General features: G+C 35.6%; 6 protein-coding genes across 11 annotated transcripts; 3 read left to right on the top strand and 3 right to left on the bottom strand.

Moving 5' to 3' along the window:
* Window positions 1-87013: 87013 nt before the first annotated feature.
* gdap1 (ganglioside induced differentiation associated protein 1) lies at window positions 87014-103338 on the bottom strand. 2 transcript variants are annotated; one of them, XM_056451166.1, is made up of 6 exons: window positions 103122-103338; window positions 102168-102360; window positions 97778-97951; window positions 97601-97695; window positions 92491-92605; window positions 87014-87708 (listed from the first exon to the last, which is right to left on the bottom strand). In XM_056451166.1, the coding sequence occupies exons 1-6, from the start codon at window positions 103272-103274 to the stop codon at window positions 87356-87358; spliced, it is 1083 nt and encodes a 360-aa protein (XP_056307141.1). In that variant the 5' UTR covers window positions 103275-103338; the 3' UTR covers window positions 87014-87355. The 2 variants fall into 2 exon arrangements, with proteins under 2 accessions (XP_056307141.1, XP_056307142.1); XM_056451167.1 differs by having other exon boundaries at window positions 87014-87705.
* A 1649-nt stretch (window positions 103339-104987) lies between these two features.
* jph1a (junctophilin 1a) lies at window positions 104988-197408 on the top strand. Its single transcript, XM_056451098.1, has 6 exons — window positions 104988-105659; window positions 112069-112831; window positions 158442-158560; window positions 176916-177628; window positions 182217-182313; window positions 192131-197408. Exons 1-5 carry the CDS (start codon window positions 105281-105283, stop codon window positions 182295-182297), a joined length of 2055 nt encoding a protein of 684 aa, XP_056307073.1. The 5' UTR covers window positions 104988-105280; the 3' UTR covers window positions 182298-182313; window positions 192131-197408.
* A 15127-nt stretch (window positions 197409-212535) lies between these two features.
* thtpa (thiamine triphosphatase) lies at window positions 212536-217536 on the bottom strand. Of its 2 annotated transcripts, none has more exons than XM_056450699.1 (4): window positions 217478-217536; window positions 217029-217105; window positions 214462-214959; window positions 212536-212863 (listed from the first exon to the last, which is right to left on the bottom strand). In XM_056450699.1, exons 2-4 carry the CDS (start codon window positions 217096-217098, stop codon window positions 212763-212765), a joined length of 669 nt encoding a protein of 222 aa, XP_056306674.1. In that variant the 5' UTR covers window positions 217099-217105; window positions 217478-217536; the 3' UTR covers window positions 212536-212762. The 2 variants fall into 2 exon arrangements, with proteins under 2 accessions (XP_056306674.1, XP_056306673.1); XM_056450698.1 differs by having other exon boundaries at window positions 217473-217518.
* Window positions 217537-220084: 2548 nt separating this feature from the next.
* zfhx2 (zinc finger homeobox 2) lies at window positions 220085-233198 on the top strand. Of its 2 annotated transcripts, none has more exons than XM_056450236.1 (5): window positions 220085-220187; window positions 222773-222931; window positions 223096-223156; window positions 225919-229913; window positions 230691-233198. In XM_056450236.1, exons 1-5 carry the CDS (start codon window positions 220182-220184, stop codon window positions 231063-231065), a joined length of 4596 nt encoding a protein of 1531 aa, XP_056306211.1. In that variant the 5' UTR covers window positions 220085-220181; the 3' UTR covers window positions 231066-233198. The 2 variants fall into 2 exon arrangements, with proteins under 2 accessions (XP_056306211.1, XP_056306212.1); XM_056450237.1 differs by lacking the exon at window positions 220085-220187 and adding an exon at window positions 220506-220527.
* A 1030-nt stretch (window positions 233199-234228) lies between these two features.
* Window positions 234229-249086, top strand: pabpn1 (poly(A) binding protein, nuclear 1). 3 transcript variants are annotated; one of them, XM_056450224.1, is made up of 7 exons: window positions 234229-234709; window positions 236041-236149; window positions 237671-237738; window positions 237880-237986; window positions 239674-239761; window positions 240983-241134; window positions 248375-249086. In XM_056450224.1, exons 1-7 carry the CDS (start codon window positions 234575-234577, stop codon window positions 248556-248558), a joined length of 843 nt encoding a protein of 280 aa, XP_056306199.1. In that variant the 5' UTR covers window positions 234229-234574; the 3' UTR covers window positions 248559-249086. The 3 variants fall into 3 exon arrangements, with proteins under 3 accessions (XP_056306199.1, XP_056306201.1, XP_056306202.1); XM_056450226.1 differs by having other exon boundaries at window positions 234231-234709; window positions 247458-248468; XM_056450227.1 differs by lacking the exon at window positions 234229-234709 and adding an exon at window positions 235001-235096.
* A 2643-nt stretch (window positions 249087-251729) lies between these two features.
* On the bottom strand, window positions 251730-260841 carry ngdn (neuroguidin, EIF4E binding protein). The gene is made up of 11 exons (XM_056450594.1): window positions 260796-260841; window positions 260517-260576; window positions 259941-260012; window positions 259718-259855; window positions 257752-257836; window positions 257035-257087; window positions 255271-255385; window positions 254988-255162; window positions 253342-253489; window positions 251984-252041; window positions 251730-251903 (listed from the first exon to the last, which is right to left on the bottom strand). Exons 1-11 carry the CDS (start codon window positions 260817-260819, stop codon window positions 251884-251886), a joined length of 948 nt encoding a protein of 315 aa, XP_056306569.1. The 5' UTR covers window positions 260820-260841; the 3' UTR covers window positions 251730-251883.
* Between the last annotated feature and the right edge of the window lie 15957 nt (window positions 260842-276798).

Below are 276798 nucleotides of genomic sequence, written 5' to 3'. Positions count from 1 at the left end.
TAATCAAACTAAACAGAAATCAGATTAAGACATGTGGAGTATGCCGACCTGAGTCGCAATATTAAAGTGCAGTACAGACATGTAAACACCTTAATCAAACTATTACCATCGTGTAGGATTTTGGAACAGGACAGTCAATATACACACAGCTGTTTGACACTATTGTCTGCACCTGAGTTAGTGAAGGACCACAGACACCCGCATCACAAAAGGTGGAGGGTTTTTTCCCACACAGCGTGCAGTATCAAACACCATTAAAACCACACTCTTCCAGCAGTTCATACTCTCATCGAATATCTTGTTTGTCACAAGGGGCATGCATGAAATGTTCCTGAATAAAACTGAAAGTTCCAAACTGCAGTTAAAGTCGACAAATTAAAAAAGAAACACCCAAAATTACATGAAACTCAGGAGGAAATGTGAATAACGCGGTGACGCAGTGACATTAATCGAATTATGTGCTATAACATGTAATGTATAACATGCTAATTCATGCTAGAATTACGCTAATAACATGTTAATTCATGCTAGAATCATGGTAACAACATGCTAATTCATGCTAGAATCATGCTAGTAACATGCTAATTCATGCTACAATCATGCTAGAAACATGCTAGCAACATGCAAATTCATGCTAGAATCATGCTAGTAACATGCTAATTCATGCTAGAAACATGCTAGTAACAGGCTAATTCATGCTAGAATCATGCTAGTTACATGCTAATTCATTCTAGAAACATGCTAGTAACATGCTAATTCATGCTAGAATCATGCTAGTTACATACTAATTCATGCTAGAATCATGCTAGTAACATGCTAATTCATGATAGAATCATGAAAGGAACATTCAAAAAGCAACTCATGTAAACGCCTTAATCATTTTATTGTCTTCTTTAGATTAAAGCAAATAATTTGATTACTGATGTCCATGTAAACATAGTCACTGTTGCTTATTTTTCGACTTCTTTCAGCCCTTCCCCTTCGCCATTCTGTAATGAAAGACAGTATTTTTTGCTCAAGTAAATTACATACTAAGTCAATACGTCTGGACAAATAGAAATACATTTGCCCAGAGAAATGCAAATTATGTGAAGGTTACACGTTTGCTGCAAATGCACATAATTCAACTCAATTGCATCTTTAGTTATAAAAAAATCATTTGGAGAAGAAAATTCAGATGAGGTGAAAAACATCATGCAAGTAAACTAGACCAAAGATTGGCATCTTCCCCTCATTTTGACTGGGGAGTGGGGTGTGAGAGGCAGCTAGTTTGGCTCTGAATCAGGAGTGGTTCTGGGGATGTCCTCCTCAGTGAGGGTAATCTATTACACACCAGCCCCCATTCCACAAATGCGACAAAGCTTCGTCAGACAGCCTTCTTTGAGGTGTTAAGTCAAAAGTTGTAGCACGTGCACAGGCAGCTGTCTGGGAAATGAGTCAGGTAAGCCAGATCTGAAAAAAATGCCTTGTGTGTCCTCAAGGGAGCAATCGTCTCACTCCAGACACAGAACTCTAACAGCTGGCAAATCCATAGTCAATGAAAAAAAAAGAAATAAAAAAGATATTGTTTTAGAACTTTCAATTCAGTTGCCTATGGGAGAAATGACTAGGAATAATAAAAAGTAGAATATGGTCAAACTACTTGTTCTACAAACAAGTGTGTTCATGACTAAGCATAAAAAGTAGAATAATATAATGAGAAAATGTCAATTTCCAACATCAAGCAGCATAACGTCTTTAACGTCTAAAAATAAATGGGCGTAAATGAGACCGGAAGCTTCAGCTGTTTGTGTAGTCAAAAGGTGACCTGGAACTGGTGTGTGACTGCAGGGCATGGTGGGATATGTAGTTTGGTTCAGTGGCAAATGTGATTTTTAGAGTGCCCACTAGCGTGTCTGATGGGCACTCAACTTGGTGACCGTGACAATAACAATGGTGGCTCTGAGAAAATGTGAGATTCACAAACATTTGCTTTCTATTTGCCGTATACAGATATTGAATGAACTTATTGTTAGGAACTTAAAAAGACATGATGCAACCCCCTCCAAGTCTTTAAAATCTATATGCGAATGATCATACAGGTGTGAATACATTTGTAACAGCTCTGCTACTTTGTATTGAATATGAATGAGACTGGAAGTCTCGAGCCTGAAAGATTGTCTGCACTCATGTAGTGTAGTCAGTGGGCACTCATACATCAAGATTACATTTACATTTACATTTAGTCATTTAGCAGACGCTTTTATCCAAAGCGACTTACAAATGAGGACAAGGAAGCAATTTACACAACTATAAGAGCAGCAGTGAACAAGCGCTATAGACAAGTTTCAGGCGTGTAAAAGTCTAAGAAGCAAAACATTAGTAGAATTTTTTTTTTTTTTTTTTTTTTTTTTTTTAAGAGAGAGAGAGAGAGAGAAAGAGGGCTCAGTTAGTGGTATAGCCAGAGAGGCAATTGCAGATTAGGAGGAAAAGTGGAGACTAAACAGTTGCGTTTTTAGTCGTTTCTTGAAGACAGCAAGTGACTCGGCTGTTCTGATGTAGTTGGGGAGTTCATTCCACCAACTGGGCAGATTGAATGTGAGAGTTCGGGAAAGTGATTTCTTCCCTCTTTGGGATGGAACAACGAGGCGACGTTCATTCACAGAACGCAAGTTTCTGGAGGGCACATATATCTGCAGAAGTGAGAGCAGATACGAAGGAGCACAGCTAGAGGTCACTTTGTAAGCAAACATCAGAGCTTTGAATTTGATGCGGGCAGCAACTGGAAGCCAGTGCAAACGGGTGAGTAGCGGAGTGACATGTGCTCTTCTGGGTTCATCAAAGACCACTCGTGCAGCTGCGTTCTGAAGCAGCTGAAGAGGTTTGATAGAACTACCTGGTAGCCCGGCTAGCAGAGAGTTGCAATAGTCCAGTTTGGAGAGGACAAGAGCTTGAACAATGAGTTGAGCTGTATGTTCAGATAGGAAGGGTCGGACCTTTCTGATGTTGTAGAGTGCGAATCTGCAAGATCGGGCAGTTCTAGAAATGTGGTCAGAGAAGTTCAGTTGGTCATCAATCGTAACTCCAAGGCTTTTTACCATTTTGGATGCAGTGATGGTTGCTCCATCCATCTGGATTGAAAAGTTATGGTGAAGAGTCGGGTTGGCAGAAACTTCAAGCATTTCCGTTTTCATGAGGTTAAGCTGGAGATGAGATTAAGGTCAATAGTGAATATTTTTGGTGCAAATCATATATGACCACAAAAACTAACAAGGATATGATCAGAAACCCAGGTAGCTAACTAGAGATCTATAAAACACAAAGAAAATTACACCAAAATATAGCTCAATCCATAAAACCCATAAACACCCATAAAACATAGATTGTGTTATAAAACAGTATTATTATTAAATTATGATAAACTTAATATAAATAAACTTTAGAACTGACTAAAAAACTTACATAAAATGTCAAATTAAAAAGGTAATTTAAAGTATTAATATAAAGTATAACAGAGTAAAATAGACAAAAATGACACTAAACTACTGAATCAACAGTTAGTTATGAGAAATACATAAGGTGTTTTAATAGGAAGTACTGTGAATGTACATGTACATGTAATGTACATGAATAAAATAAATATAAAAAAACAGCTGAATTAAAATGAAAACATAAATACTCATTTAAAAAAACAAAAATATACAATATAAATTATATTAAAGAACACTAATATAATTAAATTAATTAATTTAATTAAATACATGTAATTTAATTCAATAAAATACTGTACAGTATGTGAGTTTTTGCTTCATACTGTATGTTGTGTTCATGTACAACTTCATTCTTAGATTAAAAAAAAAATAACTGGCTAAGTTTAGACCTGAGAAGCATTTCTTGTTTACTTGTCCCTGCAGCGTTTACATCAGAACCTCCTGTGAAATATGTGAGGACAGCCAAGAAGCCAACTGACCCCCATGCTTATATAGTCGGAGCATCAAAGCTGGTCATAAATGTCTTATATATATATGAGAGGGAATATTTTGCCTGTGCAGGAATGTAGTATGTTAAAAATAGATACAGTAGAGTAGCATGTAGATGCATGATCATGTTCCCAGACTTCAGCTTTATTTACTGTGAGCAATACAACGTCTACCCTCCTGACCTACAGGTGTGGTTTTTAAGTCTGTACAAGACGTGTATTATTTATTGTTATGATAGAGATTATCTAACTGCACCAAGATTGCAGTCCGATCTGGCAATGTGCAACAATGTTTACACTTAATCAGAAGAACTGATTTTCTTAATAAGATAACTAAAATTAGAGGTTAGAAGAGCTTACTCTTGAATGTGCACTTGTCAAACCTGACTATAATTAGTTCTTTGAAATGCCAGAAAGCATGTATCTAGAGAACATGGTCAGAAAACATGATCAGGTATACTTCAAGCTAAGTTCTTTTTCATTCTCCAATTGTCGGCTAAAAGAAGTTCAAAAGGCAGAGCGATACTGTTTTCAAATACTTCAGTGCCCCTGTGCTGCAGTAGATGGGGTCGTAAATTTGTCACTCTGCCTCCAAACAAAACAACCGTAATGATTGGAGGTGACAACAAGGGTTGAATACGAATCCAGCTTTTTATAGAATCGACAGGCTGGCAAGTTTCAAACAGGGACAGACAATAGCATGTAGATAATCCAGAGAGTGGTCGATATAACAGGCGAATTGTTGAGGCAGGCATCGAAACAAACATAAACAAAAAAAAAAAACAAACAAGGGTCAAAACATGGCTAGACTAGATAGGAAAACACTTTGTAATGATCAATTACAGATAACCTGTCGCCACTGGCTTGCTTGGTTTGGGACTTGTAGAGTTGCACATTGATGGATTTGCTCTTCAGTGTTTTGACTTTCAGCAGTGAAAATTAAACCACACTGAACTTAACTAAACTGAACTTCAACTCTGAAAACTGGACTGACACCGTTTCAATTTACCAGAACGTCTATGCTAAGCTGCTTTGACACAATTTACATTTACAAAAGTGCTATAGAAATAAAGATAATTTAATTAAAACGAATAACAAGACTCAGCGTAGATGTGTGCAGTCAAGAGGTGACCTGGAACTGGTGTGTAACTGCAGGGCATGGTGAGATATGTAGTTCGGTTCAGTGGCAAATATGATGTCTAACATGTCTCATGGGCACTCAATTTGGTGACCGTGACAATAATGAAAGTGGCTCTGAGAGAATGTGAGATTCTTACACATTTGCTTTCTATGGGGACATATATGCATATATTTTTTGAATGTCCAATTGTCAGTACATTTTGGGATCTCAGAATTGTGTGATATGTTTATTCCTAAATACCCCAATATCTGTTTATTGAATGATGATTATGATCTAAACTTCAACACTTTCCAACGTAGGATATTTAATACTGCACTAACTGCAGTAAAGAATGTTATATTTCAAATACGGCATGAACCCGCATTCCCAGCAGACAAAATGTGGCTTATTGAACTAAAAAATATTTCACTATTAGAACGTTCTACAGCAAGAATTAACAGAGCTAAACCCCAAACAATCAAAGCATGGTCTGATTTTATTGAGAAAATTTCTTATATAATAACTAGATAAAGCATACTGAAAGATAAATAATATTATATTAGAGGTGTATAAAGGTCACTTCTCACCCCAGAGTTTTTCTTTCTTGTTTATTGTTATTTATTTATTTATATATTTTTTTTTATGTATTTTCAATTAATGCAAACCCTGGCTTGTATATAGTTGGTGCTAGCTATGCATGCTGGCTTTGTTGTGCAATAACTAAATAATTACAAAAAAAAAAAAAATTTGCTTCTATTTGAATGGAATAATGTAAGGAACTTAAAAAGGCATGGTGCGACCTACTACGGGTCTTTAAAATCTCTCTGTGAATGATAATACAGGTGTGAATACATTTGTACCAGCTCTGCTACTTTGTATTCATGTTGCTAACTTGGTGTTATTGTCTTGGGTGTTGTTCTCCTGTCTGGCCTCCATAGATATGAGATATGATATGATCTGATGACACATTAAAGAAGGCAGAATTTTAGAACACACCCACTGACTGTGTTATCATCATGGACTTAAATGCTTCTTTGCTGTAGTTGTAAATTTGTCTCACTGGCTCAAAACATAACAATTGTAATCATTGGGGTGAAAACGAGTTGGAGGTGACAACAAGATTCAAATGCAGCTTTTATTGGAATCTTCAGGCAGACATGGTTCAAACAGGGAGAGACGGTAGCATGTAGATAATCCAGAGTGGTCAATATAACAGGTAAATGGTTGAGACAGGCGTCAAAACAATGTTCTGTGTATATAGTAAATGCAATCAGTCATGACAAGCTTCAGCTGTGTGTGTATAGTCGAGGTGATCCGGAACTGGTGTGTGACTGCAGGGCATGATGGAACACGTGGGCACTCACTTTGGTGACCACGATAGTAACGATGGTGGCTCTGAGAGAATGTGAGATTCTTCAACATTTGCTTTCTATTTGCTGTGGACAGACATCGAATGGAATAATGCTACGAAATTAAAAAGGCATGGTGCGCCCCACTCTGAGTCTTTAAAATCTATCTGCAAACAGTCATACAGTTGTGAATGCAATTGTACCTCCTCGGCTACTTTATATTCATGTTGCTAACTTGGGCCCAATCCCAATTTTATTTTTGTACCCCTACCACTACCCCTCCCCCTGGCCCTTGAAACAGAGTGTGAAGGGGAAGAGCTTCAAAATTCACCCCTAAGAAATGGAACAGCACTACAGCACCTGCACACGTCATCATATGTCATCGCAATCTCTTACTTCATATGAAATAAGGAAATCACTGAAGTCATATATTATGTTATCATAACGATACAATGTGGCATTAAGATCGTAACTGTACTAAGCATTTACACCATGGCCATATTCATCTATGTAAACACACAAAACAACAATAATTATTATACCACACTGTAAAAAGCTCATTCACGGCCACTAGACTTTTCTGACAGGGTATTCGAGTGTCATCGAATGTCAGATGTCAAAGTATGTTGCTGAAACACTATGCAGGAGTTATTATTATGGATTATAGATAGCAAAATTTAGCATTTTTTATAATTTTTTTTAGAAAGTATGACGGTAAAACATGAATGCCACTAAGAATGTATTAAAACATATATTTGTTTGTTGTAAAAATTCATAATAATGACAAAAAAGTACTAATTTATGCATCTCATTTGCTCATGCTGCTGTTGTAGAGGATGTATTCTGGGAAATTTTTGTCCCCCTTTGTGTCGAGTGTGGTCCTGAAAAAATCTCTGTTTTAAGGGCTATCTAGCTTTTCCCGTTAGCCCTACACCTTTAAGCTAAAGAGAACCGGGACACCACTACCATCATTTTGCGCGTACACATGAAGGGGTAGGGGTATAAGGGGAAATGCTAAGGGGGTAAAATTGGGATTGGGATCTTCTATCTGACCTCCATGGATATGAGATATGATATGATCTGATGACACATTAATGCAGGCGGAGTTTTAGAACACACCAACTGACTGCGTAATCGTCATGGACCAATGGTAGCTCAAAGGTGTTTATGAGCCAAAAGGTCTGCTATTGCTAATGTCTCACATATTAAATTAGGATTCAAGATAAGAAACTTTCTGTAATATGCCCATGAAAAGAACCTTTTGAAAAAAATGTCACAGTGCACGTTTTCGAAAATGTGTAAACTACCAAAAGTGTGAAGCCAGCGATGATAAAAAAAAAAAAACTATGCTAATATTTTATTTGTGTGTTTTTGTTTTTGTAATAAAACACATGAAAACACAGTACAACGGTCAAAATTATGTAAATCCCCCAAAAATTATCTTGGTTTTATCAATAGAGTTATTTTAATGATGCAATAAGGAGCACAAAAAATAGTTTAGATGCAAAAAACTCAAAATTTGAAAAGTTTGATATTATCTTCTAAATTCTGCATTTTTCTACAACTCTTGTGTGAAGGCACAGAAGTTTTACTTTTATAGTGATGAATAAGTTCTTTTCATTGCCTTTAAAGTAAAATACTTGAACTTAAACTTAGGAGGATGAGAAAAATGCTCATTTTGGGAGAAAATTTCAGATGGCGTTTAGTGGTTTTTGCATCTGAACTCTTCAGTTGTTCTTTCTCTTTAGTAGATCCCACAAAAGAAAGGAAGTTACTCAGAACAGATTTGCTTTTTTATTTTTAAGTGAACTATCCCTTTAAATGGAATAGTACTATGAATGGCACATGAAGATATATGTTGGCGAAAAGAAAGACCGTGCTGACATTCTTCCTGTTTATACTGGTTTTGGAGCAGATCTCTGGTCTGTCCTTGGTGGGAATAAGAGTGTACAGTGTGGGTCAGCGCGGTCTAGCAGATCACCCTTGGTTGTGAAAATGAGCAAGCGGATTGGCCACGGCTGAAGAGGGCCTGAGGCTGTCTAGACAGCAGATGAAAGATGACTTGTAGCTTTGGCAGCTGGCGGTTTCAGCCTTGTTCCCTCGCCAAGGTTTTCTACCTGTCACGGCTAATTCAAGAGCATGTATCCAAATCACACTGCCTATGTGCAATTCTAACTTAATGTTGTGTGTCAGATGAACACCCTAGTGACATGTGGCTTGCTTTCTTTGTTATTTGTATGTGTCTTTTCTCACTTGGCAATAAATATCAGATCTGACAGGAGAAATTGTCGTATGTGCAAAATGAATTAGAGGATAAAGAAAGGAATAGTGTGTATTATGCACACAAGTTTTTTCAAGGTTACAGAACATTAAAATTCAAGCTGTTTAGAATTGGATAAATCTGAATAGATTCAAAGCTATATTAAAAAAAGTTTCTATGACAGAATAAAACATTTAGGTTAAGAAATAGCAACTGTGACATCTGTATTAAAGCTCTTGACGTGTTGTTTTCCAAATTATGAAGCAATGTTCCATGATTTACACATTTACAATGACTATGTTTACATGGACATCAGTAATCGAATTATTTGCCTTAATCTAATTAAGGCAATAATAAGATTAAGGCATTTACATGAGTTGCATTTTGAATGCTTCTTCCATGATCTCGTTTTACATGTTTTACATGTTATAGCACATACTTAGATTAGTGTCATTGCATCAGCGCGCTATCTGTATTTCCCCCTGAGTTTCATGTAATTTTGGGTGTTTCAGTATTAATTTGTCGACTTTTTGCAGTTCGGCACTTTCACTTTCCTTCGGGCATGCCCCCTGTGACAAACGACATAGTGCATGCAACTATGAACTGTGGGAAGACTGTTGTTTTAATGGGAGTTCATACAACACAATCTCACGGCAGTTCGTAACTTTTTGATTTAGTGGCTAATTCGTATGAATTCGTATGATCTAATCCATACATTTTCGTACGATTTGCTCATCCCTCAATGACGGTTGGGTTTAGGGGTGGGGTTAGGTGCCACGCCTCCTTTTTAAAATCGTACAATTTCGTACGACTGAACTCGTACGACTTAGCCACTAAACTGACAAAACGTAAAATACTTACGTTTTCTCGCGAGATCAGGCTGGTTCATACCACATGCTGAACGGAAGAAATAAAACCTCAGCATTTCACAATGCATGTGTCTGCGGTCTGCACTGACTCAGTAGGTGCAAAGAGTGTCGTGTGTCTGTGTGTGTGTGGGTGGACTATCCTGTCATAAAACGCGGCGAAAAGCCCTACATGATGGTAATAATTTGATTAAGGTGTTTACATGTTTGCACTGCACTTCAATAATGCGACTAAAATCGGCATACTCCACATGTCTTAGTTCGATTTCTCTTTAGTTCGATTATGACCTTAATGAAATTAAATTAACCAAAAACCGTTGTTTACATGGTTAACTCTTAATCAGAGTATTGTCTTAATTGCATTAAAATCGAATTATTGGTGTCCATGTAAACGTAGTCACTGTCTAAAATTTGTCGCTGATTATGCTGTGCATAACCTCCCAAAGGAGCTGCTGAAACAGTTCTACACCTCCATTATTGAATCAGTCATCTGCACATCAATAACTGTCTGGTTTAGCTCAGCTACTAAATACGATCTCCAAAGACTACGTCGAATAGTTTGGACTGCTGAGCGAATCACTGGTACAACCCTTCCTACTCCCCAAGAACTGTACTTATCCAGAGCGAGCAGAAGGGCTGCCAAAATCACTCTGGACCCCTCACACCCAGCACACTGCCTCTTTGAACTTTTACCTTCTGGTCGACGCTACAGAGCACTGCGCACCAGAACAGCCCGACACAGGAACAGTTTCTTCCCTCAGGCTGTCACGGTTGCAGGTTTGTGCACTTTCCAGAGTATCTGTTTTGTCACATGGGTTTGTGTTGTTTGTTTTTCCACGTGTATTTGTTTGGTCACGTGTTATGACGGCACTCAGCTGTTTGATTGATCACCAGCTGAGGTTCATTACTGAGCCTATATCTGGGCTACGTTTCTATGTCTCTATGTCAGTTCGTTGTGTTTGCTTTTGTGTATCTGTGTTGTGCTCAGGACTAGAAGAGTGACTGCTGGTATTCGTTTCGTCCCTCTGTTCCTGCCCCAGAGTTCCAGTGTCCTCACCCTCTTTTTGTAGCCCTGTTGGCTTATTTTTCACTGTTACCATTAAATATCTCACTTGCATTTGGATCCATCTCTGTACTCTTATTTCACACGTGACACAGGCAATCCATCTCATGAACACTTGATGATAATAATTGTGGAACCAACATCACTACTTGCTATACACTTTTTTACACATATACACTTATTTAACAACACACTTTACATGCCAATTTGCACATAACAGCTGCACATATAACATTGTATATAGTAATAAACATGTACATATATATATTTATTATCTGTTTTTTGTCCTGTCTCTGTAATCCTGTTGCACTGTAGAGACTCTGTCACGAAAACAAATTCCTCGTATGTGTAAACATACCTGGCAATAAAGCTCTTTCTGATTCTGATTCAAATGTGACCCTGTATCACAAAATTAGTCATAAGGGTTACATCTGTTAAACTGAGATTTATCAATAAATAAGCTTTTCATTGATGTACAGTTTGTTTGGTTTTTTAAAATAACTAATATACAACTGTTTGAAAATCTAGAATCGAAGGGTTCAACAAAGGGAAATATAAAAAGATTAGCCTTTAAAGTTGTCTAAACTACAAGACAGGCTCATTGGGAATATGTGCCCAGGGCAACATTTTTGAGAACAGAGAAATATGTGTTTGCGGGTGCATATGGCTGCATTTTGTGTGTAGAATGAATGCTAAGGGGTGGTACTGAGGGAAGTATGATTGGTGTTCAGCGAAGTATGGTTCAAGAAACCAGGTAAAACTAAATCCCAAAAAAGCTATGAGAAATCGTGGTACAAGTTACGTAGCCAAAGTGGCTTGTCTCTGCTAGTTTGCTTTTGAAAACACTACCGATTGGGTTAGTAAAGGTCGTGGGTCAATAGATATTAAGCTGATGTAGTATGCATGACAAGCTGGCCAATTTCTCTGAAAAAAGGAAGTTGAGATTGGCAGAAATGTACACAGTGGCCTCTGGTGGATTTATAATTAATAGCCTGTATGAGAAAACTTGCCACAGGAACATATTTGAGATGGTCAAAAATGTACACAGAGTCCTCTAGTGAATTCGTGAAAACAGAAACTGCAAGCAGACGTAGACCAGGGCACATGTTTTTTTGATTCTCTAAAATGTATAGTGAGCTTGAGTTGCCAAATAAAGTAATTAATAATGCATATCAATATGTTTTGATTTATTTACAGGAGGAAATGTACAAAATGTGTTCATAGAAGATGACCTCTGCTTAATTTTCTCAAATCTTAAGATTAGTTTTGTGGTCAAGGGTCCCAGACGTCAAAAATGCATTAGCTTAAATATCTTGCACTGTTGTAGATGTGTCAAAACTTTGTAGTGTGCAAGAATTCATAATACACTGCTAAAAAAAATAAAGGGAACACTTAAACAACAAACAACACTGATTGACAATTAATTTCACATGGTGTTGTGCAAATTGAATAGACAACAGGAGGAAATTATAGGCAATTAGCAAGAAACCCGATTAAAGAAGTGGTTCTGCAGGTGGTGATCACAGACCCCTTCTAAGTTCCTATGCTTTCTGGCTGATGTTTTGGTCACTTTTGGTCACTTCACGTCCAAAGGTGGGGGTTGTGCTTACAGCACAACACCAAGCAGAACGTTTGGCATTTGCCAGAGAACACCAAGATTGGCAAATTCACCACTGGTGCCCCGTGCTCTTCACAGGTGAAAGAAGGTTCACACTGAGCATGTGAAAGACAAGACAAGTCTGGAGACGAAGTGGAGAATGTTCTGCTGCCATCCTCCTCACAGCAAGTTTGGCAGTGGGTCAGTAATGGTCTGGGGTGGCATTTCTTTGAAGGGCCGCACAGCCCATCATGAGCTTGTCAAAATGCACAACATGTCCAACCTTAAGGCAGATGGGCTACAACAGCAGAAGACCACACCGGGTGACACTCCTATCAGCTAAGATCGGGAAAGAGAGGCTACAATTCACACAGGCTCAGCAAAATTGTACAATAGAAGATAAACATTGCCTGGTCTGATGAGTCTCGATTTCTGCTGTGACATTCGGATGGTAGGGTCAGAACTTGGCATCAATAACATAAAAGCATGGATCCATCCTGCCTTGTATCAACGGTTCAGGCTGCTGGTGGTGGTGTAATGGTGTGGGGGATATTTTCTTGGCACACTTTGGGCACATTAGTACCAATTGAGCATCGTGTCAACACCACAACCTACCTGATTATTGTTGCTGACCATGTTCATCCCTGTATAACCACAGTGTACCCATCTTCTGATGGCTACTTCCAGCAGTATAACACATCATGTCATAAAGCGCGAATCATCTCAGACTGGTTACTTGAACATGACAATGAGTTCACTGTACTCAAATGGCCTCCACAGTCACCAGAGCTCAATCCAATAGAGCACCTTGGGTGTAATAGGAGATTTGCACCATGGATGTGCAGCCGATAAATCTGCAGCAACTGTGTGATGCTATCATGTCAATATAGACCAACATTTCTGAGGAATTTTCCAGTATCTTGTTGAATTTATGCCACAAAGTATTAAGGCAATTCTGAAGGCAAAAGAGGTCCAACCCGATACTAGTAAGGTGTACATAATAAAGAGCCCGATGAGTGTAGGTACCAAGATGAGATCCTCAGACCTCTTGTGAGACAGGTTTGCCGGTGCGCTTGGCCCTGGGTTCTTCCTAATGCTAGAAAATGCTAGACCTTATCTGGCTAGAGTGTGTCAGCAATTCCTGAAAGACAAAGGCATTGATGATATAAACTGGGCCGCCCGTTCCCCGGACCTGAATCCAGTTGAGCACATCTGGGACATCATGTCTCGCTCCATCCACTAATGCCATGTTGCACCCCAGACAGTCAGGACAATGCAGAGGCCACACACACTATTGAGCCTCATTTTTACTTGTTTTAAGGATGCTAAATCAAAGTTGGATCAGCCTGTGGTGTGTTTTTCTACTTCAATTTTGAGCGTGACTCCAAATCCAGACCTGTATGGGTTAAAGAGCCCATATTATGGGTTTTTGAAAATGCCATTCCATGTAGTGTGTCACACAGCTCTAAGTGAAGCGAAATGTCCAGCTAAGGCTTAAATCTGTAACTGTACAGTGTTTAAAACTATTGATTCATCTATAAAAGAGTCGACTCATAGTGCTTCAAACGAATCGTCTTGATAACGAGTCATTAGGTGTTTCGTGATGACGCGGCTACGAAACACAAGTAGTTGCGGGCGCAAACCCGGGAGATTTGAAACCTGCGGCCCCGCCCACTAACAGAAAAAAGTCTCACACACACACACAGAGACACACACATACACACAGACAGACACTGGTCGAATGAAGTCACGCTGTGCAGATGGATATTATTGACAGTCTAATTAAAGATGAAACCTCAGCAATATAGCCCAGCCTTGAGCAGAACGAGTGCTTCTGGAAATTACATGCTTACAAAGAAGACTTCATCGGTTTGTTAAAGGAAGGATCAGTAAAGACTGTCAGAACATGGATCAGTGCATCATGAATCAGTTTCTTCCCCCATTTCACAAGTGTAAGTACGTGCGATTAAAATTATTGCCTCGTTTACACTAGTTTGCAAATTATGTATTTAGTTGTGTTTTGTTACTTGTAACCGCATGTACTGTATCAGGTTATCTCTTTATTTTCTCATATCGCGTGTAAAGCCACGTTGAAAATGTGACGCGTGCCGCTTTGTTTACGGATCGTCAGCTGTTGCTACACGCATGCAAGGGTCAAGTTTCAAAATAGTTCAGCTCAGGTTCGAGGTGAGGTGTCTAAATTGCACCCAGCAAGCTGAACTGGCGCTCTAGGCATGTGTGTTGTGTCCTCGGGGATGAGTGTAATGTGTGTGTGTGTGTGTGTCTCCTCTGATGGTACTGTGTGTGTGTGTCTCCTCGTGTGTGTAACGCTCTAGGCTGGATGATCACGCCGCCCTCAACCCAATAGTGAAAACGAAAGGGACCCGTTAGTACAATGAGGACCGGGGGGTGTCGCGGTTGAATTTGAAGACCCGGGGGGTGGGGGGCGGGGTTATAACTAAGCGCCGCGGATATAACGGAGCGATTCGCGGATATAACTCAGCACCGCGCCATCTCTATTCTGCCGTCCTAGGTCTCCTCTATGGACGCGCCGGCCCTGTGTGTGTGTGTGTGTGTGTGTGTGTGAAAAGAGCAAGTAGACTGCGACGGGCTAGGAGATCTCCTCGCCAGTTCTTGGACTTTTTGCTCAATAAAATAGTTAGTCGTCAGTATTTTCTAGTCCATCGTCTGTTTTTACATTCACCCACTGGCAGCCAAAATCCACTATAAAGCGTGTGTGCACTGTGACTACTTATATATTGTTGATTAGCAGCTGGGCATTTCACTCTGTCTCGCGCTGAAGCCTGTCAGTGTTGACCAATCGCAGCAGGCTGTCATCGGTCTAATCAGCGCAGATTAGCTTCGCGCTGAGGAGGGGTTTGGGAACAAATGAATCGCTGAACGATTCATATGGGAGTCGCTGGGATAATTAGGTAAAAATAAATGCAGATTATAAGACCATGAAAGTGTTGTTTGACCTTGCATGCATATTAGACTGTTGTTGGAGACCCTTACAACCTAAATATGACCCTATTTCATGTATAATATGGGCTCTTTAATAAATTTGATTTCCATTGATAATTTTTGTGTGATTTTGTTCTCAGCACAATCAACTGTGTAAGAAACAATGTATTTAATAAAAATAGTTCATTCATTTAGATCTAGGATGTGTTATTTTAGTGTTTCCTTTATTTTTTGAGAAGTGTATATTAATCAGAGTAAAGAAAAATGTTACAGATCAATGTTCATTTTCAGCTGGAAACTTAAATTGTATGTACTGTATAGAAAAAACACACATTTTAGTCAATGAGACTATGGTGAACAAGGCATTCAATTCATGTCATGTTTTTGGTGTTGCTAGAAATATATGTTACCAGATGAGCTGCAGATACATAATAAGCATCAGAATAAACTTTTATTCTGCATTTATGTATACACATGTAATTTTCTGCCATATGTAGAAACCAGAAGATGAGTGCTAGAGCAGATACATGCTGATTCTTCTTTCAGTTCACCTTTGTCCATCATAAACCTGTTTCCTATAATCAAAATGTTTTTGGAGATTTATTCCCTGCTGTAATTTTCATCATGCAATGTCTGCAAACTCTGTTAAGTGAACCAACTGTACAAGAATATTAGTAGGATGTTTTGAAGTTCCTGGTTTGGCTTGTATTTAAATATCACTTTGGATCTAAAGACTAGTGTCTGTCTAAGAATGTTCCTTCATAAAACTTTAGGCTTTTACATTTGGTGCAGACGATTCAGTTTGAAATCTATTAAATTAGTCTAGTCAAATTATCAAAAGGCTTTCAGTTCTTCTGTGAAATCACATATTTTAATAGCCTCAACACTGATGATGACTATACCAATAATTGTTTTTGTTTGTTTGTTTGTTTTAATTCTCCATAAATTGATAGCATATATAATCTATATAATAGCACATATTAAACAAAATGTATCAAATAATAAGTTGTTTTCACATGATGTCATTGATGAAGTGAAAAATTCAGATGGAGGGCAGGACGTGATTCTTCTACATAGGAATCGCTATCAGAACATCAAAATGTTTTGTGTTGTTTATAATTGTTTAAATCACCAAAATAAGAAATGCGGAACAACTTTTATAGACGTCAAAAGTGTATGCTCATAAAAGGAGGGAAGATCAGGAAACTGACTGAAAAACGGAAGAAAAGGTGGCATGTAATAAACATTTCTTCATTACAAACTTTTTTAAATGCGATAATTTGTTAATAATTAGTGTTGGACAGCATCAGTAAAGATTATATACAGTTCTAGCTGTGTGTATAAATATGTTAATGTGTTATAAAAAATGAGATACAAACACCACTACAGTTATACAAAATTCAGGAGAATATAAATAATGTACCCTGCCATGTAATCGCTGCAATGAAATCTCCATCTTGTTTTGCAATAATCAAAGTCTTTTACGGCGTTTCGGCAGAATAAACAGCCATAAGTTTCCATCGAGATGTGCATCAGCAATGAATGTTTGTTAAGTTTATCGACAGAGCAAACAAGAAATGCAAACCTAGTGACAAAACTAAACGTTTATTATTGTGGAGCACTTTTCACCCCTTAGAAAAAATATATAAGTAAAAATGTAGACTACGCGTACAAATGTTTGTATGATTTCATCTATTATTTTGTCTGGAAGATATCCGCAAGGGGGGGAAAACTATAGTAAGTTCTAATAAACATGTTTGTTTCTGAATAATGTAGCATGGTAAACTGATAAACTGATAAATACTGTAACATTAGTGTAAGCTGTGATGCACTGTGATGGTGTTATAGCATAGAAAACTAAAGCCTATTGAATAATTTATTACTACAGCTGTGTTGTACCACAGTTACAATATAATTACTATGACAGTTTAATTCGAGTAACTATCTATACTATGCTTCAAAACACTATAGTGTTTACTTTGGTATCTTTTCATATAAAATAACAGCTTATACGGTATACCACCTCGATGACAGTCAAATATGTTTTAGTTCAGTAGAAAACTCGGCCCTGTTCATGATATAAGCATTATGTCCAATATACAGTATGTGCTTAATTTCTATTCCTATCGCCTTTAAAATATGGTGTAAATCACAAAAATACACACTTTCCTTTTATACTTCCTGCCATCCATCTGAATTTTGCGTGTCACCAGAAGCAACCTATAAAACCAACGCAGTTTCACATTGTAAGAGCCGAGATAGAGTGGACTGTGTACCTGTGTAAGCTTGCATTTATATTACTTTAAAAAAAAGGACAAATGGAGGAGTAAAGCTTTAAATGTACTTAAAGTATAATTCATTTTTTTAAATATTTGGACTAGAAACAAACAAAAAAATTTTTTTAAGTTTTTGCAGTGTTTATTTTGTATGCAATTAATTGTGATTACAGTCAGCATGAAATGAAAGTTAAGACAGTGCGATTTTTCCCATATGATGACATACTGAAATGAGAAAAATAAGAAAAAAAAAGTAAGGCAGTGCATGATTTTGTCTTTTCAGAACCGATTGGATTGTTGGAGGTGTTGCTACCAAAATCAAGGAAGATTAACGAATGAACAAAAGCAGGACACACTGCCTGAAAGTGCTTAATTGTTACCATAAGTGAAGAAAAGTTGTCTATATCTGTCACGGTCACCAGTGAACCAACCTCTGCAGATCGCTGATAAACACAGATCACGTAAAACTACAAATTCGCCATTTTATGGACTACAATTCCAGTCATGCATCACACACACTGGTTCCTGATCCTGACTGATTACAAACACACAGCTGAAGCTGCTCATGGACTGATTTCAGGACTATATACACAGCACACAAACACAGAATTTTCTGAGTCTTGTTATGCTGTTGTGAACATTACAACACAGTTTCCTTGCCTTGCCGTGTTTTTGACCCTCGCTTTGTTTTGTTTGTTTATGTGTATGTTGCCTGCCTTTTTGACCATCTGCCTGTTATTTTGACTATGACTCTGGATTGCCCTTATGCATCTGTTTGCTCCTGTGTTGACTGTTGCTTGCCTGACCATTCTCTGTTTAATAAAGACTGCATTTGGATCCGCACCACTGTTCACGTTACAATATCTATCTATATTTTTTAAAAATGGAAATTATATATATATATTTTTTTTTATATATACATTTCAATCTGCTTGCTCTGTCAAAAACTGCCCTGGTTCTGGAAGCTATAAATAATCATTTTAAAAATACACAAACTGCTTTCAGCCTTCCTAATTTCTAAAGCAATAAGACAGCCAAAGAAACTGTCAAGCACATGGTTTCATGATAAATTGTGCTCAATCCTTCAAAAAGAAGTCGATCTACACATTTAACCTGCTAATGAAAGATTTCCAGTATTACACGTGTCCCCCTAATTGACCATTTTGGCTTTCTCTCTTCACAGGCGTGTTGGCAGCGCTGACGGTGATTGAAAATCCATCATAATTTCTGTGCTTTTGTTTGGCTTACTCAACAAAGAATCCATTACAATTTAACGATTTCAGTGTCTTTAAATCTGTCACCCATCAATCTATGTGAAATGCGCCGCATGACCTCATTGTCTCCAAAAACAATCACACTCCCAGTTTCTTCTGATATTATAGCCACGCTCGGTCCATTGGCCTGCTGCAAGTACGTTCTCAGCAGGTCTTGATTTAGAAAAAGCTTTCGGCGAGGGTGTATCAGCTTTTATCAAATATCAAATAGGGCGGTTCGCTTTGAGGTCTTTCTCTAATTTCAAACAAATCACACAGTAAGCCGTGATACTGTCTTGTTTAAAGAGACAATGAAAACTTGGCCAGAAAACCTAGCTAGATGACCATGAGAATGTTGTTTTAGACTAGTGTGAGGTTTATTCCCATCGCTGTGTACCGAATGTTGACCTCACAAGATGATGAAAAGAAACATACTCTTACTCTAAGCTTACACTTTATGAGGAAGTGTCTTTTTTGTGCCATCTTTGCTTTTGGAAATCACTTTTTATATGACTAAAGGACTTATAACAATGTGTTTTATATGACAACGTGTAATACAAGTATGTAGTGTCCCAAAAATGTGTCTATGAAGTTTCAGATCATAGTACATCACAGATCATTAATAGAGCATGTGCAATTTACCTCTTCATTTTGGAACATGACTTTTTCTCACAAAAAAACATATAAACATGTAATAAAATGAAATGACACAGGAAAAAAGTATAGAACACATGAAGAAAGGGAGGTTTAAAAAGGCAGTGAAAGCCCAGATTGCAGCTGAAATCTCTCAGAAGTTATTCAGCATTTCGTCATTGTAAATTAATATTAGCTGTTTCAGTCCAACATCTACATTATCAGGATGATGAAGATGAAACCAGAGCCTATTTTAGGAAGTCAATGATCCAAAATACAGACAAGGACACTCTCAAAATGTTTTCAGAAAAAGAAAATCAAGCTGTAGAATGGCCCAGCCAATCACCTGACTTCGATCCACTAGAAAATACAAAATAAAGATCAGATTGGATAGACAAGACCCACAGAATCATCAAAATTTTCACAAAAAAATCACACCTGAGCAATGCATGTGACTTTATTCTCCAGATGAGAGTTGTCTTTAAGCTGCCATGCTATCTATCTCCGATGTAGAAAAGCTAGTTTATGCTTTTATGACCACTAGATTAGATTACTGTAATATTCTGTTCACTGGTTACCTGGCGTCTTCTATTAATAAACTTCAGTTAGTGCAAAATACAACTTCTAGAGTTCTTGTCAAGAAAATATTATCACATCACCCCAATTTTATCTTCATTATACTGGCTGCCATATTCCATATTGATTATAAAATACTGCTTCTTACCTGTAAGGCTTTAAATAGTCTTGCTCCAATTTATTTAACTAACTTTATGTCTCGCTACAAACTAATCCGCTCTTTAAGATTTAAAAAACTCAGGACTTCTGGTAGTACTCAGAATAGCAAAGTCCACTAAAGGAGGTTGAGCGTTTTCATATATGGCTTCTAAACTCTGGAATAGCCTTCCTGCTAATGCACCAGGCATTTAGAAATACTTTGTTTTATGTTTGTTTAAATGACACCGCTTTCTTGATCAGTCATATTTATACATACACAAAACAGCTATAAACAAATAATGCTACAAAAAGAAACTGAAAAATGCATCAAATTACCCCTTTAAAGCATCATTTAAATGGCCATGCATGTTCTAAAAACTGCGTTATCACAATTATCATGTTTAAGAACAACTTTTTTCTGAATTGGTTTGTTGTTTTATGTGCTACTCTATTATTATGGCAACACTGTGCTAAGCAGACCAAACAAATGAAGCCAATCCAGGTGCAAAACGTGTCACCGGACACTCTAATGTATAACTGGTTAGATGTTGTGCTCCTGGGATCCAACATTTTAGTATTTGGACTCATCCAAACACACAAATCTTCTTCACCTCATGCTTTATTTTGACTGCAGTTTCACTGTTGGTTAATTTCACCCACCATTTTTTTTTTGGCTTTCATTCCCACAGCAAGCCATATTTTGCACAACTTAAGATTGGGAATAAAGTGGCTGGAAAATGTAAATTACTTTTAGCTGTGTTTATGAATTTATGCGAGGTGTGTCTGTAGCGGATGCAGCCCCAGATAAGTTTTGACTTCCAACATCCCGAAAAATAAAACCATGACATCATGTTATACCACATCTGCATGGTGTTTGGGCCTCGCCAAAGCACTTAACCAGAAGATTCATTTTTCATTCCATTCGACTGAAAATCAATAGTGCGTCACTACACTGAAAATCATCCCAGCAAGCTTTCAGTGACTTGCTGGGTTCATCTTTTCACCTCTTCACTTCACGTGGTTTTCCACAAACAGTAGCCATGTGGTTGCTAGTGCAAATCTCACTTTAGATTTCTTCTACAGGTTCCATATATTGCGGTTTATAATTCAGTCAGACAATCATTTCAGATGTTGTTAGATTATGTTGATTATGATTATGTTAACTGCTGGTTATAAAAAAGGGGCATATTAACACAACAATGAGAAAATGAAAAGGATTTACATTTATATTTCAATTCACAAAACTGAGTAAAAGTCCTGTATTATGCATCTAATCTAACTCTCTAAAGTAACACATGTGGTCCTGTTTGAAATCAGACTGAACATGCAATAGACGTGCAGAACGATACTGTTTTCATAAAATAAGCATTTTTGTAATTTTAAGGTGCAGTAGGTGATTGTCTTCAGAAACACTTTTTGTTTTGCTGGTTTAAAGTCTCTTCACATTCCAATAGTATTGATTAAAGGAAATGATCTAAATGTATTTATATATATTTTTATATTCTGGGTGAGTCATAAGACATCCCAAAAGTAGCCCAAACGGTTGGTCAACAAAATGTAGATTTGTGCATTTGCACACCCGTTCAGGCAGATCTGCCGATGCGTGTCCACGTGCGTCGCGTTCACATGCTCACGAGATAGTGACGACAGTAAAAACAAATGCTGAATCAAAACTTTTTAAATTCCTGAATTCCTGGAGGAAGGATGACACCGTGGTTGAAGTATCTCTTTTAGACTGGTAATGTTATGTTTTAAAACTATTTTTGGCACGCAAAGCTTATGGAGATTTGTTTGTTACGAATTGGCTATATGCATGGAAGTGTTGTTCAGCCACTGAAATCTTCCAGCGAAAGATTGATGTGACTATTTCCAATTTCATAAGGTACCTTTTAACCAATAATATAGATTTGTACTTATTTTAACAAAAAAACATCAATAAATAGCGCTTTTCTGGCTAGCCTGCTTTACTGAGGTTCAGTTGGTTTTATATTCACATCGGTTCATTGTGAATGAAGTGGGTTGTCTAGTGCCATCTTTAAGGTGCGTATTAATGATTTTAGGAGGCATTGCATTGGACGGCAGGCGGGGGACTGTGTTTCAAAGATTTTATGGTTATGGATAGCATTTTGGCAGATCACTGCACCTTTAAACAAAATTGATTATGGTATGGTTTTCAAAACAATCCTTTTTTTTGTCATCACTTATGTTGTGTAAATGATTGGCCAAAACTTTTCCTTTGACATGGTGTTATGTAAATGTCACCTTATCTTTGCTTGATTGATTGATTCAACAGAGGCTCATTCTGAATACGTAGTCCCGCGGACGTTTCTGGAGGCCGCAAATTATGTAGCTGGGGGTACGTATGGCTGCATTTCATTATTTTAAACGATTGCTACGAGGCGTTGTGACAAACGGCATTTGCGAGAGAAATTTGAGATATGAAAAAGCGCACGCAGCGGTCTAGTAGATTCGCAAAAACAAAAACTACGAAACGTACCTCTCAGGACATATTTTGCGGTGTCCAGAAACGTCCACAGGACTACATTTTCATTGGATTGAAGACTTCAGACTTTGACCAGATCATTTGAATCAATAAATGGAAACTCACTCTGGACAGATGGTTTAAACAATTAAATTATTTGACACTCTGAATCTGAATTTTATGTTCTAAATAATGAAGACACTCTGACCAGATCATTTTAATCAGTAAGCTATACAGAGAACTAAAGAGTTGATGTGATTGGACGACTTGAATCTGTGAATCATTATCTTGGGAACTGCTATGACCAATGGTGCATTCCTAACAGGATATGTCACCCTCGGAAAGACACTTCTGAGTGAAAAAAATATTGTCACCAAATTGAAATGCCATTCGGGCTCATAATTAAGCCCTTCGAGGGGATTAAGGTGAAGGGATGTGCCTTTCTGAATGGAACACAGTGACAATCATTTGAATCAGTGGATCACTAACTGGACATCTGCTCAGATTGGATTATTTGAGTCGGTGAATCATTAACTGGAGACTTGCTCTCACTGGATTTTTAAGCCAGGGAATCATTAACTTGACATTTGCTCTGACCGGATCATTTGAATCAATTAATCGTTAACTGGTGTCTCCTTCTGACTGGATCCTTTGACTCAGTGAGAATGGATCCTAAGTCGTTTTAAATAACTTGAGAATAGATGCAATAAGATCTGCCCAATTAATGAATGAATAGTTTAGATTGATAAATATATATGTAAATCAATTCAACAGCTTAATTTAAAATAATCAGCTCGTTCATCAAAGAACCAGTACTTCACATAATCAGTATCACTGAAATGGTAGGTCTTCAGTGCTAAAACTCCAATATCTGTCCTTAAACGCTTCTGTACCTAAAAGGGACAATTACTAAACAAATGCTTTTAAATCTCTTAGAGAAGACTATTAAAATGTATTTTACAATATATTTTTTCTACAGCTATTAGGTTGTCTCTATTAAGTCACCTTTTACTTGTGTTTTTTTTCCTGCTTCCAGTAAGCTGGAAACCTGAAGTAACTCTTTGTGCTGTTAGAATGACAAACCTTTACCTGACCTTTGACCCTGAACATCTCAGAGTTATGTACATCTCAGCTACCAGAGTAAACCCAGATGGAACCAGAGTAAATGAAACCCACAGAAAACCAAATTGAATGACTTTAGTTGTAGACACGGGTGGTCACAATTTGAACCAATTCATAAAGAGCACTGTTATCACACAATTTTTTTTATTATTATTATTTTTTTATATGAAGGAACAAAATAATGTGCTTCTGGTCCCCTTTTTATTCTTTTTTTATTAATTTTACAGTTACTATTACTTTACTTTTTTATTTTTTACTTTAGTCAAACTGCTTTTTATTCCTTAGATACTACTAATTAATTATATCAGTACTTATTTCAATAGTGAGTATTAACTGCTTTAATAGTACTAGTTACAACATCAATATAATATATACAAAGTATACTATATTTATTGCTATTAAGCCATTGTTGACATCTGTGAGGATCTGTCATTGAGATCAATTGTCCTTTGTTGAGGGTATTATACTCCACTTGTGTGTGTGTGTGTGTGTGTGTATGTGTATATATATATATATATATATATATATATATATATATATACATACATATAGAGGTGTGTGTGTGTGTTTATATATATATATATATATATATATATATATATATATATATATATATATATATATATATATATATATATATATATATATATACACAAACATACATATACACACACACACACATATATATATATATATATATATATATATATATGTATATATATATAAATGACCCGAACCGTACCGTACCAGTCAGTGGAAACGAGCCTTTAATGACAAATCACCATCCACTAAAAATACTGGGTTCCACACTTTTTTGGGCAGATTTAAGTAGATTGAACATAAAACAATTTGCAAAAAATAAATAAATAAAAAAATCAGGAATTGTGAGTGACACTAAAATATTTTTTAGTGTAGATGTCGATTGTTAAAACTTGAAAATCGCATTTTTTTCAAAAAGAGTGTTCCTTTAAATGCTAATTTGGCTTACCATACCCATACAGATTTGTAACATGAAGATTAGTGATTGACAGAATTGTTTTTTTTTTTCTTCATGAGCAATCTCTTTAAGAACACGGATTATAGCAAGAAAACCTGCGAGAGAACCTAACGGCACTGTAAATGCACTGGAGAAATCATTTCAATCAATGACATTAACACAAACAGGCTGAGGAAAGTTCTCTGAACTTGTTCCCATCACCAAATAAACCTCAGTAACTGTAGTTACTTGGACTCAGAGCCAGGAAAAGCAGTCTCCAAAGCTCCAAACATGGTAAAAATAGTAAAGCAAAACATTTTATCCGTTAACACAGATAAGACATCCTCGTCATAGTTTGGGAAACCTCTGCTGTGACTGAACACTTTCTGGCTTCCGATTTGTTGTATGAGCTTCATGTTCACTAGTGACCTTCAACTATAATGACGAACAAATCGGTTTCTTAAAACCATTTAGCCATTAGGTAAACAGACAAAGATATAGACGTACGTAGCAGAGATTTCCCCATGAAAGAAAACAGAATGTCTGCAATTATTGCATCAGCAGCTGCAGAGGTTTAACATGTACATAGTGGCTGTGCTAAAAGGATTTAGTTCATTCGTAATTGTTAGGACAGAATATTTAAATATGATATTATGGTCACCATTTTAATATTGTATTGTTCAGTTTAGGTTTCAATTCTCTCTATTAAAAAAAAAACACACACACACACTTTTCACAAGGGACTGGAACCAAAGTATGACAATAGTTTATTAAGTAGGATGGAAGAGTTAATCAGTAATTAATGGAGATGCTATTCAGGATGTAGATGGATCAGTAGAACTGGAGGGGTGATGTAGAGAAGCCAGGCACACAGATTCAGGGATCAACAACAACCAGAGAAGGGATCAGGGGCCTGTTACAGAAAGAAGGTTAAGTGAAAACTCAGAGTATTTTAACCCTGTAATGAGAGAAACTCTGAGTTTTCCCTTTCAAAATGGCAGGTTTGTTAAACTTGAGAAAGCAGGGTAAGTCAAGCCTGTTTCTGAAAGAGAGGTCACTTTAACTCAGAGTCAGTTACTGTGGTAACTTACTCTGTGAACCTAACCTGGTCAAGAGCAGATTTTATTCTCTAAACTCTGAGTTTCTGTCGACCTTCTCCCCCTTTTTAAAGACGAAGCAGTATTTCTTTCCTTAGCCTTACGTTTCCACCCACCTATTTTTATGCGCATTTTGGAGATGCGCATAAAAACGATTGATGGAAACGTCATGATGCACATAACTTTTGAAAAATACGCATAAAAAACATGCGCATAACTGAGTAGGATAAACTTTTATTCGATAGAAAAGATGTGCATAAACTACAATCGAAACACTTTTACTGAACAAATTACAGTATGTGAATTTAAAAAAAGGCTTGTTATAAGAGTTTGCAACATTTATGTGCATGATTGTGTTTTGGCATGGTTAGTGAAAAACTCAAATTTTGAAGTCACTAAAATAACATCCTGAAACACATACAGGGTGTTTATTCGCAAGACTTTGCAAACAACAGGTTGGCCGTGGGGTCTTAAAAAGTCTTAAAATGACTTAAATTTCAAAAACTAAAATGTAGGCCTTAAAAAGTCTTAAATTCTCTGAAATATAATGTTGCATGTTGTAAATACTTTTAATCAGGTCTTAATTTTCCTTTGTCCATGTAAAGCTACCCAATCACTGCAACCAACAATCCATCTGTTAAAAAAAAAAACTTTAATAAAAGTAAAAAGTAAAACTGATTAACACTATTTACCAATATAGTTTGGTTATCTTGCTTACATCCTTACAATATAATTTGTTTAAAAGGTCTCCGTGTATTTATGCATATAAACTTGTTTTTTTTACAGAAAAGTTGTGGTATATATATTTATATATATATATATATATATATATATATATATATATATATATATATATATATATATATATATATATATTTATTCATTTTCTTTTTGGCTTAGTCCCTTTATTAATCTGGGGTCGCCACAGCGGAATGAACCGCCAACTTATCCAGCACATTTTTACGTAGCGGATGCCCTTCCAGCCATCTCTGGGGAAAATATAATTATATATATAAATTATATATATAATTATATACAAATTATATAGATATAAAAACGTGCGCGCGCATGTGTGTGTATGTATTTTGACACATTATTTAAAATATGTGGCTAATGGGTCAAGTAAAAAAATCCCACTGGCCATTACAAAAACTCTTTAGCATTTAGCCATGTAAAAGTCTGAAATTTCATTCATAATGGTCCTAAAAGGGTCTTAAAATGTCTTAAATTTGACTTGGTGAAACCCACAGAAACCCTGAGCAAAGTCTTTGCAAGAAATTTTTGGCTTCAAAAATATGTGAAAATCATCCTGTTTACTTGCGTACAGAAAATAATATATTGATTTAAATTTCTCTTTTTGAGTGGAATGAATCTATAGCCGGCATGAATAGCTGTGTTTTTTTGTTTTTTTTACCTTGCAATAAGCCAGTCTAAAATTGTTATGTTGGTTTACTTAAATCATATACCGCATATTATCATGTGGTTTTTTTATATCAGTTGACCATTCAATGCATTTTTAAATTTATTTTTTTTGCAATTTCCTTAAAAATTTTTTAAACTACTCAGGTGAGTGTGGAATTGATGTGTTTTCATCAGGCATATTTTTAATGGGTGCAATTTTATGGGTAATTGAAATATTCAGTCATAATGAAAATGTATTATATTAAATACTGAAAGCGTGTTTGAGTTAAATGATTTTAAAGAAATAGTTCACCCAAAAATAAAAATCATTTGTTCTCCCTTGTCTGATTTTAAATCTTTATCAGTTTTGTTCTTCTGTTAAACACAAAATATATATAATTTGATGAACGTTGGTTGCTGGCACCCATCAACTCATTAACTACTATGGAAGTCAATGGGTGCCAGCTACCAGATTTTATCAAAACATCTTTTGTGTTCAACAGAAGAAAGAAACTCAAATAGGTTTTGAACAAGTGAAGTGTGAATAAATTAATTACAATTTTTGGGTTAATTATCCCTTTAAAAAAACAAGCTTATTGCACCTGTAAGTTGCATAAAAAGACAGCAAATACTTGTCATATTACTAAATGTAGTAATGGCACCTTTGATATTTGTCTTTGCCATTGTTTGGCAGATGTATTTTTCCAGGTTGTGATCCATGCAAATAAATTAGACATAAAAAAGATCACTTTAGTAGGACGTTGAGTTGAATGCGCAATATATCAGATATACCCATGATTACTCTATAAAGCATGTCTTGTTGAAAATGGCACATGACACTGGCATATAGGGTGGAAAACTGTAATCCGGTGCATAGTTTTTGAAGAATTTCCTTTTAAAAATAACTGCTTAAATCATTTCAGTTCACCATGGTGCTCTGGTGATTTTTCTTGCTGCTTTTCTGATAACTTGCTGTTGAAAACACTACTATTATGGTTTTTTTACTTACTTACTTCACTACTATTATGGGTTTTTTCTACTCTACAGTGAGGAAAAACCACTCTTCTTCACTTATTAGTAAGAAGATAAAAGACAGTACTGTTAAATAATATAATTATAAATTTGTTAAATTTGAGTAAATTACATAAGGATTCCACAATAAATAGGTAATAGGTGGAAAATTACTGTAATGGATTACTGTAATGCTCTGTTCGCTGGTTGCCCAGCATCCTCTATTAATAAACTTCAGTTAGTACAAAATACAGCTGCCAGAGTTCTTATGAGGTCACATCAACCCAATCTTATCCTCCTTACACTGGCTGCCTGTAAAGTTCTATATTGGTTATAAAATATTGCTTCTTATCTTTAAAGCTTTAAATAATCTAGCTCCTGTTTAACTAACCAACCTTTTGTTTCGCTACAATCCAACCCGTTCTTTAAGATTTCAGAATTCAGGGCTTCTGGTAGTACCCAGAATAGCAAAGTCCACTAAAGGAAGTTGAGCCTTTTCATTTATAGCTCCAAAACTGTGGAATAGCCTTCCTGATAATATCCAAGGCTCAGACACTCTCTCTGTTAAAAACTACTGTAAATTAAAGACCTATCTTTTTAGCAAAGCATACACACAATGCGTCACATAACGGTGTGATGCATGAGTGTGCTCTATGCAGGTGAGTGGGCATTCCTCCTTTCTTAATGCACCAGACATTTTGTTAGAAATACTTGCATGCTTTACATGTTTGTTTCTATGTTTTGGTTATTTTCATTTATAGCACTTCAATTTTTGCACTGAAATTTGACATCGCTTGTTCAAATACATTATGAACAGCAGCTATGCTAATTATTTTCTTTGCTCTCTTTTTCTTCCCGGGGATACTCATCCCAAGGCCTCTAGAGATTGTGCAGCACCATTGATGTGATCCAAAACCTGTGAAGAAATGATGCCAACCATCTACTGTAGGACTTTCAGAACAACTCATCTTCCGGTGAAAGCTTTATGTGACGATTTTCAATTTCATATTTAAATTTTCATTCTTTTTACAGCATCGATGTTGTAATTTAATTCAAGGTCACACTTTATTTTGATGGTCCGTTTGTTGAGTTTAAGTTATATTGCATCTACATACCAACTAATTCTCTTTGATTGATTGATTGATTGATTGATTGATTATTGATTATTGATTAACTTATTTATAGAAATAAGTTAAAGTAGCATAAAAACATTTGTTGTCTTTTTGTCAAATCATTTTTACAGTGTATATAATAGTTATAGTGACAATAACAACACTGGTATTAATATAATATAATATAATATAATATAATATAATATAATATAATATAATATAATATAATATAATATAATATAATATAATATAATATAATATAATGGGTATAGTGGATAGCACGAGGTCGCTGGCTCGAGCCCCGGGTGTTCCGCTTTCTCCCACAGTCCAAAGACAATTGCTATAAGTGAATTGAATAAGCTAAATTGGCCGTAGTGTATGTGTGTGAATGCAAGAGTATATGGGTGTTTCCCAGTGTTGGGTTGTGGCTGGAAGGGTATCCGCTGCATTAAACATAAGCTGGATAAGTTGGCGGTTCATTCCGCTGTGGCGACCCCTGATTAATAAAGGGACTAAGCCGAAGAGAAAATGAACGAATGAATAAATAATACTAAACTAATACTGACAGATAAACACAATAATTACCATACCTTTTGGAATAGCAGTCAAATAAAGTCAAATAACAACTATTGTATGAAATACACCTCAGGGAAGTCTGGGAGTTATGGCCAAATGCATGTGAAACAAATCAATGAAAAACTATGTTATATTTGAGCTTTTTCAAAGCAATATTATCAACTCTACCCTAGTACCCATGATGGGTTTTATTGATTATTGTGCTTGAAAATAATTCAAATACATTATTTATAGGCCAATAATATTTTTTAAGAAACACATGTAAAGTAATTTTTTCGTTTTGTAAACTTTATTTATTTAACACAAGTGAATAGCATTCGTAGTATACAGATGTCCAATTACTGCTTTTTTTTTTCTTTTAAACACTTTTATAAACGTGTAACCCCAACCCCCCACCCACCCACCAGTACATACACATAGCCAATCTCCTTGTAAAACATATAACAGATGATGGAGTGGAAAAAAATTATAATAATAAAATTAAAAAATTAATTTAAAATATTTAAAAAAATATATATATACATACATATAGATAGGTAAAATTAACATATACATATGGTTAAATTAACAATAATGTGTACTTATTGGTTATTGTGAATTTAGTTGTGCTGAGGTTGGACCAATGAGTCTAGTTTAGGGCATGACAATACCAGAGTAAAAAATGCAAAAGTGAGAGCTAATTCTGACAATTAAATGATTTCTTAAATAATCACATCAAGAGGTGTTAAATCATCAAAATAATTTAGTAGTGGCCTCCAATGAGTATAAAACTTATGAGATGAGCCTCCAAATGAGAACTTTATCTTCTCTAATTTTAGAAGACTTAGCATGTCCTGCAACCAGACTTTGATTGATGGTGGTTGAAGTGATACATTTAAAGTATTTTTAAAGAGCTAGGTCACTCAAAAACAAAAAGACTTACTGCATACCTTGTCAGGAGCCGTCATTTTTTCATGTTCTGAAATAAAATCATCTACAACCTGAATGGTAATGTAATGTCAGTGATTTAACATTACCTACATTTTGGATGTTCTATCCCTTTAAGTGTAAGCTTTCATTAATTGATTTCTTTGTACCCGAAAAGCACGAATGGGTCACCTTTATTCAAACCTTTGATTGGCAGTGCACCATAAATCAGGAGTTTGGATAAATGCATAAGAACGTGTTTCTACAGCCCTAGTGGCATTTAACATAAGCTCTATTTCCTGACAGCTCTTTATTTTCACTGGCACCTGCTGATGGAGACTTGAGCTTGTTTGATGATCTGCTCAGCAGGACTACTTTACTTCTAACAGCAGAAGCTATCATATGTAAAACAGATTATCCAATAAAGCTTACCTTTCGTTTCCCACAATTAACAACTGAAATTTGAGTATATGGGAGGATTTATGTATGCCCTGATCATTTCGTATTTCTTATACAGACAGTTTCCAAAATTTGGCTTGTGATTTTATCACACCTAGAATGCACATCTATTAGTCTACTTCCACTGGGAAAGAATGTTAGGGCCCATCTGCAATATAGAAAGGTCAGTCTTTAGCCATGATAAAATACCAATGTGTTTTCTGATTCAAGCCAGTTTGAAAAGAAGTCAAGTATGTCTACTGTACAAATACTTATGTAACATATTGTGGTTCTTCCAAATCAACAAATTAATTTTCCCCTCAGCCAAATCAAACGCTCACCTCGCCAAATTGAGCTTAGTCTTAGACGTTAACGCAACAAGCATATATATTTTTGTCTGGTGTTGTTATTGTAGGGTTACGCCATCGTTGAGAGTCTGGTCATGTGATTTTTAAAAAGTGAGTGTCAATGAATTGACCCTTGTCATCAAGAGACAGACTCGCATTACCCGTCCATATGTTGAGGAAAACCGTGGGTGGCAGTGACGTAAAACGCTGAAAGAACGTTCTATTAACCTCCCGAAAAAACATTCCATTCATTCTAAGAGCACTTTCATCAGTCTGACATGAGGGACTTACAGCTGTGGGTCAAAAGATGACGATTATTTGATAAATGTTACTCATATTAGTGCATACACTTTTTGAGGTGATTTATTTTCATAGTTGTCTCCAACATGGGTGTCTTCCTGTAGTTGTGGTAAAGTCGTTGATTAAAAGTTGTTTTCTCTAAGATATAAGCCACGAGGCTTGTTCTCGCCCCACAGGGAGCCCTTTTGCTACAGATGATGAGAAAAACAGTTGTGGCTCCAAAAGGGCAGCAAATCTTGAATTAACATCATGTCGGTAGAGTGTTTTGCAGTTTTAATGTGTGTCATGTGATATTTTAATAGTCAACAAAAGTTGCTAGGATAAAAATGACATTATTACATGATATATGATGTAGATCAATTGTTTTGCAGTCTATTCCATAATTACATAACACATTATTATTAATTTTATATTAAATATATTATTTGATGTTTAAAATATATTTAAAACATAGTTTTGAATATAACATTTGTCAAAATGGTTGAAATGGATTATTATAAAATCAAAAACCTTATTATTTATTTGAATCTTTTCAATTGAATCTGAAATACTTGTCAAGTTTTTGGTGACACCTAATGTTTCTCCTTTCAGACATTCTGTTTACTTTAAATATCTTTTTTAACTAAATGTACAGTAAACAGTGGTCATCACACTGTAAAAAACGAATTTGCCAATTAGTTATCACAACTTAATATTTTGAGTTAAGTTAAATTATCTGGATTAAATGTGTAGACATAACTTAAATATAAATTGTTTTACTGGGCTGAACACATTAGACTTTTAAAAAGAGTCAGCTGAACAATACCACATAATACCAATGTGAAAAAAAGGGTTTTTGAAATTGTTGCAAATTTATTAAAAACAAAAAACCTGAAAAATCACATGTACATAAATATTCAAAGCCTTTGCTCAATACTTTGTTGATGCACCTTTGGCAGCAATTAAAGCCTCAAGTCTTTTTGAATAGGAAGCATTTTCAGATCTCTCCAGAGATGTTCAATAGGATTTAGGTCTGGGCTCTGGCTGGGCCATTCAAGGACATTCACCAAGTTGTTGTGAAGCCACTCCATTGATATTTTGGCGGTGTGCTTTGGGTCATTGTCCTGCTGGAAGATGAACCGTCGCCCCATTCTGAGGTCAAGAGCACTCTGAAGCAGGTTTTCATTCAGGATGTCTCTGTACATTGCTGCATTCTTCTTTCCTTCTATCCTGACTAGTCTTCCAGTTCCTGCTGCTGAAGAACATCTCCAGAGCATGATGCTGCCACCATGCTTCACTGTAGGGATGGTATTAGCCTGGTGATGAGGGGTGCCTGGTTTTCTCCAAATGTAACGCCTGGCATTCACTCCAAAGAGTTCAATTTTAGTCTCATCAGACCAGAGAATTTTGTTTCTTATGGTCTGAGAGTCCTTCAGATGCCTCTTGGCAAATTCCAGGCAGGGAGTGGCTTCAATCTGGCCACTCTACCATATAGGCCTGATTGGTGGATTGCTGCGCAGATGGTTGCCCTTCTGTAAGGTTCTCCTCTCTCCACAGAAGAACGCTGGAGCTCAGACAGAGTGACCATCAGGCTATTGATTACCTCCCTGACTAAGGCCCTCCTCCCCCGATCCCTCAGCTTAGATGGCCAGCCAGCTTTAGAAAGAGTCCTGGTGGTTCCAAACATCTTCCACTTATGGATGATGGAGGCCACTGTGCTCATTGGAACTTTCAGAGCAGCAGAAATTTTTGCAATGCTTGGTTTGTGCTTTGACATGCACTGTCAACCCTGGGACCTTATATAGACAGGTTTATGCCTTTTCATGTCCAATCAACTGAATTTACCACAGGTGAACTCCTGAATTAAGCTGCTGAAACATCTTAAGAACGATCAGTGGAAACAGAATGTACCTGAGCTCAATTTAGAGCTTCACGGCAAAAGCTGAGAATGTGCATGTGATTTTTCAAGTTTTTTATTTTTAATAAATTTGCAACAATTAAAAAAAAAAAAATTCCACATTGTCATTATGTGGTATTGTGTGTAGAATTTTGAGGAAATTAATGAATGTAATCCATTTTGGAATTAGGCTTACGCAGGGCTTAATTTGTGTCGGAACACTCTGGATTTGGATCCAGCACCTCTGAAATCTGAACTTATTTTTTTTTACTTTATAATTTTACCTACATTTATATTTGTTTACTTTTGGATGACAACAGATGATGAACTTTTTTGCAGATTTAGAATTTGATTGTGCTGGTAAAAAACATCTGTTAAATATTTAACAAAATCAAGTGTGTGTACCTACTTATTTAAAAAAATATTGTGCTTTTGGGAGGATTTTTCACAGTTTGGGATGGAAACATTCAAGTGTATGTGGCAACACTGATTGCCATTTTCTTATTGTTATGTTGTGGTGTGTGTTTGTCTGAGGTTCTTCTCAGATACCTGATTCTTTGGTGAAATATGTATTTGCAGAATTCAAAAACCTGTTTTTAGTATTAAATAAACCATGGTCCATTAGGGTTAGCACTGTCACCTTACAGCAAGAATGTCGCTGTTTCGAGTCCTAGCTGACCAAGTTGGCATTTCTGTATGGAGTTTGCAGGTTTGTGTGGGTTTCGGGTGCTCCAGTTTGCCCCAAAGGCCTGCAGTATAAGTCAATTGAATACACAAAAATGTCCGTATAAATGAGAGACAACTTCATATCTAAGTTTACTAAAGTTAAACCATGTCCATTACACTTGAATTAAAGACCATTTTAAGGCATGTAAACAATAACAGTGGTCCTAACATATTTCCTGATTTACATTTTTAATTTCCATAGCTTCTGAGAATTCAAAAAGGTACACATATTTATAAATAATGTTATGGCATCGGTTTTAATGTTAAAACTATTATTAAATTGTCTCTCATTACAGTTATGAAATACTTTGACAAAAACAGAAAATGTTTATGGGCCAATGACATCACCACACTGAAATGGTCTATAGTCCTATCAATAACCATTCTTAATTACAACAACTTATCTGTTTAAATTAACCAAACTTACAACACATCCATTTCACTTGTATTGTCAAGTCCTGTCAACTTTAACCTGAGTTAAGACAATTTCACTATTTAAGTGAAGTAAACTTCAAAATTTAAGACAGCAAGAAAACTTACATTTAAAGGTTGAAACTACTATGTTTTTACAGTGCAGTGGGTTAGTATACTGTCTGCTAACATGTAATCACAGCATGACTTGTGAAAACATTTAATTCCTAAAATTGTCATGTAAATAAAAACTAAATAAAATTAAAATGCAAGGAATTGCAAGTCTAATAATGCATATAGTATTCACAATAGAACATACAAACATACTGAATTAATATACTGAAAAGAAAATATACAATTGTAACGGGAAAAATTAAATATATATATACATTTTATGTTGGTGAACGTCTCATAAAACATATCAATATGAACAGATCCCCAAAAGCTTTAGTATTTTTTCTAAATCAGAATGGGATGACACCTGGTGAACTTTTAGTTATTTGGTCACATCAGCTATATGTATACACAGAAAAGTAAGTATGTGATTCAGATATGTTAGTAATAACACTTGGTATTGATCTTGGAACACTTGGTATTGGTGTTGATCAATAGGAAATTAATTACAAATACAAACAAACCACATAAAAAAGCAATGAAGTCAGGGTTGCTAGGCTTTTGCAACTAAACTAGACCCATGGCCAAAACAATATATTAATTAATTTGTAAACTGACAACCTCTTTAGATTATATATACTGATTATGTACCTATATACATTTCTGGAGAGTGTAAAATACATCCCAGGAGCTCAGTTTTTTGCAGATTATGTTTTTGTAAATCCACCAGAGGCCGCTGTGTAGGCTATTTTTAGATCTAAAATTTCTCTCGCAAATGCAATGCATGCCTGCTGTTCTCACGTAAATCACCAGAGGCCGCTGTTAACTGACTGACTTACTGACTGACCAACCGACCGAAAATCCCACCCCACCACTCCCCCTTCCCTAAACCTAAACAGTAGTGTTTTAAAAAGCATTGAATGACCCGCCCACCCCCTTCCCTAAACCCAACCACAGTGTTTTTAAAAAGCAATCTAGAAAAAGAAAAGCCCTGATTTTACAACGTTTTCAGATTTTGCCACATTCTCACTCTGTTATTGACTTGTTAATTTAGATTTTTAGCTTTTGTTTTTGTCTTGCCTGCTTTCTGGAACCACTCTTCACCAGACTACGTGTCAAGTCTGTCATCATCCATGGCGAGCTACTGGACAAACGTTTAAGTGGAAAAAACGTCCATATGGAGGTGAGCAATCAGCTGATCAGTGAGAGAAGGAACAGCGTCAGAGTTCGTTTCAAAGATACAATGCAGCCATACGTACTTCTGGCTATAAAAATTCGCTAACTCGAAAAACGTATATAGGGCTACGTTTTCTGAATGAGCCTATGTTATGAAGAGTCCTGCTACTCTGTTACCATGGAAACAAAACCAGCAGCTCATAAATTTGGTACACTAATATAGTTAAACGGAACCATATACACATAATTCATGTCATATACGCATAATTCATAAGTCAAAACTTTAACTTGTAGAATAAAAAAAACATAGCAAGTGGCTAATAGTAGCCCAATTCCATAAAAAACCACAGTTTATGTAGTTGAACCAAACTGTAAGTCTGTACCATGAACTGTTATTTCATATATGACACTAATGCGTCAAACACAAGTGAATCAGAAAGAACTATAGCTATTAAGATCATTTCACAAGGGAAACGTTTACTAGAACACCAGTGGTGCTGATTTACATTAATACCAAAATGAAACAGATCTGTTATTGTAGGTGAGCTGGTGGCACAGTGACGCAAACTGCCACAAAGACTTAAGCTCTGAAATGGCTGAAGCATAAAATTTTGGTTTCATTCATGCAGTTACACAAATACACACACACTCAGCACATGTAACATGGAGAAAATCATACTACCATTAATGTCAATAGCTCTCTGATGACATTTACACATTTCCAAAGCCTAGATGAAATGTTTGATTGTGATATATTAGGTCAAACTCCCACTGTTGATGTTTGGGGAGTTTTTCTTGCAAATGCAACGAGGTCTTAATGATAAATGGTCAAGCTATCGCAAGTAAAAGCCAGACTAAATTGTCATCCAGGAGTATTAGTCATGTCATCTGGTCCTTTCAGCCGTCTCTATGCTGTCTGGATCACTTCAATGCAACATTAACACACTCACATTTGTAATTAATGGTTTTTAGCAATGCTTCAAAGATATTGTGTGTGAAATGAAGATTTAAAGATAACAAAAGAACCAAAATAACACTGGACCTCACTTACTTTACATACAAAATGCTAATTATTATTCAGTCCTATATTTTCACAGTTGTGTCAGCAAACCAACATTGATTGCTCAGGAATAATCGTACATGTGCCTTAAATAAAAAGTTATAACTAACATAATACTCCAATCATAAAATAATAGGATTTTAGTCTGCATTGGTAAATTCAGAGGCTGATATTTTAGAAAATGCTAAATCACTGCAGAAGTGAAGAGAATGAAGAGGCTGTTCACAAACTCAAAACTCATTTTTGGCTTTTGGTAGAGAAATCTTGAGCCAGATGCATGGCAGTGTGGCTGTGGTCCGTCTTGTTTATTGGGGTAGAGAAGTGTAAACACTAAAACCTTAAAGTTGTAAATAAATAAAAGGGCACTGAGTTCATGGATTTTCCCCCTGCGAATTAAATCAACACAATAACATTTCCATTCAAGTGTCACAAGGCACTGCTTGAGTGAAAGAGACATTTATGAATCTTTTTTTTTTTTTTTTGCCATGGGAAAAAACCTGATATATTTGTTCATTCAAGACTAAATGTTCTTGAACTGATTTCATAGAAGATATGATATCTTTTTCTAATAGTCCAGTAACTAGATGACTTTTAAATTGGCACCGCTTGCCTTACTAGCAAGCCTGTTTCAGACACAGAGCCTTCGATCAGAAGTCAGTGTTGGCATCAGTGTTATGCACTGTTGCAGTGAACTTGTTAAATTGTATAAGCCATATTCTACTTTTGAAAACTGTTTGACAGAAAATTATTGTGCACCTGGGAAATTTGAGAATTGAGTGGAGTCTTAACCAGACATTGATGGGAAAAGTACTGTAATAATCGGATAAGACCAAACTGTCATTCTTCATATTTGCTAGTCTTGATGCTGTTCTGTTGCACTTTATTACTCACTGCTTTGTTTGCAGTTAGGATGTTAGGATGACAAAAAACAAAAATGATAGTTTGTTGGCTGGTCTTTCTTGGCACTCTAAAAGTGCTTGTCTGTGGTAAAATGCTTAACTCATGCAGCTAAACATTTTGTCAAATGTTAAACAGCCTCATGTTGTCCATTATGCCAGCCCAGTGTCCACTTTATTCTATTATATTTTATTTTTATAGAAGAGCATTATACTGTAAGCCATGAACCAAACTAACCAGGTACCAGGTGAATTACATTACAAACTTTGCTTTAAAGTATGGAATTAAATGAAAATAGGATAAAATTACCAAGGTTAGACACAATGCACTGTGCATGTGCTTTAATGAGGCAAAACTAAAAGAACTGAGATACTGTAGACCCAGTGGGCACCTTGATTAAACAAAAAACATTAAACTGACATCTTACAAAGGAGAGACTGGCCCGGTTTAGAGTGCCTGTTAGCTATCGTTTCCCAGTCTGCTAGCCCCAGGGGGAAGTGTCTTCGTAGAAGGCTAGACCGAAGACCTCATCAGCGCCCCATTCTTTTCGCCTCAGAGAGGGGGTGAGTCCCCCTCTCATATTACTAACCTGTTTTATGATGTCATCCAGCAGGTCATGCCAGGAAGCTTATTCGCCAAGGAACAATAGGGGAATCCGAATTATGGAGGGAAAAGGAATTCCGCCTGATCCCCACCCTCTCCCATATATTGTTGTCCAGAATGGCCTGCTCTACTGGGTCGGAGGGGGAAGAATCCCATGCTCCAAGACCAAGGCGGTACTAGTACTAGGACTGGAGGCAGATGGAAATCAGTTTTGCCAGATCTGCCCCACCTGCAAGCGACCTCACCAAGGACTACCCTTCCAAGTCCCTTGATTCCTTTAACAATCATTGCGGTGCCCTTTGAGCGCATCATGATGGACCCTGAAGGACCATTGCCTAAGTCTGCCCAGGGACATGAGCACATCCTGGTGGTTGACGACAATGCCACCCAATACCCTGAGACGATGCCCCTCCAGAAAGCCACTGCCAAAGCCATCACCCAGGAGCTCTTCCTGTTCTCCAGCCAAGTCAGCATCTCCACCCTGATCAGGGTACCCCCTTCTGCAGGCTGCTGAAGGTGAAGCAGTTGAGGACCACCGTTTATTATCCTCAGACAGATGGCCTGGTTGGATGCTTCAACCAAACACTAAAGCAAGTTCTAAGACAGGTTGCCTCGGAGGACAATTGTGACTGGGACCTTGTGCTACCCTACATTCTCTTTGGCATTCGGCAGGTCCCCAGGCCTCAACTGGCCTCACGATATTCAAGCTTCTCTTCGGCTGACATCTGTCCATGGTGGAACAAGTGAAGCAGATAAGGGAGATAATCAATTGTGTCATGCTATTAATTGGGGAGAATCTGATTACAGCTCAGGAGGCCCAACAGCACGAATAAATCAGAGCAGCACAACCACAAGAGTTTCAACCTGGAGATGGAGTTATGGTCCTAGTCCCAAATGCTAAAATCCAAGCAGGAAGAGGACTCATCCAGCCCCAAGAAAAAAAGGTTAAAGCTGTCCACACTGCTCCCGAGCACGAGTCCAAAATTGTCATATTATCGCTACTTCATTCGTAAATTCTTCTCCTTAGCTGCTCCTCTGACAAATCAGGAAGGGGCAGCCATAGAAGGTGAACTGGACGCCGACAGTCAAGGAAGCCTTCAGGAGTATCAAGCAGCGCTGACCTCTGAATCAGTGCTTTGAGCTCCACATTTTGGCTGTTCCTTCCTGCTGCACACTGATACCTCCGACTCAGGACTAGGAGCCGTTTTGTCACAGATTCAGAAAGGGGACCGATCCTAAACATGAGCAGAAATTTGACCCCAGCTGAAAAAAAATATGTCGCTGTTGAAAAGGAATCAAGTGAGCAGTCCTGGAGCTGTGGTACTACCTCCTCAGCTGCTAGTTCACCCTGCTTAACGACCATGCCCCTCTACAGCGGACAGCAAGGGCAAAGGACACAATCCCCAGGGTGACAGGATGGTGACAAGATTCCTCACACGCCAGGACTTCCACTTCGTTGTGCGTCATCTGGCCAGGACTACCAATGCCAACCCTGATGGGTATATATATATACTTCAAGCTTATTTCTAAAATTTGCATATAGATAAATTAGGCTTGTAACAGTTTAGACAGAAGTCATGGTTTTGTACGTAAAATGCACAGTTTAAGGGTCACGGTTCTTTAAGGGTTCAGTGCAACAGGGTGTCAAAATAATAAAATTTCAACCTTTACATGGAGAGCCAATCATTATTGTCAAAATAGTGGACCAGTCAGAAGAACTCTTATGCGGTACAAGCATTGCCAGCTACAGTAGCAAGATGGCAAGGCAACTGTTTTACTTAATGGCAACAACACACTCCTGAGCACTGCTGATAAACTGCTGTGGTCTTTTTTGCCTAACTCTGGTAACTGGCAGAACTGGACTGAATGTATTCATCGTCAGAGTACAAACCGTGATGCCTGTAAGCAAAATATGTACGCCTGCACCCTTTATGCCCTTATTTGTTTTTATGTTTACAATTGGCAATGTGATGGCGCAGTGGTTAGCGCTCTCGCCTAACAGCAAGAAGATCGCTGGTTCATAGGGTAAGCTAAATTGTCCATAGTGTATGTGTGTGAATGACAATGTGTGGGTGTTTCCCAGTGATGGGTTGCAGCTGGAAGGGCAGCCGATGTGTAAAACATATGCTGGATAAGTTGGCAGTTCATAAATAAAGGGACTAAGCCGAAAAGAAAATTAATTTTACAATTTAGCAAAGTTTTGTTTACAATGTACTGTATATAAACTATGTTTGGTGCAGCAAAATCATGGTTTATTTGTGGTTACCATGGTTTAAGGTTGAACTTAAACTAATATGGCTTTATGGCTAAAATAAACACAATTTTCTTTTGATTTTGTTTGTAATAAAACCATAGCTCATTTTTGTAAGGGATCAAAAACTGTCACACCTGTTTATCATTTCTGAGACGTATTCTTGAGTATATAAAGAAGTATATACTTGTAGTAGTACAGCACATTGCCATTGCTTGGAGTGAATGCCTGAAACCTTTTTGGCAGAGGAATATGAATATGAAAACTAAACATATCCCACTGTTAACACCAACCAAGGCATATCCCATGCTCCATATCCCTCTAGATTGACTGATGATGTGTATTAAGTTGCATAATGTATTGCTAATATGGCATACGATATGGCAAGAGTTTATATGAAGCTGTCAGAGCACATACACCACTACATACCTGGAAGAATGCACGACCAGAGACTGCAATTCATCTTTCCTGAATCCTTTGTGTCTTGTCAATTTATTTGCTCAGGAATCCCTCGGTTCCATACCACTCCATGCCAGAAGGGAGAGTGGAGACAGTATACTAAAGAAATATGGTCTTCAAGAGATTTCAGCTGGAAGAACGGAAGGCTAGGAGAAATGACGAGGGTGCTTCAGAGTGCAAAATAAATTAGGGAAAACACTCAACTTTTACCATACTGACATAACTTAGGAAATGACTGAATCATTTTCCAGGATGTTCTGGTTGAGAGGTCAATACTGTGGACATTTCATTCTTGAGAAACTAGTATGAATCATGTCGCTTATCTGACGTCTGAACTAAGGACAATAAACAGATTTCATTCAGCACCGGTAATATAACATAAAACTGGGCTTTTATGAGCACATTGACCATTTACACTGACTCTGCCCAGATGTTTATCCTCATTATACAAACATTAGAGCTCGGCAAGGTTGAGGCAGTCCTCCATACACCTCCTGTACTAACTAATGAACACCAGGATGACCCGCTGCAGACTACAGAAGATGATAAGGGCCGAGCAATAATAATATTTAAATAAAACATATAAACAATTGCCCAAAACATAATAAAAAATAAAACCATTGTGGACATATAAATTTATATAATCTAGTTTCAAATGAACAATAATCTACATATAACTGAAAAGTTATATTCTTTGGTTTTTGATTATATCATTTTATTAACAGCCCAGCCATGAGGGACATTTACCTTTGTCTTTCTGACTACAGGCTAAGCCAGAGTGATTCAAATACTACGTGCAGGCTTTTAACGACTCTGCCTTTGTCTTCTGGTGATACTTTCAGGCCAAAGAAACCACTTTTGTTGATTAACTTGTGTGGTCAGTTGCTGGGCCGGTTTCTAACACCTATATGCCAGTTATCATGCTGACTCCAATACTGAATTTGCATGCTTTGTTTAGTCATCTCCCCTCCTCCTAAAGCAGATTGCACACCGGAAGCGGCGCTCGGTGCTGCGACACGGCGTGCACATGACAGTTAAAAGTATCACACATCAGACGCTGACATTTGCATAATATTTAACATGAAACTAATCAGATGCCGCTCTGTGGCGCAGCAGAGAAATGAACAGTGTCCTGAGTCGTGGTTGGGCGCCGCGGACAGCTGCCGACTTGCGGCGCCGGTGTGTGTACCCTGATAGAAACCTATGTTTAGAATTCTGAAATGTATGGCGGTGCGCCGCCGAGCGACGCTTCTGGTGTGCGACCTGCTTAAGAAGCCATTATAGACAGGACAGCTTTGTCTTAATTCAGACTTGTGATAAAACTCGCAGACTGCAGACCTCCAATAGGCTCTTGCAGACACATAGACCTCGCGAAGACACTGTATGACTGCGGATTAACCAACACGTCTCAATAAAGAAATTCTTCTGCTTGTTCAAGTCTCCTGGACTGGGTTTTCCTATATTCACTCATTTATTTTTTTACAACACCATGTTGAGACAAAAGTCAAATGCGAGATTAACAATTTAAAGGGCACCTATGATGAAAATCAACTTTTGTTTGGACAGAATAGTGTGTAGGTATGTCCACAGTCATATTGGAGTGATACAAAATCAACAAGTCTCTTTTCTAAAAATTACTGACGTTAAAATAAGATCCAAATTAGTGATTTTGAGGCCCACTGCAACGTGACATAGGAGTGCGATTTTCCCCGCCCACCAAATTGATTGACAGGCGCCATGTCCACAGAGCATTTTTTGCAAAGAAACTGGGATTAAAACATATGTTACATGTCAGTAAACGCGCATATATATGTGTGTGTGTGTGTGTGTGTGTGTGTCTGTGTGTGTGTGTGTGTGTGTGTGTGTGTGTGTGTGTGTGTGTGTGTGTGTACTGCAAATGGCATTTGTGTGTGACTCATCATTTCAGAAAGGCTTGAATAGACTCCACCACGAATACATCAAATAAACTTACTTGGTATTTTTTGACTAGTGACCTTATTTCAGCCTCATCCATCTGTCTCTATCACTGACGGCTGTTTAGTAGCATGTAGCATAAGACAGACACGCACGTTGGATCGGTGGGCGGGGAGAAGCAGCTCATTTGGATTTAAAGCCACAGGCTACAAAAACAGCTAAACTGAACTCAGACACCGAAATGGGCAGATTTTGGAGGCTATAATACATTATCTGATGAATATTTTGAGCTGAAACTTTACAGACACATTCTGAAGACACTAAAGATTTATTTTACCTCTTGTAAAAAAGGTAAAATAAGTGCCCTTTAAATAAAGAAAAGAAAAGTTTAAAGAAAAAAGAAGACTTTTAACTTAATCTATTTATTGAAATAACTTTATTCTCTTCTCAAAATTGAAGAACGTTTTTCTAAAGAAAAAAAAATATCAGCTTTAACCATGGAATTTAATGAGTTTATTCTCAAATTTATTTTGAATTTTCTTTCAAATTTGATAAGTTTAATCTTGAAAACAAAGACTTTTTTTTCAAAATATAATGAGTTTTTTTGTGGAATCAACTTTTTTCATTTAAATATATCTTTTTAAATATAACAAATTTAATCTTGAAATGTAATGTAAAGTAATGATTAATCATAATATTCAAAATACTATGAAATTGTTCTCAACAGGTTATTTGTAAATTTTTCTCTAAGTAAAACAAAGTTTTTTTCTGTTAATAATTACTTTTTTTCAGAGTTTATACTCAACATTTCATTTAGTCTTTTATCTTAAAATTGAACAAGTTTAATTCCTTTATTCATTTTATTTTCGGCAGCGGAATGAACCGGCAACTTATCCAGCATATGTTTTACGCAGCGGATGCCCTTCCAGCTGCAACCCAGCACTGGGAAACATCCATACATTCTCATTCACACACACTACAGACAATTTAGTCAACCAAATTCACCTACACTTATGTCTTTGGACTTGTGGGGGAAACCGGATTACCAGGAGTAAACCAACATGAACACGGGGAGAACATGCAAACTCCACACAGAAACGGCAACTGACCCAGTCAAGGCTCGAACCAGTGACCTACTTGCTGTGAGGCGAACGTGCTACCCACTGCACAACCGTGCAGCATTTAATTAATTCATTAAATTTTTTTCGGCTTAGTCCCTTTATTGATCAGGGGTCACCACAGCGGAATGAACCGCCAACTTATCTAGCATATATGTTGGCAGTTCATTCCGCTCTGGCGACCCCTGAATAATAAAGGGACTAAGCCGAAAAGAAAATGAATAAATTAACAAGTTTAATCCAGCATGAAAATGACTTTAATCTCGAGATGGGTTACATTTGTTACATTGTGCTTAGGCCAAATCTTGGGATGGTTTTATTATTATTTTTTATTATTATTGCTTGGCCATAATTATTAATAATTTTTATTATTATTATTGCTTGGCCCTAATCCTCTTCTTAGCATACTGTACAGCCAAGTCAAACATTTATTACACTTTTGTTAAGTTTCCATTTTCTGCACAGTGACCCATAAAGCTGAAACGTCTGGGGTGATTTTAAGATTGCAAAACCTTTTTTATTTCTTCATCCTGTCAGTGTGATTTAAATACACATGCACAGCTGAAATGTCTGCATGGATTTATCGGTGTGACGCTTACAAAAGGTTTCTTCTGTTATTCTCTAAAACAGAAACTTTAGCTTTATGTAAAATCGCATCACTGTTTATGTCAGACACTTTCCCTGTAACTCTTTTTACGATTTTACCTTTTATGTACAGTAGTATGTAGCTGTTTGGTGAGCTGAAGGTGTAAAGTGTGCAAAAGGTCATTAAAATTGAAAGAAATATGGAGTTATTGTTATGCCAAAACAAAAATGGTACAAACCTAGGAATGTTTGCAACAAATCCAAGTAATGCCAGCAAATGAATTTTGCGTGTATTTTGAAATGATAAGGATCAGCCTATATATATATGATTGAAATGTTGCTGCCACTGATTTTATAAAGCAAAACATGATCCTTGGTGAATCACTTTATTAGTATATCAGGTATTAATTCTATTTATCATTTCAAATAGAATTAATACTTGACACTCCTGAGGTCTTATTAAGCAATTTGTTCAGTCAGTGAAAAAAAACATAATTTACAACATTATTATTTTTAATCACACAGGGTGTCCAAACTCAGTCATAGAGGACTGGTATCCTGTGGAGTTTAGCTCCAACCTTAATCAAACACACCTGAATCAGCTAGTCAAGCTCTTACTAGATATACTAGAAACTTTTTGGCAGGTCTGTTGAAGCAAGTTAGAGCTAAACTCAGCAGGACACCTGCTCTAATGCATTGATGACAGAGTGACACTGACTGTCACATAATGTAAATATGAATGCAAAAAAAGTCAAACAAAAATGATGGACAACATCCACTTCTCTCCACTGTAGAAGAGTGAAGGCAACATTTACCCGGTATGGCTGCTGCCACCTTGCATCATTGATGTTCATTTGTTCATAGGTTATCATAAAAGATCCCCTATTATGCATTATAAAAGGTCATATTTTGGTTTTGGAGATCTCCAACAACAGGCTGATATGCATGCATGGTCAAAAAACACTTTCATATTCTTATAATATGCATTATTTTTACCTAATTATCCCAATGACTCCCATTTGATTTGTTCAGTGATTCATTTGTTCCCAAACCCCTCCTTTGCGTTAGGCTAATCTGTGCTCTTTGGTCCAATGACCCAGTCTGTTGTGATTGGTCGACTGGATTCAACATGAGACAAAGAGAAATGCCCACCACGATTATGAAGTATTTGAAGCAGAAAGTATTTGAGAGTCCAATGTAGGAATGCAATATAGTAATGCAGTTAAACACCAGCATATTCATCTACTCCTAACCCTAACCCCAAGTAATAACAATGACACACCTTCAGTATTAATCCACATAGTAGCAAAAGTTGAACTATTTTGAACATTGATTGCCCATGTGAGGAACAGCTGATGGGTGCCATAGTAAAGGCAAACAGCAGAGGATCGTGAGTTCAGAAATGCATTTAAATTGCTAAAGGAAGAAGCACGCGTCACGTTTTTAACGTGGTTTTAGACGCAATGTGTGAACAGCCCCATAAAGATTTAACCTGAGAGATGCATTACAAGCGCTGATCTATAATAGATAAGGTGATTACCATCCACACAGAGTGATTACAAGTTACAATACACTATTAAATACGTTTTTTGCAAACTACACAAAACGAGGCAACAATTTGTTGTGATCACATGGTACATGCTTACATGTTGTGATCAGGAGGAAGAAGAAACTGGTCCATGTGAACTGTAACAGTTCCTGACAAAGTCCCTGTTAAAGTCTGACAAAGTCACTGACATTTTAGTCTCTGCTGTTCCTTTCTTTAAAAGCAAACAGCCGACGAGTCCCACATTGCAGCTATTGTATCAAAAATGTGAAAAATTATAGGAACAAACACAGCACATGGTTGGCTAGACTGTGGTATTGTTATGAAAATGAACTTTAACCTTTTATTCCCCACAGCCGAATCTTCATCTGTCAGTGATCATCATCTTCATGTCATGATCAATCCCGTGATCCCCTATGCTCCGATAGTTTCTGAACGGAAAGGCACGTTCACGTTTTACCAGATCCACCACTACATATTTGGTGATGTACCGTATTAACGTTGATGCATTCAGGCAAAAGATCTGAACCCAACTCGATTCATTTATTCAACTCTGAGTCCACTATTTTGTTAAAGAATTGGTCATTTTAAACTCGGTGCACTTTCAGATTTAACCCTCAGCTGGATGTTTTCACTGACTCAATGTTTTTCATTAGGTGCTTTGTTACACACTGCATAGAAGCTCATTTTCAAAAACCCATAATAGGGGCTCTTTAAAATAAAAAGCTTATTGGAGTCGTGTCAGCAGTACACTTTAACCAAAGTAATTGGTCAAACATTGTTTAGTTTTTGCTTTTGTTTTTTCTTAGAGTGAAAGTTAAAGGGCTAATAATACATAATGTATCACATCACTTAGATATTTTTTAATGCACTATAGTTGACAACATATGCACTATCTTTGGTATCTTATGCATTTATTTTTTATTGCAAACCATGTCTTTTTCAACAAAAGAATCCAGGCAAATTACAAAGGCAGAAGTGCTGAAAAGAACAGGTCCTGCTGGCCTGTTTCAGGGGTTTTTACAGTGTGGTTGCATATTGATAAAGCTGTTTCCCCTTCGGATGGGGAACTCCAATGCTATGTGGAAACTTCCACTATGGGGATTTCGTCAGAATCCAATCATCTGAAAGAGTATAAAAACGGGCCAATGAAATGCCAATGACTTGGCAGCGTCAGCGTGCACAGCTGGCGTCAATGACAATCAGTCATGCTATAAAGACGCAGCCAGTGCCATGCTCGACATCCTTTCGCTTTCAGAGCCTTTCACGAAGCTTCTGAGAGAGTCTTTGAGGGTATCTCCAACCTGTGTCTACAGAGAGAGATCGAGAAGCAGCTTCTCCCGGTCCAGAGCGCGTATACGCAGTGGCAGATGGTCGAGCTGGGTATTTCTCCCTTGCCTGGCGTCCTTTGGGTCCGGTCCTCCAAGAGCGGTTTGTATATAGGAAAAAAGCTTTCCTAAAAGAGCAACACGGTCGTGCAGCGCGTCTTTTTCAAGACGTCACTCCGACCGTGCGTTTCTGGATGCGGTGGTTTCCTATCCCCGGATGATGGGCACGAGCACAGCGTTTCATGTCTGGGGGTCCAGCATGTTAATGCGGTGCTCGCGGGCAGTGCATGCCATCACTGATGTCATGTCTGTTGCGCAGTTAAGATCGCGGCTCGCTCTTGCAAAAGAGCCACCCACCCCAGTTGTCCCCCGCACTGCGGTTGGCACTCGGGCAGATCTGAGGGTTTCAGTGAGAGTAAATCCGCCGCCCCCGGGCCGTGGACCTCTCGCTCCTCCACGCGCTCCATCCAAGCTTCAGGTGAAGAGAAGCGCTCCGTCCTTGGATGGTCGCTCTCTCACCTGATGACACCGGGGGTCAGATGTCCATCGCTGCATCGGAGGATGGGCTGTCATTGTCTGTTGAGGATGCGAGCCCGCTCGCTCCCTCCCTCCGGGGTGGAGAGCGCGGCGTTAGCATCTAAAAAGCAGACATGATGGCCGTGCTTTCTCGGGCTGCTTCGGCCGTGGGTCTGGTGATGGTTTATCCCCCAGCCCCGCGGCCGGACCGACTAGATGGGTGTATGTGGAGGATATAAGGAGGCAAGACCTTCAAAGCCTCCCGTCCCCTTCTTCCCGGAAGTGCACAGTAAACTCACGCTGTCCTGAGGGCACTTTTTTCTGCCCGAACTGCATGCGCTTCCATCCTCACCATCCTTGGAGGTTGGGCTGTCAAGGTCTGACGAGGATTCGAACCCGCTCGCTCCCTCCGGGACTTTGAGCGCGGCGTCGAATCCAGAAGCAGACTTTGCGGCTGTGCTTCCCCAGGCTGCTTCGGCCGTGGCTCTGGAGATGGTTTATCCCCCAGCTCCGCGGCCGGACCGATAAGAGGGGTGTGATGTGGAGGATGAAGGCGAGACCTTCTAAGCCTCCCCATCCCCTTCTTCCTGGTTGGGCACAGTAGGCTCACGCAGTGTGCTGCGTGCGCCTTCCCCCTCACCATGCACGCTATGGCCACCTACCAGCGCTACCAAGCGCAGGCGCTGGCCCGGCTGCGCGAGGATGGTTCTGACCCAGGACTGAGCATGCGCTCCGCACCGCAACCGACTATGCTCTTACAAAAAAAAAAAAAAAAAAAGTCGGCTGTGTGTGCCCTGGGAAGGACGATGATCACATCCGTGATCCAGGAATGCCACCTCAGGCTAAACCTGGTGATGTGCGTGACGTTGACAAAGTTCGCTTTCTTAACTCACCCATTTCCCAGGCTGGCCTGTTCGGCGACACTGGCAGTGAATTCGCCCAGGAATTCACGCCGGTGAAAGAGCAGTCGGAGGCGATGGGCGAGGTCTCTATCGGCGGGATTGTATGACCGCTCCCCCCCGCCGAGCCATCCACATCCGCTGCTTTTTCGCCGAGGACGCCCGCCCGCAGCTTTGCTTCGCCGCCCCGCCTGCGCCTCCGGCCACGCGGCTGCGCCGAGCATCACGCAGGCAACCGGCGTCCCCGGCCAGGGCGCCGCTAAGTTCGGTAAAACGGACCGCGAAGCGTCCCTGAGGCGGGCCATCTGGGGAGGAGGGAATTTGCTCTTTCCCCGCTGGAGGGCGGGGCACGTTATTTAAAGGCGTAAAAAAAAAAAAAAAAAAAAAAAACGCCATCAAAATCCTCAGTGAAAGAGCACTTTTCCCCTCCTCCGGATGTGACAGCCCGAACACTGCCAGTCTGGGACGCTATGCCTTCCAGCTCGCAGGATCGGTGCATTTCGCCAATGGCTCATGGAGCACGAGAGAACGGTCTCCTTTCTCTCCACTCCCAGCCCCTCTCCTGGAGTTTGAGTGCGAGACGAGAACATCTCCTCTCCTGCTCTCCTGTGGGACCCCAGCGCTCCCCGGATGAGCCCACTCACTCCACGCTGCCCCGCCGCTGGCACGTCAGCGATCGTGCGGGTGGGACCATTTGCGGGGGCTCTGCCTGCCTGGTTAGCGCGGGCCAGCCCATCGCAATGGCTCATCCATACGACCAGACTCGGCTATGCGATTCAGTTCGCTAAACGGCCTCCCAGGTTCACGGGCGACCAGGGTCAGTCCTGCATCCGCCCCTGTCTTGCGAGAGGAGATTGCTGTCCTCCTGGCGAAGGATGCAATCGAGCCGGCCCTCCAGCCGAGATGGAGCGCGGGTTTTACAGCCCGCACTTCATCGTGCCCCCCAAAAAAAAAAAAAAAAAAAAAAGCGGTGGGCTATGGCCAATCCTATATCTGCACATTTTGAACCGCTGCCTTCACTGGCTGCGCTCCAAAATGCTTACGCAGATGCGCATCACGCAATGCGTTCGTCCTCAGGATTGGTTTGCAGCAATAGATCTGAAGGACGCGTATTTTCATATCTCCACACTTCCACGCCACCGGCAGTTTCTGCGGTTTGCGTTTGAAGGTCGAGCGTGGCAATACAAGGTCCTCTCCTTCGGGCTCTCTCTGTCTCCGCGAGTTTTCACCAAGCTCGCGGAGGGTGCCCTCACGCCCCTTCGGCTCGCCGGCATCCGCACGCTCAATTATTTCGATGACTGGTTGATTTTTAGCCCACTCTCGGGAGCAATTGATTATGCACAGAGACAAGGTGCTCCGGCACCTCCGCCCGTTGGGGTTTCAGGTCAACCGAGAAAAGAGCAAGCTCGCCTTTGTGCAGAGCATCTCCTTTCTCTGGTTGGAGCTGGACTCGATCACTATGGAGGCGCGCCTCTCACGAGAGCGCGCCGAGGTAATGCTGAACTGTCTGAGAGAGTTTGACAGGAAAAAAAGTGGTCCCCCTGAAATTATTTCAGAGGCTCCTGGGGCATATGGCATCCGTAGCCACGCCGCTCGGATTGCTCCATATGAGACCACTACAGCATTGGCTTCACGATCGGGTCCCCAGACGCGCATGGCACGCGGGCACACACCGAGTGACTGTCACTGCGCTGTGTCACCGCACCCGCACCCCCTGGAAAGGACCCCTTCTTCCTACGGGCCAGTGTGCCCCTAGGTCAGGCGTCCAGGCAGGCTGTCGTTTCGGCAGATGCCTCCAGTATGGGGTGGGGGGCCGTGTGTAGCGGGCATGCTGCTGTGGACCTGTGGAGGGGAACCCAGCTGCATTGGCATATCAACTGCCTAGAGCTGTTGGCAGTGTTTCTCGCTCTGCGCCGCTTTTTACCGGTGCTGAGGGAGCAACACGTGCTGGTCAGGACGGACAGCACGGCCGCGGTAGCGTGTTCCATCCGGATGGGGGTATACGCTCCCGCTGCATGTCTCAGCTCGCTCGCCGTCTGCTCCTCTGGAGTCATACGCGGCTGAAGTCGCTGCTTGCTATTCACACCCCGGATGGGCTCAACCGTGCGGCCAACAGGCTCTCACGGCAGCTCCTTCCCCGGGAGAATGGCAACTCCACCCCGAGTCATGCGTAAGTATGCACTCCCCCCAGTGAGCCTACTCGCGCAGTTTCTGTGCAAGGTCAGGGAGGACGAGGGGCAGGTCTTGCTAGTTGCGCCCCTGGCCCAACCGGACCTGGATATCAGAACTCTCCCTCCTTGCGACGCCCCCCCTGGCGAGTCCCTTTGAGAGAGGACCTACTCTCTCAGGGACAGGGCACCATCTGGCACCCTCGCTTAGTTCTGTGGAACCTCCACGTGGGGTCCATAAGACGCGACGAGGAAGACTTAGGTAACCTACCGGTGGCGGTGGTTAATACCATCACTCAGGCTAGTACCCTCTACGAGGCATGCCTACGCCCTGGAGTGGAGTCTATTCACTGAGTGGTGCGCTTCTCGCCGAGAAGACCCCCGATCTTGCCAGATCAGTGTTGTGCTTTCTTTCCTTCAGGACAGGTGGAGCGAAGGCTGTCGCGCTCCACACTGAGGGTTTACGTGGCCGCCATCTCCGCTCATCATGATGCGTGGATGGCGGCACCGTGGGGAGGCATAACCTCATCATCCAGTTCCTCAGAGGTGCTAGGCGGATGTTTCCACCCCACCCCCCTCTCATACCCTCTTGAGATCTCGCGGTAGTGCTACGAGCCTACGTGGGGATCCCTTCGAACCACTCGACTCAGTATCCTTGAGATTTCTGTCCTTGAAGACAGCTCTGCTGGTCGTGTTGGCATCGGTTAAGAGGGTTAGGTACCTGGAGGCATTTTCGGTCAGTGACTCGTGCCTAGAATTCGGGCCGGCCTACTCTCACGTTGTCCTGAGACCCCGGCCCGGCTATGTGCCCAAGGTTCCTACCACGCCGTTTAACAATCAGGTAGTGAGCCTGCAAGCGCTGCCCGCGGAGGAGGCAGACCCAGCCCTTTCATTGTTGTGTCCTGATTCGCGCTTGCGAATATATGGGGACCACACTCAGAGCCTTAGATCCTCTGACCAGCTCTTTGTCCATTACAGTGGTCGGCAGATGGGAAGTGCCGTATCTAAACAGAGGTTGGCCCACTGGATAGTGGATGCCATCTCCCTCGCCTTTGGGCCAGGGTGAGCCGTGTCCCCCGGGGGTGAGAGCGCACTCCACTACGGAGCATCGCATCCTCCTGTGCGTTAGCACGTGGCGCCTCTCTGACAGACATTTGTAGAGCTACGGGTTGGGTGACACCCAATACATTTGCAATTTTACAATCTGCGAGTGGAGCCGGTTTCCTCAAGGGTATTAGGCAACCCTTGGTGATTGAGGAAACGATTCGGTTGAGGTGTCGAAACACGCTTGCTGCGCCACTCTCCCTAACCCGGAGATACGTGCGCTTTTTCAGCTTTGTCAGTTTAGTTCCCCATTTCTTTGGCGAACCCTGCAGAGTTCCTCCGAGGCCCCCAGCACCTGACTCAGCGGAGGAGTCAGGTGTTGGCCCGTTACGTTGTCGGCATGCCCGCTGGTCAGCCCGCGTTCTGGGTATAGGTGCCTGCTATGTGTGATCCCCGCTGGCGATCCCATACGTTCACTCAGCCACGGTATAGTCCCCCCTTCTAGGGCAGGCTCGTGTCTTCCCTCCCCGCTAACCATCCTTATGCAAGGACTCCCCATCTCTGGGCTAGTCCATAGGTTGTCACCAGGTCTCCCCTCTGGGTAACAGGTGAGCTCCGCAGCGTCCTCCCTATCGGGACTGAACGCTTTCCCAACGTACTGTCGTATCAAAACCTATTTTACTGGGTTATTGCGACTCCCCGAAAAACATAACTGTTCTGAACAGGTAAGTGAGGGCCAGGGGACACGTTGGAAGACTGTGTCTCGGGGCGTTGTAGGTGCGCTCGCTCTACTGCGTGGCACACCCTTCGCCAGGGACGCAGTAAGGTTCTTTCGTTGTGGCGTTTTCCATAGATTTCCCCATAGTGGAAGTTTCCACATAGCATTGGAGTTCCCCATCCGAAGGGGAACGCTACGGTTACTAAAGTAACCCTTCGGGGAACGGAAATGCTATGTTCCTTCGCCACAACGATTGTCCCTTAGCTGTTGAGCGTGAAAGTCTCTTCAGCTAGAAAAGGATGTCGAGCATGGCACTGGCTGCGTCTTTATAGCATGACTGATTGTCATTGACGCCAGCTGTGCACGCTGACGCTGCCAACTCATTGGCATTTCATTGGCCCGTTTTTATACTCTTTCAGATGATTGGATTCTGACGAAATCCCCATAGTGGAAGTTTCCACATAGCATTTCCGTTCCCCCCCTCGGGGAACGAAGGGTTACTTTAGTAACCGTAGCGATCTGCTTTGCAGTGAGAATGGCTCAGTATTTGGACTTTATTTACATGGTCAAGACAGAGACAAAACTAGATGTTAACTTTTGACACATTCTCTCTGGTTTCTTGGGGGTGTCACTTCTCTGGCTCTCTCTTTTGGGCCCTTTGGGGTCTCTTTGAACACTTAAATATCGTTTAAAAAATGTCAAGAATTGTGTTAATAAGTAGATAAATAAATAATTTTTGAGTGTTTTATATTTAGCTTTTTATGCAGTTATTTTGTAACTAATTCAGATGTAACCAGAGTAAACTAAAATGTATTAAATTATTTCATTTTCAAGTATTCTGTAAATTACTTTTTAACAATAATATTTAATTGCTCCATACTGAAATATAATCACATAATGGAAATAAATAGCTATTATAACTGCTTATTTCCACCATTGGTATACGATTGCAAGACTGTTTGTCCAGAAATGTTTTACACCATCATACTGATAACGTTTTTAGTCTTTCAGCACACTACAGCTTGAACGGCTGTATAGTTAAATAGCCAAGAAAGAACCAGCCAAGAAAATACAGTAAACGCAAAAGTAAATGACACCGTTGACGTGTGAAAGACAGTTAAAGCTGCTGAAACAGACCAGTTTATATTGAGACTTGGATCTGATCAGTGTGGCTTCTTGGAGTTTAGTTTGAGAGTTAAACACTGGAAATTAAACAGTGGAAAATAGCCTGGTTTTGAGCTTGCCAATGCAACAGCTTCGGCCCGTGCTGAGAAAACAGAGATCCTCAGTGAATGCTTAAAATAAACAAATATTACTGCATTCCCATTTATTGAATGTGTATTACAATGAATTATTGTTAATGCTTGTTCCCCAATGGGATAGAGTAAACTGATTAAAGGCACAATGAAGTGTGGACTTTTTAAAGTAGTAACACAAAATAAAATTAGAAAAGTAATGGTTGTTTTTAGTTTTCTCAAACAATCCTACACTGTAAAATACAAAAAGTTAAGGTAACTCAAACAATTTGTTAAAATTTAAGTTAAAACATTTAAGTTAAAAAAACTAATCTATATAAGTACTGTGAACTTAATTCATTTGAGTAAAAGAAGCAATCTGAGCACAGTAAAACCCAATAAATGAAGATAACTCAAACCAACTGAGTACTGTGAAACCCAATAAGTTTTCAACTCAACCCGTTAGAGGAAACCGATTTCAACAAACCATTTGAGTTAAAAAAAAAAACTAATCTACATGAGTACTGTGAACTTACTCCATTTAAGTTGAAGTAATGAGGTATTTCATTAACTCATTACCTTCAACACAACACTTTTCAAATGAGTAGAATTAACTTTCAGTCAGTTTTGAATGAACTACACTAATTTCATTTGATTAGGTTGACTGTTGGGTTTTACAGTATCTTCAATCATTGGTTAATCATCAAATCTCACACCATTGGTTAAGCCAATGTGACAATGTAATTAATTTTATTATTTTTATGTTTAATTTTAAAACACAAACATTCACAGACACACATACAACAGCAGAAGTACTGTGTGGATATTAGCAGTCTGTTATATATTTTATATAAAGTAGCAAATGCTAAATATGTAATACACTTCAAATTATGAAAGGCTGTGAATAATATTAACTTGCATTGTGTTGTTAATAACAACAACAAAATGAAAGATGTTTCTGTGTTGACATGACTCATTTAAACATGGTGTAAATTGTAAATATATAATTTTATATAGCTTTCTATCTACTATATTATTAAATACTATTAACTACTAAAATTATATATTATGATAGATAGATAGATAGATAGATAGATAGATAGATAGATAGATAGATAGATAGATAGATAGATAGATAGATAGATAGATAGATAGATAGATTAGTGTTATATGACTTATATGTAGCTCAGACATGATTAAACTGCACATCTCAGGCTGTATTTAATAAGCCACAATGTTTCCTAGTGAGAAAACAATGTAAATTCTTCTCCTTTAGTTATTTTTAAGTTTATATTTAACGTATTATGTATGTGGGACTTTTATTAAAAAAAGAGGAGTAGATGATTATTTACTATGCATCACTGAGCAATGGCTGCACAAGACATGTTCTAACTCATGTCAGCACGCAAAATGCACGATTTTGAGCTCCACTCCGAAAAGGCATAAGGTACAGTATGTTTAATTATATTGTTTGTTAAATCTTCATGTTTATTGTGAAATTTGATGCATATGTTTCAACAAACACATGTAGACCGCTAAATCGTGTCAAATTACTCAGGTCAACTGTCATCTCTTCATGCAGAGGATGATATTATTTCCTAACTGTGTTTTCTTTGACATTATAGTTTTACTATAATTTTGCCATTATCCACAACAGATCTTGTGAGCAAAATTACGCTGATGGGTTTACATTAGAGAGCCCCCTCTAGGTAAAATAAACCTCCACCCATTAAGCTCAAAAGATTTGTGTGTGCGTGTGTTTGTGTGTGAGAGAGAGAGAGAGAGAGAGAGCTGCATGTCAGATCAAGCACATTTATATTCACAACCGATCCAAATATGGTCAATTGTGGACCTTATGATTGTATGGGAATTTTTATTTTATTTTATTATTATTTTTTAGCAATAAATGGCTGTTTCTATATAAAACTGTTTCTGGAGATTTTTTTAACTTACCTAAGTCATATACATACTATATAGATATCAGAGAACAATTTAACTTATAAAACCAATGCAATATATGACACCTTTATATTTTTATTATTTTTTAATCTTTTTATTATTCCTCATCACTGTTTCACTGGTTCATCATGGTCACAGGGTTCTGGGTTTTATAAATGGCTGTGAGTGTTTGATCTGAAGGCCCTCATGATCATTAGCATTATTAGTGGCTGATAGAGATCATAGTAATAGACCCATGAAAACCAATGTCCGCCTGCCAAACACAAAAGTTCATGTTCGCCAAGAAACTGTGATGTTATCTTTGGCTGTGACCCGATCAAACTGTATTTGTCTTTTCAGACCAAGAGCTTCTCAAGCAAGACCAAAATCTGCAACCAAAAAAAATGTCAGCTGACCTTATTATTAGGTAGTGTTTAGTAATTACAATGTGTGCCTTGAAAGGCTCTGGCTTGAGGGTCTTTTTTGGGAACACACAATGACTTTTTCTAGGAAAACATCCAGTAGACTGCCTTCATTCAAAGATTCCAAACACTCACCTTTATGTGTAAATGTGTTATACAACAAGAACAAGAAAAGTTTCTCAAATATACTGTATATGTTACAAACTCTATATAATGTCCTCCTCACAGGTGATCCACCTGCTAACATACTGCCTGTAAAAAAATATAGGCACTGCACTCTCAGAAAAAAAAGGTACACGGTGGTACAAATAATGTTCCTTGAGGAACACTTTTGTACCTTTGTAAAAACGGTACCTTATATGGTACAGGAAAGACCTCTTATGATACTGTTCTGTACCTTTTATTGTACAACTGAAATGAAGGTACACAATTGTTTTCATATAAAAGGTACAAAAGTGTTGAACAACTCCTTCTTTATTATAATATCTTTGAAAATAAATATTACTGGAAAGGCAAAGTGATTTTATGAACAGTTTTCATATAAAAAAATGAATCATCATTTAAAAGTATATATTTAAAGAAACTCTAAAGAAAGTTCTATAATACCAAAAAACTGGTAATTTATAGGCATTGTAAACTAAACATTTAAAGCATTTTAAATGCTTGGTAAGCATTTTGACACTGTTAAGTACAAAGTGTCTTGTTACTGTGCTGGTACCTTTATGTATCAGATTTGTACCTTTGATGAATGTACAACATTGTATCTGCAGGTTTTAAAAACCAAAGGTACATTTTGGTTTCCCATGGTACAAATCATGTCCTTAAAGGTACAAACTGCAATGGTACAAATTTGTTTCTTTGTCTTAAAGTACAATTTTGTTCCATAAAAAGGTACTGCCCCAGTGACAAGGGGTTGTACCTTCTTTGGTATAACATTGTAACATTTTTTCTGAGAGTGTATAATATTTTATTGAACTGCCTTTACTTTGGTTGTGGGATGTATTCATTATGGCATCCTTTCGACATGCTTCTGCAATGTCAGTAACATTTATTCACATCCAGAGTTTTATTCACATCCAGAGTATTTTTTCACCAAGATGTATTGATTATGGGAGAGTCGAACCTCTACGCAAAGTCTTCTCCAGCATATCCCAAATATTCTTAATAAGGTTTAGGTCTGGAGTCTGTGGAGGCCCACACCAGCCTCCCACAACGAGCATCTCCAGAGTAGAAAAGACTCCAGCGCTTCTGAAGTTGTTGAGTTAGCCCAGACTATACATGGAGGTAAGCCCAACTTCTGTACTTTTCAACCTCCCACACAAGTTCAGGCTTCATGTGAAGTGACATTACATGTTCCTAGAGCCAGTTTACATGTTCAAAAATCGAATCATTGTAGCCATGGCCTTCAACCACTAACCCCTTGCAGTTCCTTCTGCAGGGTGATGGAAAGGGAGAATTATTCCATGTCTATCCTTCAGGCTATTTCTGGGTTTTGTGGTGAAGGCCTGGCCACTAGGTGCTCACATAAAAGCCTTGACTCAAGGTCTGTCCCCAGGCTGAGGCCCCAGTTGTCACGGCGTTGTCATAGTCGTCTTTTTTTTTTTCCTAATAAGGGGTTTTTGAACTGCACTTACTATGGCCTGTCACTTAGGACCTGCCTTGGGATACCCTACCAGGGGCATTTAGCCCCTGACAACATTGGTCCTATGATCAATCAAGCACCTCCACCATAAGATGGCAGTTTAAGGATAGGTGGTCCATTCATGCTGTAGATTTTTTTTTTAACAGACTATAGACAATTTACTGGCAGCTAGCTCTCTGCAACTCTCACATGGTCGCCCACTGAAGCTAAGCAGGGCTGCGCCCGGTCAGTACCTGGATGGGAGACCACATGGGAAAGCTAGGTTGCTGCTGGAAGTGGTGTTAGTGAGGCCAGCAGGGCCCAGCCTGCGCTCTGTGTAGGTCCTAATGCCCCAGTATAGTGACGGGGACTCTATACTGCTCAGTGAGCGCCGTCTTTCAGATGAGACGTTAAACCGAGGTCCTGACTCTCTGTGGTCATTAAAAAAAATCCCAGGATGTCCTTTGAAAAAGAGTAGGGGTTTAACCCCGGCATCCTGGCCAATTCTGCTCTCTGGCCTCTGTCCATTATGGCCTCCTAACTCTCCCCATATCATAAATGGCTTCATCACTCTGTCTCCTCTCCACCAATCAGCTGGTGGGCGGTCTGGTGGAAAATGGCTGCCGTCATGTAAAGCACTTCGAGTGCCCAGAAAAGCGCTATATAAATGTAAGGAAAAAGAAAAAATTTACCCTAAAAATCTAATTCAATATTTAAATGGAAAATTCCTTTACACTACCTGACAAAAGTCTTGTCGTCGATCCTAGTTGTAAGAGCAACAAATAATAACTTTACTTCTAGTTGATAATTTAAGTGTCAGAAGGTAGACTTTTCAGATGAATCATCTGTTGAACTGCATCCCAATCATCACAAATATTGCAAAAGACCTATTGGAACCAGCATGGACCCAAGATTCTCACAGAAATCAGTCAAGTTTGGTGAAGTAAAAATCAGGGCTTTGGGTTACATTCAGTTTTAGGGCGTGCAAGAGATCTGCAGAGTGGATGGCAACATCAACAGCCTGAGCTATCAAGACATTTGTGCTGCCTATTACATTACAAACCACAGAGGAGGGCAAATTGTTCAGCTGGATAGCGCTTCTTCTCATACTTCAGCCTCCACATCAAAGTCCTTGAAAGAAAAGAAGGTTAATGTGCTCCAGGATTGACCAGCCCAGTCACCAGACATGAACATTATTGAGCATGTCTGGGGTAGGATGGAGAAAGAGGCATTGACGATGAATCCAAAGAATTTTGATGAGTTCTGGGAGTCCTGCAAGGCTTTCTTTGTCATTCCAGATGACTTTATTAATAAGTTATTTGAGTCATTGCAGAGATGTATGGATACAGTCCTCCAAGCTCATGGGAGTCATACACAATATTAATTATTTTTCCACTGCACTATGACTTTATATTTATATTTTGTTTCGGTAAAATAAGCGTAACCTAGAGGCATTTTCCTTTCATTTAAGCCTTGTCTGATACCAAATGATCAACTAGAACTAGTTATTATTTGTTGTTTCTAAAAGTTGGATATAGGCGACAAGACTTTTGTCAGGTAGTGTATATAAATACCATCATATTTAAATAGATTGAGCCCTATATTTAGATTTTTTTTACTGATCTATTTATTTATTTACTGTTTTTGCTTATTGTAAAACTAAAGAAATTGTTTAAAAGTATAAAGAAATAACCCATAACCTGTCAATTCAGGCCATTTATTTAACCCTTAAAATCGATTTCCAGAATCCTAAATACTGTTGTTTAAAAAACAGCAGGCTGTTACCATGTTTACCACGCCACAAACACCTCAATGACTTGTTTTAGCACTTGCCTGTGTTTGAGCTTGCAGTCAGAATGCAAACACCACAGGCTTTGCTTGAACTGTACCTCGCACTACAGCTCAACTCTTTGAGGCCCGTGTGAAATGCATGTTTTTAATGCTCAAATTTACTGTGTTGTGACAGCAGTGTATTCTGACAAATCTTTAAAGAATGGACAAAAACTTCTATTCACATGTTTGTCCATATATAGAAATGGGGTTATAGGAATGCTTATAAACCCCACTGTTGTATTTAAAATGACCCCTGACGCAGATATTTATGCCAGGATGCACCATACTGTTATATGATCTCATGCAGCCCATTTATGACACACTGAGCATTACTTAAAGGGATAGATCCACCAGTTTTTTATTTTATTTTTGTTTGTTTGTTTTTTGGATTAATACAAAAGAAGATATTCTGAAAAATGCTGGAAAACCGGTAATCATTGTCTTCCAAAGAAGGGAAAAAAAATATGGAATTCAATATCTGCCACTTTCCAACATCATTCAAACAACCTTCTTTTTCAGAAGAAAAAGAAACTCAGTCCAATTTAGAACAGTGGCAGATGAGTAAATAATGACAACACAATTTTATTTTTGCTGTACTGCGGCTTTAAATCAATCCTTGTAAGAAGAATAAGAAATGTGTGCATTTTATAGTTCAGTTTAGCTATGCTGTGACTGCTTTATTGAAGCAAACCATGTGCCCTCTGGAATACCTTCACATTCAAGACCATTACATTTATTCCTGTGACAGATAGCAATATTAAAATGGAATACTATTACACTTGTGGACTGTATTATCAGACTTCCCAGCCAAAATGAGTTGCACAGTTCATAGACTTTATTTCAAATATCTTTCCCTTTATGGATGAGTTCAGGCTGATTTTGGAACAATCTGTATAATGTAGGACGCTTTGATGATTCGTAAATGACAATGGGCATTAAGAAACAAGAATCTTTTATTTGACCTTTTAGGCCCAATCCTAATTCTATTTTTGTACCCCTTGGCCCTAAAAACCGAGGATGAAGGAGAAGGGCCTTATAATTTACCCCTAAGAATTTGGACAGCACTACAGCACCTGCGCACGTCATCAGATGTCATCGCGAGCTCATGCTCCTTCATAAGAGATCAGACGATCGCGACTGCTGTAGTTATTCCAGTTGTGTTATTTTTTGGTTTTTATCTTCAGGAAATCACTAAAGACATATATTATGTTATCATAACGATCTAATGTGGCAATAAGATTGTAAGTATACTGTGAATTCACACAGTGGCCATGTAAACACACCAAAAACAACATTAACATTATAGCAGACAGTGTAAATAGCCCCTTCCCAGCCACTAGACATTACTGGCAGGGTATTCGAATGTCATCGAGTGTCAGAATGTTGTAAGACTGCTATACAAGAGTTATTATTAGGGATTATAGATCGCGAAATTTAGCGTTTTTTATTTTAGGGTTTTTTTAAAAGCATGACGGTAAAACATGAACGCAGTTCGAATATATTAAAACATGTGCTTGGTTGTTGTAATAATTCGTAACAATGACAAAAAAATCTAAATTTTTCGATCTCCTTACTTCCAGGTGCAGCGATCCTGCTGTTGTGGCTGGTGTATTCTGGGAAATTTTCATACCCCATTGGTTTCAAATGTGGTCCTGAACAAATCTTCATTCGAAGGGGTATTTACCCCTTCCCCTTAGCGCTATGCCTTCAAGATAAAGAGAATTGGGACATCACTATGCCTTCACAGGAACACGCAAAATGAGGGGTAAGGGAAAGAATTGGGATTGGGCCTTAAAGTGTGTCAAGTGGACGACAAACAACAAAGCGTCTGAGACTCTTCACGTTGTGTCTATACAAATAAAAAGTTAAACGTTCAGCAAAACAGCTTGAAAGCAATACATTTGTTATCAGTTAGTTTTTCATCAGTGAACGTCTGTCAGGCTAGATTTTTGTTTTGGTCTGTTCCACGTTGCATTTCATTGGGCTCACGTTGAAGGATGTTTTCCCAATTCAGCATGTAGATGATGCTCTGACTGGCTGTTAAACTACAAATCAGAGTGCAAAAACAAAACCAGCTATGACAAAACTAAGCAAACAATGCAAGTCAAGAGGAATCACAAAGAAGTCAGCTGACATTTTGTTGCATATGAATTTTGAGATTATCATACAGAATTGCATGAGCAAATTCTTCTGTGCTAAGTAAGAAGTATTGTGAAAATCTTACGTAAATGTTGCTTTGTTTACAGTGGTGTAAAGTAACTAATTACAAATACTCAAATTACTGTGATTGAGTAGTTTTTCTCAGAAATTGTAATTTACTAAGTAGTTGTAAAAATGTGCTCTTTTACTTTCCCTTGAGTACATTTATATGTTCTGTATCTGTACTTTTACTCCATTACTTTTCTTCAACCTGCAGTCACTACTTTATTTTTTTCTTGTCTATGGGGATTATAAAAATCAGTCCTGTGTGTCCCGTTCAATCAAATCACACACAGAAGGTAAATCGCAATTATGAATCACTAATAATGAATTCATTAATAATGAATGACAGTACCTCAAGACATGGGTGATTTAAAATGCAGCAAACTGTTTGGAAGTATTAAAAGTATTCAAGAAGATGTCCAAAATCTTTACATGCATTAACCCAGAGACTGTTTAGATGCATATCACTGAAGATGATGAATGTTTACTGTATGATGACCAAAATGGCCCAGCAGGCACAAGACGTCAACATGACGTCAGATTGACTTTTTTACCCTAATGTCATGGGCGTTGTAATTTTTTTGGAAATTGAAATCGAGTTGACTTCAGAACTCGATGTCAAGCCAACGCCAATGTCCAACCTAAAACTAACTAACTAAAACTAAGTTCAAGCTTGGTAAACTCTGACCTGCGAAATCACATCACTTCACTGCGTGAAACCAGTCGAGGATCAAAACAGGACCTCTCTGGACAGAAATTTAGAACATGGAGCAATCGCTCGCTTTTTTTAAATGTCTAATAATCTTGTTTATTTCCGCTCCTTTTCGCAGCGCCGTACAACAGAATTTCGCACACACAAACTCTGGTGTGACCGCAGCTTAAGCCGAAAAGAAAATTAATGAATGAATACTGCCGCCTACAGGTATTGAAAGGTACATCATCTGAAGCATGTGCAGAACTTACATTCTTGTTTCAGTTCATGTTTCAATTATGTATTTTGAATTTCATGTTGTCATTAAGCCAGTCATATCACACTACAGGCCAAAGTTGGTTGCCCATTGAAGAAGCAGGGTTGAGCCTGGTCAGACTTGGTCCCAAGATTAGAAACTACTTGTTAAACTTGGTTGCTGCTGGAAGTGGTGTTAGTGAGACCATCAGTGGGTCCTCACCCTCCTGCTTGTACTGTATGTGTCATATGGACAAGGAAGCTATAGGAATACTATTGGAAGCATTGTCTTTCAGGTCAGATCTGTAAGACCTTTTTTCACCAGGATTCACACACAGCAGCAGACAACAGTTTAACAGCAAACAAAAGAGCAGGGGATAATGTACGAAGACTTGTAAATGTGCGTACGCAATAAAAAATTCTGATGTATAAAACCCACGCATATTTTCTTTGTACATCCGAATTAACGTGAAACTGAGCGCACGTACACGAGCGCAAAACCCCTCTCTGCCTCCTCCCCCATATGAATATGCTAATGACTCTACTTTGGCAAACGCAAATGAAAAAGCAATGGTAAAAGCCAGCAAAAAGAGAAACTTTTAACAGAATGTGAATTAGAGGTGCTCCTATTAGAGGTAGACCGGAGAAAAACTGTGTTATTTGCAAGAAAAAAATAGAGTGGGAGAGTTTAGCTGACGCGGTTAACGCAGTTGGATCTGAACATCACACTGAGTGAATTAAAAAAAAGAAATGGTCTGATGTAAAGGTGTAAAATTTTATAATGTCTATAGTAGGGTGAGTGGCGTAGCTCGTAAAGCGCATGGCAACATGTTTTGACACATTAGATCATGGACTCAGTTCAAACCCAGCGTCTGATGAACTCTCTGATGAATTCTTCTTTTTTCCCCCACTACATATCAGATTTTGCCTACTCTTCATCATGAGGAAGACAAGTAGGAATCCTTAATAAGTGTGTGTATTATGTTAAGCGCATTTGAGCATCACATATTATTTGCACATTTATTGAATGGAAATGTTTCTGATTCATCCAAATTCGTCTTCAGATGGCGTCTGTATTGCAATGTGCGTGCAGTCGATCACTGCGATTACATGCGGAAAACCAGCGATCGCTGCAAATTGCGCTTTAATGTTTGGCTGGTCAACTGCATGGTATGGAAACCTTATAAATCTGCTAGAGATGCAGATGATCCCGTCCCATGCAGCTGCCATTGCACGGCTCAAAGATTTGTAGTGTGCAATTTAACATAATTGCCTCTAGGAGTCGCCAATGGAAATAAAACAAACACACACAAGAAATGCACGTACGCCAGACAGGAAGTTGGCGTGGACCAAGGCACATTCTCACATTCATTTCATCGTTAGTAAATCCAAACGTGAGCGTGAAATCTGGCGTACGCAAAGTTTTTGTGCGTACGCAGCATTGATACATGAGGCCCCTGGAATTCTGTATCTACCATCATTTGTTTGCACATATACTTACTTACTCCCAGGGCTGTATATAGTTGATATTTAGCTGCACCAAAATGGACACATCGAAACATCGTGACATCAAATTTTTTCGAGGTGGGTCATTAGCCCAACTCTTAATTCCCTAACCTGGAAGACCAGAACATACACACGTACACTACGAACAGTTTAGCTTACACAATTCACCTATACTCATGTCTTTGGACTGTGGGGGAAACCAAAGCACTCCGATGAAACCCACACAAACACAGGAAGAAAATGCAAACTCCACACAGAAATGCCAACCGACACAGCCAGGGCTCGAACCAGTGATCTTTTTGCTGTGAGGTGGTAGCGCTACCCCCTGCCGCCGTTTACACATATACAGTAGCTTAACAAATTATTTACTGTACTTGAAGCTTTCATAACATTAAAAATTAAACATAAAAAAATGTATATGCTACCATAATGAAGACGAAATGTATATTGAAATGTGAAATTCTGCGGGAAATGGCAGATGGTGTCGTGTTGGGTCGTAATGACATGCGCTTTTATTCAACATATGTAACATGTACTGTATGAGAAAAATATGATGGAATATTGTTAAAGCAACTAAACACCCTAATCAAACATATTGTCTTATTCAGAATAAGATAAATATTTAGATATTAATATAATAAGTGGTATTATTAATAATATTAAGATTAGCACTGTTGCTTCACAGCAAGAAGGTCGCTGGTTTGAGTCTCGACTGGGTCAGTTGGGATTTCTGTGTGAAGTTTGCATGTTCTCCCCGTGGGTTTCCGCTGGGTGCACCAGTTTCCCCTACAAAGATGTTCGCTATAAGTGAATTGGATGAACTAAACTGGCTGTAGTGTGTGTATATGTGTTTTTCCCAGTACTGGGTTGCAGCTAGAGGGCATTTGCTGCGTTAAACATATGCTGGAATAGTTGGTGGTTCATGCCACTGTGGTAAATAAGGGACTAAGCCGAAGGAAAATGAGTGAATGAATCAATCAATGTCCATCTAAACATGCCTTCTGGTGGTGGTAAGGAGAGACCCCCAATATAATTGTAAATTTACACTTTGGGTGTATAAAAATGTATAACTTTATTCATGAATTCATTTATTTTGTAAATAAAATGAAGCTAAAATCAAATAAAACATAAACACTCGATAAAACTGTAAGCTCGTTTTAAATATTGATATATAAAGTAAAAAAAGTTATACAGATACAGATCATGTAGGCCACTTTTCGAAGGTCCTGTGCCAAATGGTGCAAATAATGTGAACTCTCTATCTTCTAGAGTGCTTACACATGTCTGTGAAGTCCAAAAGGCTGTCCCATTTGTCATTGTATGATCCGGAAAGGTGCACAAGAGCGCCCTCTTTGTGGAGACTATACATCGTTTTGACAAGCTCACACTCACAGTCAACAGTGCATTACCATTATGTGGACTCAAAAGAGGACATGGCTGAATGTGCATTTGCAAAGGGGTGAACAGGTCATAAAGTTACGGCACAGAATCAAAAGAGGACATTTTCTGTTACAGAAAATGAAAATGGATTTTATTTACTAAAAACAATCACTAGTAAAGTGAAATATGTCCTGTGCCCTCCACTATATTGGGACCCTTGGTAGATTGTGATTGGTAAGAATGTTACTTTTTATTGTTTAACCTTTTGAACTTTGGGTCAAATTAATACAAAAAAAAGTAGTTTTTACTTGAGTTTGTTTTTGGATGAAAGTATGGCTATTTTCTTTCCAACAGTTTAGCTGAGGTCAAATTGTAGTTTTGGAGACTTTCTGACCCCCATGAGCCAACTAACTTCTGCAGTTCTCCAGATGTGATTCTTGGAAATTTTTTGGCCACTCAAACCATTCTCCTAACAATGTGGTGGGAAAGATAGACACGCATCAACTTTCAGGGTGATTCATAACACTTCCAGATGAGGGGAACTTCTTGATGGTGGAAATGGGCATTTTCAGTGTTTTTGCTAAAGCCACTATCCATTTTGTGAAGCTCAATAACCTTCTGCCTCAAATCACAGCTCTGTTCTTTGGTTTTAACCCATTGTGATGAATGACTGTGTGAGTTTGGTCTTCGTGTTAACACTTACAGTATTTATGGTATCATTTATTTTATTTTTGGCTTAGTCCCTTTATTAATCAGAGGTTGCTACAGCATAATGAACTGCCAACTTATCCAGCATATGCTTTACACAGCGGATGCCCTTGCAGCCGCAACCCAACACTGCGAAAGCATACATTGCTTAACATGTACTAAATAATTTACATGTAGTAAAATATTACTGAAAACTGATACTGCCTATACTGCGTTATGCAAAAAAGTAATTAGTCAAAGGGCACCTATTTTACCCCCTTTTTTTTTATTTAATTTTGTGTCTCCAGAATGTGTCTGTAAGTTTTCAGCTCAAAACACCCATCAGATTATTTATTATACCTTTTAGAATGTTGCAATTTTCTGCTCTGAACACAGAGCAGCTGTTTTTGTGGCCTGTGCCATTAATGCTAGTTCTCCCCGCACACTGTTCCCACGTGCCTGTTAGAGTGTGCCTTAATCTCCGCCTCGGCTGCATCAAATAAACAGCACAGTGACAGACTTGAAGGAAGCTGATGTCACGCAATGTTTGTGAGAAATACAACTGTAAGAACTTTCCCAATGATTATTTGATGTATTTGTTGTGGAGTTAATGAGTCGATGAAAACGATGACACACACAATGTTGTGACAAAATACCTGCACGCATACACACAGAGCATGCGTTTAACTATGCACTAATTTTGCACAGCAAATGTGACAGGATACACATTAATATCCACTGCTGTATATATATCTGTTATGTTAATGTACAAAATAAACCTGAATTCACGTTCACAAACTGGGACTGATGCATCTTCTTTTATAATTGTTCTGACATGCGGCTGTGGTGATAAAGTAAAACTGAAGTAAATCGCTGTAATTCATTACAAACCTGCACTGTTTTAAAAACGTTTTAAACTTGTAAAACTCATTCTTGATCACATTTGATGATGATTGATGATCACAGAGAGACGAACAGATCTTTGAATCCCAGTTGCTTTGCACATGTCCTGTTTTGTTGATATGATTATACGTGTTACTACGGAGACTGTCAATCAAATCGGTGGGCAAGGAAACCACGCTCCTACTTCACGTTGCAGTGGAGACTTATTGTCTTTATTTCACCCCAACATGACTGTGGACACACTATACCTACACACAGTTCTGTCCAAACAGCTTCCAAAAGATAATTTTTATCCTAGGTGCTCTTTAAAGTAATTCATTTATTTTGTAATGCATTGCTACCAACATCACAGTCTCCTTTGCTCATATTTTTCAAGATTACCTTTCTTCTGTTTATTTTGAGCAATACAAGATGCAATTTGCTGACTTTGATGGCAATGCGTCATAATGCCTGTAGTAAACACACATCTTGACATAACAGGAAAGTGAAAACACTGGCGTACAAAATCATTTTCACAGTTTTGTTTTGGCGTACAAAAGTGCTTCATAAAGTGTGGTTTATTTATAAACTAATTTCGAGAGGATCACATGTTTATGATCAACATGGCTGGCTCCTCATTAGCTCCGTAATCTGACTTATTAGATGATTACTAAAGTATTATAAATAACCAGAGTTTTTCACTCCAGTTATCTTCGTGTTGAAGCTCCCCCCCCCCACCCCTACTTCCTTCCCCTTTTTCCGATAGGGCGACACGGTGGCCCAGTGGCCCTAGCACTGTTGCTTCACAGCAAGAACAACCTCCTATCGGGCTGGTTGGTGTTTCTGTGCGGAGTTTACATGTTCTCCCCGTGTTAGCGTGGGTTTCCCCCGGGTCCCCCGGTTTCCTCCCACCGTCCAAAAACATAAACCATAGCCAATCGACTAAACCAAATTATAACAGAAAACAACCCTAGTTTACACTTCTCACGCAGCGACAAGCAGGGGAGTTCTCGAGACCTACCTGAGCTCGAACTCCCCTCTCGCCCTTCTAATGTGAGGGAGCCCCGGGCTCAAATATATTGCGAGCTCAGGGCTCTCTCCCCGGACAGCATACCAAATACGCTTTATTGATTACCAGCTAATTGTGAACTCTTGAAATAACAGTTGAACAACTGAAGTCACATTGTGACAAAGGAGGTTGTCACTGGCCTGCGGCAGAACTGCATATAAACTTTTCCTCACACACACCCATTAACACATCGTAAAACCTAAACATCTAGAAAACATAATTATGTTGGAAAAACATATAGTATGCATATGGAGTCTATACATGTAACAACATGCTGAACAAAGAAATGTTTATGTATATACTCACCTGATACTTACCTGTTGTGATGGTATGAGCCATTCCATACCAGTATCCCCTGCTATAAAAAGGGGAGAGTGAGCACAGTATGGTTTTGGGGTGTACTGTTTGATTTAATTGATTGAATAATTGTATTTCTTTATTTGAAGATTTCAGATGCAAAACCCTCACAATCCATCAGACCTCTTTTCTTGTAAACATGCATTTTCTATCAGGCTCCTCTGACTAGGTTCAGAAGTTTCATTTTATATATAATGATAAGGTTAATCGCTGGTAAATTAAATACCTTTTTTTTTTTAAATGTAACTTCAGACAATTCTTTGTTTTTTAACAAGGTAGATTTTCTTTTACGTCAAAACCAGTTAAATCCACTTGTGCTTTTTATGCAAAACTCTCTAAATCCACCTATTGGAACAAGAAAGTGTAATTAGTTGAAAATCAGTAAAGATGCAATTAGAGATTATTTTACCAAACATAAAATACATAAATCTGTCAAGTAAGTGGCGGTTCATTCCACTGTGATCAACAAGGGAAAAAGCAGAAGGAAAATGAATGAATTAAATCTGCCAAGTAAGTGCATTAATCAATAACATTAAAACTGACATTAATTAAATCTTAACAATCTGTTGTCATTTCTGATATTTGGGATTTTGATTTAATAAAAGTAGAACAAAACATTGCAAGCATTGTAAGCTAAGCTTGATATATTCAAATAATGTAGTGTAAAACATTATGAAACATCAATATCTGTGCATTGTCCATTAAAATAAAAAGCTTATCAGATGTATAGGTATTATGAAGTAATACAAATAATGTATAGTTTTATACATTATATTTATCTTTTTAAAAAAATGCTTAAATTAGCAAATAAAACACAAGGTGCCTACTGGGAAAACAGGGGATGTCTTTCAGACAATTTTAGAAGCTGTCATTCATTAATTCTCACCATACTCAAGGTCTTGGTCCCTTGTTTATCCTCATAGCATCCACGTGGGATAAAAGAACGGCATCTTAACTCTGTCTTTCATGAAACGCAGTTGCCGTTTAATGTATAGTAAATCGGACTCATTCAAAGTAGCATTGCTGCGCAAAAAAATTGTTATGAATGCATGTAACACTTTCGACTGTACATTGTGTTGCACAGAGCTTTGAGCTAGGGGACGTTTTCATTTGCTATTCACTGACAATCGGACAGCCTCATCCAGTTCATCAAACTCCGATAATCGAAAGCGGAAAAAAGCAGCCTCCTCATAAAAGTCGGCATATCAGCTCTCTGTTACATTGAAAACATATGATTGGATTTGCGCCTTCTGATTGGTTCTCGGGATAAAGCGGCTTTTGCTGTCAAAGGCAAGTGGCATTTAGAGGCTTTTGCAAACAGTTATTTCTGAATGCGCTGATGCTGGGATTTAGATGATCAGAAGCAAATCTATTTGTTGATGGTGTACTACGTGTCTAAAGTATGCACTCAATGTCAATTTTGGCGATAGTGGCGTTTAGCAGCTTTTTCATCTGAACTCTTTATTTGTAGTAAGAAAACACTAGCCAAGTGCTACTTGTCTTGTAAATATTTTTTTTTTGTTTTGTTTTGCTGGATATTATTTTGGGAGGATTTTTTCACTGAGCACTGTAAATAAAGACATTTTGCACCACAGTGCTATTTTGACTGTCATTTTTTTTAAAGATTTGTGCGGTTTGGGACCTAAAAGAAAACACAATAAAAGTGACACACATTATTTTGACAATTTTTTTTTTTCTGTACTTTGAATCTCATAACGCTTGCAATTTGTAGTGGATTAGAGAGCCCTGGATTTCATCTAAAATATCTTCATTTTTGTTCCGAAGATGAACAAAAGTCTTAGGGGTTAGGAACGACTTTAGGGTGAGTAAATAATTAACAGAATCTAGCATTTTGAATGAACTAACCAATAGAGTGCATGGTTTATCTATATCTTTCAACTCCAGAGTTATTTCCAGTTGTATTAATTTGGATGTCGAGTTCACATTTGCATGTTTAAGTATGTACCCAGGGCCTGAGATGGCCTGAGCCACTATAGATCAAAGCTGCTGGACACTGATGGTCTTGGCATATTTGTGTAGCAAACACATGCGTATTCACAGGCTGGTGAGAGGAGACACAGAGCCCCAGCTGGAGCATGAGAGCAGAAGCACTGGCTTGCCTCAAAGAAGCCATTGGAGAGCATTTGAGAGAAGATTGTCCATCATAGAACTCACAATCTCTCAAATAACACAATAACACACAGTCAGATCCTCTAATCCAGTGCTTCTTACCTCTATGACATCCGTTTTGATTTTCACTTAAAGAATACTCACATTTTTAACACTATATTTTGGGACTTTTTAAAAAAGAACAGAACAGATAGAACAGATTTTTTTGACTATGATGGACATATTTACAAATATTTATGTTGTATTATAATATATAATTATTTTATTATTATAAACTATATTATTATTATATTATTATTATTATTATTATTAAATTATCATTACTGTAAATTCACTCATTCATTTTCATTCTGCTTAGTCTCTATTTCAGAGGTTGTCACAGCGGAATGAACCAAAAAACTATTCCAGCATATGTTTTACGCAGCAGATGCCCTTCCAGCCGCAACCCAGTACAGGGAAACACCCATACACTCTCATTTACACACACACACAATCATATGCTGCGTCCCAATTCGCATACTTATACTACACCCAAAAAGTATGTACTTTTTTGTGAAGGAAAAGTACACACGTTTGAGTGTGTAACAGAAGAATTTGCAAGTTTTTGGGACATACTACTTCCTCGTTAACAGTGTGTTGCTTAGTTACGAGCCCTGTCAATCCTCCACACATTATCCACATTTCTATCATTCTTAATTTCCTACCTTATTGGAGAAGCAGCAGCATCAAGTTAATCTCCCATTCACGAGTCTTTCATGCAGAGAAATCTCCTCAGGTCTTTGGATAATTCTGTAATTCAGATGTTAATGTCCTAACACGTCTATTTAAAGTTCAGTATTGTTATTGCAGATGAAATATAACACAGAAAATGCGATTAAAATATGTTCCAGTGGGCTAGGTATTAATTAACAGTCATAAAAACATTTTAACCGAAGCCTCTCTACTTGACGATCTACTACGCACAATGTATTGTGGGCAATAGCAGCGGTTAGAGTATGAAAGATTCTACACTTTGAGTTTTCACCGGAAATAGAAAACCATACGGGAACCTTTGGCATACTCTTTTCAACATACTACGATTTGGGACATACTAATTCTACTAGTAGTAGAATGCGAATTGGGACGCAGCAATACACTACGGACTGTTTAGTTTATTCAATTCACCCTGAGGAAACCTATTTGAAAAGGGGGAGAACATGCAAACTCCACACAGAAATGCTACTCTTGCTGATTGCATGAAATGCCATCAGTCTACAAAGATTTCCCAGTATTTCTCTGTTGCAATCCGGAGATCACAATAATTAACCCCGAAAAAGCTAACTTTTTAACACTAGCAGATTACTCTTGTGTTTGCGATAAGGAAAAACACTAAACACATGCGGTCATTTCTTCTTTCTTTCTGTTTACTAGTCTGCAGGAACGAAAACAGGAGACTGATCAGAAACAAACAGATGGCCAACCAAAAAGTAACTCAGGGTTATACAAAGAGTGGCCAACACAAAATACATACATTCCTGATATGTGAATCCCATCTCACACTCAGCACTCTACAATTACTATGGTATAAACACAGTACTACAACATACAAAAGAGAGAGATCGACTTAGAATGTCACCTGTTTAATAATGATTGGATCAGCTGTAGTTAGAAATTATGAGTTGTTCTTCTCTAAGGGCTAATTATACGGTCTCTGTCGCCATCTTGTGGATGGACAACGTCAATCATCTTTTCTCTGCTCAATATGACAGGATGTGCTGTCTCTCTGAAATGATAAATATCTAAAATAGGCACTATCCTTTATAAATAAACTGCATAGTTGCAATCTGAACAACTACATTCTCACCTAAAAAAGCCTCAAAAGTACATTATGCTGACCAACAGCTGCATTGTTTGTCAAACTGTTATTGATCTGCTGTCCCTCCATGTGGGCGGAGTAATACACAAGGGTGAAAAGGCTGTACAAGTACTGTTATTACGGGAATATCACACGGCTATATGCCAATCAGATTCGAGGACCAGACAAAGCTGTTCATAATTTTTTATATTATTATTAAATTTTTAAAAACAATACAATTTATAAAATTATTAACATTGTTCATATATCTTTATAAATAGACTTACAAATAAATCTGAAATAAAAAAAATGTTTGTAAGTGCTATGATAATGCTTTAAACCCATACTGGGTCATTTTCAGCAGCTCTCTGTTTATTATATGGAATTTGAAGCTCATATAATGGGTCATAAACAATTGAGTTCAAAACTGAGTGTCCTTAAGATTTCTGCTGCGCCCATAAACCCTCTCAATTAAAAAGGAAAGCATATGGTAAAAGCTTCATTTTTTAGATTTCTAGACATTTAAAGTATGTCATATTTCAATTCTTGTGACAGTTTGGAGCAAAGCTTTCCAATTCCCAGCTGTAGTTATGTTAAGAATTTTAACTCATGTCAACAAAAAAAGGACAAAGCCAGAATATCCACCAACATTAATGTGTGGTCCCAAATATTGGCTTTATGTAACATGTAATTTTCACAGCACAGAAAAAAAAGGAGCTGGTATTTTAAAACAATGAGGTGGGATCATGCAGTCCAAACCAAAACGGTGCCTTTTTGCACTGGAGGCAACAAGTTCATTTCTGCACATTGAGAAAATTAATTAAGGGTGTAAAATGAGCTGGTATGCTTTGCTTGGCTGGGACGATGTCAGTTAATAGGCTTTACAGTGCACAGTGACTGGGCTCTGCGCTGGCCTTGTATTTCTGCAGCCTTGTTTAAACATTTGAGCAGCACATGTACAGCTGGGAGATTGTAGCAGCTTTTATCACAACGTTACGATGTTCAAACTTGTAGGGGGGCCATTCTAACACTCATGTCAAAAGTTCGGGATCCAAGCAGCCTGATCAGTAAATACAGTTAAAACAGGATCTGAAAGACATTTTGGGAAGACTGGCTGTTTTCTGGGAATGACATTTGGTGGGTCAGAGCATTTAAATGAAGTTGTCTGTCTGCACAAGTCTGAGGAGAGTTTGAAATAACACCAATGGGACTAAAAAACATATTTTTCTTTAGAGTTTTTTAACAACACTCACTATAGCCCAGGGGTGCCCAAACTTTTTTGTATGAAGGGCCAAAAACTAAAATTGATTGATAGCCATGGGCCAAAGGTAAATATACCAAACTATTTTACATTAAAGTTGCCATGGGTAATTTCCTAATTTATTTCATAATATTTAAAAATAAATAAAGAACATAACTTTAAAGCTGGGTATCGTTGCAACATAGGCTCATTTTAAAAACATAGTTCTATATACATTTCTGAAGACTGCAAAGTATGTATTTAGAGGTTGGTCATTTTTTAAATGAAAGCTACGGGGCGGTATAATGCTATTCCTTTTCGCGCTTACCAGCTGACCGCTTACCTCGATGTGGACGGCTTTCCCGCTGAAACCAATTTGTCCCGTTAGCTCGTCATGTATGTTGGCGGACTTGAGGCGCAGAGAGGAGTTGACTACGACAACGGGGTTTGAGTCCAGTGAAGAACAGAAAGCGGGTGAGACAAAAACAAAATCCAAAAAATAAAAAACAAGAAAATAACAAGGCGAGAATGTGGTAAAAACTGAAAACATGGTAAAAATCAGAGGAGGGCTTTTCTTTTTCAGGATTGCTTTTGAAAATTGTTGGTTGGCTTTGGGGAAGTGGGTGGGCGGTCAATCGATAAAATTGGTTGGGTTTGGGAAGGAGGAGGGTGAGCCAGTCGATTGGTCAGTCAGTCAGTCATTCATTCAGTCAGTCAAATAGTAAGTCAACAGCGGCCTCTGGTGTGTTTATGCGAGAACAGCAGGTGACAAATTTGAGATCTGACAAAGCGTACACAGCGGCTTCTTGTGGATTCTGGAAAACAAAAACTGCAAAACGTACTTCCTGGGACGTGTTTCACAGCCTCCAGAAATGAGGTACGTTTTCAAATTGAGCCTGGGTTGGTCTCATTTCAGACGCTGCACCCTCCGAAGGATCCAGACTTCAAAGATGAAGTCCACACAGGTCAAATCGAGTGTTTTCAAATGAGACGATCTAGCCTACAGAGGACCTAGAGAGGATCTCATCACCTAGCAACCATAACAGCTGCCGTTAATAAGCGATGATAAAAATTCTAATGACTTTTTTAAGTGATTTTAAACCTTTTTTAAAGCGATCTGAAGGCAAAGCAAGGTTTACAGAATCTGGAAATATATTTTCTTTGATCCATACATGTACACAAAAAATGTTAACTGTCTATAAAATCACTCTTTAGTAAGACATGTCATACTATTTTTGGTTTTTACATGTGTTTTACATATGTAAAACCTAATTCATAAATTTAATCCGGAGTTTTCATTTAAAAACGAGCTGCCATTATCAGCACGCAATGATGCCTGGGATGTTCGAGGCTGCGAAGGATCCACTGGTTGTGTCCTTCATTTTACCTGGGAAAGGAAGGACATGTTTTGAGGCTGCATTAGAAGGAGCCTTCTAATTTTTTTGGTGATGACGCAATGACGCAGCACACTTTGAATGCATCCTTTGGAGGAATGAAATGAGACACAGCTTGAATCATATTAACTAATGCAGTATAACTTTTTAAATTATAACTTAAAAAAAAACACATTTATAACACAGTGGAGTTTAATGCTGAAGTCAAGCAGTCAAGCAGAATCTGCCTTGATTTGCTCACCAAAGTGACAATATGTACACTTTGAACTAAATTTCAGCATATAAATTGAAACACCTAATATCAGAAGGCTTGTTTTGTAGCTTAACACGACAACAAACAAATAAAAGGTTAAATAAAATTTTTATTGACAATCTCTAAACCATCCCCATCATTCTCCCTCTATTCTCAGATGGGATGGTTACCATAGGCCAACTTTAGCCCAACGAGTCCTAGTTTGGGCAAGAAAATATAACTACTGTATTTTACTTCATTTTATTGTTACAAAAGTGTATAATTTGTAAAAAACTGACTTGGTTCTTGTCTTCAAATCCACCTCTAACCCTCATTAACTCAACTCATTGAGAAATTAATAAATCATACTAAAATGTATGAATAAGTTCAGAAAAAAATATATGAATAAACGTATACAAATTAGCCACTAAATCAAAAAGTTACAAACTGCTGTGAGACAAAGTTGAACAAACATTTGAAAATGTAGTATGGATATGGATAAATCTGACAAATTGAAGTGACAATTTGAAGTTTTTAAGCTTTCCGTTGATGTATACTTTGATAGGATAGATTAGAACATATTTGGCTAAGATACGACTATTAGAAAATACTCAGAAAACACCTTTAAATTTGTCTAAATTAAGTGCTTAGTAATGGATATTAATCAAATATCAGGTTTTGATGTAAGAAATTTACAAAAAATCTTCATGGAATATGATTTTTGTACTTAACATTCTAATTGGAAAAAAAACTATAATTATGGGTCTTTCATGTCAAAATAAAGGCAAACAAGTGCAAATTGAAATAAAATCTTTACTTTAATCATAACATATTAATGAAAAAATTATACATTTTATGATTAATTAGTAAATTCAATATTTCTGTTTTTTTTTTTTTTTTTTTTTTTAATATGTCTGCCACGTTCATAATTGTGACCCTGCACAAAAGCAGTCTTATGCTGCACAGGTATATTTTTGAGAATAGCAAAAATAAAATACATTGTATGAGCCATAATCAAAAAATAGGTATTAGGTACCAATAAATCATACTAAAATTGACATCGTAAAAATGTATACAAATGAGCCACTAAATCAAAAAGTTTTGAACTGCTGTGTTGAATAAACGTAGTAAATAGATATGGATAAATCAGTTGACACAATTTGAAGTGACAATTTGAAGTTTCTAAGCTTTCCATTGATGTACACTTTGATAGAATGAACATATTTGGCCAATATCTAAATACTGAGAAAACACCTTTAGATTTGTCTAAATTAAGTGCTTAGTAATGTATATTACTAATCAAAGATCATGTTTTGATATATTTACTGTAGAAAATTACAAAAAATCTTCATGGAAAATTATTTTTCTAACTTGATATTCTAATTGGCATAAAAAAAATCTTTAGTTATGGCTCATACTACGTATTGTTTTTGCTATTCTCAAAGATAGTCTAGAATATGAAACATAAGACACAATTATGAATGTGGCAGACAGGTAAAACATTAAAAAAAAAAAAAATTTTGTAATTAATCGTAGAATGTTTTTTCATTATTTTCATATGATTAAAGTACATTTATTTCACTTTTTTGATATTGTTGCCTTTATTATGACAAGAAGTATGTTGACAAGTCCTCAAGTTGGGACTCAATATGTGATGCCTGCAGAAAGTTGTCGGCACAATGCCGGACATGCTAGGACTTTTTTTTTTTTTTCGTAATCCTACACCAGTTGTCCCCCTCAGTTCAGTGTAGTGCTTAGTGCACATTAATGGCACTGTACCAGTGGCACTGGCAGCCTGAATTGCCAAAAACGGGCTGCCTGTATGCCAAGTGGTGGCAAGGTCAATCAAATGACCTCAGTATGATACTAATCACGCTTTGGTCTTGGTACATTTGCATAACCGCTTGGGCAGAATGTCAGAGCAGTGGTTTGGCCTAATGACAGATTTCACAGTTGAGGTATGAAAAGTGTAACTTAAACACCTGACATCATATTCTGAGAATAGCAATGGAGAAGGCTGCTGAACGGTGAGTCTATGGTGAGTCAATGACAGACAACAGTCAGAGCCACATGAGGCAATATTTCTAGGGATCTTGTGAAGCACTCAGTAGGTGTATATGATGCGTGTCCATGGAAACTGGATTCTCTGCCCACTGCAAGTGTCTGTCTTTCTTCTGCACGACACTCGGTGCGCAAAGATGTACTGGCAAGAAAAAGCACCTTGGAAGTTTCCATCCACCCCACCCTTCCAGAGGTCCGGGATCACTGCCACTCCACATTGAGCTGTGTGGGACGATATTTACCTTATACCTCAGGCCAAAATCCTCCTGCTCTGTTCTCTTTCGTCTTATTACAGTCTGTCTGATTGGAGTTTCCCTCTCTTCAAAAGCGAGACCAGTCTTGGCTCATCCCTAAAGATAAGCAAGACAGATGTTTCTTTATGATGCTTTGATTGGTTCTTGAGTCTCTACAAGTCAAGGGTTCCTAATTCTGGTCTTGGAGTACCTAACACTTACCTCACACTTTATGAGCATGTCTTGTCGACTAACAAAACCACCATATGCACATGCTATTTGCATACTAGAAACTTCCAGACAGGTTTTTTAGGTAAGTTGGAGCTGAACTCTGCAGGACAATAGCCCTTCAGGACCGTTTGTCCCATTCATCATTCTGGCTTTAAAAGGGTGCTTGCGAGTTCCGCTTTGTGGCTTGGATCTGCCCCCAGTGTACAATCCTGCTAAGTCAGCACTAGATCCAGCTTTACAGCAGACTTATAGCCCACTCTGAAATTGGTATTTTATCACAAATGTGTCGGCTCATAACCAAACACTTTCAGAGTGTCATTTGTGACAGGACTAATTTCTGTACATTCACATGTCTTCCTAAACACATCTGATCTCATTAGATGATTAGTAGCAATTTAAAGGTGACATCGGATGCCTGTTTTACACAAGCTGATATGATTTTGGAAGTCTTAATGAAAAGTTTATAACTTACTTGGATTACATTTATCATTGGTGCTGTGCAAGTCATTGTGTAGAATTTTTTGACACTGAAGCCTGCCATTAACAAAGTACTGTAAAACGTATTCTGACACATCTACACATATTAAATAACATATGCTCTAAACTCAAGTGAACTGAACCTGGGGTTTATTTTTACGTGGTTTTCTGAGTTAGCTGGATATGGTTATTGACGATTTGACATGATCCAGGTTCATTTCGTTCTTCAAAACTCATCCGAGAGTTGTTGTCATAGCTATAGTTCTGGTAGCTCAAACCTGCTTGAGAGCAGGCTTATTACATATAAACAGGATTAGATCAGGTCTTTTCAAGCAAAGGTAATACTGATGTACCGAAGTATGAATGAAGAATGTACCGAATGCTGACATTTTCTTACAGTAGTAACCTATAGATTTCATACACTAGGGAAAATAGTGAAAAATTATATAAATTTACATATAAATAGAAGTTTTTAAAAAATTATAAATAAAGCGGTTTTGCAATCTACACTCTGAATCAAAAGTACAAAAACTGTCACGGGGTGTTCTCTCACCAACGGGTTCAAAGAGAACATTATTTTAGATACAAACGTGTACTATTTTAAGGTACCGACCTAGCTTTAGTACAATTTGTGTATGATAATGGGCATGGCCAATATTCTCATTTGTTTTTAAGGAAAGGAATAATGATTTATACAGTCATGCAGTCTAAAAGTAAAACTAAATAAATTGCTAAATACTCTTGACACATAAAACTGTAAAGGCTGCAGCCCACAGCTAAGATGGAAAGTTATTGTATATAATATTTAACAAACCGTTTATTATGAATTTTATGTAAGTTTGCTCATGCAAGCACATTACACCTGTCCTTAGGTCTTTACACTGGCTTCCAGTTACATTCAGAATATTCGTTAAAGTACTATTACTTGTCTATAAATCACTAAATATGCTCCAACATTAGGCATGTTCAAATCAAAACTGAAAACACATCTGTTTAACTATGCCCTTAATGAATGAACATTGTGCTATGTCCAAAAGATCACACTATTATGTTTTTATTTTTTTATTTTCATTCTTTTATAAACTGTTTTAACACATTTTAACCTGTTTTTAATAATTTTTATTATTTGTTTTCATTTTTTTTTATATGTGTCTCTTTATTCCTGCTTATGTAAAGCACTTTGATTTGCCACTGTGCATGAAATGTGCTATATACTGTAAATAAACTTGCTTTGCCTTGCAAATGTGAAGAAATGGCTGGTTATGTCTATCCTGGCCCTCAGTTTATAAAAAAACAGCGTGTTTTCTTTTTTAATGGTTTAAATGGTTGTGTCAGATAGAGATGTGTACTATTGGGGAAACTCATGGAGAACTTCTTAGCTTGGGCAGATGTGTCAAGTCCTGAAGGCACATACTTTTCTGGATGATCCTACAAATGCTGAATACTTTTATCATCTTTATTCAGGTATTGGGTTGGAGCTAAACTCTGCAGGAAAGTGACCCTTCATTAGCAGGAATGGACATAATTGGTCTAAACTTCACGTCCTCAGCACATACTGTAAAATGGTAAACACTTTTCACATTTCAAAGTCGTTATCTAGTTGATTGATTTCTGGAAGATTCCCGGGAGACATGTCAGCATCTTTAATGGTCCAAATGGTGTCACAATGCAAATCCTGCCCCATGAAAGATGAAAGTGCTAATAAAAAGTAAAAATGGTTCCACTTATACCCAATACTAAGGCAGGTTTTAGTTGACCTGACTAAAGATTTAAGCTTGTCCAATTTGGGCCATCTCTTGACGTTGTCAAATACATATTCAATTATATTTATATTCCTTCTCACTTGTGAGCCACTTAAATGTATAGTTCACCCAACAATGAACATTTCCTCAGCATTTCCTCACACTCAAGTGGTTCTAAACTTACACTGTAAAACCCAACAGTCAACTTTTTCAAATTAAATGAGTGTAGTTAACTCAAAATTGACTGAAAGTTAATTCTACTCTTTTGAAAAGAGTTTTGAACTCAGTTTTGAAGGTAAGGAGTTAATTAAATACCTCATTACTTCAACTTAAATGGAGTAAGTTCACAGTACTCATATAGATTAGTTTTTTAACTCAAATTGTTTGTAGCAATCAGTTTCCTCAAACGGTTTGAGTTGACTTAACTTATTGGGTTTTACAGTATTCAGTTGGTTTGAGTTCTTTTCATTTATCGGGTTTTACTGAACTCAAATTGCTTCAATTACTCAAATGGATTAAGTTCACAGTACTCATGAGAACTAGTTTTTGAACTTAAATGGTTTGTTTTAATCAGTTTCCTCAAATGGTTTGAGTTACCTTAACTTTTTGGGTTTTACAGCGTAACTAAAAATGTTATCTTATACAGTATGAAAGTCAAAGCTGTTTTTTCCAACATTCTTCGTTATATCTTCCTTTCAGGTCAACAGAAGGAAGAAAATAAAAACAGATTTGGAAAAAGTGGAGGATGAGTACTGTTCTGGGTGAACTATAAGTCTCAATAAAATGCAATAAAGTTGTACATTTGAACTCATGTTAATGCTACATGGAAATGGTAATGCAGTTCAGCTGACCACATGTTACTGGATCACAGATAATAAAAATGAATATTAATAATGAGGAGGAAATAGGGCTAATGGGTGCTTATAAAGTTCATCTGAGATCATCTGGATTCTCACAATGAGCAATTGTAAACCTTACGGAATAACCAACTGAAAACTGAACGTTCTTGAATTAATTATTTTTTGTTATTTTTAAGGGAACTCAAACCATTGAGAAAAATGCTTGCCTTAAACCATTTAAAGTTTGCATGAATCGGAAGTCACTGAGACTTTTTTTAGTAGATTGATGTACTTCCAACAAAAGCAGAATACTGAGAAGGGGGCAGGGCTTTATTTTGTGCATCATTCATTTGAAGCCAATTAAAAGGGGAATGGTTAATAATATTGTGGATGAAGCCGTCAAATTGATACTAATAGAGGACCTCCAATCCATACGCAAAGCAAATGCTCAGACTTTGATTAAAGAATACTAAAACAAAACCAATCATTTTCACTGAATTAATTTGCACAGATTATTTGTTCACCTAAATAATAACAATGTGTTAATTTATTTTCACATGGAGTTAACAGAGGTTCGGCAAGGGAACCACACCTCACTTTGTCTCTTTAACCAATCACCAACTCCTTAAAAATTTATTTAACCTCTCTAGTACTGTTCTTCTTGTTCTCTCGAACCCATCATCCCTCCCTCTATTTTCTTGCTTTCCATTAACAATCCTATAACCCTCTCTTCCCTCCTAGGTTGAATTGGGGACTTTAATCACTCTACCAAAATGTTACAGAGTTGGTACCACCACTCTGAGTTTCTGGGCATCATCATAGGACGCTCGATCGACCTACCTACCTGTTCACTGTTTATCCTCTTACTTCCCTTCCCCTTCATTCCACTTTTCCTTTACCATCCCTTTCATCCCTACAATATAGTCTGGCTCAAAGTGTGGCATGGTCCTATGCACATCAAACTTACAAATTAATATTTATGAGTACTGTGAACTTACCTAGCAGACACACAACGTCATTAGACATTAATATTAGGTTAGAATTAGATTGTGATGTCAGGTGACCAAACATCAATGTCTAGCTAGCATCCAAGGACAAAGTTATTTTGATGTTGAATAACGACGTCAAATGACATTGATTTTTGGTTGATTTTAGGTTGTGTTAGAAAGTGATCAAAATCCAATTTCAAGCCAACATCTTAAACCAACGTCAGCAGTATTGAAGTCAAATATTGACATTTATTCGTCAAGTAATGTCCACACATCGTCAAGCTGTAACATCATTAAACACTGATATTTGGTTGATTTTGGTGACAGTCTGACATTGGGTTCTGACGTCAAAACCATTTTAATTTCCAAACAAAATGCTACGTCCCTACGACGTTGAGGTACAACGTCAATCAGATGTCATGTTGACATCCTGTGCCTGATGGGTACTGATATTGAAATAAACAGGTTATCATTTGTTGCTTTAAAGTACAAGTTGGTCAGACAGACTGTTGGGAGTTTTTTGGGCAACAAAAGATGTGATGGAGTCCAGAACTTATGTCACTAGCCTAACCTTATTTTGCTATACTGGCCAAATATGAACCAAATTCAGTTTTATGCATAAAGCAATTAGGCCCTTGATTACAAGTTTGTCAGCTCAAAGTGAATATAAACAGAACACACAGTTAGTTGCATTAATGTTTTCTGGAATTTAAATATAATCTGGTTTGCCTAAATAAATTCAACAACCTTACAACATTATGGTTACTTAAAAGCAACTGTTGTGTGAGCAACAATAGTTCATACAAATTATGGTCAAACAAGTCATGTGTGTTGTGACACTAATAAAGTGGCGTTGAACGTCAATGTTTTCATTTTGTTGAGATGAAACTAGTCCTGGCATATACACTTAAAATGGGAAATGGTTCAAACAAGCACAGCACGTCAGCAAAAGCGGCACGCACAAAGCCTGAAGCTTATAAAATACCCTCTTTAGACACTTTGTGTATTCGTAGTGTAAATGAGAATTCTGGGAAGTGTGAATCATACAGATATATCTTCGATTTGGCCAGAACACATTGATATGACGACATTTGTAATATTTAAAAGATAGAACCACACCCGACAGCGAGTGATTACCTGAGGACTGCAAAGGAAAATCTTGTAGTAGGCTATATTTGGGAAGGTAATGAGAAATTTTGCTGATTACTGAAACACCTGCTGTGTTTACGTAATGGACAATTGAAGAGCAAGATGTCAAGTTCATATGAGTGATTTACCTGATAAGTTGCTGAATTCAAGTTTTATTTATTATTTAGTTTTTAGTTTTTTTTTGCTTCGAAGTCTCTTCAACACTCTCTTTACAGTCGTCGTGTTAGGACCATTGGTTAGGACTAGCATGGCAATACCGCCACCTCATGGTAACTGGCGTTCTACACAACATGGATCAATGGCACAAGCCACTGAGAAACATTTAGTTTTTCTCAGTTGCTTTGGTTTCTCACAACACTATTTACATTTGCACAACAGTTCATGCATTTCTCAAAACAAATATTTATTTGTGCACATTATAGTAGCAGTTTCTCATTCCTTCCAACAAATTGCAAATGCTTTTGGACATGCATCAATTGCTTTTATACAACTCTCTGCTGTTTTATAACATTATCATTTGCTTATGTCATGTCAGTCAAACGTAACTAAACTTGTGAATGCTGATTAGTCATTCCATATAAAACTAATGGTCCTCATTTCATTACTTGGGTCATTAGATACAAAAATGTTGTACTAGTTGTCAAAAATCTGTCAAGCTAATTCTATAAAACTTTTTAATCTTTTTTTTCCTGAAAATGTCTTCTAAATTGAACAATTTCATGAATGAATTACAAAAAAATGTATGTTGTAGGTTCAGTTCCAATATGTACTGTAATATTGTTAACAGTTGTGCACAGCTCTACCCAAAGGAGCTTTATGTTTGTTGTAAATAAGGGTGTATTTATTCTTTTGCATAATGCTGTGAATAAATTAGAATTGCAAAGAGCATATGATGTAAAAATGTGGAACATATATATTCAGTGTCTTGTACTCAGATACTTCATTAAATGCAGTGATGTCTAACTTTACTGTAGTTTCCAAATGGCTGTGCAAATAGTATGCTGTCTTGAGCATTTTAATAGTATGCTGTATTATTTAAATAATATGCTGTCTTGAGCATTTTAAGGAAGTGTCACCAAAATCTGACTTTTTTGGCATTGGAAAAAATTTAGAGAGTAAACTGTCATAATAAAAACATGACAAAGCCATTCATAAACAATGATATCAGGACTTTTCATCTTGATGACACTGACACTTTCATTGACTGCTTTTGAGGAATGAGCTATCCATTTTCAGCCAGTGACACGCTTTTGTAGGTTATCAACTAGGTTTTGCAGTTTATAATAATTGTTTTGAGAAATGCATTAACTGTTGTACAAATGTAAATAGTGTTGTGAGAAATGCACCAAAGCCACTGAGAAAAACTGTAATAGAAATTGTAAATAAGTGAAGTAGTAAATAGTGAAGTTTTTTCCCTCTCGGCTGTCGTTACTGGCTTGCATGGTTTGGGATCTGTAGAGATCTTGAGAGAGAAGAGAATTTGCTCTTCAGTGATTGGACTCTCAGTAGTGATTTTTAAACCACACTGAACTGAGATAAACTGAACTTAAACACTACAAACTGAACTACACTGTTCCAATTTACTATGACCTTTTATGTGAAGCTGCTTTGACACAATTTACATTGTAAAAGTGCTATACAAATAAAGGTAAATTGAATTGAATTGAAAATAATTTAAAGTAGGTAAACATAGCTTTTAAAAGGATTTTCATGCAAAAAATGAAAATTATGTCATCATTTACTCACCCTCCGGTTGTTCCAGTCCTACGTACATTTATTTATTCTGCTAAACTGGAAATTATTTGGAGGAACTTTTATTGGATTGTAATTGTAATGTAATGTGTATTTATATAGCGCATTTATTATGTATGGCCACACACCAAAAGTGCTTCACAATCATGAGGGGAGTCTCTTCACACCACCTCTAGTGTGCGGCACCAGTGCGCTCACCACACACCAGCTATTGGTGGAGTGAAGAGACAGTGATAGAGCCAATTTGATGGATGGGGATAATTAGGAGGCTATGATGGTTAAGGGCAGATTGAGGGACTTTTGGCCAGGACACCGGGGTTACACCCCTAATCTTTACAAGAAGTGCCATGGGATTTTTAGAGACCACAGAGAGTCAAGACCTTGGTTTAATGTCTCATCCGAAAGACGGCACTTACTGAAAGTGTAGTGTCCATTTCACTTTTACTGGGGCATTAGGACTCACACAGACCACTAGTTAAGCGCTCCCTGCTGGCTTCATTAACACCACTTCCAACAGCAACCTAGTTTTCCCCATGTGGTCTCCCATCCAGCTACTGACCAGGCTCAGCCCTGCTTAGCTTAAGTGAGCTGGTCTTGGGCTGCAGGGTGATATGAATATAGCTATGGCTTTTAGTAATCCAACAGATCTCACCTATTCCTCAAAAAAAAAAAAAAATAAATATGAAACAAATAAATTTAATTTAAATTAAAAACAAATAATTCAAATAAGTAACATTCCATCTTATAGTACAGTACCAAGGCACAGAAACACACATATATATATATTACTACAAAAATACCAATATTAGGACAGCAAGAAGGTCACTGGTTCGAGTTTCGGCTGGGTCAGTTAGCATTTCTGAATGGAGTTTGCATGTTCTCACCATGTTCGCATGGGTTTTCTCCCGGGTGCTCCGATTTTACCCACAAGAGATGCGATTTAGGTGAATTGAATCAGCCATAGTGTGTGTGTGTGTGTGTGTGTGTGTGTGCGTGTGTGTGTGTGTGTGTGTGTGTGCGTAAATTTGAGTGTGTATTGATGTTTCCCAATACTGGGTTGTGGCTGGAAGGGAATTCACTGCATAAAACACATGCTTGAATAGCTTGGCAGTTCATTCCACTGTCCGTCCATCCATCCATCCATCCATCCATCCATCCATCCATCCATCCATCCATCCATCCATCCATCCATCCATCCATCCATCCATCCATCTATCTATCTATCTATCTATCTATCTATCTATCTATCTATCTATCTATCTATCTATCTATCTATCTATCTATCTATCTATCTATCTATCTATCTATCTATCTATCTATCTATCTATCTATCTATCTATCTATACCAGACAAGAAATAAATGAGAAATATGATTTATTTAATTTAATTTTTCAGTAAAGAGAAACAGTTGTGTATAGCATTGTATATGATTTGACCGGTGTTAAACAGACGCAAATGTTTTATCCTAATTACATATATTTACTGTATATGGTTGATGCTAGGAAATCAGTGTACTCTGATTTTTCTGTAATTATGATCAGCACAAAACACATTTAGACCAGGACTTACAGCATTAATTGAACCCATGTAAGTCAATTTAATAAAGATTGCACTAAAAAGATGCATTGTGTGTGTGTGTTTTCAAAACTACCTTATGTCTTATTATGGCCTAAAATAGCTTTTTGTGCAACTGTCATCAATCTATTACAGTATAAGCAATGCTGAATGAGTCTTGATAGCTGTCTTAAGACACAAGAAGTCTCTTTTTAAAATAATTGAAAGCCAAGTAAGTGGCGCCCCCGATCAACCCAACCAATAGGGTGGCACCAACAAATACTGGAGCCTTCTTCTTTGCGACCCTGAATGCAGTGGGCAGCACAGCAGATATGAGGATGTTATTGACATGTCCAAGCACTCTGCGAAATGTGGGCCGATCCAGGACACGCTCATAATAGGTCTCCAGGTTGACCCTCATCCCATTTCCCCAGTAGCGTCGGGACAGGCCCAGAAACTTGAGGCGGTGAAGGGTGACAGCGAGGGAGACATCAGCAATACTGAAGAAATCTCCACAGAGCCAAGCCTGTTGACTGCCCTCTTCTAGACAGAGAAATTATAAAGTTCAGAAGCCAGATTTTCAAAAATTTGTTCAAAGAAATGAAGTTGAAAATTGAGCTATATTGTCTAATATAAGGAATAATTAATTCTGAGCTGATGAATTATTAGAAAACAATGCATGCCCATTGTCAATTATTTCGCATTATACTACAGTTACCATAGAAACTGTTCTTTAAGGCAATATTAATAAGATGTTGTATTTCAAAACATTTGTCAGGTCTTAAACTCCTGTGTGTAAAACTAGTTTCTTACACTGCAAAAAAAGATTTTGTTAGATTTTTTTGTCTTATTTCTTGTTGAAATATCTAAAAATTCTTAAATCAAGAAGCATTTTCAAGTAAAATAAAAATTGTGTCTTGGTTTACAAAATAATATAGCAAAATTAAGTGATTTTTTTTTATGAAACAATATTTCTTACTTACTGCATTTTTCACTCCATTGACTTCCATTCATAGGCATGTGAATACACCAGGCTGTAAAAGCAAGCTTGTGCAAGAAGTTTTGTATGTCGCTGCATTCCAAAGATCAAGCTTGATGAACTCTGACCCTTGAACTTGTATCACGTGAATGCGCAAGACCCAGGGGTAGACTTAACCAATAAGCAACATAAGCAGCCGCTTAGGGAATGCCAAGCAGTCAAAACTCATCATATAGTTACTTATTAATCATATATTATTTATTTTAACCCCCCTCCCACCCCCTACAATGAATAGTGGAATGTTCCTTCCATACTGCAGATTTTAAAATATAATCACAAATATGGCTAATTAACCGTACATTTGTGCACTTGTTCTTTTTTTTTATTGTATTTAATTTTACATTAAGAAGATAAAGTGTGGCGATGCTGTGGCACAGTAAGTAGCACGTTCGCCTCACAGCAAGAAGGTCGCTGGTTTGACCCTTAGCTAGGTCAGTTGGCATTTCTGAGCGGAGTTTGTATGTTCTCCCTGTGTTCGCATGGGTTTCCTCCGGGTGCTCCAGTTTCCCCCACAGTCCAAAGACATGCGGTATAGGTGAATTGAGTATGCTAAAATTGTCTGTAGTGTATGTGTGTGATTGAGAGTATATGGGTGTTTCCCAGTGATGGGTTGCCGCTGGAATTAAATCCGCTGCATAAAGCATATGCTGGATGAGTTGGCGATTCATTCTGCTGTGGCGACCCCAGATTAATGAAGGGACTAAGCCTTATATATATATAATTTTATATATATATATATATATATATATATATATATATATATATATATATATATATATATATATATATATATATATATATATATATATATATATATATATATATATATATATATATATATAATCTATATCAGAATTATATTTGACTAGATATTTTTCAAGACACTTCTATACAGCTTGAAGTGACATTGAAAGGCTTCACTGGGTTAATTAACTAGGCAGGTTAGGGTAATTAGGCAAGTTATTGTATAACAATGGTTTGTTCTGTTTGTTCTTGTTTTTTTTCAGTTTATCTCAGTGGCTTTGGTGCATTTCTCACAACACCATTTACATTTGCACAACAGTTAATGCATTTCTTGAAACAATTGGTACAAAGTGCCATTATAACAGTTTACTCTGTAAATTTTTTTTGCAATGCAAAAAAGTCAGATTTTGGTGACACTTCCTGAAAATGCTCAAGACAGCACTATATACTATTTGCACAGCCATTTGAAAACTACAGTAAAGTTAAACATCACTGCATTTAGTCAGGTATCTGAGTACAAAACACTGAATATGTATGTTTCACATTTTTACTGCATATGCTCTTTGCAATTCTAATTTATTCACAGCATTGTGCAAAAGAATACATACACCCTTATTTACAACAAACATAGACTTCCTTTGGGTAGAGCTTCAGAATAAGTTTTAATACATTAATTTAATAAACATAATAAATTAATTAATAGACTATTGAAATCAACATTTTTATATCTTATTATTCAGGCATTTAGTAATGGTAACTATGTGTGTTAAGAAATGCTTTATTAACTCAACTTCATGCAGTTTTGTGACCTAATCTAAAGTGAGGACTGTTTATGCGTTATAAATCCCTTACAAATGACAATTAAATTAGTATCAAATGAACAATAATCTTTGCAATCTTATCTAAAAAGTAAAATTACTGTAAAGTTTAAACATTGCTGAATAACAGGAGGGTTAAAATACATCATCAACATAAGTTGAATAAAACCACAATATAATAATTTAACGATGTAAACAATATAATTTCAATGTTTTTAGCGATGTTTAAACTGTACAGTGATATTTTAGATAAGGTTGCAAAGATTTATTTTTTATTTGATACATTTTCATTAGTATATCTTCAAATGAATAGAAATGAATAAAGTCGTTTATTTTTCTTTTTTCCTGTTTAGAATTTAACTGAGCCTTTAATTGTCATTTATAAGGGATTTATAAAGCATAAATAGTCCTCACTTTAGATTAGGTCACAAAACTGAATGAAGTTGAGTTAATAAAACATTTATTAACATACAAATTAATTATTATTATAATAAGAATTATAAATCGAACAGTTAATTTATCATTTATTAACTCATTCTGAATGATCCTAAAAAACTACAAACTATGCTTAAATAACTGCTTTGTAAATAATGCAATACTTAATTTAGTAATGAATAATAAATCATTAAGAAAGTATGAAAGTACAATTATTAAGCACATTATAAAAACTTCTTTTAAGTCAAGAATACAGAGCTTGTAGCTTCAGTTATAAACTGCTTACTAACGTTTATTCACGTAGAGTTAATTCTTAACAGATAATGAATTCACTATTTGCTAATGTTTAATAAATGGTTCATAGTGTGTAGTTATTATAAAGTGTTACCGAATATTATAATATTCATAATACACATAATATACATGAACTGTTTTTCAGATGTTATAATATTCATAATATGACAATATATAATTTTCATAATATACAATACTGTTTTTCAGATGTTATAGTATTCATAATATGACAATATTATATTACACATAATATACATGAACTGTTTTTCAGATGTTATAGTATTTATAATATGACAATATTATAATATTCATAATACACATAATATTCATGGACTGTTTTTCAGATGTTATTGTATTCATAATATAAGAATATTATAATATTCATAATACATATAATATACATGAACTGTTTTTCAGATGTTATATTCATAATATAAGAATATTTTCATTCATTCATTTTCTTTTCAGCTTAGTCCCTTTATTGATCAGGGGTCGCCACAGCGGAATGAACCGCCAACTTATCGCCAACTTATTCAGCATATGTTTTACGCAGCAGCCACAACCCAACACTGGGAAGCACCCATACACTCTTGCATTCACACACATACACTACGACCAATTTAGCGTATCCAATTCACCTATACCACATGTATTTGGACTGTGGGGGAAACCGGAGCACCCGGAGGAAACCCACGCGAATGAATTATATTCATAATATAAGGATATTTTAATATTCATAATACACATAACATACATGAACTGTTTTTTAGATCTTTTTTTTCCTTTCTGGATTTCGAACAAGTCAGGCCTGTTGCTTTCTACGGAGGATGAGGGAGATCTCAAATTTCATCCAAAATATTAATTTGTGTGTATTGTTTGAAACGACATGGGGGTGAGTATTTGTTATTTATGGAATTTTCTTTTTTAGGTGAACTAATCCTTTAAAGCTGTCAAAACCCACCTGGAACTACTTTGACTGTGCATTTCAATCAAAATAATTGACCACCTTAGAATCAGCCAATCAGAATCAAGCATTCAACAGCTCTGTAGTATTTATGCATCTTAAATTTACAGAAAAAAATAAAACATAGGTTTTTTGAACATTTATTCAAATTAAACTCGATCTTCTGGTAAAACAGCTGACAACTTGGATGTACGGAATGTGATATGTTTACATAAAGACTAGCTTTGAGTATCTTCAGATTATATGTTTCTGTCTGCTTATTACAAAATTTATTTTTCTTACTATGACAGCAGTTTATGAGCCATTATGTCTAAATCTTTGAAAACAACATCATTATTGTTGCTATGTAATATATAAAAGCATTTGTAAATATAGTGACATCATGCATATACAAATTACCTGTTCAATATGCTTACTGTATGTGTAAGTAGGTCACAACAAAAACAACAATTATTGACTACTATACGTGAGAAAGAAAAGAAATAAAATAATAAATAATCTGCCACTGCTTCTTTATGTAACCATCACCCCAAGAAGAAATTTCAACCTCAATTATGCCTAAGAAAATATTATGGTTTCTAAGATTTTAGGGGTTTTCACTTTTACTGTGATAGGACAGAGGAGATTTAGAGACAGGAAAGTATGGGAAGCAGAGATAGGAGAAGGGTCGGCAAAGGACCTTGAGCCGGGAATCAAACTCAGGTCGCCACGAACAGCTCAGTGCCATGTGTCGACACACTAACCACAAGGTTATTGGTGCCGACAGAAAATATTGTATTATCATTTTCAAAATGCAATCAATTTCTCCCAGCCACTATTATTGTAAAAAATATTAAAAATGAAATAGTTGAATAGCATAACGTGATGAATAATGTGATGATCAACATTTAATCAAAATAATAATCATTATTAAATACATTTTGTTGGTAATAAAAGCAGTACATTTATTATTTTGACAACCTTTAAAAAAAAAAACAGTGTAAAAATGTAACATTGAAATTGAAAATGTGTTTAACAGAAGATTCTCCCACCTGGTGTCTCCTCACTCCTCCGCTGCAGCTCCGTCTCGACTTGATCCAGAACATTCTCTAGTTCATCCAGGAGCTTCTTCAGGTATTTCATGTTATCATGGTCAAATAATTTACTCTGGATATATAAAAACAAAATAGTGTTTCATTACATCAAAACACTTATTGTAATTTGTGAAGTAAAACATAATACAATCTTAGGGTGTTTACACTTGGCCAATCTGATTTGATTAAAACTACAGTAACTCTGGTGCATTGTGCTGCCCTCCGAATCTCGATGCGCACCAAAGAAGTGGAGCAAGTCTACTTCATAATGGAATTCTGTCCAGTTCTAACTAACTCTGGTACATTTTAAGCTAATACAAATGTCCATGTATTTACATACAATGTTTATCAAGTCTGTCACAAAATATATAAAATATACATTAAATAAAAGTATAACAAAGATGATGAGGAAAAATATAAAGTAAACCATCAAGAATATTTATAGTTTAAAATGTTCTATAAAGCTGTTTATTTACAGGATATTGTGGGTTATAAGGAAGAATGTGGGGATGCATTAGTAAAGGGTGATGAGTATATGTAAAACATTTACTTATTATATATCTGTTATATTGAAAAATATGTATAATCAATAAAGATTTATAACAGATATACTAGACATAATATATATTGCAAAAAGCTAGAAGAATTATAAAAGTGGTGAGGAAATGGGAAAAGATAATAAAACTGCCTTAATCTGCACCATTCTGGACATTCTGCAGGTTCTGAAAACTTCATAAATATTGAACTCTTCCTTTGATATGTGTAACATATTTATTGTATTTGTAACAAATTTGTATTATATTTGTATACTTGTATTATATTTTGTATTTTATTAAGAAAATAATATTTTTGTAAGAATATAGTAAACAGTATAAATGTATTTCAGAGGAATTTTCATTTTTAGCTTTTAAAGGCACAGTATAGAAGAGAGTGCGTGTATTCACAACAAATGTAGGCATAGTTTGATGTGACCGAGTGTGGAATCATGTAGGGCTGGAAGATATTGCAAAAAATATCATGATGCTGTGTTTCATATCATTCGCTATTGATAATTATTAACTATTTTTTAACAATCAATTTAGGAATATTAGGATTTTGGGTTATTTACCCACTTTATTATGATTTAACAGCATTACTAAAACAAATAGATTTAACAATCAAAAACTAAAAGATTTAAACAAAATATCTGATCTCTTTATAATATAATAAACATAAGAGTTAAAGAGAGTCTTAAACTTGACATAGAATGTCACAAAGTGTGTGCAATGATAAAGTGTGAACGCTGAACAATCAAAGCAAACTTTATGGTGTGAATAGTAATGATACAGTAAACTTAAACTCTGTCAACAACACAAATTATGATAATCAAATCTGAGATTTCAATTAAATGAACTAACCATCATTATTCAAATACATACTGCAACATTACAAATCGTGAATGACTACATTACCCCCTATGCTAAAAACTCTTTCAGATGGGGTGCTAGTGGCTGGGATGCACAAGAAAAGAAACCAAAAAGCCACTCTGGCGACATCCTTACATCCTTTTTTATGTACAATCTCTTCAATGCTGCTAGCCACGGCACTCATTTTTATGTGCTTTTATTTTGGCCTGAAATGACAAGCACGAACTAGTCGACCATCAAACATTTTCTCAGAGGATGACAAATGGACAAACCATTGCTGCAGCTCTGATACAAGTTTATGGAGAAAAGTAAAAAGCACTGCAGCTCTGTGTTTGTCTAAAATAATTAGTCTGCAGTTATTACTAAAATATTCCAAACAAAGTGAGAAGCAGATTAGTTAGTTATAGTTTAATCGCGGTGCGCTCGCAGCATTCGGAAAAGTTCAGAAGTTTTACAACTGGAAAATGTGCGGGTGTCACTTGTTTGCCACTCGCACAACATATGCGAGTTGCTCCCAAAAGCATGTCGTTCAAGTCGGTTGAGTTTTTTTTAAATATCATTGTGAATAAATGACTGTGTTTTATTTTTTTTTTAAATAACATTGTGAATGCTAAGCGGATGAGGACTAAATGAATTATTAACTGCGTCCCAAATGACACACTATACAGTATGCTCTTATCCACTATGCACTTATGCACCTACACACTCAACAGCATAGTATATGTATGTAGCGTCGTCCCAAATGGAACACTAACAGTTTTTTTACTAAATTCAAACCGTTTCCCTGGTGTCATTTATGAAATTATCAAAATAAATGACCAAACTACCAAATAATACCTGCCATGAGTATACCCGCATTCACCATCGGGAGGCGCTATAATCACTCTCGTAGGAGAATTTTGCTTTCACAATACAAAATGATTAAAGTAATCCAACATCTGTGGCATCGAAAGCTTAGCCCCTTCAGCTACATGAGCAAAGCTATGACGGTTGAGTGCATAAAGTGTCCATCAGTCCACACTTCATTTTACCGGCTGAATAAGTGCATAATCCAGGTAATTAAAGTGTACTTAATCTTTTTGGTGTTTTCAGTGTGAACGCACTACTTACACTATATTACAAAATGGCATAGAATAGTGCATAAGTATGCAATTTGTGATGCAGCTATTTTCTTTTTTGAACCAGGATTCAGCTTCAAGTGTGAACCCATCTTTTGTTTATCCAGAGCAGCAGAGATCAGGTTGCACCAACAGTGCATAAGTCAAAACGTAGCCTAGTTGTGATTTAAACAGACACTAAGTTACAACCTACACACTATTAAATATTTTTGTGTTGCACCACTGAACTTAGTTTAAATGTAACGCTACATTCCAACTAAATATTTACAACAGCCTCCCCCCATGTATAACAGTAAAAAAACGAGATTATAATACATCGAGGAGCTCGCAATAATAATGAAGAATGATCTCCCTCTACTCACAACCTAATGTTCCTCCCAAACCTCACATTTTTCTCAGTTTGTGAAAAAGTGTTTTGACTTCTTTCAAGGAGTGTTTTGTGTAAATTATCCATAAATTAAAATGAGAATTTCATCATGACTGAGTTCTTTTCCCTGCTCTTTCTTTTATTTGTAGTATACTTTTTTGAAAAAATTAAGTTTAATATTTTGATAGCTTGTGTATTGATGTGTATTCCATACGTATTCATGGCTTGCGATACAGGTATGTGCGTCATCTGCTATAGTGATTGACTGTAATGTAATGTACTATAAAAATGTAATTTGTCATTTTATTTTTAAAGGATAGTTACAGTTAGGTCCATAAATATTGGGACATCGACACAATTCTAACATTTTAACTCTATACACCAACACAATGGATTTGAAATTAAATGAACAAGATGTTTTACTTTAACTGCAGACTGTCAGCTTTAATTTGAGGCTTTTTACATCCAATCAGGTGAACGCTGTAGGAATTACAACAGTTTGCATATGTGCCTCATACTTGTTAAGGGTCCAAAAGTACTAGCTGTTACATGGCCATGTGTGTGTATTTTCCTCATTATCACAATTACAATCAGCAGATAAAAGGTTCAAGAGTTAATTTCAAGTGTGCTACTTGCATTTGGAATCTGTTACTGTCAACTCTCAAGATGAGATCCAAAGAGCTGTTACTATCAATCATCAAGCATCATTAGGCTGAAAAAACAAAACCAGCCCATCAGAGAGATAGCAAAAACTTTAGGCATGCCCAAAACAACTGTTTGGAAAATTCTTAAAAAGAAACAACGCACCAGTGAGCTCAGCAGCACCAAAAGACACGGAAGACTGCAGAAAACAGTGGTGGATGACTAAAAAATTCTTTCCCTGGTAAAGAAAACACCCTTCACAACAGTTGGTCTGATCAAGAACAATCTCCAGGTGATAGGTGTGTGTGTGTGTCAATGTCAACAATCATCAGAAGACTTCACCAGAGTGAATACAGAGGGTTCACCACAAGATGTAAACCATTGGTGAGCCTCAAAAACAGGAAGGCCAGATTAGAGTTCTAAAAAAGCCTTCACAGTGCTTAAACAACATCGTATGGACAAATGAGATCAAGATCAACTTATACCAGAGTGATGGGAAGAGAAGAGTATAGAAAAGGAAAAGTACTGCTAATGATCCTAAGCAGTAAAGCATGGTTGTAGTAGTGACATGGCGTGGGCATGTATGGCTGTCAATGGTATTGGTTCTCTTGTACTTATTGATGATGTGACTGCTGACAAAAGCAGCAGGATGAACAATGCTTCACAGTGCAGATGGAGAATGACCCAAAGCATACTGCAAAAGCAACTACAGAGTTTTTGAAGGGAAAGAAGTATAATGTTATGCAATGGCCAAGTCAATCACCTGACCTGTATCCAATTGAACATGCATTTCACTTGCTCAAGAAAAAACTGAAGGGAAAATGCCCCAAGAACAAGCAGGAACTGAAGACAGTTGCTGTAGAGGCCTGGCAGAGCACCACCAAGAAAGAAACCCAGCATCTGGGGATGTCCAGACTTCAGGCTGTAATTAACTGCAAAGGATTTTCAACTAAGTATTAAAAAGTGAAAGTTTTATTTATGATTAATATTCTGTCCAATTACTTTTGGTCCCTTAACAAGTGGGAGGCACATATGCAAAGTGTTGTAATTCCTACAGCGTTCACTTGATTTTGATGTAAATACCCTCAAATTAAAGCTGACAGTCTGCAGTTAATGCACACACCTTGTTCGTTTAATTTCAAATCCATTTTGTTGGTGTATAGAGCCAAAAATGTTAGAATTGTGTCGATGTCCAAATATTTATAGACCTAACTGTATATAAATACATTAGTTGCAGAATTATAAAGCAGTTTAACAATTTAAATGCTTTTTCTTTGGATATTACATAATTCGAGTGACTATGCATGAATTTACTGAGAGCTTACAACCTGTACAGTTACTATGGTTTGTTTTAGAAACATGTGGTGCAACTTAAATAAGTACAAATTTAGTTACAAACTAGCTATTAGTTACTAATCCCCTAGTGTGGACTTTACGTTCTAGTTTAAGAAAGCACTTACGAACAGCTGGTGCAATGTACATACCCAAATAATCCTATAAAACTAAAACAAAGCACAGCGTCAGTGTTTACTTACTTTCAGGCGCCTCTGTTTTGCAATATAAGCATCCTTAAGATCAGGATTCTCTACTGCTAGTTTCTTCAGCTCAGATTCAGTGTTTCCAATCTGTGCTATAAGACAGAAAACACAGTTCATTCACAAATAACTAAATTGCATCTCATTTGAATAAAGAACCCTCGTTTCCCATCTTACTGCGAATGTGTGTGGTGGCGTAGGCTGGTATATGGGAGTCTACGGTGATCTCTGGGTGGAGGATACAGCCGTGGGTGTAGGCATCCATCTGCAGGGAGTCCAGCAGTTCTCTGTAATGCTGTACTCGATGGTAATATGTGCTTCCCTCTTCTGGGATCAGCTTTGGAGTTTGTTCTGATTCAGAGAACGGAATATGTAGGTTATATAAATAAATGACTCCAGAATGTAAACTATATGAGCTGCTGACCTACAGTACATCTTATTTGGACTCACCCTCTAATGCCCCTCAAGTTATCCATATTGTACTTCTGAACAGGCATGCTGAATGTAAGGTGGTACATGCAAACGTAAATGCAAGCAAATGAAAACGGAAAAAGAAATGCACTGAACACAACAAAATAAGCAAACTAGCTATGCACACATTGAAAACCAGCTGCTTATTCATGTATGTATTAAACCATTTGATGCATGGATTAATAGACTCAATTTATAACTTCTAAGCAAACTGATTCCTAGCCTTTGTTGTAATATAATATATACAAATCAACACTAAAATGTTTATTAACAGCTATAAAGAATTTTTTGTCTTTCTCTTTGCAAGTGAAAATTTGTCCTGTTTAATTTACAAAAAAATAATAATTTTGTCAGACATATTTAGAGCATGACACTGGCTGATATATATTTAAGTTTATACAACAGTTTTGTCTGGTTCTTGAATCTGATTAACTGATAGCCTTGCGATATTCTGCAAATAACAGCACTCGTACAGCCTCTTAAGCCATCACTTCACTTAACTCTTCACCCTTGTGTATTACTCTCCCCACATACAGCGACAAGCAGAGGACACTCTACAGTTTGACAAATATTGCTGCTGTTGGTCACCATAATGTACTGTTGAGGCTTTTCAGGTGAGAATGTAATTGTTTAGATTGCAAATATTCAGCTTATTTATAAGAATAGTGCCTATTTTAAATTTGAATTATTTCGGAGATACAGCGCATCGACATCCGATAGCCTTTCATACTGTGCAGAACAAAGACGGTTGACGTTGTCCATCCACAAGATGGCAACAGAGACTGCATAATAAGCGCTTGGAGGAGAAAAACTCAGCGTAATTTCTAACTACAGCTGATCAAATCATTTTTAAACTGGTAAGTGACATTCGAGTGAAGTCAATCTCTCTCTTTTGTATGTTGTAGTGCTGTATTCATACCATAATAATCTGGCAGTGTATTGAGTGTGAGATGGGCATTGCATATCAGGAATGTATGTATTTTGTGTTGGCCACTCTTTGTATAACCCTGAGTTACTTTTTGGTTGGCTATTAGGGCTGGGCAATACTGCAAAATTTGGTATCGATCTGATACCAAGTAAATACAGGGTCAGTATCGCCGATATTGATACCGATTCTGATACTTCTACTTTAAAAAGCATACACTTAAACCTAAATGTACTTTTCTGTAAGGGAGAACAATGTGTGATAATTTATGAGTTGAATGCTCTCAAAGCAGCTTGTTAAAACCCAGGACAAATTTTAAACACATTTAAGCCAAATAAAACAACTTTTATTATTGTAATGATCTGGATTTGCAAACACAAACTTATTACTAGAGAACGATGATTTTTTTTTTTTAACTTTCCTTCAGTCTGGGGTTTTTGTTCAGAAACAATAATATAATAATAACAAAACCATTTCTCTTTTAACACTTCATTGTCTTTAAACAAATAAAGGTAAAACAAATGTGCATTTCAAATACATTTTAAATAAACAAAGACCACAAAATTATTCCTGGCGAACAAATGTTTTTTGTTCACTGTTTTGTTCAAAATAACAAAATAAAGTGTTTCTCTTTCATTAGACACTAAACATTGCCCTATTTTATAAACAAAGTGCAAACAGTTGCTTGTATATAATAAGGGATATTCAGAAATTTTCATATTTTAACTTAAATTACTAACACACTACAGCAAAAGATAACTGACTCAAAACCATTTTTTAGCTGGTGAAAAAACTACCTTATCATTTTGGCCACCACTGTATATTTTTAATTCCAAAATAGTCATTATAAATAGCAGGTATAAATGCTGACTATATAGGTTATATTTAATCAGCCTGATGATGAAAGTAACAAGTTCAACTATGACCAAGTAATCTTTTTTTATTTTACTTTTTTCAAATTGGCATTCACTAATACTGAATGTCCTATGTAACTCAAACATTAATTTCACCACTGTAGCTAGCTACCTGGATATTCATTGCCTCTCCGAAATGACTCGGCCAGTGCATGACCTCTGTCTCAGGGCTGGCACTGCTGGGAGTCTGTCTAGAGGATTTGCCTCCCCTTCTCTGTTTTTTTGCAGCTCGGCGTTCTCTTCTTTCTGTTGTTTTATGTGTTTGTGTAGACTTGTAGTGTTGCCACAGTATCGAATAGACTTTACAAACATCGCAGTTTAAAATTTTTTCGTTTACTTCAGTAAAATAACTCCAAACAGAGCTTCTCTTTTGTTCCATCATCTCAGAATAGCTAAAAGTACTTGCGCTTTGGCGCTGTTGAGTCACGAGATGAAAGGACAACTAATAACAGCAGAGCAAGAAGGAGCAACAGTGCATATGAAATATAAAAGGAGCAGGTGTTTCGATACATGTCTGCTTATTTAGGAAACAGGAGCAATGTACTTTAACGTCAATTAAATGAGATTTAAATAAATGTATCGATCTCGGAAGGCTATCGATCCGACATCAATACCAACGTTGGTATCAATACTATCGATATTAGGATCGATCCGCCCACCCCTATTGGCCATCTGTTTGTTTCTAATCAGTCTCCTGATTTCGTTACTAGTTCAGTAAAAAGAAAGAAAGAAGAAATGCCTGCATGTGTTTAGCATTTTTCCTTATCGCATACACAACAGTAATCTGGTAGTGTTTGCGCTGATTTGGCTTTTTCGGGGTTAATAATTGTGATATCCCGATTACAACAGAGAAATACTGGGAAATCTCTGTAGAATCCGTTCAGCCTTATAATCTTAAAATGTGAGCAAAATAAAATGTTTTGTCATCACTTTAGACATTACGCTACAGAATCATTTAAATTCTAGCTCTAAAATGGCGTTGGTGAATTAGTGACGATTTCTGCTGTTCTGACACCAGCTGCAGATGTGAATGAATGGCAGAAGAAAGTAGTTGCTCATACAAAAGGATTTTTAGGCGCTCCGTGTTTGATTTTTTTTTTTGTACACATGATTATGCCATCGAACTGCTGTATAAACGCATTATCACACTCGTAGCAGTGCGATATGGCTTTATATCGTCACTGCTGGCACTACTACTTGTGTGATATTGCTCATATAACAATCACAGTGCAGTCCAAAAATACTAATTGTAATTTTAATAATTATTTTATTGCAATATATTGCGATATGGCTGTATATCGTCACTGCTGGCACTACTACTTGTGTGATATTGCTCATATAACAATCACAGTGCAGTCCAAAAATACTAATTAATTGTAATTTTAATAATTATTTTATTGCAATCCCATAATTTAGAATACTTATTTATGACATGTAGTATGTACATTATGTAAGTATACATACATTTTTATTAATTATTATTAATTTTTAAATATACAGTTGAAGTTGGAATTATTAGACCCCCCTTGAATTATTAACCCCCCTGTTTATTTTTTTTCCCCAATTTCTGTTTAACGAAGAGAAGATTTCTTCAACACATTTCTAAACATAATAGTTTTAATAACTCATCTCTAATAACTGATTTATTTTATCTTTGCCATGATGACAGCACATAATATTTGACTAGATATTTTTCAAGACACTTCTATACAGCTTAAAGTGACATTTAAAGGTTTAACTAGGTTAATTAGGGTAACTAGGCAGGTTAGGGTAATTAGGCAAGTTATTGTATAATGATGGTTTGTTCTGTAGACTATCGGAAAGAAATATAGCTTAAAGGGGCTAACAATTTTGTCCTTAAAATGGTTTTTAAAAAATTAAACACTGCTTTTATTCTAGCCAAAATAAAACAAATAAGGCCTTTTCCAAAAGAAAAATATTATCAGACATACTGTGAAAATTTCCTTGCTCTGTGAACATCATTTGGGAAATATTTAAAAAAGAAAAAAAATTAAAAGGGGGACTAGTTATTCTGACTTCAAATGTATGTATTTAAAGGGGACAGTTATATAGAATGATCATGATGATGATGATGATGATGATGATTATTAGAATGTTACATTGCTTAAAACAAATACACAAAGTGTCTTCACCATGGTGGGTGTCATGCATCAAGGGGTTAATCCTTCATATGTATTCTTATATTTGTGGCGCTTTACTTTCCACACAACATCAACCCTGCATCTCAAATGTTTACCATCACAGAAGTTTTGCTCCAGATAGTCCATGATTTGCGTGGGGTCACAGATGACACGATCGTCATGCACCAGCACAGGCACCTCTCCAGTGGGGTTCAGACGCATAAACCAGGGCTCATTGTGTTCACTCAGAGGAAGACTCACATCATAATCTTCACACTGCAGACCTTTCTCAGCTATTGCCAGCCTCACCTGCGACAGAAGCAGTTTAGATGTTTGTTTCTTAGACCAGTAGCTTGACCAGAGATCAGATGTGGCCGCAGAAGGAGAAATCAGCCAGAGCCTTTAACAGAGCAGTGTCACGTGACAAGTAGGGAAAGTAATTGAAAAAATCATCCTGGAAAAATATGATAGATTATAATTTCTGAATGTCAATTTCTATTACTTTTCGATTAATAGTCAAGCCCTAGTGCCTTATTGTGAAGTTTAAATAGAAAACAACATTTTCAATCAATAAAAATTATGTACATTTCAAAATTTGAAAATGAATAGCCTATAAATTATTCAAGCATTTGGTACTGTAATGAACACTACTGTAAATACAGCAATATGAACATTTAAAAAGCTATCTATAAGTTTAAGTAATAGCTTACATAATTATTCTTGATCATCTGGGGACCTGGATTTGCCCTAAACATTATGCAGGTTCATTATAAGGATAAAAAATTATTGAATATCATGTAATTTGACGTCTAATCACAACCGTTGTGATTCAGATATCAATAATTACAACAATTTTAACACACTTGCATCGTCGCGCAGCATTAACAATAAAGTATGAATAATCATCAATCGTGTCATTCAGCCATTATTCCACTGTGCAAGCAGAGATAGATAAATAATCCAAATTATGACAGCCAGGTCAATAAATATGTTAATATCTCAATTAAAACAACATCCTGCATCCTCCCTGATGCTCTTGAGCTGCCTGTTGGTGTTGAATTTTATCTTACCTTCTGAGAGCTGAATGATTGAGTCCAGTGATACAATATTAGCTTGGATGCTTTAGTTTTTGTGCTCTCGACAATCTCACCACTGTCCTGTGCATCTTTCTTTATAAGTATTTCCTTCTCATCCTGAGATTCTCCGATGTTTTCCACCGCCATTTTATCAGGGATTGGCTGTGTCTCAAAACCTAGTTGCTTACTATGGGATGTTTGTTTATATTACGCGTGGACTGTGTTTTTTGCGCATGTTACGCGCGGGCTGCGTTTGGACATCACAAGCGCGCACCCGTGTAATCGACTGCGCATTGAAGCTTTTTCTACACGCCTCTATGATGATTACAAATGCTGCCTCTCAGATAGGGAGCTCGCTAGATTTTGAGACACGAACAGTGTGTTGAATAGCGCAGGCTCCAGTTCTGGTACCCAACTTCTTAAAGGACACGCGTCCACATTATCAGTTATGAAATTTTATATATTATGTCTACTAAAAGGTATTTATTTAGCTCCTTCGGCTTAGTGCCTGGTTTATCAGGGATCGCCACAGCGAAATGAACCGCCAATTACTCTGGCATATATATATTTTATTCAGTGGATGCTCTTCCAGCCGCAACAAAGAAACACCCATAAACTCTCATTCACACCAATTTAGTTTATCCAATTCACATTATATCAAGTCTTTGGCCTAGCAGACCACAAAGAGGAAACCCATGCAAACATGGGGATTTCCATGCAAATCCCAAGCATTTATTTATTAAATGTTATTGTATAAGCTGTTCGTTTATTTTATTTATAGCCCGTAATTTCATAACGAGGTACAGGTCTAAATGAGAAGCGCACTTTTTAAATGAGCCAACAGATGTCTCCGCAGACTACTTTTCCCTAATTACGTCAAGCCACTGATTACAGGCTAGATTATTCTTAATTGATCATGCGAAGCAAAGCTGCAAAAATAAATGTCATAAACATTTTTAAATACAATTTCTTAATATAAAGAATTTCTGTTAAGTTGCCTATAATTCATCCATCCGTTATTTCACATATATATTAAAGTATAAAAAACAATATCACGCAATTGTTGAACGGCAGACATCCAATAATAATAATAATAATAATAATAATAATAATAATAACAATAATAATAATAATAATAATTTTAAAAATCACAAAGTAGACTACACAAAACAGCTGATAAAATAATAAATATAATAATATCAATAAAAATGAAAACAATAATAATAATAACAATAGACTAATTATTATTATTATTATTGTTTGCTATACTATTAATATTATTATTATCAGTATCATTATCATTATCATTATTATTATTATTATTATTCAAACAAATGTGTTTAACCTATGTTGTGGTTTAAGCCCCAAATGCAAGGAATAATTCAAAGTTCAAGATATAAGTTTGTCAATGAAGCAACACTAACACTAACATGTCTTTTACAGTACACGGAGGCCCTCTGGTGGGGCTCGTTGTGCCCCTGGTTGAGAACATTTGCTTTAGGGCGAGTGTTTATCGTTATTTTGAAAGAAAGAAAAAGGGTTGGGGCTAATTGGGGTTGGGGCTTATTGCAAAAATATATATATTTTTTAAATATGCAAAAAAAAAAAACATAAAACAAGATGAAATAGTCTAATCATCCCTTACTGACATGTCGGTTGTGGACATATTTTGTGGTCATGTTTTAATTATATTCCTTATAAAACAATTATTTTATTATATTTTTCCTCTTGAAATGTAAGTTTTTACCGGGTCTAACCTCTGAACCAGTGCCCCAGCTCTCCGTTATCTCGGCGCGGGTGAAGTGGGCGGGGCGGCGGTGATGACGCGCAGGACTGACAGCATCTTTCGCCGCTGCGCCCGGTCTCGGTGTGTCTGCTCTGCGCAGCGCCTGCGAGCGGAGGGAGTCAGAGAAACGCAGCGGCGGTTCCGGGCAGCGCGTGCGGCTTCGGTAATGATGCATTAAACTGCCTCTTCATTCATACTCTCACAGCCCCAGCAGAAATACGGTAACCACCACAACAACATCTCTCCATTGTGATTCATTGTCTCCGGTTTCATCGTCGCGGCGGAAATCGAAAGATTTAATGAAAGATAAAGACGAGAAGAAGCGCACGGCAACGTTACGACTGTTTTTATTTTCATCCCATTCTGAATGACGGGCGGACGGTTCGACTTCGACGATGGAGGCACTTATTGTGGCGGATGGGAGGACGGGAAAGCCCACGGACACGGCATCTGCACGGGACCCAAGGGTCAGGGCGAGTACTCCGGGTCCTGGTCCCACGGGTTTGAGGTAGTCGGGGTCTACACCTGGCCCAGCGGAAACACGTACCAGGGCTACTGGTCGCAGGGCAAGCGCCACGGGCTGGGTGTTGAGACCAAGGGGAAATGGCTTTATCGCGGGGAGTGGAGTCACGGGTTCAAGGGTCGCTACGGAGTTCGGCAGAGCACCAACACACCTGCTAGATATGATGGGACGTGGAGTAATGGACTGCAGGATGGATATGGAGTCGAAACCTATGGAGATAGTGGTGAGTGCCGATGGTGTTTACAACTGACAGCTGTGTGCGAATGTAAATAGTAAACAATTTAACAATTTTGGCACCGCTGGATTTCAGGTATCCTCGGAGGGGTCGCAAGGGAGTTCTATAGGGGGTCTGTGGGGGAAAAAACATAAAAAGAAATGAACGACAAGAAGTAATTGAATGAATGAAAATATATATCCAAATAAATAGTGGGGGGGGGGGGGGGGTACAATGGTCAGTTTATTAAAAAATAAATCATAAAAACATTACATTTACAGTATGTTTGAGAATAACTATTGCTATATTGAATAGTTATGAAAACCCCTTCTTGTTTGGGGGTTTTCATACTGAGGTCCAGAGCCCAAAAGGGGACCACAAGAGTGGTCTGTGGAAAGTAAAAAAAAAAACTATATATATATATATGTGTGTGTGTGTGTGTGTGTGTGTGTGTGTGTGTGTGTGTGTGTATGTGTGTGTGTGTATTTTTTTAAATAATAAATAATTTGACAAATCAAATAAGTATCAAATAAACTATTGAATTTTTTTTTATATAAAAAGCATTAAATACATAATAGAGTAATAGAAATGTATACATTTATACAAAATACAATTGTTAAATTACATTTGAATAAATAAATTATCCAACATTCAAATTATTCAAATACATAAATAAAATGATCTCAAACAAATTTATACATTTAATTAAAAAATAAATACATTAATTAATACAGTCCTATGATGAGAATAAAATGATGCAAACGATTATTTCAGTTACAACAAAACAGGGATCAATTTTGGTTTGCTAAAAGATGTGTTTATAGACGTCGTTGTAATGTATTTCATTGATTCATGAAGCAAAACTGGTATCTTGGACTACAGTTTGTAATATGAACAGCCAGTCAGCAACAACACAGATTTAAGCCTCACAATCCTTAAGAATAACATAACACTGTAACAGCTGTTGCTTCATTTCAGACATGACGAGAGTAATAACTTGTGCTCCAGTGAGTCAGATTAATTCAGTAACCGTTCTGACAGAATTATAATAGTTTTTGATTTACTATATAGCAGCTCAGGGAGTCAGACTCACTGAATGTTTGATTTACTGAAAGGAATTGAATCAAAGAAAGGAACATTTGTTTGGGAACTGGACTACAGAGGAAAATATATGTTTTAACATGATAGTATTTACCGAAAAAACATCCAATTCAAATTGTAACCATAACTTCTGCCTCTATTTATTATGTTTGGCCAACTGTCAGGTTAAAGGTCATTGCTATTAGGTATAAATAAAACTAAGTTTAGTTTTTAAATGAATACCCTAAAAAAGTCCCATTGAACTTCACACATGACATCATGCAAGATTGTTTACGGCAATTGCATCCAAATATAATGCCATTTTTGTGCATTTTATGGCATTGCAGTATGGCATCCAACATTACCCTAACGGTTTGCAATTTAGTACCATATTAGTTTCCAAATGTTCTTGCTGACTTGGGGATCTGTGTCATTCATATATGTGATTTCATTTATTCAGAATGATTAATGAACACTGCAAAAATAAATCATATTTGTCATGCATCACTGAAGAAACAATTTTGGATATTAGTTGCTAACAAATATTTTTAATGGTCAAACGTGCCTAAAAGCATGCCTATTTATTATTATTATTATTATTATTATTATTATTATTATTATTATTATTATTATTATTATTATTGTGTTGTGTCATACTCTCATATTCAAGTTGCACCAATCCAGACTGACTTTCTTCTGTCATACATAAAAAGGAGATATTTTGAAGAATGTGGGTAAGCAGCATTGTTTTTCAGAATATAGGCTATACTTTCATGTTCAACAACAGATATTACTTCATACAGGTTTGGAACAACTTCAGTTTGAGTGTTTTTTGATTTATGTAAATAAAAACTATTTTTAAGGTTGCTAATTTTCTACCTCCCACAGTGGGTTTCATGCATCCACTTGTCACACATTGCATTATAGGATCTGCTTATGTTGCATCAGATTTCTTTTAGCACTCAGAATAGTAACCAGTGAGCTTATTAATGCATTATCCAAAAAGATATTTTTAGATTTATACATCATCGGTAGGTAGTTTATGGATTAACAGTTTGCAGACTTCTTGCTGTGAGGATTTTGATTGTGATGTTTGATTATACTTATTATAGGGAAGACAAAATGTCAGCAGTGTGGGAGTTTTTCACTGTGGAAAATTATGATTTCAGAGTTGCAACTTGTTAGTGGTTTTATTAAAAAACAAATTGGAATTTTCTTTTGCTTTTTATGTTTTTGGAGTTGCAAAAATGAACAGTGTTTGCTTTTGCCGTTTGATTTGTAATGCGGCTCAGAAAAAAAATCATATAAAGATTTGTATTTTTTCCTATATTAAATTAACTTCAATTCATCTTTATTTCTATAGCACTTTTACAATGTAGATTGTGTCAAAGCAGCTTAACATAGAAGTTCCAGTAAATTGAAAATGTCAGTCCAGTTTTCAGCATTGAAGTTCAGTTTAGTTCAGTTCAGTGTGGTTTAATTTTCACTGCTGAAAGTCCAAACACAGATGAGCAAATCTATTGATGCACAGCTCCAGAAATCCCATAAATCAGTTATTTACCGTGTCCAAGAAAGCTTAAATGCACTGCACATTAAGAAAACACATCCATATTGAAAAACATCAAAAATTCAACAACACATGTGCATAATAATTTTTAAAAACATGCAAATAGAGAAACGCACTGCAAATAGCACAGACCATAATAGAAAATGTCTAGCTTTCCTGTTTAGTGTCAAAGGTGTTGTTAAAGGGTCAGTGTATCTTTTGGTCATTGGATTTTCATTTTAGAAACAGATATTGAAAAGCCAAAAAAACGAGTCGTTTTTTGATTTTTATTATAAAATTAAAAAACGAAAATTTTAATTCAATGCTTTTTTGATTTTCATTTTTGAATTTTTTTCATGGTGAAAAACGGAAAACAAAATTCAAAAATGATTTGATTTTCATTTTTTTTTTATTTTGAATAACAAAAAATAAAATCATCAGAAAACAAAAACGAATAAAGACTTGTTTTTATTCAGATTCATTTATGGTGACGCAATGCTGACCTGCTAGCCTACTATAGGCTATTATTTTTTTCCACTTAATAATGTTATAAAAGGTATTTTCTTTTTATAACTATTTTGTTAAGACATATTTTCCTCATTAAGACAACATATTTCTCAAATAAGGAGCGGTTATAGGCTATATATTTATTTTTAGTTAGCATGTTTTAAATGAAAAAACCTTTATTTTCACATTACATGCAAGCATTAGGTTAGTTTACTAAACACTTTTCTGAAAAGAAAGTTTTAATATTGTTAAAACCATAATATTTCCACTTCCCGAAGTTTTACCACGAATCATTCAAGTGAGGGAGGCATTAACACAGTTGTTTGTTACGCACATTTCAATAAATCATAATATTTTAAAATAAAAATTAACAATTAATTTTATCTGAAGGAAGTATGCTGCACAAACACCCTGATAACCATCCCATGTCTTTTCAAAACGGACTATCACTAAGCTTGCAGATGAGTTGTGTGTGGGTCTATGCATAACTTCATAAAGCCATGTGCAAATATAGCAGCAGATTTTTAATACATAAATTGAAATTATTAAAAAATAGCCTACTGCTATTATATATATATATAAACACAGAGAGATGAGCAATGATTCCAAACGAATGTCCAATGTTACTGTCACTCCTGAAGTGGAAGTGATTTTAAGAATAAACTTTATTTTCAGAAAACTGTTCAGCAATGCAAATAATGCATATGTCATCAGTTATGTTGTTTCATATTATCAGCTTCAATGAGGAAAATACGTATAAACAAAATCCTGTTATTACAAGAAAACACCTTTTATAACATTATTAAGTCGGAAAAAAAAATAGCCTATAGTAGGCTAGCCTGTGTGTCAGCATTGCGTTCCGTCACCGTAAATGAGTCTGCCTATCTGGTTTCGGAATATAAAAAACAAGTCTTCATTCGTTTTTGTTTTCTGGTGATTTTAGTTTTTGTTATTCAAAATAAAAAATGAAAATCAAATCATTTTTGAATTTTGTTTTTCCGTTTTTCACCATGAAAACGAAAAACAAGTCGTTTTTTTTATTTTTCATTTTAAAATTCAAAAACGAAAAATGCATTGAATTTCAATTTTCGTTTTTAATTTTAAAACGAAAATCAAAAAACGACTCGTTTTTCATTTTTCAATATCTGTTTCTAAAATGAAAATCCAATGACCAAAAGATACACTGATCTTAAAGATCTGAGTTTTTTTTTTTTTGTTGTTGTTTATTTTAACCTCTTGTTTGTACAGTTTCTTGAAGTTTGTATTTTTAATCCTAATAATCTCACAAATTGCACAATTAACGACAATACTGCTGACTCTAAACAAAACAGTCTGGTTCATCACATTCGTGGACTGTGCTATTCACATGTCTTGTGAGAATTTTTTTTTCAATTGATGAGGTTGTGTTTTCAGTTTGTTAGAGTTTTTCTATTTGCATTTGTTTTCTTAAGGGGATAGTTCACCAGAGAATTCTGTCATCCTTTACTCACTCTTCATGTTTCAAACATGTTTAAGTTTCTTTCACCTGTTGAACACAAAAGAAGATATTTTAAAGAAAGCTGGATACCTGTAAACATTGACTTCCATAGTGTTTGTTTTTTCTACTAGTGCTGCGCGATTTGAGGAAAATATCTTGACAGATATTGCGATTTAATTTTATAGTCAAGATTCAGCTCATTAATCTATATAGTAGCTTCTTACTGAAGTGAGTGTTAGTTAAAAAAAAAAAAAACTGACAAGATATTAACTTACTCCAACATTTACTAGATTGAGTGTCGTTGGCAATACTATCAGTTGACTATCAGACACTCCTCATATGGCTGCCTGTGGTGCTTTTTTAGGAGCTGGTTGTATTTCCTAGTGCAGGCAACAGTTCTGCGACAGCTCTTCCAAATTACCTTACAAATTTTTATTTGGTGTCTGTGACTTTGAAACCAAAATATTCCCATATTACCATCGTGCTATTTTTCTTTTATATTAATTTGTCTTTTAATGCAGAAATGCTTAAGCGCTTTCCTGTTTGTTTGTTTTTTGTTGTGGGCTTTCCACATAGTTCAGTTGCGCAATTCTTATTGAGCAGAACGTATGTGTCCTCACTCAATTGGCAAGTAAGACTATCACACACAGACGGCAGTCACGCATTTGCTCTGGGCGGGAGAATTGAAATAATACATATACATTTCATATTGCAGCCTCTTGCAATTAGCTAATCGCAACATTTCAAATTGCGAATGCGATTTGATTACGATTTCAATTAATTGCACAGCCCTATTTTCTACTATTGAAGTCAATTGTTACAGGTTTTCAGCTTTCTTCAAAATATCTTTGTTTGTGTTACACTGAAGAAAGAATCTCACAAAGGTTTGAAACCGATTTAGGGTGAGTAAATAATCAGTAAGTTTTCACTTTTAAGTGAACTATCTGTTTAGCATGCAGCCAGATTGAGCTCTCTTAAACACTGTAGTTATTAGCTTCCAAGTATAAGGAGTCTTATTGGGTATTAAGGGCAAAAATGTCCATATCGATGTATCCCTACTTTTTAAATTCACAAAAACAAACAAACATTCTGTCAGGATTTTGCCACTTCGGTCTAGTTAATTCTTGTTTTGTGGCAGACACTAGTCCTGTCTTGTCTAGTATGTTGTGCTAGGCTCAAGTATTCTCAGGTCGAGCACTCACTTTCTGTCATTGTATTCGTCTTTGTATGATGTGGGCGTGCGGAGCCTGGGTGTGCTCAGGATGTACGCTCTCGTCCTGGTGTTTGTGTTTGTTCTGTCTGCAGCGTGCTGTTTCATTTTCAGCGTCTCAGTCTAGTTGGTTTTGGTTTCGGTTGGCACTGGGATGGAACATGCAAGTCTGTTATCTTGTCCCACCCACCTTGCTATCCTATTATCATTATGTTCACCAGCCCCCTTGTCAGTTTATTGGTTTGCTTTCCCGATTTATTCTCCCAGTGTGCTCTGTTCTGTGCTGATCCGTTGTTGTTCCTGCTTCATTTATCCTAAGTATGTCAAGCCAAGCTGAGTCAAGTCAGTTTTGTCAAGTTGCAGTGTTTTCCCCCCTACTGAAAGTTAGTTGTTTTTGTTTCTTTTATCTAATAAAATCCTTGGCTATTTGTATTTGGGTTCTCGCCTCATTCTTCCCAACCACAAACCCTGACACATTCATGCTTAAGCTGATTACAGACTTCAAGAAAGATAATATTGAGGCTTCACAAATTCACATTCTAAAGAGTAAGCAACTGTTTCTTCTTGCACTGTTCATTTACTTGTTTTTTGTCATCAGGCACTTATCAAGGCCAATGGATGGGGGGCATGAGGCACGGCTATGGTGTCCGTCAGAGCGTGCCTTATGGAATGGCCACCATCATCCGCTCTCCACTCCGCACCTCCCTGGCCTCCCTAAGAAGTGTGCAAAGCAACGGCGCCGTTCTCCAGGACACGGTACCAGATACTCCAGTCGGAAGCCGTGGTGGTTTCGTGCTGAATTTTCACAGCGACACCGAAGTCGTCACCGGGAAGAAGAAGGGCCTGTTCCGCCGCGGGTCCCTCTTCGGAAGCCTCCGCCAGCTGCGTAAATCTGACTCCAAAACATCCATCTCTAGCAAGCGAAGCTCAGCACGTAGCGATGCCACCATGAGCCGCATCAGCTCCAGCGACGCCAACTCCACCATCAGCTATGGAGACGGAGAGGTGCCCGATGAGTACACGCCAATGGAGGACCACGTGGATGCCACCACCACCGAGTCCTACATGGGCGAATGGAAGAACGATAAGCGTAATGGGTTTGGGGTCAGTGAGAGATCCAACGGACTGAAGTATGAAGGTGAATGGATGAACAACAAGAGGCATGGATACGGGTGCACCATATTCCCAGATGGAACCAAAGAGGAGGGGAAGTATAAAAATAACGTGTTGGTGCGCGGGATAAGGAAGCAGCTTATTCCTCTTAAAAACCATAAAACGAAGGAAAAAGTGGACCGGGCTGTGGAGGGGGCTCGAAGGTCAGCAGCTATCGCCAGGACGAAAGTGGAAATAGCAGTTTCAAGGTAGGATCACTTCTTGTGCTGGCAGTGGGTATTCTGTCATCCCTTACACATTCTGATGTTTCAAACTCATATGAGTTTCTTTCTTCAAGGGAACGAGAAAGGTGAAATGGTAAAGAATGTACTGTGTTCACAGATCATGCGATCACTAACATTTTAAATATTTAGAATTTGTAACCATGCTTTAAATAATTTTACCAACATGTCAGCAAAACACTTTTAAAGGGCACCTATTTTACCCCTTTTCAAGATTTAAGATAAGTCTTTTATGCCTCAAAATGTGTCATTAAAGTTTCAGCTCAACATACTTCATCAGATTATTTATTATATATTTCTGTATATTGGAAATTTGAGCTGTTTGGACATCGTATCTGTTCTTGTTGCCTGTTCCTTTAATGCAAATGAGCTGGTTCTCCTCACCCACCATAGAGATCGCTCATTATTGCTCTGATTGCGTTTAACCTTTACGTAGATAAACAGCACAGTCACAGACAAGATTGAAGCAGATCTCCTTTATTACAGTAAGAACTTTCCCAACGATTATTTGAGTTAATTCAAGCCTTTCTGCAACGATGTGTCACACACAATGTCGTTATAAAGTTGGCGCACGTGCATACGATTCTTTTATAATTATACTGACACTATGCGGCTGTGGTGATGAATTACAGCTATTTTACTGTCTTTATTATAAACATGTTTTAAAAATGTTTTAAACTTGTAAAACCCATTCTTAAGATGATCACAGAGAGCTGAGATCTTTTAATCCCGGTTGCTTTGCGCACGCCCTGTCTTGTTTATATATATATATATATATATATATATATATATATATATATATATATGTTTGCTGTCAATTTATTCGATGGGCGGAGAAACCGCACTCACACATCACGGGTGTTTATATCACTCCAATATGACTGTGGACACACTATACCTACACACAGTTCTGTCCTTACAGCTTATAAAAGTTGATTTTCATCATTGGTGCCCTTTAATCATTTAAAATATAAAAATATTACATTATTTGTATGGTAATTTATTTTATTATATATTGCAATAAGTACAATTCAGAATAGTTCTTTAGATTTTTTTTACATAAACATACATAACTCATTCAGATTTTATCATGTATATATTTTATTTTGGTTGGAAAACTGTACTTTGATTTAATTTCATTTGGTTGAATTACTTTGGAAGCTACCTATTATTTATTATTATTAATGAGATGAAACAGTAGAATAAAGCACAGCTGAAATTAATAGAAATGAAACCTAAATGCAAATATTAAGCTAAATTGAACTGATGAAAGTCATAAAAATATTTTTAATATTCAAACTACAATAAAAATAAAATTCAAAATAGGATACATATAATAGTCTATCAGTGATGGGAAGTTCGGATGATTTTACTGACTCTGACCTTTCAGTTTCGTTTATCAAGATGAACAAATCTTTTTTCGAGTCATTTCGTTCAATTTGCCAAAATAACATTCAAATGTTACGGGATGCTTCCAAACACATCTAACTAGCCCAAATGTCGATCATACTACATACAAGTCATAACTAGAACAATACTGTACAATGCAATGCTACTAAGAAAGAGAAAATAATCCTTCATTGTTTACCTGTTTTATCTATGATTAGCTCTGCTCACCTCCTCTGGCATGTCTTCGAATTTGAGTCATTCGTTCACCTGACACTGACCGTCCCATATATGCTTAACTAATAAAAAAAATGTAATAAAAAACCTTATATAATTTCCTCTCTGGTCTCTTTTTTATTTAACTTATTTAATTTAGGGTTTAAATTTTATTCTCTTCTTTCTTACTTCTTTAAAATGTAGCCATTATGCAGATTGTAAAAACATCTTCGTTTTTTCTAATGTTCTTCGTTTTTTCTAATGTTCTAAGTTTCTGCAATCTATGATTAACTGTTTTTGAAACCAAGAAAAAAACAAATTAAATAAATAAATAAAATAATAAAAAGCTTAACTAATGCTTACAGTCTAAGCCGGAAACACCCATGATTAGTTCATCTTTCGAGTCTTTGGGTTTTTGAGTGGTTTGTTCATCATATGACAGTATTTAAAGAGTTGACTCAAAACTGAGGACTCGAGAATTGAATGGATCAAATCTTTTTCCGGCTCTAAACGCATATGACTGGCTTCTGTCTCTCAGGTGAAGAACAAACGACTCAAACACAATAGAGGACTCGAAAAATGAACTAATCTTCTACTCCACCTGCACAAATGTGCTCATGCTCGAATGAATGAATCACTCCCTTGAAGCACTCATCGTTCTCAAGTCACAGAAAAGATTTGTTCAAAATCAACAAATCATTCAAGATCGACCCCTCACTATAGTCTATAATAACACTGCTCCATGTAGCCTTCTCAGTTGCACTTTCACATATTCATATACAGGACAAAAATTTTTTAGATCAAACTTCTAGCTGTCATAGATTATATGAGTCAATTAAACTAGTTCAATGGTCCATTTTTACCATATTAAAGTACAAGTGCACAGATTCCCATTTATTCTATATATTCATATTATCACTTTCGCTTTCCAAACAGGAAAGTCAAACGTATTAGGAATGGTATGTGGACTTTAAAAAAGAAATGACTGCCACAACTGTAGAGTCATCAAGATATAGCGATGTATCATATGCAGTCACGACAGGTCGACTGTGATCAAGCGTACTAGACACATCAAGGCTTCTGTAAGATTCTCAAGATTGTTAGTACGTGTACTGTTAAGCTGTGATGTCTGCATGGTTCAGACGTATGGCGTATGGGGCAAATGTTTAGATGTCATTCATTAACCATATGTCGTAGACCTAATTATAGCGGTTGCATCACACACCAGCCATGTTCAGCAACGCTTAGGTATTTTTATAAGATATTTTATCCTTTGTTCAAAAGCATATTTAGGTGACACCAATATACTGAAAATTAATTGAAAAGACACCTTCTCCCAGTTTACATGTAAATCAAAAACCATCAATGCAAGAACCCTATTTACAAGTTTATTAGTAAATCAGTTTATTTCCGGGTAGTGATGTGAAAACGTAATAGTGTACACATCCAAGTCCAAGTATTCACTGTAAAAAAAAGGGTAACACTTTCTATGAACTTCAATCTTATATTGAAATACATCTGCTTATATTTCTTTAGAATCATTCTATAAATGTATCTATAAAGACAAAACAAACATTATACTGTATTATAATAGCATTTATAGCTAATTGCTAATAATAATTATATTAGCACACTGTAAAACCTGATAAGTTAAGATACCTCAAACTGTTTGAGGAAACCGACTGTGACAAACCATTTAAGTTTTGAGACCACATATATATATACACTGAGTCATATACACATATATTATTTGTGTTTATATCATCAAACATTTAGAGTATTATTAGTAACAAACTTTTTAGGTTATCAAACTGATATGAGTTTAGTTAATAGAATGCATTGTCCGAACAACTATATACTGTAGCTGTAGATGTGAGTACCAAACTGTACTCACATGGTTTGGTAATGCTTATAGCATTGAGTTAAGTTAACACAAAAAATGAATGAATTAATTTATAACTCATTCGGTATGCGTTCTGCTTGATATAATCAGTTTATGAGTTACCATCTTTTTGTGTTTTTTCACTGTTTTTCAGTGTATTATTAATACTTACTACTTAAAGTCATCAACGATGCATTTATAAATGTTATAACTGTATAATGGCCAACATTAAGTATTTATAAGGCATAGTGTTCTCATCAACAAAATAAAAACATTCATTCATTTGACAGAACACAATCTGATAACTTAAGGAGTCTGTAACCATAGCATAGCAACATTTTGACATTGCGGACTGTATCTTTATAAATACAATCATGAGTGACTAATTAATACTTCTAAATCAGTGTATAATAGGTCATAAACATGAAAAATGATATGCATCACTAATAAATATTATTATCACTATTATAAGTGTAGCTATACCTGTCAATATAATACAGTAAAATGTTTGATGTGTCTTTATAGGTACATTTATAAAATGATTATAAATAATTATAAACAGGGGTATAATTTCATATAAGACTAAGCTTCATAGAAAGTGTTTTTCACTTTTTTCTAGAGTGAAGACTTAGCAGACCCGTAGTCAGGGGGGTTCGAAAAACCCACCCCTCACTGACAAAGGTTCAGAATTTGTCCCATAAATGAGCTCATTTGTCCTATTTAGACTGTTATGCCATCATAAATTGTGAAAATAACCCAGTTAACCAACTTTAAGATCAAGTGAAATCCTCTGTTGGCTGTCGTGACTTCAGCTAATCAGTTTTGACCAATGCTAACAATTCTTTTTTGTGAGTCTAACATTCAGCAGTGCTAGAAAACACTATCTGACGTGAGTGACGTCATCTTTCACTACTGACCAACTATATTGTTGTTAAATAGAGAAAATAGTATACAAGAAACGTATTCAAAATCTTGGACCTTATTCTTGAAACAAAAAATTACCAATAAAAAGCTGTGAAGCACTAAAAGCGACCTATATTAAATTATTTGAAAACTAGTTTGGCTATTGTTATGCATGAATTTTGTACTTTCTTACAAGAGAGACCTGGAAAATCACAAAGCTCTAATATTATGTATTCAAATGGCCAAATTCGGACTGAGGATAGTCGAATGTTCTGGCCAGTTTGTTATTGCATTTTAAAAATAAGTATTTATTCATATTTCCTTATTCTAAATCATTGGGAAATGTTTTTGGTACATCAAAAAGTGTGGCTATAATGACCATACAACAAGCCAATCCAGCTAAAAATAGCACTTAAAATGTCTCTAAAATGCAGTATTTTAGAATAATTAAATTGAAAATTAGGTGAATATTAGGTGAATAGCTGCAAAAAAAAGTTTACTTTTTGAGAAAAAGAACCACACCTTTGACCTGGCTGGCTACGGGCCAGCTTAGATAGATGTGTAAATTATTACGTTTTAACAACACTACCTGGAAATAAATCATTATAAGCATGAGCTTCATAGAGATTGTTGCTAAAATGATTTTATTACTTGTATCGTGTTTAGTCCAAATATCTAAAAGATAAATAAAGATAAATATCCAAAAATTTCAATCAAGAAGCATTTTCTGGACAAGTAAAAAATGTCTTGTTTTCAGGAAAAAATTAAATCAAAGTGAAGTGAGTTTCTCCTTAAAACAAGCTAAATAATCTTCCAGTGGGTTAAATAAAATAATCTAAAGACAAGTTTTTATAACTTTTTACACATATTCTTGCTTGTCTAGAAAATACTTCTTGATTTAAGATTTTAATATATTTGGACTAGAAACAAGACAAAAACTAAGTAAGAAAAGCATTTCTGCAGTGTTTAATTTGTTATATATTTTTAATGTTCAATAAATAAGTCAAAATCAAAGACGATTATTTTGTTTATCCTCTTAAAGCCTCTCAAGTACCTCCACTTTTGCTGCACAAGTTAAGAACACATTTTTATTTATTTGGGCAGAGAAAGCATCTGTTTGTGGGATAATTCTTCCTACCTTACTGTAAATAATTTTTCTGTCTGGATGTGCTGAAATCTATGGACACATTTCTGTCAAATTTCACAAATGTGCACTTCAGTATAATAATCTAAATCTATACCCTACTGGCAGATTATGTTTCTTGTTTTAAGGAAAAACTTGCTTAAAATTGACTTGTTTTTTTCTGAAACAGAGCAACAGAATACAGGTCAATGTGTTTACATGTTGAATCTGCATACGAGGCAAAATTCTGTGTTTTTATCAGTTTATGGTTAAGCCATTTATGATCTTACACACCTTACACACCTTAGTAAATGTGTAAACACTTTTATATAACAATGTACATTGTTGACTTTGCATTGAAGACTGTGTATGTAAATGAATTTACAATATTCCAACACAATTAAAACAATATTCTGATAGCGTATACAGTGGTCAGCATTTCAATTGAGTTGCCAACTTTCATTAAAGTTGTCCAAGAACTATTGAACAACACAAATTCACAATTTTGAAAAAATGTTTTTGATCCACTTCAAATGTATACTATATATATATATATATATATATATATATATATATATATATATATATATATATATATATATATATATATATATATATATAAACAGAGATTTCTGATTACCTCAAATAGCTAGTACATCAAACAAAAAAATTGTCATCTTCAGAACAGAATTTAGATATTTTAATGAAAAGAGCTCCCTCGTCTTCCATAAACAGCAATGGTGCAGAGACGTGCAATCTCTAGAAAAGGAAACAAAAACAGTGTAATATGGGAACAGAACCAGTATAGGAATATGATAAGGAAATAAAAAACAGGATAAAAAGGTAAAAACATTGTTTACAAGAACAAAAATTTCAAGTTTGTTTGTCTCGATCAGTGATTCCCAACCCTGTTCCTGAAGGCACACCAACAGTACATATTTTGGATGTCTCGCTTATCTAACCCAGAGTCTATTCTGATGTTCTGATGAGTTGATTCAGGTGTGTTTGATTAGGAAAAGGTTGAAAATGTGTACTGTCTGTGTGCCTTCAGGAACAGTGTTGGGAAACACAGGTCTATATCTTCTCTTCCTTGACAGGTCAGAATACAGCCAAATCCCAGTTCTATTTTTTTACCCCTTCCCCTTCACACTCTGTTTTAAGGGCGAAGGGGTAGGGCAAGGGGTAAAAAAATAGAACTGGGCTTCAAATTTTACCCGCCATTACAACTTCTGCACACGTCATTATATGTCATCGTGATCTCTTACTTCATATGAGACCGACGATGGCGACATGCTGTAGTTATTCCAGTTGCATTATTTTTTGGTATTTATCTTCAGGAAATAACTGAAGGCAACAATATCATAATATCATGATGATATAATGTGGCAATAAACTCGTAACTTGAACCACCAACTTATCCATGCCCTTCCAGCCGCAACTCATCACTGGGAAACATCCATACACACTCATTTACACACATACACTACGGACAATTTAGCTTACCACATATATACCACATGTCTTTGGACTTTTGTGGGAAACCGGAGCACCTGGAGGAAACCCACGCGAATGCAGGGAGAACAGGCAAACGCCACACAGAAATGCCAACTGACCCAGCCGAGGCTCGAACCAGCGACCTTCTTGCTGTGAGGTGACAGCACTAACCACTGCGCCACCGCGTTGCCTGTAAAATAGGAACATGAGATAAATATTGTAAAATTAACTCTTGTAAACACCATAATATTATCATATTGAGAATAGGTAAAATAATTTGTTTAACGATGTCAGTGTAAAGAGTCCTATAGTTAGCTTAAAGAGCCCCTATTATGGGTTTTTAAAAATTACATTCCATGCAGTGTGCAACACAGCTCTAAGTGAATGAAAACTTAGAAGGTTTAAATCTGAAAGTGCACCTTGTTTAAAAATATAGATATTTTAAATAAAAGGTTAAACTCAGAGTCGTTTAAATGATTCGACGTTCGTTGTATCAATGTCGACATGAAACAATATCAAATATAAAGTGGCGGATCCGGTAAAACGTGAACGTGCCTTTCCCTTCAAACACTAGGAGAGTGTGGGTGTGTGTGGGACTGATCATGACTGAAGATTTGTTGGCCATTTGTTAAAGTAAGGATCAGAAAAGACTACTGATGTATGGGACTTTGTCAGAGCTTGACAGGAACTTTATCAATACACAGTTCATGGATCAGTTTCTTCCTCCATTTCTCAAGTGTAAGTATGTGTAATGAAAATGGTTGCCTCCTTGTTTTCTCTAGCTTGCAAAATATGTATTTAATTGTGTTTTGTTACTTGTAAACACTCCACGAGGCTTGGACTGTATCTGGTTAACTCTTCATATTCACATATCGCGTCTTAAGCCATGTTCAAAATTTGACACGGCTGCTTTCTTTACCGGTTTAAATGTGTTAGTGAGCTCGCAATCCTCTGCCATTTGCTATTGCTATGGCCACCGTCAGCTGTTCCTACACACGTGCGGCAATAAATTTCCAAATTATTCAGCTTTTGCCAATGTGATTATTCTTAACCATGACACACATTCAGTATTAGAGCAATATGCTGGTGTTTAACTGCGTTTGTATTCCACAGAAGAAAGAAACTCATAAAACCTCATGAGGGAGAATAAATGATGAAGACATTTTAAGTTTTGGGTGAACTATCACTTTAAAAACTTATGAATGTAAACGTTCTTAGTAATGTCCGCAAATGGTTAGGAATGTTTTGAGTCTTGAAAGGTTGCGCATGTGGCGTCTATTATTTGTCCATAGCTCAGATTCATGACCCAATGAGTGCTCCTTGTGCACTATTATGATGTCTGTTCTCTTGCCAAGAGCCATACTAGACAGACATTTTAATGGACGTGTTGTGTAAACCGCTTATTCAAGGCACACAAATTCATAACATCCTAAACCGGTCTTTGGGAACTCACATGTTCATGCTCTTACTATTGACCATCCAAAGAGATGCTTTGTCAGACGTCTTCTTTAGTCTTAGAGCAAACCGCAGTATAATAAGGTATGTATGAATGTATACACACAGTATAATGTAAACAGTGGATTAGAGAGGTTGCTTGCAGCCGTGCGCCATTAGTGAGTCAATAAAGGATTATCCAAGTCTGGGATTCTTACACACAAACAAACATTAGAGCATTTTAATATGGTGAAAGCTGTCCTTACGTGCTCCCACTCTAATGTTGAGCCTACCGGATGAGCAAAGCCGTTGGTTTAGAAATGATTTGATTTTCTCTGCAAAAAATAAAAATTAAAAAAAACCTAATTATTAAATCCATGATTACTTGGATTTTAATTAATAACAAAAATAATACTTATAATGTTTTTAGCACTACATTGTGATGAGACATATTACACAGAATTAGCCTGATTTAACTATATCCTGATAGTTAATTCAATTTAAAACCATAAAACTAGGACATTTTTTAAATGTTTTGCTTTATATGACAACTGCATTTTTGTGACTTTTTGAAAATGCCATCATAGTGTCTGTAAACACCCGAAAATGAGAATCTCTAAATGCATGGTACGTGTTCAGAGAGGTGTAGATTAAAGGCAAGTGTGAACAAGCACACAACAATGGCAGAGTAAGTGATAGTGTTGTTGCTCAAGTGTTTGCTAGATTTGCTACATCAATTTTCTTAACATTTTAACCAACAGCAGAGACTTCTCTTATCATGCACTAACAAATTATACAAACACCAGAACCAGTGTTACTTCCTTACAGGTAGTGTTAACTAAAGGAGACCACACCAAACTCTGGCCTGTTATAAAAAATACATTGTTTTGAATATTTCCGTGGATGTGTAAATGTGGATTGTTTTGAAAACGATGTCGTGAAAATGTGAAATGTTTTTAAAAACCTTTCCATGTTTTGTATATTTTGTTGTCGTATAAAAAAGCATAAAATTCTTTTAGTCCCATTAAATAAAAGCAATAGCAATAATCAAGCAAAAATTATTTAATTTAGTTTAACTTGACTAAAATAAATAATGTCTTTTCAGCCTATTAATAACAAGTACATTATTTCATAATACTAAAATAAATAATGCATAAAGTATATTTTGTGTTACTGCACTGGCAAGAGTGCAGAGTGAGATATAAAGGGTGATTCCACAAATTTGAAAATCTGTTTTTAATCAAAGAAACATGATGGAACCTTGGGTAATTAATCAATGTGAAGAGTACTTAAAAAGTTTTCTGATGTTCATGCAGTTGCAATCAGAATTAAGAGCCCCCCTTTGAAATTTTTTTCTTTTTTAAATATTTCCGAAATTATGTTTAAGAGCAAGGAAATTTTCACAGTATGTCTGATAATATTTTTTCTTCTGAAGAAAGTTTTGTTTGTTTTATTTCAGCTAGGATAAAAACTGTTTTTATTTTTAAAAAACAAAATTATTTTATTATATTATAATTTTTTAGAACAAACCATCGTTATACAATATTATATATACAAAATTATCGTAACCTGCCTAGTTAACCCTAAGTAACCTAGTTAAGTCTTTAAATGTCACTTTAAGCTGTATATATATATAAATATATAAAATATCTAGTAAAATATTATTTACTGTCATCATGGCAAAGATAAAATAAATCAGTTATTAGAAATTAGTAATTAAAATTTTATGCTTAAAAATATGTTAAAAAAATCTCTCCGTTAAACAGAAATTGGGGGTTAAACAGAAATTAATTCAGGGGGGGTTAATAATTCTGATTGCAACTGTAGTTCATAGATGTTCAAAGTTTATCGATGTTCAATATGACCTCCTCCAGACACTCCAGTGATATCAACCCAAAAGTTGTGGTATTCTTTTTGAATCACCCTGTATATTTCTCCCTGTGCAGTAGCACAAAATATTTAATGCTAAAATGTAATACATAATTATATGTGAGTAATTAATATTGTACATTCATTCAATCATTTTCTTGTTGGCTTAGTCCCTTTATTAATCCGGGGTTGCCAACTCCACAAAGAAACGCCAAGTGACCCAGCCGAGGCTCGAACCAGCGACCTTCTTGCTGTGAGGCGACAGCTCTACCTACTGTGCCACTGCATCGCCTATTGTTTATATATATATATATATATATATAATATATAGGGCAACGCAGTGGCGTAAACTGTCCAACGTGCCCTCTCTGGGATTCTGTGCTCAAAGCACCCACTGACTGCCTGGAGCTCAGATGTGCTCAGACAGCTTATGCTCAGAGTGTGTGTGTGTGTGGTCACGTGATGTGCGTTTTCAGCGGTATAGGGTGGATGGAGATTTTTTCAGAAATGCTAAATGAAACGCCAGTGTGGATGTGGATTGTTTTCGTTCTAAAATGCCTTAAAACTAAGATGTATACATGGCCTGAGTGTCTATTTTTCGTGAGCGGGTTGCTGCTGTGACGGGAGCAGTGCGGAGAACTGTGATGCCGGCTCAGCATCGTGATTTTTATCGGCCATCGCCAATGGATGATGGCATCGTCTGTCGACCTAACCCTAGCCGGAAGTAGTAGGTCATCCGGGTACTTCTCGCATACTTTTTTTTTTCAAATTCATTCGGACATACTACTTGACATACATACTGTTTTTAATGTATAGTATGGAAGTATGCAATTTTGGACGCAGTGATAGTGTAAAATGTAGAAATCAGTTGATGTTATTATCATGTGTTTTGGCCATTTATATAAGTGAAACAGCATTTTGGTGGCTTGAAAACACAAAAGGCTAAAACAGCAGTGCTGGATTACTGAACTGTATATGCGCATACGCATTTTGTTTCTTCATAAAGTAACGTTGCCATCTACAGCCCTGGCATGTATACAGAATTTAATTCGTATTCACAGATCCATATAGACCGGTTTGTTTGTTGTCATGTAAACGAAGCCTTCATTTTATGAATGAAAGACCAATTTTATTCCCAAATGTCTGCTTGTATGTGTAAATGTGCACGTCTGCCTCATGAATCTGACCCCATGCTAGTGATCAGCTGATCAATAAATAAATAACATGACGCAGAACATAGGCAGCACTTGTGCCTGCAGTGTTCACAGGGGTCAAGCAGGTTAACAGCTGGTTGGAGTGCCACGTTCAGGCTATTTACAGTTTCTCTAGTTATTTAACATTGCACATACAGGGCACCGTTAGCCGAGTATCTGGCATTTGTCCCTCAGTCCTATGTGGTTACTTCTCAGTGGGTCAGGGTTACAGGACCTACCCTCCAGTGCTGTGAAATCAAAGTGAAGCCATGTTACTATGCACTACTATGCATTCAGTTATAGCTGAGCAGGAGCTCACAGGCTAACGGTTACACTCTTGGCCGGCTAGCTTTAAAGATTGATACAGTAATACACCTCAGTATCATCATTCCACCCTAGAGTATATTCCCTTCAAAGGGTCGTAAAAATAGTCACTCAGACCCCACCTCTTTGGTTCGGGCATGGCTCTTACTGTGGTCAACAGAATCTGCTGTTTTAGGAGTTAGCATGAAAGGTTAACTAGCATACTTGGCCTCACGGTGAAAGGAAACATGATTGATTTGGTGGAATATAACAGGTTCACTTTAGGATAAGACTGTGTGTGTGTGTTGATGATGGGTTTGGTTGTATGCATTTGGGAGTAAGTTTAAATTGGTTTGGAGCTACTAATGTTAGGTTTAATCAATCTTTTATTGATGGACAAATGATCCGCTTTTCCTGGTTAGCAGTTCTTAAAATAAAGGGACACATTAAAAGCTTAAAAAGAAATGAGAACCCACTGATTAAAATGTACACAGATTAATCATAGACTAGGCAAGGGATGAGAACCTGTTTCAAGGTTTACCACGGTTTGGAAAAGTCAAGGTTTTAAAACCGCAAACATTTTTTGTTATACCGTTTCTAAGGTATATGTAAGGTTTTTTTAATGTGTTTTTTTAAAATATTTTGTAAAGAAATCTGTGTTTTTAAAACTAATAAAGAGAAATTATTTATTTGAATTATTTAGCCTGACATTTTTACTGTTATTATAAATGTTTCCTAAAATAAAATGTATTTTGTTCTATGGGGGAAAAAGTTTGTAGTCTGTATTTTTTTACTAGACATTTAATAGATAAAGCAGTAATCACAGTATCGTGATTTAGGGCTGCAACAGTGAATCGATTAAAAGCAATTACTAAAAGCGTTGGCAACGAATTTCATAATAGGTTTATCATGTCGCACAACGCGGAGACGTTTAATTATTAAATAAACTTTAATTGAGCGCGGAGTGGAGTGAACGCACTTTTCCTCTCATAGACAAGACGAGTGGAGGTAACATTAGAGGAAAGATACATAGCGAAGGCTGAGAAATCTGTGCGACCCTAGTCATCCACGATGTGGGAGCATTTCACTCTAAATAACCAAAAGCAGCATGACATGAAAAATTCAAACTGAGCTTTGGTGCGCTGGCTGGCGTTGAGCCAGAGAAAGACGTGTTATATAATCACAATTATGCAGTGTTTTTAACCACCCAATGCTTATTTTATGTTTTAGACATGCAAATACACACAGGTAATAGTAAAACAATACATTTAGAGTAGGCATGGGACGGTAACTGTTTTCAAGGTATACCGCGGTTTGGAAAAGTCAAGGTTTTAAAACTTTTTAAAAATTTCAGCTATACCGTTCCTATGGTATGTGTAAGATTTTTTTATTTACATTTTTTTGTAGTTTTTAAGACAACAGTATCTCCAGTTGAAAACAGTAGTAGATCACAAGAGTAGTAATCACAATACCACGAAACCATGATATTTTTTATCCAAGGTTATCATACTATTAGAATCTTAGACCGGCCCATGCCTAATTTAGAGTTTGTAAAACACATAAAAAAGTCTATGGAAGTCTAACAATCCATTCAAATGAAATTTGCCGATGTGTATTATTCATATCAGATACACGTAGTGAAAGTAATGATAAAGATTAGTCTATTCTTCTCCCAGCTGGCCAGCCACTTGCTTGCATGCGTTTTGGGAGGAACTGATGAATTTACATGCTGAATCCTGTGTGTTCTGCTTTTATGAATGAGGCATACAACCGGACGCAAGTAAACATGGCGACACCCATCTTACGTCATAGATCACGATCAAGATAATTTATATGCCTTTTAAACAACAAAAACACTCACTTAGACGTTTTTGTGAATTGCAATATCAGGTAGTTGATGACATGATGAGCAAGCGTAAAACGGAAAGGCATTATAAAAGTGATACATCTGTCATACAGCGATATTGTGGCTGCGGTGTGTCATGTGACAAACATGACACGTCGCCAGAGAAACATTAAGGGTGAAAGTTTTAAAATAATGAACAAAACTCACTCCCGTGGCCAGATAGAATCTTACCAATGAAAGGGTTAACAAGTTCACTGACATGTTTTGTACAGTAAATATGTTCACACATTACAAGTGAGAGATTTTTGAATGAAGGGTGAATTACTTGATTTTAAAATAATTGACGGAAACACGCTATCTGTGATTATTTATTAAACATCATAATAGAAAATATGCAGTCTCAAGGCATCTCGGACACAGCTTCCAATCATCGTCAATGTAGTGCAAACGTCCGACTTGTAGTTACATTTTTTGAGAGGTGCGCAGGTATACATGCTCATGAAGGCTGCACCGGACCATACCTGTGCGTTTGATGCAGAAGTATAAATCAGCCTTAACAAAGCGGGGTCATGTGACTCCACATGCGGTAGGAAAAATAATTGAAAAAAATTGACCTGGAAAAAATTTGATTGACTATAGGTTCTGAATGTTGATTTAGATTATTTTTCAATTAATCGTCCAGCCCTAACTTTTTCTACTTCAGGTTTATTTTAGTGGCAGTTTTTTGGTGAAACTTGCTAACAGTTGTTTTTTATTCAATCTTTACACCATTTTTAATATTATGCCATGAATAAATTTCAATGTATATGTAGTAAAGAAAATAAAACATGTTTTTCAGGCTATATATTGAGGAATATAATTAACCAATTTCTCCACAATTCTCTTTCATTTTAAATGAATTATGTTAACATCAAGATTCTTTAGATTGGTATTACAGTAATAAAATATTATTTACAATAAAATACTGTAATGTTCCTGTTAATACTGTTGTTTTTTTAATCCTTTTTTAATTAAGCTTAAATTTTAGATTAAAAATTTTGAATTAGGGTGGCATGTTCAGAAAATAAAGAAATTAAAAAAATTGTAAAGTCCAAAATAAACTATATTTATATATACTGTATACTCTACCGGTCAAAAGTTTGGGGTCAGTTTTTTTTTCATGTTTTTTTTAAGAAAATTATTCTGTTATCATTAGCATGATAACAGAATAATTATGTTAGCAGTTATCATTTAAATAACTGCTTTCTTATTGTATGAAGTTTCAAATGGCATTATTAGTCCGGTCATTGTTGCTTTTATAACAATTACTATTAATAGTAATAATATTAACAATAATATTGAATATTAGAGTGATTTCTGAAGGATCATGTGACTCTGAAGACTGGAGTAATGGAGCTGAAAATTCATCATTAAAATTTATCATTAAAATTGGTGATCAGTAGAAGCTTATTTTAAAACATTTAAAAATCCTACTGACCCCAAACTTTTGACCAATAGTGTATGTAGTAAAGAAAATAAAACATAGAAATTGAGGAATATAATTAACCAGTTTTTCCATTTTAAATGAAACACATAACTATCAATCATTATTCTTTTAGATAGTTTTTACAATAATAAAATATTATTTACATCAAAATACTATTATTGTTACTGTTAATATGGTTGTTTTTGATCTTTTTTTAATTAAGTTTAAAATTTAGATTTAATATTTTCAACTGGTGGAATGTCCAGAAAAAATGGATATAAAAAATTGTAAAGTCCAAAATAAATTAGATGTATATATATATATATATATATATATATATATATATATATATATATATATATATATATATATATATATATATATATATATATATATATATATATATATATATATATAGGCATTAGGCATAGGCCAGTATAAATTTCTGATGGTATGATGCCCTTGGATACAAATATCACGGTTTCACGATATCATGGTGTTGTGATTACTGCTCTAAAATAAGTACTTTTTAAATGTCTAAGTAAAAAAAAAAAACAATACCCCCCTTGTTTATAATACTTTGGAAGAGTAAACATGTCAGGCTAAATAATTAAAATACATTTAAATTATTTATTTATTTATTTATTTGACATGGACGTCACAATTTGACTGGACAACCAAATGCATTTGTTTAAGTGTTTTAGGGTCTTGCTAATTGTCAACACCTGTCCACGGGAGGCTTGACAAAATGAAAATAAAATAGATACATATACACATAATAACAATATAACATAACATATCCATTTACATAAAATGCCTTTAAGGCAAAAGCAAAGGCAGCATGATTTAACTAACTAATAGTAGACTATTTGTGCAAACACTGTTTTGTTTTGAACCACTTTTTACGAACACTACTAAAAATATTTATATCGCTTTCTAATTTTAGGCTAACAGGTAATCATTCCACAAATCATTGACTGCTGCTGTCTTCATTAGTTTCTTTACAACACATAAAAAAGCATAAAAGAAACGTACATATTACTTTAGGAACGGTATAACAGAAATGTTTTGCAAACCCTGAAACCAGTTATCGTCCCGTTCCTATATGAAATATGACTTTTGTAGAGGTCACATTACACATCACATTTTTTGGAATGTATAAATCCCTACAAATTTCTAAATTAAAAAGAAAAAAAGGTTTTATTATAAATGCAATAAAAACACTTCTGAAATTACATCCTTTAATTTTTTACATTACATTTAAGTTGAGTAGGAAACCAAAGTAATTGGCATTTTTCTCAGTTGCGAGTTGTGTATTTTCATTAGTATTTTTGTAATGAAGAATGAGTTTCGTTTTTTTTTTTTTAATTTTTTATAATATTTTACATTATTTTGATTTTGGTGTTTCGTTATGATTCACAGACTTTGCAAAGTCAAGCTATCACAATAAGACGTTGATTATTTTTAACTCAAAAAGCTGAGTGGCACAAACACATAAATTCATTGCAATTTCTAAATGTGCTATATGGACATGCACAAACCCCTCCTCCCCTGCCTATAATGACTGCCTCGTCTCTGGTTATGCTAGTCATTATGAATGAGAGACTGAGAAAGGTAAAAGAGCCCTTCAGTCTTTCCTCCCACCTTTTCTCACCCTCTTCACACTTGGCTCCATTCGATATTTGTCATTCCCCATAAAAAGGAGAGTAGAGGAGCGCTTAATTGTTCAGTCAATCTACAGCTCTCGCTCTCTTTCGCTCTCTCACTCTCTGTCTCACTCTCTCGCTCTCTCTCTCTCTCTGTGTGTGTGTCAGCACTGAACTCTGGCTGACTAAATAAGGCAAGGATGGAGTCAACTTATCAGCTCTGGACAGAAATACATAAGCCAGTAGCAGTTGATACAGTGGCCCATCAGTTCCTGGCTGTCATCTGCCCTACGTGCCAAAACAGTTCACTAATGTTTATTGTCAGTCGTAACAATGACTTCATCTATAAGAACACAGATATACGCTTACACTGTGAGCCCATTAGTTTGGCAAGAAATTAGGATATTAAAAATAATTTGTTTTGTTAAGCATACTTACATAAGTAAATAGAAAATTAATAATTCTATAGAAAGATAATGTCTTATCAATTTTGTTTATTGTTATTTTGTTTATTGTTTTATAGTTTTTTTTTTTATTTAAGCTTTATTAATACAGCTTATTCACTCATTTTGTAACTAAAGATATGTGTATGCATGCTTATGTCATGATAAAAAAGGGACAGTTGAAATCAGAATTAATAAATCCCCTTTGAATTTTTTTTTTCTTCTTTTTTAAATATTTCCCAAATTATGTTTTACAGAGCAAGGAAATTTTCACTGTATGTCTGAAAATATTTTTTTCTTCTGGAGTAAGTCTTATTTGTTTTATTCCAGCTATAATAAAAGCAGTTTTAAATTTTTTAAAAACTATTTTAAGGACAAAATTATTAGCCCCTTTAAGCTATTTTTATTGTCGATGGTCTACAGAAAAAAAATATTGTTATACAATAACTTGCCTAATTACCCAAACCTGCCTAGTTAACCTAATTATCCTAGTTAAGCCTTTAAATGTCACTTTAAGCGGTATAGAAGTGTCTTGAAATATATCTAGCCAAATATTATTTACTGTCATCATGGCAAAGATAAAATAAATCAGTTATTAGAAATTAGTTATTAAAACTGGGAAATGGGTTGAAAAAATCTTCTCTCCGTTAAACAGAAATTGGAGAAAAAATAAACGGGGAGGGGGGGACTAATAATTCAGGGGGTTTATTAATTCTGACTTCAACTGTTACTGGGACTTTTACATTTTTGACTCGTTTTTTTCTTTCAATTGTAATTTACTCACAGATTGAAGTTTTGATTGTATCTCTCATAATTCTGACCTTTTTCTTGCAAGAAATAAATTGTACAATATTTCTTCAAGTCAAAGTTGTAAGATACTTAACTGTCAGGAAAAACTGAAACAAGTATTTTCGGGAGTTTATATGTAAGAATTATAATTTTTACCTTGCTTTTCTGAGTTTATATCTGACAATTACGATTTTTTTCTTGCAAAACAAAGAGAATAAAAGAGCAACAAAGTCCGGTTTGAAGATATAAAAGCAAAATGGCAGGATATAAATTAAAAAATATATATATATTGAGTTCAAAGGGGAAAAAGTTTTGTATTTTTACTCAGACATATATATTAGAGCAGTAATCACAACACCCTAAAACTGTGAAACCGTGATATTTTTATCTAAGGTTATCTTACCATCAGAGTCTTATATCGGCCCATGCCTATTTAGAATAGTGAGGGGGAAAGCCAGAATTTTACATTTACATTTTACATTTTAGTTTGCTTAAATATATTTTAGTTTGAATAATTACTTAATAAAAATAAAAAAAACAGAATTTTAGTACCATTGTCACTTTTGATTAATTTAATACACTTTTTACAACAAAAAAATCAACCTGCTAACCCCAACTATTTAAATAATAAAATTAACTAGAATAAAATAATCTAGGACAGAGTATAAATAAAACAATATATGTATAATAAATATTTAAAAAACAGGATTAGGGGCCGATAACGAAACAAGCTGTTACGTTCCAAAAACGCGAGGCGCACCACACTGCCTTGTTGTTGACAAGAAAAACAGAAGCACGGTGCACTTTTTTATGTCACTAGGCAAAACTGAATCAGCTGCTTATTGTGCTGCTGATTGAGTGTTGCTGTTGTATTGTTAATCTAATATTTCATAATATTGTGATAATAATGATATTTAAGATTTGTAAAGTCATACAGCTCTGGATAACCTGAAACAGAGACTGCTTGTCTCTCCTCCATCCTTAAAAGTCTTTGTAGTCGTCTTCACAACACAAACACTGCTGTCATCTCAACAGAAACCCTGCCTCTGCTTTCATTTTTTTTGGAGATTGAAAGAGACGCAACTGATGTAAGGAGCCGATCACAGTGAACACGCTTTTTGCATTGAGAGGGCTTTTTTGAATGCGTGCTGCTTATGTGCCGTGCACTCGCAGTTGAAATAAAAGTCTACCCTGAGCAGAAAAACTGTTACGTCAATCTCGTCTTTTTTTTCTCCAATCAAATTACACAGAGGCTGGGTTTCCGTTGAGGTGACAGCCAGGGGCGGACTGGGAAAGGCCAAAATTACAGTTATTCAGGCCACATCTGATGCGATCAAGAAATTGAAGAGCGGGGGTGAGGGCGGGTTGTGCGCGGCAGGCCAGAGTCACGGTGGCAGGCCAGATTGACCGCCAGGCCTCCGGGAAATATCTTGGTGCTCCCTATGGCCAGTCAGCCCCTGGTTACAGCAGTGTTTGTGTTGTGAAGATGAGACTTGTAAAGATAGAGGAGAGACAAGTGGTCGCTGTTTTGAGTTATCTGGAGTTGTATGACTTCACTAATCTTGAATATCAAAATATTATTAACTATTAAAATTAAACCAATATCAACAGTAACACTCACGCACAATGGGCAGCTGATTCAGTCATTGCCTAGCAACATAAAAAGCGCAAACAAAAAGGCATTGCAGTTTTGGAATGTAAAAGCGCGTTCACTGTGATCGGCCCCTAACAAACGTTTTCCGCTTAAAGTTGACTTTTGCACAGCGTGCTACGGCAAAAACGCGAGGCGCAGCAGGTGGTTAAAATGCAAGGCGTGCAGGGTGCATAAGCAGCAATGCAAAACGCTCATAGTCGTTAATAAACCATTGAAAAGATGCACCTCTCAGTCTCAACGCAAAAAAAAAAAAAACATGTTCGGTGTGATCGGCCCTTTGGTCTGCATATCAGTAAGCATATCAAATCTCTCCAAAGCATATCAGAATTTACATGGGAAAACAGTCTGAACTGTAACAAACTGGAAGAGCAAAGATTAAGCAAAGATTTCATGATGAAATGCATATTATTACATAACATATGTGTGTGTGTTGTGTATATTTATTATGTGTATAATACATAAATACACACATGAATGCATATATTTAAAGAAATGTTTCTTTATATTTACAGTAAATGACACAAATATACGTTTTAACATCGATTTGTATTTAACAATCTCTGCCTAGCACTAAATATAACATACGTATAGTCCATTTGTTTTAGGGTGTACTTTCAGAGCAGGGACAGAACCATCTTTGAAAAGCACACAGTGTTTTACAACATGTGGAAAGACAGTCCACTGACAAGAATGCACCGATTGGTTCCTCAAGCCATTCGTCACTTGCGTCATCCAATCAACCTCTTCGGTTGATCACTGGGGGCAGAGGGATTACTTCATGTTGACAGGTTATGAGAGAAGAGCCTCAGCGCAGACCCACGTGAGACACAGCAGACCCTAAAATTAAACGTGCTGATGCCGGACCCCCTGACTAGAGCTTAATATGAGCAACACATAAAAAGACAGTCATATTTTTAATGAAAGCCTTCTGGAATGAGGACATGTAAATTAAAGCTGTGGCGAAAATGCGAAGCATCCTCGATCGTGTCTCAATTTCACTCCGAATGCCGCTGTAATTAGTTTGTACAGTCCATTACTGGATAAGTTGAATGTCATTTCTGGTTTAATTTGGGCCCATCGAAGTGTGGCTATTGAAATGCTTGGATAATTTACTTTAATGTCTAATGATCCACAGCTGTAGTGATTGATATTAGCAGTCACGTTAAAAGGGAAGATTAATGTATCACTGTCAGGCTAAACATCTGCCAGCTTTGTCATGCTGCCTCACCCTCATTTTCAGAACTATTACTTACAGAAATATCTCAGTGTACAGTAAATATTATGGAACTGGCAAATGAAAATGCATCTGCATCTCTAGGAAGACCACTCTCATGTTGTTGGTAGAGTCTCTGAGGCTTTTCACTGATCTACTGTACCTCACTTTCGAGTGCAACATTGAAGTTGTGTTAATTCGTTCATTCATTCTCTTTCGACTTCGTCTCTATTTCAGAGGTCGCCACAGCGGAATGAACGACCAACTATTCCAGCATATGTTTTACGCAGTGGATGCCCTTCCAGCCACAACCTAGTACTGGGAAACACCCATACACTCTCGTATTCACCCTCACACTCATCCACTACAGCCAATTTAGTTTATTCAATTCATCTATACTGCAAGTCTTTCGACTGTGGACGAAACCAGAACACCCAAAGGAAACCTACGCGGGGATAACGGGGAGAACATGCAAATTTCACACAGAAACACCAACTGGCCCAGCCAGGACTCGAACGAATGACCTTCTTTCTGTGAGGTGACAGTGCTAACCACTGAGCCACTGTGCCACCAAGTTGTATAAATTGTGTAAGCTTATTTATTAACATTAAACTGAAAGGGAAAAAAATAAACACCCTTTAAAATATATAGAAAAAAGAGGAAGGGACCTCCTTTATCTGTTTGATATGTACAGTGGCACACTGCAAAAATTTTATTTTGCATCTTTAAAATCATAAATTTTAAAAAGTAAATTTGAACATTTGATCGACCCTTTTTTATTAAAAAAAAAAAAAAGTAGTGCTGGACAAAGATTAATTGCGATTAATTACATTCAAAATAAAAGTTTGTTATGACAATATTTCTGTGTGCATTATATATATTTATTATGTATATATGATAGATATACATACATAAAAACTATACAAAACTATTTTCTTACATATTTAAATTTACACATAGTTTGCATCATATACACATATATTTTATATCTAAATATAAATAGGCATGTACAGTTGAAGTCCCCTTTTGATTTAGTTTTTCTTTTTTAAATATTTCCCAAATGATGTTTAATATTCTTTCTTCTGGAGAAAGTATTATTTGTTTTATTTCGTCTAGAATAAAAGCAGTTTTAAATTTTTTACAAAATCGTTTTAAGGTCAAAATTATTAGCCCCTTTAAACAAATTTTTTTTTTCGATAGTATTGTATACAAACCATCATTATACAATAACTTGCCTAATTACCCTAACCTGCCTAGTTAACCCAATTAACCTAGTTAAGCCTTTAAATGTCACTTTAAGCTGTATAGAAGTGTCTTGAAAAATACCTGGTAAAATATTATTTACTGGCATCATTGCAAAAATAAAATAAATCAGTTATTAGAAATGAGTTATTAAAACTATTATGTTTAGAAATATGTTGAAAAAATCTTCTCTCCGTTAAATAAAATAAACAGGGGGCTAATAATTCAGGGGGTTAATAATTCTAATTGCAACTGTATTATATATATGTAAATTGTCCGTAGTGTATGTGTGTGAATGAGTGTGTATGGATGTTTCCCAGTGATGAGTTGCAGCTGGAAGGGCATCCGCTGCGTGAAACATATGCTGGATAAGTTGGTGGTTCATTCCGCTGTGGTGACCCCAAATTAATAAAGGGACTAAGCCGAAAATAATGAAATGAATGAATATATATATATATATATATATATATATATATATATATATACATATATAAATATATTCATACATAATATATATACAGAGTGCACACACAATGTCAAAGCTTAATTTATACCCAGCACTAAAAAGTAAAAATAAAAGTAAAAAAAACACACATAAGCAAGAAATTTCACCAATTTTTGAAGATGTCTGATGTATTGGTTCCACTTTATATTAAGTAGCCTTAACTACTATGTACTTACATCATAATATAAATACAATGTACTTAATGTGTTCATAATGTATTGCAGAATACTTCCGGTGCTCTTGAGGTCAGATACTGGTCAGGTTATAGACAGTTTAGGGGGGTGTGCGTGGGTTTAAGGCTTGGTTAAGGTGTAAGAGATGGTCTACAGTATAATTATAAATGTACTTACAGACATTAATTACAGATATAACTACATACAGAAATTTAATCAAGCATATGTACAATGTAAAAACATGTATTTACACAATAAGTAGATTGTAACGAATTAGTAATTTCAGTGTAAGTACATATTAGTTAAGGCCACTTAATATAAAGTGGGACCGATGTATTTGATATATGTGATTAATAATGCACTTTTGCTTAATGGGCATTTTTAATAAAAGTAAATGTGTTTTTTTTTTCTTCTTTGTTTATGTTTGGTTTATGGTTGGCAATATTTCGTCAATGCTGATATTAAAAATACAGTAAATACAGTTAAATAAGTAATTATAATTACAGTCTAACATAACTATTTTTATTTAGTAAATTATTCATTGATCCAAAGCAGAATATTCAACATCAATACTTCATTGCTTTTGCCATGTGTGTGCGCATGTGTATGTGTGTGTTTATTACATTAAAGACTCGAGTAAGAAACCTAACTACAATAAAGACCTGATAGCATCACTATCATCAAGAAGTGAACTGTCCCCTTCCAGTTTCACCTAGATTATAATGAAAGATGTGTGCTGGAGTTGCCCATCAGGTCCATATGGATTTGTTTGCATGTGAATCAAAGCGGTGAGCTGGAAGACGTGTCCACTTCACCTGCTCATATCGACCGAACACCTCTGAGCGGAGGCAGAGGAAGCAGAGGCCAGGAAGCTGTTTTGGCCTAATTAAACCTGCAGTCGGAGCCACATTTGTGTTCTGTTGCCAGGCAATGTGACCTTTCCTCTAACAGGGTGTTACGAATGCTTTACAAGAGACAGCAAGTTTCTTTACAAAGTGCAGTTAGTGTTTGTTTAAAGGGACAATTCACACAAAAATGACCCTCCTCTTGTTTAAAACACGCTTGAGTTTCTTTTTTGTTGTTGTTGTTGTTGTTGGTTACTGGCAACCAGTGGCTTCCATAGTATTTTATTTCCCTGCTATGGGAGTCAATGGCAACTGGCTTCCAACATGTTTAAAAAATATATCTTGCTTTGTGTTCTGTTTTGTCGTCTATCCAAGTTTTAGGAACAGCAAATAATAACTTGATTGCTAGTTGATCATTTGGTATCATAAGTGGCTTATATGAAAGGCAAAGGCCTCTAGATTACACTTATTTCACCAAAATAAAATATGATCATGTCTTGATTTCTAATTATTTAATTAGGACAGTAAGGTCTGACTTTACTTAGACAAAAGTCTTGTCTCTTAACAGAAATAATGTATAGTATAGAATATAATTTCGTGGTGCAGTGGAAAAATAATTAATATTGTATATGACTCCCATGACCTTGGAGGACTGCATCCATACATCTCTGCAATGACTCAAATAACTTTATTAATAAAATCATCTGGAATGGCAAAAAAGCGTTCTTGCAGGAAAAGACTTCATCAAGATTATTTGGATTCATCTTCAATGCCACCTCCTCCGTCTTTTGACTGGGCTGGCCAATCCTGGAGCACCTTGACCTTCTTTGCTTTCAGGAACTTTGATGTGTAGGCTAAAGTATGAGAAGGAGCGCTATATCTGCTGAAGAATTTTGCCCTCTTCTGTGGTTTGTAACGTAATAGGCAGCACAAATGTCTTGATAGCTCAGGCTGTTGTTGTTGCCATCCACTCTACAGATCTCTCGCATGCCCCCTTACTCAATGTAACCCCAAACCAGAATTTTTCCTTTACCAAACTTGGCTGATTTCTGTGAGAATCTTGGGTATGCTGGCTCCAATAGGTCTTCTCCTGGTTCAAATAGGCTCACTGTACAAGTCACCTAGAGTTGAATATTTGAACTTTACCATTTTTTAATCCAATCAGATGATCTCCATGTCTGGCTGAAGCAGTTTTAGCTTAGCTTAGCTTAGCATAAATCATTGAATCAGATTAGAACATTAGCATCTCGCTCAAAAAGAGTTGCTTGACCCCTCTGTAGTTACATTACTTAGACTAATACGTTATTAAATCTGACAGAAAACAAAAAGTTGCAATTTTCTAGGTTAATATGTCTAGGAACTTTCATGCTGATGTAATAATCAAGGTACTTTACCTCCTGTTGCACATGCACTGTAAAAAGCGATTAGTAACCCTTTGTCATAAAAGCAACATGTTGATTTTACTTTTAAAAAGTCAGTAAACCCAGCTAACAATTTTACGATATAAAAAGTTCCAGTAACGTTTCCATTAAGTTATAAAAACGTTTTTTTTAGAGTAGAATGTTCAAAATAGTTGTTTTTTTTTTACATTGTATTAATGTTATTGTTTGGTTATAAGAACATTATTAACAATTTATTATATTAAATTATATTAATATTTCAATAACGTTATTTAAAACGTTATAAAAAGTTCAAATCCCCTATTATATTAATGTGCTTAGACCATTTTCTTAATGTTCTCATTAAGTTATAAAACATTATGTTTGACCGTTCTTAGAATGTTATTGTTTGATTGTAAGAACGTTATAAAAGGTTTTTAGAATGTTCCATTCATAACTTAATGCTAACGTTGGTAAGGCTAAGGTTTTTAAAACATTCCCCCAACAACACAATGATAACTTTTTTGGCTAATATTTTTAAAACGTTTATTAATTACAAACTTTAATGAAAATGAAACGTTCTACAAACATTATGCAAGACTGTTTTATTTTGATAACTCTGAGAGAACCTTTAGCGAACGTTAGCCAAAGTTACGAGAATGTTCCTTGTTAGCTGGGACTCCATTGACTTAATTTTTTTTAATTATGCAGTTTGTTTGCCTAATAATTATAAGGTAATAAGTTAACTCTCTTTTTTCAAAGTAAAGTCAATTAATCGCTTTTTAGTGTGGTATTACTACAATTTTACTACAGATGATTCAAGGTTTAAATAGGTAATTTATTAAGACTTTTTTTTGTTCTTTGAGCGAAATGCTAATGATCTAATTTGATTCAATGATTTAAGCTTAGCTAAGCTAAAAGTACTCCCACCAGACCCGTTTAGGTGACTTGTAAAATTAGATTATTTCCAAAAAATTGGAGAATGCAAATACCAAATGCAAACTAAAATATATAGTCTTGGTTTTCATGATCCTTTAAGCTCACTATTCTTTTGCTTGAATGCACGACATGTAATAACCTTCCCTGCTATAGTATGTGTTAGTGTATGTGATGTGCACATAAATCCTTTATTCCGCTTGATTTGTAAAGCTCATGCTATTTGTTAACACAAGGCCAGATGATGTGTGGAAGCACCTGGCAGAGCTGTAGTGTTGCCATGCGACTGCATCCAGTCATCTTGTCAGCCATGCACTGCTTCAGTAGAAGTGTTACTGTGAAGAGGCAGATGGTTCGCTCCTACTTCCTGTTCATTTATTTATTTCATTAATTTAATCAAGAGCAAAATTAGAAAGCAATGGCAACGTGACCACTGTGTGCTGATTACAAGATTTAAAAAAAGGCTGCAGAGCTCACTGAAGCCCTTGCTAAATGATATAAATAAGATTTGATCATTTATGAACCTCAAAATAAACAGGCGGGCGTTGTTGGCTTTGATAATCATGCATTATTATTAATATTTAATTGCTATCGAATCAAAATATTCTAGAAAGCACATGTTTTGATTGACAAACTTCACTTGTTGTGGTTGAAAATGTCTTTATTTTGGTCTCTGGCATCTGCACAAATTGCTGTTGGAGGTCACATTACAATTGCTCACTGTCTTCCAAAGTCAGTGGTTTTAAACCTTTATAAGTTTCTTTCTTCTCTTGAACACAAAAGAAGACATGTCAATGGGTGCCAGCGCTCAGCACTTTTCAAAATATCTTCTTTTGTGTTCAACAGTAGAAAGAAACACAAATAGGTTTTAAACAATTAAAGGTTGAGGAAATGATGGCAGAATTTTCTTTTTTTTTTTTTTGGTGAACTATCCCTTTAAGGGAATTACCACCAAGTTGCCAGATTAACACCAATAACAAGGGGATCTGAAAATGTGCTCGAATTATGATGAGTCCTCATTTTCATATATCTGCTTTAAGCTTTTTAAAGGCCTAATATACAGTGTATGGGTCAGTAGTGTAAAGTAACAAATTACAAATACTCAAATTACTGTAATTGAGTAGTTTTTCTCAGGAATTGTAATTTACTAGTTTTAAAAATGTGCACTTTTACTTTCCATTAAGTACGTTTTTAGTGCTGCATCGGTACTTTTGCTCTACTAATTTCCTTCACCAAGCAGTCACTATATATATATATATATATATATATATATATATATATATATATATATATATATATATATATATATATATATATATATATATATATATTAGAAAAATCAGTCCTGTGATTTCTGTCCAATCAAATCGCTCATAGAAAGTAAATCACATCATACTGAACTCAAGATCTCAAGATATGAGCTCCTTATAAATGCAACAAACTGTTTGTAAGCATTAAAAGTGACCAAAAAGATGTCAAAAACCTTCACACACAATGACCTAGATACTGTTTAGATGCATGTGTTGATGAGAAGCTGACGGATGTTTATTGTATGATGGCCTCATCTATATCTAAATGCACAACAGAATGTTACGTTTACACACATATACACACAAATTACATGTAAACGCATCAGCTTTTAACAGCGTAATACTCCCTACTCACTACTCTTAAGTAATTTTAATAGGGCTGCTTTTACTCATATTTGAGTAATATTTACAACAGATACTTTTACTTTACTTAAACTACATTTTTGGGCAAGTAATAGTACTTTTACTTGAGTATGATTTGTCAGTACTCTTTTCACCACTGGTATGGGGTGTTTGAAAACAGCATACCAACTCTCAGCCTTTTTGAACCTCTTTTTGCTTTTATCAAGGTTTTAAATTGACACAAATTTTAGAAAGCCTAATAGATTTCTATAATCCCAGGCTCAAATCAGTGTTCTTTGATCATTGAATTGACTGTTTAAAAAAATAATAGTTAATAATTAATTAAGTAATAATAACTGTGAGTAAAAAAAATATTTTGAATAGTTCACCCAAAATTTTAAATGAATCATTTTTACCAACTCTCCACAATTTTGTTTGAGCTTCTTTTCCCTAATATTTCATAAGATATTTTTTAAGTTCCACAATCATTGACTTTAGTATTTATTTATTTATTACTATGAATGTCAGTGGCTACAGATTTAAAACCAAAAAATAAAATGTTGAAATGTTCAACCAAAAAATGAAAGTCAAAGTTTTGCAACCACTTGAGTGTGATTAAAAACTTTGAATTAAAATTTTCAGTGAACTAACGTTTGGCAGCCAAAAAATGTGTCACTGTGGAAAAACAACACAGGCTCATTGTGAAAACATACCCCCGTATACATTTCTGGAGAGCGTAAATTATGTAGCCAAAGCTATGTATGGCTGCATTTTGTCTTTCAAATGAACTCTACGGGCAGTATAACACTGCAGACGTCTTCTGTTTCTTTTTGCGTTCCTAGCTGACTGCTTACTTCCATGTGGACAGCTTTTCCTCTGTTACCAGTTGGCCCGGTAGCTCACCACGTACGTCAACAAACAAAACAAAAGCTGCAAAAATGTACCTCCTGGGATGTATTTTGCGATCTCCAGCAATAGTATATAGGGGTAAAGAATGGAGTATATAGGGGTACGCCTCAATGATGAGCCTGGGTTGGAAAAACACATTAAAGTTGTGCCTGAATTTACTTCTCGCTCATCACAATGAAAGTCCAGTCAATCAAAATGCATGATAAAAAACAACACTCCACTTACTCAGCTGCTTATTGTGACAGATGTAGTAAAGTAGGCGTTATTTTTATCCTATATATATCCTTATTATATCCTATATATATCCGTAATATTTTAATTCTTTTTCATTTGTAAAGATATTTGCGTATTGCTGTACACCCTGTGTGTATTAAGCAACGTGTAAGCGAGGCGCACAACTAATGCGCTCTGCGCTGGACTATAGACCTGATTTGATCTGGTCTATTGAACCGTCTATTTAAGTTCCTCAAAATAGCAATGCGCCAGCAATGCACCTCAAGACGCCTCCTTTTTTAGACCAGAACGCCTATGGGCGCACATATGAGCGCAAATGCATTTGCTAGTTAAACAGCGTGGCGGAAAATGTCAAAACGACTCTTGCGCCAAGCTGAAACTAGCAAACAACAATTGCGTCACGTATTGCACCACATTGCGCCAGGTGCATGATAGGGCCCACTAAGTTAAGTCAGTTAAAGGGTTGGTTCACAAAAAAAAATTATTATTACTCACCCTCATGTAACTTGAGACCTTCGTTTTAGGTGAGCTAACATTTCAATAGAAAATGCTAAATATCATCCAAGCATCGCAATGAAGAAAATCTCCAGCAAAATTATGTTTTTTTTAGCATTGATTCTCACACAAACATAGGTATCCAGAATGGCTGCGAGCAGGTGATATCAGCAGTACCTGAAATTGTCAATGACTGTTATCTCAAAGTATGTCAAAAAGAGATTAAAGAGCTAATCCAGGCAGAAAGGCCCATGCACTGGGTATTTTTCTATTTAATCAAAGCTGATATTGACTTTTCTGTATGCCAAGCATCTGTCTGTTTTAGTAATGGATGTTGAAACGACATTGCCTCTTTAGAGTTTTACAAGTTTTAATAAACAGCTCAGTAACCTAAGTTTGAACTTTCATATGATAGAATAAGACATGCTTCATTTTTTTACTGAGCTGTCAGAAATGTGGAAACGTGCAAATATAGATTAGATTAGATTCAATTTATTGTCATCACACATGTACAAGTACAAGGCAACGAAATGCAGGATATATATAATTCATAATATAATAATATAATAATAATAATAAATATATTCCACCCCTAATCAGAATTTAAGTAGGCCTGTCACAATAATCAATATATCGACTTATCACACAACACATGGACATCACCTCACCTCAATCATTTTTGGTGATGCAATTTTTGTTGATGAAGTGTAGTACAATATATAGTATTTACAATCAATTATTATAGTATATTTTCATGTGGGTGTCTGACAAATAAAAATAGATCTGGTAGCAGATATCGTAGCCTCTGTTACTTTTCAATCATACACTTTAATTATTAACCTTTATTATTATTTCTTTTTTTAGTATAAATGTTTTCCCATCCTGATTCCATTCATTCATTCATTTTCTTTTTGGCTTAGTCCCTTTATTAATCCAGGGTCGCCACAGCGGAATGAACCACCAACTTATCCAGCACATGTTTTACACAGCGGATGCCCCTACAGCTGCAACCCATCTCTGGGAAACATCCATACACACTCATACACTACGGACAATTTAGCCTACCCTATTCACCTGTACCACATGTCTTTGGACTGTGGGGGAAACCGGAGCACCCGGAGAAAACCCATGCAAACTCCACACAGAATCGCCAACTGACCCAGCTGAGGCTCGAACCAGCGACCTTCTTGCTGTGAGGCGACAGCACTACCTACTGCGCCACTGCGTCTCCATTCTGATTCCAGTGCCTAATTATTAAATTGTTAAAATGACTATAATTCATTTAAATACTTTTAAGAATAAAATATTATGTGTTCTTTGGAAGAGTGTACGTGCATATTGTATTGTCATTCTGGCATTATATATTGTATAAGTGGCATAAAATAGTCTCAAAATGACAATAATATAGTTTATCGCAATATATTTTGGTGCAATATTTCGTACAACCAAAAATAGATATCATGACAGGTAGAATGAAGTATGAGGTGGAATATGTGAATGCAGAGATCACACTTTTTACTTTTTGTTTGTCCACCTACACAAAAAAGGCAACAAGCTACTTACTTGATTTGCAAAATACAAATACAGTTGAAGTCAGAATTATTCACCCCCCTTTGAAATTTTTTTCTTTTTTAATTATTTCCCAAATTATGTTAAACAGTGCAAGGAAATTTTCACAGTATGTCTGATAATATTTTTTCTTCTTATAAGAAAGTCTTATTTGTTTTATTTCAGATAGAATAAAAGCAGTTTTTAATTTTTTAAAAACTATTTTAAGGTCAAAATTATTAGCCCCTTTAAGCTATATATTTTTTTCTCGATAGTCTACAGAACAAACCATCGTTATACAATAACTTGCCAAATTACTCTAACCTGCCTAGTTAACCTAATTAACCTAGTTAAACCTTTAAATATCTAGTCAAATATTATGTACTATCATCTTGCCAAAGACAAAAAAAAAACAGTTATTAGAAATGAGTTATTAAAACTATTATGTTTAGAAATGTGTTGAAAAAATCTTCTCTCCGTTAAACAGAAATTGGGGGGGGGGGGGGGAATAAACAGGGGGACTAATAATTCAGGGGGGCTAATAAATCTGACTTCATCTGTATGTCTTATGGAAAATAGTGGAACAAGTTTAGTTCTCTTAAATGATTTATTCTAGTTATTTGAATCTAAATGAAGAAATAATCAAATGAATTAGATGAGAATTTGTTGATTCAATGAGATTTAAGCTGTTCATATGAACGACTCTCTCTGGTGAGTTACTGTGCTTCCATCACAGCAAGTGGCGGTATGCACTTATAAGCTGGTTTGCGTACCCACCAATAAAACCACATAAGAAGAAGTCACTGCGCATGCTTAGCTTAACAGATTGAACTTTTGAATTTCTGCAGTTGTGGTGTTCCACATATATATGGACAACTTATTCTTGGAACAAAAATGCACTTGCAGTTCCTTTTGCATGTAGACGATTTAATTTTTGCACTGTGCCCTTCAAACAAGCTACTGGAGCATGAACACTGGTGCATGAGCTTAAACAAGATTAATGTGGGGATTTAATGAAGAAGATGCACATTTGTAGCTGTTTTTTCTTTAAATGTTTATTGTTTAATCCTTTTTTCTGGTTGTCAGGCCAAGGTTTGTTGGTAAGACCAAATTAAAGTCTTGGTTGCTTGGTTATCACAGGTTTCTTAAGAGGAAAGGTTTTCTTGGCTAAATGTTTTACACATTGTTACTTTTATGAAGACCTCAAAGTGAAGAATACGTTTGAACTTTATGTTAATGTCTAATGAAAAATTAAAATGTTAAATTGTTTGCATGATTTATGTACTATTTGTAGATTACTGAACTCCAATGCTGCCAACTAAGACAAATCTAATTGAAGCAACAAAATAGATTTTAATAATCATACATGGACAAGATAGAATCGTTTTAATGTAACAAGGAACAATCTTTTTAAGTTGGAATGCTTTACTGACATTGAGTAAATAAGAATAAATTCAATCAGACACAAATACAACACAAACATTTTAATTCAGTTAGCTACAAAGAAGTTACACAGACATTTTGCACATTTGTATTGTGTTCATATAACACATTCAAAGCAGTTCAAGCTTACCTGATTTGTTTAGATGCACAATGGGTGCTACCATTAAATCATGTTGATTCAACAATTTATTTTTGTGTGTACAACAAGGAAAGCTTTATTTTAATTTTTATATATTATTGCGAAAATACTGTGTATTTATTTAATATTTATTAACATTGAAGCACACTAAAAAAAATTATGTCTGCAAAGTTGTTGCAAACAATTGATATGTGTTGAATTTAAACAAACAAATTAAATTTAGTAATGTTCAACTTAATTTGTATGTTTAAATTCAGCCTAAATAAATTGATTACACACCCTTATCTTAGTATAGTAAGTAGATTAAGTCAATTTAATTTTATAATGGGTGCTAATAGTATTATATAGTACAAAATTTATAGTAAATAAAGGAATCATCTTTGAATCATTTCAGTGCACCTTGGAGTTACCTAAGCCATAATTTGTCTTTTCATTTGTTATACTTCTATATGTATATATAAGTAAAGCACAGCTTCACTTTTGTGAATCTGTATTCCAATGCCTTTATCTCATCTCTATACTGAATTGGCTTGGATTTGGCTATCAGTTGCTATTATCTTCATGTTTCCAAGAGCTGGATGGCTGTATTATAATTATCAGTGCTGTATCAGTGTTCAGAAAACCATTTTGTTCCTCAACTCATTTGCAGATCAGCATGGCTTAGATAAATGATTATGTTTTGTTGTTTATTTTAGCAAGCCATTAATTATGTCAGCATAATTCCACATTCCCACCTGCTGGGAGTCTGGCATCACACATTGCATGTACTGTATGTAAAGGCATTGTGATAATTATATACAATTGTAGGCATGTTAAACACCACGTTAAAACATCTGACTGATTATGTGAAGTGTATTCCACTTAGTCTGTGTGCTTAGCGCGTTTTGAAATTGCCTGTGTTGTAATTTTATATTATTCTGTAGAATACGTTTATGGTAACACTTTAGTTTAAATTACATTTCTAAATATTTACTGGTGGCTTGTTATCTGCATATTTATTAGTACTTATAACGTACATATTTTTCATGATGAACGTGTTAATACCTAAACGACTACTACTACCTTTATAAATATAACTGTTGTTTGAGGCAAATGTTATAGTTAATGGTTTATTAATAGCGATAATTGTATCTTAAAATAAAGTGTGACTGAAGTTTTATACTAAATTACATTTAATTTTACAATAATAATATAATAATAATAAACTTAATTTTTATATAGCATCTCAAGGCATCTCAAAACATAAAAGGTGCAGCAGTAAAAGACAAGGATAAATGCAAAAAATAATAATAATAATTAAAAATAATTAAGAACACATAAAATAATAATAATAGATATAAAAATCAAATAAAAGTCCAATAAAATCAAATAAAAGCTACCCTAAAAAAGTAAGTTTTAAGGAATGATTTTAAAATACTCAGGGATTCTGCAATGCTAATATCAGAGGGTAAAGAGTATATTAAAGAGTATATTTTTTTTCTTCACTTCCGCCTTTAGTGAAGTTTTTTTTCCCTCTCCGCTGTCGCCACTGGCTTGCATGGTTCAGGATCTGTAGAGCTGCGCATCGTTGGATTTGCTCTTCAATATTTGGACTCTCAGTAGTGATTATTAAACCACACTGAACTGAGCTAAACTGAACTGAACTTAAACACTACAAACTTAACTACACTGTTCCTATTTACTGTGACCTTTTATGTGAAGCTGCTTTGACACAATCTACATTGTATAAGCGCTATACAAATAAAGGTGAATTGAATTGAATTGAATTGAATTGAATTGAATTGAATTGAATTGAATTGAATTAAAGAGTTTATATATTAAAAGTTATTATTTACTCACATTCTCACAACGCTGATCATTAAAGCCCTTTACTATTATTGTTTATTATGTATATATTTATTATGTATATATTTATTATTCTAAATTTAAGTAAGGATTTAAATAAGGGGGGGGGGGGTCTGTCAAGAAAATTAAGAAATTTCTATTAAGAAATTTCTATTAAGAAAAATGTTCCTTACAGATTTAAATACTCATATGTTGTTATTTCTGAATGTACTAGTTTCCCCTCCAGTTAATGTAGATAGCTGAGATAGCTGTTTCCATCCAGCAATTTTTATGCAAATTCTGAAATAAATGACCCCCCCCCCCCCCAAAAAAAAAAAAACATCCCTGAAAATTAAAAATAAATAAATAAATTATAATAACACTTAGCAAATTCCTTTATTCTCAACAAAACCCCAGTGACTTTGACTTTATGATTGGATAAATTGATAAACCAGTAAATCAACTTCAGAATTTGCAATTGTCTTACTGTAAAGTGTTACTAAAATCATTTTTATCTCATGCTTGTGAACAGTACAGCATATTCAAATTTTATGGACCTTTTGTCCTTTTTTGGTGCTGTGTTTAAAGAGAGGTGGCAAAGTCCTCTTCAAAACTTCTTATTTTGTGTTGAAAGACAGTGAGTTAGGTTTGTAACAACACTAGACAGTAATAGAGTGTAAATAACAACATGATTTGTCACCCTGGACAACAAAACCAGTCGTATGTATATTTTTTACAGGTATATTTTAAGCAATAACCAAAATTACATTATATGAGTCAAAATTATACATTTTTATGCCAATAAGCATTAGAATATTAAGTAAATATTATGTTTCATGAGGATTTTGATTAGTAAATGTGCTTTGCAAAGCACTTAATTTGGAGTTTAAATGTGACTTTCTCAATATTTAGAGTTTTTTGAACCCTTAGATTACAGATTTACAAACAGTTGTCTCTCTCATAACAAACTAGACATCAGCAGAAACCTAATTCCAGTTTGAAAAACTAAACCACTATGTGGTGCATAGTCACATGCAGTGTTGAGTAATGTTTAAAATTGTGTAATGTGTTGTGTAATTGTGTAAAAATTACAAAAAAATTTTTTTTTGCTTAATTAAAATTAGTGTAATCATGTTGAATCACACTCAATGAGAAAATGAGCTCACCGCAGGGAACAGACAAAAACCAAGATGGCAGAGTCTTACATTTCTGTGATAGAAGTATTCTCATTATTTTGAACGCATGGAAGAAGAGAGGATTGTCTCAATGGACTGTGAGTTTCCTGAACTAATTACACAAAAATCCAAAAGTATAAACACATTGCTTTCAACTTTCATTAATCTCTATATATACAGCATGTATAGCATCGAGAAGTTGTCAGACAGAACTATTTAAAAAAGAAATATACCCTAAATGCCTGAAAGTCCTGAAAGAGATCAAGTCTCAGGCACGTATGAACAAAGGAACTCAAAACTAATGTAATGCATTACTTTTCATAAAAAGTAACTAACATTGTAGTTACAAAAGTAACTTTCCCCAACACTGGTCACATGCATGCATTTATGTGACGTATTCCTTTTAAATATATACATACTGTTTATTCAATGCCTCACCGGCCCTTTCCATAGCCATAAATTGATTTTTTATTGAAAGCAATAACCAAAACCACCCTCTTTATTAGTTATTCAAATGCACAACACACAGGTCTTTGTTATGAATCATCACTGAGCTCCATAGTTTGGTTTATTCCACATCAACATCTCGGGGGGCAGATTTTGGCTGCTAAAAAATGCAAAAATCTCCATTATAACAGAGGAAATGTGGGAGGTAGAAGGTCAGAGGGAGAGAACAAGAGAAAGAGAGAGACACTCATACCGGTCAGCAAACGGTGTCAGCAAATGTAGCTGAGATTCTTCAAATAGCTCCGAGTGGAAATGGACCTTTTGCTGGGGTCTGGAGGCAGCCTGTGCCACCAGTATGCTCATCTTAACCAGTATATGAAAACTGGCAAAACTGACTTCGGATCAGCCATGTTAGTGCTTCTCAATGTGGGCCAATGGCCTGAGGAGGACCAGCCAATCCCGCAGGCACAGAGATGCCTGGTTGTCCCGGCTCTGGCCTGAAAGGAGGTCACAGAGAGGGGGTGAAATTCAAGTGCACCATTAAAATTAGAGGGGTGCAGAGATGCATACCAGGGGTTTTAAATACCCTGAGGGCCAGGGTACGTAGAAACTGAGTGAGAAAATGATTGATTTTCAATTGTTAGCCTATCATATTCATCATTTATAATGTTTGGCATGCTGGTGTGTATATACAGTAGTGTTCAAAGCTCTGAGACAAAAAATAAATATTTATTATATATACACTACTGGTCAAAAGTCTGGGGTCAGTTGGATTTTTAAATGTTTTAAAATAAGCTTCTCCTGCTCACCAATGCTGCATTTATATAATCAAAAATACAGTATAAAATGTAAAATTTTGAAATATTATCGTAATATAAAGAACTGTTCAAACGTAGTTCATAATTGAATTTAATCATTTATTCCAGTGATTTTATTGATACATTTTTAACTTCATTACTTCAGTCTTCAGTCACACGATTCTTCAGAAATCATTCTAATATTACTTATTATTATTATTATTATTATTATTATTATTTTTATTATTGTTGTTATTATTATTACTATTATTCTTATTACTATTATTATTATTATTAATAGTAATAGTAATAAAAGCAATAATGACTGGAGTAATAATTTAATTTAAAACTACATACAATAAGAAAGCATTTATTTAAAATTGTAATAATAATAAAAAAAAAATTTACACTTTGTTTTTACATTTAATAAATGCCGTCTTGATGAACAGAATAATTTTCTTTAAAAAAACATGAAAAAAAAATCTGACCCCAAACTTTTGACTAGAAATAATGTGGGAATAATGAAAAATAATAGTTACATTTTTAAAGTTTTATAAAATATCAAACAAAAAAGCATCATTGTGTTAAAAAAAGAGTAAAGAATATAGACTTTTGCTATTTTAAGGAAGGAAAAACATGCTTGCACCGCGGTGCATGGACTAACAGGGCTGTGCTTAATCTCTTAATAAGTTATTGGTGTATTTTGAGTATAACATGCGGTAAACCAATCAGAGTCTCATCTCCCATTCCCTTTAAGAGTTGCGCCATGGCACATTGTTACATGGCAGACATATTTACATGGCAGACTTTGCAAGTGGAAAAACGAAATGCTTCACTAGCGAGAAAACATTTAAACAGACCATCTGCAGCACAAAGATAAAGTATGAGCCTCCTCCATTCTGCCTCTTTACTTTCTCTTTACTTTAATTTTACTCTTTACTTTCGTGGCTAAGGAAACGGTTTTGTACTCACTCCACTGAAGACATCCATTAGCCTATATATTTAATTTTGTTTGTTAAGCGCAAAGATTTGTTTCAAAACTATTTCTGAAATCAGTTCTAATTTCCAGCAAACAAATAAATGAACTATAATAACGAAGTGTGGTCAAAATATATCCAAACACACATCCTATTCTTATGCCCCATATGGTGATGCATACGTCTCCAAAACCCAACAGATGGACAAATCTAAACTTGATTTTATTAAAACAAATATAAATATGCATATAATAAATTATACTGCTAATAACAATAACATTATACAAATGCAAATTGTCATGAATAAACTGAAAAAAAGCCCCCAACATAAAGAAGGCATGGAGGCAGTGGTTTTTATATTTATGTAGAAAATAATAATAATTTTGTAACATTTTTAATCCTTTAATTTTTTCATATGTATATGAAAGATATTTGTATATTGCTGTACATCCTAGGCGATACGGTGGCGCAGTAGGTAGTGCTGTCGCCTCACAGCAAGCAGGTCGCTGGTTCGAGCCTTTTGAGTTCGAGGGTCAGTTGGCATTTCTGTGTGGAGTTTGCATGTTCTCACCGCATTCACGTGGGTTTCCTCCACGTGCTCCGGTTTCCATGTGACGTGGTATAGGTAAATTGGGTAGGCTAAACTGTCCGTAGTGTATGAGTATGTATGGATATTTCCCAGAGATGGGTTGCAGCTGGAAGGGCATCCGCTGCGTAAAACATATGCTGGATAAGTTGGTGGTTCATTCCACTCTGGCGACCCTAGATTGATAAAGGGACTAAGCCGAGAAGAAAATGAATGAATGAATGATTGAATGTACATCCTATGTGTCTTAAGCAATGTGTGAGTGCTTTGGACCTGCATAACCACATAACTAATGCGCTCTGCGCAGGACTTTAGACCAGCTTTCAGTTGGCACGGTCAACGGCGCAGTCTATTTTAATTCCTCAAAATCGCAACGTGCCAAAAATGTGCCTTAACACACCTCCTATTTAAACTGGAACACCCATGAGTCCACAAAGTGGTGCAAATAGATATGATATTTAATAAATGTGTTGCAAAACGTGAAAATTCGGGTTCCGCTGGTTTGAAAATAGCAACAAATTGCACCAACCACATCTTGCGCCTTATTGCACCGGGTTGAAACTGTCATTTTTCAGAATTTAAGTACATTTGCAATTGCAAGAGCTTTTAGAGAATCTTTTGTAACATTTTAAATGTAATTCCTGTCACTTTTAATAACATTTATGCATTTTTTCCTGAATATGAGCATTCAATTAAAAAAACGAAAAATAAATCAGTATACGTTACACACTGAATATTTGTATAAGTACAGTATCTCATGCTACCTTAAGGTTTAACAAAATAACTGGACTTTGGAACTGTCTTTATACTGTATTTATTAAATTACACATAATGGATTTGCTTAGTGAGTCTTACTGTACAGTGTGTTTGTGTGTGTGACTCCAAGGCTGGTCTCAATAACCTAACAGTCTTTCTTATACCGCAAATAGAGTCGTCAAGACATCCCTCACACTTCATCACTTACTTTACATGCTTCACACCGTCTGGACAAAGAGCGTTTTTATCCCGCTATCTGAAATACAGGGCCATATGTGTCGAGTCTGATGCTGGAAAAAGCTTCCAGAAAAGCTCCTCTTTGTCTCCCAATGATCAGCTATTTTCGCACTGGCAGCCGGACCATCCCAAAGCATCTGGCCTCGCACATTTTAAATATGGTTAATGATTAAAACAGTCCTCCACTTTGTCTAAGAAGAGTCTAACGAAGTCGTAAACATCTCAATCCATCATGGTCACAGGAAGGAGCTGATTGATACTATAAAAGGATCTTTAGTTTCTATGCAAAACACTTAAAGGTCCACTGAAGAGCCTTCAAACTCAATTTTCTTATAAGAACATCTGCATTAAAAATGATAAAAACACACAGTCTGGAATGTTCTTGTAATATTTGGAAGTGGTTTGGTCAGGAATGTACAGTGTGACAAAATCTGTTCAATTAAAAAAAAAATTACTAGAGGAACTATTGTGCATTGCAGTATACTTTAGTTTTGTATGTGTGTGAGCCTGTTTACAAAAAAGAGAGTCTGGCACTTTTCATTTCATAACACCAGCCAAATCTTTGTAATATCTTCTTTCACAAGAAGATGTCATATTATTTAATAATATTCTATACATCAATGAATGTTGATTAGCATTGCATTGTAAATATATTTTATTCTTATAAAAATACCATGTATGGATTAATGAATACGGATGAACCATATATAGTCACAATCATGTGTTTTGTCTTCATGTTTGATCTGTTTAAGAATCTTTTTGCTTAAGCTACAATGACAGCTTGATGATATTATTGTTGTGATGTATATGTGAAGATTATGCTCAAGTACGCCCACTAGCTTCCAGTATAAATGAAACAGATATTACAATATATGGGGTGAAAAGGTAATACTTTTCTAAATCTAAAGATGCAAGATTTTATTGTCTCTCAGTGGATACATATGAGACACTCTGAGCTCTATTTTAACAATATAGGTGTAAAGTCTAAAGCGAATGGCGCAAAAGCATTAAGGGCATGTTCAAATCCACTTTCACTATTTTAAGGTGGGAAAAATATAGTCTGAATGAACAAACTAAACGCTTCAATTACAAGAAAACCGTTTAACAGATCCCCTGCGTGAGGATAAAGAATAAGCCTCCTCCATTCAGCCTCTTTACTTTCTCTTTACTTTAATAATGAAGTGTGGTCAAAAAACTGAGTAATATCCAAATGCACGTCCTATTCTTATGCCCTAAATATAAATATGCATATAACAACACCTCCTTTCTAGACTGGCACACCCATGAGTCCACAAAGTGGCACAAATGGATTTGGTATTTAAAAAACGTGGCACAAAATGTGAAAATTAGGGTTGCACTAGTCTGAAAATAGCACCAAATCATGCCAAAAATGTCTTGCACCTTATTGCGCTGGGTGTATGATAGGACCCTCAGTTTCATATACATATATAAACACTCAGTAACATGTAAATAAGCTACAGCTTTAGGGCTTATTCACACTGAATGCATCTTAGTTTCTAAAGATGTGAGACTCAATGGTTTGGAATGGGTTAAAAAAGCACATGGCCATTAAGTGGCTGTAAACAGAAACTAGCAACGGTTGCCCTGCCTCTGAGCTCTTCTGTTTAGTCCACTGCTGTGGAACTGACAGTAATGAGCTGAATTGCGTATGAAAGTTAGAGATCTTTTAACTTGACATGGTGTGTAAAAAGCATGGCGCTCACATGCATGGCTCTTCAAAAGACATGAGACGTGAGCATAAAAGCTGATACTTCTGCATCAAGCGCACACATATGGTCCGGCGCATCTCAAAAAATTGCAACAATGCGAAGCACAAGCTCTGTGACTAGTGTGGGCAGTGCTGTAAGCAGCGAGCCCAATGGAGCAAGTGTTTACAAGTGTCGAGTCCCATGAAGGAGCTCCAGATGGAAACTTTTGTTTTGTGTTTACCTTTTGATTAATGTTGTTGCACGTTTGCCGGTTCCCGCCTCTGAATGAGCAAGTTTGAGCTACTTGTACATTAAGGAAGCATTCAGAAAAAACAAAACACCAGCGAAGAAACTCAACACAGAGGAACATAAAAACCTACTGCCATCTACTGTTTCGGAAGTGCTGCAGAGCAACACAAACAGCATGCAGAAATATAAATGCACAGCGACGCGGATTGCATGCGCCGTGGGTCACGCTGATCACTTGACGCAGAAGTTTAAATCAGCCTTAATGGTCACACATTTAAAATGTGTTTACATTTAAAAACAGTAGAAAAATAGCGCATTGGAAGGAAAAACATGTTCTGTGTGAACTGCCCCTTCGCGTCTTGTAAGGAGCAGTGTGTGTCAGACACTACAGGGCATTTGATTGGTCATAAGATGAGAAGCTGAGGTATAATCAAAAACCACATTCAAAATGGCTGAAGTGAAAAACGGTGAGTTTTCAATTATATCTTTTAAAATGCATTTACATTTATTCATTGAGCAGATGCATTCATCCAAAGTGACGTACTACTGATGAGAGATACCAAAAAGAGAGAGATAAAAGCTATGAAATGTTTAAGTTACTAAGTCTACAAGTCTGTTTTTTCACCTGTGTGGAGCACACTCAGTATTGCGCAATGTTCTCAAGAAGTATGAGGTACATAATATAATGTATCTACTACAGAGGAAAAGAGTGGGTTCCCCTCAGGTGGTTTATCAAGTCCATTTTACCTGCGTGAAGCACACTAAGAATTGCAAGATGTTTTCCAGTAACATGGAGAGTTGATAAAAACAACATAGGCTCTTTCTGATAACACCTATAAACATTTCTGGAGATTGTGAATTATGTAGCCAGAAGTACGTATGGTTGCATTTAAACTTAAAACTTGTATGATGCCGTTGCTTTTCGCACTTGCCAGCTGACTGCTTATCTCCATGTAGATGGCTTTCTCGCTGTTACCAGTTTGTCCAGTTAGCTCGCCATGTACATCGTTGCACCTAAGACGCAGAAAGGAGTTGACCATGATGATGGGGTTCAAGTGCGGCAAAGAATGGTTCCAAAAAACGGGTAAAATATAAATAGAAGCCAAAAATAAAATAAACAAGTACATAACAAGGTGAGAATGTGGTAAAATCTGAAAATGTGGTAAAAATCAGGCGAGGGCTTTTCCTTTTCTGGATTGCTTTTAAAAACTGTCGGTTGGGTTTAGGGAAGTGGGCGGTTCAATCGGTGCTTTTGTAAACACTATGGTTGGGTTTGGGAAAGGAAGAGAGTGGGTCAGTCGATCAGTCAGTCAGTTATTCTGTCAGTCAGTCAGTCGACAGCGGCCTCTGGTGGATTTACGTGAATAAAAACAGGCATGAATGGCACTCGCAAGAGAAATTTGAGATCTGAAAAAGCGTACACAGCGGCCTCTGGTGGATTTGCGAAAACAAAAACTGCAAAGAAACGTAGCTCCTGGGACGTATTTGGCGCTCTCCAGAAATGTATATAGAGGTACGTTTTCAGAATGAGCCTGGGTTGGATAAAAATGTATCTGGTGCATACTAAGAGGAGAGAGCGTGGCACTTACTGGTGGTTTGTAAAGCCCACTTACAGTACCTGCGTGAAGCACACTAATTGCAAGATATGTGTCCATGTTTTAAGCAAACTGGCTTATAGATAACATCAAGACAAACATTGATAAAAAGTGTCATTTCAAGGGAAAGATTTCTTTCAGACTGACGCATCTTGACTCTTATTTGGAGGCAGTTGTAGCTGAGGCACAAAGTCGAATTAATCCCCTGCATTTCAGACTGTTTATTTTGTGCTTTTGATGCAGGGTTGCGTAATAGTTATAGTACTAGCTCTGAATCCCTGATGCTTAATGCAGACGCTGCACAGACTCAATCTGGATGAAAACAGTGTGTCGCAGCACGCCGGGGGTTTTGAAGGGATTTTAGAAGCAGGTCAGCTCTTGATTCCTGCCCATAAGCTTGTGTTTCAGCATGATGTGGCCTTCATTAAAGCCGTCCTGCAGAGGCCAAACTTATCATGATCCCAACGCACCAGAAACCGGCCTTTATGTGCGATGATTACTTTTAATGTGCTTGTTTACTTCGTGATCATTTCTGCTTGAAATGTTGAGCTTTTTTTTCTTGGCTTTTCCAAGTGATATTTGCTCAGATAGTTTCAGATCTCAAGAAAACATTTTCTTCTTTAGATGTAACCAAGACAGACTGATAATTATAGTGTATTTTATACATTTTATATTTGAATGAAAATTATTTTAGGAACATATTGTTACAAAAATAAAAAATAAAATCCATTTGCTATTTTAGAATAATTATTGTTATACTGTATATAAAAGTATTATGTAATATATAATGTATGTGTGTAGTATTTTTGTATTTACATCACATTTTTCAATTTATATGTTTATATATATTGAGTTTCACAATGTAAGTACATAATTTAAAAGTCCACATTTTAAAAACACTGTATATGTTTGTTAAAAACATATAATAATTAATTAAATAATTAAAACAGACAGAAAAACACTTAAATAGACCACATTGCCTGGTGTACAACTACATGTAGATTGCCTGCATGTTGTCTGCTGAGTAAGAGAGATGTTCCTTTGGTCTGTGGCCTCTGACCGGATTATATTCTTTGTCCCCATCCATTTGCAAAAGCAGGATTTAAATTCGACAAAACCAAAGGGCTCAGCACACCCCATAGTACTATTTAGGCAGAGGAATCTGCAGCATTTACACACAAACTACAGGCAGGACACATCACTACAAAAAAACATGCACAAGTACTGAGCAAAGCACTTATTCAGAGAAATGATGTTCCACTCACACTTTACACAGTATATATATGCTGCACGTCCATATTTCAAAACTGAAAATACTTTCGTAGCACATTTTTTTCATAATATATTTATTAACATATTTTGTGCAGATAAAACACCATATACATATAAATCATAATACACAGTTCTGCTTTTTATCCCACTTCATTCCCCTATATCTTCCACCCCTATAATCCTAAACATACGACAAAACCAAATACAAATGACCAAAAAATAAAAGGGTTATTCCTCTTCTGCTTCAAGATCAAAAGAATTGTTAATAATAATAATAATAACTAATATTAGAGTTATTTCTGAAGGATCATGTGACTCTGAAGACTGGAGTAATAAAGCTGAAAATTCATCTTTAAAATCACTGGAATAAAATATTAATTAAATGATAAACTACTTTTGAACAGTTTATTTATAGTGTAATAACATTTCACAATTTCACAATTTGTACTGTATTGTTTATTAAATAAATGCAGCCTTAGTGAGCAGGAGAAGCTTAGAAAACATTAAAAAATCCTACTGACCCCAAACTTTTGACCACTAGTGTATATGTATTATGTTATGAATGATAATTTATATTTATGATATTTGTTATGGTGACGCGGTGGTGCAGTGTGTAGCATGTTCGCCTCACAGCAAGAAGGTCACTGGTTTAAGCCTCAGCTGGGTCAGTTGGCGTTTCTGTGTGAAGTTTGCATGTTCTCCCTGTGTTCGCGTGGGTTTCCGGCGGGTGCTCCGATTTCCCCCACAGTCTAAAGACATGTGGTACAGGGGAATTTGGTGTGCTAAAACTGATCGTAGTGTATGCGTGTGTGTGAATGAGTGTGTATGGATGTTTCCCAGTGATGGGTTGCAGCTTGAAGGGCATCCTCTGCCTAAAACAAATGCTGGATAAGTTGGCGGTTCATTTCGCTGTGGCCACCCCAGATTAATAAAGGGACTAAGCCGAAAAGAAAATGAATGAATGAATGAATGAATGATATATGATCTAATATGAAGCTGGGGATGTATGTTTCCACTTAAGGAGAATAAGCTGCCTCCCAATAATGTGGTGAAAGCAATGTATGGTGTGTTGTTGAAGGATTAACACACTTTTAAAGAGGTGGTCAATCAGCAATTTTTGAAGTGATACACTAAACCTGTAATCTCCGCGCTTTGCTTAAAAAAAATGCATTTTGTCTTTATTAAACACTGCTGTTTCATGAATGCTGTTTGCTGACACCCAATGACTTCCATAGTAGGAAAAAAAACTACTATTGAGTGCCAGCAACCAGCATTCTTCAAAATATCTTCTTTTATGTTCAACAGAAGAAAAAAACTTAAATTGGTTTTGAACAAGTGAAGAGTGAGTAAATGATGACAGAATTTTCGTTTTTGGGTGAACTATCTCTTTAAAACCTGAATTCTTTGCACTGAATTGCATTTGCAGTAAGTTGCTGTAACTTTGTGGATGTTTTTGATACCCAAACAACAACTTTACACAAGTTTTAAAATCTAAATCATAATCAAGGACCCCTTTAAAGCAACTCTAACTGTGTTTAAAATTTGAATGCTGTAAAACTTCTGTTAACTTTCTCTACTGTGTGTTTGTGTGCAGGACGTCCCACGCACGGACTAAGAGTGAAGCAGCAGACCAGGCCGCTCTTGCAGCATGTCAGGAGTCAGATTTAGCCCGAGCTGTGGCTCGTGAATTATCTCCAAGCTTCCATCAACCAGGTACAGTTTCACACAAGAAGAGCTTGTCTTTCCCACACACACCCTGAAAATAACACTCAAAAATCCATGATGAAAGCCTTACACTCCTCACACCTAAAGCTAACATTCTGCTGAGGCTGAAACTAAAGTACAGACAGACATGAATGTTTTTTCCACAGCTACTTGATAAGTTTTTTTTACCCTCTTTGACTGCGATTACTAATTGGTTGTAGGCTGTATATATATATATATATATATATATATATATATATATATATATATATATATATATATATATATATATATATATATATATTTATTGTTTTGATTTTTATAATAGTTTTAATACATTTTGTTAATTTTTTATTTTAGTCTTAGGCTATGTTACCAAAACCATAGCCTTTCCCATCATCATCCCTGAAGTTTTTTCTTGCTAAAAAAAACAAAAAAAAAAATTATATAAATATATATATATAAATAAATAAATAAATAAATATATATATATATATATATATATATATATATATATATATATATATATATATATATATATATATATAAATAAATAAATAAATAAATATATATATATATATATATATATATATATATATATATATATATATATATATATATATATATATATATATATATATAAATAAATAAATAAATAAATAAATAAATATATATATATATATATATATATATATATATATATATATATATATATATATATATATATATATATATATATATATATATATATATATTAGAGCTGCACGATTCGGGCTAAAATGAGAATCGCGATTTTTTTGCTTAAAATAAAGATCACAATTTTTTCACGATTCTGTAGATGTAAAATAAAGATTCATATGAGTCAGCAATTATTATTGTTTTTTCTCAAACATATGGTAAAACAACAATAATATTATGTGTAGGTCTACTGGTTTCTATAAATAATTCTATTCTATTTATAATAATTCTGATGTTGAATTATGTTTGAGATATAGGCCTATGCTTGTAATCTGTCATTGACAACATTATTAGACCATTTTATTCACTGGTAAAATCAACAATATATAGGCTAGAGTAGTTATACTGACACTGTAAACATTTATTTTAATGAACAACTGTGTGTTCGCTATGAAAGAAAAAAACATATCAAATGCTTGGCGTAATCATTACTCTAAAATGCGATATGATTATTTAAATGATGTGCTCGCTTTCGGTTTCATTTTCATTGCTAAGTGCTGCTCTCAAACAATCCATCTTTGCCACAAACTGAATGTTATTTACAACTTTATTACCTGTTATTCATAGCCTATGCAGGTTCTGTTCACTAAAGTACACGTGCACGCGTCAATCATTATGTAGGGCGCGCAAGCATCTATCATTATAAGTAGAGCGTGCGCCCGCCCTCTCTGTGGTAACAGCTTACGGTCAGCAGCTCACGTTACGTGTGATTTCCCGGCAGCGAATACAGCATTATATCAAGACAAAAATGACATTTTTAGCTGAATTATACCTTATAAATACAGTATGTGACTCATTTGGAGGTGTCCATGTCGCTGAGCAATGTATGTGAAACAATGAAAAGACTCGTGCAGCTGTCTTTGCTTCACCCCTGAACTTGAAAATATGATTGGCAGAATCGTAGAAATGCTGGATTAAGATCGTCTAGGGGTCGAATCGAGATCGCGACCTTTTTTCGATTAATTGTGCAGCTCTAATATATATAGGTATATACATATATAATATAATCTCCAGAATTACAGTGTCACATACTGGTCTGACATATAAACTACATCATATGGTCTGGCATATGAACAACATATATATATTGAGCAAAAAAAAATTAAGGGAATGATGATGGGAAAGGCTATGGTTTTGTGTTAACATAGCCTAAAACTAAAATGAAAAATTAACCAAATGTATTAAAACTATTATAAAAATCACAATATATGTATATATATATATATATATATATATATATATATATATATATATATATATATATATATATATATATATATATATATATATATATATACATACATATATATATATATATATATATATATATATATATATATATATATATATATATATATATATATATATATATATATATATATATATATATATATATATATACAGTCTACAACCAATTAGTAATCGCAGTCAAAGAGAGTCATTAAACTTAGCAAGACGCTGTGGAAAAAACATTCATGTCTGTCTGTACTTTAGTTTCAGCCTTAGCAGAAAGTTAGCTTTAGGTGTGAGGAGTGTAAGGCTTTCATCATGGATTTTTGAGTGTTATTTTCAGGGTGTGTGTGGGAAAGACAAGCTCTTCTATACATATATAGATGATGTTTTTTCTTCCGGAGAAAGTCTTTTATTTTGGTTTAGGGACAAAATTATTAGCCCCTTTAAGCTATTTTTTTTTCGATAGACTAGAGAACAAACCATCGTTATACAATAACTTTCCTAATTACCCTAACCTGACTAGTTAACCTAATTACCCTAGTTATGCCTTTAAATGTCACTTTAAGCTGTATAGAAGTGTCTTAAAAAAAAAAAAAAATATATATATATATATATATATATATATATATATATATATATATATATATATATAAATATATATATATATATATAACAAAAATATAATATATAATTTATTTTATATATTTGTTGAAATCTAGAATTGCCCTTCAGATCATTTGTTTTTCAGCAAGATTATTATAATTATTATTATTTAAAAACTGTAGGACAAGGGATGTACATTGAATATTAAAATGCCTAGAATATTTACCTTTTTTTTCAGATGAGCACTTCATGTTGTCTCTTTAAATATAGATTACACACTACACTAAAAACAAATCAAATGTATTACTCAACAACACAGAGCACTACCATTCAACGGCTCCTCAGTAATTGTTCTAGTTCCCTGTGGAAATATTTCCGCCAGCAGCCAAAGAATGTTGTCCGTATCAAGCAGAGAATGTTCTCTGGATCAGGAATGTCAGGCTGGTTGAGTGTGCTGTGCGTGTGGCGAATTGCTATCAGTAAACGGATTCAGATAAAAAGTGGCCATGGCGAGTTACAGCTCTATTGTGGCGCTCACCTCTCATGGAAAAGGTCCCAGAAACACTTCTCAGTTTTCAGGAGCGAAGCCCACACACAGAGGTCAAGGGAGAAAGGTCAGACTCACACTGGCTCTGGTACATAATCTTCTGCAGGTCTATAACTAGAACTCATCTTCCAGGATGGGATGTGTGACTGTAAACATGAATCATGTCTTACGGCTACCTGTAAAATCTGTCAGTGTGAGCGCCTCGTGGGAGATTAGATCTTAATTAAATTGAGTCTTTTCCAGAGATCTGCTGTTTTTACTCTTGTGGTGGCCTGATTTTCCCTTATTCGTCTTTAAAGGGATGGTCCAGAATGTAATTTTTAAGGCTTGGTTGTGTTTATAAGATGCAACGCAATGTGTGCTCATGTTTTACTTGAAGGAAATCATGTTATTTTTCATATATCTCACTTTGATTATATACAGCTACTCAGCTAACATGAAAACGACTGACATATTTCCTAGTTCCTCTGAAAGGCCCGCCCTCAAATGACTCTGATTGGTCATCTGTCATTATGTGCTGTGATTCACGGATCGGCTCCACGTCACACCCCTACAGGCACACGCTTTTCTGCTGTGTAAATAATCAACTTTATGTCCGCTCTCTAATATAAAATCTGACATGTGTTTGTAACGAGTGAAAATGAGGTGCGGCTGCTTTAAGAGACATCGCTATTGCGTGTGTCTATGTGTGTGTGAATGTGTGAACTTTCTGTAGACGTGTGTAACATGTGCACGGGACTTTCTTTTTCTCTGATGCTCGGATTAAGTTATTTTCTGTAATATATTGTGACACTGCTGACAGAAGAATAAAGCACAAGATGTAGGATGAGACCTGTGTGAGCCTTGATTTATTTTTCTGCTGCTACATGAGTTAGCTGTCCTGTATTTTTATAACTCAACGCGTTACACGACGTCTTTCACATATATCCAGAATATGCAGGTGTAAGTAATATGAATCATCCACATATCTTTTGCGACTTCATTATCTGAGATGTAAAACGCATGGAAGAGCTGCCTAAAGAGAAACAATGCAAAGTCGCGCACACACATAGAGAGAGGCTGCACGCGCCGGTGAAGTGTGTGAAGTTTTTTCTTCAGTAGAACATTAAAGAAGACTTTTAGCTTCACGGTGGTCCTTGGTGATTTATAAAATGCAAATAATGGCACTTTGTAAATTGACTAAATTAATATGCGTGGTTTATGATTGGTGGATGGCCAGTCACTTTATAACTTCAAAAAACTTGCAGCTTAATTAGCTGGTGAGTAGAAAAGCTTATTTAGACCTTAGTGAGCTCCCAAATGACAACATTAAATGTAAAAGAAAGCTCTTGCTCCAGATGAGGCTGTGGATTACAGGTAATACTGTTAATAAACTTAATAAAATGGTTAATTGTTTTGATAATTTTTTTTTTGCCTAATATTTTTTTCCTATAATGATTTTATTAATCTTTTTATGAATAACCAAGGACCACAGTGTCAGTTTTCAAAAACTTTCTTTAAAGAAACACTGCACTTCTTTTGTAAATAGACTCATTTTATAAACCTCCAAGAGATAAACAGTCAAATGAAAAAATCCATTCAAATGATAACTGGGTCTGGCAGCAGTATGTTTATCTTAACATAGATCATTGAATCGGAGAAGACTGTTAGCATCTCGCTAATGCACGTAATACGTAATATCATTGCACTGCCACAGCCATGATATGACAGCACAGTTTTTTATGGCAACATTAAAGTATAGTTCCTAGACATATCGGCCTAGAAAATAGCAACTTTTCATTTTTATTCTTTCTTAGTACTCTTCTACACAAGAGTCAAGCTTTAAAAAAGAAAATTTTTGAGTGAGATGCTAATGGTCCGATTCAATGGTTTATGCTAAGCTAAGCTGAAAGTACTCCCACCAAAACGACTGGACAGATCTAAAAATTATAATACTAATATGTTTAACTAGGGCTGGGTGATAAAATTGGTAATGATATTTATTGACTGAACACCATTGTCAATAATGATAAAAAAAACCTTCGGTATGAAGTTTTAATAAATGGCTTTATTAAAATGTGGCTGCTGAATGCGGTGTAAGTTTGTCATTTCCAATGGAGGCACGCGACTTACACGACGCATGTATGGTGTGCAAGCGGCGCACACAAGACATGTATTCTCCAGGTACACCTAGATAAAAAAACTGCAATGGTTTGTCCGTTTGTTATCCTCTGAGAAGATGGTTGGTGGTTGCCTAGTTACGAGAAACTCCATAGAAAATGGTGAAGGAAACCACATGCTCGCACATGTAACTTCAGATCAGAATAACAACACATGCGAAAATGAGTGCCGCATAGCAGCAGTGAGGAGATTGTAAATAAAAATGGATGTAAGGATGCCGCCCGAGTGGCTCTTTGGTTTCTTTTCTTGTGCATCCCAGCCACTAGCTCCCCATCTGAAAGAGTTTTTAGCATAGGGGGTAATGTAGTCATTCAACTTCACAATTTGTAATGTTGCAATATGTATTTGAATAGTGATGGTTGGTTCCTTTACTTGAAAGCTCACATTTGATTATCATGACAGATGTTGAACTACCTTTATCATTGCACACACTTTGTGACATATTATGTCAAGTTTAAGAGTCTCTTATGTTTATTTTATTATAAAGAGATCAGATATTTTGTTTAAATATTAATATTAATATTATTATTTTTTGACTATTAAATCCATTTTCCTTAGTAATCTTAGCAAATTTAAATGGCTAAATAACAAAAAATCCTAATATTCATAAATGGATTGTTAAAAAATATTCAATAATTATCTATATTAAATGATATGAAACATGATATCATGATGATTTATTTTTTTGCAATATCGCCCAGTCCTCTTTTTAACTGTAGGGGGAGTTATAAATTAAATTTCTAAGAGAAAAGTCACCTCCATCACATATATATTAATCACATATCACACACATATGTATGTATATATATGTGTATATATATGTATGTATATATATGTATATATATGTATGTATATATATATGTATATATATGTATGTATATGTATATATATATATATATATATATATATATATATATTTTTTTTTTTTTTTTTTTTTTTTTTTTTTTTTTTTTTTTTTTTTGTTGTTTTTATATGAGAAACAAACTGACTTCATGTCATTTGAAGTGTCATATGACAACAAAGTTGCTTTCTCCTATGATCTGTCCTGATCCGCCTGATCCCCAGCATTGCCTGGTTCTCCTGCTCGCTCTCAAACATCACACTCAGCAGAGTAAACACCAGTGCCCGTAATTGACATTTCTGGCTTATGGCAGATTAGTGCAGAGGTTAAGTATGCCTTTGTAACACATGAGTAAAAACGTTTCAGCGTCGCTCATGCTTGTCTTTAGGCCTCATCTGAAACAGGCCACTCCACCAGCTTTATAGAGTGACGTTAATTGCGCTATATTTGGAGCGAGTGTGTCCTTTACGCGGGGATGGTTGGAATGGCAGGACGGACGGGGAGCAGCTGTCCATTCCTTCAGTGGGACGTGTGAACTCTGACTGCACCTCCTCTTCTCTAAATCAGTCAGACTCTGTCCTGCTCCTCAACAGTGCAAGGTGCACATAGGACAGGTGTTTCCCTGACCCGTGACCCACAATGCTCGCTCTTTCTCTATTTATCACACTTCAGCCTTCAGGGATGGGACGATCACATAAACATTATTCATTTAGAAATACAGGCATTTATTTGTGATGCAGTTGAGGCTGTCTGTCATGTAAGATAAATATATGTTCACAATAGTGGGGTGAAACGAAATATAAAGGCAGCAGAAGATAACATATTTGATTCATTTTTATTTTATAATAATGCCAAAGACATCTTTTAAGTTAAAAAAATAAATAAATATATGAATACAAACATGTTTTAACACAAAACGTATATAATATTCATTCATTCATTCATTTATTTTCCTTCGGCTTAGACCCTTATTTATCAGGGGTCGCCACAGCGGAATGAACCACCAACTATTCCAGCATATGTTTTATGCCCTTTCAGCTACATCCTGGTACAAGGAAGCATCCATACACACTCATTCACACACATACACTACGGCCAGTTTTTGTTTATTCAATTCACCTGTACTGCATGTCTTTGGATTGTCTTTGCATGTCTTTGGACTTTGGACTCAAACCAGCAACCTTCTTGCTGTGAGGCGACAGTGCTAACCATTGTCACCATGTCACTGTGTGTTTAAATAATACTTTTTAACCTCCCAATTGTGACTTTCTCATAAACAAACAAGCTATTTACACACAGACACACACACACACATACACACACATCAATCACTGTTATTAGCTATAGACCATTTCAATGTGGTCATGTGATTGGCCCATGAACATTTCCTGCTTGTTATCAAACTATTTCATAACTGTAACAAGAGGCGATTCAATCACTTGATGTTAAAGCATCATAACATTATTTATCAATATGTGGCTCCTGTTGGATTCTCGGAAGCTATAGAAATTTAAAATGTAGAACAGGAAATACGTTGGGACCATTGTTTTTGTTTACATCCCTCAAAATGGTCTATAGTGATATTTGCGCTTTGCAAATGATTTACTTGTGAATTCAGTTTTTATTTTTTTTTAAACATTTTAAGGTCAAAATTATTAGGCCCTTTAAGCTATTTTTTTTTTTCAATAGTCTACAGAACAAACCATGATTGTACAATAACTTGCCTAATTACCCTAATCTGCCTAGTTCTGTAGACTCTGGAAAAAAAAATTCTTAAAGGAGCTAATAATTTTGACCTTAAAATGTTTTTTACAAAATTAAAAGCTGCTTTTATTCTACCCGAAATAAAACAAATAAGACTTTCTCTAGAAGAAAAAGTATTATCAGACATACTGTGAAAATGTCCTTCCTCTGTTAAACATCATTTGGGAAATACTTAAAAAGGAAAAAAAGGGGGCTAATAATTCTGACTTCAACTCTACATACAGCGACTATAAATCAGTTAGTTTTATTTCATCAGGCGACTGACATTACGAAATACATTATGGCACGTTTCTTAAATACAGTCAAGGCTACATCGGTGTGAATTTCTGAGGCACTCACACATCTATTAATTTTCTTGATAATGCAGATAACACACATAAGGAAGTTTGACTGTGTAGTAGGGCTGCACAATATATGGTTTTAGCAATGATATCGCTATGTGATCATTCGCAATAGTCACATCATGAGTATACGCAATTATAATTTATCATTTTGCAAATGCTTTTTAAGGCCCGTGACTGTGTGAGGGTTTTAAAAGCATTCAGGCATAATACATTGTACCGTTTATAACTTTTTAACCATTTGTAATTAATTTTATTGAATTGTTTATAAAATGAAGACTATGCAGTATTATTTTACATTTCATTGTTCAATTACTGTATACCTAAATACTGTTAGACTCCTCGGAAAACAGTAAAAGCCTTTTTATTTAATTTGTGTCTTTTATTTATTGAATTTATCTATGCTTGTAGATTGTTTATTATATTTTATGCACTCCCTTAATCAAGCTAATCAATCTACAATTATAAATCATTCCCAAATAGTTATTCAACTCATCTGGTGAAATTGTATTATTATTGCAACGTACAGTTGAAGTCAGAATTATTAGCCCCATGCTTATTTTTTTCCCCAATTTCTGTATAGCTGAGAGAAGATTTTTTTCAACACATTAGTAAACATAATAGTTTTAATAACTCATTTCTAATAACTGATTTATTTTATCTTTGTCATGATGACAGTAAATAATATTTGGTGAGATATTTTTCAAGACACTTCTATACAGCTTAAAGTGACATTTAAAGGCTTAACTAGGTTAATTAGGTTAACTAGGCAGGCTAGGGTAATTAAGCAAGTTATTGTATAATAATGGTTTGTTCTGTAGACTTTTGAAAAAAAATTGCTTAAAGGGGCTAATAATTTTGACCTTAAAATGGTGTTTAGAAAATTTAAAACTGCTTTTATTCTAGCCGAAATAAAACAAATAAGACTTTCTTCGGAAGAAAAAATATTATCAGACATACTGTGAAAATTTCCTTGTTCTGTTAAACATCATTTGGGAAATATTTAAAAAAGAAAAAAAACTACGAACTAATAATTCTGATTTCAGATGTTAATCACAAAATTACAAGAATTGCAATATTTTATTTTTCCAACATCGTGCAGCCCTACTGCGCAGCCTGAATGAATATGTTTATCTCAGAATAATTTGTTTGTGTCGTCTGTCGCTGAATGTGATTTACTACATGTTGAAACAATGACCGCTTTAGTGCCATCAGGGCTAATTGAGTTGTCTCTTCACGGCGGGTGAAAAGATTTCATAATCCGCCTCATGTCATAAGAGAGGCCTTTGGATCTTCGTCAAATGCCTTATGCTGATTTTGAGCCGTCAGGTTCCTTTGCCGCCACTTATTTTTGGAGTTCAATTTCTCGTGACAACATGACAGTCCTCTTTATACATCTTGATGCCTCATCATCTTGGTGTAAGATCTTCTTTTAAAGAAGCAAGTAGTTTTCAGTGCTTTGTTGCTTAAATAGTGAGTCGTGGCTTAATGGTTAGAGAGTTTAAGTCCTGCACTGTACTGCCAGGGATTATCAGTAGGGGGAGGGAATAACCATTTCTCAATACCATGGCTGTGGTGAGACCCTTGAGCAAGGTACTGAAGCTCCAACTTCTCCCCAGGTGCCACAGTGATGTGTGTTCACTACTGTATGGGTATGTGTGCACTTGTTTTTATATCCCAGTGGGGACTTAAATCTAATTGCACACAAACTCATAAGGACTTGTGTCACAGAAACCGAAATTGACTAAAATTGAGATCCCCACGGGTAAACATGCTCATAATTGACACAGAATGGAGTATTCTGAAAATGTGAAAATGCAGATTGTGTCCTGTGAGGGTTGTGTTTAGGGGTAGAGTTGGGGTAAGGGGATAGAATATATGGTTTGCATAGAAGAAACATCATGTTTTTGAGATTCTCTTATGGGATATGTGAGCAAGTCTGATGTGTGTGTGTGGGGGGGGGTGTTTGTGTGTGTGTATTTGTGTGTGTGAACTTGGATAGTTAGAAGATAGAGAGCAACAATTTAGAATATGAATACTTCAACCCAGACTCAAAACATACTGCTATATACATTTTTGGAAAGCAGCAAATACAGTACATCCTAGGAGCTGTTTTTTTTGCAGTTTTTGTTTTGGCGAATGCACCAGAGGCCGCTGTGTATGCTTTTTCAGATCTCAAATTTCTCTCACGAGTGCCATTCACGCCTGCTGTTTTCGAAATCCACCTGAGGCCGCTGTTGACTCACTGACTGACTGAATGACTGACTGACCAATTGACTGACCCACCCTCCTCCTTCCATAAACCCAACCAATAGTGTTTTCAAAAATACTGATTGACCCGCCCACCCACCTCTCTAAACACAACTGACAGTCTTAAAAAGCAATCCAGAAAGAGAAAAGGCCTCGCCTGATTTTTACCACATTGTCACCCTGTTATTTACTTGTTTATTTTATTTTTTGGAATCCTGTTTATGTCTTACCCATTTCTGGAACCATTCTTCGCCGGACTCGAACCCTGTTGTATTTTGAAGGTTTATTTTTAGCCATTTCAAATGTTAGCTACTGTATTATTGTCATGATCACCAGCAATCTAATCCTCGCAGATCACTGGAGAACTACAGTTCTGTCACTTTATGAACTATATATCCCATCATGCACCTCACACACACCTGTTCCGGTTCTCTGATGACAAAAAATCAGCTGGAAGCTGATCGAGGACTCGTTACACACACTGAATAGACTGCTGTCATTCCCTCACTCGTTGCTGCGTCTTGTTTTTTGTACACTATGAAGCAGTTTCCTTGTTTCCCCTAGGGGTGGACAAAGCAAGACTTCATGAAACATTCAAACAATCGAAGCAACTGTGTCGAAGCTTCGAAACATTTTAAAACCCGTCTCTACAGTGATACCTAGTGGTCATTTTCACATATTACTCTGGAACAGCTTCAGCAAAGAAACAGCTAAGCAAATTGAGGTATTAAATCCCTCGTTGTAGAGTTGAGGTTTCAAGTGCTTTGGTGAAGAGGTGAGAGTTTATGACTAGCATACGGAGATAATGGGTTCAATTCCAGGGTGATGCAGCTATACATGTTAATTTTTAAATGCTCTGTTCTTGTAACGTGTTTTGTTTTAACATTGGTCTGACATCCAAATGAACACTTTATGAATAAATATGTCTTGTTTTGGTCATATAAAGGTAGCATTAATAAAATACATCAAGTCATTTCAGAGTATTTGTAAAAGTTGAAATTCGAACTCTGGCCATTTGCAGTACAGTTACTCTGTGCACACACACAGTCCACTAGGCTATATGAGATAGAGTTTTTTTCCGACCCTGTTAGTCAAATGCAGATTCCCCAAAATGTCTGATGCTTTGAATGGTTTTAGTCACCTGACCTTGTGTTTCGAAACACTTTAGTCACGTGACCTGGGTGTTTCGAATCACCTTAGCCACGTGACCTAGGTGTTTTGGATCATGCTTCGGTGCAGTGTTTCAAAACACTTGTGCTTCAGGATCTTGACACTGTGTCGAAAGGCCAGTTTCAAGTCAGCCATCTCTAGTTTTCCCTTGCCATGCTGTGTTTCCCGACCCTCGCTTTGTTTATTGTTTCTTGTTGTTAGATCTCTTTACCTGTGTACAGACTATTTTTTTGGATTGCTCTTTATGTACTCATTAGCTCCTGTGATTGACCGTTGCCTGCGTGACTACTCTTGTCAATAAAGATGCTGCATTTGGATCCTCAACTTCGTTGTCAGAACCGATTTGTAACAATTATACATAATAGAGGATGCTTTATGAAAGAAAACACAAACATTTTTTTGATTGTTCTTTTGCTTTACATTGTTGTGTTTCATCGGCAGTTGTATGTTTTCTGTTAAACACAAAGGAAAATATTTTTTAAAAAGCTGAAAACCTGTAACCATTGACTTCTATAATAGCTAAAACAAATACTGTGGAAGTTATTTTGTTAAACAGAGAAAAGAAACTGAAATAGTTTTGAAACAAGTGAATGGTGAGTAAATGATGACAGAATTGTCAGTTGTGAACTATCCCTTTAAATGCATATAGTATTTGTGGGTTTGTTCATCAGAGACATTATTTTACTACTGTGTCATGCCGGGGTAGCACCGTCCACTTTCAGAGTCTTGCTTGAAGATTAAAGAGAGATCAAAGCAATCTTACAGCATTATGTGGACTTTATTTTAAGTTCCTCAGCAACTACAAGATTAACAGTTCCTGGCGTCGCTCAGAGAATAACACTGTACACAAAGGCCCTGTAACATGAGGCATCATATGATGAAAGTCAGGCTGAATGTTAGTAGATACTTACTTTTAATTAGTTTTGTTATGCGTTAAAGTGCTTCTTGATTGTGAATAACTTTAGTTATTGTGTAATGCTGCTGTTTGTGCTTATACAACATAATTTTTTGTCTAATGTAAAAAAAACATCAAAAGTGCACTTTTGAAGGTGCAGTAAGTATGTTTTTGTTTCTTCTAAGCGATACAAATACCATAATATGTTTGATAATATTTAAGAAGCATGCTGCGTGAACATATTTTGCAAATATATTATATAATTATATATATAAATAATTCAAATTTTACAAACACAAATATTAGCTGAGCAGGTTACAGTGTAAGGCTCGATCTTCAGGCATGCTAGTGACCTGTTGGTGTCATCAATCTGGCATCCTGCATGTGTAATTTTGGTGAGGAGAGGCAGGGTGAAAAATATATCCAGTATTTTGAATTTGGATCGCAAAACCTAGTTCAACCACTAAGTGTCAATCATACATACTGCACCTTGAAATGTTGCTTTATTAATAGCTTTCAATTGTAATAAAAAAAATGTGAAGGTGGTTTCCTCAAAATGAGTCATAAAACCTCCTTTTCTGTTTAGTTTATTTTAGGCCCTGTCCACATGAGCACGGGAATTTTCAAAATCTTTTCAAAATTTTTTTCTATGTGGTTTGGCCATTCATCCTCGCTCAAAGGCAGTATTGGGTCACTGAAACCAAAACTATTCAAAAACTCCTGTCAGGATGAAAATTTCTGTGTAGTCTGTGTAGTCGTGTTTTTAGCTTGTCCATGCCATCATTTTTATGTATGACGTCAGATTGTGTGCCGCAATAAAAAATACTATCCCAATGTCCCCTCTGTAAGATCTTTTAAAGGTGCCATAAACTTCATCATTAAGTTAATTTTTTCTTTTAATAGCTACATAATATGTATGTGGCTTTTAAAAATTCTCCAGAAATGGTTTTATATGATCATGTATTTTATTATAAAATACCCCTAGAATCAGAAGGTCCTTATTGACCTTATTTGGAAGGTTGCGAAAATCATTTTCACTTTCTAATACCAATGACTAATTATTAAATTGTTAAAATGACTTTAATTATATTAAATATGCTTAAGAATAAAATATTATGTGTTCTTTGGCAGAGTGTACTTGTATTGTGATAATATTATATAATCATTCAGGCATAAGATGGTCTTAAAATAATAATATCATTTATTGCAATATATTTTGGTGCAATATATCGTACCACAAAAAAAATATATATCGTGACAGGCCTTTGTGGTTCACGGTATGGCCATTTCTATGTACTGAACTTTTATTATTCAGCTATGCATATACCAGATTTTATTTATAGGGCACCTTTAAATCTACTGAAAGGTTACACAAACACACACAAAACTTAATTTAAGTTCTATAGGTTTCCATTGTTTTGTATATTGTTATCATTATCGTTTACATTGTGTTTACGTTGTTTTGCAGAAGTCCATCTATTAGCCCAATGACAAAACTAGACAGCATGGTCGAAGGTTAAATGCATGTAAGCCTTTTCTAGCGCTTCTGAAAAGAATTTTGTTATTTATTAGAATTTATTTATATTCGTTTTTTAGCTTTGAATTTAATCTGACTGCAATTTTAAGTGATCCTAAAATTTAGACTGTATTGCTAATTGTAAGAACGGATCACATTCATCATTTATGACTTGATTTAGAGTTTTGATTTATATATGTTCCCTTACTCTTCAGTTATATGTTCATTGGGGACCAAACACTGCTCAGAGTTCCACGCCCCAGGTTTGTGTATCTTCTCACGCACAGTATGTCGACACTCTGAAGTTGGTCAGAGGATGTAGGGTTAGCTTATGCTTAAATAGTCTGGTTGCCAACTGCTCAGTCATCTTAAAAAGTAGTCGATTTAGCCACTTCCAGACAACTTGCTAATTTCAGCAATTAGATGATTAAAAGATCTCCATGCTGCCAGAACGGCTCCGTACAGTCAAATGTGCCTTTAAAATCAAAAGTCTAATCATGTCGCATCATAAAAGTAGCATAAGACTCCACTTAATCTACTGGATATACTGCAAAAAGATTTCAGGAGAATTCAGAATGAATCAAAACTTAACATTTTATTTGTCAGGTAAAATTGTACTTCAGGTAAAATTGTACTATGCCGATTACATAATAAAACAATCAGAAAGCCAATTCAGAGATGAGACTGTAACAATACAACATCCATTACTCAATGATAAATCAGAGTTAGAGATGCATACCTGACCAGAGAAGTACGTTGCAGCATAAGTCTCATAGATGCTGCAATGGGGGTCTTGGCCACAAGATCCCAATGGCATTTGTCCACATTTCCTTTAAATACTCAACTCAGAACAAACAGCCATAAATTAAAGATAATAGAAGCATCACCGAGACCCTTGCTTGGTGAATTTGAGGAGTTAACCATCTCTAAGGAGGGGGAGCATCTGGCAAAGATCTTATCAAAGCCAAAAACCAAATCAACATATACAAGTGAAATATTACAGTGAAGTTAAGACGATTTTACCAATCACACAGAGAAATTTAAAATGATACCAAACATGAATATAGTGCTACAAGATACACCATATTAAAACCTTGGACATTTTATGTGAAAATGTGAATGATTTGCTTTGATCAGAAGGTAACTTAAGGGTCACGAAGGGGGGCTTGAGGTGAAAGGAGAAGGGTGAACTTTCTCGCATTCCCCCCTGGTGAGATGTTTCCAGCCTATTGTCAACTGTCCCAGGAGTCTTACAGTTTATTATTACATATTTTTACATTGTTTTCGATTGCTCTTCTCCAATCATATTTCTAAACTCAACCTTCCTAGGAAAGTTTCTGAAATACGGAAAATTTTCTGAAATAACTCATTCTGTATGCTTTATAAGCATTTTGAGAAACAGGGACATCAACAATGTCCTCATAATTCACCATATCCTTGTAATACCTGTGTAATACCCATGTCACAAAATAATGAAGAATGAAACCTGATTTCAACCAATATTCAAATTTTTGTGCTACAAATGTATGCAAATTAATGCATATTTAATAAAAATGCCTCATTTGCATAGTTAAACATATAATTATATACTGTCAGAAATAAAGATACAAAATCTCCCACTGGGACGGTACCTTTTATAAGGTGCATTTTTGTTCTTAAAAGGTCCTTAAAAGGTACATATTAATACTTAAAACGTACAAATGTGTACCTCACAGTAACTTAAAGCTACAAAAGTGAATCTTAAAGGTACAAAAGTGAACCCTAAATGTACTATAGTCCAGCTGTATGGTACAAAAGTGTACCTTTATAAAAGGTACCAACCCAGAGACAGATTTTGTACCTTTATTTCTGAGAGTGTAGAAAAGTTCTAATGCTCAGTGTGATCAATCAATTGAAGTCGTACGTAGTAGTAATTATTAGGGGGGGGGGGGGTTATTTTAAACTTTTTCACCTGCATTGTCTACAACAAATAGCTGGTAGAGACTTCAAGGAGCTTTTTCATGGATTTGTGACATCAGCAAGTCAAGTCATGTCAAAGTCAGCTTCATAGTCAATTCAAGCACATGTACAGGACATACAGAGAATCAATATTGAGTTACTCTCATATAATATTTATACAGAAAGGAGAATTTTAAAAAGAAATTACAATAAATACAGTTGCACATATAATAAAATCTACAAATATAAGTCTATGTAAAAATTAATCTGTATAAAATATAAGTAAAAAATAAAAATTTGTAAACAACACAATAAAGGGCAAATTGCAAGGAGTGCAGATCCAAAACAGTATATAGTGCAAAAAGCTTGTAAATATAATAAATATGATAAAGTGACAGTGTCTTAATAATAAGCAGGAGGTAGAATGAGGTAACTAGCAGTCCAATGTTACACAACCCTAAATCTACATAAACTCCACCTCTAGACACTACATTTCCTTCAAAGTGCATTCGTCGATCAGTCTGAATACAGGACAGCTGACCAATCAGAGCCAATTGAGTATTTATGAAGATTTGGCCTCAGAACCACAAAATCAAAAGAGTTTTTTTTGTTTGTTTTTTTGACAGCCGAAACAGTAGTTTAGAATAAGGGTAAAATATCTGAAAAGTAAGAACAGTTATCTTCAGCTAGTTCATAATTGGTCATACGAGAGTGTCTTGTGTAAATGACAGGAGATTGTGTGTCCGACTAGTGAACGGTGCAGAGAATGTCAGGAACTCAAGACAAGAGTTGAGATCAAACAGAAAAAAAACAAACTATAAAGCAGGAACAGATACTTTAAGCCTTTTAAACGTTAAGAATGGCCCCTCGCTCTTTGAAGCCGGTCATTGTGGATGCCAGAGATGTCAAGTCAATTAAACTGCAGTTAAATAGTTTAGGCTTAAGCTAGTTGGAGCCGTGTGATTTTCTCTGAAAGCTCTATTATGCAAACTCAGCATTGCATCACTTGTTTAGTTGTGCTGTGACCATCTGAACTGTTTCAAAGGTTCATTGATTCAGATTGAATAGAACATTTTTTATTTATTGGTTGACTGATTACATTAAGTTTTTGGGGTTATTTGGAATCAGAATGATCCTCTGCAAAACAATTCACTTGCTAAACAAGCTTACAAGCTCAAGTTCATTAGCTGCCTTGAAAGTGTGTCAACTCAACTTAGAGAGATTCTTTGTTTCAACATAATGAGTTGAGTTTTAGATAAATACAGTGAATCCGGAAAGTATTCAAAGTGCTTCACTTTTTTCACACATTTTTTAAGTTACAGCTTTATTCCAAAATGGATTAAATTAATTTATTTCCTCAAAATTCTACACACAATACCCCTTAATGACAATGTGAAATTGTTTCAAATTTATTAAAAATAAAAAAGCTGAAAAATCACATGTACATAAGTATTCACAACCTTTGCTCAATACTATGTTGATGCACTTTTGGCAGCAATTACAGCCTCAAGTCTTTTTGAATATGATGCCACAAGCTTGGCACACACTGTCTTTGGGAATTTTTGCCCATTCCTCTTTGCATTCCTCTTTTACCTCTCAAGCTCTATCAGGTTGGATGGGAAGCGATGGTGTACAGCCATTTTCAGATCTCTCCAGAGATGTTCATTAGGATTTAGATCTGGCCTCTGGCTGGGCCACTCAAGAACATTCACTGAATTGTTGTGAAGCCTCTCCATTGATATTTTGGCCGTGTGCTTTGGTTCATTGTCCTGCTGGAAGATTACCTGAACTTGCCAGAATTATTAGCCCCCTTTTAATTTTTTTTTCTTTTTAAAATATTTCCCATATTATGTTTAACAGAGCAAGGAAACTTTCACAGTATGTCTGATAATATTTTTTCTTCTGGAGAAAGTTTACATTTTTTAAAAACCATTTTAAGGTCAGAATTATTAGCCCCTGTAAGCTATATTTTTTCGATAGTCTACAGAACAAACCATATTATTTACTGTCATCATGGCAAAGATAAAATAAATCAGTTATTAGAAAATGAGTTATTAAAACTAGTATGTTTAGACATGTGTTTTGTTAAACAGAAATTGGGGAAAAAATAAACAGAGGGGCTAATAATTCTGACTTCAACTGTACATATCAAAACTCAAATCATTTCAAATGAATCACACCATATTTCATACACACCTTACATTGACAAATTTCTTTATTGACTTTTTTTGTATTAAAAATATTAACTGTTATAAAATACCTAAAAATAATGCCTTGCTTTACTTTTTAACAGAAAAGTCCTTTAATTACAGTAACAAATTATTTTTTAACTAATTACACTTAACACTGTGTATGATTTTTCTGGCAGGACTGGAATACATCAAGCAGAAGTTCAGTGAGCCGGTGGAGGAGATTAAAGAAGAAGAAGCACCCAAAGAAGAGGAGAAGAAGTCTTCAGGTAGCCCTTTCTACCGGCGCGGGACGACTCCGAGCCACTCTCCAGCCCAAAGCCCGACCCCGTCCCCTCCCCGCACCTCTCAGAAAAGCCAAGCGCAGAACCCCAGCATTAGCCGCAAGATCAGCAAAGACAACAGCGGCACGGCCCGCAAGATCAGCAGAGACAGCACTTCTGTAGCCCGCAAGATCAGCAAAGAAGAGAGAGCCTCCATTGTGGCCGAAATCACCAAAGTATCTGTCCCTTCTCCTTCTCTTCCTCCTCCTCCTCCTCCTGCAGTCCAGACCATTAAGCTGCAGGATGTCCCGCCTACAAAGCCTCCCAAAGCACTTGAACCCGTGGCCAAACCTGCGGGCACAGGTAACGGGCAGCTTCATACTGCCTATCACAGTTATTATGTGAAGCCGGTGAAGCAGTTGCCTCCACCAGAGGAACCCGAAGATGAGGAGCCAGAAATCACGCAGTCCAGTCTTGCCAGGATGCCTCCACCTCCCAAAACGCTCAATACACCCACTCCCAAACCAGAGGCCAAGATCAGGAAACAAGAGTCTATTAAACCAAAGAGCTTAGCTGACACCAAGAAGGCTAGTTTGGACCTGGTTAATGAAGCAACGGTGGAAGAATCTGTAAGTTATTCTGACACTCATAAATGCATACAGGTCCATTTGAATGGACTGGTGATGCACCCAGCAGGCACACAACATCATAAGATGTTAATATTAGGTTAGATTTAGGTCTGGATGTCAGGTGACCAAAATTCAATTATCCTGCATCTAAGGTCAGCGTCATTTTGACATCCAATAATGACGTCAAATTACGTTGATATTTGGTTAATTTTAGGTTGTGTTGGAAAGTGACCAAAATCCAACATCTGATAGATGTCATAGGAGTAACGTCCACACAGCGTCAAGGTGTAACATGATTAGACATTGATATTTGGTTGATTTTAGGAAAAATTTGGTTGATTTTTTGTTGGAAAGTGACCAAAATCCCACGTTTGATAGATGTCACAGATTTAGGCCCTGTTTACGCTAATACGTTTAGTTTTAAACGCATAAGTTTTGCTACGGTTACGCCATCCTTCCACACTACGCTGGAGTTTTCGAGCACCAAAAACGAAGCTTTTTGAAAACGCTGAAGATACCTTTTTCATTTTAAAACACTGCTGCTGTCTCAGTGTGGATGGGGGAAAACGTTGACCTCTGAAAACAAAGGTGGGGCTGCAGACATTCGCCTACTCAATATTAAGTAGCCTAAACCAAATTCAGTCTTGCATCCTTTCCTTGCAAGTTCAGACTTCACAAGTTTGATATGAAAAACAAACTCTTGAGGACACTTCAGGTAAATCTTCAAACGGGAAAAGTGTACTGTATAACCTCTTTCAATCACCCTGGCTACGCTGTTTCACTTTCTTAACAATAAAATGAAAATTTGACATGAGGAACTGCCTATTTTCATTTTGATATTAGCAACTTAACATACACCAAAAATGTTGAGGCGTCGTGTAGCTGCAAATTTATATGATCGTCATCTTCACTGTTTGCATATTCATAAAAAAACAAAGCCTATAAAATAAATTACTTCATCCTTTCATTTTCATAGAAAATATGAAACATACCCTCTCTTTTGCTGAATATCAGTTTTAATAATCAATAATGGCCATTATAAAAGTATAACGTACAATAACTTATTGTATAGCGATTTTACAATGTAGATTGTGTCAAAGCAGCTTCACATAAAAGGTCATAGTAAATTGGAACAGTGTAGTTCAGCTTGTAGTGTTTAAGTTCAGTTCAGTTTAGCTCAGTTCAGTGTGGTTTAAAAATCACTACTGAGAGTCCAAAAACTGAAGAGCAAATCCAACGATGCGCAGCTCTACCGATCCCAAACCATGCAAGCCAGTGGCGACAGCGGAGAGGGAAAAAAACTTCACTAATTGGCGAAAGTGAAGAAAAAAACCTTGAGAGAAACCAGACTCAGTTGGGCACGACCATTTTAATTTCTCTGCTGGCCAAACGTCTTGTGCAGAGCTGCAGTCTCAGCGGCGGAGGCTGGAAGCTGGCCTCAGCGAAGACTCGTCTGTCCCTGGATGAGTAATATAAAAAATGGACAAATATAGAAAATAAAAGCAAGCAATCAGTCAATGTGCAGAATCAGTGCACGTGGTTACATTACTATATTAACTTATCTTTGCGCTCAGCCAAAACACGTTACTTGAGAACAAATATTAAATTCAAAAGACCAAAGTCAGGGAATATGTCCTTAGAAAGAGACAACAAGATGAATTAAATATCACGTTTAACAAATATAGTGAGATTAGATCCTTGATGAACAGTCCGACGCGCACAGCTCTCATTGCCGCAGTGCATGCCAGAGTGTGTGTGTGGTCACGTGATGTGCGTTTTCAGCAGTGTAGTGTGGACGTAGAGTGAAACGCCAGTGTGGACGCGGTTAATTTTTATTCTAAAAGCCATTTTAAAACTAAAACGTATTAGTGTAACAGGGGCCTTAGGTCGATTTTTAGATTGGACATTGAACATTGGAACCCGATTTTCATTTCCAAACAAAATCCAACATCCCCACGACATTGTACAATGTCAATATGATGTCATGTTGACGTCCTGTGCCTGCAGGGATGATACACACAAAAAAGGTTTAGCATATCAATGTTAATTTTGACAGCAAAGTTTGATTTAGTTTTAGTCTTAGTCTTTTGACTAAAATTATATCGTAATTTTAGTCATGATTTAGTCTTCTAAATCATTTTTGTTTTAGTTGACTAAATTTCATACGATTTTAGTCAACTAAATCTACTCGAGAATATAAGTATATTTAATATGAAATAAATATTGTATACATTTATGTATACAAACTATTCTAACTTAAAATTAAATAAAACAGTCTGATTAAAATATGGAATATAGCTTTTCCATTGAACACCAAAAATTAGATATGCATTTATTTGTAAATGTTTGTTTGTATCATAAGTATAATTGTGTCGTCAATTAATCCACATGTAAGAACATTAGTCCACTGAAAATGCAGAACTGTGCAATTATTTAGCAAACCCCTTATTTTAATGTGATAAACTACACGTCTATTTAACCAGTCTGTTGAACAGTTTTACGCTATTAAATCTTTAAAAGCGCTTAAGATAGTTTAAATCCCCTTTGCAATGTCCATTATAGCAAGCTTTACTGTTTTAGTTGCTGTTACGGTAGATGCAGGTACAAAGCTATAGCACTGAGTAAATAAGTAATGACACATGACTGGCAAATGATAATGTGTTATCTTGTAAAATGTGCACTCATGTGTCCCATGGCTGTGTTAACTCACATAGAGGAATTCTTAAGTGAAGATGTACGTAAAAAATAAAAGTGCGCTTCATTTCAAGCAAGTTTCGTCCTGAATAAAACAGTTTTTGTGGTAGAGGTACACTGTAAATGGCTTCTGTCATGACGATCGCTGCACACGCAGACAGCACATGAACCTAGCGCTAGTTAGCAGATTAGCTAAATTGTAGCCGCAGCTAAAATGAAACACGTGAGGAAACAACTCCTCACAAAAAATGAATGCCATGATCATATGAATTTAAGACTGACCAATTTAATAATTTTTAATGTTCAATCTAACTGAGTGAATTCTCTAAAGGTCAGCGAGAGGCTATACTGTTTCAGTTAAGCAAAAGCACACACACAGGTCAATACGAAAGATCAGAGTTTATCTTTGCTGAATTTCGGGATGATTTCCTAGCATGCTGATGCCACTTTAGAGTTGTTGTTTTTATCAGCTGTTTTCTCCCCATACGGTTTACAGTCTTCGACAAGATGTGCATCTGAATAAAAACAAAACAAAGTAAATATGTAAGTAACAAGTTTCAGATTCGTAAAAAATTTAGACAGTGCTCTCTAGTGGATTTGTTATCTGAAACAGGCAGCAAAATCTCCCCGGAGTCAATAAAAAAGATCAGAGTTTATCTTTGCTGAATTTCGGGATGATTTCCTAGCATGCTGATGCCACTTTAGAGTTGTTGTTTTTATCAGCTGTTTTCTCCCCATACCGTTTACGGTCTTCGACAAGATGTGCATCTGAATAAAAAAACAAAACAAAGTAAATATGTAAGTAACAAATTTCAGATTTGTAAAAAATGTAGACAGTGCCCTCTAGTGGATTTGTTATCTGAAACATGCTGCAAAACCTACCCGGAGCAACATATTTCATTTTTTCGAACAAAATGTAGGCTGAGGCACATATTTCCAGTGAGCCTGGGATGGCTGGTCAATATGGTACAAAAAAGGAAAACATATTTTTCACAATACCTCTGCAGTTGATTAGACTAGATTCAAATGTTTTTACAGAATAACTTCAAAATAACAGATATGAATAAAACTGTGAGGTCTGGTTTATGTGCGTTCTTCTAAAATAAAGATTTATGAATTAATTTTGAGAAAACAGCCTTTAGGTGGCATTTTCCGCTGTGGCGACCTCTGAAATAGAGACCAAGCCGAAGGAAATTTAAAGAATGAATGAATGACTGAAAATAATAGTTTTTATAAGTATGTTTTAAAATTTAAATAAAGACATAAAATGATAAAGAGCTATAAAATAAACACTTATACATCTTATTTGGATGTTTCCTTTCTATTAGACCAAAAAAAAAGCCAGACATTTAGCACACACACACACACACAAACTGTTTTCGCTTGCAATCTTCCTTTAAAATCATTTGTATTGAACACATTTTGTTGTCAACATATTTCTTGACAAATTCTTTATGAAGATATATCACTTGTAAAATATACATTGGCCTTTTCCCCATAATATAATTTTACTGGTATGCACAAACTCCTGTTGCTGAAAAAACGGATAGCTTTTTTACCTGAAAGTGAAAGTTTATTCAAGTAAAAGTAACCTATTTTATTTTAAAACAATTTCAGAGTAATGCACAAATCTTAAAAACAAAAATATCAAAAACAAAAAATGTTTTGTGTTTTAGATTTGGGTTTTTAATCAAATTCAATAATTCATTCCAGTGGATTAATACAGGCTCTTAAAAATTTCATGATATATAAATATGTAAGTGACAGTGATATTATATATTATATGTAGTATTATATATTTAGATCGTGAATGTATTATAAGGTGTATGTGTCTCATTTGCACTGTTTTATGGATTGTTGCTATAATTGACACATCGTGTATTTTTTTACCCAGGGTCCTAACTCAATTCTGGTTGCCATGGTGATGCTTTTGAATATTGGATTGGCAATCATTTTTGTCCATTTCCTGACATGAAACACTACCATCTCAAGTAAGTTTGTGTGTGTGTGTGTGTGTGTGTGTGCGTGCGTGCGTGCGTGTGTGCATGCGTGCGTGCATGTGTGTGTGTGTGTGTGTGTGCAAAATATTTCTGTAATAAAAGTCTGATTCTGGCACTGTCATGTTATGGGAAGTAGTTTTGATATTTGATTTATAACCTCAACAGGTATCTATTTTCATGTTACTAGTACTTATTTTTTTAGATACTTATTCTTTAGATCAGAGATGCCCAAAGTAGGGCCTGCGGGCCAAAGTTGGCCCATTGTAGCCTTTGATTTGGTCCACCATCCTATCTGAGAAGAGAGTGAGAATGATAGAGAGGGTTGGGGGGGGGGGGGGGTTATTGCTAAGCAGAAAAAGCAAACTGAAAATAAATGCTTCAATTAAATGTTGTAAATGAATCTGAGTTTTTAGAATGAAAATCAGAGGTCTCAAAGTTCCGGCCTGCCCTCCTCCTCCCTCCAGCCCCCAACTGACCTCAAAGATATAATGAGATTGAACCCCCCTAAACAAATGTTTTTGAATCACTATCATTATTGTGCTGTCGTGTATAGCCATTTGTGGTTTTGACGTTTAAAGTATGCTCTATATTATATTGCATTTCAGTTTTACTTTCGTTTTTTCTCAGCATGTGGTCGAGAGTAACGCACAAGCATATTATTTCTGTGGCTGATTTAAATGTTAATAAATGTACATAAGTGCTATATTTTGTAAATATTTAAAGGTCTTTGGATTATTATCTGTAATTTGTTAAATAAACCCCTTTTTATGGCTTACACGTTATGCTGCTGGTGTAACAAATATGATAATTTTGCTAATATTCGATTCAAATGGTCTCATTTAATAGATTTTGCTCATATGCCTATTGAGATTTCTTATAAAACTATGTACATTTTACTGCTGGTTGAATATTGAGCGTGTTAAAGTACATGGGGATATATACTTTCCCCTTCTTTGTTGAAGGTTTACAATAAAAGAAAGATACTCAGAAGAACAATTGGCAGTAAAGTCAGTAAAGTTACCCAGATTCTGCTCTTCTTGTGCCATCTGTTAAACCAGGGGTCACCAAACTTGTTCCTGGAGGGCCGGTGTGCTGCAGATTTTAGCTCCAACCCTAATCAAACACACCTGAACAAGCTAGTCAAGGTCTTACTAGGTATACTTGAAACACCCAGGCAGATGTGTTGAGGCAAGTTAGAGCTAAACCCTGCAGGCACACCGGCCCTCCTGGACCGAGATTGGTGACCCCTGTGTTAAATATTTGGTAAAGCAAGAATTGGTTGGGATAGAATAATAATATTTATTATTATCATTATAACTATTTAATTGTCAAAATGCTCATTTAAACAGCCACAGATATATTTCAGCAGTTGTGTGAAGCAAAAAACATGCTGATTTGCATTGGTGACAGGTAATGTATGAAATATAAAAATCACGTCTGATGTCCTAGATGCATCAATTACATCTCTTATTGTTTCTTGTGCTTGAATGATAAAACAGCCCTCATATTACTTGTCAGTCACTGAAATGGCCTCCCGCCAATTTGAGTTTGAGACCCCTCATCTAGTAAATACTAGATTACACATTGCAATATTTTTTTTATTGTGCGATATATATTGCAATATGAATACAATTTCACTAGATGAGCTGAATAAATGTTTGTAAAGAATCTATAATTTTAGACTGACTGAGAGGATAAGATAAGAAGGCATAAAATATAATAATCTACAAGCATAGATAAATTCAATAAAAGAAAAATATTCCAATTAAATAATCAGCATTTTATTGTTTTCCGAAGAGTCCGAATGTATTCAGGTATAAAATCATTGAATAATCAAATGTAAAATGATACTGCATACTCTTCGTTTTATAAACAATTCCATAAAATTAATTGTTATTAATTTGTCAAAGTTACAAACCATACATTATCTTATGCCTGAAGGCTTTTAAAACCCTCACACAGTCACAGGCCTAAAAAAAACACTTGCAAATTGATAAATTATAATCCAGACACAACATTGCACATACTTGCGATGCAACTATTGCGAATAATCACATTGCAATATCAATGCTGAAGTGATATATTATGCAGCCCTAGTAAATACTGTACTCGACAAAAAGAGGACTACACAGAAGATATCAGCGAGTAAATCAAGGCAAAAACTAGTGTAACTCAATTCTGTTATCAATGAGATTGTTTTACTGTAATAAGTTCATTATAAAATGTAAACAATATACTGTATTAGTTCATATAAAGCTATGATTTCTAGTTATTTTTAGATATTATTAAATAAATTAGGAAATTACTCATAGCAACTATAATTACCTTTGGCCTACTAACCTCAATCAAGTTTGGTTTTTGGCCCTTCATAAGAAAAAGTTTGGGCACCCCTGCTTTAGATACTAGTGCTTTTTTAAAATATACTAGTGCTTACTCAGTAGATACTAGTACTCATCCATTAGATACAAGTACCTATTAAATAGATAGTAGTACTTATGTATTTTTAATGAATCTAATGAATAGGTACTTGTACATAATGGAAAAGATACTAGTATCTAAAAAGTAAGTACTAGTAAAATTAAAATAGATTCTGGTATGGGTTATAAATGAAAAAATCAAAATGGCTGGCCATAACATGTTGCTTAGTAGGGCTGCACAATAGATTATTCCAGCATTAATATCGCAATGTTCATATCCGCAATAGTTGCAGGATGTACGATGTTGAGTTTACAATTTTTTTTTCTCAGATATGTTTTTTAAAGCCTGTGACTGTAAGATTTAAAACTAATTTAAAACATTTGGGAACAAGAAATGATAAAGTTTGGCGCTTAACAAGTCTAGACAGTGTTACTTTAGATTTGATCATTGAATTTCTTAATCGCAACATTGTAATATTGCACCAAAAACCATAAACGGTGTCCGCGAGGTCTGAAAAAGTATTAAAAATGTATTATTCATTTTAGAGAAATTTAGGGCCATTAAAAAGTATTAAATGCTTTTGTGCAAGATATTAAATTTTGTATGATTTTTTTATTCTACAATGTATAGTTGTATGCTAAAGTTTGCCTGAATTTTATCTGAATATTGTGGTCTTGTGTAGTTTATGAAATGGATAAAACCCTGGAGTTCTATATGCGCCAATTAGCATTTTTATTCAGTATATGAATAATGTTTTAGTGTAGGATTAGTTTCTTACAATCAGTATTTAGTAAATTTAGTATTTTGTACAATAAATATGTCTTAACATGTATATCTTATAAAAGGTCTTAAAAGTTACTGAATTTCACTCTCTGACAGCATGAAGTCAGAATTATTATCCCCCCTTTGATTTTTTTTCTTTTTTAAATATTTGCCAAATTATGTTTAACAGAGCAAGGAAATTTTTACAGTATTTTCTATATTTTTTCTTCTGGAGAAAGTCTTATTTATTTTGTTTCGGCAAAATCATCCCAATCAATGTAAAGTTGTGAATTCTTCCCAAACAGTTCCTTTAGTCATATTCTAAATTATTATTATATTATGATAATAAAAAATATCGCAATGTCAGTTTTTTTCCCCAATATTGTGCAGCCAATAATATTATATAACTTTCCCTTCTTATATATAACTATAAGAATATAACTTTTTTTTATTCCATGTATAGCAGGATAAGTTGTGACAGCTAAATTACAGCAAAAAAAATATTTCACAAAATGTGGTGGATTATGTCAACTGAAATTATTACAACTTAAATAAAAATGTGACATTTAACCTGACCTTTTTTTACTCTTCAGTCTCCAGTTCAGATCTACCTTATCATGTAGTTTGTAATATTCATAATTTTCACTAAACAAGAGCTTATTTTTATTGAAATTTGGTGACATTTGGATGGAGTTCACAAAAAGCCCTGTTTACACCTGGTTTTAGATGAATTTTGACTAGATCTGCATTACTGTACACTCTCGAAAAAATGGTACAAAGTTGTACCAAAGAAGGTACAAACCCTTGTCACTGGTGCAGTACTGGGGCAGAAACAAATTTGTACCACTGCAGTTTGTACCTTTAAGGACATGATTTGTACCATGGGAAACCAAAATGTACCTTTGGTTTTTAAGATCTGCAGATACAATATTGTACCTTCATCAAAGGTACAAATCTGATCCATGAAGGGGCCACTACAGTGACAAGACACTTAACAGTGTCAAATGTGTTCCTTCAAGAACTATTTAAAGGCATTTTGCTATATCCAAAATGTGTCGATTTATTTTCAGTAAATATGAAACATCAACTACATTTTTAAACAATGTTTTTTAAAAAAAGTTTCTTTTTGTGTAAATGCACCTTTTTTTATTTACACTCTCAGAAATAAAGGTGCACGAGCTGTCACTGGGGTGGTACCTTTTCAAAAGGTACACAGTTGTACTTGAAGGGTCCATATTGGTACCTCAAAAGTATATACAGTATTAGTACCTACAAATTTTAAGAGGAACACTTTTGTACTTTTTAGGTACTAATATATACCCTTGAGGTATTAATATGGACCTTTTAGGTACAAATTTGTACCTCTTGAAAAGGTACCACCCCAGTGACAGCTCACATACCTTTATTTCTGAGAGTTTACAATAAAGAATAAAAAATACTTTAACATCAATCAAAAGATCGATTTTTACTAAACATTTCACAACACTTTTTACAAAACTTTTACAGAAATACATTCTCCCATGTACAATCTAAAACTTTTTTTTCTCCAATTTTCACACAATACCTTTGTAATCACTTAAAAGTTCATTTAATTTACTTAATTTTGAAATAGAAATAGAATTATGCAAAAGTATTGTAACGAGATATTCACAATGTCTGATTAGTTTTACAATACTAAAACGTCTGCAGAACACTGCATATGCAAGACTTTTGCCAGCTCACGTGTAAAGTGAAGAGCAAATGCCAAAAGGTGCGGATATCAATAATGAAAATGTATTTATCAGAAAATGCTTACTAAATGTTTATTAAAAATGTCTTAAATGTTTAGTTTACAATAGTTTTGTTTTAATAGTTGTTTTGTATAATAGAAATTAATAACAATTAATGTTCATGAGTTTCTTTAAACAATTACTTTTAAATGATGATTCATGTTTTAATATGAAAATTATTCATCACTTTGCCTTTTCAGTAATATTTATTTTCATTGATATTGTATTAAAGGAGTTCTTCAACACTTTTGTACCTTTTATATGAAAATAATTGTGCACCTTCATTTCAGTAGTACCATAAAAGGTACAGAACAATATCATAAGAGGTCTTTCCCATAGGGTATACTTTTTACAAAGGTGCAAAACAGTTCCCTAAGGAACATTATTTGTACCAACGTGTTCCTTTTTTTCTGAGAGTGTAGATGAGAGAAACACATTCCTGTTTAGACCTGTTTGTCTCTTTCGTCCACTTTTGACCACTTTCCTGATTGCTTTGAGGGGATTATTATAAGGGCAGCTGTTTGTCTGAGCTTTTCCAGATGTTTCGATCAAATATTGCTGAAAAAAAGGTCACACAAGTTGCAAAAAAGGAAAGGAGAAGGGAAAATGAAATGGAGAGCAGCCGTGTTCATTCCTTCTCTGACAGACACAAAACTATGCTGAACCTTGTGGATTTGTTGTTTGCCTTTAACTGTACTATTTCAGGCTGCTTTTAATTATTTCGCATTTACACATCTGTGAAAACAACCAAAAAAGATGTATGCATATGCCAGGCCTGTATTTGGTGCTGTCACCTTGTTAGTAAACAGTATCTGTAGGAAAGTGAAGATGTACACTCACCGGCCACTTTATTGGGTACACCTTACTAGTACAGGGTTGGACCTGCTTTTGCCTTTAGAACTGCAGGTACTGGAAATATTCCTCAGAGATTTTAGTCCATATTGACATTATAGCATCACGCAGTTGATCCACATACCAAAGGTGCTCTGTTGGATTGAGATCTGGTGAGTGTGGAGGCCATTTAAGTACAGCAAACTCATTTTCATGTTCAAGAAACCAGTCTGAGATGATTCGTGCTTTATGACATGGCACGTTATCCTGCTGGAAGTAGCTGGATATTTTCTCTTTTTCAGACCATTCTCTGTAAATTGTAGAGATGGTTGTGCGTGAAAATCTCAGTAGATCAGCAGTTTCTGAAATACTCAGACCAGCCCGTCAGGCATCAACAACCATGCCACATTTAAAGTCATTTAAATCACCTTTCTTCCCCATTCTGATGTTCAGTTTGAACTGCAGCAGATCGTCTTGACCATGTCTACATGCCTTAATGCATTGAGTTGCTGACATGTGGTTGGCTGATTAGAAATTTGCATTTAAGAGCAGTGGGACAGGTGTACCTAATAAAGTGACCGGTGAGTGTAGGTGCTAATGTCTGTGTAGAAATTGCTGTGATGCAAGATGTGTAATTGCGTTTCCGGTTTGGTTGTAATGTGTAAATGAGTAAAAGTAAATTCCACTCTTTGCTGATGAAGCGTTAGCAAACACTTGAGCAACAACACTACCAAAGACTCCGCCATTGTAGTGTGTTTGCACTTGCATTTAATCTACACCTCCCTAAACACATACCATGCATACGCGCGATGTCATTGTTTTCGGGTGTCTAGACAACAATGGCGACATTTTCAAAAGCATTTCCTTTGAAACCTATTTTCAAATTTGGTTATTTTCAAAAAAAGTTGTTGTCAAACAGGCAAAATATATAAAAGGTTTACAGTTTTTGCATTAAAATGTTATTGTGTTAACATCGCTTAGAATGAAAACACTCCTCTATGCTGCACTGTAAAAAATGGCTACTGCTTTAAATGTTTAAGATGAATCAAATTAACTTTATAAATCACTTCAACTTACATCAGTTAAACAGACTTAGAACATCAAGTTGAAATTTGCATTACTTAAAACATTAAGTTGATTAATCTATTAAAATAAGTTTGAGCAACATAAAAACATATGTTATCATTACTTTTTGATCATATTTTTTACAGTGTGCCATTTTTACTGCATTTTGGAAAAACAGTCTCCGTCTACACTGTAAAAAAAAACATCTGTTAACAGTTTCTGTATTTTGTGATTCACAAGTGTTTTTCATTTATTTACGATTGTGAAGTGCAATATAGGAGTTTGAACTCTGCTCTGTCAACGTTTGGTGTTGAAAATGTAACCCTTTGACTTTTATTGACATTTTAGTAGTTTGAAATATAATGTAAAAACTATATATTTTTTGTTTAATAGATGTCTAATAGACATCTAAATGTAGACAGCTTGGCTAAAACAAGGCTAAACTTGGGCTGTCAGTGAAAATCTAATAGCCATCTAAGAATAGTTCAAAACTAGACTAGTCATCAAATAAACAGATTAGACAGACTTTACATGTGTAGTCATTCATTTCTGTTTATTTGGTGACTAGTCTAGTTTTGGGCTATTCTTAGACGTCTATTAGATTTTCACTGACAGCCCAAATTTAGCCTTGTTTTAGCCAAGACGGCTATGTTTAGACATCTATTAGACATCTAAAAGACATCTTTTACAAACCAAAAAATGCTTGCTGGGAAGTCTGTAATAAATCTGAACATGTCCTGGCAGTTTATTACAAGGTTTTTGCACAATACACTAAACCAACCGAGACGATATATCATTTTAAAGTGTTAAAATGTTCATAAAAGTCACTTTTTCAACTTTTTAGGGTTAAAAGTTGTTGAAAGAAAGATCAGGGTCTCACAATGCAATTCAAAAGCATAAATAAACAAGGCAAAATAAATAAATAAATAAATAAATAAAGCATGAATCACAAAATACGTAAAATGGCAAAGTTGGCAATGCCAACATTATTGTTGGCAAAAATTTTTAAGAATGAGGTCAATAGGTGATATTTTGTAACAGTTTGTACGTATTCGACCACAGTGAGTCCTGACACTGAAAGAACATTTGGTTTAAAAGCATTTTTGATTTCCACAGGAAGTGGTTCAAAAGTGGACTGAGAATAGTGTTTATTTGATGACTGAATATACTTCAGATAAGTCTGTATTTAGTGATCAGATCAACAAAAACACCTTTTAATACCAAGTGGAAACAGAGCTCTAATTTCATTCATTCATTCATCATCGGCTTAGTCCCTTTATTAACCTGGGGGTCGCCACAGCAGAATGAACCGCCAACTTATCCAGCACATGTTTTACGCAGCAGATACCCTTCCAGCCGCAACCCATCTCTGGGAAACATCCATACACACTCATTCACACTCATACGCTATGGACAATTTAGCCTACCCAATTCACCAATACCACATGTCTTTGGACTTGTGGGGGAAACCAGAGCACCTGGAGGAAACCTACGCGAATGTGGGGAGAACATGCAAACTCCACACAGAAAGACCAACTGACCCAGCCGAGGCTCGAACCAGTGACCTTTTTGCTGTGAGGCAACAGAACTACCTACTGCGCCACCGCGTCACCCTATAGCTCTAATTTCCAAAAAGATATTTTCAAAACAGCTGCATTGTAAAAAAAAAACGTTAATTACACAGTTCACATTTTTTTCCAATTATTTACGGTTATGAATTGTATTATTAAGGTGGCTTAGTGGTTAGCATGGTTGCTTCATAGCAAGAAGGTTGCTGGTTTGATTCCCAGCTGGACAAAAAGGCCTTTCAATATGGAGTTTGGCTGTAGTATGTGAATGGGAGAAGGGTGTTTCCCAGCACTGAAGGGCATCAGTAAAATAGTTGTCAGAGAAATTGGTGGTTCATTCTGCTGTGGTGATCCCTGGGAGTGAGTGAGTGAATTGCATTATGGGATGTCATCTTTTGATGTTAAAAATTCAGCTATATATATATAAACAAAACATATATATATATATATATATATATATATATATTGATTTATTGATTTATTGATTATACTGATTTATTTTATCTTTGACATGATGGCAGTAAATAATATTTTACTAGATAATTTTCAAGACACTTCTATACAGCTTAAAGTGACATTTAAAGGCTTAACTAGGTAATTAGTTTAACTAGGCAGGTTAGGGTAATTAGGCAAGTTACTATATAGCGATGGTTTGTTCTGTAGACAGTTGAAAAAAATATAGCTTAAAGGGGCTAATAATTTTTACATTAAAATGGTTCATAAAAAATTAAACGCTGCGTTCATTCTAGCCGAAATAAAACAAATAAGACTTTCTCCAGAAGAAAAAATATTATCAGACATACGGTGAAAATCTTCTTGCTTCATCATTTGGGAAATATTTAAAAAAGAAAAAAAATTCAAAGGGGGGCTAATAATTCTGACTTCAACTATATATATATTTTTCTTTTTAGGCAATATAGATATATATGCATCAAGAGAAGCAAAAACATTGAAAATTTTAGTTGAAGTTTCGTAGGTTGTAATTATTTTTTTACAATATTTTGCTTGAATTTAATTGTATTATCTTTCAATTTTTAAATATGTTTGGTGACTAAAATATTATAATCAATATATCTGTTTAATAAATCTGTTTTGTTTAAATGCACTAAAACACATTGCCTATATTCACTATATATATAAATATATATATAAACAAAATAAAAATATAAACATTTTCAAGCTCAAAATTTGTTGAAGGAAAGATAATACAATTCAAAAAGTCTCATAATGCAATTCAAAAGACCAAAATAAATGAAGAAAATCATGAATCATAAAATACAGAAAAATGTTAATTTACAGACAATTTTTACAGTGTATTAAAAGTCACATCTCCCCATGTTGTATTTTCTTTTGAAGTACTGAAAGAATTAACCCCGTATTACATTTATTCTTCAGTGTTGGATGGAAACCCACACAGTTGTGTCAATGACCTTTCTGAAATCCAAACGGCAGCAGGCAGAGTCTCCAGAGGGCAGAGAAGCTGAAGAATCAACATCTGAAGAGTCTGAAACCCAGAGCATCATCCTCCACACGATGATGTCATGTGACTGAAAAAAGAGAGAGAGAGCGATAGAGAGAGATGAAAATATTTCGGGGGGGAAGAAAATGACCATTAAAGTGGAAACCGAAGAAGGGAATGCAGTGTAACGTGACTCATATCTGCTGATGGAAAGCCTTAATATCAGCCACTCTCCATAGGTCTCGGGCTTCTGGCAGAGACTTAACTGGAAATGTTTGATGATGCACTTTTGCATGATGGACACGAGCAGCTGCCTTACTCATTTACCATCTGACGTGGGACTAGGAGATGTGCTCGCAGTGCCAGAGGAATGTGTTCAGGGGACTTTGCTGAAGCGGGACGGAGAAACCAAACGCTCTCACCAGTGTCACTCGCCCGTCTTACACCCTCTACCGACCCATTTCTCTCATTCTGCTCCCTACTGTACTCACGGTTTGTTTGTTTTTTCATGAATCCTTTTTGTTTAGGAACCTCAATCAGAACTGTTTAAATTTAATATAAAGCTAAATCAATCCCACTCTTTATTTTTTCTTTGAGAGTATTTAAAATGAGATTTAAGAGGGAATTAATATAATATTTATTAAAATGTGCAATATGATTTATTTTTCTAACTGCTCGCCAATCAGGGGTATTGTATCTTTGTCCCATTTATTCTGGCTCTTTAAGGGAGGAAAAAAAAAAATATTATTATTTAAGGCTTATCCACATCATAAATGAAAACTATTTTAGTATCCACACCAAACAAACCAATTCAAGTACATTATAAGTTGCATTACTGTCGTCTGTCGCTTTAAGAGCACAAGCTCTTACATGATGGATTCTGATTGACTCTTTAAGTTCTTGTCAGTCATCCGCTGGGAGTTTTGTCGCCTGCGACTTTAATTGCACCTGCTCTTAAACACAGAGTTCTGATTGGCTGTTAATGTTTTTATATTTTTAAAACATTCTGAAAGTAATCTCAACTATTTTCTGTTTCATGACAACTATATTAGCATCTTCACTAATACATGATATCATTGTTTACTATGAGCGCACGTTGTAGTTTTGTGGGCCGCCACTTCAAATTCCCCACTCTTTAAATGAAGATTTTGATTGGCTGTTAATATTTTTTATTAAGTATTAAGTTGTGATGTGATTCTTTTACAGTCAATTTTAGAACTATACTGTTAATTATAATTACCATCATTGCTGTGAACAGGCATTTAAACCTGAGTATACTTTGTTTTTTGTGTATGTTAGCATATGCAAACATCCAAACCTTACATGCGAAAAAAATGGCTTTCAAATAGAGTTCCAGGAACAGATCTTACCAAAATCTGTACCTGACCTCTCACGTAATTTATACTAATTAAAATGCAATTATGACATATAACACAGGGAACACTGGGCTGTGGGATTTTTGAAGGGATGGTTCATCCAAAAATCAACACTAAAGTGGTCCTAAACTTTTATTATAATTATTTTTAAAGAATGTTGGGAAAAAGCAGTCATAGACATCAATAGTAGGAACAAAAATGCTATTATATTATATATTATTTAATACTACGATATTAAATATCTTCAGGATATCTTCCTTTTCATCAAGCAAGATTGGAACCTGTATAAGATGATTAAATGACTCCAAACGTCAAATTTTGGACCTAAATTTGCTTGGGAACTTGAATTTTGGGACAGTGAAGACCTTTAGTTGGGGGTATATTTTTGTTGTTGTTCTGCCTCAGCCCAGCTCAGGGTTGCAAACTTGTGGATAAACTAAACCATGTGAAAACAATTGAAACTTCTGACCATAAAATTTGCCTATGCATACCCATTATTACCAGAGTATAATGGGTTTTAAGAGTAAGGGGTTGTTCACATCAAGCAAGATAACTATAAATATAATGATAAAGACAATGTTCTAAAACGTTCTGAATGTAACAGGTCAGTCCACTGCTTTAACGGTAAAGAAGTAGAGAAACTAAATCATAGGGATCACTTTCAGAATGTTTTTTCTTTCAGCCAATAAAGTAAAACACTGACAGCCCGTTAGAATTCGTTGAAATTTAAAGGGCTTGGACCTACTAAAGTTACAGATGACATTGTGGAGAAGTTCACTTCTTGATGTTAAACCTTTTTTTCAAAGACTATTTAAAGATTTAAAGATCTTGTACAGTGGGTAGTGGTAAAATTGATGGACGCTATGCCAACCAAGCTAGCAAACTGACTCGTAAAAGTACCTCAAGTTTTGACATTGTTAAATTGCTTACTTTGTTAATGCTGAAGAAAAATAATTTGTGCTATTTATTTATTTATTTTTTTTTGCACTACACTAACTGCGAACACTAGATTCCCTGTTTGATTAGACTGATTACATGAGCTGGATTCACTGGTCGCATGTGCTATAAATAAAGCACACTGAGCACATCTGCATGGCTGCAAGAGGGAAATGCAAAAAGAAAAGCATTAGCTAAAAATAAACCGCTTGTCAGTTCAGACCCTGATATACTTCAAACAAAAATGATGTATTGTTCTTCGTTTGTGGGAAAAAAATAAGTTTCAATAGGCTGAGTGATGCTGTACAGTTTTCAAACACTCCAGCAACCCCACAATGCAGTAAGTAGATTTGTAAATGTGCCATGCTTGATCTCACGAGGAGACATAACCATTTTACGTTTTGTTAGATTAGTGGATAATTTGTACAAATTGAGAAAATGTAAAAGAGGCACCCAACCCCACCCCTAAGCCCAACCATAATTGAGGAGAAGCAAATCGTACAAAATTTTACAAATCAGATCGTACGACTTCATGTGAATTAGCCACTAAATCAAGAAGTTAGGAATTGCCGTGAGATAGCATTGGTCATGCTGCTCGCATGTACCGACTAAACTCAACAACAATGGCAGCTGTGAGAGAAATGCAGTTTCGTCAACATCTGGCAAACTCGGCACGCCGCATCTTTACATTGTTTCTGATTTGCTGTATACAAAGACAAAATGGTGCCACTGGTGTGCGCACACTAGGCATGGGATGATAATCGTTTTCAAGGTATACCGCGGTTTGAAAAAGTCAAAGTTTTAAAACCACCAAAATTTTCTGTAAAACCATTCCTAAGGTATTGTGTAAGTGTTTTACTTACATTTAACAGTAACAGTACAATAACAGTAGCTCCAACAGAAAAGATCTCCGAAGATGCCATTTTAAAATGTAAAGAAATCTGTGTTTTTGAAACTAATGAAGAGAGCAGAAGTCAATGATTCATTTGAATTATTTAACCTTAAATGGTCACTGCTCCAAAATAAATTAAATGTTTCTCAAAATACAATATAATGTGTTAAATGGGGGGAAAAGATTTTAGTTTTTCACCCAGACGTTTAAGAAGAATATATTTTAGAGCAGTGATCACAATACCATCGTACCATGAAACCGTGAGATTTTTATCCAAGGTTATCATACCATCAGAATCTTATACCGGCCCATGCCTAGAGCACACTCATAGAAAACAATGTTTACAGTTATAAAAGACGTGGCACACTCCGTTTGACCATTCGCAGAAAACTGTACAGGTGCAGATACATCTGTACTAGCTCAGCTACTCCACTCTCCAGTGTATTCATGTTGCTAACTTGGTGTTGTTGCTTTGAAAATTGTTCTCCTGTAAATATAAGATACCAATCAGTCGAATATCAAAGAAGGTGGAGCTCCAGAACACCCCCACTTATTGTGTAATTGCCACAGATCAATGGTAGTTCTAAGGAACTAAAACAAACTCGCCAAAACGTTTGCTTCAATGAGCAATTTCAAACTTAACTTTATTTTGGCTTGATTTTGTTGGAAACAGCCTCATTTTCATTTAATACTTTGATTTTTATCAGGGCCTTTATTGTTTGTTGGTGTGGACACAAATATAGTTACTGTATGGTTATATTTATAGTTACCATCCTTAGTGTGAACAGCACTCTATGATACAGGATATGGAATACATGATTTCCCACTCTTCAGAAATCACATCCACTCCAAAAATGAAAAAAACACACAAAAAAAAACTATGGAAAGTCTTATTAAGCGTGTTATTTCTTGAATTGTGGGAGCTGTGTTTGTTGTGCATGCAGTGTTGTTGTGCTTTACATGTCAGATTTTGACATGTGACGACGGCATGTTTGTGAGCTCGGATGCTTTGGATATCAGAAGTCAGGAAGGAGTAGGAGATTGCCTTGAAGAAGAGTCTTTAACTTCAGTTTACCTCAAAGCTAATCAAGGAAAAAGCCTCGAACCAGATGAAGTCTTTGTCTTAAATCTGTAGTATGCAAAAACTCTGACCGACCGAGTCATTGAGAATCGATTTTTTTTAAAACATGCCACTATAATGTAAAAATGATATATATTTTATTTTTTTCTTTCTTTCTTTTGGTACATCCTGAAATTTGACTCATAGTTATGTGAATTCTCCCAGTTCGGAAGGTTTATTTATTATGGATAGCGTTCTAGATATTGTTTGGTGAGTGTACAAGGGCTTTGGGAAAAAAAAAAACTTGGTTTCTCTTCTTCAAACCCTCATTTGCTTTTAGTTTTCGTTTGCATGGGATCTTTAAATGCACTAATGCGTGTATATTTGATTCAACACAACTATTCGGAGGTAAAAATATGTTTAAGCATAAAACCATGTACTGTTGAATGATGTGTTTTATTGGGTTGTGTTTGGATTCTGTGCAACAATGCGGTGCAATGTGTACGGGCTCTTTTTATATGTTTTCCGAAGGAGAGGTTTTGAGCAAACGGAGCTGGATGAGGAATTATTTTTCTAAAAACATGTTGCACAAACAGAAAGCATTTATATATGAGGTTTATTCTATTTCTAAGCATTTGTACTAAGCACAGCCATGACTATATGAAGTATTTTTCTATAGAAATGCACAGCTGTATTTTGACAAAAAGCAGTATATGGCTTCTTTATATCCAGCATTTTATCTCACACATCATCACAGTTCAGACTTCACATCAAATATTTCTGATTCAGTGTGATTTGAGGATGCAGGAATCCTTTTATGAACCTTCAATGTAAAAATAAATTAACAAAAAAAATCACTGTCACGTTTCGAGCCCACAGAGCCCCATGTATTTCTGTAATTTAAAGAGTTATGCTATTTATCTGTATAATAAAATGTTATGCCTTGTAAATCTGCTTTTTTCTCAGATTTTTTTTTTTTGGTGTGTTGTGTTATAATAAACAACCCTCAAGTGTGCTGACTTTATTCTACTGCAGTTCTTAAGGACTGCTTTAAGATTCACTAATTCTGATTCAGAGAATCAATTTGTGTAAATGGTTTTGTTTTGATAAATGATAAATTCCTGACCAAGAATCCAAAAAATTATGCTCATGTTATGGCTGATAACTGATAGATAAATACATTCATTCATTCATTTTCTTTTTGGCTTAGTCCCTTTATTAATCCGGGGTCGCCACAGCGGAATGAACCGCCAACTTATCCAGCATATGTTTTATGCAGCGAATGCCGTTCCAGCTCCAACCCATCTCAGGGAAACATCCATATACACTCATTCACTATGGACATTTTTAGCCTACCCAATTCACCTGTACCACATGTCTTTGGACTGTGGGGTAAACCGGAGCACCCGGAGGAAACCCACGTGAACGCAGAGAGCACATACAAACTCTACACGGAAATGCCAACTGACCCAGCTGAGGCTCGAACCAGCGACCTTCTTGCTGTGAGGTGACAGCACTACCTACTGCACCACTGCGTCACCCCGATAGGTAAATAAATTATAATTATTATCATTAACATATACATTTTATAATATATCATTCATTAATTTTCCATCGCTTTTCTGGGGCCGGGTCACGGGGACAGCAGTTTTAGGAGAGAACCCTAGAATTCTCTCTCCCCAGACTTCCTCCAGCTCCTCCGAGGGGATCTCGAGGCATTTCCAGGCCAGCCGAGAGACATAGTCCCTCCAGCGTGTCCTGGGTCTTCCCCGAGGCCTCCTCCCAGTGGGACATGCCTGGAACACCTCCCAGGAGGCATCCGAAACAGATTCCCGAGCCACCTCAGCTGACTTCTCTCGATGTGGAGGAGCGGCTACTCCGAACTCCTCCCACGTGACAGAGCTCCTCACCCTATCTATAAGGGTGCACCCTGCGAAGGAAACTCTCATTTCGGCCTATTGTATCCGAGATCTTGTCCTTTCAGTCATGACCTAAAGCTAATGACTATAGGTGAGACATAGATTGACCAGTAAATCGAAAGCTTTGCTTTTCGGCTTAGCTCCTTCTTTACCACTACAGACTGGTACATCGACCGCATTACAGCTGCCGCTGCAACAATCCATCACCATCCTTCCCTCACTCATGAACAAAACCCTAAGATGCTTGAACTCCTCCACCTGGGGTGAGGACTTGTCTCCAACCTGGAGATGGTAAACCACCTTTTTCCAGTGGAGCACCATAGCTTCGAACTTGGAGGTGAGTCTCATCACAGTCACGTCACACTCGACAGCAAACCGCCCCTGTGGGGTTAATATACCATTAATATAAAATATTTTTCATAATAGTATATCACAACATTATATGAAAATACTTAATAAACATATGAATCTTTTTATGAATATTTTTATATTAGCATTGTGTGTGAAAAACAAAATCAATTTGCATTAATCATTTGATATCCATTAGTAACAGACATTAATTTTAATAAAATGTAATCATTTATTAAATTATTTCATACTACTAAAACTGAATCTCAGCATTATAATATACAATGTGCAAAATATTGACATTTGCTAAAGATTAGATCAGATGCAATTGCTTTTACATGATTATTGTGTAAGATAAAAATGTAAAATATGAAACTTAAATGATTAGTGTAATGTAATGTGTATTTATATAGCGCATTTATTGTGTAATTTATTGTGTGGCATTACACCCAAAGCGCTTCACGATCATGAGGGGAGGAGGGGGGGGTGTTCTCTCCAAACCACCACCAGTGTGCAGCATCCTCTTGGAAGATGCGACGGCAGCCACAGGACAACAGCGCCAGTGCTCTCACCAAACACTAGCTAAAGGTGGAGTGAAGAGACAGTGATAGAGCCAATTCGGTGGATGGGGATGATTGGGGGGCCATGATCGTAAGGTCGGACTGAGGGACTTTTGGCCAGGACACCAGGGTTACACCTTTACAAGAAGTGCCATGGGACTTTTAATGACCACAGAGAGTCAGGACCTCGGTTTAACATCTCATCTGAAAGACGTGTATAAGACCAAAATGTAAAATATGAAACTAGATGAGCACAGACAATTAATTATCCATTATTAAATTATATCGATTAAATTAAAATGTCACAATCAATTGCTTTAAATGCTAAAGGTGAATCACAAACAATATCATTTGAAAAATAGTTGTTATTATTATACTATTATTTCATAATTAAAATGTCACTATATTTTAAAATGGGTAATATTTTTAGTCACACCTTATTTTGATGGTCCGTTCGTTGAATTTAAGTTGCATTGTAGCAACATGCCAGCTAATTCTCATTAGATTATAAGTAGACTGTTAGGTTGGGGTTAGGCTTAGTGTAAGTTGACATGTACTTGCAAAGTTTCTTATAGTCAGTTAAATGTCTGTTTTGCAGCAGTGTCAACAGATATTAAGCAGACAGTCTACTAATACTCAACCTGACCATCAAAATAAAGTGTTAACATATTTTTTATATAAACAAAAAGGATAAATAATGAAATATCCAATATTCAATTATATTGATTAAATAAAAAGTACAATAAATTGCACTGTAAAAAATGTAAGCATAATTCTTATTTCCTTTCGCTTTTTCTTGTTCACTCAACATTTGAAAACATCAGCTGCACTGACCGAAAATTATTTGTCAGTAATACTAAAAACATTAAGTTGGGTTACCATACAGTGCATTCAGAAAGTATAAGCGCTTCCCTTTTTCCAAATTTTTTTATGTTACAGCCTTATTCCACATTGGATTAAATTAATTTATTTCCTCAGAATTCTATGTACAATACCCCATAATGACAATGTGATTTTTTTTAATTGTTGCTAATTTGTTAAAAAAAAAACTGAAAAACCACATGTACATATGGGAAATATTGCCTGAAACACTTTAGAATTCATCTTGCTGTTTTTGTCAGCAGTCACATCATCAATAAATACATGAGAACCAGTTCCATTGACAGCCATACTTGCCCACGCCATGTCATTACTACAACCATGCTTCACTGCTTAGCATCATGAGCAGTTCCTTTCCTTCTCCATACTCTTCTCTTCCCATCACTCTGATACAAGTTGATCTTGATCTCATCTGTCCAGAGGATGTTGTTCCATCACTATTAAGACTTTTTTAGAACTCTAATCTGGCCTTCCTGTTTTTGAGGCTCACCAATGGTTTACATCTTGCGGTGAACCCTCTGTGTTCATTCTGGAGTAGTCTTTTCTTGATTGCTGACTCTGACACACATACATCTACCTCCTGGAGAGTGTTCTTGATCTGTCCAACTGTTGTGAAGGGGGTTTTCTTCACCAGGGAAAGAATTCTTCGATCGTCCACCGCAGTCGTTTTCCGTGGTCTTTCCAAGCCAATTATCCAATTACTTTTGGACCCTTAACAAGTGGGAGGCACATATTCAAACTGTTGTAATTCCTACAGCGTTCACCTGATTTGGGAATAAATGCCCTCAAATTAAAGCTGACAGTGTGCAGTTAAAGCACATTGTTCGTTTCATTTCAAATCTATTGGGTTGGTATATACAGCCAAAAATGTTAGAATTGTGTGGATGTCCAAATTTTTATGGACCTAACTGTATATACATAAGAGTTAAATGCAAATTAACAGTCCACATGTACTAAGTGTTTCTTTTTGTAGAGAGAACTAGGTAAATGTGAGATGAAAATTCACATTAAAAGTCTTTCTGCAGCTGTCCCCCAACAACCCCCACCCCAACACCCCCATCCCCCACTGAGTTGTTGTTGTTGTTGTTAATAATAATAATGACATTACTGTTATTATTGGTGTTACTATTATTTTTGTTGTTGTTGTTGTTGTTAAGGTTAGAAATACTGCAACCTTTATTTTTTTCAAGTGGTGAGGTCTGAGATTACCTCAGAGTAAGTTAACAAGCTGGCAAAAGCTTTTTTGGGTGAACTTGCAAATTTTTACTCACAAAACTAATCTTTTTAACTTAATGAGGAAAATTTTGATTTAGGTTGAGTTAAATGTGTTAAACGCAGTTGCATACTTTTTTACTGATTTTTGCCAACTTCAACTTTTTTCAAGTTGGATTTTTTACAGTGTGTTTGAATGGTAATTGCAAATTATTCATACATGAAATTATTGAAATATTAATTTATAAAATCAACACTTATTAACTGTTATAATATTTAAAAAAGCGATAAGCTACATTTTAATGTAGATTCATAAAAATAGCACGCAAAAAATGATATGACAAAAAGTTGTGAAAGTAGGTTACTTTAATAAGTTACTTAGGTTTTTAACTATTTTTAAGTTATAACAAATTTAACTTGCTATTGTTAGTCAGTTTGACGGATGTAAGTTGGGATGATTAGAAAAGTTCATTTGATTCAGCTAAATCATTTAGCTGAATCGCTTTTTTTATAGTGAACAGCTATTAAATTACTACATTATTGAATATTATAGAAATGAAAATGCACAAAAAATTAAAAAATAATTAAAAATCTCTCAAACTAACAAAAACAGTACTGATTCACACATATATTCACATGTGGTGTTATTCTGCAGCAGACAGAAGTACAGTAGAGTTATTCATATAGTTTGTTTCTCTGAACCCTCGCACTGTTTAAAATACCTTCCGCGTTTGACTTTTGCATGACTAAATGTAGCCATGCAGAGCGTCAAGAATCAGCTTCACATGTGAAATCTTAACCGTCTTCAGAGGCGAAGCTCAGCCAAAGTAACATGTGGCTCAAATTGGATTAGGACTAGTAAGCAGTGAAGGGATACGGCTAGTTATGTATTTTCTTAAAAAAGAGCTGCTAAGACGTTAGCATAGACTAAATTATCTGTCCGAGTTTAACTTAGAGCCATCTGATTGACTGATTTCCAGTCAGTTGACATTTTAATGCATTATATGTTAGCGAATCACACTTGTGCCCTTAATAGTGAGCACTATGAATAAGAAAAAGGTCTGAGTGTAGCGTTATAGACAAATGACTCACATTGCCAACGCTGGTTGTCTAAACAAACTTAGAGGAAATAAATAAATATCTTGATTATTTTAGCTACTGTAGTGTTTAGACTGACCACAGTTTATATATCAGATTAAAGCAAAGAAATCTTAATGTTTATTTTGTTACGTTATGAGATTTGCTCAAATTCATTCAGGGGATTTGACAGAAGCAATGAAATTTTTCTCCCATAATGTATTTGGGTCCATTTTCATCTGAAAAACATTTAGTATGAAATACATATTTTTTTCTTCAAATGTTCACAATTAAAAGATACTGCAATTTTTAAGAAATGTCTGCAGAAGAGTCAAAACTGTAATTAAAACATATTGTCATAATCTATACAGTTGAAGTCAGAATTTTTAGCCCCCCTTTGATTTTTTTTTTCTCTTTTAAATATTTCCCAAATTATGTTTAACAGAGCAAGGACATTTTCACAGTATGTCTGATATTATTTTTTTCTTCTGGAGAAAGCCTTATTTGTTTTATTTCGGCTTATTCGTTTTATTTATTTATTTATTTTTGTTAAATTTTTAACCATTTTAAGGACAAAATTATTAGCCCCCAGAACAAACCATCATTATACAATAACTTGCCTAATCACCCTAACCTGCCTAGTTAACCTAATTAACCTATTTAAGCCTTTAAATGTCACTTTAAGCTGTATAGAAGTGTCTTGAAAATATCTAGTAAAATATTATTTACTTTCATCATGGCAAAGATAAAATAAATCAGTTATTAGAAATGAACTATTAAAACTATTTTGTTTAGAAATGTGTTAAAGAAATCTTCTCTTCGTTAAACATACATTGGGGGAAAAAATAAACAGAGGGGCTAATAATTTAATAATTTAGGGTGGCCTAATAATTTTGACTTCAAATGTACATTTATAAATATATATAGCCCGTTCCACCACATACTGAAGGTGCTCTATTGAGTACAGTGAACTCATTGTCATGTTCAAGAAACCAGTCTGAGATGATTCGCGCTTTATGACATGGCCCGTTATCCTGCTGGAAGTAGCCATCAGAAGATGTGTACACTGTGGTCATAAAGGGATGGACATGGTCAGCAACAATATTCAGGTAAGCTGTGGCGTTGACACGATGATCAATCGGTACTAATGGGCCCAAAATGTGCCAAGAAAATATCAACCACACCATTACACCACCACCAGCAGCCTGAACTGTTGATACAACGCAGGACGGATCCATGTTTTTATGTTGTTGACGCCAAATTCTGACCCTACCATCCGAATGTTGCAGCAGAAGTTGAGACTCATCAGACCAGGCAACGTTTTTCCAATCTTCTATTGTCCAATTTTGGTGAGCCTGTGTGAATTGTAACCTTAGTTTTCTGATCTTAGCTGACAGGAGTGGCACCCTGTGTAGTCTTCTGCTGCTGTAGCCCATCCACCTCAAGGTTGGAGGTGCTGTTCTGCATACCTCGTTTGTAACGATTGGTTATTTGAATTACTGTTGCCTTTCTATCAGCTCTAACCAGTCTGGCCATTCTCCTCTGACCTCTGGCATCAACAAGGTGATTTTTCTCTTTTTCAGACCATTCCCTGTAAACCCTAGAGATGGTTGTGCATGAAAATCCCAGTTTTAGTGTTGCATTTATTTATTCATGACAGGCCTAAACCTCATTTTAAATCTTTAATTTAAAAAAAATCATAAAATATTAGGATATAACATTTTGTCAATAATAATTTTTTACCTGGCCCTTTTGTGGTGCTAAAACAAACAAGATCAATAGTTCATCGGTTTAGATCACTTTCCTGACTAATGAATTATTAACCTTTGGTTTAGCATTGATACATTCACTCTCAGAAATTAAGGTACAAACACTGAGGTACATTGGGGTGGTATCTTTTCAAAAGATACAAGTTTATATCAGGTCCACATTTACCTTACAGATATAGTTCACCTGAAAAATGGAAATTCTGATATCATTTACTTACCCTTCACTTGTTTCAAACCTTCACAAGTTTCTTATTCTCCTGAACACAAAGGAATATATTTTGAGAAATGTTGGTAACCTGTAACCACTGACTTCCACACCATGAACTTCAGTGGTTAGATGTTTTCAGCTTCCTTCAAAATATCCTCTTTTGTGTTTGACAAAAAAAATCATGACAGCTTTGGAACCACAAATTTTCATTTTTGGGTGAACTATCCCAAGGTACCTTGAGGTAGACTTTTGTCCATTTTAAGTACTAAAAAGTACTTTCAGGTACAAACATGGAGCTTTTTAAAAGATTCCACAGCAGTGACAGCTTGTGTACCTTTATTTCTAGGAGTGTAAGAATAAAAGCCTGCAGAGCTAAAGATCATCAGTCACTGGCTTCTTTCCATCCACACATGTGAAATATGAAGCGACAGAAGTGTTACAGGAGCTCAGGTCCAGCTTTAGGCTCAGAGGAAAACAATGATGAATCAAATATGACAAGCTGCTATTCTTTATAACAGAAAAGACACAGTGATGTCCACAATTATATATTAAAACCTAATGTCTTTCATTTATATTCTGCCAATAATAGAATGACATTTCTCAGCTGCTTCTGTCTACACTTTGACTCATCAAATTATTGATTTATTTTTCTTGAATGAGCCGCGTTCATTCTGCATAAACACTTCTTCAGATGATTTATTGACCTTTGTATCATATTATCAAAATGCATTATTGACTGTTTCTGTCGCACTCGTTCATCAACCATTGCACAACAAGTCATCTCTTATTCTTATAAGCCCTTTGTCACAATCACCAGTGATCTTTACTCTATAGATCGCTGGAAAACATGCACAATCACTTATGGACTACAAATCCGCCATTGTTGGACTACAACTTCATACATGCACTCCGCTCACACACAGATGTTCCTCATTCTGACTGATTACACACGCACCACCAGAGGATTGTCAAGGACTGATTACACACAATATTTAAACAGCACATACACTCACTCCAGTCGCTGAGTCTTGTTTATGTAAGTGACATTACAACATGTTAATCTAGTTATCCCTGCCTGCCTTTTAACCTCTCGCCTGATCCTTGACTACAATTCTGGACTTCCTTCATATATCTGATTGCACCCATGTTGACCATTGCTTGCCTGACTGCCTCATTAAACCTGCATTTGGATCCAAACCCAGTTGTCTGTGTCACATCCCTGGTTACACCCTTAATTCTAACCCTCATATTGAGTTTTGACTTTAGAAATTACTGTAACAGCATGATACCATCTTTAAAACATTGGTTGCAAGAGTCATATTTAAGCTTCTATCACCAAAAAAAGCCTTTTATATAAACCATTAAATACATTACAGTAGTTCAGTACATTCTCCTTGTGTTATATCAGAATCAGAAAGAGCTTTATTGCCAGGTATGTTTGCACATACGAGGAATTCGTTTTGGTGACGTGTTCAATACTTATTTCCCCCACGGTACCTACAAGTTTAATCTCATAGTTTTTGAGTGAAAAATAATTGTGGGGTTTATAGTCATACAATTCTAAGGAAAAAAGGTGAACAATGAAAAGTTATGACGTAATTTTGAGAAAAGTCAAAACTGCTGGTTTTTATGCAATTTTGATAAAAAATTTCAGAATAACGTTTTTATAACAAAATTCTGAGAATGGTCAGAGCTGTCAATTTTTTAAGAATTTTTGAAGAAAAAAATCTGAATTGCTTGTTTTATCATGCAGTTCTGAAGGAAAATGTCAGGATTAGGAGTTTTTGATATAGCACATATGTAATCATTAAAAACAAAAAAATTCTAAAGAGTTATGAGTTATCAAAGTTTTTCTGCAATACTGAGAAAAGTTATAATTTTCCATCCTTATTACATAATTTTTAGAAATAAAATATCAGAATTTTTGTTTCTATAAAAATCTAATATCCTCAAATGTTTTTTATAAAAATATATATTTACAGTTTTTATCTTTTTCTTGGAAAAATTCATAATTGTGAGTTTTTATCACATAAGTCTAAGTTCTAAGAAACACTGCAATACTGCGATTGTGCAAATCTGAGAAAAATGTCAAAATTAATTTTTTATAACAAAATTCTGAGAAAAGTCTGAGAATAAAAAGTCAGAATTATAACTTTTTGATCATACAATTGTCAGAAAAAAAAGAATTGCACATTTTTAATAATTATGCAATTCTGAAAAAAAATTTTATTGTGATTTTTTTTTTTTTTTTTTTACAAAAATAAGTCAATTATAAGTTATCACAAAATCAATTCAGAGAACATTCAGAGTTTTTATGCAACAAAACAACCAATTCTGATATTTTATTATTAAAGACACCCGCTTTAAATATTATCACTCGATTGAATGGGCGTTATCAGTGGTTATCAGCTGATAGATATGGACCAGTAGGGGCCTTCTGCACCTACTGATAGGCTCAGAAAGCTGTTATCATCCTTTAACATGGTTAATCAGCTACTAATAGAGAAGATTCTAGATCCAGATCTGTTTTTACATTACTGTGACTGTTGGGTTTAGGGTTGGGGTAGGGGTAGATGTTAATGAAATAGAATTAATGACAAATTTTTGAAATAATATAAATAATTCTCGTTAATCTCCAGCCACAGCCGTATGTAATATACAGCTGATTTACCATGTGGATGGATGATAACAGCCTTCTGCGCCCACTAGTCGGCGCAGAAGGCCCCTACTGGCCCATATCAGCTGATAACCAATGACAATGCCCATTCAATCGAGTGATAACATTCGAATCGGCTGACTAATAAAGTGTAATAGTGATAGACAATGCTGCCTTTTTTTTAGAATTCCATAATAAAAACTTGCAATTCTGCGAAAAAGTCAGAATTGTTCATATTTATTACACAATTTTAGGAATAAAATATCAGAATTGTTTGTTTTATTACACAATTGAATAGATCTAAAATCTAATTTATGAGTTAATCAAGCAGTTTTCTGAAAAAAGTATTGGGAGTTATCCTGAACTCTTTAATAAAAAAAATCTTTAATATATATATATATATATATATATATATATATATATATATATATATATATATATACTTGTATTTTTTAAAATATATTTATTATCTGTTTTTTGTCCTGTCTCTGTTATCCTGTTGCACTGTAGAAGCTCTGTCACGAAAACAAATTCCTCGTATGTGTGGACATACCTGGCAATAAAGCTCTTTCTGATTCTGATATATATATATATATATATATATATATATATATATATATATATATATATATATATATATATATATATATATATATATATAATTAGATTTTTTTATTCACTACATTCTTAGAAAAATTCATATTTGAGAGTTTTTTAATCACACAAGTCTCAGAGAAAGAAATCTGAGTTTCACATTTTATAAATCCTGTGAAATGTAAACAGAAAAAAGTCTGAATTCCATCTGAATTCATTCAAAAGTCTGAGCAAGCATCAAAATAACGCTGCCTTGCCAACTTTTTACACTAGTTGGCCCTTTAATCCATATTTCTGTGTGCTTGTGTGTATGTGTTTGAATGGGTCTTTCTCTGTGTGTAAAAAGATTGTAGTCACCATGTCTGCCAAAGCCAAACAAAAATAGTGTAAGGCAGCTGCAGTGAGAGAAAGAGAAGTGCACATGTCTTCATCTGATCACCTGTGGAAGTGTGGGAGAAGACAGCAAGGTCAATGATTGTTCGCAAACAGAAAGAGAAGCTCTTATGAGGCCTGCTTGTGTGAATGAATGCATGTGTGGGATTCTTCACAGCAAAACTAGAGCTTTAATTAGTGAAAAATTACAAGGCAACCTGCTGGTTTTGATGCAAAAAATACACATCTGTCACTCGGTTCTCATCTGAAGGTTCCTCTGAAATAAAGGCACTTTAATTGTATCTTTTCAACGCCTGCACAATGCTTTCTCTTCATTACTATAAAAAATAAAACAATGAATAGAGCTGGTCTGGGATCAGGTCTGTTATTTATCAGTAATATGCAGTGTAAGATAATAGAGATGTGAATGTAAGAGTCTTCTGCTTGTACTTTAAAGCCAGTGTCATGTTTCAGCTCTGCAAACATTTCTCATAAAACGCTTCTCTCTTCACTTCAAGCTGCTGAAATAAATTCCTCCAGCATACCAGCTTGCTTTTATTTCAGCCGTGCATGCGAGCTGCTGGCCTTCATGACCTTTCTTTTGTGTTTTTTAAGAGAACACTCCAATTTTTTGGAAATAGTATAATTTTACAAATGATCTAAAAAAGTCAAGTTTTACCATTTTTTTAATCCATTCAGCCAATCCCTGGGTCTGATAGGAGCCCTTTTAGCTTAGCTTAGCTTAGCATAATGAATTGAATCGGATTAGGCCATTAGCATCATAACTTGTGTAGTTACATTGTGTAGAGAAGGGAAATTAAAAGTTGCTTTTTTTTCTAGGTCAATATGTCTAGGAAATATACTCTCATTCTGGCATAATAATCAAAGAAATTTGCTGCTGTACCATGACTCCAGCAGGTAGTTCCAAACCTTTTCAGCCTACAGTATATAGAAAGTTTTCATTTTCTATCAGTTTTAGTATGCGATGTAACTACAGAGGGTCAAGCTATAGATGGAAAAATTATGGAAATACCTTTTTTTAAATGAGATGCTAATGGTCTAATCTGATTCAATGACTTATGCTAAGCTAAGCTAAAAGTACTCCTGCCAGACCCAGAGATTAGCTGAATGGACTGGGCGATATTTTACTTATTTTAATATTTGTAATTAAATAGTAAATAATGTAATAAATATAAAATATATTCAGAAAAATTGTATTTACCTACAGCATATTTTGTGTTTGTTGTTGTTGTTAATAATGGTAGCATGCATTAAGAGAATAATTGCACATTTGGTTTAGCTTGTCTGGATGCTGATTTACTTTTTTGTTTAATTTTTACATTTTTATGAATACTATTATCATACCATATTATAATTATTTATATGTCAATTATAATTATTATATATCATGATTCTAAATGGGCGATGCAGTAGCACAGTAGGTAGTGGTGTCGCCTCACAGTAAGAAGGTTGCCAGTTCGAGCCTCGGCTGGGTCAGTTGGTGTTTCTGTGTGGAGTTTGCATGTTCTCTCTGCGTTTGCATGGGTTTCCTCCGGGTGCTCCAGTTTCCCCCACAGTCCAAAGACATGCGGTACAGGTGAATTGGGTATGCTAAATTGTCTGTAGTGTATGAGTGTGTATGGATGTTTCCCAGAGATGGGTTGCAGCTGAAAGGGCATCCGCTGCGTAAAACATATGCTGGATAAGTTTGCGGTTTATTCCGCTGTGACGACCCCAGATTAATAAAGGGACTAAGCCGAAAAGAAAATGAATGAATGAATAATTCTAAATGAAATTCTACACAAAATTTGTCTTTATTTGCATTATTTTGTTATATTTATAGCAAATGACATTTATTAATATTGTAATGTTTAAAAAGTTTAAAAAAAAAAACATTTAAGTGTTAAAATCAGTATAAAAACAATATTTGAACATTTCATTTTTTTAAACATTGATATATTAATACATGTCATTTCCTATAAATATAACAAAATAATGCAAATAAAGATTAATTTTGTGTAGTATTTAATTTACAATTATGATATATCATAATTATAATATGAGGCACAAAAAATTATAATATAAAACAATAAATATTTCTACATATAATAAATACATTGTTTATGACAAATAATACATTATTTTCATAATTTGTATTACATTTTATATATATATATATATATACACATGCATACAGTTGAAGTCAGAATTATTAGCCCCCTGAATTAATAGCCCCCGTCCCGTTTATTTTTTCCCCAATTTCTGTTTAAGGGATAGAAGACTTCTTCAACACATTTCTAAACATAATAGTTTTAATAACTAATTTCTAACAACTGATTTCTTTTATCTTCGCCATGATGAGAGTAAATAATATTTTACTAGATATTTTTAAAGACAGTTGTATACAGCTTAAAGTGACATTTAAAGGCTTAACTAGGTTAATTAGGTTAACTAGGCAGGTTAGGGTAATTAGGCAAGTTATTGTATAACGATGGTTTGTTCTGTAGACTTGAAATTAAATATAGCTTAAAGGGGCTAATAATTTTGACCTTAAAATATTTTTTAAAAAATTGAATGAAATATTTAAAAAAGACGGGCGGTTGGGTGGGTTGTGGTATGGCTAATAATTATGACTTTAACTAATATATATATACACACACACACACAAGTATGTATATAAAATGTTTTGTCATATTTTCTGTATCATATCATTGCATAATTTAAATTCATTGTATAATTTTCTATAATTTTAGTACTTACTAAAAATCAAACAAATGATGTTAAAGAACAACTGTATCCATCAATTAATATTTAAACATTTCAATTACTTGTCTTGGGTACTATTTTTATATTAAACTGAATATTTATAACTATTATGTAAAAAAACATTTTTTGTAATTAAATATGAAATACTATTAAGCTTACATTTTTATTATTTGTTTTTTCAACATTATATTTTAGTTCTTATTAAAATTAAATATTAACAATATATACATGAACATTTCTGAATTAAAATGTGCATCCACCACATAATGATACACACTACTGAAATAACTGACTCATCATAACTCATCATAGTGATGAATAAAGATTATTCCAATAATTTCTAATTGGTTTCAGCAGTTGGTGTGAAAGCGGATCTAATGTATTAATGATCTTGTGAATAGTTTTTCATGAACACAGCGCCCTCTGCAGGATGACTGAGAGAACAGCTAAAGAGAAAGTGAACAGCGCTCTCTGCTGAACAAACACTGCATCCCAAAGACATTCTGCTCTGGTCAGTGCTGAGAGTTGCTAAATTAATATCAAACAATCTGTTATATTTCATATTTTCATAAAATACTTTTTTTTTAACCTTAATTTAACATTTTCACAGCTAATATTTAAAAAATAATGCAAGAAGCTACATGTAGTTGTGAATGGTGAAAATATTTTCCTTATTTTGGTCTTATGCAAATTCACTTTTTCCTTTTTAGAGTTCAGTTACAAAACATATTTTAAAAGGCAGTTTACTAAAAATGTGTTTTCTTTCTGCAACTAGTCATAAATTTCAACTCCAGCATTAAATTGCTTGATTATAACATATTTATTCTATAAAACTGAAAAGAAATGTATTAACAAAAAAAAAAGCTATTTTAATTTATTTTTATTATATTTATTTATTTATTTATTTTTCTCTCAGAGGATATGTTTGTTTGGTAACACTTTATTTTGATGGTCCATTTGAGTATTAGTAGACTGCTTAATATCTGTTGATACTGCTCCTTCAACAGACATTGAACTGACTATTAGAAATTTGCAAGTACATGTCAACTTACACTAACCCTAACCCCAACCTAACAGTCTACTTATAATCTAATTAGAATTGTATAATCTTTGTATAATCACTTTGTATAATCTAAATAGAAGTTGGCTTGTAGATGCAATGTAACTTAAATTCAACAAATGGAACATCAAAATAAAGTGTGACCGTTTGTTTTTAATTCATAAATTTTATTCATTTTATTTTGAGGGGATAGTGGGAAAATAAGAAAACTAAGACAGTCTGTAATTTTTCCTATGTTGTATTGTATACCTACTATATATGGTCTTGTTAAACGCTAACTACAAACAAATAAATAAATAAACAATAACCTTCTGTAAAAACCTGAAAAATATTAAACACGAATTTTGAACCCAACTACATTTTGTGCTAGAAATTTATGCAAATCACTGCATATTTAATTAAACAATGTTTCCTATGGATATTTAAACAGTATTTTAGAAAAAGCTTGCAATTCATAATGTAATCAAATCAAATGGCTCTTGAAAGCAAGTCCATATTTAGACTGCAGACTCAATAAGGAGCTTCTGTGAGATTTTATATTGTTTAAAATAAAGTAAGATGAACTAGAATAGTTAGACAAACAAACATCAATACATCACAGTGATGTAACAGAAGCATAAAAATATCCTCTCAAAAAATTGCCAAAAACAAATCATGTCAGATATCTGCTTTATATAACTAAAAACATCATGTCACAAACTTTACCTTTTTTTTACCTGTTTTTATGTGTATTTCCCCTTGACAAGATAAGAGCAACTTTGTTATTATTAAACCATACATGATATTAACAGATATTACTTGCTCATGAAAATATGAGCATTAGTGCAAGTTTCCATAACTTAATCAGTTAAAAACTTCCAATCATATGTTACAATAGTGATACCTCATAAAATATGAGCATTAAGAAGTGTGTTGTAATGATCTGGTCGATTTCTTTGAAGGAAAACATCCATTTTCCCCTTTACTTTCTTCTCCGAGTTCAAACCTGTGGAAAAACACAACAAAAATACATTACAAATCATATTTAAGGGGACGTAAAAAGAGGTTCATTCAACATTATTTTTCTTTACTTCTATTAGCTAAATGTTAAACACATTAAAGTTTTTTACTTGAGATAAAAATGATAAATGAAGAGTTTTATCCACTCATTTATGGTCATTTATTAATTCACATAAAAGTGTCAACATATTGAAACATCTGTTTTTATTTTCCAAAACAACTAACTTTATGGGATCAGAAGAATATCAATGTGTAAATATTTTAAATGAGGAAAATAATCCTGCATTATGAATGCGACCAAAACAGTTAGCAAGCTTACAGTATACAATATACTTTGTAGAAATTCTGTGAATTAAACTCCCCAATGCCCCCCCCCCCCCCCCTTTTTTTTTTATGAGGGAAAAGCCTTGTAGTGACAGATGTGAAATTGGCACTTGTGTGACTTTGGTAAGTCAAATATAATAGTTTGAAAACATTGACAGAGACATTTTTGAGTATTCTTACAGTACTGTAAAATACTTTCTTAAATAAAAAACTTAAACAAGTGTTAAATCAAATGAAGCTGCAAATTAAACTAAATAATCAGCTTGATTTATTATTAGTTAACTGAAATAAGAACACAAAAACATTTTTCTTTAAATAAATGTTGAATAAATGTATTAATATTTTCAAAGAACTTGATATAGACCTAATACAATTATTAACAGTAAATATATAATAATAGTAAATATATAATAATAGTAAATATATAATATAATATAATATAATATAATATAATATAATATAATATAATATAATATAATACTTAATAAAATGACTAATTAAAATGAGTAAAATACTAAATCCTATTATTAAATCTACCACAAAAATAAATATAACACTAAAAACATTGGTTAAAATGGTCAATAAAAATGATTAAAAAACAGTATACCATTACTAAAAAAACACACGCACACACAGTATGTCTGATAATATTTTTTCTTCTGGAGAAAGTCTTATTTCTTTTATTTCGGCTAGAATAAAAGCAGTTTTTAATTTTTTAAACACCATTTTAAGGACAAACTTACTAGCCCCTTTAAGCTAATTTTTTTTTTTTCGATAGTATACGGAACAAACCATTGTTATACAATGCCAACTTGCCTAATTACCCTAACCTGCCTAGTTAACCTAATTAACCTAGTTAAGCCTTTAAATATCACTTTAAGCTGTATAAAAATATCTTGAAAAATATCTAGTCAAATATTATTTACTGTCATCATGGCAAAGATAAAATAAATCAGTTATTAGAAATGAGTTATTAAAATGTGTTGAAAAAAAAAATCTTCTCTTTGTTAAACAGAAACAGGGGGGGCTAATAATTCTGACTATTTAGTATATATATATATATATATATATATATATATATATATATATATATATATATATATATATATATATATATATATATATATATATATAAATAAATTAAATCAAAATTAATATACATATATGTATTTAAATATATTTATAGATAAATTAAATACTAAACCAACAATGATCAATCACTCTGACCGCATTCACACACTAACGCGCACACATTCTCACCCAGCTGTTCAGCAATGCTTGTAATACTCTGCAGAGCTGCATTCATGTCTCCTCCTTCAGGCACCAACACCTCAATCTCCCCCACACAATAACCGAAATCAGCCCGGTCCAGATCCACCCGCACCGCTCCGTCCTCCCTCTCCAGCACATAAGAGCAACGTTGAGTCCTGAACTCAGCAAAACACACCAAACCGAGCTCGTTCAGCCACTTTGTGTCTCCTGCCGAACAGATCGGCGTGTCCTCAGTTTGGTCAATTTGTTTCCTTTGTGAGGAGTTTGATTCTCTGATAATCTTGCTGACTTCTGATTCAATCACAGGTAGGCTGGTTATCTCTCTGTATCGAGTGCAGAGCATCTCAGATGGAGCTTCTGAAACTGCAGGGCTTTTCAATTCCCACTGTCCGTCTCTGCATCTCAGCCAGAAATCCTTCAGCGTAAGGAGGAAATCTGGAGAGTCAAAGTACTGGTCTCCAAACTCTCGCTCACCAACGCATTCGGCTGTGGAGAGACAGGAAAATATAGTGAGAAACACATGAAGTGGAAAACCACTGTACTTTTTCTTGCATATTCAGGATTCTGTGGAATGATTAATGCAAGAATGAACACATGCATGAATGAATGAATGAATGAATGAATGAATGAATGAATGAATGAATGAATTAGTAAGTAAGTAATTAATGTCTAGTTAATACACATTCTTGTATATTACCGGTCAAATATTCTTGTATATTACCGGTTCTCCTGCTCACCAAGGCTGCATTTATTTAATCAAAAATACAGTACAAAGTGTAAAATTGTGAAATGTTATTGTCCTATAAATAACTGTTCAAAAGTAGTTAATTTAATTTAACCATTTATTCCAGTGATTTTAAAGATTTTTTTGCTCACGTGATCCTTCAGAAATCACTCTAATATTAATTATTAATATTATTATTATTAATGGCAATAGTAATAAAAGCAATAATGACTGGAGTAATCATTTCCTTTGAAACTACATACAATGTGCAGCTATTTACAATTTTAATACTTTTTTTTTACATTTAATAAATGGCGCCCTGGACAAAATAATTATCTTAAAAAAAAAAACATGAAAGAAAATTTTTTTTGACAATTCTCTATTTTTATTTAATTTAATATATTAGATCTACTACATATTTTTAGGTACATTAAAACTTTTAAATAAAAATATTTCATTTGGAGCCTTTACATATATTTACAGTGTGTCTGATAATATTTTTCCTTCTGGAGAAAGTCTTATTTGTTTGATTTCGGCTAGAAAAAAAATCAGTTTTTAATTTTTTAAAAAACATTTTAAGGTCAAAATTATTAGCCCCTTTAAACTATATTTTTTCGATAGTCTACAGCAGTGTTTCCCAACCCTGTTCCTGGAGGCACACCAACAGTACATATTTTGGATGTCTCCATTATCTGACCCATTAACTTCAGGTTTTGGAGTCTCTTCTGATGTTATGATAAGATGATTCAGGTGTGTTTGATTAGGGAGAGGTTGAAAATGTGGACTGTTGGTGTGCCTTCAGGAACAGGGTTGGGAAACACTGGTCTACAGAACAAACCATCGTTATACAATAACTTGCCTAATTACCCTAACCTGCCTAGTTAACCTTATTAACCTAGTTAAGCCTTTAAATGTCACTTTAAGCAGTATAGACCATTTCAATGTGGTCATGTCTTTGGCCCATGAACATTTCCTGCTTGTTATCAAACTATTTCATAACTGTAACAAGAGGCAATTCAATCATAACTTCATGTTAAAACAGCTATCATAACATTATTTATCAATATATGGCTCTTTTTGGATTCTCTGAAGCTATAAAAATTAAAATGTAAAACAGGAAATACATTGGGACCATTGTTTTTGTTTACATCCCTCAAAAAGGTCTATAGAAGTTTCTTGAAAAATATCTAGTAGTAAAATATTATTTACTGTCATCATGGCAAAGATAAAATAAATCAGTTATTAGAAATGAGTTATTAAAACTATTATGTTTAGAAATGTGTTGAAAAAAATATTTTCTCCGTTTAACAAAAATTGAGAAAAAAAATAAACAGGGGGGCTAATAATTCTGACTTCAGCTGAATCTTTATTATGTATATGTTATACACACACACATACATAGAAACAAAATTATACAAAACAATTTTGTTAGATATTTATATATCATTTGTATCTAAATATAAATAAACATTTTTATAAATATATGCATGCATGTGTAAATTTATCTAAGAAATATACACACTGACTACACATGCTTAAATAATGTCAAAACAAACACTACTACACACACATATATGTTTTATTACTTTTACTTGGCAAAATCCATAACATTTTAAAACTTTAAATAATGTTACATTCAGCAAATATATTTTTTTTAAATCAAACCAAATTCAAATGAATAAACACATGATTTTAAAAAAAAATGGCCAGTATAGCTAACAATACCTATGCTCAGGGCTACTGTGGACAACACATTTCTTTAAATATGAATTATTATTTACGTGTAAACTACTTAAAATGATTTTGGATTATCAAAATATTTAAAACACACCTCCAATATCCTGTAGTTTCCTCATAATTTCTGCATCACACACGAATTTTCTTTCCACTTCTACAGTCATTTTTGTACTGAGATATAAAAAACACCAAGAAACAATTAAAAACTCCCATGTAAACCAGTGACTTTCTGCAGTACAGAACAAATTGAACAATAATAATTCAGCAAAGTACTTTGTAAAGTGTTTTATTTATCAATGAATAAATAAGTAAAGGTATAAAATCTAAAAAAAAAAGGTAAAGCAATAGATAGTAACATTAGCCTCTGTATGAAGCTCATTATGTTTTAAGAAAGATAAGAGAAAAACCCGGTGACAGGTTTACAAATGGTTTTCTTCAGACGGTGGTAATTATACTGTAACTACAACTGCAGATAAAACACGAGTGTAACAGTCATTCCGACAAAATGACAACAAAATACCAAACAGACGGTACAAACCTTACCGATCAATCAGTGTAATGATGGCAGACGGCGAATCGGGGTCCTCAGCAGTCTTTCTAGTCAGGCAAATTTTCGGGGCAGCCTAATATCTACGCGTAGCGCAACCTATGAGCGCAACACATATAACGTAGTACTTCCTGACGAATGCCCTCTTCACTCTTAGTTTCTTCTATCCTCAGATCAGATGACCAATTGATAGCTCTCTAATTTTTGTTTGATTTCTGTTGTTTTTTTCTATTGTTTATCTTTTATAAAAGATTTTTTAAATAATCTAATGATTATTATTGTAAATTATGTGTACCAAATGTATCTTTCTGTTATACAATAAATGTAAAAAAATAAAATAAAAAAGTATTTCCTGATAAAATCCTCATTCAATGACATTTTGGTGTGATATTCTTGATTTTATAAAAGGTTATGTAAAAGAAGATTCTGAATTTACATGTAAGAATGTTATATTTGGTCTCCATGTATGTGAAAAGGAAAATAATACTTATTTTATAAACCTTGTTTTTTTGTTGGCCAAATGTCATATTCACAAAAGCAAGTTTTGTAAGTGTAATTTTTTTTTCTCTGAATTTCAAATTGAAATAAAAATGTATTTTGAGTCTATTGAGGGATCAACAAACTTAAAAGCAATAAGAACAAAGACTTTGATGAAGGACTTGGCACTTGTCTTGGACTAAATGACTGAAAACCCTGGATTGTTGTTGTTTGATTGATGACATTTGTTGTTAATGTTTTTCAAGTATTCAAACAATAAAAAAGTATTTAAAAAAAACTCCTTCCTGACGAAAAAAAATGAAATAAAATAATAATATATAAAGAATGGAGAACTACATATTACGTATTGCATATAATATATGATGTTGTATCAGATGCTTTGCATAACAAGTAACTATGTATATTGTTTTAATGTACATTCATATAATTGATTTTGTATTTGCAAAGCAGAAAAAGCATGCATGCTTACCAGCATTCATATCAAATTACAGAAATTTCCGTTTGCAGTGTAAATAGTTCAGAAATTCATCAAATATTAATGGAATAAAATTAGAATATTAAATAAAATATTGAGCAATGACTTAAAAGAAAAAATACTCAAATGATTGGTACGGGTGTCATCAAAAAAACATATTCAGAAAATGACAATTGGTGTTCATAACAAATTCTTTCATTTTTATGACATCGGTTTTAATTTTGTGCAAAAAACAAACAAACAAACAAACAACGCTCTAAATGTCGACATCCGTTACTTAAACAATAAAACAAAGATACAAAGAAACTTTCAATTTTAAATACAGAGACTGGGAATTCAATTCAGTTCAATTCAATTCAATAATTGCTTTATTGACATGACAAATGTTACAAATGTATTGACAAAGCATTTATAAGGTTTACATTTCAAAAAACATACATATATATTTAAAACATAGTAAAAACAGTAAAAAGTAGTATATAATTATAATATATAGTATAATAATAATATATTGTATAATAATAATAATAATAATTCATTCATTTATTTTATTTTCAGCTTAGTCCCTTTATATAATAATCAGGGATCGCCACAGCGAAATGAACTGCCAACTAATCCAGCATTTGTTTCACACAGCGGATGCCCTTCCAGCTGCAACCCATCACTGGGAATCATCCATACACACTCACCCACACATACAGCCAATTTAGCTTACCCAATTCACCTATACCACATGTTTCTGGACTTATGGGGTAAACCGGACCACCCGGAGGAAACCCACGCGAACATTGGGAGAACATGCAAACTCCACACAGAAATGCCAACTGACCCAGATGGGGCTCAAAAACCAGCAACTTTCTTGCTGTGAGGCGATTGTGCTACCCACTGTGCCACTGTGATGCCCAATAATAATAATAATAATAATAATAATAATAATAATAATAATTATTATTATTATTATTATTATTATTATTATTATTATTATTATTAAATAAAAACACAAATAAATAAATAAATAAATAAATACTATAAATATAAAATAAATAAAGTGATAAATCAGATTAAACTGTGCATTTAACAGACTCGGAATCATCTCTCTCTCTCTCTCTCTCTCTCTCTCTCTCTCTCTCCGTGCATGTTTATCTTAAAAAAATATGTAAAAATGTAAAGAAATTAACTATTCATGACTTTGTAGTGACACATTTGTAGTGATTTAATAACAAGTCAGCTTTTGTACAATAACTTTAATAAGCACATTGCCATTACTGCCAGGAACAACCATTTTTATATATTGCTTTTTTATTTGTCCAATTACATTTATTGTTTGCTTATTGAATATCCACCATAACATAACATTAATAGAATTTATTTATTATTTGTATATTTTAAACATTCCTTTTAAATGCCTTGTTTATTTTTTAAACTTGCACCTTTTTTGACTATTTTTAATCACTTAATTGAGGATACTATAACAACACTGTTCCAACATGCTTTTAGGTGTGTTGAATCATTAAATGAAGCGTTAGTGGGCAGAGAAGCATTCTTGGAGAGAGTGAGCAGTCAGCTTTTGGGGGAGCTGTCGTGTGTTTACTAGAGGAGAGCAATGCGAGAGAGAGGGAGGACGGAGTGAGTGAGTGAGTGAGTGAGCGAGCAAGCGAGGGAGGGAGAGAGAGAGAAAACTTTTCAGTTTTAAAGAGCGAGAGGAAGCGTGAGCTGGAGTCCCAACCATGCAGGTAAAAGCCTTAGCTAATTGCTTTAGAGTTAATTAAACGATGTTGACGAGGAATTGATCAAGAAGTTGCGATCGAGGGCGCGATGCGGATCTGATCGCGTCCCGAGCACGATAGATCATTTGATGCATGGCATTTCACAGCGAATATTTAGTTGCAATTCGAGTGTTAAAATCCAAACTTTTTCTGCCTCGGTCTCTCATTTTGGCCCCGCCACCCCCTTTCGTTGCTCGTTTGTTTGCACGTCGCTCTTTTCGAGCAGCAATGCGCTTCATCCGTCGCTAATTACTGCGTTCTGCAATTATTAAAACACAGTTATGATGCTCAATAACTACAATAAATAGTGAGTGGCGAACTCGGAAGGCGAAACGCTATGTATCGGGGTTGCTTAACGCCGAATGGGGACGGCGAAACGGCTTGTTTTTTAACACATCTGTGGGAAGCGACCCAAATTCATTAATTAAATAGCTTAGTCGATGTAGGCCGCAATTTCCGCTGTGGAGCGGGCGGCGGGCGGGGAATGTCTCAATGCCCGGCCAACAGGCCACAATCAGGGGGGCGAGGAACTAATCAAGCCCGAGGTTTTACATCTGAGAGCCGAAAGCCTATTTACACAATTCAATTAGTGCAGAAAAGCAGAATTGGGATGCATCATCTCGGACGTGCCGATGGCTGTAGTGTTTAATGTACAGTCGCGGATTAAATTCGCTGTCTTTGAGAAGTTTGTGGGCGATGTGAGGCTTGATACGCGATACATAATTAGTTGACCAATTTGTTGAGTGTGTTGTTAGCTGCGTTAGCCATGTGAAGTGCCACGAATGTTTATGAGAAAACGGCTTCTTTTGTTTTAACATCACCCTTTAAGTAAAAAATCGGTCGTTTTGCAACGATCAAAGTTGGAAAAGGGGGTAATTAGGACAGCAGACTGCAGTGCGATGCACTTTAATGGGGTATTTGTCATGATTACGCTGGAGTGAGAGAGCGAGTGTGTGCGTGCATGTATATGTGTGTGTTAGCGAGGCAGGCTAAAGCTCTCCGTTTCCAATTGATTCAACAGCACACGGGTCTTGCTAATTAGGCTGTGGGTTAATTAACGAAATCATCAAGAGTTATGGCGGCCATATGAGCTCGCTGTCGAACGGCGGTGTCCCGCGGCGTATGGGTTCGTCTGCCTTTGACTTTTTGGGAGAAGTTAATAGTACTTGTGTTGAGGATTCAGTGCATGTTTTCAGTCTAGCAGGGAAGCTAATTGGCGTGGCATTGTAGCACTGTTGGCATTTGATGTCTGTTCGTTACTTGACAGTGGCATGCAAAAAGGAAGCTAAACACGGTATATTTTGACTTCTTTTGCGTTATATGTTTAAAATTAAGCGGTTTAGATGTCAGCGAAGATCTTTGTTGTGATATTTATTTGGGTTATTGTTTTGAAGAGACGTTACTGTCATTAACATCCCAGGGGATTTGCGCCCATTATCTGTTATTTACAGCCCGTGTCACTTAATTCACTAAAGGCAACATGTTTTCAGACGCACACTATGATTTTACTCACATCAGCATATTGTAAGACTAGTCAAGGTCAACATTTAGGCCTCCTCTGACGTTTAATAGCCTAGTTATTGCAGAACTGATTAATGGATGCATTATTTTGGGTGTTATCAGTTTTGATTTAACACGGGATTTGAGAAATAAAGTGATTGTCTATTTAACTGCATTATTTAGTATCTGTGTTTGTTGTCTAGCAGTAAGAACAGAACTGAATTAGGTTTGTTGTGTTGCACAAGTGTTGTAAGTGCAGATTGTATGGCCTATATAAAGAAAGAGTCAGACATTGCTAATTTGCTCTATTAGATGAAGGGCATAGTTTGGTGATGCAGTATGTCTCAATGAAGGTTTTTAGTGTGTTCTGGTTCCTAAATGTTTTCTTGCATCAAAGCCAATTAATCAAAATGAGTCTATTTTTGCTATTCTAAAAAGATTAATTTATTTTATGATCTGAAGAGTTGTTTATCTCTAGACATTAATGTGTACACTGTTATGAGTAATGTTTTGCTTCAAATGCAGTATTTTTGTTTTGGTTTCTAAAGATATTACATGAAATAACAATGACAATCCAAATAAAAAAAAATTTTGGTGAGCTAACTAGGAATAGATTGCCCCAAAAATGAATATTTAATTGCCCTTAAGTGGTTTAAAATATTGTAGTTTTTTTTTCTGTTTAACTAAAAAGATCCTATTGTGAAGAATGTTTGAAATCCAGGTGCCTTTGACATCCATGGTAGGAAAAAATATATTGTCATGGCTACTGGTTTCCGTCATTCTACATTATATTTTATGTTCAGCAGAAGAAAGACACTGTTTAAATCAAGTTGAATATGAATACATTATGACAATTTACATTTTGGGTTAAACTATCCCTTGAAAACTAGCTTTGGGTAATGTTTATTTTATGCACTTTTAACTATGCACAGTATGCTGCATGAGACTTGGAAAAAAAGCTCTTAACTATAACAGCTATAACAAACTTATTTTTTTAAAAATTTTTTGTTAGCTTGAGTAATATTTATTTATTTATTTATTTATTGTTTCAGGAGGAGCCAGAAGAAACACTGGGAGGTGCCAGTAACAAGGGCTCGATGTGGTTATGCCCATTATGCCAAGAAAGTCATCCAGACCGTGAGAATCTCTCTCATCACCTTTCGGACAAACACAGTGTCCTCCCAGCCTGCCTTGATAAGTTACTGACTATTGTGAGTATATTTTCAAAGTCAGAGTCCTTATTTTGCATGTAGTTTTATGTACATTTTGATTGTGCAGCCTCTATACATTAAGGAAAGTAATGGCATTGTTTGCATCTTGACAGTTGCAAACCTAGACCATGCATTTAAGTAAGTTGTTTTCCTCATTTCATAAGGCTGCTCCTAAACGCCCTTCCATTGCTGAAGATGAAGACTCCAAATCCCCAAATCATACAGGTGAGTTTTGATTATCTACAGCAGTGCACACATTTTTTATCACCGCAAACTGGTCAATGCTTGAAAATTGTAGGAGTAGGTGTACGTAGATTGCTAGGCGACCATCAACCGTTTTCTCAGAGGATGACAAAAAAAAGTTTGGGTGTTCTGTGTTTGTCTGATACAATTGGTCTACTGAAATGTGTATAATCTATACAAAGTATGAAGTTGATTGGACAGTTTTTGTCACATGACTCGCAGTGTGCTTGCGGCATTCTGAAAAGTTAAAATGTTTTTGGCTGGGTGCGCCTGTAAGACGCAATATCCGCGCAAGCCATGTGTCTCCATTGGAAATAATGAACTTGCATGCGGAAAAGACATGTGTGAACGGCCCCTATGGCCTCCGTCATTTGCGATGTACAGCAGTTGATTTTCTTGGACAGACATGCTGGATTCACATTATTTGTCGACAAATGGGTTGCGGATCCATTCCTTGGCAGTTTGTTTACTGGGTCTTTTCACCTTTGGAAGAAAACTTTCCCAAGATGTGTTTCTTACTCATTCTGAGTTGTGGGTTAAATTTTGGGACGAGATGTAACCGAGAGAATACTTTTTTAAATAAAAGATTTTTAAAATAAAAGATCATTCAGACTCTAATAAAAAATAAATCGGAAATAATGGTTTGTGTGGACCGGCACAAATTGATCTGCGGACCGGTACCGGCCCGGGGGCTGGGGGGGACCACTGATCTACAGTACGTCACTGATTCTCAGTCCAGGTTGTGGAGTAGTCCTAGCTTCGCACATTATAAATTTATCCCTAATGGTACATTTCCACTACATAATCAAATCTGCATTCAGTGCAGCTGGCAACGCTACTGCTTTGAAGCATGTCATATTAAAGGCTGAGCATGCCTGTTACTCAGGTGGAGATGAACAGCATGTTCACACGTTTATCACACATGCAAGAAATGATCAATGCATGCATGATTCAAGATGTTTGTGTAAACTGAAAGTGTGAAAGGAATACAATCTCAGAGTAGCCTTCATGTAAGTGATTTCAGCTCAGTAATCCACTTCCACAAACACTCTGAAACATACGTCAACATCTTGCCTTGCCTACTTCTCACAGTGATTGGTTGCCATCTGGCATTTTTCACTTGACATTTGCATAGTCAAGAAATGCCAGACCTTTCTGATGTTCTTGACTGCTCTCAACGTTTTCTCTATGCCACTTTCAATCCCATAATGCATTACGTGGGTGTTTGCGCTCAACTTTCATATGTATGAACTTAAAACGCTCGCTACGCTGTGCTCCCAGCATGCCAGTGGAAATGCACAGAAATAGAAAATACCAGATTCAGTTCATTGTTTAAATTGATGTTAATTGAATGGAGGCATCACTATGCTGAATTAACTACTTTTGTTGAAAAAATATTTTAGGATTCAGCGGTACGTTGGCTAATCTTTGGCTAATAAATTTTTCCTTAAACTCCTAGGACTTGAGTGTCTACATACGTGGACAGCACATTTTAGCTCTCAGGTGGCTATTTAAAATACTTTGAATGTTTTATGTTTTGTTACAGACAAACAGTGTCATCCTGCAATGTCCCAAACCCTATTTTTAACTGTCCAAAAAGGGAAAAGAATGTTGTTTTTACTCTCTGATAGTCACAGCAAGTTAAAAAAAATTCTATGTTAAATATGCATTTAAAAAAAATTGTTTTATGTAAATTTGGATCGTGAGACCACATATATGGACATATTTTTTCTCTAAAAGTACATCATATCAAAAGATGATACTTTTTTAAATAGATTTTTATTCTAATTAGGTTCCAAAAAGCCCAAATAGCAAAGAGAAATAAAAAATGCATGTAAAAAAAAACACATTGTGCCTTAAAAGGTTAAACATTACTATGTTGATTGATCAATTTTTAGAAATTACATTAGTGAAAAATGTTTCTAATAAAGACTGCACAGATAGCGACCAGTGGAATACAGCATGTTGCACTTCTCATGCATTTCTGTAGTTTCTGCAAACTCCTTAGGGCTATTTCACCCAAAAATGAAAATGTATTCACTATTTACTCGCCTTTCACTTGTTCCAAACCTGTTTCTTTTTTTTCTGTTGAACACTAAAGATATTTTGAAGAAAGCTGAAAATCTAAAACCACCGACATCCATAGAAGGAAACACAAAAACAGGGAGGTAAATTATTACAGGTTTTCAGCTTTCTTTAAAATATTTTATCTTGTGTTCAACAAAAGAAACTTAAACAAGTTTGTAACCAGCAAAGCGAGAGTAAAAATGATAATTTTCCGTTTTATGTGAAAAGTCAGTGGACATCAAGGCTGTAATGTTTGTTATGAAAGGTGCTCATGATCCAAGCTAGTGTTTCTTTTTCTCCAATGGTTGAGCTTCAGACCTTCAGAGATTGAATTGTAGTGAATTATTTACTCTTTACTATTAGTTTTTAAGTCAGGATTTAATTTAGATACATAATCTGAGTGATTTTAAACCTGGTCTATAATTACATTTGTATACTTTTAATTGTAATTTACCTACAGAAATGGATTATATTTATATGCCTGTACATTTTGAATGACTGAATGTGTTTAATAATAAATCTTAAGGTGGTTTAATAACTTATTTTTTTCACAAAGCAATTTAGAAAACTGCTGTAATTGCATTAAAATGTTGCATTAAAAAAAAAAAAAAAAAAAAAAAAACATAAGCATCTTTAAAGACAAACTAATATTTGATTTTTATTTCTCAATTTATCAGATGACACATCTCAGCTGAATTCAGAGAACAGAAATTCCCCCACACTGGCTTTCCAAAATGAGAATGAATCTACAGATGCAGGTGACAAATGTGGTTCTTCTGAGGAAAAAGAGCTGGATGAAGAAATTGAGGGGGGGAGAAATGAGGAAATTGACATGGGGGACCTGGAGTCAGATCAGGACAATGGGGAGCAAACTATAAAAACTTCAGATGCATCTGTAAGCAATGGCAGATCTGTCTGCAAAAACAGCGTAGCTTCTGAATGTGATAACCGTCCATTCAAGTGTAATGCATGTTTGGAGTCATTTCCAACTAGAACGGCTTTGAGTGTGCATTATAATTCAACCACCCATATTCAGAGAATGAGAACCGGGACGGTAAAAGACAGTGATTCAATCCCTTTCCTGTCTCGACCTTACGTCTCCACCAAACCATACCAGTGTGCCGTCTGTCGTGTCTCCTACAATCATGCCATTACCCTGGAAAGTCATTTAAAATCTGTGTTGCACCAGAGTCGCAGCAGGAGTGCTGGGAATGCTACTCCTAGTTCCACTGCAAATACAGGAACTGGAACCGTGGGTACCAGCTTGGCTGCAACCACTGTTGGATGCACCGCACAGTTAGTTACCTCCACCAGCAACTGTGTCACCCAAGCAAACACGACTGCAACAGCAGTAACTACCAAAGATGGAGAGCAGGTGCAGCCTCAGTTAGCTCCCTCATTACTTTCTTCTCCAGTGGCCTCTGCACAAGCAATGTCTGCGATTCTCACTCTTCTGACTTCCAGCCCAAATTCTCTCCCACACTCCATTCTTCCTCCTCTATTCACAACTGGAACATCTGCAACTCCAGGGGCAGCTACCCCACAGCTTATACCCCAGCCTCAGATGCTCATGCCTCTGGTGTTGAATGGGCAAATCCAGGGCCAGAATCAAGATTCTCCAAAGCAACTTTTGCAGCAGGCAGTGCCAGTTCTTGGTCTCAGTGCGGCACAACAGGCTCTCTTGGCTCAAAGACTCAGTGGCTTACAAAGTCAGTGGGCTGCATTTGGCCTCCCTACCACTAAAATGAGTTTAGAGGAGGCCACCAAGATGGCAGAAAAGAGTAAAGACATGGGAGTACAATCCATAAAAGTTGAGCCTTGCGATCAGCTAATGTCACTAAGATCTGAAGAGGACTGGAAAATTGACGGGGTAAAAAAAGATTTGTGTTTTAAAAGTGAGAATACACAATTGCAAAGTGAGAACATGATGGGCGATGGCACAACTGATGAAAAAGAGCATGAAGAGAATGAAATGGATGTCGAAGGAAATTATGAAAATTTGTGTGAGGGGGAAGATGCAAACTCTAAAGTAACTAAATCGTTAGTTACCCCAATTTTTCAGCATAGTAGTCCATTGTCATGTGTTTTAGATCCTAATCAAAGTCTCAGACATTCACACAACATTAACAGCTCTGGCACTGCTAACTGTACCTTTCGTAACACTAATTTTGCCTTACGATTTGCAGGCCACAGAAGTGCTAAAGATCATTTACTCTTGTCTTCGGGACGACCTGTGCTCACTGAGTTTCAGTCTCAGGTTCTTTGGGCGTTCTTAGAGTCTCGAGATGATGCTGAAACATCTAGTCCTCAGCGGGAAGACTGCGAAGCCCTAGGCAGGGAGGTAGGGCTAAGTGGAGAAGAGGTACGAAAGTGGTTTTTAGATGCCTGGCAATCCAAAGATAGGGACAGATTAGACTCCTTCCATGATGAAAGAGACTTAAGTATGGAGGAAGAAGAAGGTAATTTAATGATAGATGAGAGTGAAGATGGACACAGCCCATCAGCAACAGGTAGTCATGCCATTGACCTATCAGGTAGTGGGGAGAGACACAGGATTGGTAAGGGAAGTCCAAGAGAATTGTTGCTGACTTCTGACTCTGAAAATGAAGAGTTCTACACATCAGTTATTGTGACTGATGAAGAAAGTCAGAGCAGCTCTATGAGAGAAGAGTCAGGTAGCCCAATCAAACAGTCTTCACAGGTAGAGCCAACTGCTGAAAGGTCAAGTGGTGGTGGAAAGGTTCTTCGCTCTACAACAGTCTTCCTCTCAGATGCAGAGGACGAATATGATGATGAACAGAGTGTGAAAAAGAAAAGGAGAAAAAGTGAGATTGCCAAGGAAGAGGTGGAGATCAAGCAGGAGAAGCAAGATTTAGATCTTGATCTGCAGTTAGAGGCACAAGCAGACCCACCTACCCCTCTTTCAATCACAGTCGATCAACAGGGTGTTCCAGCTAGCATCTTGCAGTCACTGCCCATTTCCTTGTCGTTAGCTCCACTTTCTACCCAGTTATACAGTCCATATGTACTGTCACTTCCTTCATCAGTTATTGGGGTTGGAGTTTCTGAAGGAGATCGGGCTAAAATAGCCTTTTCAAACGCTCATACAGTTACTCGACCAGTATCAGCACTTTCAGACCCTCTTAATGCACCTTCAACCACACACTCGTTCTTATCCAATGGTAATGATTGTGAGTCTGCTTTAGACCTGAGCATGGGGAAAAACCACAGCTCTACAATATCATCTGTCTCCACCGCTAACAGGAACTCTATACAGAAAAGTCATTTGCTTGATGGTCTGGGATTAAGACCAACCACCGTTGGTGTTCCTACAGATGGAGGTCTCATTGTTGTTCAGGTGAAGCCAGATGCTGCCATAGCTATCCCATCTTCCGCTAACAGTACTTTAACAAATCGCAATAATTTGGCTAAGACTAGCACTGTGTACATGAGGGCAGCAGAAAAAGTTAACACATCACTCATCGAAAGGGAAAAAGAGAAGGAACGAGAAAAAGAGCTGGATCAAAAGAGGCCAAAAGTCAGAAGGTTCAGGGACATGAGACGCTCCCGGACCATCATCCATGCTGACCAACTTGATATTCTCTATGGATGTTATTTCAAAGATCCAAACCCAGGAAAACATGAATTTGAACAAATATCTGAGTGGGTGAACCTTCCAAAGAAAGTGGTTCAAATCTGGTTCCAGAATATGCGGGCTAGGGAGCGAAAGGGAGAGGTCCGTTTTATTAGTGATGGCACTTTGGCAGCTGTTGGAAAACCACTAATCAAGTTCACCTGGCCACTCTCAAAGCCAATATTTTCAACCCCTCCTAAATCCAACCCCAGTCCCTCTACTGGCTGGACCTCTGCAAAACCTCAAACTGGAAATATTCTTCCAAAGATTGAGAAGTTGAAAGAGGTCAAGGAACCCCTGAAAGCTCCCCCTCAAGGTCCAAGTAGACCAAATCAGACTACTTCATTCACTGTGGTGTCTACGAGTCCATTAATTCAAAAGATCAAAACAGAAGTAGCTCCCATTACAATGGTTAAAATAGCCCCTAAGACAGTGGCTACCCCAGTTGCAGTTCCTTTGCTTGTCAGTGGAATTCCTACATCTCGATCTGCTCCAAAAAGGAAGGTTGAAGAGGTACAAGCAGAGTCTGAACATACTGATGAAGAGGATGACCATTACCAGGGAGGGCTCGAGTCTGGAGCTACAAACCTTATGGTGCCAAAATTGACCACTACGCCAATTATCAAGCCTGCTGCCTTGGCTTCTCAGAAACAAAATGGGCTCAAATATTGGCCTCAGAAAGGTCCATTCAAAATAAACACCCTCTCAAGAGAACAGTTAGGCCTCAGCTCACAGCGGCCTACACCCACTACCACCCCCACTACGCCATCCCCTCTAACGGTTACGGCATCCCCTAGTCAAAGCCAAAAAGAAATAAGTTACATGCAGCAGAACTCCACCCCAAGACGACCTCGAACCCACCTAACCAGTCTTCAGCTGTCCATCCTGCAGTCCTGCTATGAGACGTGTGCTCATCCTAATGCATTGGAGTGTGAGGCAGTTGGAACAGAGCTTGGGCTTCCACTAAAGGTTGTGCAGATATGGTTCCAAAATACTCGTGCCAAGGAGAAACGCTGGAGGCTACAGCAAGAGAAAATGGTAAGGACATTTTGTTGTAATATTGTAAAGTTGCTCTGTTTTTATCTCCGATTTCATGTCTGAAGTTTTAATTTTAGTGTTTTATTAAAGTGATTCTGGTGTTTAATTGGGGTAGGAGCTAAACTCTGTAGGGCAGTGATCTTACATATGAACAACTATATATGTTGTGCAGAAGACAAAATGAGGTAAAATAATTACAAATAAAATTAATTTAACGTTGCAAAAAAATACTTTTTCTTATTTGGAAAAAAACTATTTTAAGAACAGGAGTTGCTTGGTGTACACTGTAGTTGATACCGCTTAAATGAAAATCCGGAAATAAAATTTGTAATTTTCTTACCGCTCTGCAATTTCAAACCTGTGTGCCTTCCATGTTCATTTGTCTCCATTTACATTCTTCCACACAAAAGGAGATAATTTAATCTGGTTGGGTAAATTCAATACACTGCCAGTGCATTGTCAATTCAACATGTAATAAAGTACCTAAATGTATCAGCAAACAAGTACAATTGACTCATTGAACGTTTTTTAAGTGCTCTGCTCAACCGTAAAGTCGTAAAATCATAGCAGCTGTAATAGCAAGACCATTTTAGATGAATGCCTGGAATCAGGTGAACATTTCCGCCACCTCCTGGAAGGCTGGGTGGTTTACTTGAAACCAGTAGCAACTGTTAGGATATTACAAATAGAATGACTCCCTTTTCAATTACATTGCTTAAATTTTTGCACTTTCTTTAATGGAATGAAACTGATCTCTCTCCTTACCTTTCCACTCAGTCTCCTAATCCCACTGACCCTTCTAAGAAGATCGATGTCAGCTCTGGTAGCTACCTACAGTACAATGCTCTTCGAGCCAACCGTCCCATCCTGCCCAAACCTGTACAGCTGACAGTTGTGGATCCCGCTCCATCATACAACATCGGTCAGACAGCAGTCCGTGAGACTCTGATAGGCAAGTGCGATGCCTGTGGAGCTGAATTTGAATCCAGGGCCGCAGCACGTGATCATGTCTTCTCGGCTAGACATCTTGCCACTCTGAGAACCACTAACTTTGGTCTACAAGCATCAATGGTCAGCAATGGATCTGGTACGGGGTCTGTCGGTGTTATCAGCCAGTCCTCTACTCCATCACCAGCTAGCAGCTCCAGCTAAAACAATAAAGTTAAGCTGGTGTACTCTGCGGACCCACCAGACTTGTTGGCTTTCAATAGACAGAAGATGGGTGCTGGTGTTTTAAGCTAATCTTCTCCTGAGGCTCGAAAATCGGAGTGGCCCAGATGACTCTGGCCATCTTTGCCCTCTCTCCTTGGATATCAGCGAGACATTCTTATTATACAGAGTCTTTGCTTACAGGGCTCCTTTTAATGACCTATTGCCACAGCATCATTTTACTATGAATAATCTACTGAAATGATAATCATGGACATGCTAATGCTTGTGTGATTATGGTCCGTCTTTCACGATTTCATCTCGGTTTAGACTCTTATTAAGTTGAGTAATATTCTACTCACATTTACACAAAACACTTTGTTTAATTGGGAGAATCTATGGTAATGAAGCACCCAAAAACTCAACCAAAGTGCTCTGGGTTGTCAATTATGTTTGTGGTACTGATTTATCCTGTTTTAAAGCCTATATAGAAGAGTCGTTTCTAAGCTGATTTATCTCCATTTGTCTTGTTAATTCAAAGAAATTTATTCTGTAAAGAGAGGTTTTCCTTCTGGCTCAGTTGACACAAATGTCTAGACTATGCTAACAGTTGATGGCAATGAAATGGAAAGGCAGAAATAGTGCGCAGTCTGGATTATGGAGAGTTTGGGAGAGTTTTTTTGGATTCAGATGCATTAAATAAGGATGATTTTTAAGCAACCATCATGACAATCCTATAGCCATCAGCTGAGCTCTCGTTGAAAGATGTCAGATGGTCATCAAACAGCACTTTGACCCTTTTTAAATCTCAAACTTTTTTTTTTTTAAGGTTTTCGTGTTCCGCAAAATAAAGTTTTGTTGTATGGTGAAATCTTACTGTATGTCAAACTATAATGAAGTATTAATCAGCTTTTAATGTTATTTTTAAAGGGTTTGCATTGCACATCGTTAAACACAGACAAAAAATGGATCAGACCCAGCCGCTGTGCACGAAGCCAAAGTCAAGTCTGTACTTAACACAATTTTATATGGATTTGTGGGAACATCGAAATTATATTCCTTTTACCCTCTGGATAAACTGTTTGGTTTGAATTTTTAGGGACTAACTCCAGCTTATCTTTATGAACGAAACACAAAAGTCATTTATTTATGCTAAAAGCATTTTTGAGTTATGGGAGAGAGTTGTCATTTTTTTTTTTTTTTCTTGTTCTTTCATGGAGCATTTTGTGTTGCAACATAATATTTTCCTTACAAACCACCTGGAGAGAAGACAGGGTGTTTTAGTGGACCGGGAAACTTTTCATCAGGGCAACAGGAGGTGCAATTTGAAGGACGTGAAATACTAAAGACGATTTTTCCTTTTTGGTTTATTTTGTATATTATTATTATTGATACTATTAATACTTTAACAAAATGCAAAACTAAAAAAGATTTTTTAATGAACTATATTAAGAAAATGATATTCCAAAGTTATTCTTTCTCTTGCTTTGTCTCAGTAAAGAAACCAAATAGCAATCTTGATTGGAAGTGTTCATAATGCAAGCCGCAAAGGAGCTCCCATGCCTTGGCACTTTGAGCTTGTCCGGGGTTTAAGCATGAGCTACAGATAAATGCATTTCAGACAACTCAACTTGGAACACTTGAAGTTCATTGAAACGTTTCAGTTTTTTTTTTCACGATATCCCAGCAAATGCAAGGTGTTTTTTTTTTGTTAAACTTAGTGTCGAGTTGTAGCTCATATGAACTGAAAATGGACTGGGTTGTTTGTAGTGCAGTGCTGCAGGACGTGGGATCACACAGTGTTGCACTGTTCAGAGTATATTGGTAGAGTATGGAGAAATGCTTTTATATTATCTTTTCACTTTTCCATTGACACTTGATTATCACTTGTTATAACTGTACTACTTACTATTTTTCAGTACTTTCATCACTTTTGATTATTATTGATTCATAACCGTTTTGATGGCATCTCAGACTTAAGAGATGTCATTGATATGAATATTGAACAATAATGGTGGCAGTCTTGTTATGAAATTAGATTATTGATTAAGCTTGTTTTCCCCTCACTTGTACCTTCATTTTGTGTTGGTTCTCCTTTTTTCTTATGCAGAAAACAAATAAACTGAAGTTCATGTATTGAAGTTTCTTGTTATGCGAGTTACACATATGCGGGTATATTTGCAATTTATGTTGCAGTAGTGTATTGTCAATACTGTTTAATGACTATTATGCACAGAGTTACATGAGAAATTATAGTAGAACATCTTGCATCACCGACCACTGCTTTAGTTTTATTGATGTGCTGGTATAGTACTTATAGATATATTAGAAGTACTTATCAGATATATTAATATCTGTGCCATATAATGGTAAGATAATATGCACAGTTTAAGTGGCCTCAGGTTAAATTGTATTGAAGATATCTGGATTCCACATGTGTGATTATGTTGCCAGATCTCACTCGAAAATCACATTTAGTATAAATACTACATTTACAGATAAAAAAGCAAGTACATGCATAAGAATGCTAAAATACCTGATATTTAAAAAATGATAAAATTCTAGAAAAAAATGAATAGACAAAACTCAAGAGAAATGCAAGACCCATGGTGGGTTTTAATACTGTAAAAGGTTTTAATATGCATTTCCAATATTTAAAATGACAGTTCTCTCAAAAGTAATGTGATTCTACTCTAAAGATTATATCATCTGGAAAAGAAGACAAAATCCATGGTGTAATACAGTACTGTTTGCATATTCTAGAATTTGGGAGCAGTCTACACCTTTTTTCTGCTAAAATACAACGTTGTAATTTGCCTGGAAACTCTGGATTTGCCTTGAAAGTATTGTATTTCCTTCCCTTTAATTAATAATTACTCAAAATACTTTGTAACATGCAAATCCAAGTGTGTACTATTGTGCGGATTTGGCAACAACATTGCATAGTTAGTTATTATCCGGCGCAATCTAAAGGTAGTCTGTGAGCCGTGACTGACGCTGTTTTCATCCTATCACCGTCGCTGTTGTAAAGGCTAAAGCGGCTAGCGCAGTGAAATATCTCAAAAGAACACCAATGACAGCTCTCCATACATAAAGAGGGTGTGTCTAAAACGCAGAATCGTCCAATCACCTCTCGTGAGTTCGCCTGCAGTGCTCAGAATCCCCGCCCACGGCTTCCATTTCTGTTCTGGAGCACACGAGCGCTCGCGAAGAATACACATTTGCTTTTCTGAATTTGCCTTCTAATGTAAATAGAGTAGTAAGTGCGGCAGTCTGAGAGAGCGAACGGTGTTTGTGTTTTGATAAATAGTTTTGTTTATTCTGCTGGGGGACACGTTTGAGCGCCGGAAGAAGCAAGGCGGGTTTTTATTCCCCATTTTAACTTTAGTGAGCGGCGCTTTCCGCCGTTTTTTTATTCCCTCCCCTGCCCCTCTCTCTCTCTTGCTCCCCCCCGTGAGAGTCGCGGCCTGTAGTGCAGCCACGAGGCGCGTCGGACCACCGGGAATCAGGCGATGGCGGAGTTTGGTAACGGACTGGCAGAGGAGTCTCTGCTGGACTCAGACCCGGGTCACTCAGAACTTGAAGACCCAGGCGTTGGCGATGAAGAACCGGGATTAGACGAGGGGGAGGCCGCAATTGAAGATCCGGTGAGTGAAGGACCTACTATACTCCCTTTAATAACTACGTTTTCGTCTATTTCTATAACTTTAGCCAGCTAACCTCTGATGTAAAGTAAATCTACAAAAGCACGTAATCATATACATGCGAAACCGGTTTTGCCAGGTCAGTTTTTCCGCCATTGTGGCTCACGCTATGCAGTAGAATGGGTGAGTAACATGCGTGCTGTTGGCCGCCATGTTGGCGCAACATCGGTCTGGGTTCCTCTGCGCCAGATCTGTCGACCTAGCGGGGGAAAAAAAATCTTCATCGCAAAAATGCGAGACGGGAGATGTAAGAGACAGGGGCGAGGGTAGGACAGGCCGCCATTAGCCACACCAGTGTGGGTCCATCCGCAAAGAAGCAGACGGCTCACGGTAAACACGCCTCTTTTCTGATCAGTAATATTTGTGGAGTGCGAAAAGTAAGTCGCGTTGGAAACTGCGCGTGATTGTTGTTGGCTTCTGCGATGGAGTAAATCTGTATGCGACGTGTGTGACATGTTAAGAAGGCGAGAAATGGTTTTATTTTCAGTTTTCGCTTCGAGCTGGAGGGCAAACGTGCACTTGAATCGCTGTCATTGTATTCGATGTGCTTTCGTGATTAAATGCCGCTCGTGATGCATTGCATCATTTGTTGGTAATTTTGTGATTGGGATGGTGCATTAGGGCAGGGCTGCTGCATTTCTCTCCATGCACATTAACATTATTGAAGCTGGAGTAGGTCATGCATTTGCATGCCGACAGAAGTCTGCTTTATTTCATCATGCATTGGTGCTATTTTCAATCATCAGCCACTGTATAATATACCTTATCTTCTAATCGATGTTTACGCTAGATCATCCAAGATCTTGTTTTAACTGCATGAAAGGGGCACATCACATGCATGCTGTGTTACTTTAGGAGCGATCCGTAGCGACTCCCACTGCCCTGCAATGCAGCATTGCTGAAACTTGCGTGCGTGCGTGAACACACACCAAAAGTGTGCAACAATGCATGCACGGGTGGCATCATGTTTAGGGCGTCTTGCTGACTGGACACTAAATGTTGGTTTGAAAAAGCTCAGTGCATAATCACGTGTGAAAGTGCATGTGCTTGCTGTGTCCACCGCTGAAAATAATGAATGATTGTGCCTTGTGGGAAAGGAATCGCCTGTGCATGTCAAAATGGCTTTAGCAGGAGCACATGATATTGATGCAGGTATAGATCCAACGTGGCTGTCAACCGTTTGTTTAAATTACATAATCTAATTGTGCATAATAAAAAATATATATATTTATGATGGATAAATTGTATATTTCCACATTATTTTGTTTCTTCAGGAGCTGGAGGCAATTAAAGCCCGGGTGAGAGAGATGGAGGAGGAGGCAGAGAAACTGAAGGAGCTACAGAACGAGGTGGAGAAACAGATGAATCTCAGTCCTCCACCTGGTAAGTGAAGCTAAATGGATTAAGAGACAGAAGATTCTGACTAACTGAACACTGCAGAACAGACAGTGCTGATGAATAGGACCGCATTAGCGGCAGAAGAATGACTAGCATTGGACCGTTTGAGGTCAATCGAGATATGGCTTGAAACAGAATGTAACCTAGATTTTAGCAATAACCTAGTAGGCAGTGTGATTTCTAGGCTAAACCCCTGATATACTTGGTTTGAAGGTTTTTTTCATGCTGTTTTCTTACGTTTGGGATACAGTAGACTCGAAATCTTGATTGGTTTTAAAGTCATGGGAGACTATGGCCATAATGACAGATTTATTTAGACATTAATGCTAGATGGTTTAGTCAGAACACGAGACCACACAATTGCTGATTGTAGTAATAATTTAACAGTGTTAATTCTACACACAATCTCACAGAAACTCATGTGATTAACATGACTCTAAAAAAAAAAAAAGTAGGACAGTCGATGAGATTGCGGGTTTTTCTGGTGTGCTTGCTATTTTGATGCACCTAATTATTAGGGGATATTTTGTAAGAAAATGCTATACTTAATAATGCTATACAAGTTGATGATCTATGTCAGAATGCCTCATTTTTGACATTCTGACTTTTTTTGCCATATGAAAATGGTGGATATCTGGTAGGAGGATTTGTTTGACCTCATCTGTTTTCCTCTAAATTAGCAAATTTACTTTTATGCACAAAACTTAAGTATCCAAAAGACATTGAGTAAATCTCATTGCTGGTTTTTGTTTGTAAATTGAGGTGAAACCTCATTCATAAACCAAGCAGAGCTCACTGCACGAAGCGCAAGATTGACAATCTTAGGTTTTGTGTTGTATTCATAAAAAACTTAGTCAAGTGGAATGTTCTCTTACCAGTGGCAATGTTTAATCTTTTTTCTTTTTTTTTTTGCAAAAATAAATACACATTTGGCTGCAAATTAAATTTTATTAGAATCTGCTTCATTCTCCTTAAACTGAAGCTCCGCAACTCCCGTTAATTGGTGTTTTTCATAAGATGCCGTTTTTTGAATGTTTTATTCATGTGTACTGTCTTTGTGCTTTTAATACTTTTATTTTATTCAAAGCAATATTCACAGATGCTGATTTAGCCTTGAAAACATTGGATGATGGCATTGCATGTGTTGGATGAGATATATATATATATATATATATATATATATATATATATATATATATATATATATATATATATATATATATATCTGTGCGTGCGTGCGTGCGTGCGTGCGTGCGTGCGTGTGTGTGTGTGTGTGATCAATTCCTGATTCAATGCCATGTTTTTAATCAAAGACACCTAATCAGATTACTTCTGATGTGCTAAAACATTTGTTACACTAATTGTTTTTCAACAAGATCTGATTTCAAAATACTGAAACAAAAAAATTGTTTAGAATTTAGTTAATTTGTCACACACCAATGTGTATGATGGAGGAAATGCATTTGAAATTATTGATTGATTTATTAATTTATTTCCTTTTTACAGCTGGCCCTGTCATTATGTCCATTGAAGAGAAGATAGAAGCTGACGGGAGATCTATTTACGTTGGAAATGTATGGGCAATTATTCTCACACCTACTTGTTAATAATCTTTTCATACATTTAGGGCACTTTGTGATATTTTCCCCAGCCTTTAATAATGATTAAGTCACATGGTAGAACTGCTGGTGATTTAGGTTTGGTCTCTCTCACAGGTGGATTATGGTGCTACAGCTGAGGAGTTGGAGGCGCATTTCCATGGCTGTGGATCTGTAAACAGAGTCACCATCTTGTGTGATAAGTTTACAGGACATCCCAAAGGGTAATTCATGCACTCTCGTTCTTTTCTATCTCAACCTATCCAATAGTTAATAAAATTTCTTCTCTTCGCTGTGAATTTGCTCTGGATAAATACTGTATTTTTAGAAAATGCTTTGATCATTCAACTCAACCCCAAAACTAAATGTTACCCGCTGAAATAATAAACGGGTTCTTTTGAAGATTCTCTATATTACTGTTAAAGCATAACAAGGAACACATTATTAGATACAACTTAATTTTTTGAAAGCATTTTTCATTTCAGATTACTTTAAGCCTTAAACTTCTGCGTTAATTAAACTTTGAACCTCACAGCACATACCTTAGCTGTTGGTTGTGAGCATTTATACTTTGTGTTTTGTCCATGTTGCTCTCTGGTTCAGTAGGCAGATTGTTGACAGAACATCTCTGAAACAGTAGGCAGAGGGGCTTCTGTTCCTCTGTGTTCTCCACTCCTACTGTGCTGGGCCCCGCCCATACTTATCACAGATACCAATTCAACCAATCACATATCTTGCGCTCTGCATTGTTGTGATTTATGTAGTTACATTTTTTTGTGAGGTTTATGTCAGTGTATGACGAAGGATATGCCACTGTGTGAAGGCTACGCTGGGCCCTACAACAGGCACTCAATGAAGTTTAGAACTATAAATTGGCCTTAAAGTATTTTTGCACATCCACTCAGTATATGTACGGAGATTGTAGTCATTAATATGGCCTGGTGTTTGTGGTATGATGACAGCTGCCAAAACAGCCCTAACAGGAAGAATAAAGGAGTGCAAAATCACACCTTCAGATTTAAAGCCACTAATAAAAGGCTTTATTCTTAACAAATGGCAAGCAGAATGGCATCAGTGGTCAGAAAATAAACCTTTTTTAAATTTAGCAAGTAATAGGAAGAAAATCAAACATTTTGACATTATTAGACATGAGATTGTTTACATGATGCCGTAATGGACATACAAGACTCACTCATGGACATTTACATATAGAAGAAAACCCCCCAAAGTGTCAATATTGCAACAGAAACCAAACTTAAACATATACTTGTGAAATGCCCTATTTTTAATAAAAGTTTTTAGGCAAAAGTTTTTATCTGGAGAGATTTTAAATGAAATGTATTTTTTTAAATGTCAGTTTATCTAGAATTGTTACATTTTTATCAAAAGTAATGCTTAAACGGTTTTTAATTTTATCGAATATATTATTATTAAGTTTTATTTATTGCCGTTGATGTTTTATTATCATAGAAAACTGATATTTATAAAATGTGTTAAATTGGTTTGCCATGAAATAGCCAAAGAAGCAGATACGGCAATGCATTCAAAACTCTCTCTCTCTCTTATGTGCCATGATTTTGCACTATTTATATGTGGACCTGGGACTCAGAGGTGTGAAATTGTTCTCTTGCTTTGTACTATTCTGGAGCACAGCATTTTCAAGCTGTTCTCATTAATAATTTGTCAGCATTATCCTATTGAATGGGGTAACATTTGATGCAATGCTTTAATCACAGCAACTTTGTACATGGTGTTCTTTATTAATCTTTAAAAGTGAACTTTTTTATATATGCATCCATAAGTGCGTATTTGCTTCCAGTATGATTTATTAAACATTATTTTCAATTCAAACTTTCTTTTTTTATGATCTTGGCTGCCCTCACATTACCATTTGCTCTCTTCACATTTCAGGTTTGCTTATATAGAGTTTGCAGACAAGGAGTCTGTTAGGACAGCCATGGCACTAGATGAGTCCTTATTCAGAGGAAGGCAGATTAAGGTGAGATGAAGCATCACATTTTTACTAAGACTGCATTTTATGTGATGGTTTACTATAAAAAAAATGAAATGGGTTTTTCTTTTGCAATTCTGAAAATTATTCATATTCATAGCCATTGATGCTGGTCTGCAAAAATGAAACTGTTATGCTCGTCTCTTTGTAATGGATCACTGTGCATCTGCACACATTTGATTATATAGTTAGCCGGTCTTCGCTTGTAGACAAAAAAAACTAAAACGTTTTTGTTGTATACATGGAAGTGGTGGCATTTTCTAGTTTCTTGTTCTTTGAAACCCATTTTCAAGTCAACAAAACATTGTCTTGAATGAAATAAATGCGTTTTTTTTAGGTTTAGTCGAATAAACATTCAACTAACACAATTTGAAACGCGTTTCAGCACACACAATCCAGGACACGCAGTCTAGGCAGGGGCGAACCATATATCATTACAATGGATGTTAATCTTATTAACATCTTCTCGTACCTCGTCATCAATATATTTTTATATGTATTGTTAATAAACGGTGTACACAATAGACAATAGTGTATGCTATTTCACAGTTATGGTGATGAGACTGGGGAATGGGGAACGTTGTTTCCGATCGCAATTCACTATAATTGAGTGAACATTTTTCTATCAGTCATTATTTATCTGGCGGAGTCAGTATAGCAGATACTTATTTGCTGGCCTTGCTGAAACATTTTACATATATTTTATATATATACACATTAATATGTATAGTTTATATATCTTTATATGTAATACAAATCTTTTTAGATTTTGAATAAATGTATAAAACTAAATATTTTACTCCAAAGATTGAATAGTATTTATTTGCTTAATTAGATAATAATCATTATACAATGCAATAATGAAATGATTACTGAAATGGGGAAACCCTAAACCATTCAGTCATGGATGGTCTGGATTGCCATATTTGTGAAATACAGTGGGTGGCGATATTGCTCCTAAGGAGTTAATCTTTAAGGAAAAATAGAAGACTGATTCTGCATTAACCATATTTGGTTCGCCCCTGCCTAGATCGTGTGTCCTGGATTGTGTGTGTGGGTCTGCAGCTGGATATATCTCGACACAATAGTCAAGACCATTTATAAAAATCTATTATTTCCTTTTGAATCAATTTTGCAAACAGAAAATATAACTTGCATGCATTCAGTAGTGTATCTTTTCCATTCACTTTCCATTCACCAAACTTCCAGGTTGGGGCCAAGAGAACAAATCGTCCTGGCATTAGCACCACAGACCGCGGTTTCCCTCGGGCCCGCTTCCGCTCACGGGGAGGAAACTTCTCATCCCGGGCGCGTTACTACAGTGGCTACACACCCCCCAGAGGCAGAGGACGGGCCTTCAGGTGAGCTTCATGCCAGCCTGCACGCTTGACTGACTGACACACAGGCTCCATCCTGACAGAGAGTGCTGCTGCTGTCAAAGTGTGTGCATCAGGGATGATCTAAAATAAATTCATTAATTGTGAACTTTTTAAAGTATTACTGATTTTTCTTTCTTATTTATCCATCCCTTTGTGTCCTATAAAACATTTCAAATGCAAATTAACTTAAATACATTAACAAAAAAGGTTGATTTCATAACTGCATGCAGTTTCTTGAAATCTTTCATAACTACTGGTTTTTTGTTAGTTTTTTTTTCTTCTGTCATGTGTTTGTTTGCTTTTTTGCGGTTTGTTGTTACTTTAAAAGTGTTCTGTGCTGCTCTGAAAATGTAACTGCCTCCTGTACCTATGCATGCTGCTGTTTTATTCTTTTCTTTGTGTGTGTGTGTGCGTGCGTGCGTGAGAGAGAGAGGAGAGAAGGAACTGCACCACTTTTTTCCCTTTTTTTTTTTGTAGTCTGCACTCTCTGTACACAACAAACCTGTGTGTCGTCATTTTAAAAAAAAAAAGGATAACTGAGGAATCACAAAAACTATTAAACGCACACATGCAAATTCATCGTCATCATCCCTGTCCATTTTCCTCTTGCAGTGTAAGATTCTGAGCATTGAATGATTCTTCACACGCACCAGAGATTTGCTAGTTGTTAACCTAGTGCACAATGTGAAGATAATTTTCAGAATTGTGTTGCTAGATGCCAAAAGATATCCTGTTAGGCCCTCTGAAGTAATTTAGCATTCAGAAGCTTTACCCTTGGCTTTTAAATGGACTCAATATAAGAAATATCTGCAATTATTCTTTCTGTGACAATAGCAAAGAATTATTTAATGATTGTCAATAACGTAGTGTGCTAATTACACGTGAAATAAAAGCTATCTTTCCATGTTAAAAGCAGTTCTTGGCCTAACCATCAGAGACTGTGACGTGTGTTTTTATTTCTGCGTTGTCACAGCTGAAAACAGCATAAACCATCATGATGATCATCACCTCAGGTGCTGTTTATGTACTTTCAGTAAAATGCTGCTAATGTGAGTTTGAAGAGCATTTCATGTGACATTGTCATACTGAAAGCGAAAGCAGATAGTTTATCTCAGATCTTGAAATTAAAATGACTGACTCAAACCAACAAATCTCAGTCACTGAGCATGTGATTTTTATAATGGTAAAGAGGTTTAGGATTGCAGTGCTATATTCTGCGCTTCTGATTGGCTCTGGTATTTGAGTTTTTATTGTCACGTCTGGTGTGGACAGCCAAATTGCATGTTGCTGAAGTCTTGTCGTGTAGTTTAGGACCCGGCGTATTACACACTGGGGCAAAAGGAAATTTAACAATTTAACCCAACTGATGGGATGGTTTTAGCCAAATTTAGGTTGGACATTATTCAATAAATTTACATTTTAAGAGTATCCCAACAATAAATGAAACCACAAAAATTAGAGGGTCCATTAAACGGCATAACATATTTTCTCTAATATGATGATGGTTAATAAAAGCCCCTCTCAGACAGTCCTTAAAGTAGGGCAACGTCAACACACTTAGATTCCCATTGTTGCACATTTCTGCGCTGTGATTGGCTCTAAGATCAATATAGAGTAAAAAAAAAAAAAAAAGGTTCAGAGCTTATTGTTATTGATATAAACTTTAGCACGATTCGATGTAATAACGTTTATCGGCCCAGCCCTAGTATCTTATCTAATTAAATATCGCATTTTAAGTACTTCATTTGTAAGTGCAAGTGCTGATGAGTTGCAGAGCTTGTGGGAACATTAATATTGCAATGATCAAAGAATTTCTCAGCATCTTCTCACTTGTCATTTCAAAAGAGATTTTAACATTGTTAAAGAGAGCGCAGCACATTTATGTAAACAGTAGTCAAAGTCCTTCACATTGGTGGTGTTTTAAGAGCTGGTAGTGTGAATGAATTTATGAATCAGAATCTTGTACGTACATCAGTTTATTTTGGAAACTTTTGTACATCCACTGCCACACTTTGGCTTTTATTGTTCGAGTAGAGCTGGGGTAATAATTTTCAAATTGAGGTTTTATCTCAAACACCAAAAGCTGACATAGTGGGGTCAACGTACTGTCAAACAAGATCAATTATGTAGGTCAATTATTTAGTAGGTGTGTAACGGTACACAAAATAATAGTTCGGTATATTTTAAAGTCACTGTTCAACACGTTTTTGGTTCAGCAGGGGAAAAAATAAATCCGCTTCTTTCTTGGCTTTATGAAATTGTGGTTTATTATAATTGTGGATCTGACTTTGAATGCAGCTATGATTATATTTCTAATAAAAGCTAATTTAGTGCAAATATTTAGGGAAGTGCCCTTTATCTAGTGGTTGTTGTTTGGCTTGAGGTAAATGTAATGCTGTGACAATAGGTCTCATGCAAATGCACAATTGTTTTGATAATACAGTACAATTAAAGGTCCAATTATATAAAAATATATTTTCTATGTATCATTAGAGATCTGATTTATCCTTGAATAAATGGTGATTATTGCCATGGTGTGGCTTAAATACACTCAAACCTTAAAGCATCTGTCTTCACCAAGCCCACAGATATGTTTGCTGAGAGTGACGGGCGGCTGTTCAGTCTCTTAGGTTGCCCAGAGAAAATCCTTATTGGTTTATGCAACTTTTTTTAAATGGCACGTTTTTCTGACCTCCACATTTGACAACAAAACCTTGTTTATTATTTTAAAGTCATTTTTCTTTTGTTTCTGTGCCATAATTCTCTGGATGAGTACTCGTTTTGCAAAAAGCCATTATATGGTGATGGTTTGTGCGTGTATTATGCAAATTGCCAACCTTGTGCATGTGGGTGCTCAAGACTCCAAATTCAAGAACAAGCTCATGTGCATACATGCGTGTTGAGAATTAGGCAGAGTGTTTTCTTGAAGTTTGAATGTGCTGTAAATATGATAAAAATATGTAATTATTAGTGACTAAGACCCTTTGTTTGTAAACTGTTTTATTCGCATCTTTCCTTGATTGAGACGCTGATTGAGCCATTACAGACACTTGAGTTGTTCAGTAAAGTTTTTGTGCTCTAACTAGTAGTGAAAAGCAAGGAATTATTATATACACTTTAGCTTAGTTGTGAATTCTACACAGCAATTGTCATGCCACATCAAAAAGCACAAACAAGCATTTAGTCTCTTGAATTCTAAAAACATGTAAATAATAATAATAAGATAAGACTATAGAAGCTAAAAAAAGCTTCTTGTCATTGTTAGATGTTGTATATAATACCTAGCTTTCATCTAAAATTGTTGACAATTTCTCGGAATTTAAAGTCAACGTTGATTTTAAAGTTAAGATCTATGTAAAACACAAGCTTTCAAATTCAGCTTTCTTCATACTAAAATGTAGGGCTGCACGATTTTGGCTAAAATGAGAATCACAAATTTTTTATTTTTTTTTTGCTTAAGATCAGTATTTTCTCATGATTCTGTTGATGTAAAATAAAGGTTAATATGAGTAATATGACTATTATTGCTGTTCTCAAACATATGGTAAAACAACTTATAATTTTAGGCCTTTGTGTAGCTCTACTGTTGGTTAAAATGCAAAATTTTGAAAATACTTGAAATAGTGGACTTTGTCCTTTATTTTTTTTTTATTTTTTTATTTATTATTATTTTTTTTTAAATGGTGTTTTTTTTTTTTTTTTTTTTTTTTTTTTTTTTTTTTTTTTTTTTTTACTTTTTTTTTTTTATTATTTCTCTTTGCTATTTGGGCTTATTAGACCCTAATTAGAACAAAAACCTAAGTATCATTTTGATCTTTTGATATGATGTACTTTTAGAGAAAAAGTATGTCCAAATATGTGGTCTCGTGGTCCGAATTTACAAAAAACACTTTTTCCTGAATGTTTTTTATGCATATTTAACATAGAATTTTTTTTTTACTTGCTTTGAATATCAGAGAGTAAAAACAATTTTTTTCTCATTTTGGACAATTTCATATGCTGCAAAACAGTTGCGGGATGACACTATAGCTGCATCTCAAATGGCACACTATACACCATGCACTTATGCACTATGTACTTATGCACTTACACACTCAACAGCATAGTATATGTATGGAGTGTTGTCCCAAATGGAACACTAAAGTTTTTTTACTAAGCGGAAATTCAGACCGTTTCCCTGATGATGTTTGACGGTTGCCAAATCAGTGAAATAAATTATTATTGACCACACTATCAAATAATACCTGCCATGAGTATAACCACATCGGGAGGCGCTATAATCACTGTCTTCCAAAATAAATACAGTTATCCAACATGTGCGCCCGATAGCTCCCCCCCTTCTGCTACGTGAGTAAAACTGCAGTCGTTGAGTGCGTGAAGTGTCCTCCATTACACACTTCATCTTACCGGCTGAATGAGTGCATCATCCGGATAATTAAAGTGCTCTTATTATTTTTAGAGCTTTCAGTGTGAACGCACTACTTACACTATTATTACCACAAAATGGCGTAGAGTATAAGTATGCGATTTGGGACGCAGCTTATGTCTGTAACAAAATATAAAACATTCAAAGTATTTTAAATAGCCACTTAGAGCTAATATGTGCTGTCCACATATGTAGGCACTCAAGCCCTAGGAGGTTATTGCACAGTAAAGGGATTACATCACAGTACAACTATTGAAAATTCTCAAGTTGAATTATTATGCTTCAGATATACTTACAATCTGTCGTTGACAACATTATTAGACCATGTTTTCACTGGTAAAATGAGACATTTGTCATTATCAGATTCCCTCCTGCGTTATATTCAACATTATATAAGCTAGAGTAGTTATACTGACAGTCAAACATTTATTTTCATGCACAACACCTTGTTCACTATGCAAGAAAAAAAAACATCAAATGCTTGTCGTAATCATAACTCAATGCAATATGATAATTTAAATGATGTGCACGCTTTTAGTTTCACTTTCAATGCCGAGTGCGCTCGTGTCATGGCTGCCGTCACTGAGGAAAAAACATACATGCAAACCATACTTCCTACGTGGCTCCCAAACGATCGCTCTGTGCAGCAAACTGAACGTTATTTACAATTTTATAACCTGTTATTCACAGCCTATGCAGGTTCTGTTCACACATCATTCATGGTCAAGTGTGCGTCTTCTCTGTAGTAAACAAACAGCGCTTCAGCTCACATATTATTTGCGGCTGCGAGTACGTCATTACATTAAGAAAGAAATGACATTTTTCGATAGATTTATACCTTTATAAATGCAGTATGTGGCCCTTTCAACAGTCTCTGGAGGTGTCCATGTTTCTGAGCAACATATGTAAAACTATATGAAGACATGTGCGACCTCCTTTATGCTTCTCCCAAACTTGACAAAATAATTGGCTGAATTGTAGAGATGCTGGATTAAGATTGTGTGGGGGTAGAATCGAGGACATGATGTTGTTTTCGATTAATCGTGCAGCCCTACTAAAATGTCTACTAGAATAAAATTAGTTCAATTAAATGTACCGTTACACCCTTAGTATGTAGCTTTGTCAAGCTCGGCTCTGAATAACTGAAAGGCAAGTGTGTGTTTAACCTCAGGCAAGTTTTTTTTTTTTTTTTTTTTTTTACTGCATTTTCACCCCCTCGCATGAATAACAATGTGTTCACTTCCAGAATGGAGGGTTCATTCCTGCAGCCTGATATTGACTGTTTTAGTATCCAACCGAAAACGCAGTGCCATAAAGTGCACAAGCTGTTCCTGGAGGGGCTTTTGTGTGAATGACGAGCGTCTCTTGCTGCCTGAATGAATGGATGTCTATGCATTTATTGATGTGTATATATGTGTGTGTGTGTGCGTGCTCTGTGGCCCAGTCTATCTGTGGAGAGCTGTGTGTTTGCGTGCATGTGTTTTTGAGGGTTCATGTCCCAGGATCTCTCCCTTTACAGAGACCACAGGAGCCGGCCCGTTCAGAGAGAGAGAAAGAGGGAGAGCGTGTTTTCACTTTCCCCTACACTGGACACTTAAAGCCTGATCTAACTTATCACACACACTTATACATTCTGCTGTTGGAGAATCTTCCTCAGCTTCCCTTTATAGTCGATTTATTGATACATGGTTGCATCGGTCACTATCAGAGGGGTCAATTTTTGGAATTATGTGTATACCTGAAACTTGAGTGCCCTAAGGCCCTTTTAGCGACACACAGACACTCACTCATACCCCAATCAAAACTGAATTGGTGTCCATCTTCTTAAACCAACCACAAAAAAAAAAGAACTCACCCTCTTTTTCTCTCTCTTTTCCAGGGGCCGAGGGCGAACAACATCGTGGTACTCCCCTTACTAATACCTCCCCCACCCCCCCTATGAAATCCCCCCCTTACTATCATCCCGTACCCCTCTATAGAAAAGAAAAAAAGATCCCTCTCAAAAAAGGAAGGAAAAAAAGAAGAAAAAAAAAGACAAAAAAAAAGAAAAAAAAGAGAGCATCTCCTGGAAAGACAGACTGACTGGCCGCAGTGTGCGATTGTGTGTGCGCGTGCGTGTGAGGAGGTGTTGCGATCGCCCTGGTAAGGTACAATATGGCCGTCTGGGAGATTTGGTGGCATTTGTTTCAATTTGAGAAAGTGATGTAATCTCAGGCTGCAGATGTGTGTCCTTTTTGTCTGGCTGTGATTTTTCTCTCACCAAACAGCCCCTCTTTATGTTTGCACTCGAAGGCAAACAGAAAAAAAAATGTTAACTTTTTGTTTGTTTTTCTTTTAATTATTGTAACGTGAACATGTGAACGATTTAATAGCAAGAATGTTGTTGTTTTCACCAAGTTGTGCTATTTGAAGAACACATTTTCTATTGTCTATGCTCTCTGGAACCCCTTTTCCCCCCTTCCTCCCAGCGCTGGTTTCTTTTCCTGTTCATCCCTCACTCGGATTTGACCTCCTTCACCTGCGTTACGCGGTTTAGAGTTCGGCTTTGTTGATAAGCTTTTCTTTTAATAATGTTTCACTGTTCTCATCTTCCACATCATACGACTATTGTAAGATGGCATGGCCTGAACTCCTAGATCTTTTCTGTTCTTCATTTTGATTTTCTTTCGTCTCATGCTGCCATACTCCATTCCCGCCCATCAGTGTTTTTCCCCTGTTCCCCTGTCTCCCCCCCCCCTTCTCTCTCTGTCTCTCTTGCTCTCTCTCTGTATATTAGACCACTTCTTGTCGTTTCAGGTTTCAGGACCAGTGGAGGCTGACAACCCCTCCTCCGGTGGCCGCGGCGCCCCCTACCGTCTCGGCGGCGTCTCTGTCTCTTTCTGCTCCCGCTATGCACACTCACCCCATCCTCTCGGTGTGGGGGGGGCGGGGGAGGGGGCCAGGGCGACCACCGGCCCACAGCGGGAGGCATTTATTATAATAACAAGCGCTGAGCTTTACCGCCATCAATATACTGAGATGCACCAGGCCCATGTTAAACACACGCACACACACACACACTTGCATACAGACAGACAGACAGATCGCATACACCGCACACATTCACCACACAAGTTTATATATCGTGAAGGCAGAGCCATGGTAGAGCAGCAGCTGCTTGAATTGCGAGTGAAATGAGAGAGGCAGGACCAGACAGGGGTTTTTGGAAGGGGAGGCCTCCTCTGGGGCCTTGTCTTTCTCAGTGCACAGTGCAGTTAGGGCACGATGGAGCACTGACGCGTGGGCTGCAGGTATCGGTTACTTAAAGGAGGGCTTCGGAGCTTTTATTTCGGGCGGGGGGAGGGGATTTGTGTGCAGGAGGGTTTTCTCGTTTCTGTTTGTTTATTTTTCTTTTTCAGATGGGGGAGTGGGTGTGGACGAAAAGAGAAAAGATGTTTTCCTTTTTTATTTTATTTTTAACCCATGAGTCTGTAATTAGAAAAAAATAAAAGACATTGTGTAAAAAGTACTGAAAGTGGTCGGTCTTTTCTTTCTTTGTGCACAGTTTTTGATTCATTATAAAAGCTAATGCAATAGTCAAAAGTCATGGTGGTCCTGTTAGTTTTCAAAAGGATTCGTTTGTCACACACCTGTTGCAGTTGCTTTTCAGTTATTTAAAAAAATGGAAATCCATAAATGGTAATGTCCATAGAATACATTTTTCCTAATATGAAAGTCAATGGTTACAGGGTTTTGATGTTTTAGCAAAAAAGTCAACTCAAAGTTATGGAACCTTTTGAGAGTTAGTAAATTGTCATGTTTGGGGGAACTATCCTAAATTAAAAACCTACTTCCACTCTGGTTGTTCCAAACCGATGAGTTTCTTGCAAGGTTCCCATGGATCATGGAATTTCTGGAATATGCAAATTTAGGTTTATTGCAGACATTGGAAGTCAGGTTTTTATTTAAAACTGTGTATGTATGTGTATATATAAATCCAGTGCTCAGCATATTTAAGTACTCCCCCTCACAAATCTTTTAAATTCATATTTTTAATAGGAAGCTTTACAATAATATATTTGTGCTCATACATGTGTCAGTATTCAAGCCAAATCTGGAGCTCATCTAATAAAATAACTCACGATAACGGTCCAAAAACTAGTACACCCAAATGTATATGTTATAGAAAAAGATTAAACACATTTAAAAAAAGAGGATCTTTATTTATTTTTATTTTTTTTAGGAGGTTGTAATTTTTTTTGTTGCTTGCAATATATTCTTTGAATTTAATTCAATTTCTAAATATATTGGTGACTAAAATATTTTAATAAATATCTGTTTAATAAATCTGTTTTGTTTACATGCACTAAAACATATTGCCCAATTCACTGAGAAATTGATACAAATGTTCACTTTTAAAATGGGGTGTACTCTATGCTGAGTGTATGTGTGTGTGTATTTGTATATATGTCTAATGTCTAAGTTAAGGAATATTAGGCAGTTTTGTTTGTAATTTTAAATTTTACTTTGCTTTTTTCCCCCTCTCATCTGTTTTATGATGTCTTGCCTATATTATTAGGCTAATTATTTCCTTTTTCCTTTCCCTTCTCAATCAAAATCAGTCATCAGGCTGTACCTGGCAGTTTTTGGTATGCTCAGTGCTCAACCAGCTCTTTGGATTTTGTGAGACTAAAATGTGGTGCCTTTCCTCACTTTGCAGCATTTCACGTGTTTTGCTGGGGCTGAATGTGCATTGCAATGTCTCAATTTTGTCAAGTTGTGGTATTTCACACCTGATAAGCACTTTTTACATATGAATATAATGTTTAATATAAAACGGTGACCATTGTACTGAAAAAATGTGGGCAATTAATTTTTAAAAATCTGCAGCAATTAATTAAAATTGCAAGCTTCTCTAAATTTTAAACTTTGCTCAATTCTGCCTTAACGCAAGTAATCTGAAAGATCTGCTGAAAAGCTACCTGTTCTATTAATTATATGTCAAAGAAATTCAGCTTCTTAGTCAGGGAATTTGACATTTTTCTTAGAGTGAAAACCCTGTTCTTATTTTTCCTGAAGAAAACAAGATGGAAAAATGTTGTAAAGACATTGAAATTTACAGTAAGAAACAGAACCAATGGCTATTGTTACCAGTTGGATTTGTTTTCAATAGAAACATGTCAAGGGTAAATGACAATTTTCATTTTGTGGTGTACTGTGAAGTCTTTTATGCCAACATAAGGAATAGTTCTTCCAAAAATGATCTCTCGTTTAGTTCCAAACCTTTATGACTCTTCAGAAGACAAGAGATGTTTCATGGAATTACAATTAGTTTTATCTCCTAACTCTGATGTTCTCACAGTTGCAAGGCTACATTTCAAATTCTGACACTGATTAGATGCAGCTTCTCAGTTGTTGAATATTTTCCCTCAAAATTGCAAGGTGCAGGTCACAGTTCTGACAAAAGAAAGAATTGTTTGACGTAAACAGTACAATGTTGCTCTTATTTCCTCAGAATTATCTTGCGGTTTATGCTTTTTAACCAAATTGTGACTTACTTGCAGCTCTTTCCTAATTTGTTTCTGAATTGAATCCACCCTCCAAGTATGACTTTCTCACAATGTACATCTTGTAATTGTTACTGTTTTAAAGGACTTTCTCTCAATTGACTCTTGTTTCAGAATTGCATGTTTCTGGAACTCACTTTTTATTCCCTGCCCTCAATTTTGATATAATTTCTCAGAGTTCTAATCTTTTCCTTGTAACCAAGTTAAGGTTTTACAACTTCTGATTTGATGCAAAGATAAAGAAATGGTCACTAATATGTAATGAAAGTGATTTGGAATGATGTAAGAGTGAGTACATATTCACTGTTTTTGATGAACTTTGCTATTAACATTTGAAGTATTTAAACTGTTCCAACCTGAATTATGCTCTAGCTACCCAAGGACAGTTTAATGTTTTAATTTCACTTATCTGGCCGTAAATATTGAATAACCATGTTTTAAATTCACCAGCGTTCTGAACAGATTCTGGTGGGGGGGGAGAAAAAGTAACTGATGCAGGCATGGCTTGGAAAATAAAATGTTCATACTTAAATTGTAAATATGAAATTGTAACCATGTAATGGATCAGCGATTTGCAACTGAACATGCTTAAACACACCACTCACTTCATTTATTTTTTTTTATTAGAAAGCTAATCGACATACAAATCAAACAATTAGTTTGATCAGTGCTCACATCAATGGCTTACACAACGAAACCCAAACAATTTTGCACCATAAGAAATTTTTTTTTATCATTAATTGTCTCCTTGCCATCAGTTTACTTGCGTTTCCTGAAAACTGAAGATGAAAGCACTTATTAATATGGTATGTAATGTTTATTAACACTGGATACATATATTTAGAAATCAAACACTTACCTTTCTTTTTACCTTTCTTGATTATTTTCTTTTTCTTGGGCTTTGGATTACCAATATCCTATAGAAGGGAGGGAAAGTAGGACTGGTGATTTTGTGTCAGCAGCTGTTTAGCTTACTTGGAAATAGCATTTCATTTTTACAGTGTAACCGCATATACACTCACTGGCCACTTTATTAGATACACCTTACTTGTACCACTTTTGCCTTCAGAACTGCATTAATCCTTCATGGTATATATTTAACAAGGTACTGGAAATATTTCCAAAGATTTTGTTCCATATTGACATGATAGCATCACACAGTTGCTGCAGATTTGTCGGCTTCACATTCAAGATGCGAATCTCCCTCTCCACCACATCCCAAAGGTGCTTTTGGATTAAGATCTGGTGAATGTGGAGGCCATTTGAGTACAGTGAACTCATTGACATGTTCAAGAAACCAGTCTGGGATGATTTGCGCTTTGACATGGCCAGTTATCCTGCTGGAAGAAGTCATCAGAAAATAGGTACACTGTGGTCATAAAGGGATGGACATGGTCAGCAGCAATACTCGGGTAGGCTGTGGCGTTGACACGATGCTCAATTGGTACTAATGGGCCCAAAGTGCCAAGAAAATATCAACCACACCATTAAATCACCACCACCAGCCTGAACCGTTGATACAAGGTAGGATGGATCCATGCTTTCATGTTGTTGACGCCAAATTCTGATCCTACCATCAGACAAGGCAATGTTTTTCCAATCTTCTATTGTCCAATTTTGGTAAGCCTGTGTGAATTATAGCCTCAGTTTCCTGTTCTTAGCTGACAGGGGTGGCACCCGGTGTGGTCTACTGCTGTAGCCCGTCCGCCTCAAGGTTAGGTGTGTTGTGCCTTCAGAGATGCTCTTCTTCACACCTCAGTTGTACCAAGTAGTTATTTGAGTTACTGTTGCCTTTCTATTAGCTGGAACCAATCTGGCCATTCTCTGACCTCTGGCAACAACAAGGAATTTGTGCTCACTGGGTATTTTCTCTTTTTCTGACTATTGTCTGTAAACCCTAGAGATGGTTGTGCATGAAAATCCCAGTAGATCAGCAGTTTCTGAAATACTCAGACTAGCCCGTCAGGCACCAACAACCATGCCATGTTCAAAGTCACATAAATTACCGTTCTTCCCCATTCTGATGCTCGATTTGAACTGCAGCAGATCATCTTGACCATGTCTACATGAATAAAAATACAGAGATGCTGCCATGTGATTGGCTGATTAGAAATATGCTAAGTTGTACCTAATAAAGTGGCCGACGAGTATTTTATCCGTACAAAAAAAAAAACAACTCCTAAAATATTTGTAAAACTACACCAGACTCCAGCTCACCTGCACTTCTCCTCCTGTCAGAGCAGTGATGTCACTGAATCGTGTGATGTTACTCAGCTGGGATGTCATTCCCATCATTCCCCTCTTCCTGAGCTTTTGATCTCGTGTTGTACTGAGACGAACCATCATGGACTCCTCGTAGTTTTTCCTTTAGCAAAATATTTCAAAAAGATCAAGAAAAAAACTCAAAGATTATCAAGTTTTCTTTATATTTAACTCAATTGTTTGACCCCACACTTTACTCTTTAAGAACTGTAACAGAACATTTCCAACTCAGTATATCTCAGTATTTTTGCATGCCATCAGTACAATCCTTGCACGGCTAATAAAGTCCAATAAACAAAGCTATTTTACATTTTACAACATACAGAAATATCAAAAATGTAAACCTTTTTAAATGCATCTCTTTTTATTTTGCATAAAATTGTTACATTTATTTGATTTATTGGCTTTTAAACAGACATACAGACCAGATTTAATCTGATTCAGTATATTATAGAGTACAAATTAATTACAGCAATACTTTAGTTATATCACTTTATTGCCATGCTATAAGGTTGTTGCTAGATGACACGGTTGTGACAAAGTTAACCAGAATTATTTATATTATTCAATAAATTACTCCTTAATTGTATTTTAATTACATCTACATCTAAACCCAACCATCACAGTAATGTAAAAATAGTCATTGTAAATGTATTATTTAATTTAATTAAAAAATCCGCAATAAATTGTATTTTAATAACATGTACCCCAGCTATCACAGTACTGTAAAAATATGGAATTATTGTTGTACAGTCACAAAAAGTATGCTATTTTGATGTGCGTATCCGCAGCTGTATCCTATCTAGGCTTTTCCCCATTTTAAGATCATAGCCACATCCTGGTTGAGCTTTTAATTGTACGGTGTGTGTGGTTAATTAGTTTTTCAATATTTGCTAGATATTTATTAGTGTAATCTCTAATATTTGGGATTAATATTCTTGATGATCTATGACTTAATATTCTTGATGATCTATGACTAATTAGTAGGGCCAGACGGAATCTTCGCCGCGCACACTGAGTTCAATAACAGAAAGCTGATTGGCTATTGCATGTTGGTCTCGTTTGTAGTTGTAATACCGGAAATTACATTAGGACTAGTGAAATAAATTACTACAACATCACGAAAACCAAGCAACAACAACAAAAAAAGAATTAAAATGAGCATTAGATGTAACGTTACATGGACGTCAGAAAAATAAGACCTGCGCAAAAATATTTAAGACCTAGAACAGCGAATTTAAGACCTTTTAAGGCCTAAAATTTCGATTTTTAAATTTGAGACTTTTTAAGACCCCTCGGAAACCCTGCTATAGAAATGAAAAAATTATGGAAAACGATAGCTGTTTATCAACATTCTTTAGTTTATCTTAAAGCTCAAACAGGTTTGGAACAACTGGAGGCTGAGTAAATAGCAGAACTTTCATTTTTGGGTGAACTTCCCCTTTAAGTTTTTTTTTGGGAATACAAATATTCTTACATGTATTACTGTACATAAATTCTTAACCTTTTCCTAAGGTTTTGTGAATCCAGCCCAGGTGATATATGATTAAATGGGTTAATCTATTAGAGGAGATTGGATGTAAATTTCATGCATGTCGTACCTGTTGAGCTCTTCTCTGCTTTGGCGGTCGGTCTGGAAGTCTCTGCGATCTCGAATCTCCTCAGGAGCGTCACTATACTGCTGCCGGAGCTCCTGAATGACGGAGCTGCGCAGTGCCGCTCTCTTCTGCTTCTCCACTCGCTCCTTCTGACGATCTGCTTCCGTCAGGTCTCCATCTGTGTGTGGACAGCAGAGGTTTAGCTTTCACTTTCAACTAATTAACAATACTGTTGTTTGTCACTGCATTTTAATATTGAAGTGAAATAATAAATGAAGGAATATACCATAATGCATTGGGGCAATTCGAGGAGGTACGTATCTCCTGCCGCCTGAAGGCTCTTTTTGCTCCTTTGTTTTTCCTCCGACACCCTCGTCATCTGAATCCTCAGACTCACTGAGCTGCAAAATAAATAGAGATTTAAACAATATATACTTAGTAATGTCAGCATTTGTCAATACATTTTATAAAGGTTCTGTTCTGTTTTTTATAGCTGTTCTATTTAATATTTCAAAAAGCCAGATAATCTGCATTATTACTAATCTTCATCATCACATGGCACTTCAGAAATCATTTCAATCTGCTGCTCAGCTACACAATTATTTTTTTCTGCTTAAAATATTTGTGACAACTGATGCATTGATGGCAAGTACTGAATCATAGTTTCCACTAATATCAAGCTAAAATATTTTAATAAACTCTACATATATAGTTGAAGTCAGAATTATTAGCCCCCCTTTGAATTTTTCTTTTGATATTTTAAATATTTCTCAAATGATGTTTAACAGAGCAAGGAATTTTTCACAGCATGTCTGATAATATTTTTTCTTCTGGAGAAAGTCTTATTTGTTTTATTTCGGCTAGAATAAAAGCAATTTAAATTTTTTTTTAGAAACATTTTAAGGTCAAAATTATTAGCCCCTTTAAGCTATATTTTTTTCGACTGTCTACAGAACAAACCATTGTTATACGATAACTTGCCTAATTACCATAATCTGCCTAGTTAACCTAATTAACCTAGTTAAGCCTTTAAATGTCACTTTAAGCTGTATAGAAGTGTCTTGAAAAATATCTAGTCAAATATTATTTACTGTCATCATGGCAAAGATAAAATAAATCAGTTATTAGAAATGAGTTATTAAAACTATTATGTTTAGAAATGTGTAGAAAAAAATTTATTTCCGTTAAACAAATTGGGGAAAAAAATAAACGGGGGATAATTCAGGAGGGGCTAATAATTCTGACTTCAACTGTATACACACACACGTGGATTAAAGATAAGACATGCTATTTTGGTGTCAACATGAAATAAGTTTTTTAGAAAGCATATCTTGAACAGAAAGCTTTTATCTCAGAGAAAACAAATTACAAATGCAAGTATCTACTTAAATATTCCATAGAAGTATTGTGGAAAAAAAAAGTCGAAACATGGATCTATTTACATTTAATCTTCTTTTAAAAAACAGAAAATAAATTATTGGTAACATTTTATTTTGATGGTCCATTTGAGTATTAGTAGACTGTCTGCTTAGTATCTGTTGATACTGCTCCTTCAACAGACATGGAACTGACTATAAGAAATATTGCAAGTACATGTCAACTTACACTAACCCAAACCTGACAGTTGTGGTTAACCTAACAGCCTAACTTATAATCTAATAAGAATTAGTTGGCATGTAGATACAATGTAACTTAAATTCAACAAACGGACCATCAAAATAAAGTGTGACCCCATAATTAAACAAGAACTTCTGGTTGAGTTGATGCAGAATGTTTACACTATTATGCTAGCTGAGAAAGCTCAAAAACACTTAAGAAAACACATGCAAATAGAAAAACTGATCAATTTGACTACAAATTAATTTTAACATCACATACAAATACAGAAACCTTCTGGAAATAGCACAGACCACAGTAGAAATGTTGTCTGGGACCTCAAAAAGTGACAAAAATTTGACAATCTCAGAAATCTCTTTACTTGCAGTGTGTTTGAGCTCTCTTGGCCACCATACATTATGCTTACTATATTACTGCATAAGAAGAGTTTTACCTTGCTGACCAGATTCTGAGGATTAGGGCGAAAGTGTAGAGGATCATTTTCAGCTGGAAGAAACAAAGAGTACCATTAAAGTCAGTAAACTTGAAAACCATTGTAAACGATGGGTGTTTTTTTTTAAAGCATTCCACTAGGGAACTGTTGAAATCTCTTTGATGCGCTCAATGGATAGAAGGGAGGAAATTTAAGTGGCCTTGAAGATCGGCTGCGCCTGTTACATACGCTTAAAAAAACTGCATAATGGTCCTCCTCAAACCACAGGTGCAGAATGTTTGATGTTGTTCACATAACCTCAGGATGAACCGTTGTATGTTATTAAGAATAAAGTGTACCCAACTGGGAGGAGAGATGAAGTCTGATCATCTTTCTTGCTCTTTCTCTTGGAGGACAGATCTTTGGCCAGCACCCAAATTTTAGCAATAAAAATGGAGCCCCTCTTTGCAGAGGCTTTGGAAGCTATATCGTGGGGTCAGATCACATTGGCCAATATTTCTCGGACTTACGAGTTGGTCCTTCCAAAACAATTGTATTGCTTGATTAGCATGGTGTGACACTTTCTTTCTGTTGATTAGAACCCCACTTGTCTCATGTTAGTGGTAAATAAATACAAACCATACTAAAATATTTGGCATGCTAAAAAAACAATACATTTAAACCAACAATAGATTCTTAACAACAGCATTGGTGTGTGCATAAGAATGAAAAACTCACAGAGACTGCCTGTCACTGCCGTCCGCACTAACTTATCTATTTGATATTTCAGCTTCTGATCAAGGGGGCGCATCTTCTCCAAAACCTGTACCAAGAGCACAATTTTGACAAAGTGAAAAGGGTTTATTATGGCAGACTCAGAGCCTGATGTATAATTAAATTCAGAACCAGAATGATTCATTATCAAGTTGTACTTCCACATACAAAGAATGTGCTTGGGCAGTATTAGTACATATCGTTATACAAATGCAAGGGAATGTGTACACAAAGTATGGTATGCTAAATAAATACATTAATACTATTAAAATAGTGTTATTAGTGTTGTGGCTAAGGTTTCATTTTAGTTTAGTAATTATTGCAGTGACTGGAAACCAACTTGTGTAAAGGTTCACACACTAAGAATGAAATAATAAATCAACTCAGGGTATAATGAGGTATTTTTCTTTCTTTTAAGATAATATATTACAACCTTAAGTCACTTTTTAAAGAAGTAACTAAACGTGTTAGTTTCTTTTTAAGGAAAATAATGTGAGAGTATGTGTTATGTTATGCATGTACGTTTTTTCCTTATATTTTAGATGAAGATAGGCTTAAAATTGTAAAATATTACTTTTAAAAGTAACTTTACCCAACACTGCTCCTCAAACAGCATAAGCAAATGTTTATTTGAGATTTTAAACTAATAGCAAAATACTATCAACAGCTCATGAATAGCTTAGAATCTCTATTTTAGGTAACATCTGTTACTAAAATCTAAACTTTTTCCAACAAAGATTGAAATTTCAAAGCATTTTCCCCTTATTTTTACAGATACATTTTGTATATTCCAATTTTAGAAACACTTCTGCAAGTTCTGTTTGTAAGGATTAAAAGTAAAACAATATATTAAAAAAAATAAATAAATAAATAAAAAAAATAGATGAAACTTATGTGACTTTATTACACATTATTTTCATCCATTTCTAAAGCTGGAATATACAAAAATGAATGCAGCCAAAAATAAAAGAAAACAGTAAATAATTATTAAAATAATAAAATATTGATCTTATATAGGGAAAAACTAGAGCTTGTATTGTAAGATTTTATAAGGTTGCGATATAATATCTTATAATATCTACAAGCAATCATTTCAAAGATAACAGCATACTTTTTAACTAGCTAGCAATTATCTTGAAATCAAACCTGTTAGTGTTAGTCCAGTTACTTTTCCAGAGTAGCAGGTTAACATTAGTGTTCTTAATTATCACGTGACCTGTACTGATGTCATTCATAGACTCTACGGGTCAAATGTTTTTTTTAGTTTTTTTTGAAAATGTAAATATTTTCAATTCTAGACAAAGCTGTTCTTTTAAAATCTGTTATGTGTATATATGTACACATCAGAGATGTTTGGAGCTTTATCAGATGGCATCAAATAAATAAATCTATAGTAAATAAAAAAGTTTGGAATTTATTTAGTATTGATGTTCACATATAAAACAAAGTAATGGTTTTCAATGCACGAGCTGTCTTTTTACCACAGTTTCTTGTAATTTTAAGTGAACTTCATTTCATATCATATTTTTTAATTTAATGCCATGTCAGCAACCATGTTTTTTTATGGCAAACAAATCTATTCATTAAAAATAAATACAATTAAAAACCAAAAAAATAAAAACAAAATAAATTAAATAACATTTTCATATTAATATATAATAAAAATTCTACAATTTGTTCTGGTAAAACTTTTTTGAAAATCCCTTTAAATGAGTTCAATTCATAAAAATACCTTCTACATTCATTAAAAGTGGGACAGTCCAATAGATTTCTTAAAAAGTAAACTTATTCAAATAATTTCGAATGGAAGTTCTCTAATGCCGAAATTCCAGTCTAAAAACAATATAGTAATATATATAGTTTATTTATTTTTAAATGCATAAACGCAGTCTCTGACACTGCTCTGTGCTTTACAAGGTTTGTGCCTTACTGTCCGTATGGTGACCAGTCTGTGGATTGCGCTGTTGTCCTTCAGACTTTCACCTTCTGTCTTTAAACTGATCAAATGAGTGATGTCTTGCAGATAAAACAGTAACAGATGATATCTCAAGTCTAGAAAAGACAAACCCTAAAGCAAGTAGAAAAATAATCAAGTCATGCACATGATTGTAGGTCGAGTTATTAACTTTTTTTTTTTTACCAGAGACCTTTACCTTGGAAGTTTGGTAAGCTTTCTCTCTGACTTTCTTTATCAGGTCCCGAACATGACAGGTTACTGAAGCAACCTGAAAATATCAATCAGCATCATCACATCTCCATGTTCATCTAGTGTGCTAGCTGGATTACTTAAAGTTTAGTCTGTTACGATTACAAATTGAACGCACTGTGAAAATTATGTTAAAAGACTGTAACGATACTAAAGCTATCAACAATCAAAGTGAACAATTTCCTTACTATTTACAATGATTAACTTACATTAAATGCAATTTTAAATGAAATACTGTTACATTTATCATCTTTGTTGTTGTTTTTAAGGAAAATGTTTAGCTGTTTACAATGAACAAAAATGTGATCAACAATACCAGAATTCGACTAAATGATATGAAAAAGCACGAGAAGAGTAATTTATAATGAGAGAGCAATGAGAAAGAACAAAAACAAACTAACTGGAGAGAAGCAATACATAACAAATAATATACTTGATTGAGTGAATATTCTGTAATCATATTGTCTATAAAAATATAGAATTGTGATGCAGACCGTTCTCAAAAATAAGCATCTAACCTCACCTGTTCAGTGAGACTGTTGAGTAGACGGACAGCATTCGGAAGATCACGGTCTATAACATCCTACAAACCAAAAATTATTAAATATTAATATGTATTAATACATATCTAAAAGGCTATCGTGTTAGCCAATGTTCAGTTTTAATCCTCTTAACCGAGAAATAAAACAGTACATTCAATGACAGTATAATAAAAATATTAAAGAATACTAATCCCATCGCAACACGTCTATGTTTAAGTTTGATTAAAGACAAATTAAACTTATTCAAGAGAGAAACTCACGTTTCCAACTACGATGGCCGCCATCTTGAATTAAGCAAAGTTCATACGGAAAGCGTGTGGGGACAAAACTCAAAGAAGGCAATTCGGGAAAATTCGTCTCGACCATCAGCTTAACCGGTTTCTTCAAGCGTTGACAGGACGATTCAAATGTGCTCAAATGTGATTTGATTATTATATACATGTTGCAATTCATACACAGTGGTAAAAGGACCAACGACCGTTCTTATGGAGCATTTACAGCGTCATTTTGATGTAATTTGTTTTGTATGAAGTCCTTTGGCATTTTTAGTTTATCGTTTATGATGGGATTTTTAAATCAACATAAGACGGTTTTTCTGCTGGTTTTAAGCAAGTTTGTGACTGATGTGTTTTAAACTGGTTTTAGACCGATAACAGCTAGTCTGTGTATAAGTCAACCATGTTTTTTTTTTTATTATTAAAGTGCAGTGACCATGTTTTAGCTCATTGGAAAGTGTATAGACCTAACTACAATTAGGTTGCAAAAGCGAATTGTTGCAAAATTGTGAGTTTTATGTAACTACTTGATCTAGTTAATTTCCAATTGTTGTAAAACCATGAATCATTTTCCGGAAATATTATAAACTAAAATATAACTAGTTTTTTCTGCACACATCTACTTTTTTGTTTTTAATTTACAGTTCAAAACTATTAAATGATTTCACTAAATGATTGACTATTCTAAATTTTCGACTGTCCAGCAGTTTTGCCTTTCATCAGAAGATGGCGCAGGACTCCATATTACTCATTGTCTCATCATCAGCGTCTGTGAGTCTGCCGGAGGAGTAGCAACTACACTGAAAGATAATGTGAGTTTCTGAACACACTGCAGAATGTATTGGATCCAATGTTTTTTTTTTTTCTTGTTTTTTGATTCTTTTATTTTATGGGCGTTTGTATTTCGGCCTACTTAAAATGATGTTTTATCAATGGCTTCAGTGAACAATTCTTAAAATATGCCTTTATAATATAAGTATGAAGACCATTTCAGCAAAATCTAAATAAGTTTTTCAACCATAAAGAACCTTTTATATAATCTATTTATTATTTGTCAAAATTGCAAGAAATATATATTTTTTTGGTATAGCATCAGGACTGATGCGAATAAAGAAATCTAAGTAAACGTGTAAAAAACGTGATATATAATACATTAATATATAATACATTTATATCCTCTATTTTTTAATTGCTGCACAGTAGTTATTGGAAACATAGATGCAAAAAAGAATCTTTATTGTTTATAGTTTAAAGCGTATTTTGTGATATTTATTTTCTGCTGTAAAAAAAGCTATGGTTAAATAATATAATAGTTATTATTTTAATATATAGAATCTAATAGTACAAATAATAGTAATAATAATAATAATAAATAAAAATAATCATAATCATTTTCAACAAACATTTGAACTAAAATTATTATTTCTAAAATAAAAAATGATCCAAGAGTACTGATAAATTCAAGCTATATGATCAAATTCTCCGAACAGAAGAATCATCCATATACAGTTTTTCTTAGTCGTTTAAACACAATTACTTTTACTTCAGACACAATGACTGCAACATGTAACTGATGCACCAACCCCCTGAACCAATTCTGCTAAACTACAAGCGCAATTCATGCGTTACACTCAAACTGCAGGATTACAGTTTTTCCCAGTTGTTTAAACACATTTTCTGAAAGCATGTCTCATATTTCAAATGACACACAAACCATCACATAAATAGACATTTATAAGAATTCAATTCAATTCACCTTTATTTGTATAGCGCTTATACAATGTAGATTGTGTCAAAGCAGCTTCACATAAAAGGTCATAGTAAATAGGAACAGTGTAGTTCAGTTTGTAGTTGATCCAGTTGATCACTGATGTGCTTAATGTAAAACACTATGACCACTTCTTCTCCATTCATCATAATGACTTACTGTAAGCCTTTTTTTGTTCAGTGTTACACTTACTATAGACAGTACATAGGCCTACTTAAGTGCATTGTAAAATATTTCAGAATTTTGTTTTTACACAAAACACACAAATACACTGTACCAAATATATTTTACTGTATTTTCCCACAAAAACAGTGTACACAATGTTCATCCCAACCAACACAAAGTTGCACATAACGTGGTCTACTTATACCATCAACAGTAGTATTTACAAAATACAGTTACAGTAAAGAAAAAAGAAAAAAAGCTATGCTGCATCCTCTCTTTTTTCTGGCCACAGCACCTCTTCATTCTATTTCTTTTTTGTATATATTTGGGCATTATTCTGGTTTCACTTTTGTACATTAAATCAATTTTGTTGGCAGTTCTGTTGTCAGTCTTTTGCTTACACCCTCACATTGTGAAATTAGCAAACTTTAAATGGTATTCCTTATAAGAAAGTTTTGTGAAAGTCACGACAGATAGGCGTGCGCTTTGTCTACGACACGAATCATATTCCTGTACTCCACTGGAAAACCAGAATGTTCACGCACAGGTGACGTAAATGTGTCTGGGGGGATCTACAATCTCAATAAATGTGAAGCAGCCATCCTGCGTATACAGTAGTAACCAAGTGTGAACGCTCACTCAAGTCACATGACATGACCTGCACTTGGAAAATACTAACTTAAGAATATAATATTTAGAACAAAAGCTCATCATTACTAATACAATTGAATCAAATGTGATAAAATAAAGATGTGTTTAAATTGGTGCCATTAGTTAGAGACAAGTGACGTCAACCTCAACAATGGGCAGCAGGGGGCATGAGAGTACCACGGTATGCCACGAGAGTTTCGCGATATGTATCGTGGTTGGTGTATCGCGATATTTCGGTTCAGTTTCAATATCTTTACACCCCTAATATATATCAGTCTATCACTGTTTGGTGAATTCAGTATGTTCATTTACTTTATAGCAATACCTCTCAAACCCAGATTATATCAATATTAGTCAGTTAAATAATACGTGTGTTTAAGATTGATTACAGCAGCGTGTGTGTTCTATACGGTGTCAAAATTGTGTTTTGTTATATTGTTGTAAAGTTTTGAATGAAGTCATTTTGCAAAAGATCTGATGTGCTTTGCTGTTTGTGTGTGTGGATGTGGAAATGCTGTGTAGTGTTTTGACAAAATGAGCCTTAATTTCAAAATTGTGCTTAAGGCAAACATAAAAAACTGTAAGCACATCAGTGATCAACTGGTTCTTATAAATGTCTATTCATGTGATGGTTTGTGTGTGTCATTTGAAAACAAACTACCATTTTGAGAAGAAATTATGTTTTTTTAAATGTAAAGTTTCATTTTGCCGGAGAATTGCAGGGTTTTGCCCAATGTGTGTGTGTTTTTTGATTTGTGTGTAGAGTTCTGACAATATGAGGCATGCTTTCAGAAAATTTGTGTTAGTAGTGATTATTAAACCACACTGAACGGAGCTAAACTGAACTGAACTTAAACACTACAAACTGAACTACACTGTTCCTATTTACTATGACCCTTTATGTGAAGCTGCTTTGACACAATCTACATTGTATAAGCGCTATACAAATAAAGGTGAATTGAACTGAATTGAACAATTGGGAAAAACTGTAAGAATGTGCATATTTCAGTCAATATAATACATTTTGTGAGTGTGTGTTTGACAGAATTAGCACAAAAGCAGTATACAGAGGCACATCTATGCATTCAGTGAGGTCTTGCTAATGATCAGAGATGAGAAACCGTCTGAAGTGAGAGCGGATAGAGACAGATGTGTGTGAGTAAAGCTCTCTGTGTGGCCTTGAGCCGCCGCTGCCGCCGCTCTTCCTGTTAACCTGCTGACATGATGGACCTTACAGGAATCACTAATCAAGCCCTGTCTGGCCATCCGTATCTATAAAAGGAAAAATCATACATGCTTTTCCCGAACATACACTTTCCGGTTACATGTTGTGTCTGTGTTTGTGTCTGCTGGAAAAATAATGTAATTATTATCAGTCTCTAAAGCAGCAGCCATGTTGGTTTCCATTCATATGGATTGGAGGGGGAAAAGCAATAAAAAGTTCTGCCATCAGGCCTTCTTTCATCAGTTAAATGGGTTTCGAGTCTCTTTCTGTTCTCGGTTTGGATGTTGTTTAGTGCCGTTTAAAGAAAGGCTCCCACTTACATTAGTCTTGGCTGGTAATATCATTAGCTGAAAGAAACTCTTGCTTTTTTTACACCTGCTTTCAGATGCGTTTGAGTCGATTGGATCACATGTAGATGAGGGAGAGACAGTCCTCTTTTCATCTTGTTTGTCCACTTTCTGGATTTCTTTGAGGCGATGCTTTTTGTTTGGACTTTTTCAGACTTTTCAATCTAATAATGAAATGTAAATCTAATAATTTAAGTTGTGCAATTCACAGTCCAAAATTACATTGAATATGCTCATTGGAAATATGTTGTTTAGCCTACTTTAAGGGTTTATAAACCTTTAATGGATATGACAGTGTAGAGTATTGACAGGAAATCATGGGGAGCAGATAGAGGGGAAGGATTGGCAATGGACCTCGAGTCACCACTAAAATGCATGTGGTAAATCTGGCCGCATTGTTCAAGGTAGAAATAATCAGAACACTTTTGTGTTTTGTAATTTTAATAAAATAAAAATGTTAGAAATAAATATATACAATTAAAGTCAGAATTATTAGCCTCCCTTTGAATTATTATTTTTAAAAAATATTTCCCAAATGATGTTTAACAGAGCAAAGAAATTTTCACAGTATGTCTGATGATATTTTTTCTTCTGGAGAAAGTTTTATTTGTTTTATTTTGTCTAGAATAAAAAAAGTTTTTATTAAAAAAAAAACATTTTAAGGTCAAAATGATTAGCCCCTTTAAGCTATATATTTTTTCGATAGTCTACAAAACAAACCTTCTTTATACAATAACTTGCCTAATTACCCTAACCTGCCTAGTTAACCTAATTAACCTTGTTAAGCCCTTAAATGTCACTTTAAGCTGTATAGATATGTCTTGAATAATATCTAGTCAAATATTATGTACTGTCATCATGACAAAGATAAAAGAAATCAGTTATTAAAGATGAGTTATTAAAACTATTATGTTTAGAAATGTGTTGAAAAAAATCTTCTCTCCGTTAAACAGAAATTAGGGGAAAAAATAAACAGGGGGGCTAATAATTCTGACTTCAACTGTGTATATATATATATATATATATATATATATATATATATATATATATATATATAGGAAAAATTAGGGTACTGATATGTGGGTTTTATTTTAACTGTTATTAAATTACCAAATAAAAAAACTATCAAAATGACATGCTGAGTATAGTGTTATTGTTTGAATTATTAAAGTGAGACAAGTTTCGTGTATGGAATGAAATGGATTGTTGGTAATTTTATTGATCATTAAATCAAACTGCACGATCTATTTATTCTGTTAATGATCGGTTGACACCAGTTTTCCTTCAAGAAAATTACAGAAATAAAACACCTTAATTTGGGGGGCCCCCTTGACGCAGGGCCCACCGCAGTGTGTGCCCGTCCGCTAGGCCACTGAGCCTAAATAAAATGATGATTAACTGTGAAACATTATAAGACAACTAAAATAGGTCAATATCCTCAAAGGAATTAAAGAAAATAAATTTACAATGCTTCATTAATTGAAGAACCCCAAAGACAATAAAGTAGAACCCCAAAATAGAAAAAGTTGGGACAGTGTGGAAAACGCAAATACAAAAAAAAAAAAAAAAAAGCAGTGATTTCTAAATTTACTTTGACTTGTATTTCATTGCAGACAATACAACAGCACATTATTTAATGTGTTCCCTGTGATTGTTACTGTTTTTTTTAAATAAACACATATTCCAATTTTGGTTCTTGCAACACATTTCAGAAATAGTTGGAACTGTAAAGCATTTACCACTTTGTAATGTTGCCATTCTTTTTCACAACACTTAAAAGGTGGTTAAGGACTGAAGACACCAAGTGATGAAGTGTTTCAGGTGTAATTTTGTCCCATTCTTCGTGCAAACAAGTAGGTAACTGTAGGTAGGCCAGTCAAGTACCTGTATCCTCTTCCACCGCAACCAGGACTTTGCAATGTGCCGAATGTGGTTTTGCATTGTCTTGTTGAAATATGTTCATCCCTGGAAAAGGGATCCAAAATCTTTATGTACTTTTCAGCAATAATGGTGCCATCACAGAAGTGCAACCTTTGCCAAGGGCACTGACACAACCCTATACCATGACAGCCCTGGCTTTTGGACATGTTGCTGAAAATGATGGATGATCCTTTTTTTATTGGTCTGGAGCACACAGCGTCCATTTCTCCCCCAAAAAATACCTGAAATAATGATCTATTTGACCACAGTACACGTTTCCAATGGGTGATGGTCCCTCCCAGATGCCCCCAAGCCCAGAGAAGTCGACGGCGACTCTGGACACTGTTAACATAGGGCTTCCTTTTGGCACAGTACAGTTTTACATTTTTGGATGTAACTATGTATTGTTGTCTTGAGCATGTGGTGATATGGCTTATTCCTTGATTCATTTAATTATGTTATACACTGTTGAGGGTGAAATATCCAAATGTCCTCCTATCTTTTTTTGAGGAACATTGTTTTTTAAACATTTGAGTAATTTATTTGTTGGCAAACTGGTGATCCTCAGCCTATCTTTGCTGCTTCTGTACCAAATCATAATTACAATCACCTGTTGACATCACCTGTTTCAAATCACATTATTATTTAACCAATTTACCTGATTACTAGCCCTAAACTGCTCCTGTCCCAACTTTTTTGGACTGTGTTGTAGGTCTGAATGACAGGAAAGGATGCATATTTACAAATGAAATTAAGCTAACAAGACAAAACATGAAATATTTTGTGTTCATATTGTCTGCAATGAAACACAAGTCAAATGTGAATGTAGAAATCACTACTTTCTTTTTTTATCAGCATTTTCCATACTGTGCCAACTTGTTCTGATTTGGGTTTGTAAATCTTTAATGGTCTACTGTAGAAACAAAAAAGTCAGCTACATCTTGCATGTCCTCAAGCTGAGTAAATTAAGAGTACATTTAAAGTTTGGCTGATCTATGTCTTTAATTCAAGTTGTAAACAGAGCCTTAGAGATGCGGTCTAATTAGTGTAAGCCTGAATAAAATAACATCACACCTTCAGCTCCTCTCACCACACTAACAGAGTACAAAGATAAAGACAGTTGAAAGTGAGTGAAATACAGACCTCATTGCAAACCTATAGACCCCTGACCAAGCGCAGCAATCCAAGCAGATTGGCCTCATGGTCATGCAAAAAAAAAAAAAAAAAACCCAGGCCACATTACAATGAATGCAATAGTGTGACGGTGTGAGGCGCTGTTCAATGACAATGGAGATCCACAAACCCCCACACTGACTGACTGTCAGGGGACTCAGAACAGTTATGCGTCCTGCCACATAAAGGATTACCAGGGCTGTTTCTGTTACTCAGATAACATACAACTGCTTTCCACAAAGACACCATGCAGGCAAAGCAAAATCCTGCGGAGTTGTGGGAATTGAGCTTTCTCTTTTCCACAAGAGGCTTTTGATTTAAGGCCTGACATTCATGCATAATTCCGGCTTTTTACCCACTTTCCCCATATCAATGATAAAGAATGAGAGTTAATATTTGTTTGGGATTTCGTCCTTTTTCAAGGCTGTTTTATCTTGAATAATTATAAAATTGTCGTTTTTTAAACAATTATTTTGTAGTTATGCTATTATCTGTTTTATTTAGATAATCTAAAAGTTGCCTTTATTTATGTAGCAGTATATTGATGATTTGTAATTTTATTAGTGGCGTTAAATTGATGTTTATTTATATATCATTGATTCGTAATTTTATTAGTGACGTTAATGTTTATTTAAATATTGCTGATTAATTATTTTATTAGTGACGTTAATTAAAGTTTATATATTTATCGATGATTCGTGATTTACTTAGTGACATTAATTTAATGTTTATTTATATATCAAATTCTAATTTATTGTTTTTTTTGTATGTAATTTTACTAGTGATGTTAATTTAATGATTAGGGTGACGCGGTGGCGCAGTGGGTAACAAGATCTCCTCACAGCAAGAAGGTCGCTAGTTCGAGCCTTTGCTGGGTCAATTGGCATTTCTATGTGGAGTTTGCATGTTCTCTCCTTGTTCACGTGGGTTTCCTTCGGGTGCTCCGGTTTCTCCCATAAGTCCAAAAACATGTGGTATATGTGAATTGGGTAAGCTAAAATTGGCCGAAGTGTATGTGTGTGATTGAGTGTGTATGGGCGTTTCCCAGTGATGGGCTGCAGCTGGAAGGGTATCCACTGCTTAAAACATATGCTGGATAAATTGGCGGTTCATTCCACTCTGGCGACCCCAGATTAAAAAAAGGGACTAAGCCGAAAAGAAAATGAATGAATTTAATGTTTATTTATATAACGATGATTCGTAATCTTATTAGAGACGTTAATTTAATGTTTATTTATATATTGATGATTCGTAATTTTATCAGAGACGTTAATTTAATGTTTATTTATGTATCAATGATTCATCATTTTATTAGTGGCGATAAATTAATGTTTATTTATGTATCGATGATTCATCATTTTATTAGTGGCGATAAATTAACATTTACTTATATATTGATGACTCATGATTTTATTAGTGACATTAATTTAATGTTTATTCATATAACGATGATTCGTAATTTTATTAGTGATGTTATTTTAAAGTTTATTTATATATCGAGGATTTATAATTTTATTAGTGACATTATTTTAATGTTTATTTATATAACGATGATTCGTAATTTTATTAGTGATGTTATTTTAAAGTTTATTTATATATCGAGGATTTATAATTTTATTAGTGACATTATTTTAATGTTAATTTATATATCGATGATCCATAATTTTATTAGTGACCTTATTTTAATGTTTATTTATATATCGATGATTTGAAATTTTATAAGTGATGTTAATTTAATGTTTATTTATATAAATAAATCGATGATTTATAATTTTATTAGTGACGTTAATTTAATGTTCATTTATATATTGATGATTTATGACTTTATTAGTGACATTATTTTAATGTTTATTTATATATCGATGATCCATAATTTTGTTAGTGATGTTAATTTAATGTTTATTTATATATCAATTTGTAATTTTATTAGTCACGTTAATTTAATGTTTATTTATTTATTGATGACTCGCGATTTTATTAGTGACGTTAAATTAATGTTTATTTATATATTGATAATTCATGACTTTATTAGTGGCCATAAATTAATGTTTATTTATATATTGATGATTCGTAATTTTATTAGTGACATTAATTTAATGTTTATTTACATATTGATTCGTAATTTTATTAGTGACGTTAATTTAATGTTTATTTAAATATTGATGATTCGTAGTTTTATTAGTGACGTTGTTTTTAAATTTTCATGAATAAAACTGTTTTTAAGAATCATGACAAAAACTATTTTACCATATCCTGTTGTCTTATTCATATATTTATATTTCAATGAAATTTTTATTATTTTATGTTAACTTGTACATATTAATAAATTTTTATTTTCACTTTATATTTAAATGTAAAATTCAACTCTTGTCATTGTATATAGACTAATTTTTTTCCATGACTCAATAAATAATAATATAAATAAAATATTAAATAAATAAAAAACATTATTTTGATTTTAACATTTGATTAAGTTTCTACTGTCATTGTGCAAGTGTGTGTGTGTGTGTGTATATATATATATATATATATATATATACATACATATATATAAATGTGTGTATATATAATAAATTTGTACATTTTTACACATATATATATATATATATATATATATATATATATATATATATATATATATATATATATATATATATATATATGTAAAAATGTACAAATTTATTTTAGTTATATATTAATATTACATTTCTTTGCCTTTTTCTATACATTAAAGATAATTTAAGATAAATAACATTCATTTTAATTAGTTTACACTTTAAATTAAGTGAAGTATTGCTCAATAAATGAATAGCTCCATTTCTTTCATTTTAAATTTATTTTACAGCTATTTAGCACATTAAAACATTTATATAATTATTCAAATATTGTTTTCAACAATCATTTGTAATAATTATACATTTCACAAACACTGCAGCCTTGTACGAACATAACCCATTAAATGTAGCTTGATTACAAAAATAAATAAAAAATAAAAAAAGATAGAAAGAATAAATGAAAAGCTCATTCATAAAAAAGAATGACCCAACTTTAAAAAACAACAAAGCGAAGCCTAGAAACACAAATGTAAAAACACAAATGTAAAAAGCCATCAACATCTGGATTAGCACTATATGCTTACACGTCTGCATTTCTTCCACGTGATTTCCCCTCCACAACACACAGTGATGCCACAAGGGAATGAAGAATATTGTATGTATCAGACAGTAAGAATCTGCACTGCCCGTTTGATTGACACTCCGGCATCAGCTTGTTTAATTAAGACTCCAGCTATTGATGTCTGCTGGACACTAATAAGAGCAGTTCAGCAGCACTCAGCGTCCCCCCCCCCACCAAAGTTTACAGTAAACACAGGGCCGTTTCAACCTCTTCCCAGCACTCTAAATAGATGGAAATGGGGTGCAACACCTCCAGGCTTTTGTCTGACATGAAGCGACATCCAAAGACCCTAACAGTGTTTAAGGGCCCACCAAAACAGTCGGGATTCGCGGATGCCAATTACGCGCACATGAATGCATGATTGTTGGAGAGCAGCTTAAAGTAGCAGGGCTGTGAATAGAGGCTGGAGGCCATGGAGATGAGGATCAGGTGAAGTCCATCTCCTGAGGAACTCTGGACAATGAGAAAGAAGGCGTGGCTTTACTGTCAAAACTCCCATCAGTCAAACACTTCCTTCTTAGACTCGGAGGAAATCACTTGGAATTTAACATATAGGACTTGATTTTTTTTAATGGTGTTTGTTTGTTTGTTTGTTTGGATGTTGCTAATGAATTGTTAATGGAAATGGGGTTTAAGTGTTAAAAGGTTGTTAGGAAGACTCTGAAAGAGTTTATAACAAACTGCAAATCTGAATGTTTTGCAGTTTGTTATAAAAAAGTCAGCTTATTGTTAAATCGTAAAGTCCTAAATTGCGAATGTGTTTTTATAAGAAAAAATTTAATCATTTAATAAATAAAATAAAACTATATTTTTAAATTAATTAATAATTTATTTATTCATTCATGTAAATAATTGACCTGTTCTGATGCCACTTAGAGTCAGAGAAAACAACAATGGACAAAATAACACTCAAAAAAAGATAAAATCATGGTTACTGATTTATATATGCGGTGGCACAGTAGGCAGTGCTGTCGTCTCACAGCAAGAAGGTTGCTGGTTCGAGCCTCGGCTGGGTCAGTTGGCATTTCTGTGTGGAGTTTGCATGTTCTCCCTGCATTCATGTGGGTTTTCTCCAGGTGCTCCGGTTTCCCACACAGTCCAAAGATATGCGGTACAGGTGAATTGGGTAGGCTAAATGCTGCGTATAACATGTGCTGGATAAGTTGGTGGTTCATTTCGCTGTGGCGATGCCGGATTAATAAAAGGCCTAAGCCGAAAAGAAAATGAATGAATATATATATATATATATATATATATATATATATATAAAAATAAATGACTTTTTTTTTCTTTTTTGAAATATTTTCCAAATGATGTTTAACAGAGCAAGGACATTTTCACAGTAAGTCTGATAATACTTTTTCCTCTGGAGACTTTTTATTCTGAAGTCTTATTTGTTTTATTTCAGCTAGAAAAAAAGCAGTTTTAAATTTTTTATGAACCATTTTAAGGTCAAAATTATTAGCCCCTATAAGCTATTTTTTTTCAACTGTCTACAGAACAAACCATCATATACAATAACTTGCCTAATTACCCTAACCTGCCTAGGTAACCTAATTAATTGTTAAATGTCACTTTAAGCTGTATAGAAGTGTCTTGAAAAATATCTAGTCAAATATTATTTACTGTCATCATGGCAAAGATAAAATTAAATCAATTATTAGAATTGATTATAATTATAATAAATCAATTATTAGAAAGGAGTTATTAAAACTTTTATGTTTAGAAATGTGTTTAAAAAAAAAGTTCTCTCCGTTAAACAGAAATTGGGGGAAAAAATAAACAGGGGGTCTAATAATTCTGATTTTAACTGTATATAGGTCATGACAACATGTTTATTTAAAATTTGGAAGAATGTCATTGGTAGATTGTAAATTCAAACAAAGTTATATTTTTCTCAAAAAGAAACAAAACACAAACTATAAATCATAAATCCAGAGAAACTGGAAATGTTCTAGTTGTCTTTTAATTCCTTACATAAAAAGTTATGAATTTATTTATTTTTAACCAACTTCAATAATTTCCTTAATTAATTTTCTTTTAGCTAAGTCCCTTTGTTTCCACAGTGGAACGAACCACCAACTTATCCAGTATATGTTTTGCACAGCTGATGCCCTTCCAACTGCAACCTACTTTACTAGAAAACAACCATACACTCAGTCACACACTACGACCATGAGTATACAGCTTAATCCCTTTAGAATTCAGGGGTCACCACAGCGGAATGAACCGCCAACTTATCCAGCATATGTTTTACTCAGTGGGTGCCCTTCCAGCTGCAACCCAACACTCGGAAACACTCATACATTCTTACCTTCACAAACGTACATTACGGCCAATTTAGTTTATTCAATTCACCTATACCTATATGTCTTTGGACTGTGGGGAAACTCACACGAACACAGGTAGAACACACAAACTCAGCACAGAAATGCCAACTGACCCAGCCAGGAATCGAACCAGCAACCTTCCTGCTGTGAGGCAGGTAAAATTAATGAACACTTTGCCTTAAAGTTAATGAATCCTTAGCATAATTATAAAAAGTTAAGTAAAACTAACAGTTAAAAGTTAATAGGGTTTAGTCACTTTTTAAAAGTGAAGTCATTTAGTTGCTTTCAATGCAACAGATTCACTCACTTAACTAATTGCTTTTTACAGTGTAGTTTGAAGTGCAAAATTATTATTTGAAGTGATTTTTTTTTCAGCTATTTTAAATGAAAATTTTCCGAACTGAAAGAGCAAAACTAAAAAAAAAAGGTATGCAAGACCTGCATCTCCATATTTGCCCCATACTGATCTACTGTGAGTCCTAAAAACACAGTGTCTTTGCTCCCTCTGTAATTGCTCCACCTGAACTGTAAACTGTTAATGAGGTTCATCCAGGACTCTGCATTTCAATGGCTCCCCCGGTGTGCTTGAGCTGAGCTGAACCGACACACAGCCTCATCTCCAGTCTTTAACCTCTGCTGCTTCAGCCCTCATTTCAGCCGCTTAAGCAGATTCGAGTGCTGCTTTAAGACCCTCCGCAAATTAGCTCTGAGTAGGAAATATCAGGCTGTCATTAGTCACACCTGTTAAAACTGAAGCTGTCAATGATCACATGATGTTTTTACGCCCGCTATGAGTTTCTTGCACAGCAGGAAAGATTAGAGATTAGGTATTTTGAAGTGATTAAAAACTGCTTATGCTGATTTAGCAGCAACATGTTCATATTAAATATACATTTTTAGTAGGATGCATTTATGGTTCATGTATTTCACAAGTGGCTTGGGTTTTTAGGTTTAATTATTGGTTGTGTAGAGAGGAATGTTGTAGGACACAATAAGGAGAGAGTCCAGCTGCCAAAGAATATTTTTGAAATGTTTTGGCAAGGTTATTTAGAAGTTATGAATGAACGTTTAGCCTGTCAACAAAAGTTAATATCAACATAATTTCATTATAAGCTATCTGATGTTTAATAATCAAATGGAAGCATTTAAAATTTCTTCACCAAACTTTTATTTTGTTTGATGTTTTGCTCTTTGCTTAAAGTTGTTGCTTTAAAAATGTAATATTTATTTTATAAGGTTTGTAGGAAGTTTATAGATAAAAAGGGCATTTAGAACGTTTATTATCAAATATGGTATTGTTTCTTGTTTTTCTCAATTGATTTGGCTCAATTCTCGATTGAATTCAAAACAATACATTTAGATCTCTGAACAATTGGCTTATTGTTCCCCTCAGAGTGGCATTTCTTAAAGATTTAAGCAAACTGCAAATGCTTTGGCTCATGTGTGCAAACAGTAAGTACAATTGTCTGCAGTTTGGACAAAAATTAATTGCATATGGTTTGTTGATCAAAATTGATGAGTCAGTTCTCATTTGAAAATGTTTACACCATAAATATCTGATATTGACGTTTTTTGTAATGTCTTGCTAAATTAGTAAATTACCTCTAGTTGAAATACAATTTGTGTTATCTATTTATCCTATATGGAACCATATATTCAGTTGAAGTCAGAGTTATTAGCAATTTTTTTATCAATAGTCTACAGAACAAACCATCATTAGACAATAACTTGCCTAATTACCCTAACCTGCCTAGTTAACCTAAGCTAGTTAAGCCTTTACAGTTTTTACGATTGCTTACACACTAAAATTAAACTTTTCCCACAACTAGCAAAACCTTACACCTTAAGGAGCAAAACACAAGTCTTGATCTGCACAACTGTAAGCACATAATCACCTTCACACTTTTTGCAAAACATTACACACAGTGATTTGCAAATCACTAAACACACTTGGATGCTTTTGACACAGATGTTTTATGATGGAATTTCCTTGCAATTTTAAATCAAAGGCTTCCAGATGAACACACACGAGCCAATCGGTTAAACACAGCCATCAGGTGTGCAGGCACACTGGTGCAAAACTAGACACACCAATCAGCTTTAACCACAATAAAAATCAATTGGTATAAACTTCACTAGTTTTCAATAAATATGTTTACAGTAGTATAGCTATAAATATTAATCTTCATTAAATATGGAAGGCAATGTCGCAGTAAGAGGAAGACGAAGCAGGAAAGGGAGGAAGGTTGGTAAACAGGAGACAGGGGTTGGGGGAGATTTTTTTTTTTTTTTTGCTGTCGAAGTTTATACATGACCAGAAAGCTGTATAAATAAGCTTTACATTTGTTGCATGATTTGTTAAGATAGGGCAATCAGTCTATCACTGTTTGGTGAATTCTGTATGTTCATGTACTTTATAGCAATACCTCTGAAACAAATCAAACCCAGATTATATCAGTATTAGTGAGTTAGCAGTGTGTAATGGAAGCAAACAGATTTATACTGAATGAAGCGTGTATGTTCTGTACGATGTTAAAATTGTGTTTTGTTATATTGTTGTAAAGTTTTGAATGAACTGTTTAATTTTGCAAAAGATCTGATGTTTTTTGCTGTTTGTGTGTGTGGATGTGGAAATTGTGTGTAGTGTTTTGACAAAATGAGCCTCAATTTCAAAATTGTGCTTAAGCAATCGTTAAAAACTGTAAATGTCACTTAAAGCTCTATAGAAGTGTCTTGAAAAATATCTAGTCAAATATTATTTACTGTCATCATTGCAAAGATAAAATAAATCAGTTATTAGAATTAGATTTTTTAAACCTTAATTTCCATATTTGACTGTCATGGTGAAAAAACAACTAATTGTTTTGAGTAGTGTGGCATACACGATGACAAACACACTTTATGTTTTGGTGGCCTTGGTCAAATTACTAAAACAATAACTTGATTTGAAGCACAAATTAAATGTTTTGGGGGAGAAACTACGTTTTGCAGACATGTAATAAAGTTCTGAAGTTCTGAAAAAAATTAATGAAGGAATAATTATTTGTTTAATGTTTTTGCGACTTTGTAATTAAAGTGGCTGGAAAAGCCCAAAGTCTCTCTCTCTTCCTCTCCCTCGCTCTCTCTCCCTCTGTGTTCGGCATGTGTCTGCTCCTCCTCTGCTTACAGTAGAGTCAGCCTGCAGAATGTCAATGGAGCAGTGTCAGGCCTCATTCATTCATTCATTCACAGT

The sequence above is a fragment of the Danio aesculapii genome, chromosome 24 (genome assembly GCF_903798145.1).
Source record: "Danio aesculapii chromosome 24, fDanAes4.1, whole genome shotgun sequence".
Classification (NCBI taxonomy): domain Eukaryota; kingdom Metazoa; phylum Chordata; class Actinopteri; order Cypriniformes; family Danionidae; genus Danio; species Danio aesculapii.
Note: the sequence above shows the minus strand (reverse complement) of the source record. Positions and strands in the feature narration are given on the sequence as shown.

Excerpts from the sequence above, each read along its gene's own strand:
- thtpa (XM_056450699.1), bottom strand. The coding sequence starts at position 217,098 with ATGACTGTAGAAGTGGAAAGAAAATTCGTGTGTGATGCAGAAATTATG. Across the intron at positions 214,960-217,028 it reads GAAACTACAGGATATTGGAG|CCGAATGCGTTGGTGAGCGA; the intron begins GTGTGTTTTAAA and ends GTCTCTCCACAG. Across the intron at positions 212,864-214,461 it reads AAGCATTGCTGAACAGCTGG|GTTTGAACTCGGAGAAGAAA; the intron begins GTGAGAATGTGT and ends GTTTTTCCACAG.
- pabpn1 (XM_056450224.1), top strand. The coding sequence starts at position 234,575 with ATGGCGGAGTTTGGTAACGGACTGGCAGAGGAGTCTCTGCTGGACTCA. Across the intron at positions 234,710-236,040 it reads AGGCCGCAATTGAAGATCCG|GAGCTGGAGGCAATTAAAGC; the intron begins GTGAGTGAAGGA and ends TTGTTTCTTCAG. Across the intron at positions 236,150-237,670 it reads GAATCTCAGTCCTCCACCTG|CTGGCCCTGTCATTATGTCC; the intron begins GTAAGTGAAGCT and ends TCCTTTTTACAG.
- gdap1 (XM_056451166.1), bottom strand. The coding sequence starts at position 103,274 with ATGGCGGTGGAAAACATCGGAGAATCTCAGGATGAGAAGGAAATACTT. Across the intron at positions 102,361-103,121 it reads AATCATTCAGCTCTCAGAAG|GTGAGGCTGGCAATAGCTGA; the intron begins GTAAGATAAAAT and ends CTTCTGTCGCAG. Across the intron at positions 97,696-97,777 it reads CGCCACCACACACATTCGCA|CACAGATTGGAAACACTGAA; the intron begins GTAAGATGGGAA and ends TCTGTCTTATAG.
- zfhx2 (XM_056450236.1), top strand. Across the intron at positions 222,932-223,095 it reads TTGATAAGTTACTGACTATT|GCTGCTCCTAAACGCCCTTC; the intron begins GTGAGTATATTT and ends TCATTTCATAAG. Across the intron at positions 223,157-225,918 it reads CAAATCCCCAAATCATACAG|ATGACACATCTCAGCTGAAT; the intron begins GTGAGTTTTGAT and ends TCAATTTATCAG.
- ngdn (XM_056450594.1), bottom strand. The coding sequence starts at position 260,819 with ATGGCGGCCATCGTAGTTGGAAAC. Across the intron at positions 257,837-259,717 it reads GACTGGTCACCATACGGACA|GTTTTGGAGAAGATGCGCCC; the intron begins GTAAGGCACAAA and ends CTCTTGGTACAG. Across the intron at positions 251,904-251,983 it reads CAAGAAAGGTAAAAAGAAAG|TTTTCAGGAAACGCAAGTAA; the intron begins GTAAGTGTTTGA and ends TTTCATCTTCAG.
- jph1a (XM_056451098.1), top strand. The coding sequence starts at position 105,281 with ATGACGGGCGGACGGTTCGACTTCGACGATGGAGGCACTTATTGTGGC. Across the intron at positions 112,832-158,441 it reads GTGGAAATAGCAGTTTCAAG|GACGTCCCACGCACGGACTA; the intron begins GTAGGATCACTT and ends GTTTGTGTGCAG. Across the intron at positions 158,561-176,915 it reads TCCAAGCTTCCATCAACCAG|GACTGGAATACATCAAGCAG; the intron begins GTACAGTTTCAC and ends TTTTTCTGGCAG.